The sequence below is a fragment of the Durio zibethinus genome, chromosome 8 (genome assembly GCF_047325235.1).
Source record: "Durio zibethinus cultivar Kanyao isolate XHJ-2024 chromosome 8, ASM4732523v1, whole genome shotgun sequence".
NCBI lineage: Eukaryota > Viridiplantae > Streptophyta > Magnoliopsida > Malvales > Malvaceae > Durio > Durio zibethinus.
In genome coordinates, this window is record NC_143169.1 from 26,287,868 (window position 1) to 26,551,397 (window position 263,530).

The 263,530-nt window shown below is 35.6% G+C and overlaps 38 protein-coding genes, 1 long non-coding RNA gene, 2 other non-coding genes and 7 pseudogenes across 85 annotated transcripts; 22 read left to right on the plus strand and 26 right to left on the minus strand.

Annotated features, from left to right (window-relative positions):
* Positions 1-5,933: 5,933 nt before the first annotated feature.
* On the minus strand, positions 5,934-12,119 carry LOC111278288 (hyperosmolality-gated Ca2+ permeable channel 1.2-like). The gene is made up of 12 exons (XM_022864910.2): positions 11,737-12,119; positions 11,102-11,431; positions 10,594-10,746; positions 10,294-10,429; positions 9,410-9,511; positions 9,116-9,235; positions 8,960-9,040; positions 8,300-8,640; positions 7,968-8,213; positions 7,111-7,435; positions 6,772-7,005; positions 5,934-6,400 (listed from the first exon to the last, which is right to left on the minus strand). The coding sequence occupies exons 2-12, from the start codon at positions 11,413-11,415 to the stop codon at positions 6,137-6,139; spliced, it is 2,316 nt and encodes a 771-aa protein (XP_022720645.2). The 5' UTR covers positions 11,416-11,431; positions 11,737-12,119; the 3' UTR covers positions 5,934-6,136.
* Positions 12,120-13,784: 1,665 nt separating this feature from the next.
* On the minus strand, positions 13,785-19,384 carry LOC111278294 (uncharacterized; annotated as a pseudogene). The gene is made up of 16 exons (XR_016344190.1): positions 19,067-19,384; positions 18,805-18,915; positions 18,626-18,716; positions 18,414-18,540; positions 18,137-18,320; positions 17,241-17,385; positions 17,061-17,151; positions 16,874-16,932; positions 16,726-16,803; positions 16,459-16,542; positions 15,798-15,979; positions 15,368-15,496; positions 15,087-15,165; positions 14,727-14,812; positions 14,284-14,368; positions 13,785-14,043 (listed from the first exon to the last, which is right to left on the minus strand). The product of XR_016344190.1 is annotated as an uncharacterized LOC111278294 (transcript).
* A 3,031-nt stretch (positions 19,385-22,415) lies between these two features.
* LOC111278291 (protein STRUBBELIG-RECEPTOR FAMILY 8-like) lies at positions 22,416-28,042 on the plus strand. Of its 2 annotated transcripts, XM_022864913.2 has the most exons (16): positions 22,416-22,789; positions 23,511-23,643; positions 23,741-23,812; positions 23,916-23,981; positions 24,070-24,141; positions 24,247-24,318; positions 24,730-24,801; positions 24,904-24,969; positions 25,048-25,113; positions 25,202-25,509; positions 25,994-26,247; positions 26,369-26,640; positions 26,761-26,896; positions 27,013-27,152; positions 27,254-27,410; positions 27,598-28,042. In XM_022864913.2, exons 1-16 carry the CDS (start codon positions 22,666-22,668, stop codon positions 27,748-27,750), a joined length of 2,163 nt encoding a protein of 720 aa, XP_022720648.2. In that variant the 5' UTR covers positions 22,416-22,665; the 3' UTR covers positions 27,751-28,042. The 2 variants fall into 2 exon arrangements, with proteins under 2 accessions (XP_022720648.2, XP_089621160.1); XM_089765034.1 differs by lacking the exon at positions 27,254-27,410.
* A 151-nt stretch (positions 28,043-28,193) lies between these two features.
* Positions 28,194-33,082, minus strand: ALE1 (PA-domain containing subtilase family protein). The gene is made up of 10 exons (XM_022864920.2): positions 32,554-33,082; positions 32,141-32,285; positions 31,644-32,041; positions 31,450-31,545; positions 31,222-31,291; positions 30,623-30,905; positions 30,123-30,463; positions 29,761-30,028; positions 29,391-29,663; positions 28,194-29,238 (listed from the first exon to the last, which is right to left on the minus strand). The coding sequence occupies exons 1-10, from the start codon at positions 32,730-32,732 to the stop codon at positions 28,826-28,828; spliced, it is 2,466 nt and encodes an 821-aa protein (XP_022720655.2). The 5' UTR covers positions 32,733-33,082; the 3' UTR covers positions 28,194-28,825.
* A 138-nt stretch (positions 33,083-33,220) lies between these two features.
* Positions 33,221-36,281, minus strand: LOC111278292 (chromatin remodeling protein EBS-like). 2 transcript variants are annotated; one of them, XM_089765040.1, is made up of 6 exons: positions 36,130-36,281; positions 35,901-36,036; positions 35,207-35,549; positions 35,042-35,110; positions 34,812-34,947; positions 33,221-33,552 (listed from the first exon to the last, which is right to left on the minus strand). In XM_089765040.1, exons 2-6 carry the CDS (start codon positions 35,998-36,000, stop codon positions 33,526-33,528), a joined length of 675 nt encoding a protein of 224 aa, XP_089621166.1. In that variant the 5' UTR covers positions 36,001-36,036; positions 36,130-36,281; the 3' UTR covers positions 33,221-33,525. The 2 variants fall into 2 exon arrangements, with proteins under 2 accessions (XP_089621166.1, XP_089621165.1); XM_089765039.1 differs by having other exon boundaries at positions 35,901-36,217.
* A 644-nt stretch (positions 36,282-36,925) lies between these two features.
* LOC149517707 (uncharacterized) lies at positions 36,926-38,371 on the minus strand (annotated as a pseudogene). Its single transcript, XR_016344189.1, has 3 exons — positions 37,921-38,371; positions 37,536-37,788; positions 36,926-37,238 (listed from the first exon to the last, which is right to left on the minus strand). The product of XR_016344189.1 is annotated as an uncharacterized LOC149517707 (transcript).
* A 900-nt stretch (positions 38,372-39,271) lies between these two features.
* On the minus strand, positions 39,272-42,341 carry LOC149517708 (plant UBX domain-containing protein 4-like). Of its 2 annotated transcripts, XM_022864929.2 has the most exons (5): positions 42,044-42,341; positions 41,761-41,924; positions 40,354-40,639; positions 39,967-40,062; positions 39,272-39,782 (listed from the first exon to the last, which is right to left on the minus strand). In XM_022864929.2, the coding sequence occupies exons 2-5, from the start codon at positions 41,907-41,909 to the stop codon at positions 39,396-39,398; spliced, it is 918 nt and encodes a 305-aa protein (XP_022720664.2). In that variant the 5' UTR covers positions 41,910-41,924; positions 42,044-42,341; the 3' UTR covers positions 39,272-39,395. The 2 variants fall into 2 exon arrangements, with proteins under 2 accessions (XP_022720664.2, XP_089621164.1); XM_089765038.1 differs by lacking the exons at positions 41,761-41,924; positions 42,044-42,341 and adding an exon at positions 41,328-41,453.
* Positions 42,342-42,591: 250 nt separating this feature from the next.
* On the plus strand, positions 42,592-43,317 carry LOC111278297 (uncharacterized protein At4g22160-like). Its single transcript, XM_022864931.2, has 2 exons — positions 42,592-43,040; positions 43,125-43,317. Exons 1-2 carry the CDS (start codon positions 42,592-42,594, stop codon positions 43,171-43,173), a joined length of 498 nt encoding a protein of 165 aa, XP_022720666.2. The 3' UTR covers positions 43,174-43,317.
* On the minus strand, positions 43,219-48,331 carry LOC111278295 (uncharacterized). Of its 6 annotated transcripts, XR_016344188.1 has the most exons (15): positions 47,983-48,331; positions 47,334-47,488; positions 46,889-47,050; positions 46,473-46,603; positions 46,227-46,371; positions 45,842-46,110; positions 45,604-45,728; positions 45,466-45,509; positions 45,118-45,249; positions 44,898-44,975; positions 44,431-44,471; positions 44,218-44,300; positions 44,005-44,127; positions 43,678-43,738; positions 43,219-43,517 (listed from the first exon to the last, which is right to left on the minus strand). XR_016344188.1 is itself a non-coding variant. In XM_022864923.2 (14 exons), the coding sequence occupies exons 1-14, from the start codon at positions 48,098-48,100 to the stop codon at positions 43,329-43,331; spliced, it is 1,797 nt and encodes a 598-aa protein (XP_022720658.2). In that variant the 5' UTR covers positions 48,101-48,331; the 3' UTR covers positions 43,219-43,328. The 6 variants fall into 6 exon arrangements, 5 of the variants coding, with proteins under 5 accessions (XP_022720658.2, XP_022720662.2, XP_089621163.1 ...); XM_022864923.2 differs by lacking the exon at positions 44,431-44,471 and having other exon boundaries at positions 46,245-46,371; XM_022864927.2 differs by lacking the exon at positions 44,431-44,471.
* Positions 48,332-48,647: 316 nt separating this feature from the next.
* Positions 48,648-51,203, plus strand: LOC111278523 (putative pentatricopeptide repeat-containing protein At1g10330; annotated as a pseudogene).
* A 1,356-nt stretch (positions 51,204-52,559) lies between these two features.
* On the plus strand, positions 52,560-54,171 carry LOC149517709 (uncharacterized). 2 transcript variants are annotated; one of them, XM_089765156.1, is made up of 2 exons: positions 52,560-52,875; positions 53,038-54,171. In XM_089765156.1, the coding sequence occupies exon 2, from the start codon at positions 53,095-53,097 to the stop codon at positions 53,698-53,700; it is 606 nt and encodes a 201-aa protein (XP_089621282.1). In that variant the 5' UTR covers positions 52,560-52,875; positions 53,038-53,094; the 3' UTR covers positions 53,701-54,171. The 2 variants fall into 2 exon arrangements, with proteins under 2 accessions (XP_089621282.1, XP_089621281.1); XM_089765155.1 differs by having other exon boundaries at positions 52,560-54,171.
* A 4,825-nt stretch (positions 54,172-58,996) lies between these two features.
* LOC111278683 (1-aminocyclopropane-1-carboxylate oxidase) lies at positions 58,997-60,915 on the plus strand. Its single transcript, XM_022865309.2, has 4 exons — positions 58,997-59,243; positions 59,379-59,605; positions 59,703-60,036; positions 60,343-60,915. Exons 1-4 carry the CDS (start codon positions 59,136-59,138, stop codon positions 60,631-60,633), a joined length of 960 nt encoding a protein of 319 aa, XP_022721044.1. The 5' UTR covers positions 58,997-59,135; the 3' UTR covers positions 60,634-60,915.
* A 2,061-nt stretch (positions 60,916-62,976) lies between these two features.
* On the plus strand, positions 62,977-63,111 carry LOC149517710 (small nucleolar RNA snoR111). Its single transcript, XR_016344255.1, has one exon. It is a non-coding gene; the product is annotated as a small nucleolar RNA snoR111 (small nucleolar RNA).
* Positions 63,112-63,331: 220 nt separating this feature from the next.
* Positions 63,332-94,936, minus strand: LOC111278298 (E3 ubiquitin-protein ligase COP1-like). The gene is made up of 13 exons (XM_022864932.2): positions 94,218-94,936; positions 93,475-93,552; positions 93,017-93,172; positions 92,162-92,515; positions 91,545-91,702; positions 91,316-91,381; positions 90,903-90,981; positions 66,007-66,162; positions 65,767-65,865; positions 65,152-65,256; positions 64,647-64,826; positions 64,138-64,248; positions 63,332-64,045 (listed from the first exon to the last, which is right to left on the minus strand). Exons 1-13 carry the CDS (start codon positions 94,578-94,580, stop codon positions 63,878-63,880), a joined length of 2,073 nt encoding a protein of 690 aa, XP_022720667.2. The 5' UTR covers positions 94,581-94,936; the 3' UTR covers positions 63,332-63,877.
* A 934-nt stretch (positions 94,937-95,870) lies between these two features.
* Positions 95,871-99,254, minus strand: LOC111278299 (ubiquinol oxidase 4, chloroplastic/chromoplastic-like). Its single transcript, XM_022864933.2, is given in 10 exon segments — positions 95,871-95,992; positions 95,994-96,208; positions 96,532-96,579; positions 96,661-96,732; positions 97,119-97,187; positions 97,777-97,885; positions 98,108-98,223; positions 98,520-98,613; positions 98,729-98,921; positions 99,014-99,254. Coding segments are annotated over 10 exon segments (1,080 nt in total). The 5' UTR covers positions 99,151-99,254; the 3' UTR covers positions 95,871-95,965.
* A 6,614-nt stretch (positions 99,255-105,868) lies between these two features.
* Positions 105,869-109,299, plus strand: LOC111278684 (serine/threonine/tyrosine-protein kinase HT1-like). The gene is made up of 3 exons (XM_022865310.2): positions 105,869-106,922; positions 107,702-108,157; positions 108,626-109,299. The coding sequence occupies exons 1-3, from the start codon at positions 106,503-106,505 to the stop codon at positions 108,872-108,874; spliced, it is 1,125 nt and encodes a 374-aa protein (XP_022721045.2). The 5' UTR covers positions 105,869-106,502; the 3' UTR covers positions 108,875-109,299.
* Positions 109,300-111,193: 1,894 nt separating this feature from the next.
* LOC111278303 (uncharacterized) lies at positions 111,194-114,154 on the minus strand. 2 transcript variants are annotated; one of them, XM_089765042.1, is made up of 2 exons: positions 112,604-114,154; positions 111,194-111,722 (listed from the first exon to the last, which is right to left on the minus strand). In XM_089765042.1, exon 1 carries the CDS (start codon positions 113,251-113,253, stop codon positions 112,624-112,626), a length of 630 nt encoding a protein of 209 aa, XP_089621168.1. In that variant the 5' UTR covers positions 113,254-114,154; the 3' UTR covers positions 111,194-111,722; positions 112,604-112,623. The 2 variants fall into 2 exon arrangements, with proteins under 2 accessions (XP_089621168.1, XP_089621169.1); XM_089765043.1 differs by lacking the exon at positions 111,194-111,722 and adding an exon at positions 111,735-112,164.
* Positions 114,155-114,291: 137 nt separating this feature from the next.
* Positions 114,292-117,541, minus strand: LOC111278300 (putative carboxylesterase SOBER1-like). Its single transcript, XM_022864936.2, has 6 exons — positions 117,237-117,541; positions 116,400-116,452; positions 115,397-115,520; positions 115,192-115,313; positions 114,652-114,759; positions 114,292-114,571 (listed from the first exon to the last, which is right to left on the minus strand). Exons 1-6 carry the CDS (start codon positions 117,517-117,519, stop codon positions 114,482-114,484), a joined length of 780 nt encoding a protein of 259 aa, XP_022720671.2. The 5' UTR covers positions 117,520-117,541; the 3' UTR covers positions 114,292-114,481.
* Positions 117,542-118,457: 916 nt separating this feature from the next.
* On the minus strand, positions 118,458-119,530 carry LOC111278305 (mediator of RNA polymerase II transcription subunit 11-like). The gene is made up of 3 exons (XM_022864942.2): positions 119,304-119,530; positions 119,090-119,206; positions 118,458-118,914 (listed from the first exon to the last, which is right to left on the minus strand). The coding sequence occupies exons 1-3, from the start codon at positions 119,355-119,357 to the stop codon at positions 118,738-118,740; spliced, it is 348 nt and encodes a 115-aa protein (XP_022720677.1). The 5' UTR covers positions 119,358-119,530; the 3' UTR covers positions 118,458-118,737.
* Positions 119,531-119,655: 125 nt separating this feature from the next.
* Positions 119,656-121,876, plus strand: LOC111278304 (mitochondrial pyruvate carrier 4-like; the record flags this gene model as incomplete). The annotated part of the gene is made up of 6 exons (XM_089765045.1): positions 119,656-119,678; positions 119,961-120,070; positions 120,526-120,624; positions 120,820-120,872; positions 121,116-121,189; positions 121,567-121,876. Coding segments are annotated over 6 exons (408 nt in total), but the record flags the coding sequence as incomplete, so codon positions are not given.
* Positions 121,877-122,135: 259 nt separating this feature from the next.
* Positions 122,136-124,785, minus strand: LOC111278301 (uncharacterized). Its single transcript, XM_022864937.2, has 3 exons — positions 124,295-124,785; positions 122,997-123,170; positions 122,136-122,663 (listed from the first exon to the last, which is right to left on the minus strand). The coding sequence occupies exons 1-3, from the start codon at positions 124,625-124,627 to the stop codon at positions 122,517-122,519; spliced, it is 654 nt and encodes a 217-aa protein (XP_022720672.2). The 5' UTR covers positions 124,628-124,785; the 3' UTR covers positions 122,136-122,516.
* A 3,709-nt stretch (positions 124,786-128,494) lies between these two features.
* Positions 128,495-130,748, plus strand: LOC111278685 (phosphoribosylglycinamide formyltransferase, chloroplastic-like). The gene is made up of 5 exons (XM_022865311.2): positions 128,495-128,958; positions 129,271-129,382; positions 129,624-129,800; positions 129,919-130,045; positions 130,301-130,748. Exons 1-5 carry the CDS (start codon positions 128,574-128,576, stop codon positions 130,412-130,414), a joined length of 915 nt encoding a protein of 304 aa, XP_022721046.1. The 5' UTR covers positions 128,495-128,573; the 3' UTR covers positions 130,415-130,748.
* Positions 130,749-130,896: 148 nt separating this feature from the next.
* LOC111278700 (uncharacterized) lies at positions 130,897-133,919 on the minus strand. Its single transcript, XM_022865326.2, has 2 exons — positions 132,756-133,919; positions 130,897-132,516 (listed from the first exon to the last, which is right to left on the minus strand). Exons 1-2 carry the CDS (start codon positions 133,183-133,185, stop codon positions 132,011-132,013), a joined length of 936 nt encoding a protein of 311 aa, XP_022721061.2. The 5' UTR covers positions 133,186-133,919; the 3' UTR covers positions 130,897-132,010.
* A 1,421-nt stretch (positions 133,920-135,340) lies between these two features.
* On the minus strand, positions 135,341-136,765 carry LOC111278687 (uncharacterized). Its single transcript, XM_022865312.2, has 2 exons — positions 136,191-136,765; positions 135,341-135,978 (listed from the first exon to the last, which is right to left on the minus strand). Exons 1-2 carry the CDS (start codon positions 136,615-136,617, stop codon positions 135,461-135,463), a joined length of 945 nt encoding a protein of 314 aa, XP_022721047.1. The 5' UTR covers positions 136,618-136,765; the 3' UTR covers positions 135,341-135,460.
* A 1,777-nt stretch (positions 136,766-138,542) lies between these two features.
* On the plus strand, positions 138,543-140,965 carry LOC111278307 (alkaline ceramidase). 2 transcript variants are annotated; one of them, XM_022864952.2, is made up of 3 exons: positions 138,543-138,707; positions 139,433-139,777; positions 140,107-140,965. In XM_022864952.2, exons 2-3 carry the CDS (start codon positions 139,524-139,526, stop codon positions 140,618-140,620), a joined length of 768 nt encoding a protein of 255 aa, XP_022720687.2. In that variant the 5' UTR covers positions 138,543-138,707; positions 139,433-139,523; the 3' UTR covers positions 140,621-140,965. The 2 variants fall into 2 exon arrangements, with proteins under 2 accessions (XP_022720687.2, XP_022720689.2); XM_022864954.2 differs by lacking the exon at positions 138,543-138,707 and adding an exon at positions 139,206-139,285.
* A 669-nt stretch (positions 140,966-141,634) lies between these two features.
* LOC111278306 (phosphatidate cytidylyltransferase 2-like) lies at positions 141,635-147,291 on the minus strand. Of its 5 annotated transcripts, XM_089765047.1 has the most exons (13): positions 147,074-147,213; positions 146,315-146,440; positions 145,699-145,878; positions 145,297-145,550; positions 145,022-145,173; positions 144,620-144,761; positions 144,162-144,318; positions 143,413-143,460; positions 143,234-143,320; positions 142,565-142,693; positions 142,405-142,461; positions 142,063-142,146; positions 141,635-141,953 (listed from the first exon to the last, which is right to left on the minus strand). In XM_089765047.1, exons 3-13 carry the CDS (start codon positions 145,774-145,776, stop codon positions 141,867-141,869), a joined length of 1,275 nt encoding a protein of 424 aa, XP_089621173.1. In that variant the 5' UTR covers positions 145,777-145,878; positions 146,315-146,440; positions 147,074-147,213; the 3' UTR covers positions 141,635-141,866. The 5 variants fall into 5 exon arrangements, with proteins under 5 accessions (XP_089621173.1, XP_022720681.2, XP_022720683.2 ...); XM_022864946.2 differs by lacking the exon at positions 146,315-146,440 and having other exon boundaries at positions 145,297-145,611; positions 147,074-147,291; XM_022864948.2 differs by lacking the exon at positions 146,315-146,440 and having other exon boundaries at positions 147,074-147,284.
* Positions 147,292-157,253: 9,962 nt separating this feature from the next.
* LOC111278688 (umecyanin-like) lies at positions 157,254-158,543 on the plus strand. Its single transcript, XM_022865313.2, has 2 exons — positions 157,254-157,573; positions 158,090-158,543. The coding sequence occupies exons 1-2, from the start codon at positions 157,396-157,398 to the stop codon at positions 158,452-158,454; spliced, it is 543 nt and encodes a 180-aa protein (XP_022721048.1). The 5' UTR covers positions 157,254-157,395; the 3' UTR covers positions 158,455-158,543.
* A 290-nt stretch (positions 158,544-158,833) lies between these two features.
* Positions 158,834-163,847, minus strand: RAP74 (transcription initiation factor IIF subunit alpha RAP74). 2 transcript variants are annotated; one of them, XM_089765050.1, is made up of 9 exons: positions 163,479-163,847; positions 163,146-163,304; positions 162,599-162,744; positions 162,079-162,449; positions 161,476-161,588; positions 160,642-160,770; positions 160,187-160,390; positions 159,817-160,068; positions 158,834-159,328 (listed from the first exon to the last, which is right to left on the minus strand). In XM_089765050.1, the coding sequence occupies exons 1-9, from the start codon at positions 163,647-163,649 to the stop codon at positions 159,236-159,238; spliced, it is 1,638 nt and encodes a 545-aa protein (XP_089621176.1). In that variant the 5' UTR covers positions 163,650-163,847; the 3' UTR covers positions 158,834-159,235. The 2 variants fall into 2 exon arrangements, with proteins under 2 accessions (XP_089621176.1, XP_022720691.1); XM_022864956.2 differs by having other exon boundaries at positions 160,172-160,390.
* A 4,826-nt stretch (positions 163,848-168,673) lies between these two features.
* On the plus strand, positions 168,674-171,686 carry LOC111278689 (mannan endo-1,4-beta-mannosidase 6-like). Its single transcript, XM_022865314.2, has 5 exons — positions 168,674-169,153; positions 169,244-169,441; positions 169,873-169,995; positions 170,341-170,552; positions 170,964-171,686. The coding sequence occupies exons 1-5, from the start codon at positions 168,752-168,754 to the stop codon at positions 171,373-171,375; spliced, it is 1,347 nt and encodes a 448-aa protein (XP_022721049.2). The 5' UTR covers positions 168,674-168,751; the 3' UTR covers positions 171,376-171,686.
* Positions 171,687-172,435: 749 nt separating this feature from the next.
* On the minus strand, positions 172,436-176,173 carry LOC111278309 (uncharacterized; annotated as a pseudogene). Its single transcript, XR_016344193.1, has 9 exons — positions 176,026-176,173; positions 175,535-175,878; positions 175,178-175,422; positions 174,808-174,892; positions 174,516-174,701; positions 174,265-174,432; positions 173,956-174,172; positions 173,145-173,314; positions 172,436-173,016 (listed from the first exon to the last, which is right to left on the minus strand). The product of XR_016344193.1 is annotated as an uncharacterized LOC111278309 (transcript).
* Positions 176,174-176,980: 807 nt separating this feature from the next.
* Positions 176,981-179,790, minus strand: LOC111278690 (rho GDP-dissociation inhibitor 1-like). The gene is made up of 5 exons (XM_022865316.2): positions 179,119-179,790; positions 178,962-179,028; positions 177,988-178,206; positions 177,777-177,901; positions 176,981-177,204 (listed from the first exon to the last, which is right to left on the minus strand). Exons 1-5 carry the CDS (start codon positions 179,377-179,379, stop codon positions 177,130-177,132), a joined length of 747 nt encoding a protein of 248 aa, XP_022721051.2. The 5' UTR covers positions 179,380-179,790; the 3' UTR covers positions 176,981-177,129.
* Positions 179,791-182,310: 2,520 nt separating this feature from the next.
* Positions 182,311-185,997, plus strand: LOC111278310 (uncharacterized). 2 transcript variants are annotated; one of them, XM_022864957.2, is made up of 6 exons: positions 182,311-182,956; positions 183,928-184,039; positions 184,157-184,328; positions 184,427-184,614; positions 185,020-185,164; positions 185,685-185,997. In XM_022864957.2, exons 1-5 carry the CDS (start codon positions 182,454-182,456, stop codon positions 185,143-185,145), a joined length of 1,101 nt encoding a protein of 366 aa, XP_022720692.2. In that variant the 5' UTR covers positions 182,311-182,453; the 3' UTR covers positions 185,146-185,164; positions 185,685-185,997. The 2 variants fall into 2 exon arrangements, with proteins under 2 accessions (XP_022720692.2, XP_022720693.2); XM_022864958.2 differs by having other exon boundaries at positions 182,340-182,956; positions 185,020-185,151; positions 185,685-185,916.
* Positions 185,998-186,245: 248 nt separating this feature from the next.
* On the plus strand, positions 186,246-189,973 carry LOC111278312 (uncharacterized; annotated as a pseudogene). The gene is made up of 8 exons (XR_016344194.1): positions 186,246-186,534; positions 186,632-186,725; positions 187,045-187,175; positions 187,265-187,311; positions 187,619-187,718; positions 187,855-187,916; positions 188,098-188,156; positions 189,605-189,973. The product of XR_016344194.1 is annotated as an uncharacterized LOC111278312 (transcript).
* A 3,273-nt stretch (positions 189,974-193,246) lies between these two features.
* On the plus strand, positions 193,247-194,852 carry LOC111278314 (uncharacterized). Its single transcript, XM_022864960.2, has 2 exons — positions 193,247-193,344; positions 194,048-194,852. The coding sequence occupies exons 1-2, from the start codon at positions 193,330-193,332 to the stop codon at positions 194,486-194,488; spliced, it is 456 nt and encodes a 151-aa protein (XP_022720695.2). The 5' UTR covers positions 193,247-193,329; the 3' UTR covers positions 194,489-194,852.
* Positions 194,719-195,072, minus strand: LOC149517711 (uncharacterized). Its single transcript, XR_016344195.1, has 2 exons — positions 194,964-195,072; positions 194,719-194,887 (listed from the first exon to the last, which is right to left on the minus strand). It is a non-coding gene; the product is annotated as an uncharacterized LOC149517711 (long non-coding RNA).
* A 192-nt stretch (positions 195,073-195,264) lies between these two features.
* Positions 195,265-200,883, minus strand: LOC111278313 (E3 ubiquitin-protein ligase UPL5-like). The gene is made up of 3 exons (XM_022864959.2): positions 198,892-200,883; positions 196,945-197,534; positions 195,265-195,955 (listed from the first exon to the last, which is right to left on the minus strand). The coding sequence occupies exons 1-3, from the start codon at positions 200,735-200,737 to the stop codon at positions 195,692-195,694; spliced, it is 2,700 nt and encodes an 899-aa protein (XP_022720694.2). The 5' UTR covers positions 200,738-200,883; the 3' UTR covers positions 195,265-195,691.
* Positions 200,884-204,892: 4,009 nt separating this feature from the next.
* LOC111278315 (F-box protein CPR1-like) lies at positions 204,893-206,780 on the minus strand. Its single transcript, XM_022864962.2, has 2 exons — positions 205,599-206,780; positions 204,893-205,239 (listed from the first exon to the last, which is right to left on the minus strand). The coding sequence occupies exons 1-2, from the start codon at positions 206,678-206,680 to the stop codon at positions 205,200-205,202; spliced, it is 1,122 nt and encodes a 373-aa protein (XP_022720697.1). The 5' UTR covers positions 206,681-206,780; the 3' UTR covers positions 204,893-205,199.
* Positions 206,781-209,638: 2,858 nt separating this feature from the next.
* On the plus strand, positions 209,639-213,270 carry LOC111278691 (tonoplast dicarboxylate transporter). Its single transcript, XM_022865317.2, has 6 exons — positions 209,639-210,274; positions 210,996-211,473; positions 211,555-211,598; positions 211,684-211,779; positions 211,886-212,399; positions 212,497-213,270. Exons 1-6 carry the CDS (start codon positions 209,852-209,854, stop codon positions 212,532-212,534), a joined length of 1,593 nt encoding a protein of 530 aa, XP_022721052.2. The 5' UTR covers positions 209,639-209,851; the 3' UTR covers positions 212,535-213,270.
* A 1,207-nt stretch (positions 213,271-214,477) lies between these two features.
* LOC111278692 (cysteine proteinase inhibitor 5 pseudogene) lies at positions 214,478-215,167 on the plus strand (annotated as a pseudogene). Its single transcript, XR_016344196.1, has one exon. The product of XR_016344196.1 is annotated as a cysteine proteinase inhibitor 5 pseudogene (transcript).
* Positions 215,168-216,257: 1,090 nt separating this feature from the next.
* LOC111278316 (putative MO25-like protein At5g47540) lies at positions 216,258-220,658 on the plus strand. Its single transcript, XM_022864963.2, has 11 exons — positions 216,258-216,695; positions 217,007-217,168; positions 217,307-217,425; positions 217,903-217,977; positions 218,277-218,370; positions 218,646-218,705; positions 218,976-219,044; positions 219,489-219,587; positions 219,943-219,987; positions 220,102-220,204; positions 220,295-220,658. The coding sequence occupies exons 1-11, from the start codon at positions 216,576-216,578 to the stop codon at positions 220,369-220,371; spliced, it is 1,023 nt and encodes a 340-aa protein (XP_022720698.1). The 5' UTR covers positions 216,258-216,575; the 3' UTR covers positions 220,372-220,658.
* A 601-nt stretch (positions 220,659-221,259) lies between these two features.
* LOC111278317 (inositol monophosphatase 3-like) lies at positions 221,260-224,354 on the plus strand. The gene is made up of 12 exons (XM_022864964.2): positions 221,260-221,607; positions 221,754-221,809; positions 221,936-221,986; positions 222,366-222,446; positions 222,577-222,680; positions 222,758-222,842; positions 222,941-222,995; positions 223,092-223,135; positions 223,358-223,426; positions 223,504-223,604; positions 223,683-223,739; positions 224,032-224,354. The coding sequence occupies exons 1-12, from the start codon at positions 221,595-221,597 to the stop codon at positions 224,126-224,128; spliced, it is 813 nt and encodes a 270-aa protein (XP_022720699.2). The 5' UTR covers positions 221,260-221,594; the 3' UTR covers positions 224,129-224,354.
* A 1,905-nt stretch (positions 224,355-226,259) lies between these two features.
* Positions 226,260-228,532, plus strand: LOC111278693 (uncharacterized). The gene is made up of 2 exons (XM_022865319.2): positions 226,260-227,802; positions 228,229-228,532. The coding sequence occupies exons 1-2, from the start codon at positions 226,483-226,485 to the stop codon at positions 228,289-228,291; spliced, it is 1,383 nt and encodes a 460-aa protein (XP_022721054.2). The 5' UTR covers positions 226,260-226,482; the 3' UTR covers positions 228,292-228,532.
* Positions 228,533-231,384: 2,852 nt separating this feature from the next.
* On the minus strand, positions 231,385-239,066 carry LOC111278710 (inositol transporter 4-like; annotated as a pseudogene). The gene is made up of 3 exons (XR_016344198.1): positions 238,062-239,066; positions 232,389-232,723; positions 231,385-232,144 (listed from the first exon to the last, which is right to left on the minus strand). The product of XR_016344198.1 is annotated as an inositol transporter 4-like (transcript).
* Positions 239,067-246,917: 7,851 nt separating this feature from the next.
* LOC111278320 (ras-related protein RABA5a-like) lies at positions 246,918-250,626 on the plus strand. Of its 4 annotated transcripts, XM_089765055.1 has the most exons (5): positions 246,918-247,120; positions 248,628-248,704; positions 249,005-249,103; positions 249,290-249,743; positions 250,032-250,626. In XM_089765055.1, the coding sequence occupies exons 4-5, from the start codon at positions 249,404-249,406 to the stop codon at positions 250,355-250,357; spliced, it is 666 nt and encodes a 221-aa protein (XP_089621181.1). In that variant the 5' UTR covers positions 246,918-247,120; positions 248,628-248,704; positions 249,005-249,103; positions 249,290-249,403; the 3' UTR covers positions 250,358-250,626. The 4 variants fall into 4 exon arrangements, with proteins under 4 accessions (XP_089621181.1, XP_089621180.1, XP_022720702.2 ...); XM_089765054.1 differs by having other exon boundaries at positions 249,005-249,743; XM_022864967.2 differs by lacking the exon at positions 249,005-249,103.
* LOC111278321 (uncharacterized) lies at positions 250,587-255,931 on the minus strand. 17 transcript variants are annotated; one of them, XM_089765061.1, is made up of 8 exons: positions 255,799-255,930; positions 255,669-255,724; positions 255,160-255,522; positions 254,902-255,048; positions 254,599-254,706; positions 253,296-253,456; positions 252,201-252,873; positions 250,587-251,236 (listed from the first exon to the last, which is right to left on the minus strand). In XM_089765061.1, exons 3-6 carry the CDS (start codon positions 255,482-255,484, stop codon positions 253,392-253,394), a joined length of 645 nt encoding a protein of 214 aa, XP_089621187.1. In that variant the 5' UTR covers positions 255,485-255,522; positions 255,669-255,724; positions 255,799-255,930; the 3' UTR covers positions 250,587-251,236; positions 252,201-252,873; positions 253,296-253,391. The 17 variants fall into 17 exon arrangements, with proteins under 17 accessions (XP_089621187.1, XP_089621185.1, XP_089621189.1 ...); XM_089765059.1 differs by having other exon boundaries at positions 255,160-255,512; positions 255,653-255,724; positions 255,799-255,858; XM_089765063.1 differs by having other exon boundaries at positions 252,201-252,866; positions 255,653-255,724; positions 255,799-255,858.
* LOC149517712 (small nucleolar RNA SNORD96 family) lies at positions 251,328-251,416 on the minus strand. Its single transcript, XR_016344346.1, has one exon. It is a non-coding gene; the product is annotated as a small nucleolar RNA SNORD96 family (small nucleolar RNA).
* On the minus strand, positions 255,653-261,875 carry LOC149517713 (scarecrow-like protein 13). Of its 3 annotated transcripts, none has more exons than XM_089765051.1 (2): positions 261,555-261,875; positions 255,653-260,794 (listed from the first exon to the last, which is right to left on the minus strand). In XM_089765051.1, the coding sequence occupies exon 2, from the start codon at positions 260,524-260,526 to the stop codon at positions 258,880-258,882; it is 1,647 nt and encodes a 548-aa protein (XP_089621177.1). In that variant the 5' UTR covers positions 260,527-260,794; positions 261,555-261,875; the 3' UTR covers positions 255,653-258,879. The 3 variants fall into 3 exon arrangements, with proteins under 3 accessions (XP_089621177.1, XP_089621179.1, XP_089621178.1); XM_089765053.1 differs by having other exon boundaries at positions 255,653-260,758; positions 261,555-261,840; XM_089765052.1 differs by having other exon boundaries at positions 261,387-261,568.
* On the plus strand, positions 256,164-257,901 carry LOC111278319 (tRNA (guanine(9)-N1)-methyltransferase-like). Its single transcript, XM_022864966.2, has 3 exons — positions 256,164-256,565; positions 256,777-257,136; positions 257,593-257,901. Exons 1-3 carry the CDS (start codon positions 256,164-256,166, stop codon positions 257,800-257,802), a joined length of 972 nt encoding a protein of 323 aa, XP_022720701.2. The 3' UTR covers positions 257,803-257,901.
* Positions 261,876-263,530: the final 1,655 nt, after the last annotated feature.

Here is a 263,530-nt window from a genome sequence, read left to right on the forward strand (position 1 = left end):
TTTTTATTAAATTATTTTTTTAAGAAAAATTCATCAATTTGATCTAACAAATTTTATATAAATTTTGTTTCAAGGACGTGGCTCTCACATTTTTTTAAAAAAATTAAAAAAAAAAAAGTGGGATCCATAATAGTAATAAAAAAAAAAAAAGCAAAAAGAAGAAACCACACGTGAATTTTACAGCAAAAAAAACAAAACTGCAGCATTTATATATAGGATTGAAAGGGACGTATGTCCTGAAATAATGGACCTTGCAAATTGTGATGGCTACATGTTCAGCATTTCCTTTTCCACCTTTTCTGGGTCTTTTTTTATTAATACCTCGAGGACTTTTGCTAGCTGTTCGTCATTTCCGTTCCCTCCTTTTTCTCGGTCATTTTTTTTAATACCTCGTGGACTCTTATGAAAAATAAAGTCTTTCTAAAAACGAAAAGAAAAGAAAAGAAAGGGGTTGTTGTTTTACTTGGATGAGTTAATCTTCTTGAATGAACCATCATGTAACTGGATGAGTATTGGTTGGTTGAAAACGGTAAGATTAACGAGAATGCATTTGTTTTGACAATATCAATTGAATAAGAAGTAGAAATATGTTATTAAAATGGGTTATATCATATCTACACTTACAATCAATTGATTGTAAGTTAGATGCTTAATTTAATATTAAAATCAAGATTTTTTTTGTTATTTTTTTTTAATTTGTTACGTAAAAATTTTTTTTCATTTTCATCTACATGTGATAGAAATATATTAAAGTAGATTATTTTACATTTAATAAAATTTTAATATTATGTAATTTTATATTTAGATTAAGTCCTTTTACTTATTGTCAATTAATTTTAAGTTAGATGCTTAACATAACATCAAAGCCAATATTCATTTTCGTTGCCCTTTCCTAATTTGTCTTATAAAGTTTTCTTCCATCTGTGCCTATACGTGATAGGGGCATGTTAAAGTGAATTATCTCACATATAATAAATTTTAATATCTTATAATCTTATATTCAGGTTGGGTTCTTCTATTTATAGTCAAAGTGAATTATCTCACATCTAATAAATTTTTAATATCTTGTAGTCTTATATTTAGGTTGAGCTCATTCACTTATAATCAATTAATTTTAAGTTGGATGTTTAACATAGTATCAGAGTCAAGATTTTTTTTCTGTTGCCCTTTTCAAATTTGTCACATGAAATGTTTTGGGCCTGTTAAAATGGGTTATCCCATATCTGTACTCATGATTTTTTTTAAAGTGGGTTATCTCATATCTAATAAATATCCAATTTCTTATAGTTTTATATTCAAGTGGGCTCTTTTCACTTACAGTTAATTGATTTTAAGTTGAATGTTTAATATGGTATCAAAACCAAAATTTTCTTTTATTGTCCTTTTATAATTTATCACGTGAAAAACTCTTCTATCTTCGTCTACACGTGATAGGGGCCTGTTAAAGTAAGTTATGTCATATCTAATAAATTTTTAATATCTTGTAGTCTTATATTTAAATTAGACAACTTCACTTATTGTCAATTGATGTTAAGTTTGATTGTTAACATATGCTACAATTTAATGGTTCAACTACCATAACTAACAATCCTGAAGTTCCTATTCAACAAGCAGAAACAGCATTAGTAAGTTTTTGGAACATTATAACAAGAGGGTGCCTATGCCACAATTATGCCAACTGATGATTTTGATGCTATTAGTGCAATTTAAGTGATGATTCTGATGCACTTGGATCATGTGCATCTTGGAGGGCAAGGAAGTTATTAAATTCGACACAGACTGTTTTCCTCTTAATTTTAAACCCATACAGAATTATTTCCTTTTTGCTTTTGGTTTTAGCTTTTAAGTAATTTTACTTTATAATGGGAGATGTTGTGAGGTTCCTTTCTTTCTTTCTTTCTTTCTTTTCTTTGTATAAAAAAAAAGGATCGAAATAGTAACATTGAAGCATTGTTCAAAGGTTAAGAAGAGTTTCATGATGCTCGGTTTCTTTGAGCAATCCCTTAAAAACCTTCATAGCCGGTGATGTTTATTGAGGCCAACTTTATCAACTTGTGACGGTTTATTAATCAATGGCGTTGCTGAGGGGGAAGAAAAAAAAATCTAAAACTTAACACTACTATAGTTATTTGGAATATCAATTGCTTTATACACGACAGATTCACAATCAGATTTCAAACCAAAATCAGTTTTTATATGTTATTGGAAGCTTTGGTCATATATGAACATCTGACAATTTACAGCAAATAAAGGTGCGTGTTGTTATATCTACATTAGGGAAGACGACACTGCTTTACTAAGACAAATACACAGGTAGCAAACGCAAGTATATTTCAAGAAAAAGAAGAATGTTAAAAGTGAACAGTGTAATCTTCTTTCTTTCAGAATATGTTTTATATTCAAACAGACCACTCTGTTAAGACCAACAAAAAATATGGAAATGGTCGATATCTATATAAAATCTTCCGTATAAACAAAGATAATTCCAAATCAGGAAATCTACCAAATTAGACAATTAAACTCTCCAGGCTGCAATATATTCCTTCTATAAACATAAAATTCACTGCTTCAAACAGAAAACTCACAGCAAAATCACTGGTTTTCCATATAAGCATAAAAAAGCCGTACTTTTCGCTAATTAAAACTACTGTTTTCCAAACATAAGAGTAACTCAGTTACACCATAAAAGAAGGAACAATTCTTTTTAAGTCCCCTCGTTTAAGATGAATAAATTCAATCACAATCAACACAAATCATAAAATGGAAACAAAGGAAACGTTCAAGTAGAATATAACTCTTACCTGTTTGTGATTCTTCAAGTGAAAAAAGGAACAATTTTGGGCTATCTAAAATGCCAAAGAGAGTCCTTCCACTTTTTGTTGGCAGCTGCAGTTCCGAAGTTGAAGTAGGGAGTGTATGGATCGCTTCGGAACTCAATTAAAGCAAGAACATTCCTCCTACTTTGGCAGGGAAAGTAAAACGCACGAAACCAAAAATCCTTCTTCTTCTCACCAGAAGCCAAACAAACAACAGGAAGAATATGTTTAAAAATTTCGCGGGATTTTACTTTCTTACAAAGATTTTGTTCCAATTAAAAAGAGATGGAAAAGTAAAGTACAGTATTGGTTTTGTTTAGGTTAGCTTGATGTTACGTTTGGTATCGTCTGTTTCTTTTTTATGTCCTTTTCGAAATCGACGGATTTGATTTTCTTAATTATTTCGGAAGACTAAAGGTAGAGGTCAATTCGGCAAGCTGCCACGTGGGTTTTGCAATGGTTACTTTGACTTACGGAGATGGTGGCCGCGTGGATATAAGATAAGCTACGTGGGATGGTGGGATGGCCCTAAGAAGAGACAACAAGGATAAAGGTCAATGAGATTTTATTGGTAAATAAAAAAATAAAAAAATTTGGGTAAAATACTAAAATTGTTGTCATATATGTTGGCCACCATTACAGTCGTATTAAGAGTGACTGACCATTTATCTCCATTTGCTTACTAATAAAATGAATTTGTTGGGAATAGTAAAAGAGGTGGGAAAGATATAGGTGAAATTATTTGGATGAAATTTATAAAATTTTTTATTAGAAGTAATTAATTAAAAATTAAAAGATTTTATTATATAAATTAAGTGTATAAAATTTAAAAAAATTTAAATATTTTTATTATATTTTTACATAAATATTTTAATAAAAATATTGACAAAATTTTTAATTGTTAAATAAATATCAATTAAATTTAAATTATAAATAATATTTTTTTAATTTTTTTTATATATTATTAATCTTCAAATTAAATTTTATTAATCTATTAATTTAAACTTTTTATTAAATTATTTTTAAAACAAAATTTCACCTATTTCATCTAACAAACTTTATATAAGTTTTGAATCTCACATTTAAAAAAAAAAAAAGTGGGATCCATAATACTAATAAAAAAAAAAAAAGCAAAAAGGAGGTAACAACACGTGAATTTTACAGTAAAAAACAAACTGCAGCATTTATATATAGGATTGAAAAGGACGTATGTCTCGAAATAATGGACTTTGCAAATTGTGATGGCTACCTGTTCAGCGTTTCCTTCCCCTCCTTCTCGGTCTTTTTTTATTAATACCTGGTGGACTTTTGCTACCCGTTCATCATTTCTTTTCCCTTCTTTTTCTCGGTCATTTTTTTTTAATACCTCGTGGACTTTTATGAAAATAAAGTCTTTCTAAAAACGAAAAGAAAAGAAAAGAAAAGGGTTGTTGTTTTACTTGAATGACTTAATCTTCTTGAATGAACCATCATGTAATTGGATGAGTATTGGGTGGTTGATAACGGTAAGATTAATGAGATGTAGCAGTGCATTTATTTTGACAATATCAGTTGAATAAGAAGTAGAAATATACTACAATTTAACAGTTCAACTGCCATAACTAACCATCCTGAAGTTCCTATTCAACAAGCAGAAACAGTATTAATAAGTTCTTGGAACATTATGATAAGAGGGTGCCCATGCCACAATTATGCCAACTGATGATTTTGATGCTATTAGTGCAATTTAAGTGATGATTCTGAAAGACAAAGAGGCAAGAGCCTGTGTGATGCACTTGGATCATGTGCATATTGGAAGGCAAGGAAGTTATTAAATTCGACACAGACTGTTTTCCTCTTAATTTCAAACCCATACAGAATTATTCCCTTTTTGCTTTTGGTTTTAGCTTTTAAGTAATTTTACTTTATAATGGGGGATGTTGTGAGGCTCCTTTCTTTCTATCTTTCTTTTCTTTGTATATAGAACATATACAAAGGATCGAAATAGTAACAATTGAAGCATTGTTCAAAGGTTAAGAAGAGTTTCATGATGCTTGGTTTCTTTCAGCAATCCCTTAAAAACCTTCATAGCCGGTGATGTTTTTTGAGGCCAACTTTATCAACTTGTGACGGTTTATTAATCAATGGCGTTGCTGTGGGGGAAGAAAAAAAAAATCTAAAACTGAACACGACTATAATTATTTGGAATATTAATTGCTTTATACACGACAGATTCACAAGCAGATTTCAAACCAAAATCCCATCAGTTTTTATATGTTATTGGAAGCTTTGGTCATATATGAACATCTGACCATTTACAGCGAATAAAGGTGCGTGTTGTTATATTTACATTAGGGAAGACGACACTGCATTACTAAGACAAATACACAGGTAGCAAATGCAAGTATACTTCAAAAAAAAGAAGTATGTTAAAAGTGAACAGTGTAATCTTCTTTCTTTCAGAATATGTTTTATATTCAAACAGACCACTCTGTTTAGACCAACAAAAAATATGGAAATGGTTTTTTTTTTTTTTTAATGCAAAATGGAAGAAGGTTTCTGTGGGTGGTGACCAGGGAGAAACAATTTAAGATGCAAAAAGGGTGAACGAAGGAAAAGAAATATTTAGGAAAATTGATTTTGGCATTTATGAATATGCATTCCCATTTCCCACCAGCCCCTGGTTTTATATTAGTTTTCCTTTTCTGGATTAAAGCCCCGTGTTTTTGGTCATGAACATTTGCTGGATTAAAGCCCTGGGTTTTTGGTCGTGAACATTTGCATATCTAAATTTGTCACTTCCACGAAATCCAGCGACTATCTGTTTCATCTTCCAAGTAATTATCGATTAGGAATCTAGAGTCGTAGCAGCGTGGAAGATTTGATTTTAAGGTGGTGTCATTCGGTTGGAACACTATCAATGATAAACACAAGTTATACTATCGAAATTCTTTTTATCTAACAACTGTTTTGTTTAGTCATAGACCTCCATGGATAAACATCAAAGGCAAAATATACATACATACACACACACACACACTCACACACACACACACACACATATATATATATATATATATATATTCTTGTTTTAGAAACAAATCAGAAGAAATCTCAAACAAATACTCTTGCGGAATATTTACTCATCCTCTAATAAACCTTCCCTTTATAGCCACAAAATTCACAACTTGTTCTCTCCTGAGAGTCTCTTGATTGCCTCCTCTTCCACTATTTTGTTCATTTAATTTACAGTGCCACCCTCTTTACACTGTATGATGTTGCTCAGCCTCAATCAAAATATACAGTATAGTGACAACACCAACTCACAGTTGTACCTATAATCAAGGCTCCGAATGTTCAGGAACAGCATCTGGTAAGGATGGTGACGATGCACCACTAATTCTGCTAGGCACTGGTGTGTTCCTTCGAGATTGGCGTTTTGTGGGTACTAACACACTCTCATTTTCTTCTAACTTAAGGTTAAATTCCTCCTCCCCATCACCATCCTCTTTGAAAACTGGATGGACATACGCATTTTGAAGATACTGTTTCAAATTGAGGTTTGGCTCCTTTGCCCGTTCCAAAGTGTCTTTCGTCATTGCTTCCTGAAACAAACGACGGGAAATATTAATAGTGATACAAGGGTTTTTTTTTAGGTCATCGATTCATAGAAGAGAAAAATTAACAAGTAGAGTAAAAATAAGCAAATCATCACTATACGTAAATTGAAGCTGCAGCTCATCTATTATTCTGGTAGCAGTCATTTACTTAATTTCATTAGATAATGATAGTGATGAGAATGAAAGCTTGTTATGAATTGAATCATTCAAGTTCAGAGAATTTTGTTTGATTCCTTATTTGTTGTAATCTGTTGTGATTTATTGCAGGATCCATGATTTCTTTAGCTTATTCAAAAATAAATCATTCAAAATACATATGAGAAACCATCACTTGTAATGTGCAAGCACCAACAAACCTGTAAAGGATATCTAACAAAAGCAGGTTCATAGCGGGCTTTGCAGAATCTGTGAAACCAAATTGTGAGGACAGCGAGAGCAATGAGAACTGGTGTTGACTGAGCAGCACTCTTTGTACTTAACAATCCAATCAGAGCAACTTGCGAGATAACCAATGCAGTTATAATGCGTCCATGGACATCAGGCCAGAATGCGGCAGCACTCTCATACTCTTGATTGTAAACATTAATGATCTATATTTTCATAGAAAAAAAACAAAAAAAAAGAAGAGAGTCAGACACAACTAAAGAAAGATTCATTTACCACTGTACTGAATATTCCATAACTAAGTTCTTTACCTGATGACGGAAGACAACATAAGCTAGTCCGAAGAAAACTATAATGAAAGGAAGTAGAACAGGTGTCACAGTAGCATAAACCAGGCCAAGTAGAAAATAGAGTTGTATACGAGGTTCTCTACTGTTGAAGCTCAAACTTCCTGGATTCATTGCCTCCTCCCTATCCTTTTCGGTTTTCACCAAGAAAAAATTCTTCAGGTGGTAAAGTATAAGCGATTTCAGCATCAAAATCTCTGCTGCTATTCCAGCCCATCCATCAACCATGATATAAGTAATGAAAAAAGTTGCTTGTTGTGGTACGGCGACACCAATTGTTTTAGGAACTCTGCAAAGGAGGAAAAAAAAAACCTGTTTATATCGTAATGAAGGCATATTTGACACCAAAACCAGAAACAGTAAATGCAAAATTCCTCACTTATGCAGCTAAATATATAGAACTCCACAAATAATATATGTTTCGACTTTTGAAAGGCATGGTAGAAACAATTGTAAACTTAGAAGCTAGCCCAAGATATGTCCATAAAAGAAAAATCCCTATGATTCCATAAGATACAAATCTTCAGCCAGTGCCAATTAAATTCTTGGAAATCTAGCAAAGGTTTCCGCTAATCAACAGGAATCACACTTTTGTGTATAAAATGTAATTACCCCTTTAAATTGTAGCAGAGATAGTCAGACGACTACAAGATGCTTTTCCTTGTAAATGTAACCATTTTAATGGAGAAAACCAGTCAACTGAGAATCTATACCAAAAGCACAGATATTTGATACTACGTATGAAAGGACACCCATGTATAAACAGCAATTGCATCACTTAAAGCAGATATACAAAAAAGAAAAATGGAAGGAAAACATACTCATTTGCTGATTGCTTAATAAATGAGTTTAGATGATCGAGTGCAGTGCCAGCAATTATGCTGCCGAGGAACACATTCACCAAATTGAAAAGATAGTATCTAGTTGCTGATCTCCTCTCTAACGATGATAGTGATGTGAATCCTTCAAACTTGGACATAATCATCAATATTGTTGGCAGAAAAATGAGAAAGAGCTTCAATACAATACCAGGTAGAAAACCTTGGATAACTGATTTAATAAATTTTCTGCAAAGGAAAAGAGGTAATATCAATTGTTATAGCAAGGTGATCTAAATAATGGCTCAAGATTTTGAGATTAAAAAGGAACTAACATTTCAATTAGGGGCTTCAGGAATGGTGCTGCTTTCTCAAGGCTCTCAATGCTGGCCAGAGCTTGTACAGATGCAATTGGGATCATGAAAAAGAAAGTCAGGAAGAAGAATGCTACAGCCATGATCAGCCTCCTAACTGCTAGTGAGACGTATGGAATTGCCAGGTTTTGCCAATAGACATCACGTGGCTCAGGCGCCCACTCTGTTAACCAAGAAGTTGGATTCCTGGATTGTTGGGTTTGAGCACAAACAGCTGCACCCCATCGAGATTTAAAGGAAACAAATGCTGCTGGCATTATGGATTTTGGATCTTTTTTTACCCTCTCTCTCTCTTCAGCTATCTGAATATGAAAATGAGCAATCATTAAATGCGATAATGCAAAGTAACTCGTATTTCAAGGTTGGATCATTTAATACAACAATGAAAGATATTGCTTAAAATATGAAACAAGAACAGATTTTGGCATTTTCTTGTGGTAGCAATAGTTAAAGTAAGCTGCTTCGTAGTTTTAAAAACTTAGGCTCAATAAATTGAGTCAATCTAGAAAATGACTGAGGCTTGGATGCAGCATATGAGAACAGGCTTGAATCTTTTGAATGAGTGAACAATTAAATCAAACAATCACAAAAGAATGTGCATGATGAAAAGGAAATACTTACTTCCTTGGATAACTTATCAATTTCAGATATGTGATAATCAATGGCATCCACTTTTTCACCCCAGAGCCCAAGAAAACCAGTCTGGCAGAGAGAAAATATGCTTGTCAATAAATATAAAGCAAAGCTGAATGTCAGCAAGAGACTGCAGTAACTTACCTTCATAGAAAGCCTTTTTGCATTATTCCTGGAATGCTTCAGTTGGTAATAGTCAAGCCAATTCTGCTTACTTTTCCTCTTCTCCACCAACTTAGCAAGTTTGTTTGCATTGCATGCCACCTGCATATATTTTTAAAGAGAACGAGATCATAAACCGAATTCTATAATAATCTTTGAACATTGTAAAATGACTACTATTATAGACATCTTTGGGCACGAAGTATGGAGTAGAATGGTGAAAAAGTAGAAGAAGATATTAATCATTATTATTAAACAAACGCAAGAGGAACTGACCTGATGTGTAAGATAGTTATCCGGGTGATTGACCAAGAAAAAATGCTCCACAGACTCGCTAACAGATTCATCAGGATCTGGAGGTACATTCCTAACAAGCACCTACAACAATCAAATTTCATTCAGAAGCATTTTAGTGAAAAATCTCAATCCAATAATATTGCACAATGTTGTGACTAGGAAACTTGCATGAATGTCTCAAATCTTCTTTAAGGCAAAATGGCCCCTCAGAAATTTGTAATTTGATTAATTTTCAATAGAAGAATATTTTATTGGTCTAACTGCAGTCATTCAACTAAACCTCAGGGATCAATACATCATAGAGAATCGGATAGAAGAATATCCACGAAATGATGTCAATCAATTTCATAATTTTTACACCAAGGTGAAAGTCTGCTAATTGAAGAAGTTACATCATGGGCTATATAATCTGCACATTGACCTCAAAGCATTAACCTCTCAACATCAGTATAATCATTAGCAACCCATGAAAATGCTCGAAATGTGATAAATTTCACTTTCCAAAAATATGTCTCTGCTCAAATGAAACCAAAATAATATAAAGGAAATCCATGACTTCTTCAAAATATAAAGCAAATTGCAAATTCTACAAAGATGAACAACATATTAGGGCCTACCAAAATGCAATAAATGATACGTTGTTCCCAATTCTCTTAAGAACTTCACTTATTTCAACGTTCAAGTTGATTCTAACAAACTTAAAATGTTAAATAAAGAATTCCCTAAATGAATAGCCAATCAACAAGAAATATTAAATGTCCTTGAATTTCTAATAAAGAACAAAGGTTACATGATAAGAATCCATAAAACTAAAAGTATAAATTTAAATTAATTTTGATAATAATGGAAAGAATAGATCTTACAGTAAATTGATCTGGCCGACGTTTTTCTGATGCAAGAAATTGCAACCTCATAGACGCAACTTTCTCATACTCCTTTCGCAACACATAGCATGTCCAAAAGGTAAAAGCATAAGCCATTATAATATGAGTCCAAAACCTATAACACAGGATTAAATATTATTCTACTGCAATATTTAGTGTAAAAAGAAAAAACTGATGCTCTATAACTATAATGAGTTTATCTGAATGATAGATTAAGACATTGCGATTTAAATGACAGAATAAGACAAAAGAAGTTGGCAGTGATAGAAGATCTCCTACCTATCTGATCCAAGTGGAATGTTTGAAATAGAGAGCTTGTCAATGTCACTAGAAGTTACATTCTTCAGCTGCAATTCCAATGTTTTGTTTGTGTAATTAACCGGCACTAGAACTGCCCACGCAAGGAATGCGATAGGGACAAAAATCTTTAGCCTGCATGCAAAATAACAAGAGAGCAATCAGAACAAGACAACGGATGAAATAAAAAATGATAAGGTAATTAACTTTCTTCATAGCATATAAACAAACTTCACCAGCAGAGACTAAAAAGGTGATTAATTTGCCTAGCATTTCATAAAAATTTTCTCATCTTAACCAAGAAAAAAATTAAAAATATATATAAACCCCTCAAACTTACTAAGATAAGATCAGTACAAAAAGAACAGTTAAATTGGCAAAAAAAAGCATATACAGCAGAGGTAACACTTCCTTTTAGTGCATAAGCAACAAAGTAATAAAAGTAAAGCAAGACATGAACAGTTAGAAATTGAGAGGGCCTGCAGCATACCCTATCAAGTAAATGTGCAAATAAACAGCCGAATCCAATCCAGCGTGCTCAATAAGCTCAAGTTCTGGCATTCTTAGTGCCTCTGGCATCCAATTCAAGAACCTCAAGTAGGAACGAAAATCTAAATTGACAAATTTCCTCACAAATGCTCCAGACCTGGAAGGACTGCTTCTTAAACCCTTGAGATACCATTTAGGAAAATACACCCTATCATTGAAAGGTTGAAGCCTCAATATGGCAAAGGCTAGAAAGAATACAAATGCACTGAGCAAATTAATTGCTGCTGCAACCCCTATATCTTGTATGGTCGCCATCTATATAAAATCTCCCCTGCATAAACAAAGATAATTCCAAATCAGGAAATCTACCAAATTAGACAATTAAACTCTCCAATATATTACTGCTATAAACATAAAAATCACTGCTTCAAACAGAAAACTCACAGCAAAATCACTGGTTTTCCATATAAGCATAAAAAAGCTGTATTTTTCACTAATTAAAACTACCATTTTCCAAACCAAAAACTAACTCAGTTTCACCATAAAAGAAAGAACAATTCTTTTTAAGTCCCCTCGTTTAAGATGAATAAATTCAATCACAATCAACATAAATCATCAGTAAAGGGAAATTCTTACGTGTTTGTGATTCTTCAAGTGAAATAAAGGAACAATCTTTGTGCTATCTAAAAAGCCAAAGAGAGCCCTTTCGACGGTTTTTTGGCAGCTTCGGATCAGAAGTCGAATTAAGGAGTGTAGGGATCGCTTCAGAACTCAATTAAAGCAAGAACATTCCTAGTACTTAGGCAGGGAAAGTGAAACGCACGAAACGGAAAACCAAAAACCAAAAATCCTTCTTCTTGTCAGAAACAGAAGCCAAACAAACAAAGAGAAGAATATGTTTAACAATTGCGCGGGAGGCTTCTTTATTACAAAGATTTTGTTCCGACTGTGTTCAGGTTGGCCTGATGTTACGTTTTGGTATCGTCTGTTTCTTTTTAATGTCCTTTCCGAAATCGACGGGTTTGATTTTCTTAATTACTTCTGAAGTGTAAATGGTAGTGGTCAATGTCGGCAAGGTGCCACGTGGGTTTTGCAACGGCTACTTTGGCTTTTGGAGATGGTTGACCGCGTGGATATAGCGTACGTTACGTGGGGTACGGGGATAGCTGAAAGAAGAGGAGACAACAAGAATATAGGTGGATGAGATTTTATTGGTAAATTAAAAAAATAAAAAATTTTGGACAAAATACTAAAATTGTCGTATTAACATTTATCTCCATTTGCTTATTAATAAAATGAATTACCCTTCGAACAAAATTTGTTCTCTTTGTCAATTTGCTTAATTAGTTGTAATCAGGAACAAAGCTCTCCTCGTTTATTTAAACTTTGAAAAAAAAAAAACAGGTGAGACAAACATTGTAATTTTTTTCATCATGTGGCCAGCAGCGGGCAGACAGGGTTGCAGGCATTGCCCAATGACTTGCAGTTAATGGAATTGTCACTTATCCAAACCAAGAAATCACAGAAAAAGTTTGAATGATTCGTGGCTGTGTGACGTGCAATGGATGCAGCGCGTTGAATCCGTGGCTACCTGTTCATCCTTTCCTTCCCCTGCCTTTTGTTGGCCCTTTTTCTTAATAGCTCGAGATTTTTATATGACGAGAAAAAGTTATATTGTCGCATTAATGAATATATTTTTTATTTAATTATATAAATAAATTATATTATTAAAAAAATTAATATTTATTACATGTCGTATGTGATTATTAACTGATAAATATTTATTTTAATAAATTAATTAATTATTTTATAATAAATAATATTTTATTATTATGTAATGATTTGAATGAAATAAATATATAATAAAATATAACATAATTGTTTTATACAATTTTTTTTTATCTTTTATGAAATATTAAATCTTTATAGGGAAAGAAAAGAAAAGTGTTGTTGTAATGAACCGTCATGTAATTGGATGAGTATTGGGTGGTTGAAAACGGTAACAACGCATTTATTTTGACGATTTCAGTTGAATAAGAAGTAGAAATATACTACAATTTAACGTTTAGCTCAACTACCATAACTAACCATCCTGAAATTCCTATTCAACAAGTAGAAACAGTATTAATAAGTTTTTGGAAGTTTACAATAAGAGGTTGCCTATGCCACAATTATGCCATGCCAACTAATGATTTAGACGCTATTAGGGCAATTTAAGTGATGATTCTGAAAGACAGAGAGGTAAGAGCCTGTGTGATGCACTTGGATCATGTGCGTATTGGAGGGTAAGGAACTTATTAAATCCGATGGAGGCTGTTTTCCTCGTAATTTCAAACCCATACAGAACTGTTCCCTTTTTGCTTTCGGTTTTAGCTTTTAGGTTTACAACGGGAGATGCCGTTAGGTTTCTTTCTTAATTCCTTTTCTTTGTATATAGAACATATACAAAGGATCAAACTAGTAACAATTGAAGCATTGTTCAAAGGTTAAGAAGAGTTTCATGATATTTGGTTTCTTTGATCAATCTCTGAAAAACCTTCATAGCCTGTGATTTTTTTTCAGGCTAAATTTATAAACTTGTGACGGTTTATTAATCCAAGGCGTTGCTGTAGGGAAAGAAAAAAAATATAAAACTGAACACCACTGTAGTTATTTGGAACATTAATTGCTTCATACACGACAGATTCACAAAGAGATTTCAAACCAAAATCCCATCAGTTTTTATATATTATTGGAAGCTTTGGTTATATATGAACATCTGACCATTTACAGCAAATAAAGGTGCGCGTTGTTATATCTACATTTTTCAGTGAAGACGACACTACAAATAGACAGCTAGCAAATGCAAGTATCTTTCTTTGAATCTTGGAAATCATAAAAAGAAGTATGTTAAAAGTGGGTAAGCCATGAAACCTACTTTCATTCTCTTCCTTCCGTCAATTGCTGAAACCAGAAAAATAGCAAAATCAAGCATGGCAAATAAGAGACATATAGGCACACACAAAACTGAATTGGAATGAATACTTCACAATCCATATTTGGGCTTTTGGGCCCAATCAGAAATGGAAAGTGGAAGATGCAGGGGCATATGACATGGTAGCATGTAGATAAGCAATCTTTAACAAATCATTGATTATCCATGAATGGCAAAAGTTCATATGCTTGAATGTAATACTTATATACCTGAACGTATCGTTGCACATCAATCGAAGTATGGATAAGCCCAGTGCTGAAGTGAGACTGAGCATAATCTTCAATATTCTCTGGCCTGCAGGTCATTATTTAATATAATTATGCTGCTTAGGGAGAGAATTTCTAATAAAGTTAGAAACTAGATTTTGTTATGAAACTATAGAAGTTCATTATAGATCCAATTTTCACATATCTCGAACCATGGTTCGATTGTCTTCTAGTAAAGTTAGAGAACACAGCAAGGACTTACAGAAGGTTTAAATAATAATTTACATCTCATTTTACTTTTTCCAGACATTCAAGCAGGAAGCAATCAAATTGGGCATGATTAATGCAGTAAGTACTGTCTGAGAAATTTTAAGTGTCTTCACCAATAAGATTACCTTTTTAAAAAATGATTAATATATAACGGCTGGTTGTGACAGAAAAATTACCTGTAGACATAGTTCACCATGATACCTGCACTTTGACGTAAGCCTTTTTCTGATCTGTCAGCCATCCAGTTTATTCTTTGAACCATCTGTTCCACACTTAAAAGTTATTAGATGAGAGTGGAAATTAGTACTGCATCTTCAAGAACATGCTTTCTTGGCTCTCCATTTTATAATCAATTAGTGCAGCTAGCAGTTAAGAACATATCTGCAGTTTGTTAAATTATAGAAATAACATATCACTCATATAATCAATCTTTGCACCTAAAGAAATGACCATTCTGAAACAAAATCCCTCATAGAATTATTTAATTAATATAGAGGAAGATTCAGAAACTAATCAACATGTTCAGCCAAAAGGACTCAAGATGATCCATTCTGCAAATGGAAGTTTGCAACAGAATCTAGAGCTTTTCCTCTCTTTTTCTCTTGCAGAAGGTACCTAAATTTGAAGAATTGGCATCAATTAATTTTTACCTGAAGAAAACACAAGCTCCATATATTAAGCAAAGAACCAATTAATCTGACTCTAAACAGCTTAACAAGTTTCTGCGCTTCTGTTCCATGTAACACGAGTTAAAGAAACTAAAGATGTTGGTACTCGGTCAATAATAAGAGACAGAAATTTCAATTGGGAAATATACCTTGCACATAGTCGCATTAGAGGTGGTTCTAATGCTGAAAGCAATTTAGCTGAACTAGTCCACTCATGACTTGTTGATGTCAGCAAGTTCAACATTATTTCCATGCCATTTTTTCCAGCAGCAAGATCCCTGTCACAGATAATGGCAATATGTAGACACCATATATCCATTTCAGGAGTATGAGATTGAAAAAATGAGAATGCCTAAATACAATAATACATGATGAACCACAACAATCACAAATAGGAAAAATAATATGTAAGACAGTGCCTTGTTTTGGCAACAGCAGATAAGTCAACTTCTAATAGAACAATATTCCAGATGGCATGAAAAATAATCTGGAAACTGTTCATCTTCAGAAAACCCAGAAGTCCCCTTGAGCACACCCAAAAAGAAAAAAAAAATTGAATGGAACACATAAGAAGCTTACCCAGATGAATCCACAACTGCTCTTTCTTCTTCTGGCTCAAGTACATTCTCATAGAAAGTTAGCCTAGATCTATCAGCCGATGAACATGATATGTCCTCTGCTTCAGCAAGTTTTGACTGAGATGCCAACTTGGACAGAAGCCACTGCATGAATCCTGGGATAGGGCTAAGTGTAGCAAACACCTTTGTAGTGAGAGGAAAAGGAATGTCAGTAAGCATGGTCTCAATCAAAACTTTAGTAGATATATAATATTATGTGGCCGTAAAAAATGTAAAATATGTTTATTTTGAGTTGCAGGCACAAAATGGTGCACTGATCTGATGGAATATGTAAGAAAACAGGTCATGGAAATGTCCTGTATGATGCCAAGTATATTATCGAAAACCTATTGAAATTCCAATTTTGTTGACGCCACTGCACAAGAATGAATAAGGGTCAAATACTAACTCATAACGCAGAGAGTTCAGCATAACCACAATTTGAAGAAATTAATATGATTAATGCCATCTCTAGCATTACAAGACAGGGGAATCACCATCAATAATAAAGCCGGAAAAAGAAACTGATAGGAAAACAATAAGAGAATTCTCACTGAACATGCAAAAAATAATCTTGCAGCTCATTTGATTAAGTAATCTGATCATGTAAAAGGAGTACTTACAGAAATATGTGGCATATCTCTTTTTACCAATGTAATAACACGTTTAATAAGAAACTTTCCTAGGTTGATTCCTTCCAAGCCAGGCTGGGAAAAGTCAAAAGTAGGCAGTCAGGTTTACGGAAACAGAAAAAAAAATTTTTGCTAGAAACAGACCGTTAGTGCTAGTAACTACACTATATTTGCATGAACCATATAACCAGCTGCCATGATATATTTCTTTATGTTTCTACAGTTCATATCTTTTACAGGGGGGAAGAACATTCATACCTGAGTTCATGATATGGAGTAAAATAATGCGCATATTGCCTCACTTTCAGGAATTGGAGGATGATCCCACAAAACTTCCTATCATTCACAAGAACATTAAGACCAAGAAGACGAAGAAAGAAGTGTGGTAGTGTTAACGAAAATTTACCTGTATTGTATGCGCTACATTATTCAAAAGCACAACTTCAATAAAAATAAGAGGTTTACCTGAAATACAAATCACTTAGATAGATAGAGAAAGAGCGCAAGAGAGAGGCTGAAAAGAAGAGTTGGGATTGCAGGCAACTCAATATATAACCTCCCTTCCACCTTAAAAAGTGAAAGGAACTGCTTACCAGGTATGGATGAATGAAAATATCCAAAACAACGATGACCAACTCCCAGCCTTCTCTTAAGATCAAAAAGATTACTGATTGGATGCACTGCCTGGACAAAATATGATTAACAGATAATACACAGGCCACACCATGCAAAATCTATGGTATGAGCAAGCAACAGCAAGAAGAGAAACAAACCTCATAAGCCACAATTTTCTCCAGCAAAGAGGCAGGATCATCCCATGTAATCTGATGGAGCTCTAAAGCAGCAGGACTAAGCCAAGAACTAAGCTTCTCCTTCAGATATGAAACTAATGCTCGCAATGAGGCAATATTTTCTTCTCTAAAATTTATAAAAATTTCAGTTCCTTTAATACATTTGTATTAATCATGTTTCAATTCTTTAATATATATATATATATAGATATAGATATAGATATAGACACACACACACACACACGCAGATATATAACTAAGTTTTAAAACTGCAACAAGCCAATAACAACAAGCAATAACATCTAAATAACATTTTTAACAATTCAGCTCTTGTACTTTTTCAACCCTAGGGGATTCCATTGCCAAAAACCATTTCCTGCTCATAATATAGGATTCTGTAAATAGACAACCATAAATTATTCAAGATAGCAACTGCTGCACTTGAAAAAAGGTACTCATATGGTTGACCTAAACCTCCTACCATAGCCAAAGATATAAAAAGGTTAAAGAAAGAAAACTACATTAGTGCTTCCTTTTATGGCAAGCACTGTGAGGCTCCATCTTATAAGAGCTAATGCTTAAACTCTTCTCACAGAAGAACAAGATCAATGCATGAATCATTGACTATAATGCAAGATGTCCCAAGCCCTTAGCAACTTTCGTGAACTGTAGTATGTGATCTTTTTTTGATAACTTTGTATAAGAAATTAAAAGTGAAAAACCTCATAAAGTTAGGATATTCTCTACATACTTTTCAACTAATGTGTTTCAACTTTTAGTTAAAGGGTCTATGCCTCCAGGATAATTTAAAGGTAATAATATGATGATCAAATCAAGATAAATTAGGTTGAATCTTGTAAAAAGGACTATAACCTTACGTGAGAATGGATAAAATATCAGCCCTAAGGATAGTCAAAAACTTCAGCCCTCCAGGATGGTTGTTGAGTCGGTCAAAGAGAATTTCATACACTGGCTTCAGGGAATGTCTCAAATTTCTCTCTATGCGATAGAAAGTTGAAAGAAAGCCTTCATCTTCAACTACTCCTGATTGAGTTTCATTCCCTGAAACAAGAAACCTCTACACCATTCAACCCTGATAAACATGAAAACGAGAATTCAGAAAATATTTAGGTGAAATACCAACAGTAAACTCACCACTGGGTAGCTGAAGTCCAATATATTGCTGTATGAGTTCACGAACTTGTGTCCTGTTTAGATCATACTCGTTGGCAAGTGTCAGCAATAATTTCCTGCGGTTCTCAAAAGAAAGGCTAAAATAACCCTGCGTTATATCACAACATTGTTAATCACCGACATAAGCACGAGAACTTAAGATAATCACTAATTGCTTGTTTTCTATACTCCACCTCCAAAAAATCATTAAGTACAGAATCTAGAACTTCAGTTTTGTTCATTGATATAGCTGAGTGCATTGATTCTCGTACAACCTCGAACGACCTAATTAACAACACAAAATCCAAATCTAAACTTCACAAATTGCATTTAAGATTGTATAAGATGAACTCTTTAATAACAAAGAAAAGACCTTTGCTTATTGAGCTTTCCATTTCCATCTTCAGGGGCATGGCGTGCCAAGTTTCCACTAGATTGGTTTCCTTGAGAATTTGACAGCAATTGATTAACCTCATCCTGGTTTAGAAATTATTTCAAACTAAATCAGCAAATTCTCCTCCAGTGTTCACAACAAATTTTGCTAATCACAAATTTATTAAACTGGAAACTAATACAATGTTAAGTGATTCATCAAACAGATTCAACCAAACAAGAAAAGCCATAAAAAACTTAGAGATAAAGGAGAAAGGGCGAGCTTGGTAGGATCGTTAGGTCTCATTCTGGCTCGCATCAAAATGGCCAAGGCTTTCTTGTTCATTGCTATTATATACAATTAATATCCCGACAATAACCAAGCATAAGCGTTTACTTTCCGCTGTGTCTGTCCAAACATCGTTTTCCTCGAACCGATGAGTCTGCTCGGCCAGAAACACAGAGAAAGTGAAGGCAGACGTATATGCTAAGGCATATTTTTCACTTTTGGCTTTTGAACGTCTAGAAACGACAGCGTATAATCATATCTTTAGACCCGAAAAAGAAAGAGATGAAAAAACAAATTACCCCACCCCTTCTCATGGATACAATAAACCATGGAAAAACAACAAAGTTTGAAGTACAACATACAGAACTCCAGAGACCATTTTCACATGAATTGTTACATGTGCTTGAACAGTTCACCTGACGACACATTAATATTGCGTCAGGAATAAAGTATAAGTTTGGGGGCACATGGGCATCAGGTTGTGGATTGTAGATCTGGACCCCTATATCATTGATGGGCTAGGTCCTCTATCTGAGACTGGAGTTGGGGGGCTTAGCCTTAAGCTTCCATGTCTGTCTCATCAATCAGCTTTGGGCCACATTGTTTTAAATGGGGCTTTAAATCCTTTGCCGCTTTTATCAACCACAAAATAAGAAAAACCAGTTCTTTTGCTTAAATCCAAAATTCTATATTCCAATGCCAGCTTTTCTCAACCTCAGAATAATATGGCCCTCATGTGGTCTACTGTTAATCCCTTGTCAATCTTCCTTATAATTCAAGAAAATGACAAAAACACAAAAGAGCAGTTATTTCACAGCTGGTTGGATTCTTTGCTTCCTTCAGTGTACTTTTCGTATCTCATCATTACAATTCCTTTTTTACCCTTGCATCAAAATTTCTAAAACAAATTGCTTTCGAAAGGAAAAAACCCCTTTTGGTTTTTACCTTTTGTCTTCCAAATTACATTCAAATTGGAACGTGAAGGTTATCTTTTTTTTTTGTAGTTCACTTTCAGCCTGTCTTATGCGAAAATTAGAGCGCAAGAATTCCATTTTCTTTTAAGTAACTTCATCTAACAAAAATAAGATTCTTAAGCTCCTTACGCATGCATGTTTGCTTGTCGCTCTTGCTATCATTTAACGTTGCATCATTATATAAAAACGAAAAAACCTTCTCCTAATTACTAAATCAAGCAATAATTAATCATAAAGCAATTTGATGATTACTTTTTATGTATATTTTGAATTGAAAACAATACTTTGAAAAACATCGTTCAACAAATGACTCACATCCAACTTAAACCACATTTGTTTTTTCCCATGGGACCGATTCATTAGTCGGTTGCCAATAAGCAACAGAAATAAACAATTTGATGAGATGTAAGACCAGCAATTCTATGGAGACAGGGTCCCTCTTTCCTGCCAGCTTATTTACCACTGCCCCTTGCTGTATATATCATATCCCACCGGCTTTCTTGACCAATCTACTCCATCCTTTATCTCTCCTTGGTTTTTGTTTGAACTTTGTATCCTTTTTTTGGCATTTTGACTGATTATAGTGATTTTTTTTACATGAACCATGCATCGTTTTTTTTTTTTTTTTTTGCTTCAAATATGGAATATTAATAGTGCATGCAACCATTTTTTATAATCTTATAAATGACTAATGAAGGAAACAAAAAATCTGATGAGGTTTCTAGTAATAAAAATGTTGAAATCACGTTAGAATATCGAATAGCATATATAGTACAAATGGATCCAAGCAAAAGCAATGCGTTTCTTGGTTACATCTAATATAATATGGATACAATCCACTTTCCTTTTTCTACCAGTGCAGGAACCTTTCATCAGAAAATTGTTTATATAATCAGATTGATTAATTGCGGATCTTGTGAGTGAATAGAGGAACAAATGGGCATGGTCATTAACTGAGATTGCTCCTTATTTTATATGGTTGAAGGAATCTAAGACAGATCAAAGGCAAGCATGTTGCTTTCTCAACTGTCATGCAACCAAAGGGAATATAAAATTAGAAGCCGTCACAAGTCATCTTGCTTCTTTAAGAATTAAGACCTTTGTAATTTGTAATGGATGAAAATAAAATAAAAAAAAGGACTTCATACTGTTTAAATTATTAAAACTAGCTAGCATATTCCTACTGTCCTTGTCTAAACTCTAGAATCTAGATTCATTCAATTTAAGCACTTTAAAACTTGCCATCTTAACTAACACTCTTTTAATATTGTCTATCATGTGAAGATAAAATGGTACTATTATAAAGCATTAATGGGTTCTTTTAGTGTTTTTTTTTTTTTTTTGCCATAATGGGTTCTTTTAGTTTAATAGTATAGTGTCTATTTGCTTTGTTTTTTCTTAAAATTTTGCAACTTTTGTTAGGTGAATGATTATTTCATTTTTTTGTTTTGTTTTGCACTTGATGATAGTTTTCTAGTGAGAAGTATTATCAAAAGCAAAAACTAGTTAGCTGGATGTTGCTTTTGGATCATCATTCATCACCCTCTAAAAAGTGATTCAAAAGCTTCCAAAGTCAAAAACGAGGAAAGTTTTGTTTTCCCACGAGTTCACAACTGGACATTTTAGTCATTTTTAGAAATTCCTCTAAAACGTAAAGTCGCAATCTGCTGGCCAGGCTCAGTCGGAGTCTCTTTTATGGTCCTTAACTTGTCCTGGCGTTCCCATTCCGGGCTCCTGCTTCCTGCACGAAAAGTGGAACATCACTGTTCGCATTGGTATCACAGCAATAACAATTCACTTTTAAGCTCGATCATGACATTTTTTTTACCTTTCTTCGATTTTCCTATCCTGCTTCCCGGATTCTTCTCATTCTACAGTGACCTGCCATGGAAAAAAGAAGGTCAAAAGTAGAGCTTATGACATTTGTGGTAAGTTTCACATTTATTTTACGAGTAAACATTTCATTGTTGATGAAGTAAAATCAATACAGCACAACAATTTTGTCGGTTCATTCTTACCATATTAAAAGCTTGAACATTTCCTTGTTAAAGTCATGGCTTGAAACGTGGAAAAAGCATTTAGTTAAAATTAAAGGTCAAGACATCCGGAAAAGGGTACAAAAGCAGAGGACCAAAACTCGAAACTGACAGTGAGAGGAACCTGAGAGGTGAGAAGTGTTGTCGTACCTTGCTTGCCTACTCCGAACCAAACTTTTCTATGTTTATTAATTTAGTACTATTAGATTTCTCAAAATTTTACTGCCAAACTCTTTTGCCCTTTTTCGCCGACACACATAAGGCTCTTCAGAAATACTATAATAGAACACACCCTCTCTTCATTGCTCCTCTCAAGCTTCGAATCTCTCTTTTCTCTTCTTTAATGGCGATTTCTCCAACTACTGACCCTCCCAACAACTACTGCTACTTCCGTTTGTCCTCCACTTACTCCTACTTCTTCTTCAGCTGTGCTTGCGCGTCCATGGTTCTCTTTCATGTGCTTCATCTCACCTGATCCTCTCATCTGAACAGCTGCCAAAATCAACTACTACAAGACAAAAAAAAAAAAACCAAAAAAGAAGAAGTAAAAGAGGCCAGCGGCAATGAGTTATTATAGTAACAGAGCTTTCTCTCTTTCTATGACTCGTTTGCTACTCACTGAGTTAGTCTTACTTGGTGTGATCTTTGCTTTCACTCCAGCTCAATGCATCACCGATTCTTCCGATGGTATTTTTGTTTTTCCTTTTGAAAATATATATATATTTTTAGGCATTGGCTTCATTGATTTGGTTTTATGATTCGGTGAAGTCTAAATTTTTTACTTTTTAAGTTTTGATGTGAATGTGATTATTCAAGAAATGATCTTTGACTATTCTGCGTTATATTTTGTTTGGAAAGTTTGGTCCTTTATCCTGTCTTTGTTTCCTCAAAAAAATGCGGGAAAAATTACAGAAAAAAATCCCATATTTGCTTTGATTGTTTTTCCTTTTGAAAATTTTTTGTTTTTGTTTTTTTTTTTTGGGCATTGGCCTCATTGACTTGGTTGTATGATATGGTGAAGTCTAAATTTTTTACTTTTTAAGTTTAGATGTGAATGTGATTAGTCAAGAAATGATCTTTGACTATTCTGCATTATCTTTTTGTTTGAAAAGTTTGATCTTTTATGATGTGTTTGTTTCCCCAGAAAAATGCGGGAAAAATTAGAGAAAAAAATACTCCATATTTGCTTTGATTCCTTATGTTGCCAATTTTGTGGGAAAATGTGATACTCTGTAGTATTAATTGGGAAAATTTCTCCAATTTCTGGATTTTCTTTATATTTGGTGACATTTTTATCAATGCATAAATAAATGGAATGTTTAATTCAATCTAATCTGTATTTGATTTATTAATTTTTGAAACCTGGGTATGTCTTATTAAGTTGTTTTATTTACTTATTTGTGAGCAGTTCAAGCTCTTCAGGTTATTTACACTTCATTGAACACTCCTACAAAGTTAACAAAATGGAAAACTGATGGTGGTGATCCATGTGGAGATTCATGGGAAGGGGTTACCTGTGAAGGCTCGGCCGTCGTTTCAATGTATGAGAGTGTATATTTCAATGTAGCTATTTGTTTATGGAATTTGTAGTTTGATCAGTTTTTTTTTTTAAATGGGCGGCTTTTCTTGTTATAACAGTGATATTACTGGGTTAGGACTTTCTGGAACCATGGGATACTTGCTCTCTGATCTTATGTCATTGAGAACACTGTAAGATTATGTCCTTGCTATGATGTCTGTGTATGTCATTGAGATTGTAACTCTTTATTAACCAGCTAATTAGTTAATTGCCTTTTTCGTTGTATTGTGTTAGTGATTTGAGTAACAACAACATTCATGACACAATCCCATACCAGTTGCCACCAAATCTTACGAGCCTGTAATATCTCTGATTCATTATTGTTTCTATTGTTTCAAGGGTTCTATTTTTACTGCTTGATATTAAAATTATTTATTATATGATGCAGAAATCTTGCGGGTAACAACATCAGCGGGAATCTTCCTTATTCCATTTCTAGTATGGTTACTCTTACTTACCTGTAAGTGATGTATCTCAAATGCTATGATATTTTTATTTACTTATCACACAATTGAGTAGCAAATCGAACTTCCTATCATTTTCTAATTCTAAATCTTTTGTATAGGAATGTAAGCCATAATTCACTTTCCCTATCTGTTGGAGACACTTTTGCTAATCTTGCTGACCTTGGGACCTTGTAAGCGAACATGACCTTTATATTTATATATTGTCATCTATTAGTTTTGATCTATGTAGAATTTCTGAGATCTAATTTATTATTCTTTGTTGCTTTATTATTCTGCTTTTTGTAACATAAAACATTTTAAAGGTGTTGCATGTGTTGATTTAAAGCTTCAACAGGAAAATTACATATGGATTTGGTTCAACTTAAGGTTGTTTTGTCTTTCCTATATTTATAATTATGCACATTAAATTGAGAGATATTTTGCTGCAACCGTATCATTTTTGGATTGAATTCAGGGATAGAGGGAAGTTTTGAATACCTTGATAACATTTAACCATATTCTGATAGGTACCTGTAGTCTGTTTTCTTACTAAATATTTTTCTAACCGCATTATGATTTGGGTTCCTTACTTGTTAATGCAGGGATCTTTCCTTCAACAATTTTAGTGGGGATCTTCCTAGTTCATTTAGCTCATTGAGCAATCTTTCTATGCTGTAAGTGTTGCTTCATTCTCTAAATGTAAAAACCAAAATGAAAACGTGTTTCAGATATTTGCGGACCTTGACCAAGTGCTATTGTATCTGAATTTGTCACAGGTATATGCAGAACAATCAATTGACTGGTTCTCTTGATGTCCTTTCGGGTTTACCTTTGACAAATCTGTAAGTTACTTTTCTCATACTGCTGTTTGGTTTCTACTCTCTGTCAGTCTGTTTTTATGCACCCTCGATTCTGTACAGAAATGTTGCAAAGAACAATTTCAGTGGGTGGATTCCTCGAGAGCTTTTCTCAGTCCCAACTTTTATGTAAGGCTTGATGTAGCATTGCTGCCAATTTACTTCTCCGTATATAGTTTGTGCAAAATGTTTGACTTTGCTATAAAAAATGAAACAGATATGATGGCAATTCCTTTGCCAATGGACTTGCCCCTCCTCCACCACCATATAGTCCACCTCCGCCTGGTAGATCTCATAATAAAAATAATTCTGGATCAGGAGCTCGTACATCCCCTGCTTCTGATGGTCAATCATCAGATTCAGATAAGGGACCATCAGCTGTACTTATTGTGGGCATAGTTCTTGGCTCTTTGTTACTGGTTGTCCTGGCATTACTTGCTCTTGTTTTCTGCATCCATAAAAATAAAAGAAAGGTGAGTGGTACAAGAGCTTTGAGGGAAAGTCTTTCAGTTGGCTCCAATGATGGTAGGTTTTCTTATTCATATTCTTTTCTCCCATCAGTTCTTTTACTTTGACAAATTTTTTTTTTTTATGGTTACATCTTTGGATTGCATAAATCCTCATTGAAAATGTGAATTTAAGTGGAGCTACACTAATTAGGAAGTGAAGTATTTCTCATGAAAAATTGAAAATCTTTTAGACTTGAGTAACAATAGGCATCTATTATGATGCCCATGTCTTAGTTATTTCTATAATTTTGTGTTGTTTAATTAGTGGATCAATACATCTTGAAAATTTTTGACCGCATTCAAGTCTATTGGTGAAATCAAATGTTGCTTTGGTTACTTTGAACAGAACCACTTCAATGAAGCAATCAATTTTAAAGAAATTTGTTGGCAGTGTTGTTTCTCCCCTACATACAATGTCTTTCAAATTCACTAGTAATTGGTGCTGAAAACTCTCTAACATCCTTACAATGGTGGACCTGTATTCTGCTCCAATATTACAGGACATACTGAGATGCAAGAGCAGAGGTTAAAAAGTGTCGCTGCTGTTATAGATTTGAAAACCCCACCAGCAGAAAAATTGACGGTTGAAAGGATGTCCAAAAATGGATCTCTAAACAGAATGAAGTCACCCATCACTGCTACATCATATACTGTCGCTTCTTTACAAACAGCAACAAATAGTTTTAGTCAAGAATATCTTATCGGTGAAGGTTCCCTGGGTCGTGTTTACAAGGCAGAGTTTCCAAATGGAAAGGTAACTTTAATAAACATTTAATACTGAAGTGCTTCCAATAAAAACTAATGCTGGATAATTTGTGAAATAATGCAAGATTTTTCACAATGATAACTAATTATTTTTATCTTTTTTGATCTAGACAATGGCTATTAAAAAAATCGACAATGCTGCACTATCATTACAAGAGGAAGACAATTTTCTGGAAGCTGTCTCCAATATGTCTCGCTTGAGGCATCCAAATATTGTTACATTGGCTGGATACTGTGCAGAATATGGACAGCGTCTTCTTGTATATGAATATATAGGAAATGGTAGTCTTCATGATATGCTGCACTTTTCTGATGATTGCAGCAAGACGTTAAGTTGGAATGCACGTGTCAGAGTGGCGCTTGGAACTGCCCGGGCTTTAGAGTATGTTATATGCGTATGATATTTTTCAGTCTCCCCTCTCTTCAATGGTGTACATGTATGTTGCTCAGTGTTTGGCTGCTTGCATGCATATGTTCCTTTCTGATGAAGCTGTTGTTTCAGGTACTTGCATGAAGTGTGCTTGCCTTCAGTTGTACATAGAAACTTCAAGTCAGCAAACATCTTACTTGATGAAGAACTCAATCCTCACTTGTCAGACTGTGGTTTAGCTGCTCTTACACGAAATACTGAGCGACAGGTAAAATTTGCTTTGGACAACGTGTCATTGGTGAACAAGGTTTCAGTCCACTGCTGTCTGTGAAAGGAAGCTTTAGCTAGCTCTTTATTTTTTCTGTTTGCTTCCATATTTGGCAGGTTTCAACACAGATGGTTGGTTCATTTGGTTATAGTGCTCCTGAGTTTGCATTGTCAGGTGTGTATACTGTAAAGAGTGATGTGTACAGTTTTGGGGTGGTGATGTTGGAGCTGCTGACTGGTCGGAAACCACTGGATAGGTAAAACCCGTTTTCCGCTATCTTTATATCTTAGCATTGTTACAATACTTTGTATATCCGTCCAAGTAAATTTTTGTTTTGGTGTATTCTGCATTGTTTAGTTCTAGGGTGAGATCAGAGCAATCACTTGTCAGATGGGCTACTCCCCAACTCCATGATATAGATGCCCTTGCAAAAATGGTTGATCCTGCCCTCAATGGCATGTATCCTGCAAAATCTTTGTCACGCTTCGCTGACATCATTGCTCTCTGTGTTCAGGTAAAGGAATTTAGTAATGATTGGGACAAGTTGGATTAAGTTAACGGGTTCAAAATTTAGTAAGAAGGGTTAAAGAAAAGAAGAATAGAACAAGAAGAGTAGGAGCACTATGACCTTTAGTTTTGTAGGTCTTCTTATCATCTGATTATAAGTTTTTTTTTTTTTTTTCTTTTTCATTTCTATGCAGCCAGAACCTGAGTTTCGGCCCCCAATGTCTGAGGTTGTGCAAGCTTTAGTGAGGTTAGTGCAAAGGGCAAGTGTGGTAAAAAGGCGACCTAGTGACGAATCAGGATTTGCATACAAGACTCCAGATCATGAAGCAATAGACATGTCATTTTAAGTGTCTGGTTGAAACTTGAAGCTTGAACTGATTCCTTGCAATCATGTCTGCAACATGCTAAGTTCTAGGATGACTAAAAGAGCAAACCAATTTAAGTGGAAAAGATCTACAAGAGAATCAAAATCGATAATGGAAAATGAAATAAAAAAAAGTTGTGTAATTATATCTTATACATAATCACTTTGAGTTTATAGTTTATAGTTTACAGTGCAAATATAAAGGTGTATTGTTGGGGATAATGATGGACATTCACGTTTTGCATCTTAATAATAAAAGATTTTCTTTAATTCAAGGCAAGTACATAACATTCCTTTGTTTCGTTGTCATGATTTTCACGAGTTGTCCCTTTATCTTTGTCTCCATTGGTCATGCTTTTCTGCTAGAAATTGCCAAACACAAATTGTGTTAATGGAATGTGGACCTCCCACATTTCCATCACGTGTGTGAACTGTCAGGGGGTTGTTGTGATTGGGAAAGAAAATTGTGACAATGTCGGTTGCTCAAAAGATTCAAAAATAGGTTATGCCACGTGCATCGTTTTTGTTATGTATCGTGGGAGTCAGATCAGTGTGTTTTGATCTTTTTTTCGGCACACGAGTCTTCTCTAGGTGGATTTATTTGGGCTTTTGAAAAAGGTCCGTTGATAATCAATCTAAAGGTAGCCTATTATCCATGAAAGTATGATTTTGGACCAGGCCTTATTTTGTAATGTGATATGATGATATTAAATTAAAAATTTTTTGGAGAAAAAAATGAACTAGTAATTTTTTTTTTTAATGATAAGCTGAATAAAATTTTAATTAAATGGATAATTTCATTTCTTCTTCGATGATAAAGAAAGGGACATTCTGGCGTCTGTCTGAAATAAACAACCTAGGCAAAAAGGCAAATTTGTCAACTCTCACATTGGATCAAGGCCTTAAACCCATCAATTAATGTCTTTTTATGTTTTAAGTACCAATGCAAACAATTTTCACATTGAATCGATGTAAAATCTGTAAGGAGAAATATAAAAAGAGTAAAACTTTAGTTCATAAACAAGATAGCAACACTGACTTTGCCGTACGAGTTCCGCTTAAACAATTGAAACTGATCTAATTGATAATGGTATACTCACGATGTGATTTAAACTTCCTCTTAAAATAATTTCACCGAAGCTGAACTCGTTGGTTGACCGAGTCACATTAATTTCTATGTCCAAGTCTTGGGTTCCGTCTGGGGCTATAGTGAACCAAGGTGGATGCAAGTTAATTGTTGTCCCATTTGGGGGTATCGCTAAGCTTTTATATGTCTCCGGTTTGGCCGCTACATTCTTGAAACTCCGCCTCACTGTCAGGGATCTTCTTAGTGCAGATATGGTCACCGACGGGATGTTCAGGTTAGCGGGGTGGCCAAGCGACTTGCTGCACCACACTCCAGTTGCAGCTCTGATTGCAAACCGATCAATGTTGGGCATTGAGCACAAAAAACTGATATAATCTTCAAATTCTGCTTCATGATAACAGGTATAAAGAGCTAAGTTACATATCTAACATTAAGAAAAATTCTCACTTTTTAATGGATAGTAACTCTGACAGGTCAAGCTTGATAATAGAATTTGGAAGTGGAAGAGAGGTTAATGGGATAGAGAAAGGGTTTACCTGATGATAAGACTAAGCCTGGATCCATGGCATGACTTGGATTAACAAAGCCAGCGCCAAGATCAAAGTAAGTAGAGGGATACAAGCTTCCAACATCAAATCCTTCAGCCATTATACGCCCTCCATTTTTATCAAACTTGGTGGCTGTGGTAGAGATTGCCGATGCTATCATTGATGGAGTCCATGAAGGATACTTTTGCTTAATTAGAGCTGCTATCCCCGCAACATGAGGTGCAGCCATGCTGGTACCAGTGAGCAGAGCAAAATTGTATCCTGTAAAGTAGTTCAAGTCTAATCAACTCTTGTTTTCTAAGCAATCAGAACTATATACTATTACTTGGTAAGAAGCTTGATGATGTTGTTTAATTACCACTTAGAATGGGATCCAGGGCACTCATGGGGCTCCAAGCTGCCCAAATTTCTTGTCCTGGGGCAAGAATATCAGGTTTTAGTACATCAGCAGGGTTCCTGTTAATGTCAATAAAATCTGGTCCCCTTGAAGAGAATCTGCTAACCATGGGTGCTTGCGCATCAAAAGAAGCAACTCTACCATCTGCTATAGCAGCTCTTGCAATGAACTGTCTCACAAAGCCTCCTGCATCCCTATATGTTTGTTGTTCATAATATTGAGATATAATCTACAAACATAAGATGATTGTCTCATAAGATTATGCAAGAACTGGTTAAGAACAATAGAACATTCTTTATTGTGGAATTAATGATAATTGTTACCTTTGCATCTGATACTTTGGGGATCAGAGTGCCAGAGACCGAAGAGGGAATTGGTTGGGCAATAAAATCACCGTAACTTGGATTTGCAACAAGAACAAAACCCATGAATCCAAGAGTTCTTGCTGTTTCAATGATGGCTGTTAGTGTGGATGTCTCGTTATAGAAGCCAGCTGAGAAAGTGCATATAACAATACTGCCCCTCACTGCATTAGGGTCCAAAACTTCTGGACATTGGCACTCCTCAACATACTGTGGAGTCCTTGGGAATGTCCCATTTAAATTGACTGCATCCTTAGCCAGAACTAGCTTATAGAGTAATGATCCATTTCCCAAAGTTGGAGCTAGGAAAGAGAACATATTACCAATTTAAAATTTTTGATTAATCAGTAATCACTGCTGGTAAAAGAAAAAAGGGAAAAGAAAGGATGAAAAAGAAAAGAGGAACAATGTAGTTGGGTGAGTAGTAAAAAAGTCACCCTTAACTTGACACTATATATTACCTGACAACCCAACACCTGAAACATTTTGACCATTTCCAAGGAGAAGAGAACCAGTGTATCTTCTGTTTGTTCTGGAAGCCGCTGCACCAACAGTCCAAGGGCTGTAAGACAAAACTGTTGAAGGACCGGGACCCTCATTTCCTGCAGCCTGCACCACGAATATCCCAGCTCTTCGTGCAAATAACATGGCTATGTCTAAAATGCTCAAGAATGCGACTGTATCTTGTGGTGGTTCATCCGGTCCAATTGACAGTGTTAAGATATCCACTCCATCTACTATCGCCTGTGCCGTCACAAGAAAATACATAAACGTTTATTACCAACAAATTATTAGTTAATCTAATTTTTGCAATCTTTTCAGAATAATCAATCAATTTAATCTTTCTTTATTCAAGCTGCTTCTCCATTGTTCCAGGGTGGATAACTGGATATCTATTTATAACATTGTTTATGGAAACACATGAAAAATTAAGGTGTAGTAGATGATTGCATGAAAGCGTGCCTCGTGTTTTTTCTTTTCTCAACATGGATAGTTCATGACAACGGCATATAATATATTGGTTGTTTTTACTAGAACTAATGTGGATTTCAGTGCCTACTTGATCAATTGCTGCAACCACATCCGCAAGCGTTCCCACTGTTGGATAGACAGCCTTATAAACAGCAATTCTATTTGCCAAAAAAAAAATGTCAATAGTCGATATCATTGCTAGAATCATATGATAAAAAGGTAATTAATTAGTAGAATCATATGATAAAAAGGTAATTAATTAGTAGAATTATCTCAGAACACAATTTCCATAACAAGGAATTGAATAATTACATACCTTGCACGCGGTGCCATCCCACTGGCTCGCCCATAATAGAAGCCGTTCACAACCACAGGGACCCCAGCATTTCCAGCGGCAGTTGATGCCACGTGACTGAAGCAAAGCACATTTTTCCTCCAGCGTTACAAACCAATAAAGACAAAGTGAATATCTAACAATGTACCAAAAAAAAGCCTTGTTTCATATATTACCTTCCATGGCCAACGGCATCCATTGGTGATGGAATATCTACTGTAGCATTCAGAAAAGCAGCTTTTTGAGCCCCATCTATGAAGAACCTGGCAGAAACTATCTTTCCATTGCAAGCAAATGGTGGGAATTGAGGACCCGTCTCACATGCACCAGAAAAATGCGAAACATTGGACGTGTAAGGATTGACCGAGTCATAAGAAAAGCTTGGGTGTAATGGATTAATGCCTGTGTCAATGAAACCAATAACAATCCCTTCTCCAGCATTTCTATCTCCTCCTTCTTGTTTCCACGCTCCTTCAGGTAACCCTAAGAACTCAGGACTGTAGGTAGTCATCAATTTGGTTCTTCTATCTCTCTCAACCAACTTTACTCCCGGAGCATGTTTTAGTTTCTTAGCCTGAAATTTTCATAACAATTTCTTGTTTTCCTTGTTTATCAGAAAGTTTAAGTGGAATTAAGAGAAAAACAAGGCCTCAAAAAGTACAAAAGAAACTACCTGAGAAGGTGAAGTGTGGACAGCAAAGCCATTAAGAACGTGTTTGAAGCTGTATAGCTTGTTATAGCTTCCAGTATCTAGAGTGCTTTGGAGAACTTGATTATGAGAATCTTCCAACTTCTTTGCATGAACCTTGGAAACTTCACTAATTATTCATACCGAAAACGAACACTGTTAATAGTTAACGAGATAATGTGCTGATATAATAAGATTTACAGACAAAACTATTCAATTTCCCTTTTGATACGTTAAAGATGAAGATGCAATGCGAATAACCACTCGTCTACTTGGAAATTTAATTAATTTTTGCTTCTCTAAATCTAAAGACTAAAATATATACTGTTCCAAGGAAAAGGAAAAGAAAAGAAGGTGATGATGATTATAACAGCTATGAATTTATTCATCTTTATAACCTCGTCGGGTCAAATCTTCTTCCACGTTGGCGCGGTAGAATATCACCTTGAAATGCTACTGCTTTTCCTTCCATTAAAACTAAATATATTGATCTCTCTTCTGCAAAAGATGCCATAAAACTCATAGCGAGAAGAACTGCATATCTCGATGCAGCCAATGCATCAACCCCATTTGCCATGTTTACAATGAAAGGAAATGTGACTTTTTTTGGAGTTTATAAAAGGCGACAGAAGTTTTTAACTCATCATAAATTAAGTGCAAAACAAATGCTTATCATCCACACTGTTAACGTGAGTAAAGCTGTTTTTATGAGATATTCAGGGGAAAGGGCAGACCCACTCAGGATTACTAGCGGTTACCTTTTCTGCTTAGATTTAATTAAATCTGGTTGCAATCAGAAGAATTTGTAAAGATTAAATATGGGTTGTGCATGTTTTGCCTATGCCATTTCACACCAACCCACCAAGAAAAGCGCAATGCTTTAGAGAAATAACCGAAACTATTGACAATGTTTCATGATTACAGAGTCACTCAAACCTTGCTACACCTTGTCTTGATCATTATCTGATAAACTCCGGAAAATGCTTTTCTCGAGTTCTTAACAGTAATTTTTTGCAACGCTTCTTAAGTAAAAGATACTTGGCAGGCTTATGGTGAGAATGGAAATGCATAATCAAGAAGTCAATAAGATGTGTTATTGAACAAATGGCAAGATTGGAAAGGTGATAATTGAAAGTTTTTCTACCACAAATATGGGTACAACATCAGAGAACTACAGATCAATCCTCTTGCTCAGACTTAATCCCCTAAACCTAACACAGATACAGATGTCTCCGAGTCTAACACACGAGTTACTGACAGCACCGGTTTGGGCAAAGCACACAACCTCTGCACTATACAACTCAAACAAGAAGCTAAATATGCATAAAGAGTCTTCTCCTCTCATGCAACAAAATTTACCCATGGTTTACTTATCTCTTCCGTCGTTTAGGCTCCACCTGGAAAAGAATGCAAAAGTGAGAAGTAGAGGCAGAACCTCAAAACACAATATCTCAAAACACAATATAATTGTTTGCTAAGCAAAGAATTCAGATAAATGGACTTTTCTCTATATGCAGTGATATTTTTACATCTAAAGATTCCCTCTAAACCTCATCTCTACCATGGGATGACTGCCTACACTTCTCTATGATGTTCTACAAGCCCAATCAGCACTAACTAAAAGAAAGCATGGGCAAAATCACAAACCACCAGCTAATGCAGTAGGTAAAATGTTTGGGCACATGTAGGTAACAACAATCACAGTCTTGGCCAGCAAAAGGCAATGCTAATCTTAAAATGTAGTGAAATGAAAATAATAACAATACACTGTGCTGGATAAAGACACAAAACCTAAAAAAAATTCAGGCACGTTTGTAGGTATGATTCAATAATATATCAATAGATATTGTAGGCAGTCAAACCAGATCTATATCAACAATGACCAGAAATTGATAACCAGCCAGATAGGACCTCTAACATTATATCCAAAAAGCTATGGCACTTGACAGAAATATAAGAACCTGCATCTAAGACTTCCCCAGTTAAAAAGCATCAATTAACGGAAAAGCATGTGCATTGATTATAATCCCCGATGTTCCCCTACTAAATGAACTTGTTTATCCATTTATAATCAGTAGTACTAACATAGATAACCAACACTAACTTGAGGATTTCTCATGAGTTTAGTCCATATATGCCATTATTTTTAGTTAAAGCATTTTCCAATTCATTGGCTTTATTTTATGAACAGCCCTGTAGCCCAGAATATAACTTGGAAGCACACAAGGATAATGGCACCTAAAGTAGAACTTGCAAGCTACTAAAGAATACAATATGCTCAGTGAAACAAACATGCACATAGAGTCAGACTTAAACCAAAGTAAAATTTTCAACTATAGTCACACATTCTAAAAGAAATCAAGGACTCTTATCACTGTTCAAAACAATTTCTATGACTCAGCAACCAGTATTTGTTAATTGTTATTGGAACAACAATATGTCAATACCCTTTTCGTGTTGCATGCGATTTGATGCATGATTTGCACAAGAAGAATTCCTGTTAATTTCCCCTTACATTCTAAACTTCCTCGGAGGACACCAAAAAGAGATCCGGCAAATTGTGTATCAGAGGATTAGCAAAAACTAAATGGGTTAAAGAATAAAGTGAAAAACAACGGGCCTTGAATCATAAGAAATTGGTCAAAAAATGTCTTACCTTTGCATCAGATACTGGTGATGCATGAAATCCATTCTGTAATCTTTTGACACCATCCTCAGAACATTCAGAACACAGAAAGTGAACCAACTTTTTTGCTTCTTCAATTGTCATGCCCACACAAGCAGGATGATACCTAAAATAATGGTAAGGAGAACATTACAGCAATCTTAAAAATTATTGGGGTGTTGGCACCACGAAATCAGAAAAGTAAGTATAGAACACCGTACCAGTCCTTGCAGCCCTCACATTGCACCATGAGATCATCAGGGTTGTATGGCATCTCACATTTGCAGTACCTTCAAAACAGAAAAACCCAGGGGCACCAAAGAATCAATGCCATATTGCCAACAAGTAAAAATCATATTCACAAACCAACAGATCATAGAACTTACACTGCAACTCGGTCAGGTGTAAAGGCTCCAGTAGCAGCTTTATACTCAAATCTACAATAGTAATCCTCAGCCCCAACATTCTCCAGCTTAGTGTAGTTCTTGAAAGAATGAACAATGCACTTCCCCTCAATGGTGTGAGCACTCTGCACATCATAGTGGTCAGATAAAAAGAGCTCCTTTGCGCCATGGAACTGCCTCCTTCCTCCAAGTGACTCCTCTGGACGATAATACCATCGCACTCGAACCTTCACATTATTCCTGCTATCCGCTTCAATTTTCTCAATTCGTGCCACATAGGGGGGCTTACCAGTGTCGGAAGGACGCATTAGAACACAATCCCCAACTGCAAAAACACCAAACTTTCATCTTAGCCATCACAAACTACATTTTCTTAATATCTATCTACACTTATATGCATTTGATAGATGGATTAGCAATCCCCATTTGCAAAGCCACCACCTTAACTCTGCCAATAGACTCACATTTCTCAACATGAATGCCTTCGCACCATTAAAACCATCAACAAGTAAAACCCGAAATGCCACTGCTACTCGACATATTTGAAAATTTCTTATTGATAAACACGAAATGCCAAGATTCGAAAATTCCCAGAAAACATTTCGACATCAGCAAACCAACAACTTTTTAAGGCATATACGTGTTCGTAGGCGTATATAAATGTAAAACACTGTACCTCTGACAACTTTGTTGGTGCCTCTGATGGTGTAAGAGTCGAGGTCCTTCTTTCCTGGTTTGGGCCTGGCAGGAGAGAGCCCAGGTCTTGTTTTTGCCATGGAAGCTAGGGTTTTGTGCTCCGGTCAAGATCAGTGCTTTACAGGAAAATTTCAAATCTTTTAGCTCAAAATGGTGTAAATATTAAGTTTTGAAGAATTAAGAGAACGAAAGAAGAAAGAAAGACAAACCCTAAGATCCCGTCATGGGAGAGAGAGAGTAGCGACAACTCAGACAAGAAAGTACTCTCTGGACTGTGATTTCATTTTTATTTTTATTAAAAAACATCTACTAATAACAATAATGTAAATTATTTAACCCGTTCAGAGCATGCTAGATTTTCATCTCTTTCTTGTCTTTTCCGTCTGGCTAATTAGATGATGCCACGTTCTCCATAGGGCCATATCCGTTTGCATTGGCCATTTCTTAACCCATTTTTCATTTTTCCCGTAATAGAAGAGTTGAGACCCACACTTGTTGGGAATTGGGATGCTCACAGTCACAGTCAGTCACATTTCACTGCTTCAGTCAATGGGCATGGAAAGAAAAAGAGGCTTAGAAATGGTGTGAGTGAGATTTTAGCATAGTTTATTTATAAGCCTAAGTGCATAATCGGCTTATATAATATAGTATTAGAAAGCAGAAAAGTTAAAAGTACAAAGTTTCGTATACCGGGTGCCATGAATGATTCTACATCAAGTTACCCCTTCAGAGTGGCTAGTGGGCTTGAACATAATGATGATTTGAACACAAGGACCAAACCCCCAGAACTATTTTTGACCTTTCATTGGCATAGGTTATGCATTGCTAGTACGATAAAGAAATCTTTGTCCAAGCAATTCAGAGTCACCAGTACCATCTTTCTAGTGGAATAAAAATTCGTGTGTCAGGAATGCAATGCCGCAAATCTTTTGTTTTAAGGGCAAAAAAACCTATTACTACCATAAATAGAATAAAGTAACAAACTCAGTTCTCTGGCTCACCAAATTTGAACTGCAAAAATCATAGCCGAATGTGGAATGTTGATACAAATGAAATATACATCCAGCGATGCATTTGAAAATTTTATCATGAGGCAACATGCAAATTGTTTGGGATTCTCTCTCTTTTCTTTTTTTTTTTCTCAGCTGCTTTGAGCAAAATGAAAGGCATCCTTTTTCAAGAGAAAACTCAAAGAAAAACTCAAGAGAAATCTCATTCAGCGGTTTATTGGAGTATGCATTCGCTCAACAATCCTGTTAACAGCATCACTGGACATCACTAATGTGTCTTGCAGCAATATGCTATCGACATTCAAGCCCTGCAAAAACATACACAACAAAGCCTCAGCATCAAGAACAAAAACGTACAAGCCAACTTTGGAAATAACTTATTAAAGCAATCAAAGAAGATGGTGCGGTCCCTCTGACAAACATATGAATACCAAGAGCATTGAAATAATTTTAAACCCAAATCTATGACTATCATGATGACAGTGATAATAAAAAGTTAATAATACAGTGTTTCACCATGTCATTTATGACAAAGGCAAGCCAGTAGTTTGACTATATTTTGGTAACAAAGGAGACATTGTATTATTACTATTAATGCAACTTACAACTGATGGCAGTACATTGACATAATGTAGATTTTGTGTAGCTAGCTTCAACTTTTCATTTATGGGGCCACCATCCACCAGCAGAAGTTTCTTGGTATCCTCCATTTAATTTACTTAGTTCACAATATTTTTAGTCTTATGCATAGGGACCTCCACGTAGTGTTCCATGCCTTGCTCGACCAAGACCATTCTGTTGCCAGGTCTTCCTACCACTCCCACTAGCCTCACTAATAGTTTTTGTTGAATGTGTTCCCTGTTGATCATTCATTTGTCACCAATCTTCATCCTTAGCAGATTGATTGCATGGGTGAGAAGAACTGTTAATGCAATTTGAGTGGAACATAGGAAAGAAATTAAGAAAGTAAAAAGAAGCATGAAATGGCACCAGTTTTCGTTTTGCTAGCTGCTATCCTACAACAAAGTGGATAATATCCTTTCTAATAGGTAAATAAAAAACATCTCTTCATTATGAAAATCTGTTACAGGAATCACCAGGTCCTCATAAAGTAATGGACAATAATAATACATTAATTCAATAGAACAATGCTCCTCATCTAAGCAACAAAACACCACTGGCCTCTTCCAAACTTCTGCATCTAACATTTGAGCACAAAATGTTTTAAAAAAAAAAATTCCATATACAAGAAACTTAGAATAAGAAAAATTGCAAAAGAAATATAAAAAATAAACAGTTTCCCTGAAACCGTCTGAAGCTACAATGAAACCTAAATGGTGTGGAAGCTGTCAATTCAGTTGCTAACCATATCATTACTTATCTTAAGACAAACATCAATAAATTCTTAAACTAATATACGAATCAAATGGGAGCTGAAACGAGAAGGTACCATGAGGATGGACGTGGGAGAAATCTGGCCACTGAAATGAGCCCGGAGAACGTTGGCCGTGGATTGTCCCGGTTGAGGGCGTCGGTTTTAGAAAATGGAGGCGAAGTGTGAAAACTGAAGAGAGAGTGTGGGCTTAAATGAGCTGCGAGACCTGAAATGACCGCCGTATTAAAGGTGGAACATTAAATTTTCAAAGTGTTTGGGCCAAGAAGAATTTCGTGTTAGGGCTTAAGTTGGATGCCCGATTGACATGATCTGGGCTTTTATTTGGGCTATCCAATTAATCTGGGCTTTGATTTAGGCAAAATTAGACAAACCCATTACATACAAAGGGATTTGAAATGAAATAATTTCCTTTTTTTTTCTTTTATAGGAACATTAATTTATAAATTAAACAAAGATGGCATTGGAATTTTATGATCAGGTCCTATACTTTGCTTTATGATTTTACTACTTGTTTTCACTAAAAAAATTTGATATTATTTTTTAATTCATAAAAAATAAAATGTGTCATGTGGAATTTAAAGTAGATTGGTTGAATTTCAAGAAACATAGTTATGTTTTCTCATTGTTATAGAATAAAAAATGCAGTATTAAGGCATATATTAAGGCTTTCATTACTTGGTGCCAATAATTATTTAGCTTTCTAATATTTAGTTTAGGAAGGTTTTTCTTTGCAAAATCCAAAGGAACTTTAATCATGCAGCCTTCTTCTTCTGTAGTTTTCAGTACTGCTTCAAAAAGTGATGATGGTGTTACTTTGAACCTTCTTTTTTTTTTCTTTTTTTGCCCTCACATTACTTTTGAGCGAATAATGTTCAGTTGCTATGATGATTATTCGGTTCAAACAAAATGAAAGAAAGAAAAAGGGAATCAACCAATTCAATCCCATTCAACCAGAATCAGCCATCAAAACCTGCTGTCTTTTTATGGTAAATGGTTCATAATTGTTCAAGTTGATGGAAAATTTTTCACTTGGTACAAGTAGCTGTTGACACTTTCCATGCAGCCTAAACTAGAATTTTTGGATTACCACGGAATTGGCAAGGCCTGCCTGCTCTATGGTTTGGGTTGGATCAGTAAGAAGTTTAGGAGGGAATCCCATTATCTGCAATTGATAGTTCGCTGCACTCCCAGGTCTAGATGCATTGATGAAGGAACGGACGCTATCAACCGTATGGTGGAAATTGAAGTGGGCTATCATGCGCGTGCCATCAGCCAACCTAAGCTGAATTGAGGTTGATGGTAAACTTTCATCAACAACCACCAGGCCCGGAGAAGGGTTTGGAGCAGTGTTGAGAGGAGTAGAACTGATAGTTGTTTCAGGTGCTGCCGAAGTACTGCTGCTACCAAGAGTTCTTCCTACACCCTGAAATGCTACCTGGCACTTCTTCTCCGGTTCCTGCAAGAAGACAAACGTAGGTGTGATATCCTCAAATGGATTTCAAGAATCAGCCAGTTGGTCTTGAATTTGTGTTAAAAGAAGACAGATGCATTTTTGAAGAAGGCCCTTTCAATCACTTTCTGAATTCTACAAGTTACAATCTTATGGGCAAATATAATGCTAACAAGAGAGAGAGACTCACAGGGCATTTCTCGTCCCTCTTTATCAGATTGACATGAACAGAAGACCTTCTATCAGCAGGCTCAAGCTCTTTAGGACATTCAGACTTTCTGATGCTCTGTATTGAGATGCAACCAAGTTTGTAATACAACAAGAAAGGCCATTTGGAAACATAATGATTAATTCCGTCATAAAAAATTGAAAACATATAGAATGAAACACCTGTTTGCAAGATACATGAAATGGAAAAGACTAGATCGCAGATAGCCAATCTTAGTAATTGCAGTCATACAACTTGGTATTCACTCCAAAAGATGAACAGAAATCATCCACCTCCATACACCTGCCACTTTATTTCCCTTCTTTAATTCTATTTATTTCATAGGTGTTAATTCCTAATTTCCATTACCTCTAAGAAAGGTGCATTTTCAGGATCATCCAACCTCCTCAGAGGGCCATCATTCACTGTGAAACCATTCGTCCAAAAAACAATGTTGTGAATAACAGCCTCAGGCTGCTGAGGTGCAGAAGGTACAGTTTCCCCTGAGAGCAATCTGCCGGTTCCAGTAAAACTTGTTGAGCTTGATGATGGACGAAGATGTTCGAGAGGCCCTTCTACGGCTCCCAGTTGCCTAGCTTGATTGAAAATCTCATCTACATCAGTATTCTTTGAAGGATCTTGAACAAGCATGCCACTGCAAAAATTAGAGTTATAGTTGATCATCCTTAAGCATTTCCTCATAATATATTGAATTGCAGGGTTGGTATTTTCTTTAGATGAACTCACTGAGAAAGCTTAACATAGAAAAGGAAATGGCTTCAAATGATAGATAGAATGACAAATGTGTAATTAATATATCAACCTATTCCCACACCTCACATCAGATGCGTAGATCAAAACATAACAGCTAGTACTTAAACTGGAAATACATCCAAATATCCAGCACCATGGACATTCCAATACATTGTGAGGAAAACAACACAAACTTTTGAATGAAGCCTTACCTACATTGTCTAAAAATCAAATTTTACTTGTGATCATGCATACCAAATTGAAATACTATATCAACAAGTTTAAAAATTGCTTGCAGTGAATTTTTATGGAAGAAAAAAGCTACAGATAATATGCTTCGGTGTGCCGAAAAACAAGATAACACCACTTATTCAAATGACACAAGAATTATACATTATTCACCAAAATTTCTAAAACAAAGAAAAATCTACCATGCTCGAATGGAAATTGTTGAACACCTCATTGCTATAGCAGTTTTTGCTTATCATATTATCATACTGGCATAGGCTTCCTAGGCACTAAAAAACTATATTTCAATGTGAAAAACAATGTTAACACTTTGCAAAGATTAACTTTCCAATCCCACTCACATCTTAAAGTCTCCCAATCAAGTCTCCCCAAAGCAGATGACGAAGATCTAAATTACTCTGAAAAACTCCCCCAGCAAGTTCTTACACAAATTTTCATCTAAAAATTAGGTTCTTATTCCAGTCAACATCCTCACTGCATAGTTCCAAGGTTTAATTCCAAAACAGCAGCGAAAACCTCCCCTTTCTGTTGTAATCTTCAAATTCATCCTCAAACAGTCAAACTCCATACGAATTAATCAAGCTTAAAACTTTAACAAATCAGCAATAATTACATCCTCCGTCGACCTTTAAATTTCCCCAACAATCAATTAAACAATTGGATAATAATAATAATAATAATAATAATAATAATAATAATAATAATAATAAATCACATCGGCATCAATTAAATTAAGAAGAGAAAAAAAAAAAAGAAAAAAAAGAAAGGGAGGACCTTTTCTCGCCACCAGTGTAGTACTCCTGGGGGCTATCGGAATCGCTGTCGGAATCGGGTCCAGACAGGCGGTTCAGATCCGAGAGAGTTCGTATGCCACCGGCTCGGCTGCTTGAGGGCTTCGCTGGTTTCTTGTCACGTGAGGCCATTGGTTATGTCTGACACTGTTTTTAAGAAGAAAAGTTCGAAGAGAGAGTGAGAAAGAAGGTGGAGGAAATTCTCTGGCTAGACTCGTGCGGACGCAAAGATAATTGATTGGAAAATGGAAATGGAATTTACTCACGTTCGCTATTTATTCTTTTTCTCCATCGGTCAACAACTTAAACTGGATCTTTGGTTTCACCTTCAGCTTTCCAACTGTTTTTACAGACATGATAATAACACTATAACACTATTGTCGGCTGATTTTGTCGTTTCACCAAAGCCCATGTCTTAACTAATTTGGGCCTTTCGCCCTTTTCTTAACAGATACTACTGGGTTCTTGTCTTTGCAATCAAAATGGGCTTTGCTTTTAAATGGGCAGTTCATAAAATACAACAATCGGCCCATTTCGACCGCATTAGAGTCCAGATTCCCCTCAACGCTCCAATCCTTTTTTTTTTAAATTACGCTTTTAAGCAATATCAATGAACCATAATCGATGATGCGATTTAGCGATTTTGGTGATGTGGATATCTAATTCACGCGTGAACCTCGACTCTGGGCCCTGACATGGAATCTACTTTTGTGTTCTTTCACCGAACCAGCTATCAGTAACCACTATCTCAGCCGTTGGATTCTTTTTATTAATCTTGTCGAGAGTGCAAAGCACCCAACATGAGATAGCGTTAATGGCAGACCCGAGTGCTCGAACAGTACTGAAACGGACGGCTAGCAAAGACGAGAGTCGACTAAAATACACCTGCGATGCTGGATTCTTATCTACAGCACGCCCCTCCCAAACTCCAAACCTAGATGAAGAAGATTCCAACGATCCACTTAGTTTTGATTCCGACAGCTGTGACTCAGAATGTGAATCGACACCCTTGACAGATCTATCGGCCAGTCTCAGGGTCTTCTCCGATTCGATGCTTAGGATGGAGCTGGTCGGGATGGAGATGGTCAAGGCAATAGAAGCTTCGCGATGTGAGGCGGAGAAGCAGAGGGCGGAATCGGAGGCCGAGTTGACTCGGATGATGTTGCGAACTCAGTCCCAGATCGCTTCATTTATTGCTGGAGATGGAGGGAATAGGAAGAGGAAGCGTGCAGCAGAAGACGAACCAAGGGACTCCTCTGTTAGGTAATACGGTTATCCCTCTCGGTTTTTTTTTTTTTTTAAATAACAGTAATCATCCACTTTATTAATTTTCATTGGCTAATGCAGGCAAGGAGCTTTGCTGCTGAGTCTGCTGCAGTGCAACTTGATAGTTTGAAGCTTCACTAAAATTAATAGAATAATCTATGGCTATCTATCAAAGGAGAAAACAAATGTGGCTTTTGTTGTATCACTATCCATGTAATGTACTCTGATTAAAGGAAAATTCTAAGGAAAATTATCATATTTGTCTCTTTCTATATACTTGATCAACTATACCTTTGTTGATTGTGTAGATAGCAAATCTAAATGAGGTTTCTTCATACGCTGATTAGGGTTTTGGTTTCTCTGCTCTGCAACACTAAGTAGAGCCTTTCTTCGATTGATGGCGCTTTTGATGTATTCTTCCAAAGGTGGGAGAGACTGTTGTTCTTCATTATTAGTTGCTTGTCCTCGAATTAGCTGTCAAATGCCATGAATGAATGAATGAATGTAAATAGTACAACATGGAATAGATCAAAGCATATGTAATAACTTTGATCAAATGCCATGAATGAATGTAAATAGCACAACATGGTGTAGATCATAACATATTGGGACTAGAGGGAAGGATAAGTCATACTTTTGACGCCCACGACCGCTCTGCTTGTTGGCATGCATCCCGGATGTCCCTCCCAGACATTCTGGATATTCCAAATGGCAACGCTCGATAAGTTCCAAATTTTATCATAGGAATAGAAAAAAAAGATGCGGATGAATGGCAGAAGATTAGTTATGTTTGCTTAGATGAGCTTTACAACAAAAAGAAAAGGTTGAATTCTATTAGAGAATTTTAGAAGTGAAGCAAAATAAACATAAGGAAACAAAAAGGCTCTTGCCATACATATATTTGATCATATTTGGGACATTCCATGTACTCAAGAAATTAAGATAACAAAATTGGACTTACTCATCTGTTACTCGAGCAAGTTCAACTAACTCTGATTCTGTAAGGTGTTTAGCATACTGAGCTGCTATTTCCCGACGGTTTTGCTCATCAGGTAGGCCAAAGCCAATCATTGAATCAAAACGACTAAGAACACAAAAAGTGTGATTCAGAAACATTTCATCAGCTCAAGATATAATTGGCCTCTACATGGCATGAGAGACTGCATCTTTTTACCTAATCAATGCAGGATCAAGATCTTGTTTTCTATTTGTAGCAGCAATGACAACCACTTTCTTGTCCTGTTCAAATCCATCAATCTGCAAAAAGAATAATATATTTTCATTAATGGCACCATAACAGCATCATTATGTAGGCAAGCAGAAAACTTGATTAATTGTTTCTCATACAAAATAGTGGATTGCATTAAAAATAGTTAAAGCTTAAAACCTGTGTAAGACAAAGGCAAAAGTTGATTCTCGGACTGCATTCTGTGAAGGATAATTAGCAATTTATATACAGCAGATCAGCAAAAAATCAATCCTATGAGATTAGGATTTCTTCTTCACAACCATATTTTTATGCCTTTTAAACATAGTTCTTAGATTATGGGGACAGCTTACTGATTCATACAGCATAACAGTTTGACAGAGAGACAAAAGCAATAACAAGCAGGCTACAATTGTTATGCGGAAATAGACCAGGTTGCTCGTTTTATTAGCAGCCTATTTCCTGCACTGAAAGGGCGATTCTCTACCAGCAATTGCAATATTTTTGGGTAAAGGACATTAAATGCTGGAAATGATGAGAAACAAAACTCTTAAAACCTAAAATAACCAAAAGTTGATGTTTTTAACCGGCTAGCTAAGAGGTTGATTTTCATTAGTAACCAAAACCACTGGAAAATCCATTTTCACCTGTCGCAATAGCACTGACAAAATTCGACGTGTAGCTTCATGAATTTCACCATCACGAGCAGTGGCAAAAGCATCAACCTGTAATGGAGGCTGTCTTATCAAGAATCTTATACACAACTTAAAAGCAAATTGAATGATGCTAAAAATGACAGTAGGGAAACCAGTGGCTCATAAATACACAGGAAGGCATTGTTGCTTAATCATTACTTGCTTCATTTACCTCATCTAAAAATATAATAGAACCATCAGGGAGCTGATTGGCAAGAGAGAACACTTGCCCCAATAAGCGTTCACTTTCACCATAGTACTTTGACAAAACAATCTCTAGTGGCACATAGAGCAATGGAACACCCTTCAAGGCATGCACATGCTTCAGTTCATTATAGATTTAAATAAAATAATCTCATAAAGAAAATTTCATATTACTATGAATTATGCTACAAAGAATAAAGCGAAGTCTTATGCCAAGCAACAAATACAATTTTAAAACTTTAATTAAGAGAGAGTGTGTGTGCGTGTGTGTGTGTTGGTTGACATCAATGTTATAGATGAGAAACTTGCTGCTTACTGCCTGATTAGCAATAACACGAGCACAAGATGTCTTCCCTGTACCTGCAATATGTAAGATTTAGAAATAAATGAATCAGTTCAAAACTGCATTTTCAAGATCATGAATCAATATTTCTTTCAGGGTTGAAAAGCAAACCCGGAGGTCCTTCAAAGAGTACAGCTCTAGGTCTATTTGACTCAAATTTACGACGAGTCCCACGGGCAATATCATCATATACTTGGGGGCTATTTAGAGCCAGTAAAATTGTATCTTCTATTTCTCTGAAGCAATAAGAAGTTATACATATTTCTCTGAAACACAATCTTTGCATAATCTATGTTTGACTGAAAATAGAAAAACAAGGAATACAATAGTCATTGAGTCTTTTACATACCGTTTCTGTTGATCATATCCAGCAATATTGTCCCATGATATCTCACTGTATGAGTTATTCTGACGTGGTGCATCAAGTCCATAAATTCTCACCCCCATGGCCTTCAGGCTATCGATTGATTTTTGTGCACCCATCTGTGGAGAACTTTCCCTTGGTTTTGTTACCAGAGTGCTACTTCGTGCAAACCTTCCACCAGCTAGTTGTAAGGCAGAGATCAAGGCATCAAGCTCCTTGGTATTCAAACTGCCTTGCTTTATAAACTCAATTTCCTATAATAATATGTACAGCTAATTAAACAATTACTTTGTGAAACATAAATTAAAAAAATAATGCAATCTCATTCATACTACACTATTGTCAGAAGCTGTAAGAAATTAAGACCAACCGCTTTGTCTGAGCTTACGAGAGACCGGAAAATGAGGATGCATAAATCCCCTCCATCTCTATTCCTATCTACTGAATGTCCTTCATTTACTCCACTTTCCTTCAGATTCTCAAATGGATTAAGCGTCAGCTGCCAAGCTACTGAACTGCAACAACAAAAAGGTTGGAGATACTTAATAACTTCACATAATTTTAATGTCAAAATAAGTGCAGCTGCTGGTTTAAAAAGAAATTCATAATTGACAACCTGTCCCATGCACGCAATAGCACATCTGATCCACCACCATGCTCTTCAACCTTCAGTCCAAGATTTGAAACAAGGTTTGCAATCAATTGTGCAACTTCACATGTAGGATGAATCTGGAACTTGATTATAACCTATAACAAGTGTACTCCTATTAAAAATACTTGAGCTCAGCAGAAATAGCATGAATCCAGTTATACACCTACTACCAATTTACAGATGAAAATTTGCACTGAAACTTGCTTTCAGAAAAGAAACTACTTAATATAACAAAAAACACTAAAAATCATCCGAAAAAGAAATAGTTCCTTATAATAGTATTATCACCATAAGCGTCTCCTTCTAACCCATAATTCAGGCTAGGGTAGCCAAGAAAAAAACAAAAAAAAAAAAAGAAACTGAAACAAAATAAAAGGAACCTTTTGGCCCTTGACAGCAACAGTAAACCGTGGATAAGAACCATTTTTCATTCCTTTATCTTTAAGCAACTCTTCAATTCGCTGCCTCTCTTTCTTGGCAGTTTCCTCAAGGTTGACATGATTTGCAGGAGGTTCCGATGGAAGAGGAGGTTTGGAAGCAACCTGCAATAAACTAGTTTCACTATAAAATCAATTCAAATAATGCATCTCTAAACCATCATAACAAGTATAAGCTTATGGTACACATTCCAGCAAACACCTTCCTTATGGAGAGAGGGGAGGTTGCTTGACATGTTAGAATTAATATTGAGTAAGACATAACAAAGTTTAGGGTGATAATTTCAGGAATAATAATACAAAAAATAGGTATAATAAGGGAGGGGGGGGGGGGGGGGGAAGAAATGGACATCAATATCTGGTGCCCAGAAATATAAATTGCACAAACCTCATCAGCATCAGAATAAGCTGTTTCTATCACTCCCGCTCCTAGCAAACCAGCTAAGACAGCTGGAAGTATAGAATAAGACCCAGAAGCAGCAGCCACCAACCTTAGCTTCTTGACATCTGATCCAATATTACAATTTGAGCCTTGAGAAGAACCTGCTCCCAAAAAGAAAAAAATACAAACTGAAACTACATCCCAACATGAAATAAGCAGTTAAGCACTCTATTTCCTATTCCCCCTGGTTCAAAGTTTATAGGCAACTTGAACTATGCATCAATAAGAAACCCTAAGCCACCACCAGTCTACGAGCATACAATTTAACCAAAAAAAAAAAGAAAAGAAAAAAAGCATTAATTATATGCAAGAAGAAAAAATCTTTCTCCAAATAACCAATTTAAGCGAAAGCATTTTAACTTTATATACATTTTCACACAAAAAATCCCCATTTGAAAACGTCAAGAATCTTGGTTGTTTGGACTTTCGTATAAGACTTTAAAAACAATGTTAATCATCACATAACAATCAAATTTTATGAAGCAACCTCCATTTGACTAAATTGCAAACAGTAACTTTGGGCGGTTCTGAACATGTTCTTTCAAATTGCATTACAGAGAAAAAAACAAATAAAGAGACAGAGGAGGAAGCCTACGGCGGTATAGAGGAGGAGGGAGGTCACGTAAGGGAGCACGTGAAGGGGTTAGGGTTTTGGGAGGGGCGATCCTGCGCCATGATCGGGCAGTCCTTACTAGTCGCTCCAAAACTGCCATGGAAAAAAGTAACCGTCCCTCTCAGCCTCTCTTTAGTCTCTTGTCTTGTGTAAAAACAAATGATAATAACAATAAGAAATAAAAAAGTGAATTTTGAATGAGCTCCAAGAATCCCTTCTTTTCTTTGTTTGTATCAAAGAGCCCGCCCAAGTCGGTGACCCGCTGAAAACTCGCAACTTCTTCTAGAGCGTTCCACTGCTTTGAGAATTCTGGACTACCCGCTGTTCCTTTAAAATACATTAAGTATATATTATAGTATATATAGATATATTTATTAAATAAATATATTTTTTAAAGGCCAAAAATTAAATACTTCTTTCAAATAAGGTTAAATTTATATATTTAAAAAGGTTTTATACTCCTTATTATTTTAAGTAATTTTAATCTATATACTATTTTTTTTAAAAAAAAATTTACTTTGAAATGAAATTTTTTTGCCTAAGATTTCGATAATTATTTTAAATTTTTATTAATCTAAAATCGAATCTTATAAAAAATTAAATTTTTTTAAATTTTTTTTTCTTTTTCACTATTGGAACCACCAACGATGGTCTTAAAATCTGACGTTCATCCCCAGGCAGTCATGTATGTTGGTTGTGTTATCAAATGGTAATCATGCACTTCGCAATGATTTGTTAAAGGTATATAGAATAGTATTCTCAAATTTTTAACTGTTTTTTATTTATTTTACAAAATTTCAATTGTTAATAATTTAATAAATAACAAATAAAAATGGTTGGGCCAAGTTAGGACCAAAAAAGTCCTTTTGGTGCTTTTTATAAGTGGGCTTTGACCTGAATTGATGGCTCAACTTGAGCTAATCCAATAAAAACTTAGGTTTATTTGGTTAGCTATTGGGCTCAAAACGGCCCTATAAACAATAATTACCTTCTTAAAAATTGAACTATGAATTTCTTGATGTATTTCATATTTTTAGTCTTTATTTAAGAGCCGTTCTTACTTCTTACTTCAAAAGCATCCTTAAATTTCTTTATTATAAGTACCTTTTTTAGGCATAATATTAAGTTCTTTTTTAAATAATCAGTGAGCAAACACTACATATATGTAATATGGACCATGTTAGGCTCTAAAACAAGATAAAGAAAAATGCAATTACAAGAAATTCAATCCACATCATTAATCATTTTTGCAACATAAAAGAAGAGTTGTAAAAGTAGCTAAGAACAAGACGAAAGCAAAGAACATGCTTTGTTCTTAAAACAACCTTCTTTAATATATGCCTGGACCCGTTCTTGTGATAGTATAATCAAATCAGACTATAAATAAGGCCTCACTATGGCAATATCTTTTGAAAAAAAAAAAAAAACTAATCTGAAAATTTGCTTGTGGAAAATGCTGTTAGAAATCAAGAAATGGTTGAAATCAAGTTTATATTCCCCTGTTCTTAATCAGGGCTTTTGTTAGAATCTTGGATTTGCATCTGTCAATCTTTCTTATACTTCAAAAAATATCTTGAACAGTTATTTTTCCATCCTTCTGACACATGAAGAGGGCCAGTCATGACTCATGACACATCTGAAGTTGGTGCGTTTGGGCTTTATTTCTTCAATCCCCACAACTACATAAACCTTACAAGGGCCCTCCTAAAAGCCCACTAAGAGCCTATCTCAACATAAAGCCATTTTATCTTTCACTTCTACCCATCACCCGCATGCTTGGTCATCAAACGCGTCCCCCATGGCCATACTTTCACTGCCCTTTTCAAAGCCGCCTCTACGTCGCTCTCCTTACCCGCCCTCACTTGCTCACCCCTCCATGCACAAGCCCCAAAACGTGGCGTATTGGATGATCCATTTGTGCAAACATCATTGCTTGGACTGTATACTAAACTCGGTAGCCTAAGTAATGCAAGTAAAGAGTTTGAAGAAATTTTTAACCCTTGTATTGTCGCGCGAAATGCAATGCTTGATGCTTTTGGGAGCAATGGTGATATGGATTCTGCTCTTTTGCACTTCCAAAGCATGATTGAAAATGATGTGGTTTCTTGGACAAGTGTTATTAATGGTTTTGCAACGAGCAAATTAACAGTTTACAAAGGCGATTCGGGTTTTTGAGAAGATGATAGGTTTTATGGTGAAACCTAATGAGGCTGCTTATGTTACCGTGCTCTCTTGCTAATTTAGAAGGGAGAGATAGTCTTTATCAAGGGAAGCAAAGACATGGATATATTCTTAGAAATGAAGTTGTTATGACTGTTTTCATCGCAACAGCGTTGATTGGTTTCTACGGAAAGAAAGGTTGTTTACAGACTTCCGTGAGAGTTTTTAGTCAACTGTTGGTTAGAGAGGTTTGTGCTTTGGAATACCATGATCTCTAAGCTTGCATGTAATGGGAGGGAAAAGGAGGCTTTGGACATGTTTGTGAAGATGAAGGTGGATGGAGTGTCTCCCAATGAGGTTACATTAGTTGTTGTTCTTACGGTTTATGCTCGCATCAAGACAGTGGAGTTGGGTTCAGAATTATTCCAATCAATGTCGTGTCAATATGGCATTGTGCCAATAATGGAGCACTACAGGTGTATGGTAGATCTATTCTGACTGAAGCAACCGAGTTTATAAGGACTATGCCATTTCAACCTGATGCGTCAGTTTTGGGGGCTCTTAACTTTTAGGCGCTTGTAAGATTCATGGGACCATTGAATTTGGAAATGAAGTTGGGAGAAGGTTGCTCGACTTGCAGCCACGACATTGTGGGCTCTATGTAGCATTGTCTATCTTAAATGCTGATAAGGAGAGATGGGATCGTGCAGCTGACATGAGGAAAGCAATGGTAGAGGCAGGAATCAGGAAAGTTCCAGCTTATAGCTTGATTGGTTCCATGTAAAAAGTCCTGTCAATGCATCATATATGTCTAAATAATCACATGGATTCTGCAGTAGCGATTTGCTAACGGTAAATATTGGAAGATAAGAGAACAAAGAGGACAACTTTCTAGTTGTTGACTGACGGCATAGTTTGTGTCGGGTTGACGGATAACTTGAAGATTCTAACGATCTAATTTGAAAACGTTTGAGAGCTCTGCTCATCATGGCAGTGGAATCCCATTCGGAACACTCATGGTAAACTATGAAATTCGTCTGTAATATATAAATACCCCTTTCAAGTTACAATTACTAGTCCATGCCTAGTCCAATGTTACAATCATATATTTTAACTTATATTGAACAATCAAATATATTCTATATGATAAATTTATTTAATTCAATGATAAATATACTCATTCTTTTATGTAAAGAACTAAATGTCTTAGTTGAGCACAACGAAGACGCAATCAAATTAATATGAGACTTACACATGAAATATCATGTTATTAATTTGTAAAGATAAATCAGATGCATGCATGCTTGCAGTTGTCATTAGCCTGCCTAGAATGGAAATTATTTTATAATAAAAAATACTTTTTGATGACATAGATTTGTTATTTGAAAGAAATTGGTTCAGAACTCCTTTTTTTGATGGTGGTGGCGGCATAGACTGATCGTGTGCAGCATGAGGGTATTCAAAATTGCAATATACTCTGATTGTGGGCCATATCTGAGGTAGGAAGGAGTGTTGGTGAGGGAAGGGATAGATAGATGCCTTTGTTTGGGTGGCGTCCATTTGGAGGGTGGTTAACATAAAACATGATTGATTTGAACTTGATAGACAAATCATTGTTTTTAATTTGACTTAACAGGAACAAAATAGCTGAATAGCTGTAGAGATTTGGCAATATATAGGGGACAAGAATCTGAATTTTATAACAAAAACTCTAATCAATGTTTGGTTAATGATGACCGTGTATGACAAGGTCTTAATAAAGTTTGAATCTCACCGGAAAAGAGGATCAGCACAAGTCATTTGAACTTCACCTCATTCGAAACTTACAGACTATATATTATATAATATATAGTCTGTAAGTTTCGAATGAGGTGAAGTTCAAATGACTTGTGCTGATATATATATATATATATATATATATGTATATTACTGCATAAGGTTAAGAAGATTATGCAATTTGGTTATAAAATAGGGAAAGAGAGAAAAGAAGATTTTAAAAGTTTACTAGTATTTGATATATATTCCCCTCTTATACGTAGTTATATTCATGCATTATGATTGGTTTTTGGTTTTTTCTATTTTGATTTGTTTGATAAGAAAAATGCTATCTTGCAACTAAAAATACGTAAGCAAATAAATAAATAAATGAATGATTTTTCATGGAAAATGAAACACTTGGCAAGGGGGAGACCTCCGTTATAGCGCCGGCTTCAGCGACCGTTTGACTTTGTTTCTTGGCAGGCGAAAACCTTTTCCTAAATCCTAATTACTACAACTACACAACAAAAGCCACACCTTTGAGTAATTTCTTCATCTAAATTACTAGTCTACGAATCTCAAAAATCAAACCCTGCCCCCACCAATTAAAAATAATCTAATCCAAAATTAGACAGCCGAAAAGTTTTGCTCTTTTCTCCAACTCCAAGAAAAGCCATTCATAAGGAACCCCTCCAAAGTCCAAACCCCAACCCCAAGCACCCTCCTCTCTTTCCTCTTCTTCTTTTTTTTTTTTTTGTTGTTGTTTGCTCTTCTTCTATTTTGTCCTTGTCTAATGTCTACTACTATTTATTACGCTCTAAACTTTGCAAAAACAGTTTTTTTAGAGGCCATTTAGTTTTGTTCTGTCATTTTCACTAGAGTGAATCAATGCCAGAGGTGAGATTGTCTTAGTTGTTGGTTTCAAGTAATAAACTCACGGGACTTCCATGACCTGCTGTATGCCTTCTTCCTTCTTAACCATCTTCACACTCTTTTCCCATGCTTAAATACGTTCTTCTATTCTACCTAGCTAGTTAGTTGTTTTCTAGGTTTTCTTAGCATTTGCATTTGCAGTACTCGTGTTAAACAAAAATGAATCAACTCAGTGTGAAATTGCAGGAATTATTGCAGGGAGAAAGGGAAGCAAGAACGATCCTAGGAATTCTGAAAGAACAAATGGAAGGTGTAGATAGGGAAAGGAGGGGGAGGAGTTTCAAAGAACGGCTAGGATTTAAAGTCATGGGCTGTTGTGGGACCACCTGGGGATTCGGGTCAACGACCATGAGCGTCAGAGTAGACGATGACGTTGAGGTAGAAGAACAAGAGCAGCAGCAAGAACGAGTAGAAGCTATGAATTCGGCTCATAATCCGCATCCAGGTTGCGTTAACCCGGTTCCAGTTTCGTCAGGCATGAATCTTGCAGCGGCTTTAGCAGCCGAGCAACATTTTCGGGCACAGCAAGGACCGGAGGTAGGTAATAACGTGGTTCCCACGAGTAATGGGACGGAAAATGTGGGGGTTAGAACGCCCGGGACGCCACGTAGGATGTCGTTGATGAGGCTGTTGGTGGAGGCGGACGAGTGTGGTGAGGAGGAGGGGAAAGTCGGCGTGGAGATGGGAAGTGATACGATGTGCTGCGTGTGCATGGGAAGGAAGAAAGGTGCAGCGTTTATCCCATGTGGACACACTTTTTGCAGGGTGTGTTCGAGGGAACTGTGGTTGAATCGAAGATCTTGTCCCCTCTGCAACCGTTCAATCCTCGAGATCCTTGACATTTTCTAAAACATAGATCAGTCAGATAATGGTGATGGCGAGAGATTGGCGGACAAGGCTGAGAAAGGAGTTTATTTTGTTATAAGAATGAGATACGGATATCCTGTTGTATATTACTCACTTGATGGTTGAAAGTCTTATTTTAATTGAAATTATTATTACTTCTTTTCTATGTTATTTCCGCCCTTCTTTGCCATTGTTTTTTTTTTTTTTTTGCCAAAAATACGTTAATTAATGATTCCTTTTTTTTTTTTTTAGGATGGTAAGACGTAAAAGAGGACACTAAGAAAATTAGGATTGAAATTTGGAGAGTGTGAATTTATATTACTTTTCTTGGATGCTTTATATAGCAATGAGAAGGTTAGGATTTATCTTCCTATATATTTCCTTCAAACCATGAATTCTTTCTTGTATTTGCGGATATGGAGGTAGAAGAACGGTGACTCCAGTACAGTGCATGCATGTGAATATTAGTTAATGGTGTGCGATTGTGAGTTTCTAATTAAGAGTTATGGAATATACATATATTTATGACATTAGCATTGCAAGGTGCATATATCCCTTACATGTAGTAAAAGTAAACAAGCTTAATATACTAGTTTCTTTACCTTTTCATTGGTTAAGTTTTGGATCTTAATTAGAGAATATATCCTACTTTTAACCATGTTTCTTTTGAAAGTTAATCCCTCTTTCAAATTTAGATTGTGATCAAAATTTTTCAAACAAGTGTGACAACTTTTTCAACGAAAACAATATGCTACTACACTTTTAATTTTTTGAGATTTGTAAGAGAGAACCTGCCTTCTCCAGAACTATCCAAGTCATTATGTTGTGTGCATGGACGAACAAATTTGGACCTTTGATTCAAGCAGGTATGGGCTTAATCTACGCTCATAGACATTGAGACTAGTTTGTTCCAACCATGACCCATTTTGCCAGTTAAAGGTCCAGATTCTTCAGAGTCAAAGATACATAGTTTAGGCCCTTGGGGCCAGGCCATCACCTAGCTCGCTAAGTTCTTATTATAAGTAGCAACAAGCAAGTAGCAAGTGACACTGACAATATGAAAATTTTTTATAAATCAGCTCGAATCGGAGTAGAACATAAAGAAACCCGAAGTTGGTTTGGCTGTTCAACTAGTGCGTTCAGGCTGCGAAAGAGACCAGACGGAACGGAACAAATAAATGCAGGAGAATAATACTAAAGGAGAATCAAAGCAAACAATAAAGTTATAATTCAAATAACCGGAAACTAAATGCATTGAACTAGTTTGATATGGCCAATTGACCATTGCTTAAATATAGCCTAATATACTAGAAGAGTCAAAAAAATTTCTGGGGTATGGTCCAAACGTGGCTCCACCATTGATTGGAAACTAATTAGCAAAAGCCTTTCTCCTCTCATTTATATAATAACTAGTCTTCTGTGATCAAAGATTCAAATGGACCGTCGATGTTTTCCTTTTTATATAATATAATCCACGACCTGACTCCTGATTACTGATGACTGGTTCAGATAGTTCATATGGTTAGAAGGGAAGCAAGCCCTTTGGTTTTAGCGAACTCTTCACGCAGGCTGAGCGCCTGAATTCTCAATGCGCTTAGTCTAATGCAGCTGAGGTTCAGAGTTCATATTCTTCTGTGCCGATATCACCAATGTCATAAAAACTAAAATGCAATAGGGCTGCCCCCTTCTTTCATTAATCAGCACGAGTTAACATCAATCAAAAAACTAAAGTTGATACTTCTCTAGGTTAGTGCATTCAAGCTTTGATGTGCGTCCGAAGAGGAATAAAGAAAACAAAAAAAGAGAAAGAAAAAAAGACCAGGGAATAATCAGAGTCATAGTCTCAGGGGGAACATCGAATTCTGATAAAGTAAACTAATTGCATGCCACAAACGTTGGGATGAACACGGCCCCTCCCAACAGGAAAACTGGGCAATTAAGCATCCACCATGTATAGGCACCAGCTTAATCGGAAAACATCATGAACATTGTGGTATAATTATAAGAGGAAAGCATACGATTCTGATCGATCATAATCAGTTAGTTTTGAAATGGATGTTTTCTTGTAACATACCGAGTACTAGTTTGAAGAGGGTAAAAAAGGGGTTCATTCGATTTGCATCAAACACAACTTTTCAGAAAGCCACTTTTCTGCTTCCTGTAAACATCATGTGGTCTGATTAGTAAGGTGCAACATTATTGTAGCATATCCGAAAATCTCATTCGTCTTTTACATGATCATCGATCCGACAAAAAGATGCCTTATTTGGTGAAGTTGGATAGTGCATTAGACCAACAGTACCGCTTGATGTTTGTATTCGCTTCGAAAACAAACCCCGCTATTTTTATGATATTGATTGCAGTTTAAGGCATTATGATATTGCCTTTTGGAAGAACTTTTATTTTCCTTCTAATTTTAGATAGCTGAAGAGATTTTTATTCAAAGACCGTGAAGAGATTTCTAATTGCAGTTTAGGGCATGTTTAAAGATGTAGTTGCCTCGTATAAGATCAGTAGGATATTAGTAAAATCAACTTAACTTCATTGATTGAATTTGCAATACATATTTACAGAATCCTGGTGGAAGGATAAAGCTAAGTTTAGCTTATCTCTAGTATAAGGCTATCAATCTTAATCTACAACTTATCTTAAAAATACAACAATAATAGATAAAGGATACATTTAGATAACTTAGGTGACCAAGTCAGTTTGCAGATAAGCTGCTGTTGTTAGTTGGAGACGACCCTCAAGCTATTGTAGGTTGCTGTTGCTATCTGTTGTTGGTAGGATCTGGCACAACTGCTGCTTTGATGGATTGTTGCTGTGTGATAGTCTGATTGGTCTTAATGCCCCGACCTTTATCCATCACCTCTTGATTAAAATGAGGTGAAGAATCAAAAATCAAACTCTTCTTCTATGAATTAATCCTTGAGTACACTGGCGCCGGACAATCTTTTGTTTCATACATTGTTTCAAATGATCATGTATCTTAACAATTCCTATTAATTGACCAGAGTTTTTTGTTTTTGGAAAGGAGATTATTGTTAATGACGACAAACATCTTAAAACAACTTTAGGTTGATTCCAGCTGTACAGAACAGCAGCTGGAGTCTGAGGCAGATTGCTCAACAAGAAGCAGGAAATTGCAGTTGAGGTATGAACTTTTCCAAAGAATTGTTATTCCGCTGCAATTGAATAGAATGAGATCTGGCCTAAACAAAACAGTTTGGATGACACAAACTTATACTATTTAAATATCATACCTCAAAACACTAACTGATTGTTTTGATGACTATTCTAAAAAAGCTTCCAACAAAAGATAGGTTGAGAGCTTGGGGAATGGAGGTTGAAGAGAGCTGCTCCTTTTGTAAACATGAGGAAGAATATCTAGGGATCATTAAAGAGTAGAGAATCGGCTTCAGTTATACAAGATTAATTAAAGAGTAGAGAATTTGGCTTATAGAATTGAATTGAGCATTGCTTGTAATGCTTGTATATACGAAATATAAAGAGAAAGGAATTGTCTTATGTTTAAGCATATTGAAGAAACAACACGTGACTGCTCGTACTAAGGATACTATCATGATTCGATTACATGAACTACATTAGATCATTGCTGACTCGGTTACTAAAAAACTATGTTATGCTAGAAATCTTAATGCTGTTATTTTAAAATAAGCTGTTAGTAGAATTGATATTCTTTGATTGATTTTATAAAAATTATTGGATTGTTGAATTGTAGCATAATTTTCCTAACTTTGTAAACAGTTGAGAGTAAGTGCCGAGTAAAAGCTCGTTGGTATATCATGTCTTGTTTTAAGTGCGCATGCATGATTATTGTTGTTGTCGTGAAGTAAAGTGTGAGCTTACCTTTATGTTTGTTGCGCATTTGCTTTAGTGCTGCTTGTAATGGCTAATTGCAAATGCTAATGCACAGCAACAACACCATGTTTCCTTTGTCGAAGACAAATTAAATGTTCATCGCACCCCTTCTCCTCTTTTCTGTCCTGTCCTGCTTGTCTGTCTGCCAGCGCTGCTTCATTTCTTTTATGGCATGCGCTTTGCTTTTTGTTTTAACTCCCATAATTAAAGAGACAAAGAAAAACATGATTAATCACATACAAGCATACAAATAGGAGCAACTTATTGATGACAGCATTTGAGCTTATTATCATATTTTTTATTACTTTTTCCTTTCCTACCTATTTGATTCGCTGATAAATCCCAAATGTACATGTGGAACAGGGTTATTATGATCTCTTTTACACATAAAAAAATACATACATAAATAATTAGTAATATTTGAAATTGATAATCATATTAAAAAAACTTTAAAAAATGATGTATAATAATTTAAAATAACTTTTACTATCATTTATGACTATCAAGTTAAAAGTTTGAATGAAAATCTTGATTATGATATACCCTCCTATAATCAATATTTGGAGTTTTTTTTTTCATGTATTTTGATGAAAATTAAACTTTCACCCAATAAACAGAAATTATAAGAAAATGTGGATCAAAATATCAAGGGCAGTTACAAAAACAATTGCATTCTTATGAGCAATCCAGACAAAAAATAAGATTGGAAAAATTAATTAAAGATGAAGATACTTGACTCAATTAATGAATGGTATGTCGGGTCACATCAGTCAATATTGAAAACCTTTACAAAATAAAAGCTACACTTCTCCTAATATTATCCTATGTATTCTGTATCGTAGCGTAAAGAAATACCATGACATGATTGGCGAAGACGAGGGAAAGATTGCGGCGTCTCCCTCTCTGTGTTGGTTTCATTAAGTCGGCTGCCATTTATATATGTTCGATTGTATGCGAAATGCGAAATCTAACATAACAGAATTTGCAAATTCTATTAGCAGTAGGGGCAAGTAAGAGGGAATAGTAGCGCCTTTAATTATAGTTATAGATGTCTATTTTAGTATTATTTTGTCTGGTTTTTTGAGCATTTGATCAATGTCAGCTTGTGGCATTCAAACTTCATTTGCATTTTGGAAACAAAAATGGTGCGTGCATGGGTAAAAGAAGCAAGAAGTGAAGGTGGGTCCCCTCCTCCACCCAAGAAAAGAAAGTTCAGATAAACTCAAAAGAACTTCACAGATCAGAGATCAGTGGATCATGGCCGTCCCTTCAAGACAAAACGATGTAGGGGTCCAACAAAATGCGAACTACATACATACGCCACGAGTACTGGTTCTTTGTTTTTTTCATAATTAGCTCAGATTTTGGATTCTTTATTTTAATTTTTATGTTTAATTTTCTAGAAGTTCTAAGTTCCCCACTCTTTCAACTTTTTTTCTGCTGTTTTGCGCCTCGTTATGTGCCTATAAATGGCTCCCTCCCATAATCCCATTTCACACGCCTTAAGACCAACATAAACACGTTAAGAAAAGAATAGTGAGATCTCGGGAGAAACAATGGATATCACTTTTCCTGTTATGGACTTCTCCAAACTCAATGGTGAGGAGAGAGCGGCCACCATGGAACTGATCAAAGATGCCTGTGAGAATTGGGGTTTCTTTGAGGTACTAATTAAAAGATCTGAAATGTGTGTTTTATATTTGATGAAGCGACTTTATTTTAGAACTTTTACTCTCGGTTCATTAATTGTTTATAATGCTTCTAATCCTTTATTGAATTTCTACTCTTTTCTTGAAAAGCTGATGAACCATGGAATATCTCATGAGCTGATGGACACTGTAGAGAGGATGACAAAAGAGCACTACAGAAATTGCATGGAGCAAAGGTTCAAAGAAATGGTGGCAAGTAAGGGTCTTGAGGCTGTTCAGTCTGAGATCAATGACGTGGACTGGGAAAGCACCCTCTTCTTGCGCCACTTGCCTGAATCAAACGTATCTGAAATTCCTGATCTTGAAGAAGATTACAGGTCAAAGTTACAGACTTTTTCACCTTTTTTTTAAGTAGTGATTGTGATGAAAAATGGCTTTATGTGTTAAAATGGTTTTTTTTTTTTTAAATAACAGAAAGGTGATGAAGGAATTTGCAGTGGAGTTGGAGAAGCTGGCAGAGCAACTTTTGGACGTCTTGTGTGAGAATCTTGGGTTGGAGCATGGTTACCTGAAAAAAATCTTTTATGGGTCCAAAGGGCCAACTTTTGGTACCAAGGTCAGCAACTACCCTCCATGCCCAAAGCCAGACCTAATCAAGGGCCTCAGGGCTCACACTGACGCTGGTGGAATCATCTTACTCTTCCAAGATGACAAGGTTAGTGGCCTTCAGCTCCTCAAGGATGACCAGTGGATCGATGTTCCTCCAATGAAACACTCCATTGTCATCAACCTTGGTGACCAACTTGAGGTATACCAAGCACTCACCTTTTGTTTTAGCGCTAAAAGTTTAAATATCACTCAAACTAATTAAATTGATTCTTGTTAGAGATATGGAAATAAATTAGATTCAGCATTAAGATGTTTGGTAATAATAAAATGGCTACTTTGATACGTACGGAATATGGAATATTATTGCAATTATTGTCTCCATGTATGAATTAAGCACAAAGCCTACAGAAGCGGGAAACAAAAATTATTCCAAGCTACATCTTTTCCATCTGGGATCTACTTATTTCAAGGCTGATTCCATGACTCTTTTCTCGAATAAATACAGGTGATCACCAATGGCAAGTATAAGAGTGTGATGCACCGTGTGATTGCTCAAACAGATGGTACCAGAATGTCTATTGCTTCCTTTTACAACCCAGGCAGTGATGCTGTTATATATCCAGCACCAGCTTTGCTAGAGAAAGAATCTGAGAAATCCCAAGTGTACCCCAAATATGTGTTCGAGGACTACATGAAGCTCTACGCTGGCCTGAAGTTCCAGGCCAAGGAGCCAAGGTTCGAAGCCATGAAGAGCATGGAGTCCACAGTTAACTTGGGTCCTATTGCAACTGTTTGAGTCCTTTAGTGACTGAAGAGAAATGGGTTTAGTAGTGTGTTTCTGTTAATAAGTTTAGTCTGCTGATGGATCAATTCTGGTATTGTTCTGGAGTTAATGAGTCTATTGGCTAGCTGTATGGAGCTTAGTAGTTTAAATAAGCTGAAAAAGCTTGGACTAAGAGTTCCGCTGTTATACATGATGCCTAGTGGCTGTGCTTTTTTAATGAGATGTTTCTGTTTGTATAAAGCGACCGAATTATACCTGATATTAAATTGTCCTTAAAGATTTTATTTTGGCTTTATTAGGCTTTTAATAACACTTTTTCTCAATTATGTCTTTCAATTTTAACCACTTTGTGCTTGTGGGTTCAAATTGAACGCAACAAGTTGCTGTCCCAGTTTCTTGATGGTCCTGTATCGATTATATTGGAGAATCAATACTCACATTGCTTAGATTAAATAACGCTGTTTTGGCAAGGTGGGAAAGCTTGAAAACAGCAAGGTGGGAAAGCTTGAAAAAAGAAAGCAGGAGGTGTGATAATGGTTTGGATTCAATTCGATTTAATTTTTTTAGATATTTTATAATATTATAAAAATTTAAAATTTAATTTGAATTTAAATTTAAATTTTTATTTGATCTGAATTAAATTAAATTAAATTAGTTTAATTTGATTTATCAATTTTTAATTTTTAATTTTTTTAAATTTTTATATGCTATTTTAATATAAAATTTTTAATATATTTAAATAGATTTTGATATAAAATTATTATTTTTACTTTATGAAAATTTAAAAAGTATATATAAAAATTATAAAAAATATATAATTTGATTCGATTTTTTTAAATTTTTTTCACCTTTTGATTTAAAATTTAATCCGAATCTAACATATATATATATTTAATATTTAAATTTAATTCTAATTAAATAAAAAAATTTGATTAAAATCTTCAATTTTAAATTATTTTTAAAATTTTTAAAATTTTTTTTCTTAAGAGTTGACTCTACATGAGCAATTGCTATCAAGCAAAAAGCACACAATTCCTCTCTCAACTTTTAGCAGAAAAAAATAAACATGGTCACAACTTCCAACTTGCCTCTGAAACAGCCGGCCTTAACAAATTAGTCCAGACTGCTCCCTGATGCTAACTGGCTAGTATGTATGGATTGTATAAAAAAACTGCCAATCGGAACTAGAATTCTTCCAATTTGATAACTGAGACAGCTCTACAAAATTGCTAAACAAATCAGTAAATCACAACAACCGAATACGGGCTTCTAACTTATTACCATGCCAATGTGAAAAAAAAAAAAAAGAAAGGAATATATTATGCTTTCTATCAGCTAACAAATTGTATCAACCTTTTATCAAAGACACTGTGTTCCTTGGAACACCATGGTTGCACCATGCAGGATTGAGGCAGTGATGAATTAACGGTCGAGATAATAGGTTTGAGGGAGGCTTTATGTGTATAATTGAACAGAATTGAGGACTATCCATAAAGTAAAATCAAGCAGGATTATTAGATGTTCTCAAGTAGCTGCACACAGTTACACCGACTGCTTTAAGCCTAGTTCGAGTGTCATCTCCCAGAAGAGCATAATTATTATGCAGCCGAGTGGGTAAAAGCTTTTGGAAATTATAAACAATGCCGGCTGCTTTAAGTAATTCGACCATCATCATGATCCTATCATGTTCCTTACCCATCAACGTTGAGAGGAGCAGAAGATCATTGTTTCCTGCCCCTTGCTAGTTTTTCTTCGAAAAGCTGCCCCTGGTTGAATCTAGAAGCAGAGCGTCAGTAATATTTTCTCAACCCCTAGCTGATTAGAATCTATGTGCTTCAGTTAAATAAAATGCTTATAGGCCTAGCATAAGTTTCACGAACAAAATCTATCATTGTGAGGATAAAGTAGATCCAATTTATCCTGTGGATCTACAGTCAATTTAAAGCCTGTAATCCTTGCCCAAGCTCTAGTTGCCCATACAAATCCAATGAATGAACCCTACCCAAACTATGAGCCCATTCAAACGGATGAACCAAAGCCTCAACTCTAGTAGCCCATTCCAACGAGTGAACCCGTGTGGCCGAAATGCCTAGAAGTTTAAATAAATAAACATGCTATTGTTAAGGGTATTTTGATAAATTTAGCCATTGGCGAGAACGTCTGTAGGGTTCGTGCTCTATAAAAAAGTATAATGCAACCGCCGCTTTAGTTTGACAGTCGTTAACTTATGTATTGGGTTTTGGTGGTTCCTTTCCTGTTACAGAGATGATTGGTAGAATTTCTTGATCTGCATTTTCTTTTTAAATGTTTTTTTCTGTTTATATTAAGATTTTTGAAGGAAACCTCAATTCGGTAAAAAGAGTGAGGAGGCAGTTTATAAGATTGTCTCTTCATAGGGAAGAATATTGAGGTATATCAAAATCAAAGGCCAAGATATCGTTTCAGTCGTCATTTTTCTCCATTGGCGGTCTGATTGTTGCTCGTCCATACTTCTTTTTCTTTTCCTTGTTTTAGGATTTTCCTTCACATTGTTTTATGAATTTTTTGTAATTAGGTGAAAGAGCGAATAACAAGGGCTTGAAAAATCCTTTTTCTTCACTTTGAACCGATTGCCTGGTATAAACTTATCCTTGCTGTTCGCATATATTGAGTGATGCACTCCACTTTTATGTTTGGAATAAAATGTAAGTGTAAGAATGAGAATAAGAAATATTGAATAGCAGCGTATAGATTTATCTATGATTTTCCAGTCAAATGACAATATAACGCCATTGCAGAAAGTTAACCATCCATGCCTAGACATTCTCCAACAGAATCAGAAAATTTTAAAAAAATAAATAAAGGAAAAGGAGACATGTATTTACCAACAAATCGTTTCCCCGGCGTACACTTCACCTCCTGCAGTCTAATTTTGGTAGGATGAGCGTTCAAAGGTAAACAATTTTCATCTTTTAAACGTCTTGTCGAAGGACTGCTTAGGGACAGTTTTGTGGCTGCCTGACATACAAGAAATCATTACAAGCCACAAAACGCAGGCTTCACGAGGCATTTGAGAAAAGTCCCATCAAAACTCCATAGACATATTGATACGAAGAAAAAGAATATCAATATTCAAGAATGGGCCTATAAACTTCCCCAGCCTGCCCATTTCACCTTAATGACGTGTACAAGCTATAGTTTCACCACAAACTAGCAAAGAGGCAATGTTTTCACTGTTGCTTGAGGATTGATTTGGATTGCTTATGAATTTTACAATTCAGGCTGCAAGTACAAGCGCTTTAATCGTTCCTTGACTGTTTGCTGTCAGCATTGTCGGGCTATCACTCTTCCAACATACTGCACTGATGAAGTGAGATCCGGCATCGTCATCAGCATTGGCCGTGTCAGAACGAAATCTATGCCAAGCTGCAGGTTTAGAGATAGCCTGCAAAAATCATTGCGAACTAAATTATATATATATTTTTTGAAATAACTAAATTATACACCAAAATACCCCATTCAAATATGTTAACCAACCTTGTGATAAACAAACACTTCATTTGTTTCGCTGCCACAAGCAATGTACTCACTGTTTACTGTGAGACCCACAAAATTCTTCTCATTTGCATGACCTCTAAAAGTGCGCAGCTGACAGAATTATATAAAAACCAAAAAAAGAGCAGTTTTAGTCTGGATGATATGGAATGCTAAAGTCAGATAGTAACTCTGTAGACATTCATGTTTGATAAATATTCAGTCGCATGGAAAAGAATTTTTCCTCCCAATGAATAATTATTTGCTCCCAGTTTCAGCAGCCACTTCTTGCCAACTTAATGCTTTCCTCTAGCTTTAGAAAGGATATGACAAATTTCCTTGCTTAAACTATGAAACTTATTCTATTATGTTTCTAAAATAATAAACTAAAAAATTAAAAGGATGTTGCCAGTAAAATGAGCTGGTAACTACCACTACCTTGAATTGTGTGACAGCCTTGGTTAGCAGTTAATAAATCGTATATACTCCAGAATATGAGATAGCCTACTTACCGGTAAATTTTCTTTTACATCCCATAAGCGCAGTGTGCTATCAGTAGATGCAGAAGCCAATTCATTGTTAGACAAAAATTTCACATATGAAACAGCCTTCTTATGCCCACCAAACACATATAGCGGTTGGCTGATGTTTCTCAAGTCATAATAGTGAATGTGATGATCAGCACAACCAACCTGCAAAATTCAAAAACCTGAAACTTCAACAAACCCTTCTTAATTTATTCAAAATATTGTTTGGAAATGATCCAAGGATTTCTGTTAAAATTGAATTCCGATCAAAAGAGGAAACATTTGTGTCCCAGATTCCTCCAGAAAGGTGGGTAAAGAAGAACTGACAGAATTTATTTCCTAATTGGGATGCTAAAGTTATAATTACTTAGTTTTAGCCTGAAAAAAAAGAGAATGAAAAAAAAAAAAGTATGCCTATCTGCCAGCTTATAAGATAAGAATTCCAGTCAACTGAAACAAGTATAATAGGAAGTATTTAACCAAGACATACTGCCACATGAACACTGGATCCAGGATTGTACTTGACGGAACAAATGTTCGCTTTCATGTCAATGTTAAGAACACTTGCTTCTTGCTTTGTGCACCACACTTTGACCTGTCAAATTCAAATGGGCTTAGATAGTCTAAATTGCAAAATCAAGTACAAGATTGATCTAGTGGAACAACAGTAGGCGGAATGACTTCACTAACAAACATAAAAACTATCTCAACAACTTCATAGCCATTCCACATAACAGTAACAGGCCTTGTCATGTTTCTGCAAGGACCTCACATCTCAGAACTTCGTAGTTTGTTGCTTAGACCTAAACCATTCTGAGAAATATGTTCCGCTTTGCTTTCAGTCTCAGGATAATAAGTACAAAACCCAGCTTAATTGTAGATAAAATGCTTAATGGATCTAATTTAATTGCTCATTTTGCTTGATTATCAAATGCAACTTGTGTTTCTCATGTCTTAACAGACTATTACAGGAAAATAGACCAACAGTACCCTTGCAATCTCATCCAAAACCACGGTCCCCAAATTGTCAATCTCATTTCTTTCAGATACACTTCAAGAGAGGTTCAGTCAACACCATCAAATTTTACTGAGAAGTGATTTTTACCTTGCAGTCATTACTACCAGATACAAGCATTGAAGGTTCGGTGCAAGAAAAATCAACACTCCAAGCTTGCTTTTCATGTTCCTCATATTCCATCAAACTCTGTAAAATTTAAGAACTATTTTGCTGAAGATTAAGCAACTGCACATGACTGGAGCATACACTATATAATATGCTTGTGCAGAGCAACCTGCATGAGAATTATATATTGAGGCAAGAAAAGTGAAAAGTTATCATTCATACCTGCCGAGTTGTTATGTCCCAGACAGTTACTATCCCATCATAATCACTGCTAGCAATATGGTTTTTTGTGTACTTATTCCAACTCAAACAACTAAGCTTAGATCGGGTGGACATTTCAACAATAGGACAATGCACATCTGCTGGTTCATTCACAACCTGCAGAAAATCAAATAGGCAAGTGTTGACCAGTGAAGCAAAGAAAAAACTAAAGGACACTGATACATGCAACATCTGTTAAGAAAATGGGGTCCAGTCCCATGTAAGTGGTTTTGGACCAAGTAAAGGCCATGGGCCTTGATCTTTTATTTTACACAGAGCCCTAGCTACTTAATAAAAAAAGAGGTGGGGTTGTTTTGTGTGTGTGTCGAAAACCAAGCAGAGAAAGAAGAAAAGCCAGGAAAAGCAGAGAGAGAAAAAGGAGAAGGGAGAGTTGGTTGAACGGAAGTCGATCCGTGGTCCGATTGAGTTGGAACCTTGTCAGGAGGTTTATGATTCAGAGTTTTACATTCTGAACGGTGAAGATCGGGTTTGAAGCTCTCTAGGAACAAATCCAGGGTGTATTTGTTGAGTCACTTATTTGGTGAGATTTCTCCAATTGTTTTTCTAGTTGTTGATTAGCTCTAGTTTTAGCTAGAGAAGAACTTTGTATAACTATTATTTGATAGTGAAGATTTTTCTGGCGGCCCGTGGTTTTTTCCCTCTACACTGGAGGGTTTTCCACGTAAATCTTGGTGTGCTTTATTTTTCCTGCGCATTTGATTATTGATTGTTGTCTATTGCTTCTGTATTGTTGTGATTATTGCTTCAGGCGCAACAAGTGGTATCAGAGCGAGGGTTATTTTGAGACATCGATACAGAAGCAACCCAGGATAGAAGTAAATTCTGTTTGAGATCATGGAAGGTGATACAGGTTCCATGATAAAATTGACAGCATCAAATTATTCAATTTGGAAGCCTATGATGGAGGATCATCTATACTGCAAAGATTTGTATGAGCCAGTATTGGGTGATTCGGCTAAACCAGCAGATATGAAAGATGAAAGCTGGAAGAAGCTAGGTAGAAAGACGCTGGCTACAATCAGAAAATGGGTTGATATCAGCGTGTTTCATCATGTAGCGCAGGAGTCAGATGCTCACATTGTTTGGGAAAAATTGGCAGCATTGTATGAGAGAAAAACAGGTATGAATAAAGTTATGCTTGTTAAAAAAATTGCAACTTTACAGTACAGGGATGGACGATCTGTTACAGAGCACTTGAGTGATTTTCAAGATATATTTAATCGGATGACTACTATGGAACTTAAGATGGATGATGAAATGAAGGCATTATTTCTTTTGGGTTCATTGCCAGACAGCTGGAATACTCTAGTTGTGACTGTTCTTAATTCAGCTCCTGATTATAAGGTGACATTAGAGATGGTAAAGGACAGTATGCTTAATGAAGAAGCGAGGCGAAAAGATGTAGACCCTGGGAATCAAGCTCTGGTCACAGAGAACAGGGGTAGAAACATCGACAGAAGTCAGGACTCAAAAGGCCGTGGTAAGTCTAAACATAGATCCAAGTCTAGAGGTAAAGTGAAGTGTTTCCATTGTGGTAAGGCGGGTCATATAAAACGAAATTGTAGAATCTTGAAGCAAGAGCGAAAAGATGAGAAAGGCAAGAGTTCAGATGATGGCAATGTTGCAGCAGTGAATTCAGATAGTGATTCAGTTACTTTGATTTGTACACATGGTGATTGTAATCATGTTAGTGATCCCGGCATTGAGTGGATAGTTGACACAGGAGCGGCATATCATTGTGTTCCTAAGAGAGAGTTGTTTACAACTTACAAAGCAGGAGACTTTGGTTGTACCAAGATGGGAAACAAGAGTGTGTCGCAGATTGTTGGGATTGGTGATATTGGTGTACAAACTAGTACAGGCTGCATGTTGACTTTAAGGGATGTCAGACACATTCCAGATATGAGAATGAACTTGCTTGCTATTAATGTCCTTGATAAGGAGGGATATGAAAGCCGACAAAAGAATGGACAGTGGAAGCTTCTCAAAGGATCTATGGTAGTTGCAAAGGGAAAACTATGCTGCACAATGTATAAGACATGGATGCAATTGAACGGTAACCAGGTAAATACCGTTGAAAATGATGCTTCAGCAAACTTGTGGCACAGGAGGCTGGCACACATGAGTGAAAAAGGGTTACAGGTTTTGGCAAGGCACTCTCTCATTCCCTTGACCAAAGGTATGTCTCTCGATTCATGTGATTATTGTTTGTTTGGTAAGCATCATAGAGTTTCTTTTCGTAAAAGTTCTCAGAGAAAAGAAAATATATTGGAATTAATTTATTCTGACGTATGTGGTCCCATTGAGGTTGAGTCATTAGGTGGTAGCAAATATTTTGTTACTTTTATTGATGATGCTTCACGTAAGACTTGGGTGTATATGTTGAAATATAAAAGTCAGGTACTGCAGTATTTTCAAAAATTTCATGCCATGGTTGAAAGGATGACAGGGTTACCCTTAAAATGTATTCGAACTGATAATGGTGGGGAATACACATCTAAAAGCTTTGAAGAGTATTGCTCAAAGCATGGGATCAGGCATGAGAGGACAGAACCTGGAACACCGCAGCATAATGGTATAGCTGAAAGAATGAATCGCACCATTGTGGAAAAAGTCAGATGTATGTTGAGGATGGCAAAATTACCAAAGCCATTCTGGGGTGAAGCAGTCAACACAGCTTGTTATTTACTTAACAGGTCACCATCAGTTCCTTTGGGCTTTGACATTCCAGAAAGAGTGTGGACAGGAAAAGATGCTTCATACTCTCATTTAAAAGTTTTTGGGTGTAAAGTATTCATGCATGTACCAAAAGAGCAGAGGTCAAAGCTTGATAGTAAAGCTACACAGTGTGTGTTTGTAGGATATGGTGATGAGGAATTTGGCTACAGGGTATGGGATCCAGTAAAGAGAAAGACAGTCAGAAGCAGAGATGTGGTCTTTCATGAAAAAGAAACCATAGCAGATCTTGAGAAAAATGAGAAGACTACACGAGTTACTGTTGAGTGTGATGTTTCAACACCGACAGGGATTTCACAGGAAAGAGCCACAGATGGTGAAAATGAGCTAGAAACAGAACTTGGGGATATGGATGAGCCAGCTACAGTTGGTGATGAGCCAGATGCTATTAGTTTTGAGCAGGGGGAGCAATCCTCTCTACCTGAGAGTGTTGAGCAGGGGGAGCTACCTTCAGCATCAAGTGATGTAGAGTCTCAGCCCAGGAGATCTACTAGAGAGCGCAGGCCATCTACCAGGTATTCAAGTTCAGATTTTATTTTAGTTACCAGTGAAGGGGAGCCAGAAAGCTTTCAAGATGTGCAGGCTACTCCGGATAGAGAGCACTGGTTAAAAGCAATGAAAGAAGAGATGGAGTCATTGCGAAAGAATGGTACTTATGATCTTGTTAAACTTCCAACAGGAAAGAGGCCATTAAAGAATAAATGGGTGTTCAAGTTGAAAAAGGATGGTGACAAACTAGTGAGGTACAAAGCTCGATTAGTAGTAAAAGGTTTTTCTCAGAAACCAGGCATCGATTTTGATGAGATTTTTGCTCCAGTTGTAAAAATGAGTTCTATTCGAGTGGTACTGGGATTGACAGCTAGTTTGAATCTTGAACTTGAGCAACTTGATGTTAAAACTGCATTTTTGCATGGTGATTTGCAGGAGGACATTTATATGAATCAGCCTGAGGGTTTTGAAGTGAAAGGGAAAGAGCACTTAGTTTGCAAATTGAAGAAAAGCTTGTATGGCTTGAAACAAGCTCCACGACAGTGGTACAAGAAGTTTGATTCTTTTATGGTGAGTCATAGCTATAAAAGAACAGCAGCGGATTCTTGTGTGTATGTTAAACAATTCCCTAATGGTAACTTCATTATCCTATTATTATATGTTGATGATATGTTGATTGTAGGACAAGATGCTAGTATAGTTTGCAGGTTGAAAGAACAATTGTCTAAGTCTTTTGATATGAAAGATTTAGGTCCAGCAAAGCAGATTCTTGGTATGGACATTATCCGGGATAGGAGAGCTGGAAAGCTGTGGTTGTCACAGGAAAAGTATGTTGAACGAGTGCTTGGTAGATTCAACATGCAACATGCTAAATCAGTTAGCAGTTCACTTGCCAACCATTTTCACCTAAGTAAGAAATCTTGTCCAGTGTCTAAGGAAGAGCAACTAGCTATGTCTAGTATTCCTTATTCTTCTGCAATCGGTTCTTTAATGTATCTTATGGTTTGTACAAGGCCTGACATTGCTCATGCAGTTGGTGTAGTGAGCAGATTTCTTTCTAATCCAGGAAAGGTTCACTGGGAAGCAGTGAAATGGATTTTTAGATATTTGAGGGGTACCTAAAAAATGTGCTTGACTTATGGAGTTTCACAACCAGTTCTAGAAGGGTTTACTGATGCTGACATGGCAGGCGATCTTGATGGTAGGAAATCTACTTCAGGGTATTTGTTTACTTTTGCAGGAGGAGCTGTATCTTGGCAGTCTAAGTTGCAGAAGTGTGTTGCTTTGTCAACTACAGAGGCTGAGTATATTGCAGCAACTGAAGCATGTAAAGAAATGCTTTGGATGAAACGTTTTCTTCTTGAATTAGGGTTGAATCAGAAAGAGTATGTGGTATTTTGTGATAGCCAGAGTGCTTTAGATTTGAGTAAGAATACCATGTACCATGCTAGAACAAAGCACATTGATGTTAGATATCATTGGTTACGTTCAGTGATTGAAGAACAGCAGATGCTATTGAAGAAAGTCCATACTGATAAAAATGTGGCAGATATGTTGACTAAGATACTTCCCAGGGAAAAGCTTGAGCTTTGTAGTAACTTGGCCGGAATGAGTTCCCTGGCCAAGGTAAGTTCCAAATGAAACTGCTATGGTGATGAATCTCCTCCTAATGGGGCTGGAGGGGGAGATTGTTAGGAAAATGGGGTCCAGTCCCATGTAAGTGGTTTTGGACCAAGTAAAGGCCATGGGCCTTGATCTTTTATTTTACACAGAGCCCTAGCTACTTAATAAAAAAAGAGGTGGGGTTGTTTTGTGTGTGTGTCGAAAACCAAGCAGAGAAAGAAGAAAAGCCAGGAAAAGCAGAGAGAGAAAAAGGAGAAGGGAGAGTTGGTTGAACGGAAGTCGATCCGTGGTCCGATTGAGTTGGAACCTTGTCAGGAGGTTTATGATTCAGAGTTTTACATTCTGAACGGTGAAGATCGGGTTTGAAGCTCTCTAGGAACAAATCCAGGGTGTATTTGTTGAGTCACTTATTTGGTGAGATTTCTCCAATTGTTTTTCTAGTTGTTGATTAGCTCTAGTTTTAGCTAGAGAAGAACTTTGTATAACTATTATTTGATAGTGAAGATTTTTCTGGCGGCCCGTGGTTTTTTCCCTCTACACTGGAGGGTTTTCCACGTAAATCTTGGTGTGCTTTATTTTTCCTGCGCATTTGATTATTGATTGTTGTCTATTGCTTCTGTATTGTTGTGATTATTGCTTCAGGCGCAACAAGTGGTATCAGAGCGAGGGTTATTTTGAGACATCGATACAGAAGCAACCCAGGATAGAAGTAAATTCTGTTTGAGATCATGGAAGGTGATACAGGTTCCATGATAAAATTGACAGCATCAAATTATTCAATTTGGAAGCCTATGATGGAGGATCATCTATACTGCAAAGATTTGTATGAGCCAGTATTGGGTGATTCGGCTAAACCAGCAGATATGAAAGATGAAAGCTGGAAGAAGCTAGGTAGAAAGACGCTGGCTACAATCAGAAAATGGGTTGATATCAGCGTGTTTCATCATGTAGCGCAGGAGTCAGATGCTCACATTGTTTGGGAAAAATTGGCAGCATTGTATGAGAGAAAAACAGGTATGAATAAAGTTATGCTTGTTAAAAAAATTGCAACTTTACAGTACAGGGATGGACGATCTGTTACAGAGCACTTGAGTGATTTTCAAGATATATTTAATCGGATGACTACTATGGAACTTAAGATGGATGATGAAATGAAGGCATTATTTCTTTTGGGTTCATTGCCAGACAGCTGGAATACTCTAGTTGTGACTGTTCTTAATTCAGCTCCTGATTATAAGGTGACATTAGAGATGGTAAAGGACAGTATGCTTAATGAAGAAGCGAGGCGAAAAGATGTAGACCCTGGGAATCAAGCTCTGGTCACAGAGAACAGGGGTAGAAACATCGACAGAAGTCAGGACTCAAAAGGCCGTGGTAAGTCTAAACATAGATCCAAGTCTAGAGGTAAAGTGAAGTGTTTCCATTGTGGTAAGGCGGGTCATATAAAACGAAATTGTAGAATCTTGAAGCAAGAGCGAAAAGATGAGAAAGGCAAGAGTTCAGATGATGGCAATGTTGCAGCAGTGAATTCAGATAGTGATTCAGTTACTTTGATTTGTACACATGGTGATTGTAATCATGTTAGTGATCCCGGCATTGAGTGGATAGTTGACACAGGAGCGGCATATCATTGTGTTCCTAAGAGAGAGTTGTTTACAACTTACAAAGCAGGAGACTTTGGTTGTACCAAGATGGGAAACAAGAGTGTGTCGCAGATTGTTGGGATTGGTGATATTGGTGTACAAACTAGTACAGGCTGCATGTTGACTTTAAGGGATGTCAGACACATTCCAGATATGAGAATGAACTTGCTTGCTATTAATGTCCTTGATAAGGAGGGATATGAAAGCCGACAAAAGAATGGACAGTGGAAGCTTCTCAAAGGATCTATGGTAGTTGCAAAGGGAAAACTATGCTGCACAATGTATAAGACATGGATGCAATTGAACGGTAACCAGGTAAATACCGTTGAAAATGATGCTTCAGCAAACTTGTGGCACAGGAGGCTGGCACACATGAGTGAAAAAGGGTTACAGGTTTTGGCAAGGCACTCTCTCATTCCCTTGACCAAAGGTATGTCTCTCGATTCATGTGATTATTGTTTGTTTGGTAAGCATCATAGAGTTTCTTTTCGTAAAAGTTCTCAGAGAAAAGAAAATATATTGGAATTAATTTATTCTGACGTATGTGGTCCCATTGAGGTTGAGTCATTAGGTGGTAGCAGATATTTTGTTACTTTTATTGATGATGCTTCACGTAAGACTTGGGTGTATATGTTGAAATATAAAAGTCAGGTACTGCAGTATTTTCAAAAATTTCATGCCATGGTTGAAAGGATGACAGGGTTACCCTTAAAATGTATTCGAACTGATAATGGTGGGGAATACACATCTAAAAGCTTTGAAGAGTATTGCTCAAAGCATGGGATCAGGCATGAGAGGACAGAACCTGGAACACCGCAGCATAATGGTATAGCTGAAAGAATGAATCGCACCATTGTGGAAAAAGTCAGATGTATGTTGAGGATGGCAAAATTACCAAAGCCATTCTGGGGTGAAGCAGTCAACACAGCTTGTTATTTACTTAACAGGTCACCATCAGTTCCTTTGGGCTTTGACATTCCAGAAAGAGTGTGGACAGGAAAAGATGCTTCATACTCTCACTTAAAAGTTTTTGGGTGTAAAGTATTCATGCATGTACCAAAAGAGCAGAGGTCAAAGCTTGATAGTAAAGCTACACAGTGTGTGTTTGTAGGATATGGTGATGAGGAATTTGGCTACAGGGTATGGGATCCAGTAAAGAGAAAGACAGTCAGAAGCAGAGATGTGGTCTTTCATGAAAAAGAAACCATAGCAGATCTTGAGAAAAATGAGAAGACTACACGAGTTACTGTTGAGTGTGATGTTTCAACACCGACAGGGATTTCACAGGAAAGAGCCACAGATGGTGAAAATGAGCTAGAAACAGAACTTGGGGATATGGATGAGCCAGCTACAGTTGGTGATGAGCCAGATGCTATTAGTTTTGAGCAGGGGGAGCAATCCTCTCTACCTGAGAGTGTTGAGCAGGGGGAGCTACCTTCAGCATCAAGTGATGTAGAGTCTCAGCCCAGGAGATCTACTAGAGAGCGCAGGCCATCTACCAGGTATTCAAGTTCAGATTTTATTTTAGTTACCAGTGAAGGGGAGCCAGAAAGCTTTCAAGATGTGCAGGCTACTCCGGATAGAGAGCACTGGTTAAAAGCAATGAAAGAAGAGATGGAGTCATTGCGAAAGAATGGTACTTATGATCTTGTTAAACTTCCAACAGGAAAGAGGCCATTAAAGAATAAATGGGTGTTCAAGTTGAAAAAGGATGGTGACAAACTAGTGAGGTACAAAGCTCGATTAGTAGTAAAAGGTTTTTCTCAGAAACCAGGCATCGATTTTGATGAGATTTTTGCTCCAGTTGTAAAAATGAGTTCTATTCGAGTGGTACTGGGATTGACAGCTAGTTTGAATCTTGAACTTGAGCAACTTGATGTTAAAACTGCATTTTTGCATGGTGATTTGCAGGAGGACATTTATATGAATCAGCCTGAGGGTTTTGAAGTGAAAGGGAAAGAGCACTTAGTTTGCAAATTGAAGAAAAGCTTGTATGGCTTGAAACAAGCTCCACGACAGTGGTACAAGAAGTTTGATTCTTTTATGGTGAGTCATAGCTATAAAAGAACAGCAGCGGATTCTTGTGTGTATGTTAAACAATTCCCTAATGGTAACTTCATTATCCTATTATTATATGTTGATGATATGTTGATTGTAGGACAAGATGCTAGTATAGTTTGCAGGTTGAAAGAACAATTGTCTAAGTCTTTTGATATGAAAGATTTAGGTCCAGCAAAGCAGATTCTTGGTATGGACATTATCCGGGATAGGAGAGCTGGAAAGCTGTGGTTGTCACAGGAAAAGTATGTTGAACGAGTGCTTGGTAGATTCAACATGCAACATGCTAAATCAGTTAGCAGTTCACTTGCCAACCATTTTCACCTAAGTAAGAAATCTTGTCCAGTGTCTAAGGAAGAGCAACTAGCTATGTCTAGTATTCCTTATTCTTCTGCAATCGGTTCTTTAATGTATCTTATGGTTTGTACAAGGCCTGACATTGCTCATGCAGTTGGTGTAGTGAGCAGATTTCTTTCTAATCCAGGAAAGGTTCACTGGGAAGCAGTGAAATGGATTTTTAGATATTTGAGGGGTACCTAAAAAATGTGCTTGACTTATGGAGTTTCACAACCAGTTCTAGAAGGGTTTACTGATGCTGACATGGCAGGCGATCTTGATGGTAGGAAATCTACTTCAGGGTATTTGTTTACTTTTGCAGGAGGAGCTGTATCTTGGCAGTCTAAGTTGCAGAAGTGTGTTGCTTTGTCAACTACAGAGGCTGAGTATATTGCAGCAACTGAAGCATGTAAAGAAATGCTTTGGATGAAACGTTTTCTTCTTGAATTAGGGTTGAATCAGAAAGAGTATGTGGTATTTTGTGATAGCCAGAGTGCTTTAGATTTGAGTAAGAATACCATGTACCATGCTAGAACAAAGCACATTGATGTTAGATATCATTGGTTACGTTCAGTGATTGAAAAACAGCAGATGCTATTGAAGAAAGTCCATACTGATAAAAATGTGGCAGATATGTTGACTAAGATACTTCCCAGGGAAAAGCTTGAGCTTTGTAGTAACTTGGCCGGAATGAGTTCCCTGGCCAAGGTAAGTTCCAAATGAAACTGCTATGGTGATGAATCTCCTCCTAATGGGGCTGGAGGGGGAGATTGTTAGGAAAATGGGGTCCAGTCCCATGTAAGTGGTTTTGGACCAAGTAAAGGCCATGGGCCTTGATCTTTTATTTTACACAGAGCCCTAGCTACTTAATAAAAAAAGAGGTGGGGTTGTTTTGTGTGTGTGTCGAAAACCAAGCAGAGAAAGAAGAAAAGCCAGGAAAAGCAGAGAGAGAAAAAGGAGAAGGGAGAGTTGGTTGAACGGAAGTCGATCCGTGGTCCGATTGAGTTGGAACCTTGTCAGGAGGTTTATGATTCAGAGTTTTACATTCTGAACGGTGAAGATCGGGTTTGAAGCTCTCTAGGAACAAATCCAGGGTGTATTTGTTGAGTCACTTATTTGGTGAGATTTCTCCAATTGTTTTTCTAGTTGTTGATTAGCTCTAGTTTTAGCTAGAGAAGAACTTTGTATAACTATTATTTGATAGTGAAGATTTTTCTGGCGGCCCGTGGTTTTTTCCCTCTACACTGGAGGGTTTTCCACGTAAATCTTGGTGTGCTTTATTTTTCCTGCGCATTTGATTATTGATTGTTGTCTATTGCTTCTGTATTGTTGTGATTATTGCTTCAGGCGCAACAAGTGGTATCAGAGCGAGGGTTATTTTGAGACATCGATACAGAAGCAACCCAGGATAGAAGTAAATTCTGTTTGAGATCATGGAAGGTGATACAGGTTCCATGATAAAATTGACAGCATCAAATTATTCAATTTGGAAGCCTATGATGGAGGATCATCTATACTGCAAAGATTTGTATGAGCCAGTATTAGGTGATTCGGCTAAACCAGCAGATATGAAAGATGAAAGCTGGAAGAAGCTAGGTAGAAAGACGCTGGCTACAATCAGAAAATGGGTTGATATCAGCGTGTTTCATCATGTAGCGCAGGAGTCAGATGCTCACATTGTTTGGGAAAAATTGGCAGCATTGTATGAGAGAAAAACAGGTATGAATAAAGTTATGCTTGTTAAAAAAATTGCAACTTTACAGTACAGGGATGGACGATCTGTTACAGAGCACTTGAGTGATTTTCAAGATATATTTAATCGGATGACTACTATGGAACTTAAGATGGATGATGAAATGAAGGCATTATTTCTTTTGGGTTCATTGCCAGACAGCTGGAATACTCTAGTTGTGACTGTTCTTAATTCAGCTCCTGATTATAAGGTGACATTAGAGATGGTAAAGGACAGTATGCTTAATGAAGAAGCGAGGCGAAAAGATGTAGACCCTGGGAATCAAGCTCTGGTCACAGAGAACAGGGGTAGAAACATCGACAGAAGTCAGGACTCAAAAGGCCGTGGTAAGTCTAAACATAGATCCAAGTCTAGAGGTAAAGTGAAGTGTTTCCATTGTGGTAAGGCGGGTCATATAAAACGAAATTGTAGAATCTTGAAGCAAGAGCGAAAAGATGAGAAAGGCAAGAGTTCAGATGATGGCAATGTTGCAGCAGTGAATTCAGATAGTGATTCAGTTACTTTGATTTGTACACATGGTGATTGTAATCATGTTAGTGATCCCGGCATTGAGTGGATAGTTGACACAGGAGCGGCATATCATTGTGTTCCTAAGAGAGAGTTGTTTACAACTTACAAAGCAGGAGACTTTGGTTGTACCAAGATGGGAAACAAGAGTGTGTCGCAGATTGTTGGGATTGGTGATATTGGTGTACAAACTAGTACAGGCTGCATGTTGACTTTAAGGGATGTCAGACACATTCCAGATATGAGAATGAACTTGCTTGCTATTAATGTCCTTGATAAGGAGGGATATGAAAGCCGACAAAAGAATGGACAGTGGAAGCTTCTCAAAGGATCTATGGTAGTTGCAAAGGGAAAACTATGCTGCACAATGTATAAGACATGGATGCAATTGAACGGTAACCAGGTAAATACCGTTGAAAATGATGCTTCAGCAAACTTGTGGCACAGGAGGCTGGCACACATGAGTGAAAAAGGGTTACAGGTTTTGGCAAGGCACTCTCTCATTCCCTTGACCAAAGGTATGTCTCTCGATTCATGTGATTATTGTTTGTTTGGTAAGCATCATAGAGTTTCTTTTCGTAAAAGTTCTCAGAGAAAAGAAAATATATTGGAATTAATTTATTCTGACGTATGTGGTCCCATTGAGGTTGAGTCATTAGGTGGTAGCAGATATTTTGTTACTTTTATTGATGATGCTTCACGTAAGACTTGGGTGTATATGTTGAAATATAAAAGTCAGGTACTGCAGTATTTTCAAAAATTTCATGCCATGGTTGAAAGGATGACAGGGTTACCCTTAAAATGTATTCGAACTGATAATGGTGGGGAATACACATCTAAAAGCTTTGAAGAGTATTGCTCAAAGCATGGGATCAGGCATGAGAGGACAGAACCTGGAACACCGCAGCATAATGGTATAGCTGAAAGAATGAATCGCACCATTGTGGAAAAAGTCAGATGTATGTTGAGGATGGCAAAATTACCAAAGCCATTCTGGGGTGAAGCAGTCAACACAGCTTGTTATTTACTTAACAGGTCACCATCAGTTCCTTTGGGCTTTGACATTCCAGAAAGAGTGTGGACAGGAAAAGATGCTTCATACTCTCACTTAAAAGTTTTTGGGTGTAAAGTATTCATGCATGTACCAAAAGAGCAGAGGTCAAAGCTTGATAGTAAAGCTACACAGTGTGTGTTTGTAGGATATGGTGATGAGGAATTTGGCTACAGGGTATGGGATCCAGTAAAGAGAAAGACAGTCAGAAGCAGAGATGTGGTCTTTCATGAAAAAGAAACCATAGCAGATCTTGAGAAAAATGAGAAGACTACACGAGTTACTGTTGAGTGTGATGTTTCAACACCGACAGGGATTTCACAGGAAAGAGCCACAGATGGTGAAAATGAGCTAGAAACAGAACTTGGGGATATGGATGAGCCAGCTACAGTTGGTGATGAGCCAGATGCTATTAGTTTTGAGCAGGGGGAGCAATCCTCTCTACCTGAGAGTGTTGAGCAGGGGGAGCTACCTTCAGCATCAAGTGATGTAGAGTCTCAGCCCAGGAGATCTACTAGAGAGCGCAGGCCATCTACCAGGTATTCAAGTTCAGATTTTATTTTAGTTACCAGTGAAGGGGAGCCAGAAAGCTTTCAAGATGTGCAGGCTACTCCGGATAGAGAGCACTGGTTAAAAGCAATGAAAGAAGAGATGGAGTCATTGCGAAAGAATGGTACTTATGATCTTGTTAAACTTCCAACAGGAAAGAGGCCATTAAAGAATAAATGGGTGTTCAAGTTGAAAAAGGATGGTGACAAACTAGTGAGGTACAAAGCTCGATTAGTAGTAAAAGGTTTTTCTCAGAAACCAGGCATCGATTTTGATGAGATTTTTGCTCCAGTTGTAAAAATGAGTTCTATTCGAGTGGTACTGGGATTGACAGCTAGTTTGAATCTTGAACTTGAGCAACTTGATGTTAAAACTGCATTTTTGCATGGTGATTTGCAGGAGGACATTTATATGAATCAGCCTGAGGGTTTTGAAGTGAAAGGGAAAGAGCACTTAGTTTGCAAATTGAAGAAAAGCTTGTATGGCTTGAAACAAGCTCCACGACAGTGGTACAAGAAGTTTGATTCTTTTATGGTGAGTCATAGCTATAAAAGAACAGCAGCGGATTCTTGTGTGTATGTTAAACAATTCCCTAATGGTAACTTCATTATCCTATTATTATATGTTGATGATATGTTGATTGTAGGACAAGATGCTAGTATAGTTTGCAGGTTGAAAGAACAATTGTCTAAGTCTTTTGATATGAAAGATTTAGGTCCAGCAAAGCAGATTCTTGGTATGGACATTATCCGGGATAGGAGAGCTGGAAAGCTGTGGTTGTCACAGGAAAAGTATGTTGAACGAGTGCTTGGTAGATTCAACATGCAACATGCTAAATCAGTTAGCAGTTCACTTGCCAACCATTTTCACCTAAGTAAGAAATCTTGTCCAGTGTCTAAGGAAGAGCAACTAGCTATGTCTAGTATTCCTTATTCTTCTGCAATCGGTTCTTTAATGTATCTTATGGTTTGTACAAGGCCTGACATTGCTCATGCAGTTGGTGTAGTGAGCAGATTTCTTTCTAATCCAGGAAAGGTTCACTGGGAAGCAGTGAAATGGATTTTTAGATATTTGAGGGGTACCTAAAAAATGTGCTTGACTTATGGAGTTTCACAACCAGTTCTAGAAGGGTTTACTGATGCTGACATGGCAGGCGATCTTGATGGTAGGAAATCTACTTCAGGGTATTTGTTTACTTTTGCAGGAGGAGCTGTATCTTGGCAGTCTAAGTTGCAGAAGTGTGTTGCTTTGTCAACTACAGAGGCTGAGTATATTGCAGCAACTGAAGCATGTAAAGAAATGCTTTGGATGAAACGTTTTCTTCTTGAATTAGGGTTGAATCAGAAAGAGTATGTGGTATTTTGTGATAGCCAGAGTGCTTTAGATTTGAGTAAGAATACCATGTACCATGCTAGAACAAAGCACATTGATGTTAGATATCATTGGTTACGTTCAGTGATTGAAAAACAGCAGATGCTATTGAAGAAAGTCCATACTGATAAAAATGTGGCAGATATGTTGACTAAGATACTTCCCAGGGAAAAGCTTGAGCTTTGTAGTAACTTGGCCGGAATGAGTTCCCTGGCCAAGGTAAGTTCCAAATGAAACTGCTATGGTGATGAATCTCCTCCTAATGGGGCTGGAGGGGGAGATTGTTAGGAAAATGGGGTCCAGTCCCATGTAAGTGGTTTTGGACCAAGTAAAGGCCATGGGCCTTGATCTTTTATTTTACACAGAGCCCTAGCTACTTAATAAAAAAAGAGGTGGGGTTGTTTTGTGTGTGTGTCGAAAACCAAGCAGAGAAAGAAGAAAAGCCAGGAAAAGCAGAGAGAGAAAAAGGAGAAGGGAGAGTTGGTTGAACGGAAGTCGATCCGTGGTCCGATTGAGTTGGAACCTTGTCAGGAGGTTTATGATTCAGAGTTTTACATTCTGAACGGTGAAGATCGGGTTTGAAGCTCTCTAGGAACAAATCCAGGGTGTATTTGTTGAGTCACTTATTTGGTGAGATTTCTCCAATTGTTTTTCTAGTTGTTGATTAGCTCTAGTTTTAGCTAGAGAAGAACTTTGTATAACTATTATTTGATAGTGAAGATTTTTCTGGCGGCCCGTGGTTTTTTCCCTCTACACTGGAGGGTTTTCCACGTAAATCTTGGTGTGCTTTATTTTTCCTGCGCATTTGATTATTGATTGTTGTCTATTGCTTCTGTATTGTTGTGATTATTGCTTCAGGCGCAACAAGTGGTATCAGAGCGAGGGTTATTTTGAGACATCGATACAGAAGCAACCCAGGATAGAAGTAAATTCTGTTTGAGATCATGGAAGGTGATACAGGTTCCATGATAAAATTGACAGCATCAAATTATTCAATTTGGAAGCCTATGATGGAGGATCATCTATACTGCAAAGATTTGTATGAGCCAGTATTGGGTGATTCGGCTAAACCAGCAGATATGAAAGATGAAAGCTGGAAGAAGCTAGGTAGAAAGACGCTGGCTACAATCAGAAAATGGGTTGATATCAGCGTGTTTCATCATGTAGCGCAGGAGTCAGATGCTCACATTGTTTGGGAAAAATTGGCAGCATTGTATGAGAGAAAAACAGGTATGAATAAAGTTATGCTTGTTAAAAAAATTGCAACTTTACAGTACAGGGATGGACGATCTGTTACAGAGCACTTGAGTGATTTTCAAGATATATTTAATCGGATGACTACTATGGAACTTAAGATGGATGATGAAATGAAGGCATTATTTCTTTTGGGTTCATTGCCAGACAGCTGGAATACTCTAGTTGTGACTGTTCTTAATTCAGCTCCTGATTATAAGGTGACATTAGAGATGGTAAAGGACAGTATGCTTAATGAAGAAGCGAGGCGAAAAGATGTAGACCCTGGGAATCAAGCTCTGGTCACAGAGAACAGGGGTAGAAACATCGACAGAAGTCAGGACTCAAAAGGCCGTGGTAAGTCTAAACATAGATCCAAGTCTAGAGGTAAAGTGAAGTGTTTCCATTGTGGTAAGGCGGGTCATATAAAACGAAATTGTAGAATCTTGAAGCAAGAGCGAAAAGATGAGAAAGGCAAGAGTTCAGATGATGGCAATGTTGCAGCAGTGAATTCAGATAGTGATTCAGTTACTTTGATTTGTACACATGGTGATTGTAATCATGTTAGTGATCCCGGCATTGAGTGGATAGTTGACACAGGAGCGGCATATCATTGTGTTCCTAAGAGAGAGTTGTTTACAACTTACAAAGCAGGAGACTTTGGTTGTACCAAGATGGGAAACAAGAGTGTGTCGCAGATTGTTGGGATTGGTGATATTGGTGTACAAACTAGTACAGGCTGCATGTTGACTTTAAGGGATGTCAGACACATTCCAGATATGAGAATGAACTTGCTTGCTATTAATGTCCTTGATAAGGAGGGATATGAAAGCCGACAAAAGAATGGATAGTGGAAGCTTCTCAAAGGATCTATGGTAGTTGCAAAGGGAAAACTATGCTGCACAATGTATAAGACATGGATGCAATTGAACGGTAACCAGGTAAATACCGTTGAAAATGATGCTTCAGCAAACTTGTGGCACAGGAGGCTGGCACACATGAGTGAAAAAGGGTTACAGGTTTTGGCAAGGCACTCTCTCATTCCCTTGACCAAAGGTATGTCTCTCGATTCATGTGATTATTGTTTGTTTGGTAAGCATCATAGAGTTTCTTTTCGTAAAAGTTCTCAGAGAAAAGAAAATATATTGGAATTAATTTATTCTGACGTATGTGGTCCCATTGAGGTTGAGTCATTAGGTGGTAGCAGATATTTTGTTACTTTTATTGATGATGCTTCACGTAAGACTTGGGTGTATATGTTGAAATATAAAAGTCAGGTACTGCAGTATTTTCAAAAATTTCATGCCATGGTTGAAAGGATGACAGGGTTACCCTTAAAATGTATTCGAACTGATAATGGTGGGGAATACACATCTAAAAGCTTTGAAGAGTATTGCTCAAAGCATGGGATCAGGCATGAGAGGACAGAACCTGGAACACCGCAGCATAATGGTATAGCTGAAAGAATGAATCGCACCATTGTGGAAAAAGTCAGATGTATGTTGAGGATGGCAAAATTACCAAAGCCATTCTGGGGTGAAGCAGTCAACACAGCTTGTTATTTACTTAACAGGTCACCATCAGTTCCTTTGGGCTTTGACATTCCAGAAAGAGTGTGGACAGGAAAAGATGCTTCATACTCTCACTTAAAAGTTTTTGGGTGTAAAGTATTCATGCATGTACCAAAAGAGCAGAGGTCAAAGCTTGATAGTAAAGCTACACAGTGTGTGTTTGTAGGATATGGTGATGAGGAATTTGGCTACAGGGTATGGGATCCAGTAAAGAGAAAGACAGTCAGAAGCAGAGATGTGGTCTTTCATGAAAAAGAAACCATAGCAGATCTTGAGAAAAATGAGAAGACTACACGAGTTACTGTTGAGTGTGATGTTTCAACACCGACAGGGATTTCACAGGAAAGAGCCACAGATGGTGAAAATGAGCTAGAAACAGAACTTGGGGATATGGATGAGCCAGCTACAGTTGGTGATGAGCCAGATGCTATTAGTTTTGAGCAGGGGGAGCAATCCTCTCTACCTGAGAGTGTTGAGCAGGGGGAGCTACCTTCAGCATCAAGTGATGTAGAGTCTCAGCCCAGGAGATCTACTAGAGAGCGCAGGCCATCTACCAGGTATTCAAGTTCAGATTTTATTTTAGTTACCAGTGAAGGGGAGCCAGAAAGCTTTCAAGATGTGCAGGCTACTCCGGATAGAGAGCACTGGTTAAAAGCAATGAAAGAAGAGATGGAGTCATTGCGAAAGAATGGTACTTATGATCTTGTTAAACTTCCAACAGGAAAGAGGCCATTAAAGAATAAATGGGTGTTCAAGTTGAAAAAGGATGGTGACAAACTAGTGAGGTACAAAGCTCGATTAGTAGTAAAAGGTTTTTCTCAGAAACCAGGCATCGATTTTGATGAGATTTTTGCTCCAGTTGTAAAAATGAGTTCTATTCGAGTGGTACTGGGATTGACAGCTAGTTTGAATCTTGAACTTGAGCAACTTGATGTTAAAACTGCATTTTTGCATGGTGATTTGCAGGAGGACATTTATATGAATCAGCCTGAGGGTTTTGAAGTGAAAGGGAAAGAGCACTTAGTTTGCAAATTGAAGAAAAGCTTGTATGGCTTGAAACAAGCTCCACGACAGTGGTACAAGAAGTTTGATTCTTTTATGGTGAGTCATAGCTATAAAAGAACAGCAGCGGATTCTTGTGTGTATGTTAAACAATTCCCTAATGGTAACTTCATTATCCTATTATTATATGTTGATGATATGTTGATTGTAGGACAAGATGCTAGTATAGTTTGCAGGTTGAAAGAACAATTGTCTAAGTCTTTTGATATGAAAGATTTAGGTCCAGCAAAGCAGATTCTTGGTATGGACATTATCCGGGATAGGAGAGCTGGAAAGCTGTGGTTGTCACAGGAAAAGTATGTTGAACGAGTGCTTGGTAGATTCAACATGCAACATGCTAAATCAGTTAGCAGTTCACTTGCCAACCATTTTCACCTAAGTAAGAAATCTTGTCCAGTGTCTAAGGAAGAGCAACTAGCTATGTCTAGTATTCCTTATTCTTCTGCAATCGGTTCTTTAATGTATCTTATGGTTTGTACAAGGCCTGACATTGCTCATGCAGTTGGTGTAGTGAGCAGATTTCTTTCTAATCCAGGAAAGGTTCACTGGGAAGCAGTGAAATGGATTTTTAGATATTTGAGGGGTACCTAAAAAATGTGCTTGACTTATGGAGTTTCACAACCAGTTCTAGAAGGGTTTACTGATGCTGACATGGCAGGCGATCTTGATGGTAGGAAATCTACTTCAGGGTATTTGTTTACTTTTGCAGGAGGAGCTGTATCTTGGCAGTCTAAGTTGCAGAAGTGTGTTGCTTTGTCAACTACAGAGGCTGAGTATATTGCAGCAACTGAAGCATGTAAAGAAATGCTTTGGATGAAACGTTTTCTTCTTGAATTAGGGTTGAATCAGAAAGAGTATGTGGTATTTTGTGATAGCCAGAGTGCTTTAGATTTGAGTAAGAATACCATGTACCATGCTAGAACAAAGCACATTGATGTTAGATATCATTGGTTACGTTCAGTGATTGAAGAACAGCAGATGCTATTGAAGAAAGTCCATACTGATAAAAATGTGGCAGATATGTTGACTAAGATACTTCCCAGGGAAAAGCTTGAGCTTTGTAGTAACTTGGCCGGAATGAGTTCCCTGGCCAAGGTAAGTTCCAAATGAAACTGCTATGGTGATGAATCTCCTCCTAATGGGGCTGGAGGGGGAGATTGTTAGGAAAATGGGGTCCAGTCCCATGTAAGTGGTTTTGGACCAAGTAAAGGCCATGGGCCTTGATCTTTTATTTTACACAGAGCCCTAGCTACTTAATAAAAAAAGAGGTGGGGTTGTTTTGTGTGTGTGTCGAAAACCAAGCAGAGAAAGAAGAAAAGCCAGGAAAAGCAGAGAGAGAAAAAGGAGAAGGGAGAGTTGGTTGAACGGAAGTCGATCCGTGGTCCGATTGAGTTGGAACCTTGTCAGGAGGTTTATGATTCAGAGTTTTACATTCTGAACGGTGAAGATCGGGTTTGAAGCTCTCTAGGAACAAATCCAGGGTGTATTTGTTGAGTCACTTATTTGGTGAGATTTCTCCAATTGTTTTTCTAGTTGTTGATTAGCTCTAGTTTTAGCTAGAGAAGAACTTTGTATAACTATTATTTGATAGTGAAGATTTTTCTGGCGGCCCGTGGTTTTTTCCCTCTACACTGGAGGGTTTTCCACGTAAATCTTGGTGTGCTTTATTTTTCCTGCGCATTTGATTATTGATTGTTGTCTATTGCTTCTGTATTGTTGTGATTATTGCTTCAGGCGCAACAAGTGGTATCAGAGCGAGGGTTATTTTGAGACATCGATACAGAAGCAACCCAGGATAGAAGTAAATTCTGTTTGAGATCATGGAAGGTGATACAGGTTCCATGATAAAATTGACAGCATCAAATTATTCAATTTGGAAGCCTATGATGGAGGATCATCTATACTGCAAAGATTTGTATGAGCCAGTATTGGGTGATTCGGCTAAACCAGCAGATATGAAAGATGAAAGCTGGAAGAAGCTAGGTAGAAAGACGCTGGCTACAATCAGAAAATGGGTTGATATCAGCGTGTTTCATCATGTAGCGCAGGAGTCAGATGCTCACATTGTTTGGGAAAAATTGGCAGCATTGTATGAGAGAAAAACAGGTATGAATAAAGTTATGCTTGTTAAAAAAATTGCAACTTTACAGTACAGGGATGGACGATCTGTTACAGAGCACTTGAGTGATTTTCAAGATATATTTAATCGGATGACTACTATGGAACTTAAGATGGATGATGAAATGAAGGCATTATTTCTTTTGGGTTCATTGCCAGACAGCTGGAATACTCTAGTTGTGACTGTTCTTAATTCAGCTCCTGATTATAAGGTGACATTAGAGATGGTAAAGGACAGTATGCTTAATGAAGAAGCGAGGCGAAAAGATGTAGACCCTGGGAATCAAGCTCTGGTCACAGAGAACAGGGGTAGAAACATCGACAGAAGTCAGGACTCAAAAGGCCGTGGTAAGTCTAAACATAGATCCAAGTCTAGAGGTAAAGTGAAGTGTTTCCATTGTGGTAAGGCGGGTCATATAAAACGAAATTGTAGAATCTTGAAGCAAGAGCGAAAAGATGAGAAAGGCAAGAGTTCAGATGATGGCAATGTTGCAGCAGTGAATTCAGATAGTGATTCAGTTACTTTGATTTGTACACATGGTGATTGTAATCATGTTAGTGATCCCGGCATTGAGTGGATAGTTGACACAGGAGCGGCATATCATTGTGTTCCTAAGAGAGAGTTGTTTACAACTTACAAAGCAGGAGACTTTGGTTGTACCAAGATGGGAAACAAGAGTGTGTCGCAGATTGTTGGGATTGGTGATATTGGTGTACAAACTAGTACAGGCTGCATGTTGACTTTAAGGGATGTCAGACACATTCCAGATATGAGAATGAACTTGCTTGCTATTAATGTCCTTGATAAGGAGGGATATGAAAGCCGACAAAAGAATGGACAGTGGAAGCTTCTCAAAGGATCTATGGTAGTTGCAAAGGGAAAACTATGCTGCACAATGTATAAGACATGGATGCAATTGAACGGTAACCAGGTAAATACCGTTGAAAATGATGCTTCAGCAAACTTGTGGCACAGGAGGCTGGCACACATGAGTGAAAAAGGGTTACAGGTTTTGGCAAGGCACTCTCTCATTCCCTTGACCAAAGGTATGTCTCTCGATTCATGTGATTATTGTTTGTTTGGTAAGCATCATAGAGTTTCTTTTCGTAAAAGTTCTCAGAGAAAAGAAAATATATTGGAATTAATTTATTCTGACGTATGTGGTCCCATTGAGGTTGAGTCATTAGGTGGTAGCAGATATTTTGTTACTTTTATTGATGATGCTTCACGTAAGACTTGGGTGTATATGTTGAAATATAAAAGTCAGGTACTGCAGTATTTTCAAAAATTTCATGCCATGGTTGAAAGGATGACAGGGTTACCCTTAAAATGTATTCGAACTGATAATGGTGGGGAATACACATCTAAAAGCTTTGAAGAGTATTGCTCAAAGCATGGGATCAGGCATGAGAGGACAGAACCTGGAACACCGCAGCATAATGGTATAGCTGAAAGAATGAATCGCACCATTGTGGAAAAAGTCAGATGTATGTTGAGGATGGCAAAATTACCAAAGCCATTCTGGGGTGAAGCAGTCAACACAGCTTGTTATTTACTTAACAGGTCACCATCAGTTCCTTTGGGCTTTGACATTCCAGAAAGAGTGTGGACAGGAAAAGATGCTTCATACTCTCACTTAAAAGTTTTTGGGTGTAAAGTATTCATGCATGTACCAAAAGAGCAGAGGTCAAAGCTTGATAGTAAAGCTACACAGTGTGTGTTTGTAGGATATGGTGATGAGGAATTTGGCTACAGGGTATGGGATCCAGTAAAGAGAAAGACAGTCAGAAGCAGAGATGTGGTCTTTCATGAAAAAGAAACCATAGCAGATCTTGAGAAAAATGAGAAGACTACACGAGTTACTGTTGAGTGTGATGTTTCAACACCGACAGGGATTTCACAGGAAAGAGCCACAGATGGTGAAAATGAGCTAGAAACAGAACTTGGGGATATGGATGAGCCAGCTACAGTTGGTGATGAGCCAGATGCTATTAGTTTTGAGCAGGGGGAGCAATCCTCTCTACCTGAGAGTGTTGAGCAGGGGGAGCTACCTTCAGCATCAAGTGATGTAGAGTCTCAGCCCAGGAGATCTACTAGAGAGCGCAGGCCATCTACCAGGTATTCAAGTTCAGATTTTATTTTAGTTACCAGTGAAGGGGAGCCAGAAAGCTTTCAAGATGTGCAGGCTACTCCGGATAGAGAGCACTGGTTAAAAGCAATGAAAGAAGAGATGGAGTCATTGCGAAAGAATGGTACTTATGATCTTGTTAAACTTCCAACAGGAAAGAGGCCATTAAAGAATAAATGGGTGTTCAAGTTGAAAAAGGATGGTGACAAACTAGTGAGGTACAAAGCTCGATTAGTAGTAAAAGGTTTTTCTCAGAAACCAGGCATCGATTTTGATGAGATTTTTGCTCCAGTTGTAAAAATGAGTTCTATTCGAGTGGTACTGGGATTGACAGCTAGTTTGAATCTTGAACTTGAGCAACTTGATGTTAAAACTGCATTTTTGCATGGTGATTTGCAGGAGGACATTTATATGAATCAGCCTGAGGGTTTTGAAGTGAAAGGGAAAGAGCACTTAGTTTGCAAATTGAAGAAAAGCTTGTATGGCTTGAAACAAGCTCCACGACAGTGGTACAAGAAGTTTGATTCTTTTATGGTGAGTCATAGCTATAAAAGAACAGCAGCGGATTCTTGTGTGTATGTTAAACAATTCCCTAATGGTAACTTCATTATCCTATTATTATATGTTGATGATATGTTGATTGTAGGACAAGATGCTAGTATAGTTTGCAGGTTGAAAGAACAATTGTCTAAGTCTTTTGATATGAAAGATTTAGGTCCAGCAAAGCAGATTCTTGGTATGGACATTATCCGGGATAGGAGAGCTGGAAAGCTGTGGTTGTCACAGGAAAAGTATGTTGAACGAGTGCTTGGTAGATTCAACATGCAACATGCTAAATCAGTTAGCAGTTCACTTGCCAACCATTTTCACCTAAGTAAGAAATCTTGTCCAGTGTCTAAGGAAGAGCAACTAGCTATGTCTAGTATTCCTTATTCTTCTGCAATCGGTTCTTTAATGTATCTTATGGTTTGTACAAGGCCTGACATTGCTCATGCAGTTGGTGTAGTGAGCAGATTTCTTTCTAATCCAGGAAAGGTTCACTGGGAAGCAGTGAAATGGATTTTTAGATATTTGAGGGGTACCTAAAAAATGTGCTTGACTTATGGAGTTTCACAACCAGTTCTAGAAGGGTTTACTGATGCTGACATGGCAGGCGATCTTGATGGTAGGAAATCTACTTCAGGGTATTTGTTTACTTTTGCAGGAGGAGCTGTATCTTGGCAGTCTAAGTTGCAGAAGTGTGTTGCTTTGTCAACTACAGAGGCTGAGTATATTGCAGCAACTGAAGCATGTAAAGAAATGCTTTGGATGAAACGTTTTCTTCTTGAATTAGGGTTGAATCAGAAAGAGTATGTGGTATTTTGTGATAGCCAGAGTGCTTTAGATTTGAGTAAGAATACCATGTACCATGCTAGAACAAAGCACATTGATGTTAGATATCATTGGTTACGTTCAGTGATTGAAGAACAGCAGATGCTATTGAAGAAAGTCCATACTGATAAAAATGTGGCAGATATGTTGACTAAGATACTTCCCAGGGAAAAGCTTGAGCTTTGTAGTAACTTGGCCGGAATGAGTTCCCTGGCCAAGGTAAGTTCCAAATGAAACTGCTATGGTGATGAATCTCCTCCTAATGGGGCTGGAGGGGGAGATTGTTAGGAAAATGGGGTCCAGTCCCATGTAAGTGGTTTTGGACCAAGTAAAGGCCATGGGCCTTGATCTTTTATTTTACACAGAGCCCTAGCTACTTAATAAAAAAAGAGGTGGGGTTGTTTTGTGTGTGTGTCAAAAACCAAGCAGAGAAAGAAGAAAAGCCAGGAAAAGCAGAGAGAGAAAAAGGAGAAGGGAGAGTTGGTTGAACGGAAGTCGATCCGTGGTCCGATTGAGTTGGAACCTTGTCAGGAGGTTTATGATTCAGAGTTTTACATTCTGAACGGTGAAGATCGGGTTTGAAGCTCTCTAGGAACAAATCCAGGGTGTATTTGTTGAGTCACTTATTTGGTGAGATTTCTCCAATTGTTTTTCTAGTTGTTGATTAGCTCTAGTTTTAGCTAGAGAAGAACTTTGTATAACTATTATTTGATAGTGAAGATTTTTCTGGCGGCCCGTGGTTTTTTCCCTCTACACTGGAGGGTTTTCCACGTAAATCTTGGTGTGCTTTATTTTTCCTGCGCATTTGATTATTGATTGTTGTCTATTGCTTCTGTATTGTTGTGATTATTGCTTCAGGCGCAACAACATCATTGTTGAAGAATGGCTAGCTAAATGCGTTCAGGTAAATATAAAGTGATCATTTGATTACTTTAATCAGCTCCCGAAAAATTACCTAGGATTAGATGGCTATAATGTAAAACAGTTGCAAAGAAACACTATGGCAGTTATATGCCTACTACAGAGATGCCATTATGATAAAAACTTGGAAGGGTTAAATTCTGGAAACCAGCATAACTGCAATATAGAACACAATGCATAAGCCATAGAATATCATACTTATCAATTATCATTAAGTGCTATGAATTCCCTTTATGAAAATTTCTCCACTATTATAAAAACTTCAGAAATCATGAACTTCACTCAACACAACTAAAATATTTCACCAATGCTTACCAAGGAAAACTCAAAAACCTTGATGCGCCTGGACATTCCAGCAGTGGCAAACAGCTCATCATCACGATCAAATTCTATACTGCAAAATCATTCTAGTTATTAGAAAATCTAAAGAAGCAAAGGGAGAGGAAAATTTTATGAATGGAAGTTCAAAATAATCATTACTTTGGTTTTTCACAGGACTTCAAATTTTCAAATAAGTCCTAACCATATTGTTTAATCAATAAAACCACAGAGAAATTATCAAACAAATCAACTTGAGATTGGTCAAACAAGGTTTTTTTTTTTTTTTTTTGGGAAAGAGGTTTCAGAGAACATAACAGAAGGACCCGAATCTTGTGCATCTTATGACTGGTTAATGACCCTCAGATGAATATGAAGAAATACATAGAAGACATACACTTTTGACTTACCTTGAGACAATGTTAGCAGAGTGGAAAATATCACCATGCCTAAGTTCAGCAATGACCCTCAATCGACTAATGTGAACATTAAAAATAAAAGATAAGTATATAAAGCAGAAAAACTACAAATATTACATAAAACAAAAAAAAAATTGAAAAAGTGAGATCCAAAACATTTCCCTGAAAAAAAAAAAGATTAATTTTACGAAATGCGATCACTGGTGGAAAAGTTATGTACCTGTATCGTGTAAAAGTACTTAGCACTGATTGAAAATCCTCAAGACCAGAATTGCAACCATCATTATTTATTGCATTTGGGTCTTTATCTTCCTGTTTATGAAGTTGTTTGGCCCAATGCCGCCGCTTTTGCAAGTAACATTCTTGTAGGTCATTAAACTGTGGCAAGAGATAATATTTATAAAAATTCGGCCAAGAAAATAAATATAATCAACCATTCATTTATTAAGTATTGACTGGTCTATTTATCTGAACACAGAATATATGGGAAATGTAACTCTAACAACGACAGGAGGTCATTATTGCTCCATAAATCTTCTGAACAGAATGACATAAGAGTAGCTGGTCAACAGAATGCCAATCCAAATAAAACATAAGAGGAACTCAAAATTTTCTAACCATCAAATGTTTCAAGAGACCAATTATGAGTATGAGAATCCAATGGAACGATTAAGTCTCATGTGCATGCCCTTCCACCAGAAGACTGTTAGTAAATGGGCTTTCATTGTTCGACCAAGAAACTTAGACCTTCTCACATTTATTAATCACTAATAAATACAGCATTGCACCAACCAACAGCAAATGTCAAGAAATATGAAGATAAGCAAGGCAACTAACCTGTGCATGGACCCGCCTCTTTCTTGCTACAGCCAATCCTGAATTAGTATCATATGCTGAATCTGACCCACCATAGGCATCCTTACCTCTGAATCCCTGTGAGCTCGCTTGAGCTTTCAAATCAACCTTGTTCTGTGAACTGGCTGAACGCATCCAGCCTTGTAAGTTGTGAACGACAGTTGTAATGCCATTGTTATGTTTATCAATCAATGAGGGCAAGGTTTTTGCTGCAAAGGAATCATCTACAAGCATCCTCAGTTTCATGGAGCATCTCTCTTTTGTCCTATACAATTCCATGCTACGTTTCTCTACAGCAATTATGTCCTCCTTAATATATTGGAGATCACTTTGAATCTTCATTAAAAAAAGTATAACACATAAGACCATCAATCAAAATATAAAATAAAACATGCCTTGACACCCTCCCCCTCCCCCAAAAAAGAGAAAAAGAAAAATATTAAGAAAGACTAATGACAGGCAAAAAGATTACTGAACTATGAATCCAGGGAATGTTATAGACCTAAAGCCAAAAAGTATGGCAATGCTGTCTTTCATCTTGTATCCACAAAACAATTGTAAATGCGAAGTACCATCAAAGTAAAATACAAAACTTGGACTCAAATCTCTATGGGCTCTACCTATTGGGTTCTTAAATGATCATTTTATGCCTACCTATCAATAGATTCTTACGTAGTTCATTTTCTCTTCCATCAATATTCTTACCAGTTTGTTGCTAAGAGTTCAGTTTCTGAAAGCAATTATCAGTAAATGCAATCAAACTAATGAATTGTGGCCATGCAAACGGGCTGGAAGAATGTTATAATTCCAGGAACATGTAAATTCAAGTTTAAGGACCTCATTAAGCTCTTCAAGCTTTTGCTTCCTTAGGCAGTTCAAGAAATCAAGTAAAATCTGCATGTTTGTCTCTGCTTCCTGTTGCTCCATCTTTCTCTTCTTGTCAACAAGTAGCGCCAACAAGCCATCTAGCTCCTTAGCTGACACCTCACAACCCTGTCTAAGGATCACAAGGAGAGTCATTCTGTTAATTGATATCAACTACTCATTATTACATGCATGGTGAAGAGAGAATGCATCTACAAATAAATTTAAACAAGTTAAGACTGACTAATAATGATAAAAGCCCATTCATTAAGGAATTCAAAAAGTTCCTTAGCAATCGAATGTTAAGTACTAAAACAAATGCATAACCACATGACCAAGTTGATCAGGTTCCACATACAATTTAAGCAGAAAAGTTACTATCATAATTAGTGTTTCTGGCAAAAATAATGCTCTAATATAGTATAACTGACCTGCTGTATTGCTTTACGAAGATGTTCTACTGGAGATGCAGTTCTTGCTAATTGACGAGCAGAAGTTTTCTTCAGTAACTGCAAAATTTAAAAGACTGCGTTAATAAAACAAATTTTAAACCCAGAAAAAAGCATATAAATATATTTGCATTGTCAGTTGCATGAACGATCAGCAGACAAAACTAAATATTATAATTGGTTTTATAAAGGGTACATGACAAAGAAGTTTTATCCAGTTGGTTGTTACGTTGATCTTTCCTACCACTAAACTAGGAATATAGACAAGCATCCAAGTAACAGTCAGTTGAGTTGGCAACTGCAAAGAGTAAAGAAATCTAGAATACAAATGAGTAGGCTTTCTACAATTTATTTACCCAAACTCAACACAGCTTAACCAATTTAACTACCATAGATATCTAAGTCTAGAAAATCATACCATGAAAATAGAGCAATGGCTAAATAATTTAACACCACTGAAATTAAAGCCTTGCATCCAAATAATGACGTCATTATTCAAACTACCAATAATAATGGAGTGATGAAATCTCAAGTTTTCATTTCTGAAGGACCAGGTCTAATGCTACTCTTTGATCAGGCTTCAGTGTCCTTTGGATTAAAAATGAATGTAAGATTAAAAATTCTAGTTCTGAAGAGCCAAACATATTAAGGATCATCCTAAATACTGACATAATTAAATATAAACAAGATTGAAAAAGGAAAAAAATTTGAGAAAAAAAAAAAACCTTGTTAAGCAAAATATTAGCGAAGATATGGTTATTTGTGAGATAATGAGAACAACATGGACAATCGCTCTTATTTCGAAGATGAGTCAAAATGCACATATAACAAAAGCTATGACCACAAGCCGTTAGAAAAGCGTCTTTGATTATCTGCATGCATATCGGACACAGCATGTCCTTGTCCATGTCAGCTTCGGCAGCCTCTTCCTCCGCCGAGGACGGCGGCACTGGCGGTGGCGGTGGAGGAGGCGGAGGAAGTGGAGCAGTTGGCGGAGGCAAAGGAGTGGAGCTTTCCGGCGATGATGGCTGTTGTTCAGATTTAGTTGCGGTGGGAACAAGTGCCCCACCCATTGAACTCTCTCCCATGTTTTTACAATTCTTCTTTTCAGAGTTGTTCTCTCTTTTAAAAAAAAAAAAAAAATTGTATGGGAAAAAGGAATTTGTGGTTGGACTTTGCAGTTAAGTGTACAGAAGTGGAGTGAAGAATATGAAGTAGTATTGCTGGTTAGTTGGGGAGCTTATGTCCGTACAAAAGAAAGTAAACGAAAAAAAGAACCGTTCGAGAGAAAAGAAAATGGAGTTTGTTAGTTCAGTGATTGATTGACGAGACAGAGAGACAGAGAGACAGAGGTTGTGTGTGGTGTAGGGGAAGATTTTGTGAGGGTGAAAAGAGTACACGTTGGGCGGGCGTTTTCCTGATTCGTCTGGCTCCTCAACTCAATATACACGATTATTATATAGACGTAGATATATACTTCCCAAAGGACTTCTCGACACAACCGACTCGGTGCCGTTTCGGTGCCTCTGCTCTGACTTACATAAATTTGTTTTTGACTTTTTATTTGCCGTTTTGGGTGTGGCGGCGTATTTAATTACTAGTAGCTACTATTATCAGGATACTTATTTTGTAAAACTTATATATACTGCAAATAAATGCCCTTTTGTTGTTCAGAAAAATATCTTATACTTTGAAAACGAACTTAAATTGCATTAATTGTCTAACCAATATTGCATTAATAATGAGAAGAAGATGCATCCATTCTAACCAATCTACTATTCATTCATAATCAAAATTGACTTTAGTCACCAACCAATTAACGTGAAATCAGTTCAACCATCGGCTTTGATGCCTAAAATTTCTTTTAAGTCTGGACAAAAATGATCCATGTACTAAAATTCATTTCAATTCCCAAATTTTATTTTTTATGTATATCTTAAAACTAATTACACTAAATTATTCTCCTTTAGGCGGTTCGGTTTCCATGAATCTATATATATCCCTGGCTACGCGATTCTCTGCATCAGCGGGTCAACCGTGAACACCAAAACCCCCCAAGCTCCTCTTCTTGTAAGAATTGGAATGGTTTGAACATTAAGAAAGAGCTCATTGTAGCTGTGGCAGCCTAAGGATCACAATTCAAATTTTAGTACCGCATTAAAGGCATGCTGGTACCGGTGTCTCCCCACCGACCAGCATGTTGTCATGTTCAAGGTCATGCTACATGCATGGCATTTCAGCGATCGTGGAGGCTTTAATTCGTTAGATAGAAACGAAATCACCATCAACCTATTGTTATTTTTGCCACACAGGCTTCAATCATGTTCAACAGGATACTTTTCTGTTAAGCAGGGAAAATTTTCCAAATTGCATGAAGGTAAGAAATATAACACTTCGTTTACTAATCAAAGGCACGTATTGGAGCTATGTAATTTTCTTTGTGTATACATATTTGTAGATTCACAAGTTAAACTCATCTATTTCTCTCAAATGTCTCCGTTTTGTTTTACTTTAGTTGACGTAAATGATTTCTTCATACAGTCTACAATACCTTCACAATCTGCTTCTGAAATCATACAGCCAGGCATGTCTTCAAAGCCATCTTCTGAAAATGAATGAGGAGAGCGAAGGTTTCCATGAGTCTGACAGGCCTTCATTGTCTTACAATGTTCAGCTTCATCATCTCTGATGTTCAAAAACACGTCATACAAATTATCTGAGAAAGGACATAGAATTCAATCCGCTTATGTCAATATAAGTCCCACACCCAACTATTTAGCAACAAAATTCATATAGTTTTCTTGTCATACCCTGTGCAGGCTATTATTTGTCACTTAACCAATTTAATGACACATAATTCAAAATTGTTACTTAACATAAGAATGATGTTAATATAAACCACATAGAAGAGGAGGTGGGGGTGGGGAATCTAGTAAATAAAAGCATGGATTTCTATTTAACTTCCTTTGTAACATTGGAAAACATACAGGCCATGAAAAGGGATAAAAACAAGAAGAGGAAACAAATCTTCTCTTTTACCTATTTTTGGTCTTCGTGAACAGGGAGCTCTATCAGTTTGAAATTCATCTGGGAGAAATGTGGAGAAATTTTTAAACAAATATGACATATTAAAAGACTGAACAATGCACCGTAAAAAGAAATACTCACCAAACAAATACAAGTCACCTCCAGTATAGTACTTTATAGCAACCTCAGGAGCAGGCTTTTTTTTCAACTCCTCTACAAAGAACAGAAGGAACATATCAGGTCCAAATTGGTAAAATCAGTCAAAAGAAATATGAAATGAAAATCTATTATGCTGATGTGATGAAAATCATATTTGATGGGATGCAAGAATCTAAAAACTTGTCGAAAAAGCCCTTAATACTAATTACGTGCCAGTCTAACCGACTTGGGGGGCCTCCAAACTGCCCCTAGCAAGAGAAGTTGCAAATTAAAAGTACCCTTGAATCATGTTATGGTTGAGTTGTAGCATCCGAGGTTACACAACATACTGTTTACTTATGAAAGATAATTTCAAACTAGAATTTTTGTCAACCTTATGACACATGTGCATACAGCAAGCTAGCTAAGTAAGACAAACAATCTGGAATCTGTCAACTTACCTCCTCGGGCCCTTATAAATTTGTCATAAGTTTCAAATGCATGGCTCTCTACACATTCAGAAAAGTGATCTGCAGTAGTCATGAAACCAATATATTTAAATAAGCATCTTCAATTAATAAAAGTGAGTGTGGTTCAATCTAGGAACCTACTCTAGAACACTTATTTCATGTGGTACAGGCTTACAGCTACGTGACCATAAAACAGCATGGCAGAAACAAAGAGAAATTTCCAAAATGTGAAGCATTTTCTCTTTATGATGAATTCACAAGAAAAGCAACCAACAGAGTAGAGGTTTCATGTGTGCTAATGGAGCAGAGGTTAAGATATGTAAAACCATCTTTTCATTCTGTCTTTGGTCTCTTTCTTGTTAAAACCCGTAAAATAGGTCAATGGTAGTGCAGCAGGCCATTGGTTCTATGCCAAGAAAGACTACTAACTAAGTTACTTTACTTGGCGCCTTTAGTCTCAATAACTACTTAAGTCCATGAATAGGTTTTCCCTACTTGCTCATTAGTGTTTAACTGAACAGGATACATCCCTTATCATTCAGGATGATGGGGCCAGAAGGATCCCAGAAATCATGTGTGCGCACACAAGTGCAAGAGAGGGAGAGAAAGAGAGGCAATTGTAAAGTAAAATCCAGATAAATGAACTTACATGCCATCCTGGGGCTTAATGCATACATTAAAACTGTCATAATGTAATAAAAGATTGCAATATGTTGAGCAAGAAAGCGGTCAAACCACCAAGAATTCCCCCCCAATTCCTGCAACCAAAATGCTATATGATAAGAAAAGTTAAGTAATTCAGACACATACAAGAACAATTTGCAGCGTGTTTGGTTTTTTTCCCCCTTAAAGCATCATTAAAGAAACCATCCATCATATTCGCCCTTTATAATTTTCAATTCTCTCTTCAACTCAATCTAAATCACCTCATGTTCATCAAGGTTATCTTCACCACTCATTCAACTATACTAGGACCTTACTTCCATGATAAGCAGGTGGTGCATCTCATTCCAGCTCTCAGCAAAATGCACTTTTAGATAGTCTGCTCTTCTCCACCAACCAAAACTCTCGTACATGTGCAGGACAGATATAAAAGCTGCCATAAAAACAAAAAATAAAGTGCCCATGTCAACAAGAAATTCTTTTCAGTTATCTCAGGAAAATGAAAGATCATATCAGCAAGTTTGAGTAAAATGGCAAAACAAATAAATTTCTCCTAAATGGCTACACCTACAATCAATAGCATGTTGCCCCCTTTTTTCTGTACATTGTACAATTTATAAAATAAAACCTGAAATATTTACGATGATCCTATTTTCAAATGCAGTATTGGTGATATGAGAATAAGGAACAAGTAAATAAAGGATGTAAAGAAACAGTAAAGTCACAGACCGAAATAGGGAACTCTTGCAATGGTTTCCAACACAAAGAATCTGGCATAATCTCTGTCATGGTACAAAGTATCAAGTAGCTTTATAACTGAATCCTGTAGGAAAAACGTTCAAACATCTTCAATAACAAATCAAATTGCTAACAAAAAGCGTTGAGTTACAGTAATTCCAACCAAAAATTACAGAATAGAAAAGAATGTAAGATTTTACCGTGAGGAAGATATTCACAGATTGTTCAACCTTGATCACCCATCTCTCCAAACCATTAGATGATGAATTCACACGTGATTCCCCTACTTCTTCAACCTCGTTTCCTGGAAAACCTTTTGTCTGAAATGATTTTTCTACGACAACTTCTTCTTCGTTTTCTTGCAGAAGTGCTGCTTTGACTGGATACAACTTCCTAAAATTAAGCAAATAAAAAACATAAGAATTAATCTTTTCTTTTTATAATTATAACATGAGGAAAATGAAGAAATTACTCGAACAAATTACCTGGACAGCGGTCGATAAGAAGGACTGCTACGCAAAGGGTTTTGGATGTTGAAAGTAAGAGAGGTTTTAGAATTTCTAGCTTTGAAGGAGGAGGAGGCTGAGATTGCAAACGCCGAAGAAGAGAGACTCATCGTCATCGAAATTTCTTCTGCGTGCTAAAAGAATTCCAAAAACTAAGAAGAGAAATGGCAATTTGCCAGTAATAAAATCTCCGTGGAAGCCTAGTTTTACTTGTCCTTACTCATGCGTGACATTGACAATGAAAAACAATTTAGGTGGGCGCATATTCCCTTGTGCCTGCGGTTTGGATTCGGCCTTTATTGTAGTTTTGGGCTTCCTAGAGCTTTTTTTTTCTTTAGGCCTTTTACTATAATTCATTTTTTTTCCGTGAACCAATAAATATTGAATAATAATAAAAATTTTAGGGATAATTATATTTCTACTCTACCAAACCATTCTTCAAACCTTTCTAAGCAAGCTACAAATTTTTTTTCTACTTCATTCTTACATCTCTTAGTATGTAAAGAATTTTTGAACAGGTGTTCTTCACCTTGTTTTTGTCTCTTTCTGGTTAGATAAGTATTCTTAAATAGAGCTTTGACCTTCCTCTTTTGCTTACGGCCTTTAACCATTATAGAGAAGCTTATCGAATAACTCGTGATGGTTCAGAGAAACTCGTCGAACAAGTCGTGATGGTTTAAAGAATCGTGGGACAGAAACAAAATTATTAAACAAAAGCAAATTTTTAATATTCATTAGTTTTAAATCAGAGTGATGCAAGTGTAATGAATAGAAATATATTTATATATTAATAAATTTATATATAATATAATTTTTTTAAATTATAAAATAAGATTTTATATTTATAAATAACTCAAAATTTATATATTATCATATAAGTAATAACCACATTTCGAAAGAACTATGCTAAAAAGGTTGATGACTACTATTCTGAAATATTTACTTGTTATGTCTTTCTCATCTATTCTCTATTATTTAATTTTTAATCTATTAATACTACTATTTTTTTTTTGTGTAAACAGCAATTTTGTTATTAAACTTTTTAAAATACCTTTTACACATAACATTTTTATTTTTATTAATAAGGGTAAAATTATTATAATATTCTAAATTTTAAGTTTTAAAGGTCAACACATTTCCAATCCTTTACAATAAGTAATTAATTAAATTAATTTTTACTTCAGATACAAAACACTGCATTAGTAATAATTAATAAATTGAAACAGATGAAAAACTAACAGTCTTGCATAACACAGATGTTATAATAAAATGATACAAAAAATATATACTAAATACAAGAAAATTTAAATGCAGGAATATCCTTCCTACGAGCTTCATTTCTACCAGTAAATTTATGTCATTTAGCATTCCATAAAAATTTTAAGGTAGTCTAATTATTAGAGAAAGTAATCTAATCCGAAATCGACGGGTTTCGATCCAACTTAACTTTTTATGATCGATTTTTTTTTTTAAATTGGGTATCAGATCGGATAATATAAGAAAAAATTTAAGATCAAGTTTTAGACAAACCCAACCTAATATATAAAAATTATTTTTTAATTATTTATTTAATTTTATATTTATATATATTATATACATTTAATTTTATATTTATATTAAAAAATAATAATTTATATTTAAAAATAATAATTTATTAATTTCGAGTCAAATCAAATCAAATACGATTTTATATAATGTTGAATCAAATCGAATTTGAATATAAAAATAAAAAAATTATTGGGTTAGATCGAGTTTTAACTTTATATATATATAATAAAGTCGAATTCGAGGTAAAAGAAAATCCGTTATGACTCAACTCATTGTCATTACTACTAATTATTCTAGTAATATGTAGTAAATAACCTAATTGTTGAACAAAGAAGATTATTTCTTCTCATTCAAAAATATATAAACAATTTGAAGTTAAAATATTTTTTTTGGTATACTTTACTTCAGTTGAAAGCAATACCACTATAACAAAATTTTGTCACTAAAACTTTATTGCTAGTGATAGCAGTTAATCATAACCATTTTACTCTACCAACTATTCTTTAACCTGTTTAAGTGAGTTAGACCTAAAATTATTACACCTAGTACTCCTACCATAAATTATACTTTTTTATTTACTTATTTATATTAACATATAAGTTTATAAACACATTTAGAGGGAATTGCGTTGAGATAGTTGATGGTTGTTGTTCTGGATATTTATTTGTTTTATTTTTTAACCTATTCTCTATTATTTAATTTCTAATTCATTAAGACTACTAATTTCTTAGTGTAATAAATAATTTTGTTAGTAAGCTTTACTAGTAAACTTCCTAAGATATCTCTTACATATAACATTTCTTAGTGTAATAAATAACCTGAAGGGCCTGCCTTTGACAATCTAATTTGGTAAAAGCTTATACCATCAAGTAGCTTCCTTAGACCACCGCCTATCACCTCCATCACCCTGTTTTCCTTAACGACTACGCGTAAGATTAAGGTTCAAAATTCTCCAGAAACTGTCCAGTCATTAAAGGCCCCACGATTAACAAAACTAATTATGCAGTAGTAATATTAAAATACTATACACTATTATAAACACAATACACATAAATTAAGAGAGTTGAAAGAATCATTTCTTATTTCTTATTCATTCAAGTGACTAACTCACAATAGGAATCTGACTTTGACAAAGTTCCCAAAGCTATGGAAAGTGAAACGCAGTCTTTGTTATTTTGAAAGCAAATTCAGGCTACATAACTCAAGGAATTTGATTAAAGTTGAATCCTATCTGCAAGCCTACCTTCCATGCTAGTTGATAAATCTATACCTACATTGAGAGAGGATTATGCTGACAAGCAGGGGTGAAGCCAGATTTTTTGCTTTAGAGGAATAAATATAAAAAAAATATGAATTGATAAAAGTTTAATAAAGAAAATTAATGTTAAATAAAATAATAATAATGTAATTAAATAAATAGGTATAAATTTCTTTTTACAATTAAAGGAAATTTGTTGAATATTTAAAGAAAAATTAAATTCTAACTAATAATTTTTTGAAAAAATAAAAAATAAAAGTAATACTTTAAAAGGTTTAGTTTTAGAAATGAAAAGTTTGGTAAAAATTAAAAAAAAAAATTATAATGTACAATTAAATTTGTAATTTTTTGTGCACAATATATAGGCGGTTGAACTTTTTTAATTGTATTTATTTTTTTTCCTATATAAAAAGAAATATTTTGACATAAGAATTAATATCAACATGCTTGTTTAATTAATTGAAAAGAAATTTTCATTTTAAGGAACTAAAAAATTCAATGAAATAATAATGATTAGGGTAAATTGTTTATTGAAGGAGGAAAGAAAATCAAATTATTTATTGCATCTACAAGTAAAAAATTTAATAAGTTATGAAATTTACCATATCATTACAATTGTTATTAAAGGAAGGGCTAAATTATTAATTTTTGGGGGGTAAATTTTGATTTTACCATTTTTTGAATGAAAATATATTCTTCCTACAATAATTTTGAGGAACAAGGGGGTTAAGCCCCAACAAGCCCTTTTAAAGTTGATAACTCAATTCATTTTTGATGAATTTTGATTTGATCTGATTTTATAGAGTCGATTTTTTTTTTTTAAATTAGGTTTCGGATCAGGTCGGGTTAAGTAAGGTTAAAAAAAAATCATGATCGAATCGGATTCAGATTTTAGGTAAACTCGACCTGATTTGATTCGTTATTATATAAAAAATTATTATTTAATTGATTAATTTATATATATTTATATAATTATATATTCAAATATTTATATTTAAAAAATATATATTTTATATTTTAAAAATAATATTTTATTAATTTTGGGTCGAAAATAATTTATATAGTATAAAGTCATGATCGGATTCGGATATGAAAAAAATTTTAAAAAAAAATTCGAATTGGATCGAATTCAAATTTGATGAACATAAAATCGGATCGAGTTTAAAACGAGTAAAAACTTACCTCTACTCAACCCTTTGCCAACTCTAACCCCTTTAGATTCACCTTTGCTGAAAGTGGTCGATGGCTACTATTTTGGAATATTTACTTATTCAATCTTTCTCACCCATTCTCAATTATTTAATTTCTAATTCATTAAGACTACTTATTTTTTGGTGTAAACAGTAGCTTTCTTAGTAAGTTCCCTAAGATAACTTTTAGACATAACATTTTTATCCTTATTAATAAATGTGAGAATGTTACCATACAGCAAGTTGGTGGCTTTAGAGGTGAATAAATTTCTCATCTTTGAAGCAAATAATGGGCTAAATTAATTTTGACTCCAAATACCATACAGTACATTAGCTATAATTTCTCAATTGTAATAGATGAAAAACTATTAATCTTGCATAACACAAAATATTACACTAAAATGATACAAAAATATATATTCTGTCTTTAACTGCTTGACTTAGAGGTCAAGATAACTTTAAAGAGGACATCAAGATTGGATTCAAACTTTAATCTTCTCTCTCCCCTTTAATGTAAGATTCTGCTCATTTGAATGACAAAATATATATATATACTCAATGCAAGCAAATTGACTAGCAAGACTATCCTTCACATGAGCTTCGTTTTTACTTCCAAATTTCTTAAATCTTTGAACATGTAAAAAATTTCTGAATGTTCTTCACTTTGTCTTTGTCTCTTTATGGTTGGATAATTATTCTTGGATGGAGCCTCTACCTTTCTCTTTTGCCTGCCACCTTTAGCTATTGTAGAGAAGCTTGTTCAGAGAATATTGGGAGAGAAGTAAACGAAGGATATTTGTCTTTCTCTTTTCGTTTCCTTTCTTTTGCTTTTTCACAATAGCATATTTTTTCTGATCAATCCATTTTCATATTGTTTTATATAGTTTATTTTATTTTTTGTTTTTTGTGAAAATTTTAATTTATGATAATTATAATTCAAATTTCTTTATTTAAAAAAAAAATTCTCTTTATTTCCACTCTTTTAAACTTTCAAATAATTTACGTTAGAATATTTTGTCAAAAGATATTGTAAAAAAAAAGAAATAGAGGGATGAATAAAAAAAATCAATAAAAAAAAAACCCAAAGTCTGTAAACCAATTAGACCACAAAAGGCCCAAGGCTTTTTTTTTTTTTTTTTTTGCGGGAGATTGATCTTATTGATCCAAGTGTCACGGACTTAAGAGAGAATCTTAAATTTTATATCGAACATAATAAAAGGGTTGCTGGGATATAAAAGGGTTCACATCATCTCCATCTTATGAGATGTTTTTTGTAAAATAAAATCGTGAGACTAAAGAGGTTAGAGTTAACAATACCTCACAAGGATGTGAACTGTGACGGAAGGCTGATCTGAGAGGTCAGAAGGGTGAATGTTCGGATCCCGAAGTCGCACGAATTTAAAGTTTAAATCTCGACCCATGACACAAGAATATAATTTCCAAACTGGATCATGTTTTTACGAACTTCAAAGAAATTTAAAAGGAAAAGCTTTGTATTTCTATTGCCTTTTGAAATTGTCTTTCTTTTAACCCGATTCCAAAATATTGTTAGTCATTTATTCAGACAAAAAAAAAAAAAAGGAAAAAACTTTGGACTTAACTTGCAAGGCGTACAAGAAAAGTTCACACTTAGACTACATAAGCAATGAATGAAAGGCATTAATTATTAAAGAACATTTTTCTTTACAATCGCCAGCACTGAACATCTGTCCCAATCCCATGTTTCTTTTAGTTTTGGAATAAAGAGTTGAGCACATGTCCAAGGCATATGCGCTCATCTTAATTATTTCCTTTTATATCATGTCTATTATAATTGGGGTCTTCAGGTGAAACACTGTGCCAGAAACCCTGTGTTTTTTGGGTTTCACAAGAGATGAAGTTAGCTCTTGTATTGTATGCACCACTTGCCAAGCTTTTTGATACATATACCTTTCGGTGATGCTGAAATTGGATGTAACATTGTAAATCACATGAATTTGAAAATCAACCATTCAAACTTGTTTCCCAGCGTTGGAAATATCTGGTCAAGGAAATTCATTTATTTTTTTCCTAATCCTAATAATCATTGATTAGTCTTGATCAAAATGATAAGGAGCAGTAAGGGCATAAAAGGTTTGACATTGCTTAATCCTAGTAATAATCTAGTTGAAAGGGTTTAAAACCTTCTATTTCAAGCAACAAATTTTAGAGTTAAAAATGGAGATGAATCTTGTTGAAAGTGGGAAATTTCTCATATGCAAATTAAGTAATAATAATTAATTTAAATCAGATGGCAAAGACCTGCCACCTGAACACTCATTGTTTAACCCGATATAGCAGTCAATTGTATGACTTTTGAGTGGGGAATACCCAAAAAAAAATATATATATATATATATATATATGAATATAGTTTATATTTGATAAATTATTAATATATAAAATTTTTATATTATTAAAAAATTAAATGATATTATTATATTAATATATAAATATTAATTTTTAAATAAATATATAAAATTAATATTTTTAAAAAAATTATTTATTAATAAAATAATATCATTTTATTCGCTTAATTAATAAGATAATATTATTTTATTTATTAATAATATATAAAATTTATACATAAATAATATTTTAAATATAAATTTATATATATATAAAAATATAAATATATATATACGGGGAAATTTGCATTATCTTTTTGGTTTTTTTTAAAGGCTTAAAGGATGGCAATGGCATATATGCCACCCAAAGTTGACATGCAATTGGAAGGCTTATGATGAAAAACTGAAACCTTTGCCACTGTGGCCACTTAGCATTAATGATGCAAAAGGAAAGATCGAACGGGAACAGAAACAGAAACGGAAAACAGAGGGAGTTGGATTCGCTCGACGAAAAAGCTATGTCCATCTCTTTCTCTTTCTCTCTCCTCCATTTCTCAAAAATCTTTACTTTCAAACCCAGCAATCACGAGATACCCCTGAAGTCTCTGCTTTGAATTCATCTTTCTGCTGCTAAACGACCTAATCTCTGGTGACACTATTACAAAAGAAGCCGTGAAAATTTGCTCCTCATTTCAAGCCTTTTTCCATGAAACACTGAAACCCCCACAATCACTTTCTCTACTTTTTATTCGTCTATATGCAACTCATTGCGCTCCCATGAAATTCTCATTGCTACCATCTCTGTTTTCAACCACATAATATGTGGAACGGAAACATGTTGTTTGATTCCCTGTCTCTCTTATGTGTCTCAAAGGCTTGGAGGGTTCTCTTTGATCTTTTCACTCTTTTGAGTAATTCATGAAAACCATTCTCTCTTTTTCATTCTTCCAGCAAACCCATGTTTTTGAATCAGTTCATGCAGTTCCTAAAATCAATTCACACATTCAGAAGGAAAATACCTTTTGATTGTTTGTTTTTACAGGATAAAGTTTCCCATACAGTTCCTTAAATCCATATCACATAAAGGGCTAAACAAGCTTGACTTCAATGGGAACCTCATGTTTCCATGCATTTCGCCTTCGAAAATCGAAGAGCAAACATTTGCCAGTCCCTTCCTCATCAAAAACACAGTTGAATTCTGATATGGAGAACATGGAAAAGAAGAGATTTGATAGCTTCGAATCATGGTCAATGATTTTGGACTCTGAAAATGTTGAGACTTGGGAAGTTTCCAAGGAGGATCAAGAAGAGGAGTGGACTGCTGATCTTTCTCAATTGTTTATAGGTAATAAATTTGCCTCTGGAGCTCACAGTAGAATTTATCGTGGAATTTACAAGCAGAGAGCTGTTGCTGTGAAAATGGTGAAGATTCCAAACCAAAAGGAGGAGACTAGAGCCAAACTTGAGCAGCAGTTTAAGTCTGAAGTAGCTTTGCTATCACGTCTCTTTCACCCCAATATAGTACAGGTACGACTTGGAAAAAGAAATATGTACGGTTTAGCACACACGTGTTATCGGTAAGAATGTTTTTCTACCTGATTATGTTGAAGAAATTCTACGATTCTTTCAAATATCCTTATATTCATGTCAGTAACTAGAGCTGGTCTCGTTGTTAGACGAATGCCACGCTGCATCATAAGAGACTGAAAATCTTGACACTACTCTGTTTGAACACCAAAGAACTTTTGTGTCATGTAAGACATCGTTTTGGTAGATGTCTGTTACCTGTTATACTGAGCTTGATGCATGGGAGCATGTAAATGTAATCTAAAGACAACTAAGTTTCTGCACCAAATTTTTGTGAAATTCTAGGAATTTTACTAGCTTGCATTGCCTTTGGGAATTGTAGTGATAGTTTACAAGCTTCACTAGATATAAATTATTCTTAATCATTTTCATCTTACTTCACTATCTTTTCAATTCAAACTTTCAATCGTGGCTCAATACTCTGAAGCTGATAAATATCACAATGGTTTTGCATATGTTGGAAAAGCAATCTGAGTCCTTAATGCCAGATTATGTAACAAATACTTTTAGTACTTCAGCTCTCATACTTTACAGCCTTTTTTCATGAAATTCCTCTGTTTCCGTTTGTTTAATTCTGTTGTTAATATCCTAGACAGCGGTCTCCTTTTATATTTCTTTACAAGAATAATGGGACAAGATGGGTCAATCGTTTCCTCTTATCTTGGTTAAATGGATCAACAGTCAGAAGCTTTTGTTGCTAAAGTTTGTCCTTTTTACAGTTTATTGCTGCTTGTAAGAAGCCACCTGTCTACTGTATCATCACAGAATACATGTCACAAGGGACTTTGAGGATGTACCTGAACAAGAAAGAGCCATACTCACTTTCAACAGAAACGATACTGAGGTTAGCTCTTGACATATCCCGAGGAATGGAGTATCTTCATTCGCAAGGTGTGATCCACAGAGACCTCAAATCAAATAATCTGCTTCTAAATGATGAAATGCGGGTTAAGGTGGCAGATTTTGGTACATCATGCCTAGAAACGCAGTGCCGGGAAACGAAAGGAAACATGGGGACTTACCGCTGGATGGCACCAGAAATGATTAAAGAGAAACCCTATACTAGGAAAGTTGATGTGTATAGCTTTGGGATTGTATTATGGGAGCTTACAACTGCTTTGCTTCCCTTTCAAGGAATGACCCCTGTGCAGGCTGCATTTGCTGTGGCTGAAAAGGTTAGAAATCTATAGCAAGATTCAAATTTTCTGTATTTTTTTGGATGGCTTCTACGGCTTTATTGCATCTGCTTCAGTTCTTTTCCAAAACCATGATTTTTGAGTGGTAGCAATTATGATCCTTCCAGTTGAAGCAACTAGTTCCATGGACTGAATTGAGATGATTTATTAAACGCTTCTTAAAGTTTCTAGAGGAAATGTTAAGCCATCAATAGACCCCATTGTATTTGGAAGTTTGAATCATCTTTAAGTATTTACCTTTTCTTCCCGCTTTAATGAAGCAATGAGATGCTACATAGAGAATTGAAAAACAGCTGCATTAGGCCCCTTTTTCAGGCCATTAAGGACATTTTCACTTCCTAATCATTGATAATCACACTTTCAATGGTAGCTTCTTCTGGCAATGTTGATTCCAACACTGCTGATACTTGATGCAGTTCCTCTAATGTTGATTCTTTGTTTTGGCAGAATGAACGGCCTCCACTGCGAGAGAGTTGTCAACCAGCACTTGCACACCTTATAAAGCGCTGCTGGGCAGCAAACCCTGCAAAGCGGCCAGACTTCTGTGACATTGTTTCTGCCTTGGAAAAGTATGACGAATGTGTTAAGAAGGGCCTTCCATTAACTTCCCACTCAGGACTGGTCAGCCGAAATGCCATTCTTGAACGGTTAAGGGGATGTGTATCTATGAGCTCATCTATACCTGTACATGCCTGACTCTAGTAGAAGTTATTGCTATTGGTCCTCCCTCTTTAACGTCAAGATTATTTCATAATAATTTGTACATACTTGATGTTCTTTAATTATCCAAGGATGAAGGGTGCCGGTAGCGCTCTAACATGAGTTACATGGAGTGATTTAGGATTTGAACCCACTATTCTATTGTTCCCTACTTCATTAGCCAGTTTTTAGTTGTTTGATTTTGAGTTTTCGCTAAGCAACTACTCTATAGTGGAAAACAATATGAACAGAAACAGCTACAACGATAGAGTAAGTTTGATGTTGTCTTTGATCATATGATCAATAGGAGCTATCGAATGTGGGTCTAGCTCGGGCAGCCATGCCAAGACCATCCCTGCGATCAGCAAGGGTAGAGCCTTCTATTCCTTTAGTATAAATGAAACTGTTGTTTACTATGTTTACTGACCGAAGAATATTTTTTTTCTTTTTTTTCTTTCAAGAATATTCCCTTTTTATTTTTGCATTGTGGTTTTTAGAATGTTGTTCCTGGAGAAGAAATCACTGATTTTGGCTGCTGCTTTGCTTCGAATGGTCGAAGATAAACAGATACTCTGGGCCTATGCCCGATTTGTTTCTCTCCAGTGTCCACTGGTAAATCCTCCGAAGGAGGTCCCACGGCAGGCCTAACTCCTATTTTAAAGTAAGCAGGAGAGAGGAGAAGCCAAACCCACTTGCAAGCCGTTAGCTTAAGAAATGTTACCTTTCAAGAACGAAGTTTTCAAATTTCAGTTATGGATGAAAGAGAAACCCACTTTCATGATAAGAGGAATCTTGACCCAATATACATATCTGTTCAGTCAACCTCAATGATTGATCACGATACTCTTCCTGACCCTGAAATTGAATCATAAACATGAATCACACACTCCATTAGAGATTGCACTTTCTATAACATTACATTTTGTTGAACAAGTCTTTTCGTCATTGTCTAAATGTGTAATGGTAAGTTAATTGACAATCATGTCTTTATTCTAAAGCTAAGATTCAAATTCAATTCTTCTCCTTTGAATTAATAATTTTAAAAGCATTGCGATCCAATATATATTCGATTATTTAATCTCATACATTTCACACTTTTTCTAAACCCTTTTTAACGTATAGCATTCGTAAAGTAAGTCAGGAGAAGCCTTTCGAGTTTCAATATTAAACTAAGATCAAACTGAGAGATACTGACCTAACCTAGTGGAGATACACGCTGCCTAGCTGCCTATGGGTTATGTTGTATGCTCAATATTGCTCTGCTCATCATGGGAGAGAACGATTCAAACGCGGCTGCTGACTTTGGAAATGCGAGCCAAATTCTTTTCACGTTCAAAGCTGTAGTGGCAAGAAAAGAGGCCGAATGTTCTTCATCTAACCCTGGACTTTGTGGACTAGCCTGGTCAATCTCCCTTGTTACTCTAGTAAGTAGATCTTGACTGTTGACTCAGTCCTAACTGGGTGTATTTGTGTTTCCAACTAAAAACTAAATTTCGTAAATATTACTAGTGCTCACTTAGCTAGCTAAGCTCCAAGCAATAGGGACTAAGTTTTGTGAATTAGGAGCAGATACCACCGATCCTTGGTCATCATTGATGTTGAACTTTTTTGCATGTAAAAGCGTTCTGATTATCTTAGTATGGAATTGGAAACGAAAAGCCAAAGTGAAATTTAAAAGTAAAAACTAGTTATTCTTATGCAAGCAATGGAAAACTTAGAAATGTCTTCAGTAAGATATCAGAAACCAATCTTATAAATTCCTTTTCTTTTTTTTTTCTGGTTCTTTTGATGGAGCATAGCTTACAATGAAAAGGCCAAACATTAGCAAAGAATTTGAGATTGCAGACAAAACGTAAAATGACAAGTGAAGGGTGTGGTCATTTTGGTTGGGGGAATATGTGCCATGGTAATTGGGGTCATCGCACCGAGACTTGAGCCAGTTGTCCCCTCTTTCTGTGTTTTATTGGCCAAACCCAAAGCAGGCAGATGCGATTTGCTAAGATACTACTCGTGTTTTAATGTTTTATTATAGTATCATTATTCCAGGGAAGAGAAGGGAAGGGATGAGATAAAGACATGGCCATAGGGTGCCAAAGCATTTTGAAATTTGACTTATTCCCTCTACTTTTCAATCTGGCCTAAACTCCAACTTAATTAATTATTAAATGCCATATACCATGTACTAATTGCTCTTCAACAAAATTGGTACAAGGATGGCTAGTAATCATAGAATATATCAGAGATGCCATTACACAAGTAGGAAATTAGGTTTTCTGAGACAAACCATGACTCGATCTTTAAGGTGCAGAAATGATATACTTGCAAAGAAGAAGAGGATAATAATCATATAATATGGCAAAAGAAATAAGAGTAAGTAACATTTGACGGACAGGATTTATCACATTAATGGAAGGAATAAATAGCCTTGGGGAACAACGAAAAGGAATTTGGACTGGAGTCGTTAGTGGGGGCACTTTACATTATATTATTTGGGGCCTTTGCTTTAATCGAAGCCTTACTTTTGCCGACCTCGTTCATGCTCACAAACCACATCTACACCTTCATTTCAATCAGCCTTTTCCGCAGCCTCCAGTCTCCATGCATGCATGCCCATTGTGCCCTTTCTTTTTCAATTACCAAAAGTGCCACTCCCTTACCCAGTTCTTTTAGCTTTTCTTTGGGCAAATGTAATCAACCTCGAGGACAGTTATGCGAGTACAATTCTGTCCTAGGATTTCCAGCAATTGGGCAAAGCTTAATACAAACGCCATCGTTAAGAAACCATGGATCCCACTTTTAGTACTTCAGGGGTTTTATGCTTGCAATAAGATGCTAACCCTGGCACCTGGGAGAAATATAAAAGGGAAGAAAACGAGCAGAACAATGATTCTTGGCTATTTCCCCATTTTTCCCTTATTTTCTTTTCAGGTTCAATTGTATGGATCATCATACACAGCATATACTAATAATAGTGATTTCCACCATCATCATCATCATCATATCATAATTTTTGAGCTAGTACAATTTTTTTTCTCATCTTAATAGTAACTGTATTAGACGGAAATGAAGATAATCTTATGAGCTAAATTATCAGTTGGTTGAAGTGGAAAAGACCAACATTAATAGCTATCTTATGATCCTTATCTCTAGGTGTCTATAAAAATTCATTCATAATTATCACTTTTTGAATTGGGTCGGCATTATTATTAACATAGAGATCGATTGCCGGGCATTTGCACTTCAGAGAGAACACTAAATTGAGTGATAGATCAAGCATATTGCCATCTCTAAACAGAATCCAATTTCAATCCCCAAAACATTACATGCATAAAAAAAGTTCAAAAAAAAAAAAAAAAGAAAACAAGAGTTGAGGAAAACACAAGGAAAATGTCAGAAACATGTACATAGAATATAAGAAATAAATTTGCTTCACAGTCGAAAAAAAGATCATTTTATTATCCTCATTTCCAATGATCATAAGCTTATAGCTAATCTGAAAATGGTATGTATTATATATAGAGAGAGCTTAAGCTAGAAAATGGGGAAATTTTATCAAAAGGTTGCTTCAAGAACAACAAAAACATGATTGATTCAAGATTAAGCTACCCATTTTCACATTGTAAAAGGGCGTAATATACAAAAAAAGGGAAAATTAATTAAAAAGGTAGATAAAAATTTTCATTTTTCTTTCTCTTATAGAGAGGAAAAGGTTGGAGTTAAACCCACCTCTATACCTCGATTCTCGTCTAAATTCCTTGGCCCCAAACATTCCAAATCCTCTCTCCAATGAAGTTCACAATCCTCCTTACTGAGCCCTTGTCTGTTCCTTGTTCACCGTCATCCCCACAATCTTCACCACCACCACTACTGCTACAGCTACTCTCTTCCACCAATTTCAACTCACTTGAGTCGTCCTTTCGTAAGCTCAAATCGGGTTGTTTCAAACCAGCAGACCCATCAGCACCACCGCCTTTCTTTTTCCTATCTTTCTTGCTCTTTGACTTCTTGCTTTGAACTAACCCTTCTTCAAAAGCATCTATAACCTCGTGTATCAGCTGCCGGTTGGGCGATGAGTCCCACCTGACCCAGTAACTCATGTAGCACCTGAAACAATCACAGGTAAAAAGAGGTGGATGATCATGATCGCTGCTGCTGCTGATGCTCCCTTTAGTTGGATTTTTTTGGGTGTTTTTGCGGTGGCTTGTAAAGTTGCCAAAATCATTGTTAGAACAAGAGATGAGATAGGCCAAGACTTCCCTGTCTTCGGGGGAAAGAGCAGCCGCAAGGGTTAAGATGGTTGCAGGAAGAAAGGACAGATGATTGGTCGAGATTGGTGGTGATGGATGAACCGCGCCTCTGCGGTAGAGCTTCTTCATAGTTAAATTTGATGATCAGCCACAGAGAGACAAAAGAGAAAGGGAAAGGCTTTATCTAACAGACAAGAGCTTTGAAAGAAAGAAGAGAGTTTAGACTTTGAAGGGTTGATGAGGTTTTATTATTCTCTGTCTGAGAGAGAGAGAGAACATCGGGGTTGGTGACGTACTTTAGAGGTGCGTTCGAGTGCGGCGCGTGACTTAATGAGTGAACGGTACAATCAGATATCTGAATCATATTATTAACGTTATTCGTCGTCGTTTGAAGTTGCAGTTGAGCAGTTGGCGCAGTGACGTGAATGTGATGGGACCTACCCTTCGATTGGTCACTGTATGTCTCACTGCACTGTCCCCCTTCATACGTCAACATAATAAAAGAAAAAACAAAACGTAGGTTGGTGGTGGTGGTGGTGGTATTGGGCAATGCATAGCATTGGTGCGGCTCTAGCTGGGCTTAGCCCAATCACAGACCCAGTGGGCTATAATACCTCCAATTCGACCAACTCATCTCATCACTCCAGGAATTAGATCATAAATTCCAAGTATTCGGAATCTTTTGAAACCAATCAGTTCTTCAAAGCTCAGGTCTGGTCTGGATGTTGTTGAGTTTGACTAGGCACCATCTCTTAATTAATTGGATATATACTCTCTGACTTAAATGCTGATAAGAAATTACTATTAAAAATTAATTAGCCACATGAGAATATCCTTGGGGCCAGCCACCCTCTCATCTTCGCCTAACCTGCGGTCTGAACTCGTTTCAGTATAAGCTAAGCAGATAGAATTTGTGGCAAAATATAGTTTCTTTAGTATATAATATAAGAGGTCAATAAAAATAGCAAAACACCAACAAGTCAGGCTCTTTCCCGTACATAATGAATAGTGAATTCTCTGCTGATTGTGACAGTCAAGCAGCATGGATATAATCAATATGAGGCATTTCAGGATGTTCGTCAATCTTCTTGCCTAAATCAAATTTATATTAAGGTAGGTAACGATTTGCTATGCAAGTGAAGCGGTTAGATCACACATCATTCTCTGTAGTCCAAGTGTAGGAACTTTTATTTTAAATAAAGCAACATTACAGAAGTTGACGCACAACTAATAATAATCAAAATATGAAAAATACCCTCAAAAGTCACCCTCCATATATTATAATATTTAATTAATTAACAATTTCACTAAAAACCAATTACAATAATTTGATACGGTTCTCAAGATAATCAAACCTCTATGATGAACTTTGTAGACGAGTCTTGATCCATGATTCGAGGAACTGCAGCTCATCGTTGCTTATTGAATGGCCAAGACCAGGGTCAGCCTGCAGAATCATAGGTAATGAATTTCAGCAGATCAGCAGATGCCATAACAGAATATCAGAAAAATGTTTAAGATGTATACCTTAAACTCACAGCTTACTCCCGCTTGTTCAAGGAAAGGGGGCCCTGCTTGTCCAGCCTCAAAAAGCACAGTTGTGTCAGCCATGCCGTGAGACCACAAAATAGGTGTCTGCAAATGTTTCAGGCCTCACACCATTTGTAAACATATTGCAAAGAATAAGAAATTTCAGTACAAATGTTTGCTGTTCTGGAGGAATTCATAATCTCCAAAAGATCAACAGTAGATAACATATTATATCCATGAAAGTATAACAGACACTGTTCACAATCTCACCTGTGTCAATCAGGATGCATAGTTTGTAGAACTAATACATATCTATTAGCAGGACAGATATTTCAGACGTGCAAATGTTCTATCTGAAAATATCAATTAATTATCAAGCATTGAATGCAGTCGACAGAATGCTTTCTCTAAACCAAGGCACTAAGATCTCTTGATATATCTAGCTTTAACAGGCTAATGTATCACCAAACAATACAGGAAAATGAATGGGGTAAATTAAGCAAAATAGATACACTTTCTGCATGAGAAGAAAAACACCTTCTTCGCATCTTCTGGGAATTTTTCTATCATTGAAAAATTGAAAGGAACCCATCCACTGAAGACTGCACCCCCACCAAGCTTTTTTGGGTACATAAGAACACTAGCCAAGGTCAAGGCACCTGAAAAGAAGTTGTTATAATTTGCAATGTACCACAAGTAATGAAATCTATTATCTATTGCTCCTTAGAGGGAGGCTTCCTACCTCCTTGACTAAATCCACACACAAATACATTATTAGGATCAGTCCCAGCAGCTACTTCCTTGTCTATCATTGCATGCACATTCTGAACTGCTTTAAGAATGTCACTTTCATCTTTTGGAGAATCCTATACATATAAACAAAACTAAATTAATATCTCAATTGAATCAGCATCACAATGAGCAGAGCATCCACATCCTCATTGTGGATAACGTAGAAAGTGGTTGTAATATGGTGTTAACCTTTCAAGTGTAACAGAAAAGTAAACAAATATTTGCATGACATCAACAAATAGTCAAATGGAAATATCTTTCATCTGTACAACATGGCACAGCAAGAAATGCAAAGCAAAACCAGCTCATAATGAAGCTTATGAAGATTGAAAGGGTAGAATATATGGCCAGAAAACAGGTTGACCAAAAATCTCGAGGTTTGTAATTGAGGAAACCTTGCAGGTTGTATTTGAATTATCTTAACATAGAACTTTTCACATTGAAAGTGAACAGCTTACACAAAGTACCATCAGTGTTATTTTTGCAGATAAAAAAGAAGTCAATCAATCATTAACCATAACAATTTCCAAGAGATCACAAAGTTGCAGCTTTATGATCCATTACATATGCAGAATGTTGATATGCCAAAAAGTCCACAAATCATGATGGTTAGTCCAACTAAGCATACATGCATGCATAAACATTAAAGTCAAGAAAGACAATCAATGGTAGGACAATAAAGACTGAACTCATGTACCCACATCAGATAATCTTATATTTACTAATAAGCAATAAAAAGGCAGTATTTCTTACCACCACAACTCAGTGGAACTTAAGTGTAGATTAGAAACAAAAAAGGAAGAAAAATCCATTTTGTATAACAATTAACAATGAAATCAACATAATTTCGTTTAAAGAATATGAATGATACCTAATTGATATCTGAAGGAGAAAGGACATTGCAGTATGTCAAATTGGCAAAAGGAAATGGAAAGAAAACAAGCATAACTTACAGCTGTCACAGGAATCTCATGAATGTCAAACCAAGAAGGCATCCTCATTCCATCTGCAAATGAAAAAATCTATCAGGGTAGAAAAATTGAGATATCATTACGAATAATAATAGGCTGTCCCGGACATTGTCACTCTCTTAAGAATATATCTAAAGTCGATTCATGACAGTAGCTACATTGTCTGAGATACAAAACTTTAGGAGAATCTAGCAAGTTGATACAGTACTAGAACCCCAATCCATGAGCCATCAAGGGATACTCAAAAGTTGAACATAGGTCCTAAAGACTGCAACTGATGAAAAGCAGGGACTATCACATTCATGCAAATGCCAATTGCTAAATTACAATCCAGCTTGACAAAGAAAGGTAACTAAGTATATTTACCACAGCAATACCAAAAGATCATGAAGCAGCTTCACAATGAAAGTATATGCAAAAATTAAACCATCCTCTTCCTATGAATTTGCTCTTGTTAGCTCTACCCTATTCTCTGTTCTTAGCATCATTCGAATAACATCTCACAATTGGACTAAAAGCAACAAAACAATAAATTTAGAATAAAACTGGGTTTCCGCACTTAATCCTTGCCAACCACTCCAAATTATTTCTTCATAATTTTAGTATCCACCAGAATTTTTTTTTCAAAATTACCCACCTCAATCAGCTTTAGCCCAATACTTTTTCCCAAAAAATTTCCCAAGGTATTCACTGCCATTCATGACACTGAAACTCTAATTAAGCTAGAAAATCAGACACATACAGACCATTTAATTCTAAACACAAAAACAAGTCAATAAGCAGAACCAATTCGTCATATATGTATATAATGAGGCTCACAGTTGCAGGTAACGGGGTTTTGAGGAGCAGAAGGGAAAGACCATTTGGTGTTTCTGAACTCAGGAGACCTGAAGAGGGTCTTGATGGGTTCATTGGCGGGCCCAGAGTCACCTAGCCCGTGAAGCCAAAGAACAAAGCTTCGAGCAGCCATGGAGCCCCGTCTTCGAGAAGAAGACAGCTGGCGCGGTTGGAAAAATAGTACGAAGATGATGGTGCTACAGAGGGTCACGGCAAGAAGAACTGTCGGCTTCGTTAACAGCATAGGCTGCATCCCTTCGGTCATCCACGCTGACCCTTTTGTTCTACATTTGATTAAATATTTTTTGGTCAAATTTTTCTAGAACGATGTTGGAGCCGAGCCCAATTTACCTACCAGCAGTTACCTTCCTTCGAACTAGCTAGCCCATTTGTCATGTGGGCTCGTTTATGTTTTTGTCATATAGGGCCATTTTCTTAATCCTGGATCCATCCAAGAAATGAATGGAAACTCGAAGTCAAATTTGTTTATGAAATCAACACCTTCCCACTCTAACCCATCAGTAATCAGTAGAAGAGAACAATTTTTCCCTTGGATTTGTTAAGAGAGTGCCCTCTGCGGCAGTGCCATACAAAAACTGAAACCCTGAGAAAGGAAATATGCTGAATTGAACTTGCATGATGCTTTATTCTTTATTCGAGTGAACTAAAAGCTCTCAATGAGGCTCAATGGCACAAACACAAGGATGATTCAGCAGCTTTTAACTTATTGAAACCAATCAAAGAAGCTCATCTTTGTCTGCTTACATTACTTCACATATTCTACACTGACATGATAAGCATAGATCTAGAAATTTGCAGGGGCATTGCCATTTGCTTAATCCATCTTTATAAGAGATTTGCAAGAAGTGAGATGGCTGCAGGGGGTGCAAGAGTGATTGGAACTTGAAATCAAGAAACAATGGTGCTAGAAAGAATGAGATGGAATCTCATTTATGTTGGCACTGAGCTAAGCTTAGTGAACTCTTCTAATGAATTGTGAACATTTGAACTAAATCACAAAAACAACAGCCACACCAAATTAGTAAATTATGGATGACTCACAGCAATCTCAGCAGGGTGGCTTTATAGGTTCGACTTTGATCCCAAACTAAAAATAGTTCATCAACTGAATAGATTGAAGAACAAATAACTCTCACACAAGCTCGTGCGCAGCCTTCAAATTGAGACAGAATCTAGTCTGAATTGAGGTAACCAAAAAGAGAAGAGAAAGTTTCAATTACTGGCACAATCAAGAACATCAAACGTACAAAAATGTCTAAGCAAAACTCAACAAAGGGTCTAAGAGATGAAATTAGTGAACTTTGTTAACATGAAAGGGGCATATATTACATAATATCCAGCTTTGCCACGTTGTTCAGTAAGACAATTCCCAAGTAAGCTTTGATGGTACTAAGGAAAAGAAACCTCCTTGCCTATCTTGTTTGGCTAGTAAGCAATCTGTCAAACTCCTTGCATTGCATCTTCAAATGGTAGCTTGATATTCATCAATGGTTTGTTTCATTGCATCAAGTTGAGAGAGAACATATTGGAGTTTCTTACAACAGATATCATTCGATACTCTGGAACTATAATCACACTTCTCAAATGTGCGGTACTCACAAGCACTCTTGATTTCATCCCTCAAAGTCACTTGGATGTCCTGGTTTTTGAAAACAGATTTCAATCCTTCAAACTATAACTAATGGTCCAATTCAATCTTAATTCAAGCCAAAGTTCAAAAGTGACAAGTTTAACCTTAATTTAAATCTTATCAGGCAATTCAAGCTTAAGAACAAATACACCACAATGAAGCTAAAAAGAAGGAAAGCAGGAACCTTGATCATCTTCATGAATTCACGGCAATGATTGTTAATCAATTCTTTCCTGGGACCGGTTGGATTTGCGAGTTCATCCATGACACCTCCGGTCAGCTCCAGAACCTTAACTATTCTCTGTATCCAATCAAACCATCAAAGCAAATTTCTCTTCTTGTTCTAAAAAAAATATCAATTTTGGCTAAAGAAATTGGAAGTGGATATAATTTATTACCTTCTCCACATTTTGAAGTCGCTGCAAGGAAGTGTTCTGAGTGGGAGAATCCATGAAAGTTTCGGTTCTTCAATTCCAGCAAAACCCAAAATGACCTCTCAGAATCCTGAAACAAATCTCGTCTCATGACGAGTCAAAACGTGCCGTTTCACCATTTATTGTACTACTAGGCAGCCGTTTGAAAATCATATGGCAACTTTGATTGCGTGGCAAGATGTGATTGGCTACATTCTCGAGCAGAGCTGACTTGTGCAGCACAAATAAGCTGCCAACCCAAACGAGAACCCAATTTTTTGTTAGACCAAAAATTCAGTAAATTAAGAGGGGAGAAACAGTTGAATCCATGGCATAAGCACCCAGCCGGGCCCAAAACCAGTGAGTTGACTCGCTCGTTCTTTTAATCCGATAACTAATACGGTATCAATTATTCGTATTAATAGATCCTTTTTTTTTGTCATTTTTTGCGATTAATTAAAAAAAAAAAAAAGAAAAGTCTCAATTTGTCTCATTTTTTCTTTGACAAGTTTGATGCTTTTGGACTTAAGATTTTCTAAGAGCTAACGTTGGATGTTTTGTTTGGATTTTGGAGGTTGGATCGTTAAACTTCTAAACTGTTGTCTGGTATTTGAATTTCTCTTTAATCTGTTTTTTTGCTAGAAGTGTGAAACCTGTAGCTTCGATAAATCGTAAAGCTTTTTGGATTATTATTATTATATTATTCAGTTCGAATTGGGGCTGTTGCCAGAAAGTAGATTTGGTGCAAACAGGTGAGCTTCTTTTAATTTGAATGCCCTGGTAGATTGACTTCTTCTAAACATCAAACTGATGTTTTTTTATTTAAAAAAATAGGATAATGAACGAAGCCATATAGATTCTCAAAATGGAGCAACTGCCTTTCTTTAATCAATTTAAGGTAAACTTGAAACTGCACCATTTAGAAAGAGTACTAATATCCCATGAGTCCATGGCATTTGAATGAGTATAGATTGTATTCATTACATACCTGAGAGTGAAGAACAGTTGCAACTATGATTGGCATTTAGATTACAGAACTGATGGAGGGATATGAGGTGTATGACTTATGAGCTTCTGGTAATCCCATGAACACAAATATAAATTGATATTTTGTAGATAACATATAGAATCAGCAAAAGTGGTATTTTAATTTATTCCGATTGTCGATTTTAAAGTGCGCATAAGCTAACAGCTTGTTTCATTTCAGTTCACTTTTGGGCACCAACTTTTAAATGGGGCATTAGCATAGCCAATGTAGCCGACTTCTCTAAACCACCTGAAAAACTTTCCTATCCTCAGCAAATAGGTACGTGGTGTTTATGGAGCTTTAATGTACGTTAATCTGTGTATTGCCCATTTCTCACCAGCTCTTATTGTACCCTCATAGTTGTCGCTATATGTTCAAGACATTCAATTTTTGGTATCTAAATTTTAACATTTTACTTTTACATAAAGATGCAGTGGTCTTGTAGTTTTCTGACTATCGGTATATGCTATCCAGCTGTTACTTGCACTGGAATTATCTGGTCTCGCTACAGCACCGTAATCACTCCGGTAAGTTTGATGATTGATTGGGTTACCTGCCTTTTAACAGTCAAGAAATTTAACATTATCGAAGAGAAATATATATGAAGAATACAGTAAGTGTGTATATGCAGATTCGCACCTAGATCACTGCCTTAATGGGAATCTTCTTCTTCTTTTTACACTTGCCTTCATGATTAGACGTACAGTCTAATTTGTGCTGTAGTCATTTAAATTGCTTTTGATTCTGTCATTTTTTTTTTCTAAATGCAGAAAAACTGGAATCTCTTTAGTGTAAACGTTGTTATGGCTGGAACAGGCTTATACCAACTAGCACGAAAAATACAGTAAGTCAACTCACCTATGATATCTGTTTTCCTTCGCTTATTCGAACTTTTGCTGCATGTTTTGGATCTATTGGTAGAGCAAGCAAATAGATCTTTCTTATTCCAATCATTTTACGAAATGCTTGTTTTGATGTCTGGCTAAATGATATGTACTTCTTCTCTTCCACTATAAAAATGGTGTAAATAAAGAACCTGAAACCCTACTCGCCTTTGTATATAAAATGATAGGCTTCTGTTGGATAGATTACTACGAACTTTTTTGAAAACTTGATTTCCATTATCTTTCCCTCCATTTTCAAAGCTTTGTTGTTATTACCATTTATTTGGTATGGCTGCTTTCTGATTTACTGTTTTATATGTTTTTTCTCCATGTTCAGACATGACTCTTCAGAGTCAGAGGCAGAGCCAGCTATTGTGAAAGAATAATGATGAAATCTTCCAAACTCCTTTGTTTTCTGGGGCAATATCAGTCATCTCCCCTTTTTTTTTTTTTTCTTGCAGCTAATTAAAGTTCACTTGCCCCTATGGCCTTGTATTCAAGCATGCTCTGTTGTGGAAATTTGTAGCTTGATGATGATTCTCATTCTGATTGTAGAGGCATCAATAGATACTGAGCAACAGAACCGCTAAAAATTCTGATTAGCGTAATAATGCCTTTTAAAAAGTTAAAATGCTTTTCTTCCTTCAGTTCTCTCCTACAGTCTTTAGGTACAAATTTACTTACAAGAAGGATTTCATAGTGGAAATTGCAAATTTTCTTCCCTACGGCATTCATCCAAAATTTTGGTTTCTCTTTGTAGTATTTTTATTGGCTGTCTAACTGTTACAGAGATCTTATAATAGTCCATGATTTTAACCCAAATCCTACTAGCTTAACATACTCCAATAGATTTGGAAGGCATGTCACCATGTCACCTGTGTATGACAGCTAGGACCTTTTTGATAATGGATACAAATCATGCAAAGTCAGAATATTTCCATAAAAACTATCGAGAGAACCAATTTAATCTGTACGTCCAACATGTTCTATCCCCAAGATGTCCTACAAATCTAGAGGGGAAACAAAAATATGGTATGTCCAACAAAAAATAGGTTGGTCTGTTCTCAATCAATACAAGTCGCAATCAGCTCAGCAAGGGAGTATCAAACAAAAGACTAAAAATACAATGATAAGCCATTTCAGTGCATTTAGCTTAAGAAAACTGACCGCCGGATAGCTGGCCGAAGGGAAAATTGAATCTCTAAGAAACAAGTCATGAACGACTAGGTCGATGTCTACTTATCATCTTCATTAGTCTATTAGCTGAAACGACCAGCACAGCTACACTCATGTCCCACCGCTACTTGATTTCACTCTTTCCAACCGCCCATTTTGATTTGTTTTTGAATCAGACTCAACATCATGGGCTATCAAACCCAAACTTAAATCCAAAGCGCTTTCATTCAGATCTTGTCGAACTATTTTATTATCCTCCTGAGACAAAATTGAAGTTGAGCCAATAATAAAGGTAAGACTTTCAACTCATGAACCAAAATTTACAGTCATTCTTTATGGGGCTAATGAATACAAAATGAAACTATTCTTGTAGCATTCAAAATTAGTAGACTTTTCTCAATGACATGAAAATAATGTTACAAAAGTGGCCCATCAGATTGACATCAGTTTCATCAGTTTGCTCCACAAATCAGTGTGTTGAGATGCCATTTATGCATTAGTTTTTTAAAGAACTCAAACCAAGAGCCCCTGTCCTAAACCATCCCCAACCCCTCCCCCAAAGGGAAAGAGATGTAGAATGACACTGCTCACCTGACTTTTGTCCATAGGTACATCATTAATGTCTGGTTTTTCATTATAACCATCATTCCTGGAAGTTGGCTCTGCTGTACGAGGGCCAGCCTCATTTGGATTAGCTTCATCATCACCGTTTTCTGCAGCCTCATTTTCTGCATCTTCCTTTTTCTGTTCCTCTAGCAAAGCAATCTGCATGTTCAAGCAGTCAAAATAGTTATATGTTCATAGGATTTGAACATTGAACTGATCCTAGAACTTATTTCCACCTAAAATTTGCTATACAAAGCAGTTTGACAAACCTGTGAACTTCACCTTTTTGAGATAATCTAATCCAATTCTTAATATGAATACAAGTAATAGACAAAAGCATGAATTCTCTGTGTTTTGATACAAACAAAGGCAGAAACATTGTGTATCACGGCCATGCAATGCAATTGACGATCCAAACAACAAATTGTAGTTATACAATAAGGATTTTAAAGGGATTTGAGCCAAGGCAAGACTTCTGGTGCCAAATACCATATGGATTTGTCTCTGTCAGTAAGATTTTCCTACGCCATGTATCATGCTATCATAATTTCACATACTAGATTAAAACCATTAGGGTTAAGCACTACCACAACCAAATTTAGCTTGAAGCAACTGAATAGGATGTCATTAGAATTAGAATAGTCAGAGAAAAGAAATGGGATATATCATACAAGTCTCAGTCCTCCTCCCTTTCTATCTCCACTCCAACAGTTTCACCATCATTATATCATTGGTTTTCAAAAGATTTCAAAACCTCAGACTGCAATTATGAGCATGAGGATGACAAGCAGCTAAATTTTATATATCCTTTATACATGATTTCCAAATTAGCAATGTAATTAAAAAAGTGCTGATAAGCAAGCTATGATTCTAGGAACAGGTTTTGGGTAATTATAAAATTGACAAGAGTAAAGCAAAAATAGTGACTCCACGTGCTTCCAGACCAGCACAAAATAAAGTGAACAAAAATTTATAGGAGAAATATTTATCTCCTAAATTTTCAGTCATTGATCAAAGAAATAACAGCCAACGGCAAGCTAACTCATAGTTCCGTTGCATCTAACCATAAAAGAAACCCTCAAAACACTATTAACCCAAACCCCAGCTCACATATTGAGTAATTATAGAAATGACACACCAAAATCAAATACTAATTCACACCATCACCCCACCATGAAACTCAATACACTAAAATGAACGTAAAAGAAATATGCATAAATAAAAAAAAAAAAATTACATGACAACTAAAAATAAAATTGATGAAAACCCAAGGAAGGAAATACCGGAATGTATTTAAATTTCCGCCTTGGTGGCTCCTCGGGCGCCGCCACAGCATCGTCCTTGGAAGAATCATTGTTTTCATTGTTGTTGTTGTTTTTTTGGCTTTGGGATGTTGGAGTCCACTTTAAAAGGACGAGATGTGAACCGTTATTACCGTTGGAAATACCGTTGCTGCCGTGGCGATTATGAGAGTGATTATTGTTGTTGCTGCTGCCGCTGTTATATGGGGAAACGTAGACCCATTGCTTCTTCCATTTCCTTATCGGCCCAGTGAACACCGTAGCCGGTCCGTACCGAGTGGAAGACCGCCCGAGTCGAGCCCCCACTCCTTCCATTAGCTCGGTTGCGTTAGATCGGTGGCGAATCTGCCGTGACTCGCTCTAAATTAAAAGGAGTTTTTCTTTTCCTTTTTTCTTTTCACTCTCCCTCTCTATATGTCTCGTCTCCCTTGTTTTTTCTTTCCTTTTTTTTTTCACCTAGAAGACGGTGGATTAATTTCTTTTGCGCATTTATGTTTAAAAATTCGGGTCGGACTCGGTGATGATAGTTACGGATTCCTACTTTAGGGACGATTGACGAATCAGAACCGTTAAATCTATTTACTGGGTCTATAATTTGGTAATTTTACTGCCTTTTATTGTGATGATGATTCGGAATGATTTGATGATCCATTCCATTGCATGAAGTCATTTTCACCTTTTTTTTTTTTGAAATAATTCTTTTTTTATCATTTTGGATAAGTTGTATTTTATTTATCCAAAAAAATAATAAAATTGCTACAGTATATACACTCCATATATATAATCAAATTATATTTTAATTATTATACAATATAGTTTTATTTATATTTTATGCATCATACAAAATTTTATTGACTGAATCAGCAACAATCGAACACAATCTATGTAATCGAGTCTTAATAGCATCTTTAATTAGCTCATACACTTGTTCTTCTATTCCTTCTTTATTCTTGAATAATATGTGGCTCATTTCTCTCCATATATAGTATATATGAGCATTCCAAGCAATGCGCAATACTACTGATATCAGTGCTTTGCCTTTTATCCTTGTCACTATCCATTTCAATTCTTCAGTCCATTCCCCGACTACTCTGTCAGTCTTACATAATTGTAATACCCTTTTCTACACTATTTTTGTATATTTACAACCAAAAAATAAGTGGTCTCTAAATTTTCTCCCATGTTGACATAGGCAGCACCTTTCATCTACTTCTATTCTTCAATTCCTCAATCTATCTTTTGTTGAAAACCTATTTAGTATAGTCATCTATGTAATCATTGAGTGCTTCGAGATATGATATTGAAACCAGATTAGTCTATACCACTCAACCTTTCGTTGCTTAAACCCTATCTCATTCCAAACCGCTATAATAGAATAGCCATTGCTACGGACAGGCCATACCTCAATACCATTTTCTTGTTTTATGAATTGGCGTGTAGTAGTCTAGAGTTGAAGTAGTTTCCTCCAACCCTAACTATTACCCTGCTGTGGTTCAACTTGCCATATACTTTTGCCTTTCAAGACTAGGCTTCAATCCAAGCTATCCATATAGATTTTCCTTTTTAGAAAATAGACCAAATATTTCTCATCATGCATGCCTTGTTCCAAGTTAGTGTGTTTTTTATACCCAACTTTTCTTCAGACTTAGAGTGGTAAATAGCTTTCCAGCTGACTTTAGCTCCTTTGGCAGTCTCTTCCTGTCTTTTTCAAAGGAAGCTAGAGCAAAGTTGATTAATCTTTTTTAACGCATGCTTAGGTAATATAAAATGTTTATACTAATAATTGTGTATACTAAAAAGTACTGACTGGATTAGCTATAGTCTTCCAACATAAGATAAGTACTTATTAGTCCATCATTTAATCTTAACTGTGATCTTCTCAAACAATGGAGCACAATCTTTTGTAGTGAGTCTTTTAGTGACTAGTGGGACTCCTAAGTATCTAATAGGAAGTAAGCCTACTTTGAATCTTGTGGCTTGTTGAATTGATTGGATCTATTTCTTGTCTATTCCTATAGCATATATCTCACTCTTTTTATAATTTAATTGCAGCCCTGAGAACAAGAGCTTTCATAACCTTCTTGACACCAATGATTGAATCCTTGCTTTCTTTTGTAAAAATTAACAAATAATCTGCAAAACATAAATGCATCAGCTTGATCTTTTTGCACTTAAGATGACAGGCAAACACTCCAAACTTGGCAGCTTCATCTAGCATTCTTAACAACACATTCATTGCTAGAGCAAATAGATATGGAGAGAGTGGATCCCCTTGCCTTATTATTCTAACTCCTTAAAAATAGCCCATTAACCCTCAATTAAGTGATATAAAAAACATTAGGGTTGTAATACAATTGTTGATCTAGCCTATAAATTTTAAAGACAATCCAATGGCTGCCAAAATGTTGTGGATAGAATTTCAATCCAATGTATCAAAAACCTTTTGCAAATCAATCTTTATAGCACACCTTAGGGATAATATGGTTCTACCATATCCCCTTACCATCTCCTATGCCATAAACACATTATTTGTGATGCTACTCCCTTCTATGAAAGTATTTTGACTTTTACTTATGATATTTGGCAGGATATGTTTAAGCCTATTTGTCAAAATCCTGGTAATGCACTTGTAAATGATAGTACAACATGATATGGGCCTGTAATCTATAATCCTGCTTGGATTTGCACACTTTAAAACTAATGTGATAATGGTTAAGTTAAATACAGAAAGTATATGCCCAGTTTGAAAGAAGTGAAATATAGTATTCGTAACATCCTCACCAACAATTGACCAAGATTGCTTGAAGAAATGGGCTGTGTATCCATTAGGACCAAGAGCTTTTTCACTATTCATAGAGAACATAACAGTTTTGATTTCTTCTTTCAACATTGGACTTACGAATGCATCTTGATCCACATAAGATATTGAAGCTTGAAGAAGTTCAATCACGAATTCTTGTGAACAAACTTTAACTCCCTTATCAGGTGTACCAATCAAAATTTGGAAGAATGATACCACTTCCCTAGAGATTTGCAAAAAATTTTCTAGTTTGATGCTTTTTTTTTTCATTTTGTGTATCCATAAATATTTTCATTTTTTTTTATCAAAAACAATATTTTTATGTTTAACATAAATGCAATGAGAACTTTTGTTTTTTCAAAGACAATTAAGGATAATTCTTGTGTATCAATGAAAGCTTTTGTACTTGTACATTCTTTTAGTAATTGTTTGGATTTTGAATTAAAGCGTGCTTGTGATCCATTTTTTATTAGATTTTAATCACTTTGTGATATATTATTACTTTTTTGAACACTATTTATTTAGTTCTAATGAATTGAAAAATTACTAGCTCGTGTGTTTGGTGTTTTAAAAATGACACTCTAATAATTAAAAATTAAAATAAATTTTTTTATGAAGATGTATTAAGTTTAAAAAATAAAATAATGATTTTGTGATATTAAAATTAGATTTAAAAAATGTTGAATTTTATTTTATAAATTAAATTTGAAGTAAATAAGTTCTCCAATTAAAGAAAGATGTGTTATATTTTACAAATAAACTAAGCATTGGAAATTAAGTGCTTAACATCAACAATATGTCATAAATGGTTCAAATTGAAAACTATTTGTTGAAGTTGAGATAGGCATTGCTTGGCTTGAATATGGAAAAGGGGATTTTTTTAAAATTTAGTAATTAGGTATTATGATCATTTTTCTATTTTGTAGCTTAGATTAAATTACTTTTTTTCTTTTTTTTTTTTAATTTCTACTTTCTATCCTCCCAAAAAGAAAATGTATGGTATTATATATATATTTTTCAAATCCAATTACACCAAAAAAAAAAAAAAACCAACTTGATTTTTTCTTATCTTTTAGTAGTAGCGCCAACTTGATCAATGAAATGAACATGTCTAAGTACTATATAGACCATCACATATATTTTCTTTACCAATTTTCACCCCTATCATTCAAGCTCAACAATGAGGGATTCTTTTTGAGTAATCGAGCGTGAAGATAAACATTCGTATTAGTAAAAAACAGAAAACAAAAATTCGAAGAAATTTGGGCATCCATCCATGGGCTAATGCTAATGGAGGCACGTTTCTGAATTACAAGTCTGCAAATCCAGGCCCATTACAAAATTCAAAACGACGTCGATTGTTAGTTGCTGTAAAACCCTGCTTTTGCTTGTAAGAAATTTCTGAGAGAACACAGAAACCTCCATTTTTTTTCTCGATCTTTGCGTTTCTCTTCGATTTTAATGGAAACGCAAAGCTTGTTTTCTGGGTTTTGCTCAAGCTCAGTAATCCCATCATCAAAAGACCCCCGGAATCTGTTAACTTCATCGCCACCTCCTCATTCTTATCCTTCTTGTTTCATTCAATGGAACAATCGGGTCTCTTTTAGACCCCAATGTTTCCCAGCTTCTCAAAGGCTAAGGTCTATAGGCCGGTTAGAGTGTAAAAACAGTTTAGAAAAAGAAAGCAAAGTTGTTTCCGGGAAGGAAGATTCTAAACCATGGGTCAAACGGAAAAGGCTAGCGGTTTTTGTCTCAGGTGGAGGCTCGAATTTCAGGGCAATTCACCAAGCTTGCGTTGAGGGCTCTGTCAATGGAGATGTTGTTGTTTTGGTCACTAATAAACGTGGTAATTTCAACATTTGTTCCAGTGAATGAAAATTCTAGAGAAAGTTACAACTTTGTATTTCTCTCTCTTCTAATTCGCCAGAATCTAAGTATTTTAACGAAAACTTTGAAGTAGAACATAGTTTAATTAATGTTAATCGAATTTACAATCTACGAGTTACTACCCTTGATAGAATCATGCTCATATAAGAGGCTCTGAATCTAATTCATTTATCCTTTGTTGGTGAATTGCAATTTTAAATGTTGAGTCTTGAGATGGTAAAACCGTTCTTGCAGCTTTGGGAATTATAGATATTCTTTTTCGTGATGGCAGCTTGTGGAGGTGCACAATATGCCGGAGATAAAGGCATCCCAGTTATTTTGTTCCCAAAAACAAAAGATGTAGCTGATGGTCTGTCTTCAGATGAACTTGTAAATGTTCTTAGGTTGTCTTCTTCTTTCAAAACTAGTTATTTTGTTAATTTTCAATTTGGAATTTGTAAGTGGCGTATCATTGTTTATAGCGTTACACTTAGTCCCTCTATTATATTGAAATGTTCATTAATAACATAATCCGAAGCAAACACCAGATGTGTCTGAAGACTTGTGAGAAAGTTTGTTTGCACTTTCTTATTGCTTATGGAAATGGTAATTACTTGTTCATATATGATGTTTTATCTTACTCAGGAGATTCGAGGTTGACTTTATTCTTCTGGCTGGATATCTGAAACTTATACCAGTGGAGTTGATTCAAGCTTATTCGAAATCAATTTTTAACATCCATCCATCTCTTCTTCCAGCTTTTGGAGGCAAAGGCTATTATGGTATGAAAGTGCATAAAGCAGTTATTGCTTCTGGAGCAAGGTATTCTATTTCTCTTTAGTTTCATGTATCACGTATTCTATTTCTCTTTAGTCTGCTCTATATTCCTATTGTATTGTGTTCAAGTAATCAAGCTTGCTTGTTCTTTGTGATTGGTTAGATACTCTGGTCCAACGATACATTTTGTTGATGAGCATTATGATACGGGTGGGATACTTGCACAAAGAGTTGTCCCTGTGCTTGCAAATGACACTGCAGAGGAGCTAGCTGCTAGAGTTCTTCGAGAGGTGAGTTGATTTTTTGTCAGTTTTTTTAGAAATTAAAAGATTAATCACTAGCCAAAACCTTTTCCTGCCATAAACTTCACTTTGAAATCATCACGGCAAATAGCTAGCAGGACAGTGATAAAATCAAATTATGGCTATTATCTATCAAGCTTACACCCTTCTGGATGATTAGAATGTTAAATTCAATTCCTGCATTTTGAATCAAAAGTCCATTCGGGATTTGATAACTTTCTGATGACTGTTTTGTGCTTATAGGAGCATAAATTATACGTAGAGGTGACAGCTGCTTTATGTGAAGACCGGATAGTTTGGAGAGAAGATGGCGTCCCTCTCATTCGAAGTAAAGAAAACCCTGAAGAATATTACTAACAGAATTAATATCAGCACTTGCATACAGTGGTTTGAGACTTTCCAAAGGATCACCTTTTTCTAAAGAATGCTCCATTTGGGCTAAAACCAAACCCTTCCATTAGTTTTCCTAAAAAAAAAATCCTTCTAATACATTAACGAAGAGCCTTGCTTGATTCTGCTTGTTCTATAATAATCTAAATGTGATAACTGTTAAGGGTGTGGCTTGTATCAGGAGCTTGCATTCTTCAATACAGTTTGAAGTTGTCTCTTTGCTCAGAAGAAGTTGTAGTTTTGCAAGTTTAATATGTAGAATTCACATTTTTTCTCTAATAAGTTACTTGCCCTCTCAGCATTTGAATTGTTGTAAAATGTAATGATTTGCCCTCTCATCATCAAACCATGGAATGTTACATTTGCTCCTTTCAGGTGAAACAAGTGTATAGAAAAATTAGGGAGCTTTTACTTTTTCTACCTTATTTTGGTAAAATTAGTTGCCAGAGAAGTCCTAGCAGGAGCAGCACTCAACTTCTCACATTGCCAGAGAAGTTAACTGGCAGGTTTTCGTGATAAATCTCCGTCGACTAATCTTTTTACCCAACTGTCACATTTTCTTTTATTAATTCATTATGTAGTCTTCTTGTGTTTTGATAGAGAAAAGTTGAGAAGGGGAGAGAAGAGAAAAAGGGCATCGGATTTGGGTTTTTCGAGAGACCCCTCTAACAGAGAAGAGGCCAATCTGCTTTGCTTCCCTGCAGTTTCCATCTATCGCAGCCTGTATTCCATTTTCGTTTTTCTTTTTCAAGTCAATATTTCAGAGAAAAGTTTTAGTGTTACTAGTTCTTGGGGAATAAATGACCGCAGTCTAATATGTTCTATTATACGGGCCAACTAGGTGTTTGGGGAAGCTTTAGTCTCCCAAAAGGTGTGTTTTCTTTTTGACACATTTGACCATAATATTCTGAAGCCCAGCTTTAGTATTTTGCTATTGGGCCTGAGAGTTGCAAGTTTGCAAACAATGCCGACTATTTTCATATAAATGGCCATGCAAACAGGAATACCACTTTATTTGACAAAAAAAAAAAGAAGAAATCAGACATCACAAATCTTGTCAGGGAGCTTCCAAGAAATAATTGAGCCTTTAATCACTTGTATAGAAGACAAATCCTTCGTAAGAAACAAATGAGAGCATAAAAACATGCTTCAAGCCTTAAATTCATATGAAAATATTTCCAAAGTGCAGAAACCAGGGTGTCGACATTTTAGTCTATTATGATAGAGAATGTGGAAATCTTTGTCAAAGTCAAGCATAACTGCTAGTTAGCAACTTAACAAACAACGCAGTACGCCCATCGAAGCGGACAAAATTGCAACACTTCACCTCAGGACTCAGAATCCGCCCTTTTTTAAGTACATCTCAATAAGATTCTAACAAATCCCCCCCCCCCCAAAAAAAAAAAAAAAAAACAAAAAAAAACAGAAGGTCATTGAACTAGAACGAAAAGCATAAACAATCGATTCCACTCTCCAGCTACAGCTAGAGGTAGCCTTCAAAAACTTGAACCATCTTCTTCTCTTTATGTACAATGCAATCCCGCGCAATGACCACAACTGTTCCTAGCTAGTGCTGTTGAAGGCAGCAGCTAAATGCCCAACTTTCAACCCAGCTTTGCTGGCATAATTATCTCTGCAGTGGAAAGATATAGTCGGGATGGCCTCAAACCCGACCGGTCTCCTTGCTGGAGCAGGTACAGAATTATTAGACTGTGATGCATTTGGAACAGGAAATTCATTGACGGTACGCCCGTAACGAGCAAACCACTTCAATTGCATGTACCCGCTTCGCCTCCAGGGTGGCACGTGCATGTCTCTGCTTTCCATGGATTCTCTCATTGCTTTGCACATTAGCTTTACAATCCGCTTGAGCTCTTTGGTTTTACCAACGAAAATTGGTGGAATATCCTCCAGTAATGAAGCGTAACAAGTTGTTGGTCGAGCTATTTCAAACTCTCCCCTTAGATTTACTTCAACAATGTAGCGAATTCCATTGATATTCACATCTACATATTCATAATTCCCAGCTATATGCTGACCTACTTTTTCCCACCGGGATTTGCACAGACCTGTATATGGAAATCGTAAAGAGAGCTTAAGGCTACGCAACACTGCATGTCAATATCAATACCAATATCTACTTCTAATTATTGTAAGAACAATTAAATAAGGAAATCATAGAATTATCATATGGTATACTTCACCATTAATGTCCATATATACCATTGCATATATGATTATATAGTTTCTACTAACTGCAAACTACCAGAAATTATGAACAAAAGTGCTAATTAGCCAAAGAACTGACCAGCATCAAAACCCTTGTCGCGCAAATGAGACACCAACTGACGCTTAAAGCCCTCGGACAACCTGTCGCCTATGATCAACTGACATGCAAGTTCTGTCTCTTTCCTAATCTTTTGCTTCACATCCTCTTCTTGGTTGCCATCATGGGCGTTGCTTAGCAAATTCTTCAACATCTGTTTCGTATCATATTCTGACCAAAAACCATCTGAGTCATCTTGCTTCTCCTCCTCCTCCTCTTGATGAATCTTTCCTTCATCAGTTTGAATCTCGCAATCTCTCTCCAAGAAAGAATTCACAAGATCTGAAAGATCAGTGGAATCCTCTGGAGAGTGCTCGCTGCCGCTGCTCTGGCAGAGCCGCATGGGAGCCTTCGCTGCTTCGTTGAAAGCCACTGCTATCCTATTCAACCTCCCTGGAATCCTCGACATCATAGACAAAATCAAAATTTTAAAATTAATTAAAAACTGTCTATCCCCCTCCCTGTTTTCCGTCTTACTTTTTTTTATGCCTTGCTAATCGCAATCGCTCTTTTGAGAGTGAGTGATTGAAGAAGAGACGGAATTTTGGCTCTGCTTAAGTTACTTATATCCAAAAAATGCAATCATGGTTTATGTCATCATCCTACTGTCATGAACAAAAAACATAAGCACATCCAATTAAAATATTCCCAAAAAATCAGGCTAGATTGTGAGAACAATAATAGAAAGTATATAACAGCCTCCTATTAATGCAGAAAGGAGATAGATACAGACTCTGCTATGCTATGGGGTGAATGTGGGGCGTAATTCTTCTATGAACATACACCCTTTACAAGGACAAATACAGTTTACTAAAACCTTAAGGTTCAAGTATAATATATAGCAACATTGAATTAATGAATCTGAAAAATTTTTTCTTGACCAAAACTGAGATATGCCACGTTGGTTTTTTAGTTATCTCATAAGTGAATCTGATGTGAAAATTTCGTAATTGGCTGGGTTTATTTGTTTAAACTTTTTTATTAAAAATTTTTAACTATGGCAGTAGCTCAATCAAAACTCGCAACATGTTTTTGAGTTGACTTGTTCAGTGCACTCGGCGGCCGTGGTAGGACGAGCGTCTGATTTAAGCGTCCATGCAAATTCCATGCGGTTTACACGTGCTAAATTGCAGCAGTGGCTTGCAGAATTATGGTGCTCTGTGTAATTCATGATTTTACTCTCCCACCTGGTTTCGACGTGGAAAATAGTATTTTTGTTAACAGGATTAAATGGCCTAGTTCAATGAACATAAAATATGTCTAGGTACATTGAATCTGATGTTTCCCTAATCATAACAATTTTTTCAAGGTAAAGAAAACAACATTCTATGGTAGATATTTTCTTTAATTAAGTTGTTAATCAGGTCAAGTTAGTTTCAAATCTTTTTGTATCGTAACATAAACTTGTCTCCCCTTTTCAATAGAATGGTGTATAAGACCGCCATTCCATCTTGATACATACTTTTATTAGTACAAAAGCTTCGCATATGATTTTCGATAGTTAATTTTTTTTGTTTTTATCAATATGAATTTTGATTATTAAAAGTAAAAACTTAACATTTAATCGTTAATTTCTCAAAACAAAGTCTAATTAGTTAGTCTTCTTCCGAGATTGATCCGAATAGCATACATGGGCTTAGACAACAAATTGAAGAAGATTTCCTTTTCTCTCTTCATAAGATGGCTCAAAAAATTGCGAGACCATTTAAGTTTGTTCCTTTCTTAAAAGAATATTATTTAAAATTTCCTGTGCATGGATAAACATTGTATTCAATTTATTCGTTGGACAAATCAGATTGGTCATTCAAACTTTGTTGACAAAGAGATATTGTGCAGTACATTGGAGCCAACTTAATCCTGCATCATTGGTTACCGAACCTTGGTTGACTGCCGATATTAAATTTGGAGCATAAGATTGGAAAGGTTTCAATCTATCTTGTGCAGTTCATTTATCTTATTGTTCTTGATTATGTATTTCGTTCTGTGATTTCATGTCACTATGAGTCCGTTTAACAATGTGTTGTGGATGCTTTAAAGCTTTTGTACAAGTTTTCTGTAGTTAGTCCAGGTGGGGTTCTTATGATAATAACACAAATCAGGTTCAGATCAGAAGTCAGAACATGATCATTATAGCGGATGATTAAGCAGTTTGAGGGAAGCACATTTTGGCATTAGTTAATGGTTTGATTTTATGTTTAAGACTCCTTTGTTGCGTGCTTGTTTATGTTAATTTATTGCATAATCATCAGATCATTTCTGATGGCTATCCTGATCTAGTGATATTTAGCGGAAATGCAAAAGAGAACTGCCAAAGAGTGTATCATTTGAATTCCTCAGGTTCATTGATGTTTGGTTTTCTGACTGATAGGTGGATCCAATTTGAAGCTAAAGGGGCCAGCCCTCTTCTAGCTGAACTGATTCGGCATATCGGTCAGAAGTCCATTCCGGATACAAATTTCTAACTAAAGAAGCAATTTAGTAGCATTATCCGAAAGGAAGTAATGCAATTGGTCTACATGGATTCCAGCCAAAACTTACAAAAAGGCCAATGGAATTGGCTAGAGAAGTAGAGATAAGTTGGATCTTGCCAGTTTATTAAATCTAACCAGATGAAAGCACTCCAAATCGTCACAAGGAAAAACAGCTGTCTTTTTATGTACAAAATTTAACGCAATTTCATGGAATGACTACAATTGCAAACCAATGCTGCCATTTGCATTAAAGGCAGCAGTCAAATAACCAACTTTCAAACCAGCTTTACTCGCGAAATTGTCTCTGCAGTGATAAGAAACCGTCGGCAACGTCTCAAACCCAACTGATCTTTTGGTTGCAACTGCGTCATTCTTCAGTGATGCGTTTTTAGCTGAAATTTCATTGGTTGTACGCTTGTAATGAGCAGACCACTTGGCCTGCAGGTAACCGTTTCGCCTCCAAGGAGGCACCTTAATGCCCTTACTTTTCATTGATTCTCTTATTGCTCTGCACATCACTCTTACAATCTGCTTGAGTTCTTCTGGTTTTCCCACGAAAATTGGTGGGAAAACATCGATTAATGAAGTGTAACTGCTTGTTGGTCGAGCTATTTCAAATTCTCCAGCAAGATTTACTTCAATAATGTAACGAGTCCCGTTAACATTTACATCTACATATTCATAACTCCCAGCCGGATGCCGCCCAAATTTCTCCCACCGAGATTTGCACAGTCCTGTTTAAGTAAATATATATAATTACTTACTTCCTAATGTAAAAAAATACCATAAACAGAACTGAATAAACTTGAACTATTAATACTGCTATCGTCTACATTTAATTATAATTCCCAGTTGGTTCTCTACAATTCTGAATTTATTGACCCTTAAACTAGGAATTAATGGAATGAATGAAAATTAACATATGAGCAAAGGTGTTGGAATTTACCAGCATCAAAGCCCTTGTCTCGCAGACGAGACATCAACCGACGTTTAAATCCCTCAGAAGACATGTTCTCTGCACCCCAATAAGCAAGTTCTGTCTGTACGAGAATCTTTTGCTTCACATCATCATCTTCGTTCCCATCACAGATTTTATCACCCACCAAACTCTTTAACATATCTTTGGTCTCAGAATCTGACCAATAAACCTTTGATCCATCGTTCTCATTTTCCTTCTCTTGTTCGGTCTTATCCTCTTCAGTTTCAACCCCGCAATTGCTCTCAATGAAAGAATTCACAAGATCCGAAAGATCAGTCAAATCCTCCGGAGAGTGGTCGCTGCCACTGGTCTCACATTGCCGTACCGGTGGCGCCCTTGCCGCTTCATTGAAAGCTGCCGCTATCCTATTGAACCTCACTGGAATTCTCGCCATCAAGAAGGAAATAGAAGTAACTTCCACCGCCCTTTCTCTGTCTCGCTTTTTCGTGTTTCTCTTTCGCTCTTTTTGTGGGAGAACGATTGAAGGCGATGTACAGGTAAGTTTGGTGTTTATATTGAAAGAGGAAATTTTCAGTTTGGCAATGGTGTCTTTATGTGCTCATTATTGTGTCAAATATAAGGCCAAAAAGAAAGGAGATTCCCAGAATATGTCGCCAGATTACAAAAAGATGTTGAAATAAAGTGAATTAAACAGCGTTATTATATTCATAGAGATACATAATCCTGTCGCGGGATATTCGTTGGAATAGGATTGACTTGATTCTTTCAGTGTTTCCAATAAAATTCATCCGTTTCCTGGACCAGATTTTACATAAATTATCTAGGATATCACGGTAAACAGAACACATTAATAATGAACCTGTTCATTTTCCTCGATCAAAAACTAGCTAAAGATGCCACGTAGTCTTACTTATCACTTCAATTCTATAAATTTATTATTGATTTAATTGTTTAACGAATTTATATTCCATAAATTATCAATTTATAAATATTAAATATTATCATTGAATAAAAAATAATAATTTATTAATAAATAAATATCAATACTTAAAATAAATATATATAAATTAAATTTTTTAAAATTTTTATTTATTAATGAATTATTTAATTTATTAATAATATATAAAATTTATATATTTATCAAATATTAATATTGGGGCGTAAGAATCGACTGTTTCTGAAATTCCAATTCTTTTATCAAGAGAATTTGTGCTTAACTTGGCAGGATTTAGAAGGCCATGCTGTTGAGTTGAGTTCCCTCGAGGACAGTGCGTTACGTCGCCACCTCATTCTTAGTTTTCACTAATAGTACTATTTACGGTCATGTCTGATTACGACGTGGAAAATAGACACCGAGTTCGTTTTTTGGACGTTCCATAATCCAGAGTTTGCTCAAAACTGAAGGTTGATAACTGGATTTTGGAATGACCAGGTTCAATGAACCCAAGTTCATGTCTATGTACAATGAATCTGATTTCCTTTGATGAAACATTAATCTGCAATAAATGAAAAAAAAAATTATTTACTAAGTACGTACTTCAATTTGGTGCTTGAAATACATAGAACAATAGAAGTCCAATCTTGCTTTCTAACATTAGCTTGTAATTAGTCAAATTTGTAAACTTAAGCACTGAACCAAGTCAAATCTAATTGGAATTGAGTGAATTATCTTATACCCCCGTGTGAGTATACCATAATAGGTGTATGTATCCAGCTGCTATTCCATCTTGGTACATTGACAGAGAGGAAATGCTTACAACTTGCAGCGATGAATCTTTTCATCAACAATTAAGAAAACATAGCTAAAAAGGTTGATCCATATGCAAAAATTGAGGGGTTTTTAATGATTTCTTATTTTGTAGTTCCAAATCCAGTGATTAGAATAAAATTATAATACACCAATAAATATATAATCGCATAATAAATGCATATCAATATCAACGACGTGACATGATTATAATTATATTATTATTTATAAGATAGTATTATTTTCTTGATGCAATACGATGTTGTTTTATTATTATTATTTGAAGATATTGTATTATTAAATTTATAAAATATATATACATAAGAAACTGCCCTAATAGAAAAAGTGGCATTGGTTGGGCCGAAAAACAAGTGATTGAGCCCATTAATTTGGGTTGACATAAGCCCATTTTATCCTACCTGATCTTCACGCCGAGTTTCAAAGTTTATAGGCTTGCGTCGACTGATTTAGGCCCATTATCAAATTTGACACCTTCGTGGGGACATTTCTTTTCCTTCCCCTCCCCCCCCCCCCCCCTCCCAAAAATGAAACTTCTATAAAAATAAATATAAAAAAAGGAAATTAGAATCCCTCTTTCTCTCTGTTTCTTTGCCTCGAATGCCCAAAAGGAACAGGCTCCCAGTTATCCCTGGTTTTGTTAAAAAGAAAAAGTAAACTTTGAGTTTCTTTTATTTATTTATTTATTTATATAAAGAGGGAGAGCATGATAAATTTAATTCCAGCAGAGAATAATGAGATCTGTCTCCGCCAACAAGGTTCGATTTTTCCTTCTCTTTTTATTGTTCATTGTTTTATGATTTGATTAGATGTGGTTTGTTTGGGAAGTGATTGTTGTTCAATTTCGGAGCAAAGTGTTTTGTAATCTGGGATCTTGACATATATACGTCCTCGTACTGGAATCTAAGTGATACGTCCTCGTACTGGAATCTAAGTGATACGTCCTCGTACTGGAATCTAAGTGTTATGTTAATAGCATGATGTAACTGAATTTTGGATTAGTTGCTTAAGAAATTCTTAAATGTCGTGATGTGAATGGTAGCTTGAAAAGTGCAAATCCTTGGGTATTGGTAAAATTGAGACCATGAGTAAGCTTCTTGATTATTGCCTCGTTAAGCTTTGAGCTGATATATATATATATATATATATATATATATATATATATATATTGCTTTATAGATTAAATTAAATATTGTATGTGACGAAATTGTTTACTCAGCTTTATGATGTTGCTTTTTTGGGTTTAATCTCATTAGGTGAGATTGAGGTGAAGCTCAATATTTTCCTTCTCTGCTGTCTCACTTTCTCCTTAAGTCTAGCTTAGACAGGAATGAAGGTTATTGCTTTAGCTTATTTGTTTTCCCTAATATTTTAAAGAAAGTAATTATGCTGATTGCTGTGCTTCCATCTCTCTCAGCAATGCGTCATCAAGAGATTTTGCGCTTATCTTCATCATGCTTAACTTTGGAACTTGTTTTCGCAGGACATGATTTGAAGGTTTTATAAGCTCTGCAACCTTCTGAGGCTGGAGATCAATTGAGCATATTCCCAGTTGTATGCATTTATAGCAGAGAATGGCAGATGGAATATCAAGCTTTTGGGGTCCTGTCACATCTACTATTGAGTGTTGTGAGAAGAATTATGCCTACTCCTCTTATATTGCAGAATTTCACAATACCATGTCAAATATCCCGACCATTCTTTTAGCACTCATTGGTCTTGTAAATGCCTTAAGACAAAGGTTTGAGAAAAGATTCAGCATGCTTCACGTATCTAATATGATACTTGCCATTGGAAGCATGCTATACCATGCCACCTTGCAGCGTGTGTAAGTGCCAATCTTGCCTATGCATTCTCTAGTTCAGAATTAATAGGTTGTTGGCTATGCAGTGCAATAGATTTTGCTTTCTGCTCTGATTGCAACAATTATGGTGTATCAATTGATAAACCTGTTGAGTAATAATCTTTTGTGTGATTAAAAAGTTCATATAGAACTGGAAGGTGTAGAAAAACAGTTTTCTTCACATGCATGCTTTATTTTGACTTAGAGTGCTTCAATCTGTAGCTTTTGCCTTAAGCTATAGTGGTATCTTCTTCACAGATGGTAATTGTTTGATTGATTTGCATCTGAAGAGATTTGCTCTAATTTATTTCCAGGCAACAACAGAGTGATGAAACTCCTATGGTATGGGAGATGCTTCTCTATATTTACATCCTGTACTCACCAGATTGGCATTATCGCAGCACAATGCCCACTTTCCTTTTTCTCTATGGTGCTGTTTTTGCTGTTGTTCATTCTATGGTTCGTTTTGGCATTGGCTTCAAGGTGCATTATGTGATTCTCTGCCTTCTCTGTATCCCTCGAATGTATAAGTACTACATTCACACCCAAGATGCCTCTGCTAAGCGGCTTGCAAAGTTTTATGTGGCTACTCTTGCAATAGGCAGTTTATGCTGGTTCTGTGATCGGGTATTCTGCAAACAGTTATCAAGTTGGCCAATCAACCCTCAGGGTCATGCCCTATGGCATGTGTTCATGGGTTTCAATTGCTACTTTGCAAACACATTTTTAATGTTCTGTCGTGCTCAGCAATGCAAATGGAACCCGAAAGTTGTCTATTTTATGGGTATTCTCCCATATGTGAAGATTGAGAAACCAAAAACACAATGACAAATTGAGGGAACTCAGAAATATAGTTTTCTTTTCCTGTAATTGGAGGTAGGCAAGAGAAGTAATGAAAAGGCTAGTCTAAATTTTTTGTTCATCTGGATGGATCATAAGGACGATTAATTATTGAAGTTGTTGGTTGGAATCTCACTGAAGTTTACTTTGTAAAAGTGGAAGGTGTACCATATTTAAATGCTTTTGTTTGAAATGGCTTAATAGTTAGGGTTTTTGTTTTTTTTGGGAATGGCAAGGCTGTGATAAATTTGCCGCTGGACGCTAGGCAAATTATGAATTTTGGTTCTGTTTAATTCTATTTTCCTTTACTGAGTGTTAAAAATTTTGGTGGCTGATACATCTGTTCAAGCCTTTTGATTTGGTTACATATCAAGGTGAGGTTTCCTCCATAGCATGTTGTAGTTTGTCAATGCGTTTTATTGGACGAAGCTATGTATCTTGCATGCTTCTCTCATGGCACCTCTACGAGGGTTAATTTAGCAGCATTACATCCAGATGGAAGCAATGATAACTGGCGTTGGGCTGCTGAGATGTGAGAAATTTGAATCATATTTAAACCTTGCCAACCAACGAAATTAGCAAACAGATATGAACTGTGGATTCAATGAAATTAATTTTTGTTGGGAACGTGGGCTCTTTGATTCCGAGTACTCTTCAGCAGTGTGGTGTAACACAATCTTTCGAAAGGAAAACATACGATTTCTGGGCTGATAAGCTTTTGTCACTTTTATTGGGCTCCAATGACCCATGCTCAAGTACAGATTGAACTAGCACCCTAAAGCGGAGACCAGCCTGGCTTCAGGTTCAAATAGTTTAATCTTAGCTCATGCTTAGACCCAGAACCAAAAACCGAGAGTGGGTCAACCCAGTGCAACTTTTAAAGTTATGTTACCATTCAATCACCAACCTTATCGAGACGATTCTGCCTATTCAGTTCTTTGCAATGCTCAAACCGAAAAAACCCCAAAAAAAAAAAAGGGAAACCAGAAACACCAAAATAAATACTCCGTTAATGTTTCATGTATATTAATTAGTAATTAATCGGTTGCTTAACATACACTATACAGAGTAAGCGCATAAAGATTAGTACCTCTGCTTGAGAATGGAAAAAGCAAGAGCACAACACCATATACAATGCATTTTCTTCTCCTCTTTTGCTGTTACACCACCATGTGTAGAGAAAGGAAGAGACAATAGCTTGCTTGCTTGCACAGAATTAATTAAGCCAACATATTTAAGAATGTCCAAGTCTTTCCTGCAATATCTGCCCTAGCTTCATGAAAAGTGTTTGCTGCTCCTCAAAGTTAAGGTTCGTCAATATCTGCGTAGCAACAATAACTCAGTTAAAAGTATAATACTTAATAGTATCATTTATGGTTATTGAACAAGTGAAAACGGAAGACCAGCTAAGCATAACAGTAAAGATTTACCTGGTCCATGATCATTTCAACTGAGATGCCTTCACGCACAACAAATGACTGGTGATAGATATATGCAAATACAGCCATCACCATCTACATTAAATGACCCAATAAGTCAGAGCCCCACATAATAAACCCATTCTCATAAAATGTCGACCCATTCGGGACTTTTACCACGTAACAAACCTCATAAGGCTATAACTTAATAACTGAATTCACGATCCATCCTTCCACTTCTTTTTTTTTTTTCCATTTGTAAGAGCTAAAATATCATTATCTTCAGCTTAGATATACAGACGTGACATGTAATTGAAAATGTTGAACTAAGATAAAAAGTCTCAATTTTCTCACCTGGCAATCCATTCTATCCGTAATTCCACCATGTCCAGGAATACTATCACCAAAATCCTGTGCCAATATTGAAAGTGGGAGTTAACAGAATATACCTGAGTCAGTATCCCTAAGAAAGCTATGTAAAATTCTGAAAAGAGAATAGCAAAGGAGCTAATACCTTGATTTTAAAAGCTCTCTTAAAGCCACTGGCAAAAAAGCCCCCAAAAGGTGCTATAATTGATGCAAACAGACCAAAGCATAAAGCATGCCACTGAACTGGCAAAATAGAGATCTCTTTCCAAGGAAACTGCAAAAAAGTATAACAAGTGATGGAGATCATTGTAACTGAAACAATAGCATTTCCATTTTTTTAATGAGACAACTAACTTTTTAACCTATCCAATCCATCAGCAACCTGCTTCATCATGATAAAGTTCCCAGTCTTAGAATTTGATCACAGGACTTAAAGAAACCCAAGCACTTTGAGTTGAGGTGATAATCATTCAACTAATTGACATTGATGAAGACACTAAAGATTTTTAGAAGGCTTATTATCGATAACTAGCAGGAATGGGAATATGGCATCTCATCCACCGAGATAGCTAATTTTTTAGTAAGAAATACATCCAAATTGAACATAACTTTTCTGCTGGCTGTCTGCTGTAATTCAAACATCTGGTCTTTCCCTTTAACCAGGGAATTCGGAACCATCAGACTAGAAGTTCAAAGTGAGAAATTTTTATGCGAAATTTAGAAGTGTAATCCATTCTTTTCAAGACAACCAAATCTTACCAACTGATGGAATAATTAGGACAATAAATTCAGTGAAAATTAAATTTAAGCTTACCCATTGAGTAATCCATCCTGGTAAAGTATGATGCTCAGGCTTAAACAATGGACCTGGGTCACATTGAAGCCAACCAGTTGATAAATCCTGCATGCATTACCCTCACACCCTAAGTTTTCTGTAAAAGGAACTGGAATGCTTCTTGAAGCATCAAAGAATATGTTGAATCCAATAATTACCTTCCTTGGACAGGTTAGCCACTTGAAACGACCCAAGATATTTGCAAGCTGCATATTCAAAAACTCACTCCATGTTTATGAACACATACTAGCATGAAAACCTATACATAAAACCTAAGGCAAATAACACAACTTTCCTAGTTCCACTAAAGGTTCATGTATTTCCTTATTGGAGCACAATGAAAATATGCAACAAAATGAATGTTCATAATATACTTGATTCAGCACCATTAACCAAGGCATTTTCATTGGATCTTTGGATTACAGGTTTAGGATGAACGTTCACATGCATGCCAAAAACAACAAGACGTCTAATAGATCCTTCACAAATGATCTTTGGGAAGATTGCTCATCACTGCATAGCTTAAATGTAATCCATTAAACTGGTCTAGACATGTAAATATCAACTATGACTCCTAAAGCTTATACCATGAACAAAAGAAAAAGGAACAAATAGAGAAAATGACAGGCCCCATAACACAATCAGTAAGAAGGATCAGTCATATTGCCTGCACTAAAATTGTTAGATCAGCTGTGAAAAAAGTAAGAACCGACTGCTAACGCAATAACCTTTTCATAAAAAACTTGATTAACCAGAATAATCACAAAGTCACCTGGATTACGTCATTCTATTTGCCATTCATAACTAGTGAATTTCCCATCTAGTGATGTAAAACTAGCACAAGATAAATAATACCCTTATTACAAACAAGATGGAGTCAACTCCAATATGGAAAAACTATGCTCACCACAAATGCAGAGATGATAGTTGTAACAGATGCTCCAATAAATCCTTCCCATGTTTTCTTTGGAGATAATTTGATTAACGGGGTTCTTCCGAAGAAGAAACCAAAGATATAAGCAAAAATGTCATTGATAATAATAAGCGATGCTGGAAGAAGAAACCTGGAAAAAAAGTACTTCTTTGGGTTAAGCAAGAGGAAGAAGAAGAATAGGGAAGAGAGAGAGAGAGAGAGAGAGAGAGTGGTCAAAGCACCAACAACATTCAATTGATTGCATAAATAGTTAGGAGGTAACACATTACAGTTTTTTTTTACTTTTGCCACAAGATTAAGTTTATTAATGAGAAAAACTACCAAAATTAGACCCTTGTTTTCTTCTTTTTTAACTGTGTACACAGGTATGTGCACATCTAGTGCAAGTGCGCCTGGGAAGGTAGGAAGGGTGTTTGAGAAAGAGAAGTTACCAAAAAATTCCTTCAAAGATATTGGCCACAGTAAAGGATGACTGTGTAAACACAACAATCAGAATCATATGTGTCCATGCATACTGGCCAAATTGATACTTGTACATCTTCTTCTTCAACGTAAGAATAAACCACATAAAACCTGATAAAAAAAAAAGAAAAAGGATATCAATGGTCATATGTAATTATATATAAAAGGGAAATTCAAGGTGAAATCACCATAAATAACAAGTAAGAAAACCATATAGCATATAAGAAAATAATATAGATATTTACAGAAATAGAAGGCATCTAGTCCCACTTTGGTCAAAATTGAAATTTAAAAAATCAATTGGTGAATGCTTGATATAATTATCCCTCCAAGCTGTCAGTCAAAAACAAAAAATAATATGCTTAACAAACCTGCAATGTATGAGAAGTAACAGATAGCCATATGATACTTGATAAGGTTGCTGACAAACTGATACAAAAACTTATCCGAAGTTACGGTATTGACAAGTGGTTGACTTAGAAGGCGACCATATACAAATAACATTGCAGTGAAGAAGAAGTGCCTGAGCCCATAAAACAAAGATGAACATATTCTAATGAGATAAAAACAAGCAAGATTTAAGACTAATTTCTATGGCACAAAAATGTATAGGTTGCCACATGGAAGGTAAAGGTAGTATTCTCACCAATTTAATAGCCTAAATCCCGGAAGATGCCTATCTTCATGTGCTTTCCTGAGTAGATTGAACAGCTCTTTTGCCATAAATATTTGGATAACCACCACCATAGCTGTAATATAGAGATGACCCATGTAGACAATTAACGCAAAGCCCCCAATCATCCAAACGGTAGAGTGTGTTCGGATCCACATCGATTTGTATTTGTTACGGTCATCAACAAGAAAATTTCCACCATTAGCTTTGCTAGGTTCTGGAACAACCTGATAGCATGTTTGAATTTTATGAAGGAAAAAAATTTCCTTGTTTGCAAAGGAAAATATCCTTTAAAAATGCAACAACATCAGGAACCCCTGACCATATACATGAAAAAGGAACCAAAGAAAACACATCAATATTTCAGTAACCAACCTCACTGGATCGTTTACGGTGCCGAATCCTAGTAGTACCAGCTGATGTGACAGCAGCATTATTATTTTCCTTTTGCATGTCAATTGTTGAAAGAAAAAACACATAAATTTGTGAGGCAGGAAAATTTGCTGCCTGAGCTACCAAATTACACACTCTAAAAGAGAAGAGAGCTGGGACTCACTGAAAGAAACATGAACAAATTCTATTAAGCAAGTTATATAGAAGATAACTTATCGTAATGCAATGATGGAATGTAGGCAACCTTAATAGTGACAAATTTTCAGCAGAAAAGCTATGATCAGCTAGTTGAAGAAATGCATGTAGAAAGAATGCATAGACACACAAAAATCTCTCAAATATGCATGCAGCAAAAGATTCAGTCACAATAATCGCTTAAACCTTTTTTCTGAAACATGTGGAAGTTATAGCCTTACATTCACAATGTTGAACCATTAAAGCTAACAAAAAGACATACACAAAGCACCTGCTTATTAAAATATAACAACAAACAAACTAAGCCTTAAAAAGATATGAAAATTCCGTCCAGGCCAAAATTGTGCATATAATATGTTTTTATGTGTTCTTTCGCTATCCAAATCTTCAGCCTTTTTATTACCTTATAGGACCTCATAAACAAGTCTTTCTCACTGGGTAGTTATTTGAACCAATAGAAAAGCCAGTATCCCACCTGTCACATTCTCATTGACAGGAGCTACCTCTTTACAACCCACAGCCCATCCCCCTGGAGAAAAAGGCAAACGAGAAAGAAAAAAAGACACTAAAAAGATCTTTTTTTTTCAATGGAAACTGATGAGATGAGAGCACCACAGAAAGTGCACAATCACTATACTTGACAATACCACATCTTTATACCTTCTTTTAGCTAGGCAATATTCAAACCTTAAAGGCATAAACTATTCTGCAAAAAAATTAAGCACAAACCATGAAGTGAACTTTTCTTGATACTGAATGAAAACTTTTAATAGGAACCACACAAGATTTCATGGATTCAACGATAACCTAATCTATATAGCAAACGTTTAAAAGAAAAAAAAATGACATAGAAATCGATACCTAAACCAACGAAGAAATTGACCAATTAGAGAACATATAATACTCCCATTAAGCTTTCATGGACCAAGGTTTAAAATTTCCAATTCCAGTTTCCACCAGCAACAGCAAGTTTTAAAAAGTAGAACTCTACTCAAACTCTTAAGCTAATTAATTAAAAAAAATCCATAGAAACTGAATCAAATAGCGCAAACCCAGAAAAGTAAACCACCCAAACTTAAATTTAGCAGAAAGGAACTCAGTTTTCTGAACCTAAAAGATCGGACAGAAAAACCAGAGATGAAAGCAAGAGAGAGTTATAAACCTGGGTTTAGCCTTTAGTTGCAGCAAAATTTCGAAACCCTCCACGTGAGAGCAAGCGAAAAAGTGAGTGTGACAGAGATTATAAAAATAATAAAAGAGGTGAGGAGGCCAAGCAAACCAAAAGGAGTTTTTTTTTTTTTTTTTTGTTATTGATTTTCTGGAATATGAAAAACAAATATAGCAGTATGATATAAAAATTGGAAAAAAAAATCGAAAGCTGTTCTGTCTTACTTTTTATTTTTGTATTTGAAGAGAAATGCTAGACAGACAGCTGTTTATGATTTCGGGTTGATTATCTGGTTTCCACGTGGACGAAATATTTGTGGTCACATGTAGAAACTTGGTTTGTATGTTCGCCCTTCCACTTTTCTTTAATAAAATCTAGTTTTTTTTTTTTTTTTTTTTCCCTTTTTTGGATTTTTTATGGTGAAAATAGAATAAAATTTTATTTGTAATTAATCACATCTAATAAACAAAATTTTATTTATAATTATATGATAAATTTCAAGTATTTAATCTTATTAAGTGAGAAAGAATTTCAAAGTTGTTTTTTTAATTTTTAGTGCTAAATTTTTTATATCCGATAATAACTTTAAATTTTGATTAATTTAGAATTAAATTAAGTTGAATTTCATAAAAAAAGTAAACTCTTTCGATGTTTATTTTTTTTATTCATAAAATTTAAAATTAAAATTTTATTTAAAAAAAATTTGACATCTTTAACTAATCAGGATCAAACGTAATAAAAATCACTTTCAAACTATAATATTTTCTACAAAGTACCAATCTCCTCTCCAAATCCATGTTGAAGATGCTGCCTGGATTGATGTTTCATTTTCATCCCTTGCCCCATCAAATTGGACAACCATCCCCCTAGTATATGCCAGAATAACACTTACTAGTGATTTTAATATTCAATAACCATTTATTTTTATTTTTCATCGAGGAAACAGTTGTCCACTACAATTTAATATTAAAACTTGATGGATAAAACGAAAGGCTCCAAATCTCATCTTACAAGGTAAAAGGACATTTTAGTTAAAAATCAAACCCACATCTCATGAAAAATGCTATTACCCCCGCTTTAAACTGTGCAAAACCTTTGAATAGAGATACCCGAATAAAGTGTCGAAAGAACAGAACAAGTTAGTTGCTAGATTTTCATTTCTAAATGCCTCAGAGCTGACCAAAATTTTATGTTGAGAATCTTTATCAACAAGACGGGCAGGAAAAACGTTATGTTTCTTTTTTTCTTTTCCTTTTTGGTTATTTTACTCGTTCCCTTTAGAGAGTTGTCAGGAAAGAAGATGGAATTAATTAGTCCTTTTAAGGCATAGTTGAAGTTCTGATAATTGCAGAAGCCTGTGAGAATTATAAAATGAAAGAGCACATGGGAGAAGCTAAATTCTTAATGACGTCAAACCTGCTAAGCTAATTGATCAGACAGCCAGTTGTTGGGTGCCGAAGCTTCATTTGTTTGATCAGGCTAGACTTGTAGCTGTTGGTTTTAGCTTTTAACCGGTTAATCATTCAATGATGTGTGTACTTTGCAAACCCTAGAGACCTCTTAAAAATTCAGATTGTAAGCCCATGCCAAACTATATACAATGTCTTAGGTTAGGTATGAGAGGTGGTGCTGCCTCCTAGTCCATAAAAGAGGAGCTGATCAGCAACTTGAATGAATCACACTGATCAGTCACAAAGAAAGAATGAAGTGTTAGGCTCTTTAATTACACTCTAGTCATTAATGTTGATAGCTGTTCTTAGTTTATAAGGAGCTACAAAACGATGATCTCAACGACATCTAATTAGCACTATGGTACTTTGGGCGGCCTTTGTACTCTTGCAGTTGCAGGCAAATCAAATTTTCTTTGCTAGTCAAACTCCATTCTTGCAACCACCAAAGCAAAGTACACTTGCCAATTGGCAATCTGAAAGCCAAGGATCCATAAATTTCCATCTTTATACATGTTACAGCGGCACTCCCTGGATGCTGCCATGCCCAAGAAAACAGATACAGTACCTCTCCAGTCGCTTTATAGGGCTCCAAATGCGTAATTGGAGAACTTTCTCGCATGAGTATCTTTCTCAAATGCAACAGGTTTTCGTTGTTCCAACTAATTGTACGTGAGACAAAAAATGGATATCAAAGACCACCGAATCCTCTGACTCTATAGATGTGGAGAGTGTGCTTGTCGTATTTTCTGATTCTTGCGGATTTGAACGGTCGGTCACCTTGCTTTTTATCACTTTCTGGTCAATTAATTCAGCTGGATTCCAACTTTGAGTTATTGGTCAATGCTCTGTGGGAGAAGAAAAGAAAATGTCCTTTGTGAAGAGTAATTCACGATCACTACATTTATGAACTGTTGCTAGAGAATAGATTATTTGTATTAAGCTTGAAAACTAGTTGAAGCTACACAACGGATTCCATGAAAAAGCAATTAATTTTCAAGTTGAAAATTGCTTCTATATTAGAGATGATAAAAGATTAATAAAACAATGATGACACCTGAGCTCATCCCGTTGTTCTCATTAGCATCTCTCCCAGACTTCTCCGTCTTGACAGCCCTTTGCTCTTTGTAATCCCCTCATAAATACTTATCCAAGTTGTCCCAACTTTTGCTAATCATCGAAGCTATTTGTCATTGGTGATTGTATTTCCTAATTAAGGAGGTCCAATGGGGGCAAAAGGAAGCAAGCACTCCAATAAGCGAGAAGCCAAGGCATTGACTTCAAATGTTCGTAGTTCAAGTCGAGGATCATCCATCATTGAAACCATCAAGCCCAAGTGCCTGAAAAAGAGGAAGACGAAGAAGAAGGAGATGAAAAGATCGTTGCAATCACCTGAGAAGAGGATTACAAAAGCTAGGAAGTTGACTCTAGAGGACTGGCTATTAGCTTCTCCTGGTCCTGCTGGGTTGCGGCAAGATTGTCTTAATGGAGGTGAACTTTATGTTTTCAAACACTTCCCTAGCATGGAACATCCATCTTTTTCTAGAGAACGTGAAGCCGTTCCCCCCACACCACGGGACAGTTTGTCTGTGGATCTTCCTCCAGGTGATGCTTCACGTTCTTCATTTAAAGAAGCCAAAGTGGGAAGTTGAAAAAGAAGGTGAGCTTTAGGTTGCCTGAGGAGGCTGACATTGTGATATTTTACTCACCGTCAGAGACATTTGGGAGTGATCAAGAATCCTTTTATTGTCATGCTTCGTGTTGCATTTTGCTGGCTTGCTTTGACATTGATTGTTTACGGTGTTACTTGTTGGGCTAAAAGTCTCCAATCCAATCAAACCAGCGAAAGCGAAATCAAACAATAAATCAAACACACAAGAGACAACAATTTAACATGTTCGGTCCAACTGACCTACATCCACGGATGAGAAAAAAGATCCACTAGTTGTAGAGAATTACAAACTTACATCAAATCATCAATCTCACTCAACAATCAAATACTCATAAGACACTCTCAATCTCCTCTAGTCCTATGAAGTATTCTCTACCCAAACAAACACAAATCCTTGTGCACCCTTTCAACATAACCAAACACATACACATATGCTCCCATACATCATACCTATATGTACCTTCTCAGTCTCCTCTAGTCCACTCACAAACAAACATACACACCCATAAGACGTAGAGCCCCAATACTCCTATGGGGTGTCTATCCCACAAAACCCTACAACTCTCTTACATCTTTTTCTCATACCTAACCCTATAGAGACTTCACCTATTTATAACCATACAAACTTGCCCATTAAGAATCCCACTCCTCTTAGAATTCTTCTCTTGTAAGTCAAACTTGCCTATTAAGAATCCATTTCCTTTTAGAATTCTTCTCTTGCAAGTCAAACTTACCTATTAAGAATCCTCTTTCTCTTAGAATTCTTCTTTTGCAAGTCTTTTTGTCCATCAAGCAATATCTGACAAATCTCTAACAAATCTCAAACAAATCTCTTATGAGATTTGAGTCAATATTCCCAACAATCTCCACCTTGACCCAAATTCCATCAATCATCTATCTTCAATCTATCTTCATGCTAGATATGCTTGGCTCCACCTGTAATGAAAGTCTCACAATCATCTTCTCTTCTCTTGTGTCTTCACGCTTCATACAAACCAATCCTCAATCTTCAAAACTTAAACTCGAACTCTTCTCTCGAATCGAGCTCTTCTGGACTTGCTTCTTCCCATGTCTCAAACCATGCACTTCCCAAACCTTTAGCTCTTCTCACATCTCGAACTTTCAGCTTTTTCACATCTCGAACCTTTGGCTCTTTCCACATCTTGAATCTTCAACTCTTCTTATATTTCAAACATTCAGCTCTGATACCATTTGTTGAGAAACACCATAGCTCTGATACCATTTGTTGGACTAGAAGCCTCCAATCCAATCACACCAGCGAAAGCGAAATCAAACAATAAATCAAACACACAAGAGACAATAATTTAACGTGGTTTGGTCCAACTGACCTACATCCACGGATGAGAAAAAAGATCCACTAGTTGTAGAAAATTACAAACTTACATCAAATCATCAACCTCACTCAACAATCAAATACTCATAAGACACTCTCAATCTCCTCTAGTCCTATGAAGTATTCTCTACCCAAACAAACACAAACCCTTGTGCACCCTTTCAACATAACCAAACACATACCCATATGCTCACACACATCATACCTATATGGACCTTCTCAGTCTCCTCTAGTCCACTCACAAACAAACATACACACCCATAAGACGTAGAGCCTCAATACTCCTATGGGTTGTCTATCTCACAGAACCCTACAATTTTCTTACATCTTTTTCTCATATCTAACCCTGTAGAGACTTCACCTATTTATAACCATATAAACTTGCCCATTAAGAATCCCACTCCTCTTAGAATTCATCTCTTGTAAGTCAAACTTGCCTATTAAGAATCCCTTTCCTTTTAAAATTCTTCTCTTGCAAGTCAAACTTACCTATTAAGAATATTCTTTCTCTTAGAATTCTTCTTTTGCAAGTCTTCTTGTCCATCAAGCAATATCTGACAAATCTCTAACAAATCTCAAACAAATCTCTTATGGGATTTGAGTCAATATTCCCAACAATCTCCACCTTGACCCAAATTCCATCAATCATCTATCTTCAATCTATCTTCATGCTAGATATGCTTGGCTCCACCTGTAATGAAAGTCTCACAATCATCTTCTCTTCTCTTGTGTCTTCACGCTTCATACAAACCAATCTTCAATCTTCAAAACTTAAACTCGAACTCTTCTCTCGAATCGAGCTCTTCTGGACTTGCTTCTTCCCATGTCTCAAACCATGCACTTCCCAAACCTTTAGCTCTTCTCACATCTCGAACTTTCATCTTTTTCATATCTCGAACCTTTGGCTCTTTCCACATCTTGAATCTTCAACTCTTCTCATATTTTAAACATTCAGCTCTGATACCATTTGTTGAGAAACACCATAGCTCTGATACCATTTGTTGGGCTAAAAGCCTCAAATCCAATCACACCAACGAAAGCGAAATCAAACAATAAATCAAACACATAAGAGACAATAATTTAACGTGGTTCGATCCAACTGACCTACATCCACGGATGAGAAAAAAGATCCACTAGTTGTAGAGAATTATAAACTTACATCAAATCATCAACCTCACTTAACAATCAAATACTCATAAGACATTCTCAATCTCCTCTAGTCCTATGAAGTATTCTCTACCCAAACAAACACAAACCCTAGTGCACCCTTTCAACATAACTAAACACATACCCATATGTTCCCATACATCATACCTATGTGGACCTTCTCAGTCTCCTCTAGTCCACTCACAAACAAACATACACACCCATAAGACGTAGAGCCCCAATACTCCTATGGGGTGTCTATCCCACAAAACCCTATAATTTTCTTACATCTTTTTCTCATACTTAACCCTGTAGAGACTTCACCTATTTATAACCATACAAACTTGCCCATTAAGAATCCCACTCCTCTTAGAATTCATCTCTTGTAAGTCAAACTTGCTTATTAAGAATCCCTTTCCTTTTAGAATTCTTCTCTTGTAAGTCAAACTTGCCTATTAAGAATCCCTTTCCTTTTAGAATTCTTCTCTTGTAAGTCAAACTTACCTATTAAGAATCCTCTTTCTCTTAGAATTCTTTTTTTGTAAGTCTTCTTGTCAATCAAGCAATATCTGACAAATCTCTAACAAATCTCAAACAAATCTCTTATGGGATTTGAGTCAATATTCCCAACAATCTCCACTTTGACCCAAATTCCATCAATCATCTATCTTCAATCTATCTTCATGCTAGATATGCTTGGCTCCACCTGTAATGAAAGTCTCACAATCATCTTCTCTTCTCTTGTGTCTTCACGCTTCATACAAATCAATCCTCAATCTTCAAAACTTAAACTCGAACTCTTCTCTCGAATCGAGCTCTTCTGGACTTGCTTCTTCCCATGTCTCAAACCATGCACTTCCCAAACCTTTAGCTCTTCTCACATCTCGAACTTTCAGCTTTTTCACATCTCGAACCTTTGGCTCTTTCCACATCTTGAATCTTCAACTCTTCTCATATTTCAAACATTCAGCTCTGATACCATTTGTTGAGAAACACCATAGCTCTGATACCATTTATTGGGCTAAAAACCTACAATCCAATCACACCAGTGAAAGCGAAATCAAACAATAAATCAAACACACAAGAGATAACAATTTAACGTGGTTCGGTCCAACTGACCTACATCCACGGATGAGAAAAAAGATCCACTAGTTGTAGAGAATTACAAACTTACATCAAATCATCAACCTCACTCAACAATCAAATACTCATAAGACACTCTCAATCTCCTCTAGTCCTATGAAGTATTCTCTACCCAAATAAACACAAACCCTTGTGTACCCTTTCAACATAACCAAACACATACCCATATGTTCCCATACATCATACCTATGTGGACCTTCTCAGTCTCCTCTAGTCCACTCACAAACAAACATACACACCCATAAGACGTAGAGCCCCAATACTCCTATGGGGTGTCTATCCCACAAAACCCTACAACTCTCTTACATCTTTTTCTTATACCTAACCCTGTAGAGACTTCACCTATTTATAATCATACAAACTTGCCCATTAAGAATCCCACTCCTCTTAGAATTCTTCTCTTGTAAGTCAAACTTGCCTATTAAGAATCCATTTCCTTTTAGAATTCTTCTCTTGTAAGTCAAACTTACCTATTAAGAATCCTCTTTCTCTTAGAATTCTTTTTTTGCAAGTCTTCTTATCCATCAAGCAATATCTGACAAATCTCTAACAAATCTCAAACAAATCTCTTATGAGATTTGAGTCAATATTCCCAACAATCTCCACCTTGACCCAAATTCCATCAATAATCTATCTTCAATCTATCTTCATGCTAGATATGCTTGGCTCCACCTGTAATGAAAGTCTCACAATCATCTTCTCTTCTCTTGTGTCTTCACGCTTCATACAAACCAATCCTCAATCTTCAAAACTTAAACTCGAACTCTTCTCTCGAATCGAGCTCTTCTGGACTTGCTTCTTCCCATGTCTCAAACCATGCACTTCCCAAACCTTTAGCTCTTCTCACATCTCGAACTTTCAGCTTTTTCACATCTCGAACCTTTGGCTCTTTCCACATCTTGAATCTTCAACTCTTCTTATATTTCAAACATTCAGCTCTGATACCATTTGTTGAGAAACACCATAGCTCTAATAACATTTGTTGGGCTAAAAGCCTCCAATCCAATCACACCAGCGAAAGCGAAATCAAACAATAAATCAAACACACAAGAGACAATAATTTAACGTGGTTCGGTCCAACTGACCTACATCCACGGATGAGAAAAAAGATCCACTAGTTGTAGAGAATTACAAACTTACATCAAATCATCAACCTCACTCAACAATCAAATACTCATAAGACACTCTCAATCTCCTCTAGTCCTATGAAGTATTCTCTACCCAAACAAACACAAACCCTTGTGCACCCTTTCAACATAACCAAACACATACCCATATGCTCCCATACATCATACCTATGTGGACCTTCTCAGTCTCCTCTAGTCCACTCACAAACAAACATACACACCCATAAGACGTAGAGCCTCAATACTCCTATGGGGTGTCATCCCACAAAACCCTACAACTCTCTTACATCTTTTTCTCATACCTAATCCTGTAGAGACTTCACCTATTTATAACCATACAAACTTGCCCATTAAGAATCTCACTCCTCTTAGAATTCTTCTCTTGTAAGTCAAACTTGCCTATTAAGAATCCCTTTCCTTTTAGAATTCTTCTCTTGCAAGTCAAACTTACCTATTAAGAATCCTCTTTCTCTTAGAATTCTTCTTTTGCAAGTCTTTTTGTCCATCAAGCAATATCTGACAAATCTCTAACAAATTTCAAACAAATCTCTTATGAGATTTAAGTCAATATTCCCAACATTTCTTACTCTGAATAGTCAAATCTTTCTCATACGGACCTTTTCTTTTTGGCAATTTTACGAGATTCAAAATTACATATACATGAATTTTTTCCAGGTTACTTTAAACGTTAAGAACCATTGCCATTAGATCAAAATTTCATCTTCTCTGTCAAAGGTAAAATACCCTGCACCGGTCTAACAAGGTTTCTAAAGTTGTATAAAAATGACTTGACATTTGCCTATAATAAGATTTGGAAATTTGAAGAGTCATGTACATATATTAATCTTACATTCCTACTGTAGGTTTTGGTAATTATAAATAGTTACAAAAAGATCAACAACATCAATCCCTGGACAAAAAAAGCCTCAAATAATTGAGAAAACATTTCACTACCTTGATTCTGTATAACAAGTCTTTCATAAATTATTCTTGTTTGCTTCTTATTATTCTTGGTTTCAAGTTGGGAAAGAAAAAATGAAAAAGAAAAACATGGTGTGGAGTGTAGCGGGCGGTTGTCTATTGCTAGAGTTAACAAGGTGGTGTTGCAGTAGCACCTAGGCGGATCTTCCAACGATGCGGAAACCCCATATCCAAACAAAATAAGGAAATGGGGACCATGGGCTTAACATAAAAAAGACATGTGCTTTATGAAAACCATATAGGGGACAAAAGAAGTTAGTTGGTTCAAAATGCTACTAGTACATAGGGCAGGCAAATCAAAATTAACTGGGGACAAAACCTGAATTGACGAGGCAGAGTGCAATTCATGTGGGTGGTCCGGTGGATCATTCTCGGCCGTGTGAGTATATATACTCAGGCAATGACAACTGGGAAAAAGTTTAGGTTGGAAATTGTTTACTTACAAATTATTTTCTACCTTTTTCAGTTCATCTGGTTATGCTTTATGGAAAGCTGATATGCCAAGTGCTTTCAACAAGATTAAACACAACCTTGGAATATATGGATGGAACACTTGGATTTTCAATCAGAACAGTCTGATAAGTAACAAATTTGAGAAATTTTACCATGTTCTATACATTAATGCATCCGTGACCATGGCCCAATATGGTGTTTGGGAGAAGTTTGGTAAGTACTGTCAAAAATTAATAGGCTCACATATATTCATGTAAAGCTGTTAATGCACTGTTCGAGTAAGAGATTAAAAGAAGTACTAATATTTTTCTATTGCTCGCCACGTATCAACCATTAATTTATGAATTTCATCTCATATGATATATGATTCATTATACTTTCAAAATCAAATATCATATGGTAAATATTGGTCATAGATACTTTTGAATTATCCATTTAGAATATATATATATATATATATATATTTGCAATGTAATAAAAAAATAGATTAGAGCATATGCCCTTCTTTACTTGAACGAAAGTTGAAAACATTAAAGAATGGAAAGTTCTTAATCCTTGTTAAGGCAAACAAATTTAGGTAAACATTAGAATGGTAGTTGATGGTAGTTAGGTTGTTGCCCAATGAACCGTGTTGTGCAACTTTCAACCAAACCAAAGGGTATTTTAGACGTAAGGTATGAAGCTAGAAAGGGTTTAACCCTGCACGGAGAGCTCCAAATTTAACAAGCATGACACTTGATGTAGACTTTTATTAGGGCGTTCACACCAACCATTCCTCCATTACTTTCGTTTGGGAAGCTGCCCTTCACAAGTCCCAACTGTGCTAAAAAAGCGCCCCTTTCTTGCTTAACTAACACTTCACCTCTTCACCTCTCTCTTACCTCTCTCTCCCTCGCTCGCTCGCTCGCTCTTTTTTTTCAGTTTTTCTCTTTCAAAGAAGTATCTTTCCAAGGAACACAGTTTCTTGTTTTGCTTTCCCAGTTTTCTGTTCAATGACAATGGCTATTGTGAAGACGGCGATGGCTCTGCTTATCGTGGCAACGAGTCTTGGAGTGAAATGGGCTGAAGCACAAGTGCACCATGTGGTCGGAGGTGACCGTGGGTGGGATCCTTCCTCTGACGTGGCATCTTGGTCTTCCGGTAGGAGCTTCAGGGTTGGAGACAAAATCTGTAAGCTTCTACTTTACTCTTTCTAATTAGCTTAGACAAAATCTTGGTTTTTTTAGTAATGGAAAAATACAAAAAGTTAAGAAAGTCAATCAAAGCATCATAACTCTAGCTTTAGTGATTCGTACAAAGGTCAGGGACTCTGTTTGCTACACTCCTTATACAAAGACTGTAGGTTAGTAAAATATGGAGCAGAATAGAAATAGGTTCTCCTTCTTCACCATTTTTCATCGATCAAATGGAACAAAAACTAACCTATAGTTTCTTACTTTGGATATATGCTTTCGTGAAGAAAATATGACTGAATCAAGCTGTAAAGCTGCTGTGACCCATGAATGAAGAAACACAGCATTTGCTTTCCAAGGAAACTAAAGAAAAACCAAAGATTTCAGCTTTTTTTTTTTAAAACGTAATCGTTCCTTTTCTACCTTTCTTTATGGTAAATTTGAAGAAAACATCTCGGTTTATTCTTCAATAAAGATTCACGACGCGTTATTAAACATTTAAACTGTTGAATAGGGTTCGCCTACTCTGCTGCACAAGAAAGCATTGCTGAGCTGAAGGGCAAGGATGAATATGAGTCGTGCGATATCAGCAACCCCTTAAAGATGTACACGGACGGTTTAGATGGAATCCAATTGGACGGGGAAGGAATCCGATACTTCGTAAGCAGCAGACCTGAGAGCTGCAAGAACGGTCTAAAGCTACACGTGGATGTGTTGCCGTTAGGGAGCCCTGAGACCGAAAAGCCCAAAATCGCAGTGTCAGAGAACTCTGTTTCGACCAAGGCTGCGGCGCCCACATCCCCTTCTGGATCAGTCCAGCTTCACGTAAGCTCCATGTTGTTATTGGTTGGGCTAGGGATTTGCTATATGGCTATTTAGTAATGACCTAGGCGTTCTACAACCTTTTGACTTTTATGCTATGTATATATTCTGCTTTATATGAAAAATCTAATTTAATTTTCAAATAATTTGTCTCACCTATAACCTTTGGAAAATGGCAAGCCATGGAAAATTTATATTATCGTATCTTATAAAATATTATATTTATTCTATATTTTATATAAAAATTTTATATAAACATTAAAATATAAAATATAATTTTTTTAATTTTATTAAATTTATTTATATATTTTATTTATATTATTTTTATGTCATATTATCATATAATATTTTAAAATTTTAAATTATCATAAGATTTTTAAAATTTTTTAAGTCTTTAAAGCTGCAATTGCGGAAACTCAAATTTCCGGCCAAAATGTTAAAATAACTAATGGGTGGTAAGAATATTTTTTAAAATGATGGTAAACAATTTCAACAGTACGATATGGCAAGAAGGAAAAGGCGGCATGCCGAAACCTACAGCTGAAATTTAGAACTTCGTGCGACTCTTTAGCCATTCTTCTATTGGCATAATACGGTAAGTCCCAATAACAAAATGTGAAACCGTAAATTCTAGAAAATACACGTTGGCATAGAATATCCAGGTACCGGTCTTAAAATTCACAGGATAACAGAAAGTCTAATGTTTCTGGCCTTCTTGCTGAAACGGGAATCACCTCTTGCCAGATCGATTTCCAGGAAATGCAAGATGATTATCCAGCCCCACCATCTTCCCCTCACTCTTGAGAATAATGCACAGGAAAACGTGGAGATCTAACCATTACTTTTCTCTCAAGACGACGTAGTTATTAGGTCCATTTGTCTTTTGTATCTTAGAAATTCGCCTAAGAATATCTGCAAAACCCTTCTTATCCTGCAACAAAGAGATTTTATCAACTTAAAGAGAGTAATTCCTCGAAAAGAAAACAAAAGAGAGACAGTAACAAATGCATGAACAGACCTGAACATATCTTGAGTAAATCTTCTTGTTTTTAGACTAATCTCTTTATCTTAAAGGGCCTATCATGCCTTCTTGGTCTAGAACTACCCAGTGCAGTTACTAATATGCAAGCACAAGATCTATGATACTAAACTGTTTATTCTTCTGAGATAAAAACCAGATTCTCTATCCTAAGAAAGGATGTGGACCCACAAATCTGAAACTGAAAAGAATCTAACCTAATAACAATAAAAACCATATGCACATTTCAGATACCTATGAATGCTTAATATATAGACCTAAACAATGGAGTGATTATAGATTTCAGAAAGCCAATTAATAAATATTGAACCGATGAAACAAATAAATCAATTTCAAGTAACAAAACAGGCAAAAAGAATTGATTATGGAAGACAGTATACCTCGGGAGATTTTAGCCTAGCTTTGAATTTAGCAACAAGATCTTGTGTCGTTACAGGTGCCTTTTGCAATAAAACAGCTCTAATTTCTTCTTCAGTTACTGGTCCAGCAGTTGATGCAGATCCTGCTTTTGAAGATGATGATGCACCAGCAGCTGATGTTGATCCAGCTTTTGCAGATGATGGTGTGCCTTTGGAAGGCACGCTACCTTTGGAAGCAGGTGTACTTTCCTCTTTCACAGAAGATTTTGACTCCTGCCCCTCAAAAAGTACAAATTAAGTTAAAATTTAAAACAAATTTCTTCTTAAAAATATCTACAGGTGCAAAGAGGCAAGCTTATGAGCTTTGGTAACATACAGATTCTGATTTAACCTTCTTCAGAGGGGTACCATTAGAAGCTTTTGTATCATCACCATTTGCTTTTCTCTTTCCCTTTGCTGACTTAGATGTACTTGGGGTTCCACGAGCAGAAGCTGAAGGTGCTGGTTTAATTGGACTGTTTTCAGCAGGTTCTTCTTTAGGTGCATCCTTCTGTTTAGGAGCTAGTACTGGATTAAAGCTCAAATCATCATCCACCTGAAGAAGCAAAAAAAAAAAAAAACCCTCTTGGGATAAGCATGATTGGAATAGACACCAACAAAAAACTCAACTAAAATCAGGCACCTGATCAGTTGGTTCTCTCTTACTAAAGAAGAGATGAAACATGCAATATAACTATACAGAAAAAGATAAACCAGAATGATGAAATAAAAAGAAAGCCAAATCAATCTTGTTAGCATTTGTAAGCTAACAAAGTATTACAATCAGCCATTAGGTTCAAAACTCACATCCTCATCGTCATCGTCATCATCTGCATCTGAATCGTCAAGCCCACCAGCTTTCCCTAATAGCTTCTTCAACTCTTTTCCAGACTTACTCAGTCCTCCTTCCTGCTCTTCATCCTCCTCATCTTCATCCTGAAAGAAAACAGAAAAAACATTATCTGCTATTGCTATAAAGGAGATTACATTATCTACTATTGCTATAAAGGGGATCAAGTTTCAGTCATGGTGATGCTTTATAAAATGAAAAGAAATAAAACCTCTAGCAATATAAGTAAGAAATTATTTTGTTGACAAAAGGCACAAAATGCAAGCAGTACTAGCATAACTTTACTCTGAATCAGGCACTAGTGACAATCCAGTTGATGCATATGAGCAGCAAACACATGGAAGCAAAAGCAGTCTATCACCAAAAACAAGTTTAACTCTCAAGCAACTTTATATCATAATATTTCTTGGAACTGGAAATTTACATTTATTGGCATTCTTCTAAATAGATTTTTTTGGTGCAGAATGAGGGAGCCTCTATTGGATTTCTATAAGATAGTCTCAACTACTTCTGTTTATTACTAGATTTTACTTATGAAAATCTCACTTTCCTCTTAACCCACTGTGATTAAAAAAGATCTATGCAGCGGCCTTTGAATAGAGAAATTAAAAGAAAAAAAAAAAAGGGAAGAATGACGCTGCATACAGTACAAAGTTGCTAAAGGTCCAAAATTAACCTCCTTATCTTGGAGTATTTATGAGGCTCAAAACTGATTCTTATGAGACAAACAAGATTCTAACAAGGCAATGCTGTCCTTAACCTGCATGTCTGATAAAACTGATAAAATATACCTCCTTGATTTCTGGAGGAGCAGGAACTTCAGGTGCCAAATCCCTCTCCTCGGGATCATTACCAACAGCTTCATCATCATCAGTGAATATTTCTTCATGCTCCCAATCATCACCTAAATAAAAACACACATAAATAAACTAGGAGTGAAAACACCAAATCTGCTAAAAAAGAGAAAAGCTAGGGACCTTTAATGTTAAATGTGTGTACATATGCATGCATGTGGCCATCATAGAACAGCATTAGCAAATACCTTTACAGGTAGTGCTGTTATTCGGTTCAAAATATTTTGGAAAAAATAAAAAATCATAAAGTACATTCAGCAAAGCCTTAAAACTAACAATTTTGCATTAACTACAAAAAAGACATTTTAACCATTTATTCAAAATTAGGGATAGTAAAGGTCCAATTCAAGGGCGAGCAACATTATAGAAGATGAAATTAGGTGTCACTGTCATCTACCACAATAGTGAATTTATACTACTTATATGTTAATTTCATTGATCTTCTGGGTCACATAGAGAATTAACAAAATAGTCAATAAATCAAAAGATAATGAATAAAAAATAGATACCAACCAAGACAAAAACATGTGAAGAGCTCACCTTTCTCAATATCATCATCATCCATATCAAGATCACCTCCCCTTGGACCTTCTTCATCATCATCACCACTTTTTTTGTTAAGCGCAAGCCTATTCTTTCTGGCTGCTTCATCTTCTTCATCTTCCTCTCCTTTATCAGAAACATGACCTTCATCATCATCACCAGTTGCTTTTTTACGCCCCCTCCCACTAGCCACGCTATTATCCTTGTCATCAAACTTCTCCACCTCGCCAAATGCAGCAGCTCCATTATTTGCAGCTTTCATCATCCATCTTTCATATCCATCTGCAGTCTTCCTCCTGTTCTTCATTTTTTCTTCCGCTTCTTCCAATGTAAGCTGTTTATATTGCGCAACCTTGTGGAAGTTGTACCTGTCAAACAGTTCCACAATTAAACATCCCATCTAACGAGATTCAAATATAGCAATATTGTCACTACAAATAACCTATTAAAATAGTGCAATGAGTGAAGGGAACATCATTACGTAGTCAAAACAAACAAATATATTTGTCACTCATACCAAGAGCCAGCCGGAATAGCTACAAATTCCTTTCCTTGCATCATAAGCAGGTAATAAGTTGCAGACTGTGAACCTTCAAGATGACCCTGATACTGAGCCTGGCCTGTTTCATCCTCCAACAACCAAGGTTTGTTCTTATACTTCTCCTACATAATATAGGTCAACAATAACGGCAGTTAGCATCATAAGGGCATTAATATATCCGTCCAAGGAAAAGAAACATTTCCTCCTTAGAATATAGAATTTACTTATTAAATTCATGTAATCATCAACCTTGGTTATGTAAGCAAAATGATGTTTTATTCTACTTTTTACTCCTACTTCTATAGCAAGCAAAAAAACATGATATGCCCACAGAGAAAATATTGGTCTGGCTTTAAAGTCGAGAAAGAACACCATAAAACTTTCTTTAAAGACATAGTTGTCAATGTTCTAAACCTTTTCCCTGGAATGTGGAGTATGTTGGAACTATATAATTTTAGCTATCTCGTCTTACAGTGAAAGGTAGAAATATGCAAGCAACAGCTGAAAAGGGCAAATCTAGTACCCGCAAGGCATCAGTAAGTTGGCGTCCTTGTAGTCCTTCTTTTTGCAGAGACCATTTATTTTCAGCACTTTTCTTCTTTGAAAAATTGGGCAACCCAGTCACAAACCTCCCAATAAAGTAGTTCTTGTCGGTGCTAGAACTTGCTCTAACATTGTATTCCTAAATTAACAAAAAAAAAGGGGGAAATTACAATGAAGTCAGCTGAAAAGGGACGATTAAACACTATTTCCATCAACATAAATTCAAATAATTACGTTCAACAACCCGAGAACTGTAAACCTATTATTGAAACATGAATATAATTATAAGAAGATGTAGAGTGAGAAAATGAACTCGAATCAAGCGGGTGACAATGGCGCCACATTCGCAGCATTTGCCTTGGGTCTCGGCCATGGTTTTGCCACAAGTGACACACAAAGTCATGTGCTTGCAGTTGCTTCCATACAGATCATTGGTCGATCCGCAGCCGCTACATGACGGCTTCAAAATCAGATCGAAAGACATCTTCCCCCAGAGAAACAAAGAGGCTAGGGTTTTAAACGAACGTTAAAAATAAAATTGAATAATCAAATTATAAGCGCGTTTCTGCTGCTTGTTGAAATTAAAGGTTCGTTAGGAAATCGTTTCGGAAGAAGGAGATTTATTAGACTAGTCTTTTATCTACGAAAGGGGCGGTACAAGAGAGACCCCCTTTTTCCGATCGATGAAGCCTTTGCCTTTTGGGAGATATATAAAGCGGAGGGTAGCGTTTTCCTAACGAGAAGCGCCAGGGACACGTGTCAGGTTTTATGGTAAAAATAAATATTATCCTTATTATTATAAGTTAGAATGTTAGTATTCTTTTAAATTTCTTTTAAATTTCTAATATATATTTTAATATTTTAATTTCTATCAACTTAAGTTAACTGAAATCTCCTAATCTCTATCAACTTAATTTACTTCGCAGTACATTCGGTACTTAAATTTTTTAGAATTAGTAACTTTTAAATATATATCTCATTTGTTAAAGGATTAGTTTTAGTTTTTAAACAATTTTACAAAATATAATATTAGAATATTTATTAACTAGCTTATGATTTATGCGATATATAAATTTATTTATTTATTTAATTTTAAAATTATAATTATAAAATGATATTAAATTTTAAATAAATATTGCATAAAATATAAAAATATTATTCAAAATATTAAATTTTTTATTTTTTAAAATTTTTAAGTGAAAATAGATTATCAATCTTTTCATAAACTATTTTCAAATTTTATGTAATTATCAAATTTAAACTTAATAAACACTTTTCTAGACTTAAGGATATAAATTGGATAATGTTTAAAAATGCAATGAAATACAAATGAATTAAATTGTCATTTATAATTAAAAATATATAATTTCATTTTCACTTTAATTATTTTATCATTTGTATTTAAATACCCGTATTTAATGAAAAAATTATTATATTACAAAATTAAAGAAAATAATTTTTTTATTATTTGAACAATTTGATTCAAAAAGTAAAAAAATTATAGATATTGTAGATAATTATTTTCAAAAGTCTTATAAAAATAAAAATAAAAAAAGCTTTTCAGCTCCATCTCAATGTTAAGTTATTAATATAAAATGATAAAGTTTAATAGCAAAGTAGATATACTTATCATCTTATAAAGTTAATATTTTCAATAAATAAAAACAAGTGGTATTATATTATTTTCATAATTTACTTTTTTTATTTGTACCATAATGGAGTACCCTAACTCAATATATTTCACTTCTGCATTTCATGAATACAACATTTAACAATACAAAACAAACCAAAAAACTTTATATAGGATGATTTTACTGGTACTTATAAAGATCAAAGTTGCCTTAAGTTTTAACATTAAAGCTAATATATCTCAATTTCTACTTCCTATAATAATCTAATTAAACAAAATATAATATTTAAATATTATCATTATAATTTTTATTGATTTTTATCTAATAAAGTTGTTATTCTATTTGATGGGATGCTCGATTTTTAAGTTTAATTCTCCTAACTTAATATATGACCTATTATTTCAGAAAGTAAGTTCTAGAAAAAGGCCATTGTAACATAAAATTCCCACAAATTAATGGCAAAACGATAATTATTGATAAAGTAGAACGAAATTGCTAGAAAACTTTTGTCACATTAGTATTTTTTAGAGAGAATATCAATCGTCGATGAAAACCCTTAACCTCTAAAATGGATGCTTTGTAATTAGCATCCCTTTCAACCATTAACTAGTTGCTAAGAATTAAAATAGTAGTTTCTCAAAATCAAAAAAGAATATATGCCACTAAAGGTGTAAATGATACATTAGTACTCGTAAGCTACATAGATTTGATTCGATTAAAATTTAAATTCGATTCAATAATTATCAAGTCGAGTTTGAGCTCGAACTCAACTCGAACAATTCAATTTATTGAATGAGTTGAGTTCGAACATATTAGTAGCTGATTCGAATAGCTCACGAATCTAATCGAACTTTTTTATTATATATTTTTATTATTTTATTTATAAAATTATTACCTTACCCTTAACCAAAAAAACTTTAAGAGGATTTAAGAGGATGCTTGGTTGGAGGAATCTAAAAAAAAAAATTAATAGAAGTTATTCAATGTGTTTTTAGTCAAAAATGCCTTCAATAATCCACTTCAATTTTTATGAGGTGATTATTCAATGTGTTTTTAGATAAAAATACTTTAAATAATCCCCAAAAAAATGATCACTCAATTTGGGAATTATTTAAGTTGTTTTATGGGCAGAAATGCCTTTAATAATCCTCTCATAAAATTTAATAGAATTATTGAAGGTGTTTTTGGCAAAAAATACCTTCAATAATTTTCTTCAATTTTGTATTGAGGATTATTCAAGTCGTTTTTCTCAAAAAATGCCTTGAATAATCAATTCATAAAATTGAATAGGATTATTCAATGTGTTTTTTACTAAAAGAACCTTCAATAACCTATTTCAATTTTTATTAGGAGATTATTTAAGGTATTTTTTGTCAAAATTGCCTTAAATAATCCCCTCTAAAAAATTAGAAGGATTATTTAAGGTTTTTTTTTTTTTTTTTTATAAAAAACACCTTTAATATTCCCTTTTCATTTTTTTACAAAAAAATTATTAAAGATGTTGTTAGCCATAAACGCCTTGAATAATCTCATTTTCATTTTTGTAAGAGATTATTCAAAGCATTTTTTGAGAAAAATATCTTAAAGAATCCTCAATACAAAAATAGAAGAAATTATTTGAGGCATTTATAACCAAAAATACCTTGAGCAATCATCTCATAAAATTTTATGAAGGCATTATTAAATACATTTTTATCATAGACGCCTTCAATAACCTTATTAAAAATATAGTATGGAATCAAACTTATTTTTACATGATAAATGAGCTTATTTGAGCGAGGTCAAGCAATTCAATTTGGATCACGAAATGAACTCGAGTTAGAAAAATAAAATTCGATCGAGTTCGAATCGAGTATCGAGTTACGAGTTAAAAGTCGAGCTCGAGTTTCTCATTATATTATCTCGACTCGACTCGATTACACCTCTATATGCTATTACTAATGAATGAAATAGATGAAGATGATATTTTATTTGATACAAGTATGACTAACACTATTGGCATGTGTAATTGATGGACTAAATGAGTAATTAGAGAAATTCAACAAAAGAATATTTCGTCAAGGTAGAAGGTGGCGTCCATTAAATAGTGAAATAAATTATATTTGGTATTTTAAAATTTATTAAAAAATTTATAAAAATAAATTTATATTTAAAATTTTTAAATTTAAAACAAATATATTTAGATTGTTAAAAGTATATTTAAATTATATATATTTAAAAAGAAAGCATATATCTAGATTATTAGAGATAAATATAAATTATATATTATTTTTAAAGTTAAAAAGAGATGTATAGATGGTTTAATAATTCATTTAAACAAAAAACAAAATTATTGATTCTATTCGAAATGTTTTTGAAAAAAGTGAGTTTGGGATAACTTTTATGTGATTTAAATGAAAATAAAACTCTTGAAATATTAAATAAATCTAATGTTTAAACTTTTAAATATTTTTAAAAATAAAATAATTATTGAATGGGGTTATTTGGTTAAAATTTTAAATTAATTTATTATTTTACATGTAAAAAATATAAATTATCCACATAAGTATTCACATGGCATACCTTATCAGGCATCCATGTATTTTATAATATAATATATATATATATATATATATATATATTAGATTTTGTTTTGTTTTTTAAAAACTTTGAACCATAATGAATTATGGATTTTGTCATTTCTTGAATTTAAGATTCTAAAATCTTAAATTTGAGATTCAAAAATCTAAATATAAGATTAGAGCTTTGAAAAATTTTGGATTCAAATATATTAATTAAACCTGTAATTATACGAGTATTAGATGTAGATTCGTAAATAGTAAATATGTTGAAGGGATAATAACTAAATTATTAAAATTGACATTCAATAGGAATAGGAGACAAGCAGTTGTAGTGTTATGAAAGAAATCTTGCAATTTTTTAAAGGACAGAATTAGTCATGTATAATTATAAGCAGAATTATCAACAAGAGATAAAAGTTTTAGGTTCTAATTGATAGTTTTTAATCGGAGTTAGTTCGAAAATATATTATTTTTAATCATTATTTTTAAATTATCGGATATAATATATCTTATTTTGATCTAAAGATTAAATAATCTATTTATTATATATATATATATTTTAAAAAATTATGACTAGAATTAGCGATATCTAAGCTTTCCAACTTCATGTACTAATTGAAGTATGCAATTGCAATTAACATGAAATATGCAATTGATATTTGATTAAGTATTTTAACTAACAAAAATATACATAAGCACAAATAAAGAGTTCTTCAACACATAGATATCAACTCCATATCATATTTTGTACATAAATTTGAATGGATAAGATATTATTTTATTAAATGTGATATGATCCACAAGTAACAATTTTATCCAATTACCCTTAGCTTCTTGAATTAGCTCTTTTTGAATGCTTAGGTTATACAACCCAGTCAAAGGTAAAAGTAAATTCCAATCTTTTCAATATTTAAAATTAGAATACTTACTAGTATAAAATAAAAGAATGCACTGGGTAAAAAAAATTTAAAATAAAATGAATTACTAATTTCTTTACAATGAAAACAAAAAAAGCTTGATAGATGGGGTCTCTCATCACTATTTTAACTAGCACGTATAAACAATAATCAAATACTACAACATTTGTCAATCTTAGTTATAAATAATAAAGAAAAGTGGCTTAATCCGACGGTGAAGGAAAGGAGCCGTGCGATCGTAGGAAGCGGATGACGATTATTATGGTGGGTTGGTGCATCATGTGGTTTACGTGCCAAAAGATAACTGAGGACCCACTTATCTTTCCGTGCACCAGAGGACTATCTGATTACAACGCATCGTCGGCGTACGTGAGAACACGAAAAAAATATTACTACCAGCGAATTTAAATTAACAAAAAAAAAAAAGAGCCACAATTTCAGACCAGCTACCAACCGCGCTCGACCATCGACAGAGAAATGGAAGCAGAATGGAGAGACAAGAAGCTTTATCCTTTACTGGGAATACTTTTACTTTCGATACTTCTCTATCTCAACTTTGGCAACAATCTCATTAGTTTTTCAATTCCATGGCAACCCCAAATGGATTTTGTGTCTGCCAACTCCACGCATTTCATCATCGTCAACGCAGGTGCTGCTGCTGCAGAGAACCCGTCAACGGTCTACATCAACGGCTGGAACTCCTACTGGCTAATGCAGGAGAGCATTTGGGGTGGTCCGTCGAGATCAAGGGTGTCGAAGATGCTCCAGAAAGGGGCCCAAATGGGATTGACTGTGTGCAGAACTTGGGCCTTCAACGATGGTCATGGACCTAATTCCTTGCAGATCTCTCCTGGTGTCTTCAACGAAAGAGTCTTTCGGGTTTGTCTTCAATTTTATTTTCTTATTATATACCTATCCTTATTTGTTATTCTGTTTTATTTTCTTATAGTTTGCATGATAATGTGACAGGGATTGGATTATGTGATTGTTGAGGCAAGGAAGCATGGAATTAGATTGATACTAAGCTTGGTGAACAATTTAAATAACTTTGGTGGTAAAGCCCAGTATGTGAGATGGGCACAAGAAGCCAGAATGAATGTTTCTTCTTCAACTGATTCATTTTTTTCACACCCAATTATTAAAGATTACTACAAGGCTTACATCAAGGTAAGCTTCCATGGCCCTCGGTTATATTTTTTAAAGCTCTTTACTATGAAGATAAATGTACGATAGTGAATTGGCGGGAAGTCTTATAGCCATAGGAGTATTATAAATTTATCAAACTTTCAAATTGCTTGCCATTATTATTGAGATTGAGTCAAGGTATGAATGTTGCATGAAGCAAGGCCGAGTCCTTGGCCTTTATATCCAATAGGTTTAGTAGGACTAGGATATCAATGGTATGAATGTTGTAGGCAGGGTAAGCATTTAAAAAGAATTGACCTATAAGCATCATTCTATGAATGTCCTCTAATAAGATCAACTTGAACACTTGATTGGATTATTTAAGAAAGTTAATGACTTACTCACTACATGTATTCTTCTTGTTTCGCTGTAGCAATCAAGTTAACTGTGTGTTTGTGTTGTGCATTTTATAGGGAATTTTGTGTAGAAAGAACTCCTTGAGTGGTGTTAAGTATGCTGATGAACCGGCAATATTTGCTTGGGAGCTGATGAATGAGCCCCGGTGTGCATCCAATTCCTCTGCTCCCATTCTTCAGGTGAATTATAGAACTCGCTGTCTCATTATTTTGTTACTATGTGTTTGTAAACTTCTGGACTGAAGACCTGAAGAATGGTTAAGAGAGTACTTCCATTTTTTTATCTCAAAGCATCAGTAGATTGTTATAATTTTCTATCTATGAGTAAAGTGGTGTTGGGTATTTTGATATCCAATGTAGCTTCTTGAGGATTTTATGCACTTTCCTTTTATTGTTTCTTTAGTTTTTCATTTGTTAGGAAATTCCTTGTTCTAAATATTGATGAGCATGGGTTTGTTTCATACTTTCATTTTATTTTTTCTTGATCTATTAGAATTTTATTAATGCTATTAGCTTGGAGTGCAGGCATGGATCACCGAGATGGCTGCTTTTGTCAAAAGTCTGGATCAAAAACATTTAGTGACTGTCGGACTTGAGGGGTTTTATGGCCTGAATACAACTAAGGGACCAGAAGTAAATCCTGGGGAGTGGGCAGCCTCACTAGGATCAGACTTTATACAGAACTCAGCAATTGAGAACATTGACTTTGCTTCCGTTCATGCATACCCTGATAGCTGGTTGTTAAATTTTTCTCTTAGTATGATTTGATAATGTCTTATGAATATCATGTCAAGTTGTCTGAAAATGTTGTCTGATACAATTACCAAGGGTGATTGCTTTATCTCATTTGGTCTGCTTAGGTCAATATGAAAAACATTACCATGCATTTTTAGAGTGCCAGGTTGATGCTTGATACTGCAACAAATTTCAAACCAGGGTCTTTCTGTTCTCTAGAAGTCTATCACAGCATGGCTCTTGCATTTGGACTATTTCTACATCGCAGAGGCATGGTTGACAGGGTCGATGGTGATGGATTAAATTGGTCTCATAGACCACCTAAGTGCATATTTCATTGGGCATTTTTTATCTTCTATTCCTGAAATGTCAATGCTTATCTCTTTATAACATATGTTGTATATGTGTTGTAGGATACCACATGCTGATTTGGGAACAAAAGCTCGTTATCTTACTCAGTGGGTGGATTCTCACATAAGTGATGGGGATCATGTGCTAAGAAAACCGGTTCTCTTCACAGAAGTTGGCTCTTTGGTGCATGTGAACAAGCAAGGATTTGCTGATGAGGATATTCTGTTAAAGACCATGTATGATAAAATTTATGAGTCAGCGAAGAAGAGGCAATCTGGGGCAGGGGCATTAATTTGGCAGTTACTAGTTGAAGGAGTGGAGGAATATGGTGACAGATTTTCCTTGGTAGCCTGGGATAATCCCTCCATCTACAAGCTGATATTAAAGCAATCATGTAGGCTTCAAAGCATTTTTGCAAAGAGCAGTTGGAACAGGAAACTTAACAAGGATCCTTGCTTTGGTCAACTACCTTGACAAGAGTTCATTGAAGGACGTATATAACCTGACCTCTTTTTTGGAGAAAGGAGTGTTAATAGTTGTATTGGGATCATTTTGGTATATTATTCAATTTGTAAAGAAAACAAGAGACAGATTTAAAATGGAGGAAATATGATAGCTCAAACTTGAGATTAAGGCATTTGTATCCATTCATTCAACAAATATGTATTTAGAAAATCAATAGTTTGCTGGTTAGTAGCCAGGTATTTATAAGCAGCTGGTTTCCTTTGAATATACTTGTAAAAAACGCATCTTCAATTCTTCATTCGCAAAAATACTTATAATAGGTTTTTTTTTTTTTTTTTTTTTTTTTCTATAATGCATTAACTTAAATTGAGCCTAACATTTGTACATGAAATTTGAATATGTCATTATGTGTACATAATTTTTCCGAAATGATCAACGTTTAAAAATAATAAAAGAAAATATTAAATGAGCCTAACATTAAATCATGCAATCGAACCCACCGACTTGGCAACCTCATGCCAGCAAGCTCATCCATAGTTTCCACATACATTAGATCTGCTTCCCAAAACTACCATTATATATATATTTCTCAGTATAAAAACCAACGTACTCAGCCCAATTATTATTTTCTCTACTCACTAATCTTAATTCTTAATTTTTGTTAACTTGCAGTATCCTCCCCATTCTCTAGGAAGAGGATCTCTTTCTTTTCATTCCTAAAAACTGGCCATAAAATTAATCAAGAGAATAGATTAGCTACCTCAGCTTAGTTTTGGAAACAGGACGAGCGATCACTCTGCCTTAAAATATATAGGCGCCGTCCCATGCATTAGTTAATCCTAATGGAATTCTTTATAAGTATCCCTATTTTTAACCCGGTTGTTTCGGCCATCTGGACATGTAGGTTCGTCGTAGTCATATTCTTTTGGATGCTGGTGCTGCCGGTTTGGAGGGATGGACAAAATTCTTTTGACTTGTGGCCTAATTAATTTCTTTTTCTTCTTTTTATTTTTTTCTAGTTAGGCATGTAGTCAAATTACTAGTTATGTTGATCTCTGAAAATCCAAAATGAAACTGAAAACTGCGATTGGCACTTTTTATGTTCCTCCGAAGCAGCAAAATGCTAGTGTTAATTGTTCTCTGAACCAGATAATCAGCTTCAGAATGGCAAATCAGTCACTTAGAAGCTTTTTTTTTTTTTTGTCTTCACCTATACCACATCAATCATTTGCAAAAACTTATATTGAAGAACCAACACCAAGTAATCATACAGCATCAGTTGATAAAATCTTCTATCCTAGTGTTTGCTGCTCGTATATCTGCATATGAGCTTCCAACAATGCAACCATCTGAGGAAGTGTTTCAGAAACATGCAAATCTTGCATCTCATTTCTTCAAAAAAATGAATCTCAGATGCATCATCCACTATTTGTAGCATTTCAGTCGCATAAATGAAAAACTATTTAGAAAATTACCATACTTCTTCCGACTTCCGCTGTATGAAGACCCTGTAGAACCGCTCATCAGGCTTACCATCATAAACAACATTAGCAATCAGATCATACTTGGAGCGCAACCTTTCATTCTCTTTGGTAGGTGCTGGTAGAGGAATGTAGTCCTTCAACTCTAGGTTTTTAACAGGAAAGTTCACTGCAAAAGAGAAACATTAAGTTAGTATAAAGTGAAACAAAAGCCAGACTAGGTCCCATGAGATACAGTGATTACATTTTATAGACTGATCAAGCAAATTCAAATATGTCCAAGAACATAAAACTCACCCAATGTTGTGTTCTTTTCTCTGAAGAAATTATTCTTAGTAAAGCAGTGCATGTGAAGTATCAAAGTACCGTGGCAATCTGGTGACACGATATCTCATCCTTGCTGGAGGATGAACAGTAGTCATTACAGTCTCACCATCAAACTTCTTCAGTATATTAAACAAAGGAACCTAAAGCAAAATCATAAATAAAATTAATCTTGATACACTAAAAGCATCAGAAATCATAAATTTCCTAGTTGGTTGGCCACTCCAAGTTTATTTCATAAGAGCATTTTCATTCATTCTGTCTGATCAACAGAGCCAACGTGAAATTTATAGACCATTATTGGTATCAAAGTCATTTGGCTTTTCAGCACAATCAACATTGACTTGCATAAGCTTCTTTGCCATTCATAACTCCCCTCTAGTGCATGTCATCTAAATTATCATCTAGAATTAATTGCATGCATAAACCTGATAAATGAGTTCATATAATGTCTGATACAGGTCGCAAGGGCCAATGATGTCTGATAATATGATGGATATGGGTTTAATTGTGTTGTTTTTGCATGTTAAGTAACCATTATAAAGTCACTCAAGGTGAATATTATGGAAGAAAGGGAGTGCGAGGAGCGTATAAGAGAACTTAAAAAGCAACAAAAAGCAAAAGAAATACACTAAAAATTTCAAATATTATAAACATATTTGTTCACAATTCGAATCATGCAAGGAACCACCATCATTGAAGCTAGCAAGCAATGTACTTTAAATACTTTTGCACGCATGTCCAGAACTTAAAGGAAAAAAAACGCACATAGCATGTAAAATACCTGAGGTATTATATTTTTCTCCATCACATCTTTGAAAAGAGGTGGTTCTGGCAAATCCAATCCAAGCATCAGAAAGGGCATTCTATAATTCAGCAGCAACATTATTATTCTCAATTACACCGTCCGTAATCTTTGGAGCTCCATTCTGTTCCCCACCACTTTCTTTCTTCTCACTGTTAGCTTTGTTCTGTGTCTCTTTTACAACCTCCAGTTCCCCCTATTAATACCAAAGTGCAAAACAAGCACAATAAAATAACTTACACAAGATGCCAAAGCATGAAATAATAATTGCAAGGTTTTAGTTAGAACCTGAAAGCACTTATGGATGATGCTGCTACTTTTCTTTGAAGTTCTAAGATCTGCATGCAGTGTATTAAGAAGCCATGACATGAATTCAACTGGCTCAGACTGTGTACCCATTTGAAACCGTTTTTTACTGGCTTTCATAACTGCCTGTAGAAACTCATGAGGACTCACCTGTTGACATCAATAATTTGAAAAACCATGAATACAATGTGTTCCAGAACAACAATCAAGCAATAATATAAGCATGATCTGACCTGTCCTTTGAAGTTTCGAGCATGCCAAATCTTTCATGTGAGTTCTCCAAATCGATGAACAAGTGGAGACCTACAGTGCTGGTAATTTTCAGGGATAAGGAAAAAGTTTCTTAAGGGAGTAACTCTCATTAAAGATTGAATGGTGACATTGACAAAATCAGTCTTTTGAATATTATTCAGCCCTACCTGAAGATTTGCACAAACAATGAGATCATATTAACAGAAAAGAAGGAAAAAATTTAAACAATTATCGTAAATATGTGCCCTTGAATTTCAGAACAAAGATGGTTACCATTCCTGGAAGGTAATCTGAACCATCAAGTGCTCTAGACCACTGCTTAATCTTGTCAAGTTGTTCAACTTGTTCTCTGGAAAACCTGCAAATATGAACCCAAGAAAAAACTGTACATGCTTGAAAGTGAAGACCTCTCATTACCAAAGAAAAATTGAAAGGAATCATCTTCAAATATCAACCACTAAAGGATAGTGTAGATCAGAAATCATTTTAACTTGTTGGCGAAAAGCCTCTAAAGAAAACATGTGTGCAAGCTAGATATCCAGAGAATGTTATGATGCAAATGCAAATATGCATGCATGTGCAGAGAAATGAAGAGAAAAAAAGGCGGGGCAAGTCAAAGCAATCAAGTGAGATATGAGCAAACCTTGGGTTTAAAACATGTCGTATATCATCCAATGACGGGTCATTAATTTCATACCCATCAGGGAGACAATACACCTTCTCTGTTCGAAGATTGATGTAGACATGATGTCCTGCTTCTAGACTATGAGTATAAGCATGGGACTTCTTCCCTCTTCCTTGATAATACTTCCCACAGACCAGGCATGCATACACATTCAAATTCGACAAAGAGACCGAACAAAACTTCTCAAAATCAAAATCCAGGACCTGTAAACAACTTAATAACCATTTGACAAATCTTAAAAGAAAAATAAAATCAAGTAATGTACAATTTACATGCTCATTCCAATTTCAACATTGAAGATTAAGTTAAATTCACCTGGCGGTTAACCGTATCAAGATAAGAGCAGTCTCTTCGTACTTCAACCTCGCGATTTGGCTTCTCTAGAATTGATCCTCGCCCATATGGGTCATTTTCGTTCTCATCATCATCTTCTTCACTTTCACCCATGTGACCGTCTTCTTCATCACCGCCGATGCGATTCAATGCCCTCCTTTCATCATCTTCATCGTCATTATAAGGCACGAGTGGCTCTTCAGAAGGTGAAGATCGAAAATTCGTAACTTTCTGCCGTTTCGAGTACCCTTCCCCGTCTACGCTATCACCATCTTCCCTATTGGCTTTCATCTTTTTCCCCTCCTTTACTCCCTCGGTTTCCGCTACTAAAACACAATAACTTTCATCAATTAAATTAAATTCTCGTAAGATATTCCATTACATTTATTTAACTAAAAAAACTATTCCTTTATGGATGCTGAGAAAAAAAGAAGGAAAATTCGTAGCCTACTATCTAGGGTTCTATCGAGTACCTGATAGAGATTTCTAATCAAAGTTAAAAGCTCAAGTAATTGATTCACTGCAAATTCTCCCCGGCCGTCGATGTTTTGAAGAGGCACTGACGAGAGATTAACGGTCTAACGGGTTTCTATTTTGGGTTACTAGCGCCAGCAAGATCCGGCTTTGAAAGAAACTTATTCTCCAACCCAACCCAACCCAATCAGATATGCTTCGGCCCGTTTCAAATTGGGTTTTAAATTATACAAATCTGTTCGGTGGAGATTGGGCTTGGGCACGGTCCAAATCTCAAAATCTTAGATTTTAAAGAGCAAGGGCACTGGCAATTTGTTAAAGGTACATGCGTGCTTAAAAGTTCGTAAGAGTTTGAAATTTTTTATTAAAAATTGTAAGTGCGTTTATCACCCAGCCATTTAGATTAAATTATATGATCAAATTTTTGGTTGTAACTTGTAATATATAAGCCTTTGCTGGTGGTGACTTATAAGTTTGTAGAATCCATCTAACTTTTTTTTTTTTTTTCTATATATAAAAAAATGGAGAAGTGCTTCCATTCCTTGTCAATTTTTTTCAAGTTAATGAACTGACTCAAGCAGAAGATTCAAATTCAGCCCCTGCTTCACTGTCTCTTGCTTAATTGCATGGCTTTTATGAAACCATTGGAAAAGAAAAAGAAACAAAGTAATGCTAGTTCGTTTGGTTGGGACAAAAAGATGGAAGAAAGTAGGGCTTAAGGGACATGCTTTGGCTAACTTTAACTTTCACAGTGAAGGAAAAAACAAACCATGCAATTATGAACGAACTCTTTAAAGTTTCAAGTTTTCGTTGTCCATTAGAAATGTGGTTACTACAATGCCAGGTGCAGATTAGCGGTTCCCAACCGATCAACCCTCGAAGTTCAACAGCTTAACTTTTTATTAATTGATTCTTACTGAAGAATGAATGTCTAACTGCAACTCGGACTCAGGGAAAAACAGAAAATCTTGATTGACTCTCTTCATTGTGTAGTTGATCAGTCTCACATAGGAACAAAGAAAATGAATTACGGTCACATCTAAAGGAGACTTGGCAAACAATGGAGTCGAAGCAAAGCAATGACAGAGAAACTCGTAAGTAGTCTATGATTGCCATTCTTTGCGGATGTCAAAAGTGTAATTAATCTCCAAGTGGCACTTGTTGTCATCGTCAGCAAACTGCAAACAGAAAAAAAGTGCAATGGAAACGAACTCAGTAAGGCCTATATATGCTCACTCCCAAGAGGGTAGAAAAGTTTTCTACGATTCCATGTCCACAACATCAGATGACCCACGAATTTGAATCTCAAAAGCCTGGCTCATTAATGCAATCTTTATCCGTAACTTAATTCTTACAAATATGGGGATCATTTATTTAGCATTGCTTAACAACTGAAGCGATTATTTAGGGCCATTTCTTAAGATGGTGACATAATCAAAACTGAATGATGGTGAAATTGAATTCAAAATAATGCATTTCCTCTTTTTTTTTGGTCATCAAAGAAAACGACTGCATGACCTACACAATTATATGAGACACCAGCTAACAGAAGAATAAAAAAAGAATAGCGAATAAAGTGTTAAGCTTGTTCTGGTCAAAGCAACAGTAAACCAGATTCATAAAAATCAAAATGATAGGACATTCATGAACCGCTTAAAATGCTTTGGCATTTCTTTTGCCCCTAATAAATTATTTGGTGCAATACGGTGTAAAAGAGCTAATGAAACGTTGGAACAATTGTCAAATTTACCTTACTTCTAGCTGAATAATTTCCTCTAGCAAAAATACCAGATGGAGTTGTCTCTTCAGACATTTCATATGTGTATGGCTCTTCCTGGGGACTGAAGGTTCCAATCATCTCTTTCGTGCTATCCACTGTTACAAGATTTCATTGTGAAGAAAATTGAATCTAAAGGTTAGATAAAAAAGCATAATTCTTTCATATGAACAAGAGGAATTACCCTTGACACCAGTTTTCCAAACGGTATTAGTATACTTGAGGCCAGATACAATGTTGTTGCTCACTTGGAACGTGAATTGCAGGCTGTATTTGCTATCTTCTTTTAAGGTAAACCACAAACCTTTGGGCTTTCCGTCCTCTGGAATTGGAAGTACCATATCAGGTCTACCAGGTGATTTGACTGCAAGGCTCAGGATCTTAACCTCTGGTTCCAGATTTTCTACACCATCATAAACAATAGAAGAAAATGTTGGGATATAAAGAAAGGCAGTTCATTGGAAACTTTCTTCTTCCTTTAGTTTTTTAGGGGTTTGCAGGTGGTGGATTACCCCAACAAAATGCATATAAATTGCTAGCAGGATGAAACAAGAAATGAAGAAGCAACAGAGCAGGGAAATTACTGAGGAGATGAAAGACAAATGGAAAAAAAGAGGAGATGGCGTTGTAACCCTATGCTCTTCAACTTTAAGGTTAACCGTCAGCGGAATTGCAAACATATTTGTCAGATAAACATAATTCATCTTAAGATTAACTAGCAGCAATTTAGAATTCCAAGAACATTCGCTAATCATACATCTGAGAGTGAGAACCAACACAATGAGCAGAAAACTGCATAACAATATGCAGAAGTTCAATATTTAACGAAACAAATTGATCTTGTATCCATCTCTTAGCTTTCTAAGAGTGTAACTTTGAGGTCAGTGGTTCATATTCCACATATTTTAACCAGAATGCCAAAATAAAATTGCTAGCTAAAGCCATGTATTAAACTTCGACATCAGTTTTCATTCCATGAAAACTCGAGAGAGACAGAGGAATCTAGGCCAAAGTTCAAAAACTAACTCCCTCATAAACCAGATACGATTCTTACGCAAAAAAATTGCCCTATATAATTTCACCAACGGTCAAAGAGGGTCATAAAGTTTCAAAGAACAGAAATGAAAGACGAGTGAGAAGTAGTAAGAGAACTCAAACCTCCAACTGACTCGAAATCCACAGTCCCAAGAAGTTGTTCCTTCCACCTCCTCAAGCTCTCATCATCCTGAATCCTCAAATTCCACCAGAAAAAATAAAGGAAAAAAAAAACTTAAAACTGAAACTGAAATATTAACAAAGAGACAAACTAACCAACCTTATCCTTTTCGAAATGTTCTTTAAGGCTGCACTGAGGGCCCAACTCAATCTTCCTCTCTTCGTCATCATCTTCATCCTCAGTTGGACAAAGAGAACTCTCGCTGGCTTTAATACTGATTCCAGGGTGATGTTCTTCAACGTTATCTTCGTTTGGAGGTATCTTTGATGTTTTTGTCTCAGAAGCTTCACTATCATTTCTGGCGTCGTTGTCAAACCCCATCCTTTTAGAACTTGAATCCTCACCAACCGCCAAAGACATCAACACCCCATCAACAGTACAACAGAAAATGAGCTAATGCAAGATAAAGAGGTCAAACTCACTCACCGAAAATATAATTTAGTAACTAATAGAGTTGCCCAAAACGCAAAAGAACAGAAAAGAGAAACCAAAAAACGCACTAGGAAGAATCTCAGAAGAAAACAACAAAAGATGGAGGGAACCTCCAATTAAAAAAAAAAGTATTAAAAGAGGTATATTGGGTCGAAGAATCCCAGAAAGGTAAACAGTAACCAAATATCAAGAAAACCCACCAAAGGAATAGGATAATCCTTCAAACAAGAAAAGACACCAAGAAAGAGAGGATGGATAGCAAGAAAGAGAGATGGGTTATTGAGGGAAGTTGAAACACCCGAGGAAAGGGTCATGTGGTGATCCGAAATTATGTATCATGGAACAAAAATAAGAGAAAGAGATGGCGAGATCGTGAAGGTCACTCCTGCACAAGCTTCCACGAAGACCAAGATTTGAGGAGGGGATAATTAGTAGTATTTCTTATTTAACAGGACACACTTGCACGCGAGAAACACAGAGAAAAAAGAGAGACAGACAGCCTAGCTAGCCTAGGATTGGGTGGATGATAGATGCCCTTTGACCTCTTCTCACGGAAACAATGATCGGAAAAATGGAAAAAAATAAAAGATGCTTAGAATTGTTTTACCTCGGATGTAAGTAGACTAGACACTCATCAGTTTCAGACTTTTCTGTAACCTGAATGAACTTTTTGATTGTCGTCCTGAATTACAATGTCGTACTTTCAAAGTGCAACACTTGGGATAAGTTGTCAAACGTGCTTCCATGCCTTGGGAATTTAGAATACCAATTCCAATTCACTGAAAATAGTACATAGGGACAACAGTTTTTACCAATTTGACTTCTCTCTAGAATTTGGAGGTTATTGGATTTAATAATTGATAAATGATGGAATTAATTGAAAGGATCCGCAAACTGATTATGCCTGATTGCGTGATTTAATTTAGTTTATTCTGATTCATGGACAAATAATCATCACCGGAATTAATTATGCTATATCTTCTTCCTTTTAAATATCACTCAACAACTGCATTGATGGAGGAATTCAAGTTTCATCCAGTGAATCCAACAAAATATTAATATATTGTTCAAAACTGCTTGCTTCAACACATACCTGTTTAAATTTCATTGGATTCTTCTACCAAGAGGGAGGTGGTTCGGCCATCATAATAGATGTTATAAAGAACACAACTAACTTGCTTCAATGTGATACGGTATTTGTACCCAAAGCAACCAGAGATTTTGAGCTGAGCAACTGACTGTCTGACTCCATGCTTCCGTCAGATGAAATTCTAGTGATGGAGACATAAATAAATGGTGGTCTCCCAGTAGTCCGTGTCAACTTAAGAATGGCAAACTGGCCATGACAGCAATAGCCTCAATCATGAGGTACTAGTCCTAGGTCTCTTAACAACGAAACACGGGAGACCCAGCTTGAATGATGGCGAAATAACTATCATCACAGCCCTGCATCCCAATACAACTAGACTTATCTGTTGAGCTTCTTGCCAAAAATGGTCACCATTGGACCAACCAAATGTTCCAAACTATCTTAACCAACCTCCAACACCAGCATCATTATTCATTCCCAGTCTTCCACTACCTGCTTGCTGCTTCCTCTATTATTTTAATTTCTCAAATTCAATTTTCTTTTAGGCAATTGCACTTTCTAATGCTTTTTTAGCTTGTTCCTGCAACCATACACATGGCAAATTAACGTAAGTCTAATCAGGAAAATACATCATTAAACATGAAAGAATCATACTTGAAAGCTATCTGAACCATAAAATTCGTCATGCAAATACATTAACTTCTGAACAACAAATGGACTAAATGTACAAATTCATTTTGGTTGCGGGCCACGTTGAGAGATTGGCAGCCAGGTGATTCAGGCTGGGTCGAAAACGATGAGCGGAGAGGGTTTAGGCCAAGTCTTCGCATCTGCTGCTGATTAAAACACGCCCCATCCCCCTGCTCGTGTAAGGTCACGTCCACTATAAAGGTAATTTTAAGACAATTATAATAAGAAATTTTCATATCCTTAATTTTAGCGGTAATTTTAAGACCAAATTTGAATTGATTTGGGCGTGTGAAATCAGGCATAATATTCAAAAGGGAAACCAACAATAGCAAAGAAAGTTAAAGTCTCTTTCTTTTAATTCCAAGTTATGTGATGTCATGTTATTCGACATTTTTGTATACTTACTTTTCCTTGCAAAAACTGTTCAAGTTCTATTACATATAAAAAAAATCAATTAATAAAAATAACAAAACTAATATTATAATTAATAAATCTCAGAATTTCAAGAATCTTTTTATGGTTAAAACCTAGACCTTCGTTGGCAAAAATATGAATTTTCCTAAGCAAGGCTTAGAAAGGAAAATATGGGCGTCGTTAATACATAACGGAGAAGTGAAGAATTCTCAGCCCTTGGATCAACCGATTTTCGTCATCCACATTCAACAGTTGTTGACCCACCCCCCACCGGTTCACGTCAGAAAACAAGAAATTAGAGAAACTCTCATCTATCTCATTGACCGATATGCCCCATAACCTGTTCTCCTGGGAAAAATGGGTCAGAAATACTATTCGGGTTAATATGGTAATTTGGTGGACAACTTAAGTTCTGTTCTGTCCCTGAGGACATCATTGTTTTATTTCAATTCTACTTTTTTTATTTTTATTCGTATAAATTAAGAATAAACAAAGGCCAATTTTGTCATTACACAGAATTTTAAAGCGAGGGAAAGAGAAAATGGAAAGGATCAACGTCATTGAAGTACATTTCTACCCCAACCACCTTCCTCTAGAGCGGCTATGATCAGGGCACAGTCGTCTTTTTGCCTTAAATTTAAACAAAATTGAAGAAGGATTTTTTCGTCATTTAATGACTATAAGAGAGCGGAGTAGAGAGAGAACAGAGGAGAGAGAAAGACAGAGAGAGAGAGAGAGAGAGAGAGAGAGATCAACGGTTCTTTTGTGTGTCCGTTTTTTCAGTTAAGTATTATATGAGGGAGGAAGCATGGCGTCGGACCAAGAAATTGCAAGAGGGGTGGAGACCGTGCTACGGCAGTCCGACCCCAACGCTATCACCACCTTAAACGGTGTCGTTCAGCAGCTGGAAGCCAAGCTAGGGCTCGACCTCTCCCATAAAGCTGGCTTCATTAAGGACCAGATCAACTTCCTCCTCCGCTCCCCCCAATCCCAGACTCAACTCCCTCCAAAGGACCTTTTTACCCTTCAACATCAACCACAATTCTCTTCTCATCAACACCAACAATTTCCTCCCCATTTTGCCCTCCAACATCACTCACCATTACCTTCCCATGACCTTAACTTCCGCCAGCACCCTCCGCAGCCTCAGCCGCAACCGCATGCTCCACTTATGGCTCAACAACCCCCGCTGGTTCAGCCCCAATTGCAGCCTCAACAGCAACAGCTGCAGCCGCAGTCGAATGTTACGCAAACTGAAGTCTTCTCCCAAAATGCCGCCAGTGTTGCCACCACAGAAGTGCCTACAGAAAGGTTTCCCCTCGTATTTTCTCAATTTCCTGATTTAGCCCTTTTCTCTGTTTGGATTTTGGGGGAAGGTTGTGTAAGAAATGAGGTTGATTTTAAGGTTGTGTAAATATGAATTCGAGGGTTGAGCCTTTTATGTCCTTTTTTGCACGTTTTGTGCGACTGAAGTTGGGGTTTTCCTGCCTAAGTGTTTAGAGCTAGGAAGTTCGGGTTTTTAGTGTAATTTTTTTCCCTTTTAGGGATTTAGGATTGCTTTTCCGTGTTTTCACAAATTTACCATTTCTGGTTTGGTTGAAGCTGTAAATGGCTTGGATTAATAGCTAATTCGCGCTTAAATGAGTTCTCAAATAAAAAAAAAATCTTGACTAATAATTTATTTTGAAAATTCTTTCTTTTAAGAAGGTTATAACTGTGTTGCTGCTTTTGAACTGAGTTTTACTTTGGCTACGGAAAATTTTGTGATAAGGGCAGAGAACAGTTTCAGTGCTGTTTCCTAAAATAAATAATAATATCAAATTGCTCAGCTTGCAGATCCTTTTAGAATACCTAAAATTTTGCTCTTCAATGTGAGTAGAACCATGAACGTCATGGGAAAATTCCAAGTTTTTACCAATTCTCTTACCAGTTCACACTGCTGAGTGAGTGCACATTAGGAAACTAGCTTCAAAACGATTCAATCACTGCCTTTTTTCCTCTTAATTGTTAAAGAGAGAATCATTATTTTTTTCATTTAAATTTTTATGGATTTTAGATTAGCCGAGTGAATTTGAATATCCTGTCAGTTGTTGGCTATGTTCTTTGGGATGATATGTTAGTGTGCAAGTATGAATTGTCATGTATGTGTTTTTATTGGATTTATTGTCAGCTTTACTAATATTCTGTGCATCATGATGTGAATTTGACTGTTGGTCCCTAATGTTTTATCATATTATCAGCTTCAGTGATGACCTAAGTGTCTGTTTATAATGTTATTGCAGTGCTCCAGTTGGAGCCAAAAGAAGAGGTGGACCAGGGGGTTTGAACAAAGTTTGTAGTGTTTCACCAGCACTTCAAGCCATTGTTGGTGAGCCAGCTTTGCCAAGGACTCAGGTTGGTTTCCCCAGATTAACCAAGATTGCAGTAATTTTTTTTTAGTCAGAAGCGATCTAAAGTAAGTTTTCATGTGTAGATATTGCTATTCTAAAATATCTGCTCTGTTTGATTCAGATTGTCAAGCAACTGTGGGCATATATAAGGAAGAACAGCCTCCAAGATCCAAGTAACAAGAGAAAGATAATTTGTGATGATGCCTTACGATTGGTGTTTGAGACAGACTGCACTGACATGTTCAAGATGAACAAACTGCTAGCAAAACATATTACCCCACTTGAGCCTTCAAGTATGTGTTGATGAATTTTGTGCAATATATGTTTGTTCTGTGATGACTTGGATATAATGCTTTCTTCATTGGTTAAATAATCTAGCTAATCATTGCAGAGGAGTCAAGTCAAACTAAACGAGTGAAAGTAAATGTTGAGCGCACAACCGAAAGTGTTGAACCAAGTGCCAACCGTGTATTAATATCTGAAGCACTTGCCAAGTTTTTGGGTGCTGGAGGAAGGGAGATGCTAGGAACCGAGGCAGAAAGACGTGTTTGGGAGTACATAAAGGTCAATCATTTGGAGGTGGGTGGCTTGTGCACAAGTTTGTGCACCTCTTCCCATTAAACTTTTAGGTTTACTTTAGCTGGTTAAATACTTTGCCATGCTCTCTAGCATCTCTCTGAGAGAAAATTGCCCCCCCCCCCCTTCCTTCTCTCTTCCTTCAATTGGTTTTTTGTCTCTCAGGTTTTATACTGTTATTGTGATTGACTTGTTTTTTCTCATGTTTCAACCTCCCTTTATCCCACACATAATGGTTGTTTGGCTTAGATTTAGGAGTTTCTTCTGGTTCTCAGAATTATTTGTGGTTTTGTTTATATTAAAATGTTTTAATTTATTGTGGCTATAATGATAGACTATCTATAATTCAAATCTAGTGGAAGCAATGCATGGTATTAATCTTTTGGGAGTCTTCTTCTATTGTTTCAGGATCCAATAAATCCAATGGTTGTACAGTGTGATGCTAAGCTTTGTGAGCTTCTCGGATGTGAAAGCATATCTGTGATGGGGATACGTGACACACTGCTGCGTCATCATTTATTTAAGCACTCATAAGATCTGGTAGTGTTGACTGGTTAGTATAAATGCTTTATTTCTTCTTATACCTGCACACACGTGCATGAATGCATCTAAATTATAACATCTTTAGATCTTAGGATTTTTCCTTTGCTACCTTACTGCTTGTATCCTTATCATTGGCTTGTCTTTTGTTTTGACTTCTGGCTCCATTCTCCGGGTGTTTTCTTCCTCAACTAAATAACAATAGAACAATTTGTTGGTTTTTCCCTGTTATTGTTTTAGATATCATGATTAGATGAACACAGTCAGTTATGAGGTTTTTAGATAATTTGACATTTCCTCATTTGTGAGTTTCTGTTGATTTGTCCAATGTTCTAATTTATAAACAGCGTTTGTGAGTTTGATGGTTTTTGGAACTCGTTTTAGTAAGTTTATTATTTTTGTGCAAGTCATGTTGGCATCTCTCTCTCATTTCTATTGATCTGTCCTTAATTGTTAATTTTTGGACGTTTTATCAGTCAATAGTTTTTTACACCTTTGCCTTTAATAGAATGGTTCTATCTTGTTTCCTGCAGGGACATGGGATGTCGGTAATCTGGTTATCTCTGATGGTAGAACAGATAGTGAAGACCTTTATCTTTTCTACTTGTTCATTTATGTTTTTTGCGCATTGACTTCTTTAGATGAGAAGCTTTTCACTAGTTGCTTGTTTACGGTCAGAACGAAAATGTAGCATGGGCCAATGGCAAGGATATTTTGTAGTTTTGCCATTAGCCTGGATCTAAGTGTACTTGTTTACTTTGATGTAGACCCGTCTTTCCAATGCTAACCTCAAACTAAACTGAAGGAAGTCTTAATGGAAATATAAGTTGTTTCAACTTCTCAGAAGGATCGGTTTATGCATCTAGTTACATGGTTTGGAGTGTTGGCTCAAACTTTTAGTAGCATTGCTTTCTTCAATCCTTTTTTTTTTTTTTCTAATTATTCTTAGTATAAATTGCTATACATGTATTCTTGTAAAATTTGTAAGAGGACAGTTTGGATGAACAGAAAAATGTTGTGGGCCAAATTATATAATTTTCTAAACATTTGGGCTTAATCTTAAATATATTAAACTAATTGTCAGCCGGTAAATGAACAGTGAATGACTGAATAACCGACAAAAAAAAATTTTACCGTCCTTCAAGCGAAACGACACTGGTAAAGTGGAAAGTAGACGGAAGCCAACGTCTCGCTGTCATCGAAGGAGCAAAGATCAGAGTAGGATCCAGCGATGGCGGAAGATCTGGTGCTCGACAAGGCTATCAGAGATTGGGTGCTGATACCTCTAAAAGTGGTGATGGTCCTCATCGGCATCCTCCGCTACTTTGTCTCCAAGCACATGCGCTCCTCTCAAGTTCCCGATCCTAAGATCGTCAAAGAAGGGCACTTCTCTCACAACTCCTCTTGTTTTTTTTTTTTTTAATTTCGATAAATATAAATAGGTCTCAGATTCACCGACATTCAAATTTTCTACTTTCAGGCGAGTAATTGTTAGGGCTCGGAAGTTGCGAGCTGCTGCTAATTTTATCCCTCCCAAGTCGTTTAGCTCTCGTAGGATTTATTTCAGCAATGAGGTTTGCCTTTTATTACCAAAATTTATAGTAGCACTTATTTATTTTCGATTTTTTGTGTCTTTTTTAAAGCTTTGTTGTTCTGTTAACCGATAATGCGTTAACCATAAATAATCACGCGTTTGTAATCAGACTTCCCATCAATTTATTATTATTATTTTTTGGAATCAAACTTCAACTAATCTATACGCTGCATAATGCACCTAGTATCAAGCTTAATGGAGTGTTAAAAATCAGGTTAAATTGATGAAAGTAATCCATTTACGTACATAATCATGTCAGAAAAGGAGAAATTAAAGGTATTTTTATTGCATTTTTGTAGGAAAATGGATTACTGTTTGTCCCCAAGGGCCAGGCTCAAAATGTGCAGGCGCAAATGTTCTCTGACCCTAACATGGCTATGGACGTGATGAAGAAAAACCTCTCTATGATTATACCTCAGGTATTTTTATGGTGCATGGACCTCTAGTGTTCATATGCTTTTGTGTAATTGCTCATGTTAGAGAACTGACTGTTTTGTGTAAACTTGTTGTTTCCATCAGACTCACTTTCGCATGGGTCAACTTGTTCTTCTCTGGATTTGTTGCAGGTCTGGTTCTTTACTACCGTTTTTGTTCCAACATATCTGAGTATTTTAATGCTACATTTGAGATTGAATTTGCAAATTTGTTTACAAAATTGATTTCATACTTCTGAATTCTGATTTTATGAATTTGCCAAATTGGATCTGTTTCATTTGTCATTCTTTGTGACATGGTGATGGACAAAATCTTTTGTTGTGTCATAATCAAAGATCATGTTAGTGTTATTAAGATTTTTATTTATTGATATTATTCCACTATTGGTTAATGGTAATGTGATTGCCTCTTCTAGTTTGCTGTCTTTCTCTCTTTCAGCCAAAATACCCTTCCCACTAACTCAGAGGTTCAGATCAATGTTGCAGAATGGAATTGACCTTAGCACAGTTGATGTGAGCTATGTTAGTAGCCGCTCATGGTAATGATCTAATTTTGTATGCAAGATGCTTTTCATATATGATCTTTTAATTGGTGTTTCTCTCTGAGCTTTCCTATTTTTGAGAGACTTTCTTGGCTTAATACCACCAATTATTGACAAATTCTTTTATTTCCAGGTATTTCCTCAATTTGTTTGGTTTGAGGGGTTTATTTAGTCTGATTTTATGAGAGGAAAATGGTTAGTATTGGATCATGAACTTCCTATTATGTTTTATATTAGATTGAGATCTGCAAATTTTAATTGCATCTTTCAAAAAAAAAAAAAAACCTACCAAGCTTATCTGCTCTTCCTCTGGGTCTTGGATTTATCATCTATTTATAGGCTTTCACCATGTGAAATTTGTGATTCTTTTTGGCAGCAACAGATGATACACAGCGTATGATGCAGATGAGTGGATTTGGCTTTGATCCAACAAAGGTATTAATTCAATCTGTTCTCTACTGAGTGGAACAGGCTCAAAATTCTTAAAATTTCAGATATCTAACATAATTTCATGAGGTCTTATATTCCGCGTCAGCCTGTTCTTTGTCTTTTTAATGTAGATTATTTTCCTCAAGTACCATGTGTAGGAAGCAGATTAACTTCATTTATTTCATTTGAGACTTATGTTATTAACACTTTGGTCTTATGCTAAGTGAAGTCTTTTTGCAATTATTTAAGTAGATTTCTTAGGGTTCTCTGAGTAGATAAGCTTAGGATGATGCCCTAAATGGTATTGAGTAGGCAATATAGAACTTATGGGCTGCAGCCATAGAACTTGAGTGGTTTTCTTTCGACAAGATCCTTGTGCTTAGAATTTGATTGGTCCTACTGGCAACAAGTGGTTGCCGCCTTTATATATATATATATATGACAAAATCTTCTACTCATCCCCAAGTCATTTTGTTGATGTGACTCATTTCTTGAGCATGTAACTTGTATAAACTCCTTTGCTGCTAGATCATGGAGACGCAAAGATGTTTGCTATTGTATCCATTTGCTATTTTTTTATATTGACAAGGAGTTGTTTATTTAGATCTCTTAGGAGAATTGCTTGTGGAAAACATGTATTATTGTCATCCTAAAATGTAGGAGACTCTGGCTGTTAAGCCCTTTAGGAAAGGAAAAATGATTGCTGTTGCCATGGGCTAGCCATTTGTTTGTTTATGATTTGAGGTTGGCGGCAATAGTAGCTTGTTAATTAGAAAATTGTTCAGATGGGGAAATGTGCATTCCATTCTGACAATGATGGACCCAACACTGCCACCATCAACGCTACTAGCTGCTGCTACAAATCTTTTGTTCTTTTAATTTCCCTGCAGCTTGTGCTGCGAGAGTCAAATAGATTTGCACTGATGTGTTTGTGGGGCACTTCATCAAATCTAAGTTCTATTCCTCCATTTAGAATTTATGTTTGTCTTTCTCTTTTGGGGGCATTATTTATGAGTAACCGACTTTTTAGGCAAGGGCTTAGTTTTTCTCCATAACTTTAGAAACCTCCAATGCTTTTGGGGTTTGATATTTACCTGTTGAGAATCCTTCAGATAGGGATTTCAGCCGTTGCTTTTCCTCACCCTCACTTGGTTGTGTCTACCTTCCCTTTTTCTTTGCTATGGGATCAAATCAATCACAAAATGATGAGAATTGAATGCAACTTTTTGTTCAATGAAGATCAACCAAACTGTTATTTTGGTGATAGTAGCTGTATCATGGAAGACATTGTCTTATTATTTGGTTGATATATGGTTTAAAATTGCAAAGCATCTTGAAAAGAAATTTCAAATTTAAAAAACTGTTTAGTTGTCAACTTTTACAAGTTCAAGCTCATTTGTGAGTTTGCTATTTTTATTTCTTAACCTTGCTATTTTGATTTTCATTCTTGTCAGAGCCTGAGTACTGAGAAAGACGGTCTTGACATTATCGAGCATGAATGGGCACTCCCTAAATTTGAGCATCGGGCTGAAGCAGTGTTGAAAAAACTTATCAGGTGAACATCAGGAGCATATAAATAGTTGTCAGAAGAAGCGGTTCAATTGAAGTTTTCATCTGACATGCTTGCTGAACTCTGAAAGTTGAAATACCTGTAGAAACCATGAGTAGGCTTCAGTTTATATTTCAGTTCTACGAGAAAGAAGAAGAAAATTTCCGACTCACCTAATTTTTATGGCTTGCAATTTATGTACTCTCAATTGTTTCTTAGCGGGATAAAACGGCCAAATGGAGAAAGCTCGTAGAGCAAGTAGGATCTTGGATTAGATCATTCTTTCTCTACAGTCTAAGCCTTATTATGTGCCTTGGCGCTTCTGATTTTTGAGTATTTTCTTGATTTTTAAAGAAATTTCTCGTCGTCGTCGTCGTCATCATCATCATCCGAATTCTTTATGACTCGAAACATTATTGCATTCTACTTACTTTTTACGGGTGGCCAGAAACTTCGGATACTTTTTTATACCTTGTTGGCCCATGACCTGTCTAAAGGTTCACTTCATCGCCAGCGGAGTCCTTTATAGCGTACCAACTTGATTGCAATATTTGATAAAAAAAAAGTATATATTGAAAAAAGAAGAGAAAGAATTAGAAGGCATACAGCCTAGTTGTAGTTAAAAAAAAGTTGTAGGCATTAATTCTTTTTCCTTGACGCCGATCATTTCTAATTTCTTTGTCGCGCAAGCTGCAGATTTTGGTTTTGAAAAACAATCCTAATTTAGGATTGATTGTTTTTCCTTCACACGCTTGAATGCTAATTAAATTCTTTGAGCAGTAGAGAGGGAAATAATTTGACTGATACAGATTTCGGTTTTTTTTTTTTTTCAACTTTTAATAAAAGCAACCATTAAGTTTGAGCAATGGCATCGGTGATGTTGATGGCCACTCCTGTCCTCTGTGCTTTTTGAAGGCCACAGTGTGTTGCTATGTTTCCAGATTTAGAGGGACAACATTTTGAATCATAACAAGAATCGCAACGAATGTTAACAAGCCCCTGACCATTGGCCCCAGAAAACCATCGATTTCATCATCAAAGCCTGTCCCTCCCAGATGGCCCTTCTTCGCCTACCCGCGACACCAAACTTTTTCAGGATCAGCAATAAATAAATCATTATAATGTAACCAAACACTAGAGTCTAGACTGAGGTTGTCCCAGCATCGAACATTACATGTACCCTGTTCCAATCGGTAGAACAGCTCAAACTCTTTCGTGGGTCCGTTTGATTTTGGGGACCATACTCTCACCGTCGTCTAAACTTTTCCATCGCTTTACAGAAAAACCATTTTTTTGAAATCACAAAAAAAATCAAACTAAAACTAGGTGGATAAAAATAGTGAGAATCCTGTAACATGACGATAATGATGATTACACGAATCTCGATGCATCATTGTCAGACATTTACGTCCAAAATTGAAGTTAATATAGGAGACCCACGGTGAATTATTATAGGGACAGTAGTCGTAGCAATCGTAGCAAGTACGTAAATTGAGTGACAAAATTTAGTCGAGATTGAAAGAAAGTAATTAGTCTTGGAATTCTGAGGGTGTTTTGGTAAAAACGAAGTAGGGGTGGTGGCTTTATACGACGACATGATCAGATGGATGACAAAGATCATGCGTGGCAAATTCAGACGGCTAAGGAGTGGGGCCAGTGTCACGAGAATCCGGGCTGGAAAGCATCTGGAATGGAACCCACAAAGGTTCATTTTTAGAAAGAGCGGTTTCTCAAAGCAGGCCCCACGGCAGCAATTCTTTCATTCCAATGGAGAGTGGGCCATCCCCTAGTTGGATGTCATTTGCGCAGCACTGGTGACTGTGATTACGGGGAGATTAAAAGTAATAATAAAAAAATATTATAATTATGATTGAAAAAAATTATTATATTTATAATTAAAAAAATTTTTATTAAAAATTTATGATGATTTAATTTTATTAAAATTAATATTTAAATTTAATTAATAATATGATAAATTTAATTATATTATATAAAAAATACGATGAAATTTAAATGAGGACCGAGTGAAATTTTTACACCCCCATATATATATATGTATATATATTTATACTCTCATCAAGGACGTTTCATTTTGTTATGCTATAAATAAAAATAATCAACCATTGCTCATTATGGTAATAGCAGCAACAAAACAAAGGTGACACACAATTAATTCTTTTTTTTTTTGGTGCGCCAATACTATTATTATTATTATTATTATTATCCATTTTGTATTGTCTAGTTAATTAATTATTAGGTTTATATATACATATATATATTATGATAACATTTGACTACAAATTTTTGTGGTGGTACATTGATAGGTTTTTGTGCTTACTGCAAACCCATGGCCTATGAACGTAAAATAAAATCATATACATATCTCTTAGTTATTTGATTGGTTTTTGATGCATTCAAAATGCCAATTTGGATTTATAGAATATAAATATTAATTCATGAAATCATTCATTCATTCATTCATGAGAGATTATTTGAGTTTGCAAAAATTTTATGTATATAGCTTCATAAATAAATAAGTAATATCCGAATATTTGAGCTTCTTAATATAAATTAAATTTCAAATTACTCAAATATTCTTCAACAATTAGGCAGGTAGAGACTTTTCATTCGTAGATTTATCATATATATATATATATATATATATATCATAAAGCAAGTATATCCATTTGGATCCGCTTGAACAAAGTAAAGCAAAAGAAATAGCTAGAACATGAAAGCGTGATAGTGAGTCAAAGAAAGAAACATATACATATATATATATATATATTTATATTTATATATGATGCTGATGTGAGAAGGTTGGGAAAAGGACTCCACCAATTAGTCATTCTTTATAACTCTATTTGATTTGATTGATTATATCTACAAATCTTATTAATTAATATTACGAATTTTTTTTTAGAAAAAGCAGATACACTTAAACTATATAATGTTATGGTAATATTTAGAAATGATAATAGATAGGGTCAGAACAGATTTTTATTTATTTTGAATTTGTTTTTATTTTATATTTGTCAAATTCGAATTTGATTTGATTTAATTTTTTTTAATTTTTTAATACTTAAATCTGATATGATATTATATAAATCATATTTGATTCGATCGAAATTAATAAAATATTATTTTTTAAAATATAAAATATTATTTTGTAAATATAAATATTTAAATATATAATTATATAAATATATATAAATAAAATATTAATTTAAAAATTATTTTTATATAATATCAGGTCGAATTTATTTAAAACTCGAATTCGACCTTTTTTTAGTATTATCCAATTTGATCCAAAATTCAATTTAAGAAAAAAAATCGATTTATCGGATCAAAATTAATCGAAAACGAATTGAGTTATCCACCCTAATAATGTCTTTGTTGGGGCCGGGGGGTGGTGGGCCTAAGTGTCAGGTGCCAGCCAAATTGCCAAGATTCTTTCAAATGCTCATGCTCTTCCTCTCCCCAATTCTTTAATTAAAACCACTCATTTACATCTCTATATATACCCTCTCACATTCATCATATATTCACTCCACACTCTACTCTTGCTCATCTCTATCACTATATATTCTTCTATCTTCTTTCTGTTCAAATTCTCTATTTGCTTCCCAAATGGCCAGTGTTGAGGTAATCAAACTACTAATAGTATTTTTGTTCAATTTTTTTTCCTCATTGAATCCATTTGTATGGATATATCTTTATAAAAGATCATGAATTAATTCCAACCTGCATTAATGTGCAAGCTTATCGTTTAGAATTATAGTATCTGATCTTGCTCAAACGAAATGTATCAGTCTTCATTGATTCAATAATTTTGTATCTTTGATAATAATAATCTGATTGTTCTACATAGATCACTGGGTTCAACGGTATAGAGTCCATCTTAGGCTCTTTGCCAGCAGATTTTAGATTTGTGCATGAGAATAAACAATCAACAGAAGATCTCTCTCTCTCTCTCTCGTGCAGTTGTAAAAGCACAATTTGATGGCTATCATCATTCTTCTCTTGTAGTTAATCATCGATCTCATTTTTGTCCTTCCAAAACTTTATCACTATGCTCAACTGATATATAGCGCAGGATCCTATATATATCTTTCACTAGCTACCTTTTTAATCTTTTTCTGTCTTGTTCACTAATGCAATGAAACTAAATGATTCATCCTTTCGCATTTAAAACAGCATTAATATCTTAGTTGATCATTGCTTTGAATGATCTCAGTGGTCAATTTCATGATTAAAGTGACACGCTATGGCAATGATCGTTGATCAACTACAAATTTTCATTAACATCTTAAATCATCCGGAATAAAATGATTCTCGGCACTTCCAGGTTCAACCAGCTGCAACAGCATTGCCAGAGAACGAAACACCAGAGGTGACCAAGGTTGAGGAGACACCAAAAGAGGAGCCAGCGGCTGCAGCACCCGTGGCTGAGTCAGTGACTGCGGAACCAGAGGAAACAACAGCAGATGCCCCGGCTGCAGAGGAAAGCGAAGCTTCCAAAGCTGAAGCTCAGGTTGAAATTGATACCAAAGAAGTTGTAGAAGAAGCCAAGGCTGATGAGGAAGCGAAGCAAGCCGCAGAGGAGACAAAGGAAGAGACTCCAGAGGTGAAGCTGGCAGAAACAGTTGCAGAGGAGGCCAAAGTAGAGACCACAGAGCCCACCGTGGAAGCACCAGTAGCCCCAGCAGCAGAGGAGGAGAAACCAATTGAGAAGGAAAAGGCAGCTGAAAAAGAAGAAGAAGTTCCTGTTGAGAAGGCTGAGGAATAGAGCAACTATAGAGAAGATCATGGCATAGTTTGAGGGGTTTCTTTTATAGGTTGCATATTAAAGTTGGCAAAGTTGGAGTGCCTCTATTATTATAACTATATTGCCATTGAGGATGCGAATGAGGAGTGTCTTTCTTTCTATCGTTCTTTCTTTCTTCGGGGGTTTGATATATTAAACTTACATTTGTCAACATGCATCCATACCATGCCGATGAAAGAAATCACATGGGCTTTACATTTAGGAGGAATTAAAGTTGTTATGAAGGGTATGGGTGTATGTATTGTTTGGATTCCAAGATGAGTTTGATATGATGGTGTGATGAGATGTGATCTCTGCATTTGCAATAATAAAGATTTTGTCCAAATTCTAGTCCCCTTTCACGCTGAGTCGCTGACTAATCTATATCACAAATAAACTTGTTAGATGTGGTAAAGAACATAGAGAAACAACCCAAAGTCCGATACGACATCCACACCCTGATTAACGTGACGTTGGTGGCAATGCGTACACGGGAATGGGTGAGTGCTCTTGCTGCTGTCGGAATGGATTTCAGCTGTTAGCAACGCTAGCAAGGCACCACCTCCCAAACTTTTTTTTTTTTTAAATACGATGTTTGCCAATCATGCTCGTTCGTTTCCTATAACAGAGAAAAGTAAATTCAATTTGATCAGCATGAATATTTCAACATTCCTGAATTTGTCTTTCGTTTCAGCAAGTGGGTTTGAAACAAAATGAAACCAACCCTTCCATGCTAAGCAGATCACAAGCAGAAAGAATTATGTTACAGGCCAAAATTTTTTATTCAGAACAAGAGTTAAGATATTCCAATAATCTGAGATAATAAGTCAAATGAAACAAAATCTGAGATATGCAGAGACGACTATTTAGAGGTTTTCTGTGAGTCTAGATGTCATTGCACAACTGTGTAATTACATGAAAGTGCCTGTAGCCGATGCCAGCAAAGTCCATGCAAGTGAGCAATTCTTCCATCTTGCCCCCTGCCCTATTTATGCTATACCTATATAAACAGTTGATTTGAGATAAAAAAAAAAAAAAAAAAGAAGCAATGACATCTCATGAAGGAAAGACAATTAACTACATCATTTCTTATATAGTCTAACGATGAAGCAGATGATATTATCCTATAACCTGTACATGCAGTCAAAAGCCCTTTCTACACCAAATGCAAATGCAACCCACGTTTTACCAGGTACCGAAGCTGCAGCCAACATGTTCTTGAGTAATAACATTAAAACGTTTTTGCATTTCAGCCATGGAAGGATATGGTGGGAAACACAACCGGTAAAAGCAGGTATGAGAAGAAGGAAGATGCTCAAGGGACTCCGAAGCCTTGTAAATATAAAGCCGAGAAGCTAAACCACGGAAACCTTCAACAGGAAGATACTTCACCGAGGTCCAGAAGAAAAGGAGCACCTTTCTCTTTTCTGCTGACATTTCCCCAACAATCTGCAATATTTTTGAACATGAGCAAGTAAAATATCGGGGGAAAATAAGAAAAACTTGTCGGCTCACAGAACTAAGTAATAAGACAACTATAGCTAATGCAATGTCCCACTTCATCACTCTGCTTTTATCTATTGATACATTAGGTTGATGTCAAAACCTGCATAATGGTTCTCCAAACCGACAAAAACTAAAATACTAAAGAAATCATCTAACAACAGTTTCATCATTGCCTTAAACTTAATTAGTACTATCAGGAATACTTTTCGCAGCTGAAGAATTATGCACCATACTACTTCTTGGGCATTAATAGTCAGCTCATAAACATCAATAACATTGTGGACTTCCTCCTGCGGTAGTCTCTCAATCACTGTTCTAGTTCAGTTCAGCTCTTAATCTTTTCAAAACATTTTTTAAATCTTTATTTCAAATATAAGAACATAAAACCTCCAAAATGCTTTCATTGATTAAATTTGATATAAATGAATAATCTTGCATTTCCAAAAGGCTTATAAATCTCTCAAGTCAGCCAATCTCAACAATTTCCATCTGCTTTTTATTCCAGACATTTTTATTTGTTATTTTAAGGGGAAAAAGCTACAACTGCCAATCAAATTTTTTCTCTTGCTCCATAAAGTGACATCCTTCATGTGTAAAACCCTATCACATGCATCAATCAAAAAATGTAAGAATCTAGGCACATATATGCAAACATTGACTGTGACTTGCAACAAATCAAGCCATCAATCGAGGCAGGACAGAAGTAAAGCCTATGGATGCGATTTTCTAACTACTTATAGAATTATTGTCAATGTTTCTTTAATTCAAGACATATTCACCCTTGTTCCCTAGGTCCCTGTTTTTTAAACAAGACTGTGACTGTGTGACAAGGAGCATGAAACTTAAAAGTAATAAAAAAGAATTAGATTTAAAAAAAAAAAAAGGATAACAAGACTTTGGTATGATTAAAACACAACCCTGTATGTCCATACCTCCCAGAACCAGGTTATTTGAGGATCATTTTCTCTGTAGCCATTGTACTCAGTATGTGCCTTCCAGTCTTCAACACAGATGAGACTTTCACTTCCATAGAGCATCCGATCAAGGTCCTCGAGCTCTAAACTTCGAAAAAATAACTCCTGGAGCCCTGAGTTAGAAAGAATATGGCCAAAACCTCTGGAAAAATGGTTTACCTGTTCAGAAATAGATGTTACAAAGCGATCCCGAATAAGAAGATTAACATATTCCTGCCTATTCCCACTATTTACAACAATGCCTTTCCCACCGGGGCAGAGCTCCATAATTCTCCTGGATCCTAACTCCTCAACTTCTCTAACAAACGTCAGTCCTAGAGCATCTGAATCAATAAACTCAGCATCCATCTCTAGAATCTTCTTGCAGCTGTTATACAAGCATGGATCTGCCTCTCGTATATCTTCCAAAGATATATGCATTCCAGCCAATTGTAAGAAAAATACACGATCAAAGACAACACCCACTTGCACTTTATGCATCAATGCTAACGCAATCACACGGCCAGCAAAACTGAAATACTCAAGGTGCAAAGGATCGACCCTAGATGCTGCAATAGAAGAAAACACATAAGCTACACATAAGCTACATATAACCCGGGTCAGAGTAAGAAGGAAATCTGCGTAACTTGTAAGATATTATAGGGTATTTGCATCGCGGACTATCCTTTTAAAATATACAAAAATAACAATTCTCGTTTTCCACTAGATTCAAAGACTTACTTTCTCTCTTACTTCTTTTCATCTCAGATCTCTCTCTCTCTCTCTCTCTCTCTCTCTCTCCCTTTTTATTGTTTCCCATTCTTGTCTCATTCTCCTTTCTCCCTCTTTCTTATCTTAAAACTCAAGCTAATAATTGGCTGCTGTCTTTGTTTAATAGTGATGACATAGTAGCTTTTGGGAGGGTTTCAAATTGAGATGTTGCAATGTATGAGGAGCTAGGTCCAACATGTCAGACACATCTTGCATAACCACTTATGTCATGTTGTGTAGCTAGATATTTGGCCTAAATTGCAGAGGGTGAGTAATATAGAGGAACAACAGAACAAGAAGCTTACAACAGTGGAGAGAGATACGAAGCCTCATTTTATTTCCATAGAAAATCATGCTTAGGCTTGGAAAGGAAACAACTGTTCTTAAAGCAGCCCAAAACCAATGAAAACTAGAGGATCTAAAACCGATTGAGAACCCAATGAAGATTGGAAATAAATCATAGGTAGAGAAAGTATAGGAAGAAAATTGAGCAAAAGGAAATAAGAGTTTAGTGCAACATTCTCGCATGCTTTGAACTCCTCAACACTTAATAGGACCAAGAGAATATCTCTTTACATTATTAAGAAAATCTACAAAGTACACCAAGCATCCATCAAAGTATCAATAGTTTTCACCTGTTTTGACATTCTGCCAAGCAAAATATTGATGCACTATTTTTTCATGGCATATCGTTTGACATGAGGTGGTAATAGTGCTTTCAATCACGTCAGAGCCCGCACGTAATATAACAAGTACTAGTTGCAAAGGCAGTCCTTAAACTTTAAAACTAATAAAAGCTGTACTTTAAGAATTTTACCTTTTCTATTTCCACAATCCATGTTTATTATCAAAACAAGAGAACACTGACACAGAAGAGTGACATAAGGTGAGCAGAAAAAAGTATTCATTTCTTCTATCTTGTCAAGCATCTCGTATCTTCATTCTGTTTATATTTATATCAAACGGCTAAAAAGCACAATTTTTAAACAAATATAATAACTGCATCAAAAATATATTAATTATTGCTTGTAATTATCTCATATTTCACAAGGAGCTTGGAAAAATCATCTCTCTTGCACAACAAGGACAAAGAAATATATAATCTTGAGGCAAGATCGTAATTGAAAGAAGTTTGGAAGTTCAGAGGAAACTTACCAGGATTAGGAAAAAATCTTCTGCGATCATTTGAGCAAGGCACAAAAAGTGCATTCTCTGGATTGAATATAGCTTGGCATACCAAGAAAAACCACTCCCTTAATACACCAGGACCAGTGGCTTCTTCATTTTTAAATTCCATGAATAGACCAGCATGTAGTGATTCAGGGTCAGCACGAGCAATGTATTCAAATGATTCTGCCAATAACTGAGATCTGTCAATGAGCATCTCATGCAATTCCTCGTAATCTTCTTTTACCTCAGGAAACATCATCATGGCCAAATGCCTCCTGGATTCAAAATCAGTGACATCCTTGTGCTCAAGTAGCCACCGATTATCATCATTACGCCTGGCGAATCTAATTATTAAGGAACACAACGAAGATTTTCTATTCCTCAAAACCATCCAAAACTGCTCTTCAGCACCCTGATAAAGCTTCGAGATGCCATTCAGTTCCTTCAAAATGGCAAGATACTGAGACGACCCTGAATGAACAAATTCACCTTCACTGCTTTCTCTTGTAGCAAAGCTTTCCTCCACTCTGACAAGGCATTTTTCCATCTTATCCAACAAATCACTAAATATAGAATGAAGAAACTTAATCTCCTCTGCACAGGGAGGATGGTTGTAATCCTTCTTTTGCCACTCAACTGATATCCGAATCCCAATGCCCACTTGCTCAATAATGGCAGACCGCAAAGGGTTCAAGAATGCTGTGAAATCCCTGACATCACTCGATAATGGTCCCCCACTAGTGGTAGAATCCACACTAGAATCCAAGTCCTTAGACAACTTATCAGCCAACTCACTAACAAAAGGGAAAATGTCTTGCAAGACAACCAAACCTTTAACCTCTTGCAGCATTAAACCCTTGGAAGTACCAACACTTTCCAACAACACCCCGAGTGTACTCCGGCACGAAGCATACAAACTATCCTCATTAACAACCTTCCTAAGTAACTTGCAAAACTCTAATACTATTGGTGCACAATAAGAATGCAGCTGTTTTGATAACGCACTCCTACACGAAGTTAAGAAGTGTCTTATTGAAGTATCAGCACACTGCTTATTGCCATAAATCGGAGACATATAAAGCATTACCAAAGCGGCAGGAGCCGAAGAAGCCATAAATATCTGCAAGTGAGCCGGGGCAGAGTCGTTATCGTCCTTGGGAGTAATCGTGAAGAATTTGACAATGCAATCTTTGATGCGTTTGGTTGAAGAAGGGACTAATTCGCCTCGGCAAAGGCGGCAAATGAGGGAGATCATGTCGTCCATGACCTGCCAGGTTTGTGGGTGGTCCGTCGATCGCATACGGCCCACGAGTTGTAGCCCGGCGTCCTTTTGGATGGCGCAATCAGCTAGAGATTGCTCCCACTGGAGCTGTTTCCCGCGATAAATTAGGCGTTGTTCTATCACTGGAATTCCGGTCATAGCCCGAATCCTTTCGTGTAGGGATTTCACAGTGTCCTCCGAATTAGCGTGGACCACGATTGTGTTGCCCTCCGAGATCATCCGGATGAAAAATTGGATACGGGAGGAGGAAGATGTGGCGGACGATGAGGGAGCATCGGATGAGGAAGGCCGGGAGTCGATGAGAGAGCCAGGGAAGGAGGAAGCGGGGTCTTTCGACGAGGGATGAACGGCTGTGATTGGATGGCTGTCCTGATGGTGAAGGTGGTGGTGGTGATCGTCTTTTCGCATTCTGACGGGGACTAAGGGTGCCTCGTCGTCCTGGTCGTCATCGAAAGCAAGGGCATAATCGTCAAACTTGCGCTTGGAGGAAAGCCGGTGATCGTAGCCGTTGGGGAATTGATCAACGGCGGGGGATTGGATGAGAGACATTGGACGGTGGGAGCCCCCAGCCTGCTACGGTGGGGGAGAGCACATGGAGATGGTCAAGAAGCCGCAACAAACAGAAAATAAAAAACCCTCCGACCCAGTAAGGGTAGATAGAGAGGAGTGAAGATGAAAAAAGAAAGAAAATGAATGGGAAAGGATCGAAAATGCCGTCTCCTCCTACAAAAACTTACCGCCCTGACGTCATCACCTAAGACTTTAATCTTACGCTATTTTTTCGAAATTACCAAAATGGGTTTCTGGGATTGTTTGATCAGGGCGCCAAGTTAGATTTGTTCACATTTTGGACGGCTATGATCATGTCTTCGCCGTAACTTCAATGCACTGCTAGCAGTGGTGTGTTCCAGTTCATAAAATTAACTCCTCTAATTTGTTTTCCTTGTATGAATTGAATTCTTCTATTAATTAAAAAAAAAAAAACTTTAATTTTAAATATTGGATTTAGCCAAAATCATTTATACATTTAGTGATTTTTTTTTTTTACAAAATTAGAATTAGATTCTCATTAATAATGAATATTCCCTTAAATTTAAGCTTCGCCTGTATTTAAAAAATAAATAAATAAAGGATTGTTATGCATGGATGAATGATTTTGAAGCATGGTCACTTTACATGTGTGAATATGTTTATTGAATTAAATTAGTTTACATATTACACACATTTATGGAAAGAAAATATACAAAATTTAAAATGCTAATTTTATAAAAAAAAAAAAAAAGTTGAAAAGAATTAATCACAACAAAATTATGGTTGATACTTCTAATTATTTTCATATAACAAAGCAATGGTGTGATTATTTTAAAGTTAATTACATTTCTTTGGCAAATATTAATTAAGGCCAAGGTTATATGGTGATTACATAGTAAAAGTGTTGCTTTTACAAGTTTTGGTCATGAATTATTGTCGTCGGTTCATCCAAAACATAATATAACTGTTATTTACATACTAAAAATACAAAGGAGAAAAACAAATATTAGTCCGATGTTAATCAACAATCTTTTCTTCTTTTCTTAGAGCGTTGGTATTTAAAATTGAATGTTTAACTAATTTTTGGATTGTTAATTTACCCAAGATTCCAAGATTTTACAAGTCAATCTTTCTTGTCTCATCAGAATGGCTATTTACAGGGAAAAAGAAAGAAAGAAAGAAAGAGTTGGTCTATAATTTCGGCTCAGCTACTTCTGGGTTCCTTCGTTGTTTTGCTCAGCGTATTTACTAGTTATCTTTTTGTCTGGCTGGATGGCTGGGCACGATACACCAAATTTGTAAGCTTTTTAGAGGTTTTTCATTAATTATTGTATACATATATGCAATTCTTTTATTGCCTTGGCACTTTCCTAAACAATTGAAACCCATATATAATTAGTTTATTATTGTCTTTCTCGGATGGAGACAGATGAGGTGATGCCAGTGGCCATTACTTTCCCTTCAAAATTCAAATTCCAACATGTAAATGCTAGGTCCTAAGTAGCTAATAGCATTAAGTACTCGACGTTATATATCTATTGCTTAACACTTGCCAAATTGTTAGAATTAGAATATATACATTCCCTTTCTCTATTATCTGACATTAGATTTCCAGACAATATGTGGGTCATTAGTAAATTAAAAATCTCCACGGATTCCACATACCATCTAAACTTCCAATTACAACTCGTTGAGTCCAAGACTCCGGCACGCCGCCCATATCTTGATTCTAAAATTTGATGGCTCGTATCTTAGCAAACAAAAACATCTTCCTAACATGTTTCAACACAAGGCATGCAACATCATCAGTTGAAATATCTCATTATGCATAGCTGATGTAAATATTATTATTCATTTGTGTGGGTTTGGCAGTTCCTCATCTATCCAGTGGATAGTTCTATTAACACAAACTGGGTATGGGACGGTTATTACTGAAAAAGGAATATTACTGTTTTTGGTCTTCCAGTAGTTTGTACTGAGATAATAATCTGTCTTCTCTCGGTTTCAGTTAAGGGCTCAAATCATAACCAACTCTTTCCACCTTATAATCATCAACCAAAGGATCAAAACAAGACCTAAGCTTGAAATGACAAAACGGGTTCGGGGTCAAGGATTTGCTTTGCAGTTCTGATGGAATATCAGCAAGTCTTTTTAAACAAGCATAAGTCAGTAAATAACAATGGATTATCATCATTGGAACCAGCAGCTAAAAGAAGTAAACCTTTAATACTACCCATGCTATACAAAAAAAAAAAAAAAAGGTTGATCGTACGGCCCTACAAAGGAAGGATAACTAAAATCGTATGCAAAACTTTCTTGGAAAGTTTCAAGACAATGAACTGAGATAGGTCGAGAGAATGTTAGATCACCATGAGGGATAACTAAAGACAATTAACGCGAGATTACAACGTTTAAAGGGATGCGTTTGCCGGGAGTCGAACGTGGATCTATTGCTTGGCAGGCAACTATCCTAACCGTTGGACTGCAAGGGCTTATCGATAAATTAATAAATTTTAAAAATGACTATGTTTATATGGATTAGATGAGGACTTTAACTGCCCTCATAAAGTGGACCGGACCATACTGATTGTAGAATTTACTCATAATTGCAGCGAAGTGGACTCTACAATGGCGTCTTTTGTTTCATTGTGAACAGATGAGTTAGCGGTAGTAGATGATGGCACAGCGACAGCATTCTTGTGAGAGTGAGGTCACTTTGGCACAGACAAAAGTGAATGAAGCTTTTTAACATTGCAGCCTACACACCCTACTTTTTGGCAACAGAACCTGAAGCTGAAGGTCATTTAATGGTATCAATTTTTCATTTTCTTTCTCTAACCAAATTTGTCTCTAATGCCATATGGAAACTGATTCCCCTTTATGGGAGGAGATTGTGATTTCTTTAGAAATTTATTTACTTTGATCTGAAGCTGCTGTCGATCCAAAGGGCGTGAGCCCATAATATCTTCTTTTAGATCACGATTAACAAGATCTATAACTATTACGATAATGGACTCAACCAAATCTGTAACACGCCTCATACTTTTTTGAGCAGTGTAGGCCTTATTGTTACCCAACAACCAGGACGCTTATCCTTTAACTGCCACAAACCGTCGTTGAAGCTTGCACTCAGTAAACAATCCAAACTGTTCTTATAACTTATAATCTTTAGATATGCAAATGACTTCAAATTTTAACAGACAAGCAAATTCATTAACAAGGTCTAAAATTTCTCAAACATCAATTCTTCTGCACAAAACAACACTACTTCGCCAAAAAGAACCAGCAACACCACTATGTTGCAGACAAATTTAACAGAGCAGATCAAGACAGAAACGTGGGAGCTAAAGAAATGAAGACCGTGCGGATATCAAAAGCCAGAGAAAGCATTATTTGATTATTTCATACTACCTAGTTAAGGAATTGCAGTATTTTAGTGACCCTGAGACAATTGGAGCTCAGTCTCTATCTCTCTCTCTCTCTCTTTCTTCCAGTGGCACTTCGACACTTGTTCTTGTCTACAGAGAAGCTAAATTATCCAAGGATTCTGAGTCGAAGACATGCCAGATGCACGGCATTTATCACTGTTTTGAATCTTCGTAGATTGTTTCAAAATGACAGACTGTAAGCTGGTAAGAAAGCAAGACATGACTTTGGTCCCTACCACAACAGAAGACCAGTTCGAGATTCTGATTTATATTTTGAAACAAGTTAGACTTGATGAGGTTCAAAGAGAAATGCTTAATCACATTATTCAACTACCAAAACCATAAAAATTAGGGTACAAACTGAACTTTTCTATGCAACTATGACAAGGATCACAAATAGCATAACACTATTGAACTTGTAAAAGCAGGTTCAGCATAGATACAAAATTATAACCAAATCAAATCTATTTAATTCACTAGGATAAGGAGGCTATCCATATTTCATGCTCCATATCACCTTTTTTTTTTTTCTCCTAATATTAGATATTGTTGCTAGCTAATAAAGGAGCTTCATTTTTCACAGTGAGTTTAACAAAAAGTTCTGTGCAATGTTTGCTTGCAAACCGATAAATAGTAAGAAAATTCAGGTATGAACTGTATCAAGAACCCATTCAATCAGCTCACTTCAAGGATTTTCATAACAAAACTGAATCTCTATCGGACAAAAGCAGTAAAAGTACACAGATAAACTCAACAGGATTGAGAATAAAATTCCAATATAAATGGCGTGGATAGACTTCTATGTTCCAATAAAGTGGATGAATAACTTAATCCCACCTCTTTTCACAATTTCAGCAGGGATAGTCAATCCTGCATCAATTCATACACATAAGTTATCTTAATTACTTAATATTTATACATATATAAACATCTTGATTACGGCAAGAAATTTAAAGACAAACATGCAACAGCCAAAAATTCATTTCAACTCAGTGAAGAAATCACAGTAATTTTTCCACTCCTGCTTGTGATCCTCCTTGTTTTTCACTTGACTATAACACTAGTTTGAACCCCACTGACAGGAAATCGTCCCTGAAAAATCCAGAACAGATCCATAAGACAAAGTTGCATTAAGTAACCATAACGTGATTACCATACAACTACTTGCATATCGGGCGCCAATATTTGTCCATACTTTTGCATGCCAATGCCTGCAGTAAAGCAACTTACCCTCCCACCTTTCATAAATCATAGGGCCACACAAAACCGCGTTTTCCTAAAACAACAAACTATAGATTGGCCTTTCCTATTTAACTGAAAGATTTAGCCTTATTGTATGACACTGAACCTAATTAGGCGAAAATAACTACTGCTAAAAATGATAAAATGGTATGTTAACAAAATAGATACAGAAAATCGGACAAGTGTTCCAAGGGAGGAGGATTGCTTACATCTTCCAATTATCCTCTCCATTATGCTGCCTTTTGTTGACATTAAGTGAAACCAGGCTTTGCAAGCAAATCTCTGTTTCATATGAAAGGGGCATTCCAGAGGCCAAGACATCATCGGCTTTATTCTTCTTCAGATCATGCCAGAAAAGATTTATATTATCATGTTCCAACAAAACTTGATTACCACTCCTCGAGTAAGCCAGAGGCTTCACAAACCTCAAAGAACCAATCACCTCTTCACTTGCAACAGAAAATAGTCTATTCCAAGACCCCTTTGCCCCATACTCATTCATCACCCAAATATCAACTCGAACATCACCATAATTAGCTACCGCACACAAACATCCTCCCAAAACTCCCACATTCAATTGAAATCCCTTATCTTTGTAATCAGGTTGTGGCACTTCCCTGTAATTTTCAGCCCCTAAATCCAACGCAACAATCACATTTTCCTCCGAAAGTTGAACTTTTTGAGTCAGAACCCAGTGTAAAGCTCCACTAGCGAAAACCCCATTGGCCCCAGGAAACGAAAATCCATAAGGAATATCTTGAATTTTCCTCCACCTATTTCTCTTCAAGCTGCAAACTTTAACTTCTGATTCTAAAGCCCTACCATCAAACCTAACAAGCTGCATAATTTTAACCACTTTGTAATCATCAGTAATTGGGTCGTGACCGAATCCGTAAACGTAGCCATTGCAAGAACCGAGAGAAGGTAAAACTTGGTGCTTTCTAGTGAAAGGGTTCCAAATAGCCATGTCTTCAACAATGTTACGGATACAGAGCAAGCCGTTGCAAGAACCCAAGATGTTGACTCCATGGTTGTAACTCATTAAAGGGTGGTCCAGCTTGGCGAAAGAGCGGAGAGAAGCAAGATCAGCGGCGTGAAGATCGAAATTTTTGAGGATGAGGGTATGGTTAATGTGGTACTTGAGGGAGTGGCAGAGGTGCAGCTTGACAAAATCAGGATCGTCGATCAAAGATCGCCACCGCTTCGAAACGCATCGGAAGCAGAGGAGTTGCTTAACAGGTAAACGGCTGAGGATGTCGGCGATTAAGTCGGGTGGGAGATTTGACATCATTTTCTTTGGCTTCAATTCCAAAGAGCGAAGACTAATACAGTGAGGTTTTTGGTCTTGTGATGAAGATAACAATTTATTTTTCTATCCCGATTTACACGGTAGAATATAAGGTCTTGGGTCAAAAACAATGGCATTTTAGAGAATAACGAAAGAAAACAAAGCACGGAAATAATCAAACCAAGACTAACAATATATTTACATTTGTCATCAAATTTTATTTTATTGATTAAACCGTACTGTCAATTTAGGATATGCTTGACCTAAATTGAATCCTCAAGTAAAATGTATTTAGCAGCCATTTATAAATGCCAATATATATTATTCTTAACTAATTACTGGGGATAAAATTAATTGATTTATGATTTTATCAGTTTAATGTGGAAAGTTGTATTATGACCAACATTATGTTTATTCTCAATTAATAAAATTATATAATAGTTTTTGAGTAAATAGATTGTGCAATCCCTTAAATTATGATAAAATATGTCGTATTTGATAATTTAAGACAGATAATTACATGTTATGTATTCGAGATGACCCTAACAAGTGATCATCGATAAGATTCGAACCTAAAATTTTTTTTATAAAAAAAAATAAACTTAACCGATTAAATCAATCAATTGTTGTTATTTTTTTAAGGATCTTTGTGTTACACGCAATAACTCTTTTTTTTTTTATTTTTTTGGTTACAAATTACATTACATACTACTAATTTATTTGGACTAGAAGAGACGCAAGTGACACTTCTCTAAACAACCGAGAGATTTGTTATGAGCCCATCAAGTTTTGTTGGGCAGCATTAAGGCCTTTGGTTGACCAGCCCATACTCCACCAATCTAAGATTAAGTGGCATTAAGGCCTTTAAATTAATGTAAATTGATTTTTTTATTTATATATTTCATTTAAGATTATTGAAAATTTAAAATTAAGAATTTAATACATTATTAACAAACAATAATACAGTTGACAACTTCATCTCATTACATTTTATAATCATTGGTTTCAATAGATTATTTCATCAATCAATACTTTAATATTAAAGCCATCTCTAAATAAATTTAAAATGACAATTGACTTAGATAAAAGGTTATTCGATCATATCATTAGTTTTTTTTTTTTTTTTTTCATTTCAAGAGAAAAGATCAAATTGATGTATTATGTTTTTTTTTTTTTTTGTTTGTATTATTTTTAATTATAAAATCATATATTAATACTTATTTTAACTTCTCTTTCCTATTTTAACATTGATAATCGTGATTAAAAAACAAAATCTTGCAACAATGAAGCAATAAACAAACACCTAGATATCTTTTTTTATATTTTTGATTAGGTAAAGTGCTCTATCATTGGTTTTCCTTGGCTCATTGCTTTGTATGCTACACGAGTGAAGCAATTTTTATTAAGATGTGATCTTCTACATATTACTTGTATAAAATAAGTGGTTGTACCTTTAAAACTCAATAAAATAAATTTCATATTAAAATTTTTAAATATGAAACTCTTTATTTTATTTTTAAACTACCCTCTCATATATATATATATATATATAATTTACATATAATGCCTTTGACGGGATCAAGAGGCCAAGCACAAAGCAGTGATGAGAAGCTGACAGGAACAACAATTATACATACATAGCAAACATTTTAATATCCTCAAAAGATACATGGAGATATAATGATTGCACATCAATTTATATTTATATCCTCAAAACAAAAATATTTTATTAATATCAATAAAATTACAACAATTATAAAAGAAATATTCAGTTTTCCACTCTCGTCGGCCAGAGTCGTTCAGTTTGCTGAAGTTGATATTGTTGTGATGGCTTTTGCAGCCTCACTGTCCTTTGACCTCGATTGGGGAATTGTTGCTGCGAATGAAAATCAGAGAGATGAAATTTTTTATGTACCTTATATATGGCCTTTGATTCAATTAAACCCAAAATGGCTAGGCTTTGAATATTAAAACATGTGTAAAAATGGTGGTTAGTTTATAAAACAGTTTACAAACTTATAGCTCCCAGTCTCCAATAATGAATCAAATGGAAAGATAATCATGATATTGTATGATTTAAACCATTTAATCATCAAATTCCAGCGAAAAGGAATTTAGATTCTTTGCTAATTGCTTCCAGTTGCTTCTTTTCTTTGGGACCTTGTCTAATGTTTGATTTGATCTCGGGCTTTGAGATATTGGGAATTCAATCAGATTCAGAACAGCTCATGTATAAAAGCTAAGGACATGTTGGGGGTTATTGGGATATCAGTTCCACTCACCCTCCATTCAGGAGGAACGGCCACTGACCATTTGTGTCCTAGGCTGAATTATTAGAAGTTGGCCCACGTCACCCACCATCAGCTAATCCAAACACATCGGCTCCCCCTTGGTTAACTTGTCGGATCTCACAGGTGAGCTTGTACCAGGTAGAATTCTTTTTGTAGTTGGGTGCTCTCCAGAGGCCTTGGAACTCTGTCATTGATTGACAATTATTCTGATAAACATATATAGGATATAAGCTCACAAGTCACAACCGTCAACAAACCCAAATGGTATCATTAATATACTATCACACCGTAAGAATTATTCTCCCAAAGAGATAGCTACAAACCAGGTCTGCAAGTCAGCTTAATCTTTATCATGTAAAATTAAAATTAAAAATTGGTATTCGCAGAATAGAGAGAGACAAATCACTTTCAAGTCCAGAAAACATTACATTCCAAGCAATATGGCCAAAACTGTTAACATCTGTCTGTCTGTCTGTCTCACTGGGGCTCTCCACTTTGTTATATAATGATCAATCATGCAGGATTAGTCTACAATCTCAATTATAGCAGAAGTAAGATCTGGAATAAAGATATCCACATGGCTTGGTAAATGACCGATTGTCCCCACCCACCACACACCAACCACTACTTTTTATAAAAGAATAATGTCTCAATTAGTCCTTTTTTTCATAGCTTGATTACAGAATTAACTCTCCAGGCCAGGACATCCTAATTAACATTAATTAGCTATGTTCCAAAAATAACAAGAGTGAAAAAAGCAAACATAGCTACATCAAAACCAAAGCTTGTCTTAGCCACCATTTCCAGCTCTCCTAACTCATATCCATTCTTGAGCAATTCCATCTTGCCAGTTTAATTTCTTACGTCTTCTCCGTTCAGCAATATGTCCGGTGATCACATTTCTGATGATCCAAAAAGCCCACTTCTCCCTGTCAATGATCCGATCGAGCCGTTACCAAGCTCACCCTTCTCTCTCCAATCCTTACTCACAATTAAACTTTTCTACGTCCTGTTAGGACCCCTTTCGTGTGCCATCATCTGCCTCTGTGTCAAGCTTGATGGCCCTGTGACAAGCCGGAGCATGTTAGCGGTTCTGGCATGGGTGTTTTCTTGGTGGCTCACTGAGGCTGTGCCGATGCCAGTTACCTCCCTAGCACCTCTTTTTCTATTTCCTCTCTTTGGAATTGCTTCTGCCGACACTGTTGCCCACTCTTATATGGATGATGTGATTACTCTTGTTCTGGGTAGCTTCATACTTGTTCTTGCTGTTAAACGATACAACATTCATAGAAGATTGGCCTTAAATGTGAGTTGTCCTTATAAATTTTTTTGTTCAAGTATATTTTTCTCTTACAAATTGATTCATTGTTGTTAAAAATTGGCATAGCAGTCATCCTTAGAGTCCCTCAACTCTTGTCCTTTGGCCTTGAACGTTTATACAGTTTCTTTGCCTCCGGGCTTCAAAATAAATCAACTCAGGCAATTTTTGCTGCACCAACGCCCAACAGTACCATTCCAACATTTTTCTTTCTGAAATTAAAACTAAAAAGTTCATGTTTTTTGTTCAAATATCAACTTTCCAAGTTTGGTATAATGCCATAGGACCTTTTACACATGGATTTTACATAATTTCAAAGGAAGCTTCAGTTTTTGGATTGAAAGTAGAAAAGGATAAGAGAATATTGTTAATTATTTGAGCAATCAAAAGATACATAGCCATAAATAATAATTAAAAAAACCCATATTCTTCTTTTGCTGGTTTCTTGTAGACTATTTGTGTAAGCAAGCAAATTTTTTTATTAAAAAAATGTGAAAAAGATGGTATTATTGAGGCCATTGATATTAATTTGACCGTAACCAAATACTACAACCATCATAAACTAGAAATAGACAATGCTGTCTCTCTGTTTTGGGTCATACAAGAAATATTTAGTTTCTCCAAGTTACAAAGATGATCCTAGAACTATAGAAAATGTTGGTGAATTATTTGAATGGACATTGCTCAATTATGGCTGTGGGTCGCACAGATCACTTTGCGGTTCTGTGGGGATCCAGTGAATCCACCTCTCCTCTTACTCGGCATCTGTGCCACGACAGCCTTCGTCAGCATGTGGATGCACAATGTGGCCTGCGCTGTGATGATGATGCCTGTGGTGACTGGGATCCTACAGCGCCTACCTAAGGGCCCTAACCAGTCCATCCATGTTAGCAACTTCCGTCGGGCTGTGATTCTCGGGGTTTCATACGCCGCTCCCATAGGGGGGATGAGCACCCTCACCGGGACAGGTGTCAACTTGATATTGGTTGCCATTTGGAAGAGTTCCGTCCCAGAAGCTAAGCCAATCGGTTTCAACACGTGGTTCTTTTTCGGTTTTCCCTTGGCTTTGTTGATTTTCTTCGCTTTGTGGGCCATACTCTGTCTATTGTATTTGTCTAGGGGTTCTAGCCAGGTCCTCTCTGCCTACTTGGACAAAGCCCATCTCAAGAGAGAACTGGACACGTTAGGTAGGGAGCAAAGGTGATATTTTTTCCCTCCCTTGTTAACTTTCTTTAGGCTGATCCAAATTTTATATTTGGTGTGAGCAGGTCCAATAGCTTTCGCTGAGAAGATGATTTTAGCTCTGTTTGCGGTTCGTCCTTAAGTACTATATTTTCTCTAAACATTGACGATTATATTCGTAATGTCTTTAAATTAATAAGAGAAAGGCAACGCAGGTGCTGACCGCTTTGTGGATGACCAGAAACATAACAGAAGACATTCCCGGATGGGGAGCTCTTTTCCATGGTCGTGTAGGCGATGGAAGTGTCAGTGTGAGTAATAGAAACTTTAAAATAGGAAAAAAAATACTGATAACGATGAGAAGAAATTTTGTTTCGTCAAATTTGATGCGATTAAGTATAGTCTTAAACCATGCAGGTTATGATGGCTACCCTTTTGTTCATAATTCCAAACAAGAAGCAAAAGGGGGAGAAATTGATGGACTGGAACGAATGCAAGAAGCTACCATGGAACATTATTTTGTTACTAGGTGCTGGTTTTGCCATAGCTGATGGCGTCCAGTCTAGTGGACTTGCTGATGTGTTATCAAAAACTTTAGATTTTTTGGAACAGGCTCCATACGTAGCCATTGCCCCTGCAGTCTGTCTCATTAGTGCCATAATCACTGAATTCATAACATCAAATGATGCTGCCGCAACCCTCTTGCTTCCACTTCTGATTCAAATGGCAAAAACCATGCATGTCCACCCGCTACTACTTATGATTCCGGGAGCAGTTGGATCACAATTCGCTTTTATGCTCCCAACTGGAACTCCTACAAATATTGTTGGGTTCGCAACAGGGCATATTGATATCCAAGATATGATCAAGACAGGACTGTCGCTTAAGATTGCAGGCTTGGCAATTTTATCCTTCCTAATGCCTACGCTTGGTAAATTATTCCCGTCGTATTCCATTTGTCAGTTTCTCTATGAATGTGAAAAAACAATTTTGGTGGGTTTATAATTAGTCAATATTTGCGATGGCAGGTGCTTATGTTTTTGGTACAAAGGAAGGAGTTCAATAGCTGCAAGACAAACTGTGTTATATTGTGACGTTTGTTAGCTAAATATAGTAAAATTTATTGACACTATAGGCATAGGTCCAGCACGAGTTCTGCACCAGTATTGGATGAAGGTACCGTTTGCTGGGTTGGCAGGCTCAGTATGTTCCAACAGAAGTGAGCGATCACAAGAGGAATGGGGAGAATTCTTGAATGTCTTCTTTTCATCAATACTTACCCTCCTCGTTTTGCTTCTTACGTATTTCATTTGTTATTCATTTTCTACAGAAAATGCTTGTGCTTTTAGTGATAACCACCCTGAATTGTGTTGGTAGAAAATGGCCTCAGAAGAAAACTAATCAAGGTTTCAGTCAAAGCAGAAGAAAATTTCACCATAACTCAAAATGACATCAAAACAGAATTGCTTATCAGTCTTGAGCACTGAGCAGGACCTCAGATCGAATCCAAGCATTATTCATGTCTCTCCTTGAGAGGGATTTCTCTCGTTCATTATGCATTCAGAGCTGCAGTAATACATGTGCTGATGATTGCTGTAGCCTGTGTTTGCCTTAACTTCTAATCTACTAACTCACGAGGGATTAATAGCCCTTGCCAGACAAGTAAGCATCTCATCTCTCTTTTGAACTTCGAATAGGAATTTTTGGAACCATCTATGTCAGTCATATATGGCCTGATTCTCTTTATCCAAACCTTTCTTTAACCCTTTGAATTATAATATGTGAAATATTGTACCATAGAATAGAGGCATGGACATAGTTTTTTTTTTTTTGCTAAATGTACTATAAATGTATGTAGTTGAAATAAATTAGTACTACTTCAATATTAGATTAGGCTAAAGTCCCATTACATTAAGCGAAATGGAAAAAAAAAATCCAAAAAAAAAAATTCCAAAGTTTTAACATTGGAACTTTGACTAGTTACTTTCTATTTTTAATTAAAGAATTGCTATGTGCAAAAGCATCAAATACAGAGGCGACGCCATAATTAATTTAAATAGATTAATATTAAAATGTAACATTAATTATAAATTTTTATTAAAACGTCTATCAATGAAGAACCATATTAAGTTCACGCACTACACTTAATTTGTGCTTAGCCAAAAAAAAAAAATCACAACGCTTTATGTCATAATCCCTTATCTTCTGATTCTCAATTAAAACTTAAAACTATCATCTCATCTCATCTTTCAATTTGGGCTACTTTCCTTTCCTCTCAGGTGGGCTACAGCTGTAGCACTGCGTAGGTAATAATTTTTTTTTAATTAAAATTTTTCGTAATTCGAAATTAAATTAAATTACACTCGATAAAAAAAAAATTCTTTTAAATTTATTTATTTTTATTTATAAAATTTAAAATTAAAATATTTTTTAAAATAAATCAAAATTCTTACCACTTGAATTAATAAAAAAATTATTGATGAATCCACTCAATGAATATTTGAATTTAATTTATTCATTATCAAATTTAATTTAAATTCGAGTTACTCCAACAACAAATCAAATTAAAAATTATATATTTTTGTACTTATTCAAAAAGCTTGTAAGTCACGAGCTAAATAGAATTGTAAATATAGTTTAATACATATAAATAATAAAAATATCATATTTAATATTTTATTAAAATTTTATCATATTTAACCAATTACTTAAGAATCGAGCTTAAAATTAAAATTTAAAACCCAATTAAATTTGAATTGAATGTTAACCTTTGGATTTTCTAATTGAATCAAACTCGTACCGAAGACGTGAAATCGAATCGACTTGATTAAACCTTTAGCCATTAGCCACACACCATCAGCCAAATTCACGTGGTGGGATGGTAGGACCCAGCCTCCATCTTCTACTCACAACTGGCCCACGCCCTCCAATCACGTCACCAGTATCCCACACTTGATCATAATCTAACGGCTCCGCTCTCCTAATGTATGTCGGTGGGCGTCAGTTTTGGGCTTCGCCGCGTTACTGGATAATCAAACCACCTGGCTCGAGCCTGATTTCTATCAACTTCAAGGGGCAATCATCATCATAAAATAAAACTCACCATAATCCCGTTACTGTCCGTTTCTCTTTTTCCTTCAAATTCACGGATACGGCTATAAATTCCAAAACCTAAAACGCCCGCTGCGTCAAAAAGATAAAAATTGCAATGCATCAAAATTCACGTTTCCTTATCCTCTTGCTGTCCCTCCTTTTCCTTCCTATCATCTCCTCTGACGCCAGGAAGGACGCTCTCGTCGGAGGATGGACACCCATTAAGAACATCATGGAGCCGCACGTGACCGAGATCGGGGAATTCGCCGTAGCAGAGTATAACAAGCAGTCAAATACAAGTTTAGAATTGCTGAAGGTGGTCAAAGGCGAGACGCAGGTGGTTGCGGGGACGAATTATCGGCTGGTTTTAAATGCGACGGATGGAGCCGCAACTAACGCATACCAGGCTATCGTGTGGGAGAAGGCGTGGCAGAATTTCAAAAATCTTACCTCCTTTAACCTTGTCAATGGTTGATTATAAACTAGGAAATTTATGTTGATGTCATCATGTCTATTAATGTTCGGTGTTAGACTGGTTTGAGAATAAAGTATGTGAGTTTGGGATGTAATGAGTTTCAGAGTTTGAGATTGAGAATTTGCTTTGTCTGTTCTTGTTTTTTTTTTTTTTTTTTTTCGGTTTCTCAGATAGTAATAATTATTACTCGACAATATAAAAGACAAGAACATGTGAGTGAATAGATACAAGAAATGACTAAAGTTCAAAAAAGAAAAAGAAAAAGAAGTTAAACAATAAGATGCGGACATATGCTCGAGTTTAGAAATGTGTCAACACTGTACAGTTGCCATCAATGTAAGCAAACTAAAACAGTAACTTGAAGGCCAGTTAAGGGCTGTTTGGCAAGAAATGGATATGGGATTGAATTAATGGATTGATCAAAAGAGAAAAAAGGAATCATGCAGAAGATGTGGGTGTTGTGGCAGGGAATGCATGTGAATCTGGAAGGTGGGAAAGGAGGGTTTTCTTCTTCGTTGCATGTGGGCTGGATTGCAATTGACAAATATTGTTAAATTGAAATAAGTATGAGATAATTTTTTTTCACACTGTTACTAATATAAAATAAAATACAATCATAAAAAAATTATATTTATATAAAAAATTATTAAATTAAATCATACGAACAAAGCAATCAATGAATCAATAAGTAATTAGATAAATTTAATATTAAATTAAATTAAATTAAAATTTAAATGTGAAATCTCAACATAATAGAGTGTCTTTTTTGCCGCTAAACTCAATCTTCATTAATGGATGAGATGAAACTTAAATATAATATTATTTAACTGATTGACATATATTATATAAATTACAATAAAATTTCTCTTTTTAATATAACTTTTGAATAAAAATTAATATAACTTTGTATATTTCCAAGCAAATTACTTTTAATTTTCCACAATTTTGTTGGATAAAAGATTAGACGATAGATATTGGGATCTTATCCATCAAACAACAAAAAAAGACTTATCCAGTTTTCTTTTTGTAAAATACAAATTAATATTTGTTTGGAAATTACAATCATTTGATTTTGATCGAAAATAAAAAACCCATTATCAAATCACTAGGTAGCCTCACTTTGACTAGATTAGTCTACGTGTCGATATATTATTGGTTGTACTGAATTTGCATGATGTGTGTCGGTCAAGAAAACAAAACTCAACTGAAACCCAGCATAATAAATCTAAAATAAAGGAGTTGAGTGATTTATGTAAACGGAAATCTCAAAGCTGAGCAGAGCCGTTAGATAAATAAAAAGTAATCAAGATAATTAAATTGTGAAAAATAATTGGAAAAACAAACTGATTATTGAAAAAAAAATCAATCCAAAGTTGAAATCTGAGAGAGAATTGCGACTTTTTTTTTTTTTTTTTAAAAATAGGAATTTGTCTGTCAAAGTCAGGTTGTGCGGCTAGCAGAGCTGTCGCACAGAGGCTCTAGCAACCGGCTGTGCTACCTGATATCAGCACTGCTGCAAACAACTCGTCACCTCCCAAGATGAAGGGGCTCTTCAAATCTAAGCCGCGAACTCCCGTTGATATTGTGCGGCAAACGCGTGATCTGCTCATCTACGTGGACCGCTCTCCCGATAGTCGTGAATCCAAGCGGGAAGAGAAGGTTCGCTCACTAAAATCACTTTAACTATAACACAATAATTATTTTGACTTGGTTTGATTTCGATTCGACTTTCTTTTTCTTTGTTGATCTGGATATTTTTAAGATTTATTTTTGGAATTTTGGCTCCGATAATAATTCAATTGATAATAGCATGGAATTTTACTTACTAGGGTAATTAAATATTTACTAACTTTTTTTATGTGGCTAATGTTTTGGGGTTGATTTTGTGGATCATGGGTAGCAAATTGATTTACTGAAAGTAGCATAGGTTCAGTGTCTAATCCTTATATTTGATCGTAATTTTGATGCAGATGGCAGAATTGTTTAAAAATATAAGGGAGTTGAAGTCTATTCTTTATGGAAATAGTGAATCTGAGCCAGTCTCAGAAGCTTGTGCACAACTGACTCAGGAGTTCTTCAGAGAGAACACACTAAGGCTCTTGATCACTTGTCTTCCTAAATTGAACTTAGAGGTAATTAATTGACTATAAATTAGATGGCTTAACTTACAAGACAGTTTAAATATGCAAATTTTCTAGAGTTATTGTTGCAGCACTGTAAGTTTATCCCAGTTGCTACCGTGATTATTTGACAAGTATCTTCCTTTGCAGGCGAGGAAAGATGCAACTCAAGTTGTTGCAAATTTGCAAAGGCAACAAGTGCAATCGCGGTTGATTGCTTCTGATTATTTGGAAGCAAACATAGATCTTATGGATATTTTGATAGCAGGGTAAGTGGCAATCAGAAAAGGACTGTAGAAGTTATGATTACTATTTTCTAATTTTCTTATATTTTTCTTTTTTCTTATTTGGTGTTTAAGATATATGTAATAATTGGTAGATTGATTTTATTAGCCCCTTGGATCTTTGTTTCTCTGCTCATTTTCTTGAAACTTTGTCTAGTCTGGAGAACTTAATGCTAGAGCTAAGGAGATAAGCTACAAATGGTTTTCAGTGGTCTGTTTTGTTCTTTTAAATAAGGAAAAAAGAATGTGGAGGCACTTCTGTTACTGAATTCTTCTTATTGAGCAAATCACATGCATGCCAAATGTTTGTCTTGTTTATAATGGAGCTATAATTCTAATTTATAGATGATGTCTTCTTATGTGATCTTTTGGTTAGGCTGTTATATTGACCTTTCTTTAATTTATTTATTTTGTATCCATCATTTATCACCATCTTCTGATTCTTAAATGCTGTTTATTCAGTTATGAGAACACAGACATGGCTTTACATTATGGTGCAATGTTGAGAGAATGCATACGGCATCAGTCTGTTGCAAGGTGTGTAAAGTCAACCAAGTTAATTCATTCCTTCATGATTTGGCTTCCCATGCTTTTAGTGAATATAAATAAACTATTCAAGTACTTTTTAGTTCCTCTATCTATTCTAGTGTTTCCATCATCTTTGCACACAAGTGGCAATCTTGTCCATTATTTCCCTCTAAATTCTTTTGTTTCATAACAGAATCTTTTATTTGAAGGAAAGCCTTATCTCCTAAAAGTTTTTTAAAGTCTTCAAAATAATTGAAGATTTTCTGATATATTATTTGATGTATATGTCACGTTTGTTTGATTTACAGGTATGTTTTGGAGTCACAGCACATGAAGAAGTTTTTTGACTATACGCAACTTCCGAATTTTGACATTGCTGCTGATGCTGCTGCAACTTTTAAGGTTGTTTCTCTCATGCCCTGTCTTTCTCTGACTGTTGCACTTCTGAATCTGCATTGTCTTTGGAATCTATTTTCTGAGTTTCAGAATAACCTGTTTTTTGCTGTAATTCTTGAAGTAGGGAATTGAATTGCTTTTCAGTTTTAATATTTATTTTTTCTCAAAAAATTTGTTGTTTGATGATGAGTTATCCTCTTATGAACTTCCTCTTCTTTCATTAGGGGTTTTGAGTTATATGCTGACTGCTGATGTCATGTAATATCTTTTTTTTCTTACAGGAGCTCTTGACAAGGCATAAATCCACTGTAGCTGAATTTCTTTCCAAGAACTATGACTGGGTAAGTGTTGCTTCTCCATTACTGTCACGTCACCTGCAAATTGTGAAGTTTTGATGTTAAATATGATCATGGTACTTAAATAACCATGTCAGCTCAAAACTATTTTATTTTCTCTTTCATATTTGACTAAATATTTTTATCTCATTGTCATAAATTGTAATGATATTACAATAACTACTTTAAGAGTCTCTGAATTTCTTCATTCCTTTTTTTGAATGAAAGTTTTCATTGACTAGAGATTAAGGAGCTCAACCTTGTTTGTTGTTTCAGTTTTTTGCAGAATATAACTCAAAGTTGCTGGAATCTACCAACTATATTACGAGAAGACAAGCTGTCAAGGTATGACACTTTAAAAAAAAACAGCAAGTATTATAGTGATTCTTTTTCGATCAAAATGAAAACTTGGTGTTTTTAGACATGTTTAACTCCACATCAGTATTTTTAAAGGGGTCATTTGCTGATTTCAAACTGAAAATAGGAGTTGAGTAGTTTGAAGAGTGGAAAGATTGTGTTACCATTCTGGGAGTAGAAACACCAATAGTTTTTTAAAGACAAGGATATCCAAAAATGCTGCTTAGATTTGACAACTCAACCCAGTTGAAGTTCCTTTTTTAAACTGTCGAAATTATAGCAATATGACGGCCATTTTATTTTTAAAGTTTTTGAAATAAGATGTAGCAGTGGCAATTACTTTTTGAGTTTTGGTTGCTAATGAAACTTCTTTCGTCTGTTTTTTTCTTTTTTCTTTTAAATTTCTAATCTTTTCTCTTTTTAATGTTACAGTTGTTGGGAGATATTTTGTTGGACCGCTCAAATTCAGCTGTCATGACCAAATATGTGAGCTCAAGGGATAATTTAAGGATTCTTATGAATCTTCTAAGGGTATGATACTTCCCCAGATTTCTTGTTTTCACAATTGATTATCCCACATTATTTTGGAATGATAAAATTTTCTTAGGGTTTGATGTCATTTTATTCTAACAATAGTCTGTCCTACTTGGCCTATCGCATGTCTGACATGAAGCTTTAAGGCTGAAATAGGCTTTCAAAATGAGTTGCTATTGACTATTGTCACAAATGTCAGGCATATCAAATGTTATTCTTTGTTTAGCTTATGGTAGTAAATATTAAGTATAATACTGGCCTATAGCTATGATCATCCCAGTAGCTGCAGCTTCTGAGATTTTCCATGTTCAAGTAGACTTCAAGTGCTAAATGGTGAACTCTTTTATGGCAGGAATCAAGCAAGAGCATCCAAATGGAAGCTTTTCATGTTTTCAAGGTGTCATTTTAAATTTCTTTTCCTCTTGGGAACACTTAGATAGTTTGTAATTTCAAACATTCAATTGCTCACCATTTCCTTTGGTTATTTACATTGTTCATCTATGTGCTACAGTTGTTTGCTGCGAATCAGAATAAGCCTCCAGACATTGTTAGTATACTCATTGCAAATAAAAGCAAGCTTCTACGTTTGTTTGCCGATTTCAAGACTGATAAAGGTACAAAAGAGAAACACTTGCAACAATTTTTTCCTTGTAAATTTCTTGGCTTGGCACCTTATTTACAGTTTCCTGTTTCATGTCTTGCAGAGGACGAACAGTTTGAGGCAGACAAGGCTCAAGTTGTGAAAGAAATTGCTGCCCTTGAGCCTAGAGACCGGCCATAGTGAGCTTATAGTATACCATTTTCTCAATTTTCTTTTAATCTTATTAACACAAATTGACTGTGAATCATATAGCGTTCTCGTAGTCCTTTCAGAAGGATGTGTAATATGTAAAAAGATAAAAAAGGCCTCTTGTTTTCTGTTACTCTTTTCTTAGAATCTTAGTTTATCATTTTCTGTAATTCATAATGTTTCGGATGTATGCAAACCTAAACGTGTGTGGACTGAAAAAGATGAAGGGGCTGGCTTTTGGGGAGATAGTCTAATTCTATTTAGACACCTTGATTCAAGTTGTTATGTGTTTCGATTTTGATGGTACTTTTGTATTTTGGTTGAAGTTAGTGGGGGTTTAAAAGTGAGGGTGAGATTGAAGGTGAGTGCTGTAAACCTTTGGGAAGGTTGAGAGTAAAGAGGAAGAGGGGGCGTCATGGCAGTCACCAATGAGAAAGAGGTTGTGGACTAGGAAGCTTCCCCGCATTTCAATTTACCTTTATAATCTCTGATTACATGCATGTACTTTTGGAAGAGGGTCAGAATTGAAGGTCATTTTCTGTGGTTAGAAATTAGAAAAGAAAGAGTAGAGAAGACCAAGTGAGTAAAGGCACCCCACCACCGTTGGCATATTCCATGGATCTCCTTATCACAAGACTTATTGACTAGACAAGAATAACCTCCATTATACAAAGTTGCTACGGTAGATGCCCCTCCATTTGCCAATTCCCTTCCAAGCCAAACATATTCGTTACCAATTCCAAAGGCCACGGTTAACAATAAGCACATTTTAGGCAAAAGTAAAGAGAATCATTCATTTCTGCCTTTTCTACGTACACAGTCTATTTACCACCCATCCTATCTAGCACACAGGCACTATCTAAGTAAATTTTTTTTCTCAACATCGAAACAAATACTCCACTACTAGATACCAATATCGTCACCGTTGAGACAGGACAGTAACGTATCTTACCTGCAAATTTTTGTGCTTTGATCCCATCAAAGATGGAAAAGAATGTTAAGTGACTGGTATTTAAATGTGGACGACGCAAAAGAGAATATGAGGAAATCCAGGGGCATTTGTTTCTCATAATTCGTGTATATAAACTTAACCCATGGTCTCTTTTTGTTAGCGGCATTTGCTGCGTGAAAAGCTCTTCAACCCAATTACTCCAAACACCGCAGTCCATCATCAACCAATATTTCTTTCAATTTTTCTTGGCAAACGATTTAACATGGCTGACAATGGTAGGACCCCCCATTTATCTTTTTCTTTGTTAACTATTATCATTCTTTGGATTTTCTTTAGTTTCTGGTGGTTCATTTTCTGTGTGGGACTTTGGTTTCTTGTTTATAGTTATTTGTTTTTGGTTTGTAAATTCTGTGGATTTCAGGTTCTGTTGAAGACTTCTTAGCAACTGCAGTCGATGCAGCTAAGAAAGCCGGCGAGGTTCATTCAAAATTCCATTTTCTTTCGTTTTTCTTTTTTTCTTTTTTTGTATATTCTTTTGCAATTTGCTCATTCATTGGTTCATTTTAAATCTCTCACCTTTCTTTTTCTTTGATGGTTTTGTAGATAATCCGTCAAGGGTTTTACCAAACCAAGCATGTGGAGCATAAGGGCCTGGTCTTTCTTTTATTCTCTCACTTTCTCAAATTATGATTAAAGCACATTTTGATTTTTCTCTTTGTTTTTTTCCCTATTTCTGGTTAGCGTGCCATGAAATCCATGTATGATGATAAGGTTGTTAAAATTATCAATGTTGATAGATTACCGGGGTTCAACCAATGCTTTCATAGGTTTAACACCAGAGTCGCAGATGTAACTGTATTATCTAATTATCTTCCAAGAGGTTCTTTGGTTGATTTTTCAGGACATTTCAAATTCAATTTGGTTCATCTTTTAACTATTCAAATCTTTTGAGTCTTGACAAAAGTAGGCCCTGTTTCTTTCCTATCTAGAATTGAAAATGACTGCTTACAGTTTTCTATTTTGTCTAAGTCAGGTGGATTTGGTCACTGAGACTGATAAGGCATGTGAAGATCTTGTATTCAATCATCTCAAGCAGCGGTACCCCTCTCACAAGGTTAGCACCTTTTTGTCTAAATTGTCTACCTTTTATGTATCAAGCTTCAAAATTTGAGCATATGATGCAATCTACTTTTCTCAGTAGTGAATCTTCTTTTCTGATTTGCTATAATTGCCGTTCATTGTAGTTCATTGGTGAAGAAACTACTGCTGCTTGTGGTATGTCAGAGCTGACTGACGAGCCTACCTGGATAGTTGATCCTCTCGATGGAACAACCAATTTTGTGCATGGGTAATAGCTTTTCCTTGACTAGTGTTTTATCTCGTATGTTCAGTCATTTTCATGTTTGCATTGTTTCAATCCTGTAGTTTCCCCTTTGTCTGCGTCTCCATTGGTCTTACAATTGGAAAGGTTCCTACAGTTGGTGTTGTTTACAACCCAATAATGAATGAGGTGAGAATTGCTCTTTATCATTGAAGTTTGCTGGAATCTAGAGTTGTGTCTCCTTTTATCAGGTGTTAGATAAATATTACTGGGTTTATGACATGCAGCTATTTACTGGTGTACTTGGAAAAGGTGCTTTTCTCAATGGAACCCCTATTAGAGGTGAATCCAATGCTCTTGATATATAGGTCTCAAAGTATCTTTCAACTTTCAAGTGAATCTCTAAAAGCTGTGTTCTTGTATTCTGAAATTTTGCAGTATCATCACAAGCTGAACTTGTGAAGTCTCTCCTTGCAACAGAGGTGTGGACATTTTTATGTTCTGAAACTTTGAACTTGACTTTTTTTTCTTTGATGGGTGAAAGCGAACTTTAAATTTTGCCTCCAACTTCCAATGCTTTTTTCAGAAAATTATCACGTTATTCATAGTAGGTTATCAGGGAATAGTGTAGACTAATCGACAAATAAACTTGTCCCTCTTTGCAAGCATGTTAAAAATTGATTAAATGTTATCCTATTGAGCAGGCTGGAACAAAACGAGATAAGTTAACTGTGGATGCTACAACAAATAGAATCAATAACTTACTCTTCAAGGTAAAAGCAAATTTTGCATGGATTCATTCTTTTTTGACTGTGTGTTGAAATCCATAATCAATTCCTCTGATTGTCAGGTGAGATCACTTCGGATGAGTGGTTCCTGTGCATTGAACCTTTGTGGAATTGCATGTGGAAGGCTTGACCTGTTTTACGAACTTGGATATGGGGGTCCATGGTATGCTTTTAATAATTTCAAAGTTTGATGAAGTTCGGTATTTGATACATGATTGACACTTTCTGCCTCTATGATCAGGGATGTGGCAGCTGGTGTTTTAATTGTTAAAGAAGCTGGAGGGCTTGTGTATGATCCGTAAGTAGCTAACATAGTTGACTATGCACTCTTTCTATTTTCTTCCAAATCTTATAGGGTGAGATGAGAAGTCAATAGCAAGAAGTAGCAGCCTTCCCACAATATGTAATGTTAAATTTCTTAATCCTTGAGATAGAAATTGTAGTATGCAACTTCTAAAAGATCAGAAATGGCATTCAACGATGTTATTTTTTTTTGTTTATCTAATGTTAGGACCAACATACAGAATCAGTTGAAGCCTGAAGGTGGTTTATACTTATGTTGACCATTGATGTTTTTTGTTTGGTATCAGGTTTGGTAAAGATTTCGACATCACAGCTCCACAAGTTGCTGCTTCAAATCCAATCCTGAAAGATGCATTTGTTGAGGCTTTGCAGCAATCAGAATGAGGCAGCATTGAAAATCTACGAAAGCCAGAAATTGCTTATACTTATATTAAGTGTAAGTAACCATTATCTTATGATTGGTTAAAGACTTTTTTTTTTAGAATAATAGTAATGATTCTTCGAATAGGCTTGGCCCTTAGGCTACAGATTATTTCGTATAATCCAGTTGAGATGACAAATAGCAAACATTGGCAATATAAATTTACTTCTGTTGAATTATTGTTGGTTACGTAGTACTAGTACTTTTTGCCGTGCTTTCTTTGATGACTGATATCAATATTTTGAGCACCCATTGCATAAGGCTCACATACGTCTGCTATAGCATGGACTTTTATTTTACAAAAAAAAAAAAAAAAATCCACATCAAGAGTATTTGACTTAATGATAAGTCTATGTATATATCTCTTTATTAAAAAAATTGAATTTAAATTCTATTTCTTAAATAAAAAAAATTTCAAACCAAGCAAGCAATAGATATCTACAAATAGAAATGGACCGCCCTCAAATGTCTCAAATCTAAAGCACAAGGTGGTTGGGTCCATCAATGGATGACGTTTCCCCAGAGTTCCTCACTTAATAACTGTGGCTACACTTCACTTTGGTAATTGATGTTCTTGCTTGCATAACCATATATATATATACATCAGCAATAGAAACATGATGGGGCCCAATTTGGTGAAACCTTTTGAACCGCACTGAGCCTGAACGGGTCCAAAAGATATCTACGCCTGACATATAGGGACCAGGTGGGAGTAGTGGACGCATACGTCCACTAGAATTATTGGGCTCTGCATAAGTTCAAGGAACACCAATAGAAAATATCACAGAAAAATCACCGCCCATAATATTTGGCCATTGAGACGGAAAAGTGGGTCTCAGCCATGTCCATGGTTTAGATGTGGCCCTGCCCTTCAAAAAGTCATTGTCAGTTATTCCCGTCTTATTTCAGGGACAAATGCTTTTTTCAGAAGTATCCATCAGCAAGCAGTCCTACTCACTGCTCCCACTACTCGGGCGATAATGTCATACATACCTATATTACCTATTTTTAGTCACCATGCAATTTGCTTAAACGAAGTGGCTGGGGTCACTTTTTCACTTTCATCTTTGAATTTATTCAGCCAAAACCGACCATAAAAGTAGGAATCATCATCTATATAATATGGGGATTTAGTTTTTGAGATAAAATTAATTGCGTAGCTGCCGACAGCAAATATCTCTTCTTAATATGGTAAAAATGGAAATCTAATAAATCTAAATCCACTGCTACTATTACTACTGTGTACTATCTACCATATGTTGAATAATGAATGAGTGGGAAACAAAAACAAGCTGTTTACATCAAGATTAATTGAAGGAGATAGCATGTTACTTACATTGTCAATCATCACACTAGTTTTCCTCCAGGCAAGCCATAAGATACAAAAGGGGGGCTCAAACTTCCAAAGTATCAAATTATTTGCATATTTATTTATTTATTTATAACACGTCTCTTTAATATAAGCTGCAGGTAGCTAGAGACGACACTACTCGGTCAAATTAAATTTGTCATTTTAACAGAAAAAAAGAAATAAATTATGAAAGCTATAAAACTTTAGATATCAGAAGGATTTTTTACAGCAGGTAAAATTTTGTATGATGGCAAAGTGGAAGAATTGTGAATAAGTAGGTAACAGTATAGATTAAAAAAAAAAAAGGTTAAGTTAAATTAACACAGAATAGTAATACAGACATTAGAGTCACCATATTAATTACAGAACACTACTACTATTACTGCCTTACTACTCTATCTACCTTCTAATATTAAATGAAATAGTCTACGTATACAAATACATATACATTCAAAATCCAAGGTAATGTCGGATTAATATATTTCAATAGGATATAAAAGTTTAAAAAATATGGGCGGCTGGCTCTACCTAATCCAAAGTTTTGCTTGCTTTCTATAATGAAATTATCAAGGTGGTAGTGGAGGTCATTAAAAAATTATTACTTGACTTAGCCCGAGACTTTGGTGAATATTCAAATTCACCCAAACCCCATTAATCGCCTGAATTTATTGCAACCATTCCCTGTAACTTACATGTGCGGCCTTTCCCTGACAAGACCAGAACGACCCCGTGTTATTTTTTCTAGTCTGTCAATGGTTTGTTTTTCACGGGTGTGACAGACTATACTTCTACCCAGAAACCAAGACCAGCGGACAAAGCGAATCCAGGCCACCCTCAAACTCTTATGTACTCTCTCTGTGTCTCTTCCACCGTCAAGTATTGAAATGATATGAAATGAAATGAAACTCTCTTAAAAACCAAAAAGCAGTTGCGGCTAATACTTAAAATCGTTTGTTGTTTCTAGAAATGGTTTCGTTGGAAGATTCTCACTGCAATTCAAACCGATTTCCGCTCGGTCCAAACTTCCACACCTCTGCTTCTGCTTCTGCTTCAACCACCAAAATCCACCGACACACGGGCCGTTCCATGCGTACGATACGCTCTTATCTCTACCAAAACGACAACAGCAGCTGCTCCTTCACCAACTCCGTTCCTGAAAGGTCCGGATTTGTCTCGGAAAATCTGACGGAATCCGTTATCGACATGCGTCTTGGCGAACTAGCTTCCAAATGTAACACCAAATCGGTTAGCGAGGACTTTTTCGATATTTCTCAAGCCTTAACTGATTTCTCGGCTTGTAGCAGCGATATCTCTGGTGAGCTGCTGCGGCTAGCGAGCGTGCCCTCCCCCGAAAACGCCTTGATGAGTGAGAGCAGCAAGAGAGCCGAGTCTGAGCAGGAGCCGGAGCCCTGCCACGGCTTTCTGCAGAGAGAGAATTTCTCGACAGAAATTATCGAGAGTATTTCGCCAGAGGATCTTCAACCGACAGTCAAGATCTGCGTCGACGGCCTCCAATCGCCGTCAATTGCATTGAAGCGATCGGCTGCGGCTAAGCTCAGGCTACTAGCGAAGAACCACGTTGATAACCGTGCATTAATTGGAGAATCCGGTGCGATCCCTGTTCTGATTCCGCTCCTGCGAAACAGCGATCCATGGACTCAAGAGCATGCAGTGACTGCGTTACTAAATTTGTCACTTTTCGAAGCGAACAAAACCCTAATTGTAAATGCTGGAGCTATAAAATCATTAGTGTATGTTCTCAAGACAGGAACCGAAACCTCCAAGCAAAACGCGGCTTGTGCACTTCTGAGCTTAGCTTTGATTGAAGAATACAAGACTTCAATCGGAGCATGCGGGGCGATTCCACCGCTGGTATCTCTTCTGATGAACGGATCCAACAGAGGCAAGAAAGATGCACTGACAACTCTTTATAAGCTGTGTTCGGCCAGGCAAAACAAAGAAAGGGCGGTCAGTGCGGGTGCAGTTAGGCCTTTGGTGGGGATGGTGGGAGAGCAAGGGACCGGGATGGCAGAGAAGGCGATGGTCGTTCTTTGTAGCTTGGCGGGAATTGAGGAAGGAAGGGAAGCTATTGTGGAGGTAGGTGGAATTGCGGCACTAGTGGAGGCGACAGAGGATGGGTCTGTCAAGGGGAAGGAGTTCGCAGCTGTGACACTGTTGCAGTTGTGTGCTGATAGCATTAGGAATCGTGGATTGCTTGTTAGGGAAGGTGGCATCCCTCCTCTTGTGGCGCTTTCTCAGACTGGGAGTGTTAAGGCTAAGCATAAGGTAATTTTAATTCATGTTGGTTGACTTGTGTTGGGATGAAGATAATAAAATAGCTGTTTTAGGAAGTACCTTATTTCTGTGATTGATTGCGGGAGGATAAAAGTTGAATGCTTGATAATCAATTGCCGGAGGATAAAGTTGAATGCTTGATAATCACTAGGTAGTAGATACTGTGTTTCTACTTCCAATGCAGTTTATAGTTGATTGATTAACATTACTCAAGTATAAAGTAGTTGCACTTAGATGATCGGAACTGAGCATTACTCAGAGTTGCTGAGTTGTTATCTAAACCATAAAATGCAACATGTATCTCGCACAGCATGCTGACTTTTGCATCAATTGTATCCATGCATTTCTATTTTCAACATTCAATAAAGTTTGCTCCATATTGATAATTAAGGTATTTGTTAAATGTTAATTTTGCAGGCTGAAAAACTTCTTGGGTATTTGAGAGAACCAAGACAAGAGGCTTCCTCATACAGTCCTTAGAGAAGAGAAGTTTATTTAACTATACTAGGCAATTGTTTTTTTTTTTTTTTTTGGGTATATGAGTGTTTTGAAGGTTTGTACAGTGTGGTTGAAAATTTTGGTAGAATGATTGTACAATTGAAAAAAGAAAAATTAGGGGAGACTAGTGTGCAAGAGGCTGACTTTTAGATGTAACAAAGCTTCCCAAAATGGATTTTACTACTTGCAAGAAGTAAAACTAACTAAATAACTTCCAACTTCATATTTTTAGCAGATAAGGCTTGCATTTGTGAGGTTTGGATTTGGCAATCTTCCATAGTCTCAAATCTAGTTTTTAATCTATCACTCAACCTCTTTTCCAATTTATCTCCCTTTGAAGCAAACAATGGACTAAATTAATTTTGACTCTAGATATCACACAATCCACTAGCCATAATTTCTCAATTATAACAGATTAAAAACAACTGGTCTTGCATAACACAGATATTGCAATAAAATGATGCAAAAATCTATACTCAATGAAAAAAAAAATTAACTAGCAAGACTATCATTCACATAAGCTGCATTTCTACCAGTGAATTTATGCCAAATAGCATTCCTATCAAAATGTTTAGGCACTCTAATTATTCTTTCACTACAGATTTTTAGCAAATCACCTAACTCCTGAACAGAGAAGACCATTTACATCTCATTCAAAAAAGTATATAAACAATCAGCTCTTAAATCATCATTTTGGCATAATTCACTTTGGTTCAAAGTAATCCCACTATAAAATTCTATCACTAAAGCTTCACTGCATTCATTTTCAGTGATAGCAGCTAATCCTAAACATTTTACCGTACCAAACCATTCCTCAAACTCTTAAAGTGAGATAGACTTAAAATTATGTCACCTAATGCTCCTACCACAAATTATAGTTCTACTTCCAAGTTTTCAAAATCTTTGAGCGTGTAAAGAATTTCTAAACTGTTCTTCACATTGTCTTAATCGTGAGAAGCGAATTGTGGCAAAACAATCCGTACTTAATACTTTTCAATCCGTTTTAATTAGATAAGTTCAATTTTTTTAAAAATTAGAAGTCAGGTTGTTTTTTCTTAAATCGAGTTCGGATTGGAGTTGATTTTCGGTTGTAATAATCTGGGTATATATAAAAAATATTTTTTATCATTTATTTAATTTTATATTTATACATGTATTATTATAATTGAAATTTTGATTCTGTTCCACGCTCCAATTTACTGTCAAACTAATTTTAAATTTGTACGATGCACATGTGAAATATACGCGCGATATTCGTATTGAACAGTCACACCAACATAGAGTCCCCTTGGAACTACAACACCGCTCAAAGCACCCTTCACTCTTGTAATGGCTACCTGGAAAAAAAACAATCGAAAGAAAAGGAAAGAAAATGAAAGGGAAAGAGAAATACTTTGCTTGCTTCTCACGATTCGCTTCTCACGAGTTTGTTTAAGCTATCACCAGCTATTACGAGCTTCTCTGTAATGGCTAAAAGTGGCAAGCAAAAAAAGAAGGTAAAGGCTCTTACCCAACCAGAAAGAGACAAAGACAAGTGGAGAACAATTTAAAAATTCTTTACACGCTGAAAAATTTAGAAAACTTGGAAGTAGAAGTATAATTTGTGGTAGGAGTATTAAGTGGGATGATTTTAGGTTTACCTCACTTAGACTGGAATGGTTTGGTAGGATAGAATGGTTAGGATGCTATCACTGAAAATGAATGCTATCAAACTTTAGTGACAGAATTTTATAGTGGGATTGAGTTGAACCAAAGTAAATTATGCCAAAATGATAATTTAATAGCTGACTGGTTATATACTTTTTTGAATGAGATGGAAATAGTCTTGTCTGTTCAGGAGCTAGGTGATTTGCTAAAAATATCTAATGAAGAAATAATTAAAATGTCTGAAAATTTTGATGAGAATGTTATTTGGCATAAATTCAAAGCTATGTGAATGATAGTCCCTCAATTTTCTTGTATTGAGTATAAATTTTTGTATCATTATTGTAACATTTGTTATTGTAACATTTGTGCTATGTAAAATTAGTAGTTTTTCATTTGTTATAATTGAGAAATTATGGCTAATGGACTGTGTGGTATCTAGGGTCAAAATTAATTTAGCCCATCATTTGCTTCAAATGATGAGAAATGTATTGACCTCTGGAACTACGAACTTGTCGTATCGCAATATGGAACCACCAACTTGCCGTATGGTAACATTCTCACCCTTATTATATAGAACAAAAATGCTATGTTTGAGAGATATCTTGAGGAGGTTGCTAGGAAAGTTACTGTTTACAACAAAAAATTAGTAATCTTAATGGATTGGAAATTAATAATGGAGAATAGGTGAAAATGTCTGAACAAGTAAATATTCCAAAACAGCAGCCATCAACCTCTCCAGCAAACAGGTAAAGAAGGTTGAGTGATAAATTAAAGGCTAGATTTCAGGACTTATTGACTAGCATGGAAAGTAGGTTTGGTGATAGATTTGAAAGTAGGTTGAGTGATAAATTAGAAGCTAGATTACAGGCCATGAAAGATCGGTAAGGCAAAGCGTGACAATTGCAAGCCTTATCTGCTAAAAATATGAAGTTGGAGGTTAGTTTTATTTGTTGCAAGTAGTAAAATCAATTTTAGCAAGCTTTCTTACATTCTAGGTTTATTTTGCAAAAGACACGCTCTTCTCAGAAGGAGAAAATAAGAATAGTGGAACATAAACTTATTGAAGGAGAGAAACTACGAGATCAGTTGGTAGATAAACTTATTGAAGGGGAGAATTTGAGGAAAAATTCTAAGTTTCGTTATAAGTCATGCATTAATCTTGCATTAGCTGGCAGAACAAGTATGTTTTGTCCTGCTGTGTGAAGGATTGCCTTTCCATGATCAAATCTATGCATTAAAGAAATTATGAGACCAAGTGTTAGACGTCCCTTATGGTTTAACATCTTTGCATTGCTCAAGTGATATCAGTAACTTTTGTGTTCAAGGCAAAAATTCAGTGACGCTATGCATTTCTTCATTGAACAAAGATGGACTGCTGTCCTGCATATATAACATCTTATGAGATGTTGAGCTTAAAAAAAGTTTTCTTTTGAATACTAATTCCGCCATGCAAAATGTTCTTTGTTATGGTGGAACTGGGAAAAGACAAGCTTTATTCCTAACCTAAAGCAAAGTTACTTTGAAGAGAAAGAAGAGGAAGAGGAAGAGGAGTAATGCTAGAGGGAAAAAGTGTTGAAGGCTGTAATACATGATTGCTGCATTGCCTATTATATATGCTCAATAGCTCATAAAAAACCAAAGAATAAAGCGCAATATATAAACCTAGAAATCTTTGTAGAAATAACTAGGTTAAAGGTATAAAAAACTCTTGAATTATATATGCGTGCCACCCTTTGACTTTGCCCTAAATGCTTTTTTCGGGTTGAAACCAGTCTCCAGCATCAGCTCAACCTCTTTGAACTGTAGTCCTTTGGTTTCAGGTACAAAGGAGTAGATACAAATAAGTCCGATCACACAAAATGCAGCAAACAGGGGGAACATGCCAACGGAACCAAGAGCTTTTGTCAAGGTTAAGAATGCCTCGCTGATAATGAGATTGGAGACCCACTTAGAGACTGCAGCCATCACTCCACCAATACCTACCTCTGTATCTTAGTTGGTAAATCTCAGTTCACAATCCATGGGACAGTTCCCATTTTAGGGAGTAGGAAATGATGTACAATCCTAGGAGAACGACTTCCAGAAATCCAAGTCTGCTTGGGCAACCATCCTTGAACCAAGTACGATGCTGTCCACAACATGAATTATTTAGATCTGTGGTCAATGTCAAGCATGCTTCAGGAGAAAACTGAACAAAGAAAGGAATATATGAATCAATCAGATTTAATTGGTTTAAAGTTTAATAACAATCAACTCCAAAGTAATTACTACTATTTATTAATTAAAAACAATCAAATGCCTCCTAATAGTATTTAACCAACAGATACTGCTAATGGATTACGGGTGGTGGTTGTATCTGCAACCAATAGCGAGGCTGGGAATACTGAGACAATATTGGATTGATCAATGAGTGAAAATGTAAATATACTTACTTCATTTGCCCCATTAGCACACAAACCACATTCAGCTTTCAAGCAAGACATGCAGTTCCATGATGTTAGCATCTGAGAGCCTGAGACAAAACTTGGACATGTAGCATTTGTAGCATAGTGCGTGGATTCGAACTGGTCAACTTTTGTAAAATGGCTGGCAGCCGAGGCAAGTGATGATTCCAAACATAGAAATAATCATCATTCTCCTCCTTCCATATCTGCCAACAAATGTCATACTGACAATAGAGCCAACAGCATTAAGCCTGGAAGTGATCAGAGAAAGGGCCATTGTTGTCTTATTTGATGCAAATCCAGCGAATTGAACAATCGTTGCACTATAATGTTGCGCCTGAAGTAATAATCACAACAATACAGAAGCAATAGACAACAATCAATAATCAAATGCGCAGGAAAAATAAAGCACACCAATATTTACGTGGAAAACCCTCAAATGTAGAGGGAAAAAAAAAACCACGGGCCACCAGAAAAATCTTCACTATCAAATAATAGTTATACAAAGTTCTTCTCTAGCTAAAACTAGAGCTAATCAACAACTAGAGAAACAATTGGAGAAATCTCACCAAATAAGTGACTCAACAAATACACCATGGATTTGTTCCTAGAGAGCTTCAAACCCGATCTTCACCGTTCAGAATGTATAACTCTGAATCATAAACCTCCTGACAAGGTTCCAACTCAATCGGACCACGGATCGACTTCCGTTTAACCAACTCTCCCTTCTCCTTTTTCTCTCTCTGCTTTTCCTGGCTTTTCTTCTTTCTCTGCTTGGTTGTCGACACACACCTTAAACAACCCCACCTCTTTTTTATTAAGTAGCTAGGGCTCTGTGTAAAATAAAAGATCAAGGCCCATGGCCTTTACTTGATCCAAAACCACTTACATGGGACTGGACCCCATTTTCCTAACAATCTCCCCCTCCAGCCCCATTAGGAGGAGATTCATCACCATAGCAGTTTCATTTGGAACTTAACTTGGCCAGGGAACTCATTCCGGCCAAGTTACTGCAAAGCTCAAGCTTTTCCCTGGGAAGTATCTTAGTCAACATATCTGCCACATTTTTATCAGTATGGACTTTCTTCAATAGCATCTGCTGTTCTTCAATCACTGAACGTAACCAATGATATCTAACATCAATGTGCTTTGTTCTAGCATGGTACATGGTATTCTTACTCAAATCTAAAACACTCTGGCTATCACAAAATACCACATACTCTTTCTGATTCAACCCTAATTCAAGAAGAAAACGTTTCATCCAAAGCATTTCTTTACATGCTTCAGTTGCTGCAATATACTCAGCCTCTGTAGTTGACAAAGCAACACACTTCTGCAACTTAGACTGCCAAGATACAGCTCCTCCTGCAAAAGTGAACAAATACCCTGAAGTAGATTTTTTACCATCAAGATCGCCTGCCATGTCAGCATCAGTAAACCCTTCTAGAACTGGTTGTGAAACTCCATAAGTCAAGCACATTTTTGAGGTACCCCTCAAATATCTAAAAATCCATTTCACTGCTTCCCAGTGAACCTTTCCTGGATTAGAAAGAAATCTGCTCACTACACCAACTGCATGAGCAATGTCAGGCCTTGTACAAACCATAAGATACATTAAAGAACCGACTGCAGAAGAATAAGGAATACTAGACATAGCTAGTTGCTCTTCCTTAGACACTGGATAAGATTTCTTACTTAGGTGAAAATGGTTGGCAAGTGAACTACTAACTGATTTAGCATGTTGCATGTTGAATCTACCAAGCACTCGTTCAACATACTTTTCCTGTGACAACCACAGCTTTCCAGCTTTCCTATCCTGGATAATGTCCATACCAAGAATCTGCTTTGCTGGACCTAAATCTTTCATATCAAAAGACTTAGACAATTGTTCTTTCAACCTACAAACCATACTAGCATCTTGTCCTACAATCAACATATCATCAACATATAATAATAGGATAATGAAGTTACATTAGGGAATTGTTTAATATACACACAAGAATTCGCTGCTGTTCTTTTATAGCTATGACTCACCATAAAAGAATCAAACTTTTTGTACCACTGTCGCGGAGCTTGTTTCAAGCCATACAAACTTTTCTTCAATTTGCAAACTAAGTGCTCTTTCCCTTTCACTTCAAAACCCTCAGGCTGATTCATATAAATATCCTCCTGCAAATCACCATGCAAAAATGCAGTTTTAACATCAAGTTGCTCAAGCTCAAGATTCAAACTAGCTGCCAATCCCAGTACCACTCGAATAGAACTCATTTTTACAACTGAAGCAAAAATCTCATCAAAATCGATGCCTGGTTTCTGAGAAAAACCTTTTACTACCAATCGAGCTTTGTACCTCACTAATTTGTCACCATCTTTTTTCAACTTGAACACCCATTTATTCTTTAATGGCCTCTTCCCTGTTGAAAGTTTAACAAGATCATAAGTACCATTCTTTCGTAATGACTCCATCTCTTCTTTTATTGCTTTTAACCAGTGCTCTCTATCCGGAGTAGCCTGCACATCTTGAAAGCTTTTTGGCTCCCCTTCATTGGTAACTAAAATAAAATTTGAACTTGGATACCTGGTAGATGGCCTGCGCTCTCTAGTAGATCTCCTAGGCTGAGACTCTACATCACTTGATGCCGAAGGTAACTCCCCCTGCTCAACACTCTCAGGTAGAGAGGATTGCTTCCCCTGCTCAAAACTAATAGCATCTGGCTCATCACCAACTGTAGCTGGCTCATCCATATCCCCAAGTTCTGTTTCTAGCTCATTTTCACCATCTGTGGCTCTTTCCTGTGAAATCTCTGTCGGTGTTGAAACATCACACTCAACAGTAACTCGTGTAGTCTTCTCATTTTTCTCAAGGTCTGCTATGGTTTCTTTTTCATGAAAGACCACATCTCTGCTTCTGACTATCTTTCTCTTTACTGGATCCCATACCCTGTAGCCAAATTCCTCATCACCATATCCTACAAACACACACTGTGTAGCTTTATTGTCAAGCTTTGATCTCTGCTCTTTCGGCACATGCATGAATGCTTTACACCCAAAAATTTTCAAGTGAGAGTATGAAGCATCTTTTCCTGTCCACACTCTTTCTGGAATGTCAAAGCCCAAAGGAACTGATGGTGACCTGTTAAGTAAATAACAAGCTGTGTTGACTGCTTCACCTCAGAATGGCTTTGGTAATTTTGCCATCCTCAACATACATCTGACTTTTTCCACAATGGTGCGATTCATTCTTTCAGCTATACCATTATGCTGCGGTGTTCCAGGTTCTGTCCTCTCATGCCTGATCCCATGCTTTGAGTAATACTCTTCAAAGCTTTTAGATGTGTATTCCCCACCATTATCAGTTCGAATACACTTCAAGGGTAACCCTATCATCCTTTCAACCATGGCATGAAATTTTTGAAAATACTGCAGTACCTGACTTTTATATTTCAACATATACACCAAAGTCTTACGTGAAGCATCATCAATAAAAGTAACAAAATATCTGCTACCACCTAATGACTCAACCTCAATGGGACCACATACGTCAGAATAAATTAATTCCAATCTATTTTCTTTTCTCTGAGAATTTTTACGAAAAGAAACTCTATGATGCTTACCAAACAAACAATAATCACATGAATCGAGATACATACCTTTGGTCAAGGGAATGAGAGAGTGCCTTGCCAAAACCTGTAACCCTTTTTCACTCATGTGTGCCAGCCTCCTGTGTCACAAGTTTGCTGAAGCATCATTTTCAACGGTATTTACCTGGTTACCGTTCAATTGCATCCATGTCTTATACATTGTGCAGCATAGTTTTTCCCTTACAACTACCATAGATCCTTTGAGAAGCTTCCACTGTCCATTCTTTTGTCGGCTTTCATATCCCTCCTTATCAAGGACATTAATAGCAAGCAAGTTCATTCTCATATCTGAAATGTGTCTGACATCCCTTAAAGTCAACATGCAGCCTGTACTAGTTTGTACACTAATATCACCAATCCCAATAATCTGCGACACACTCTTGTTTCCCATCTTGGTACAACCAAAGTCTCCTGCTTTGTAAGTTGTAAACAACTCTCTCTTAGGAACACAATGATATGCCGCTCCTGTGTCAACTATCCACTCAATGCCGGGATCACTAACATGATTACAATCACCATGTGTACAAATCAAAGTAACTGAATCACTATCTGAATTCACTGCTGTAACATTGCCATCATCTGAACTCTTGCCTTTCTCATCTTTTCGCTCTTGCTTCAAGATTCTACAATTTCGTTTTATATGACCCGCCTTACCACAATGGAAACACTTCACTTTACCTCTAGATTTGGATCTATGTTTAGACTTACCACGGCCTTTTGAGTCCTGACCTCTGTCGATGTTTCTACCCCTGTTCTCTGTGACCAGAGCTTGATTCCCAGGGTCTACATCTTTTCGCCTCGCTTCTTCATTAAGCATACTGTCCTTTACCATCTCCAATGTCACCTTATAATCAGGAGCTGAATTAAGAACAGTCACAACTAGAGTATTCCAACTGTCTGGCAATGAACCCAAAAGAAATAATGCCTTCATTTCATCATCCATTTTAAGCTCCATAGTAGTCATCCGATTAAATATATCTTGAAAATCACTCAAGTGCTCTGTAACAGATCGTCCATCCCTGTACTGTAAAGTTGCAATCTTTTTAACAAGCATAACTTTATTCATACCTGTTTTTCTCTCATACAATGCTGCCAATTTTTCCCAAACAATGTGAGCATCTGACTCCTGCGCTACATGATGGAATACGCTGATATCAACCCATTTTCTGATTGTAGCCAGCGTCTTTCTACCTAGCTTCTTCCAGCTTTCATCTTTCATATCTGCTGGTTTAGCCGAATCACCCAATACTGGCTCATACAAATCTTTACAGTATAGATGATCCTCCATCATAGGCTTCCAAATTGAATAATTCGATGCTGTCAATTTTATCATAGAACCTGTATCACCCTCCATGATCTCAAACAGAATTTACTTCTATCCTGGGATGCTTCTGTATCGATGTTTCAAAATAACCCTCGCTCTGATACTACTTGTTGCGCCTGAAGCAATAATCACAACAATACAGAAGCAATAGACAACAATCAATAATCAAATGCGCAGGAAAAATAAAGCACACCAAGATTTACGTGGAAAACCCTCCAATGTAGAGGGAAAAAAAAAAAACCACGGGCCACCAGAAAAATCTTCACTATCAAATAATAGTTATACAAAGTTCTTCTCTAGCTAAAACTAGAGCTAATCAACAACTAGAGAAACAATTGGAGAAATCTCACCAAATAAGTGACTCAACAAATACACCCTGGATTTGTTCCTAGAGAGCTTCAAACCCGATCTTCACCGTTCAGAATGTATAACTCTGAATCATAAATCTCCTGACAAGGTTCCAACTCAATCGGACCACGGATCGACTTCCGTTTAACCAACTCTCCCTTCTCCTTTTTCTCTCTCTGCTTTTCCTGGCTTTTCTTCTTTCTCTGCTTGGTTGTCGACACACACCTTAAACAACCCCACCTCTTTTTTATTAAGTAGCTAGGGCTCTGTGTAAAATAAAAGATCAAGGGCCATGGCCTTTACTTGATCTAAAACCACTTACATGGGACTGGACCCCATTTTCCTAACATATAATACATGAAGTATTGATGCCTGAAAATTGCTGGGCCACTTGAACAGTCACACCAACATAGAGTCCCCTTCGAACTACAACATTGTTCGAAGCATCCTTCACCTTTTGTATCGGACTATCCCCAATCGCATGCCCATCAGCCTTTTCAGCTTCAACAGAGATTCTCAACGCATTCAACTCATTTTCAACTTCATCAGCAGGTAAATTCTTTCTAGGATGGACCTGGCCTCTTCTAACTTTGTTCTGAACATCAACAAAAATATATATGGTTATTATTATTGTAAAAATTTTGCAAGAATTTCTTGAACAAATATTTACCAGGGACAACATTAATTAACCTCTCTGTAAAGTCATCTAGGAAACTCAGGAAGCGACAGCGTCAAGAAAAATTGAACCACGACAGGAAGTCCAGCTACTCCAAGCATCCAACGCAAATTGGTTGGAGAGAATGCAACCTGTAGCCATGTTTTCCTGCCAACTTCTTGAAAGTCTTTACAGATATAAAGTAGGGCACCAGAAATCACGCCTGTAATCCAACAATGATTATATATTAGTAAAACTAAGACATGTCTCTTTGAGTGACAATCATTATTTATGTAATTATGTTTGAGGATTAACACACATCCCGTTACCCGTGTCATAACCAAATAAAAGTCCTGCGATCCCAGCTGATAGTGCAAGCGTCATAATATAAGGAGTTTTCCATGTTGTCTTCCAGTATGCAGTAAACTCTGTCTTATCTGTTTTTAAGATGCCACCTTCCACCATTTTGTCAGAAGAGCCAAACTGAAATATCTTTTGTGGAGAAGGCAAGAAATATCTATAGAAAGAAGAGAAGCTTGATAAATTCAAACAATCCGCAGTGAAACAGTTCCAATTAGTAATACAAGGATATTCCAGTGAAATTTTCCTGTGAATTGAACCGATGGTATCAAAATTAAATAAAAAAGAAACCTATCAACAGTCAAATTCATTATATATCTTGCTTATTTCCAGAACAGGTTTATCATAATAATTTGCAAAAACAAGGAATCAAAATAATGCTGAATTCAACACACAACTTTCCAAACCAAGTTAGCAGCTAGCACTTAATTAAGCATCAAACATGTTGCTATTTCTATTGCGAAAAGTTAGAAGAACGTTGAGATATTCTCAAAAGAGAAGCACAAGTTAATCATTGGTATTTATGCAAACCTTAAGAAAACAACTGAAATGATTTTCATGACAAAATGATGATCGAATAAAGCATTAAATCAAGAAAAATAGATTGCCCTTGGATGCTGATAAAGTTCAATTATTCAGAAAAGATATACCATAGAGTATACTCCAAGAAACGGTATACTCCAAGCTGCTAATAAGGATCGATCCGCAATTAATCCTTCTTCATCGACCAAGCCGTTGCCTATAAAGGTCACTGATTCTTGGGACATTTCGATAGGATTTCATGTTAACTGGGGTTAACTTAGTACATTGGGCCAGCAATATTTTACGATCATAAATCCATTCAGTGCTCTGAAAATGTTTGCACAGATCAGAAAGTGTAGGTTAAAATTTTGTTATCCTAACTATTATTTTTATTTTAACATATATTTAATTATTTTAATGTAGAAAACTTTTATCAACTTTATAAGTACCGATAGATAAACACTACTTACTGAACTAAAGCTTTAATGTTTCCGAGTTTTTTTTTTTTTTTTTTGGAGAAATGCTAAAAGAAACCTATACCTTTGTTAAGAGCCCACTAGGCCAACCTTTAAAGCACTCCTCAGTCCTCAGTATTGTACCAAATATCGACTTTCCTAATTTCTAATTAGATTCAAGTGTATAGAATAGAAACCCTGTATAATTTGTTTATAAGATTTTCAATAAACCAGCAAATGAATTATACTACTTTCATGTATGAATGTGTGCCAATGCCATACATTGCCATATGGATTAATAATTGTTAGTAATTTAGAATGTGGTGCATCTCACATTGGATAAAAAAATTTAATTATTGATGAATAAAATTAATTTTTGTATTAATTTTATTCATATTTTAAATAATAATGTTTGAACAAAAATAATTATCATATGATAAATAATCATAACTATTTGAATATAAATAAATTATTATTCATAAAAATTATGATTATACAGAATGTCACAACCATCTGAATAGAAGTTTATGTCTGTTTATTTGTTATAAATAAATATTTCAATATAACTATTTTCACTGTTTTTGATTGGAAAGTTTGATGCTTGTTGTATCATAAAGGTAAAATTGCCTTTAAAAAAGTATTCTTTATACCTCAAAGCTAAAATTCTTTTTTATTATTTCTCTTATCTTATTTATTTTTTCTAACAATTTAAAAGCAATTATGAGAAAGTTATATTTTGCATAAGGAAGATACAAAAAAAAAAATTGGTATGATTTAGAGATCAATATTAGAAAAGGCTCAAGGGGTCAAAAGATTAATGTTTCTATGGACCAAAATATTAATTTTCATAAAAATCTTCATTAGAGGTATGAATTTTAATTTTTTACTTAATTGCTAGTAAAAGGATTAATTAAATGACATAAACACATTAACAATTTATTTCATTAGTGTGTAAAATCAAAATATAATATGCAAAATATTGGTTACACTACATAAATTTATGTATATACTAAAATTGACTCCACAATTGCGTCTAATGAATTGTATTATATCTATTTGAAAAATCGATGCTTCTAAAGACTGGAATGAGAAATAGCCTAAAAACATAAAAGCGAAATATATGAATTGATCTGCAACCAAAAGAATTATCACTTGTTATAAAGTAACGAATTAAATTAAGTTCTAATGGAATGGTCGATTATTTAATTATCATATCTTGGTTATATATAGATCAGACAAATTGTCCCTTGGTTTCTATGAAAACAATTGAAAATAGGTAAAAGTTTTTACCATGAAAAATTAGGTATAAGTAGATAATATATGCAAAAAATAAAATTTGGTTGCAAGATTAGTTTATGGCACCAAAATTGAGATAATAAGTTGAGTCAAGTTATTTGTATGATTCTATCTTTATTGATTGTTTATAAATAAAATATTGATTTATATTTTAAAATTTATTATTGGTTCAAATTTTGACTTGTGTTCAATTTTCATGAAAACCAATTAAAATTAAATTGATATATGTAAATAATTATTATTAAGATATGGTGTTTCATGGATTAATTGGTGGATAATAAACCAAATAATTATTTTTATTAGAAACATGGGCAGTATGACAAGTATTTTGCTTGCTGGTGTATTACATTAGAAGTGATTTTACAAAATAAAATTTTGTTGTGAACAATTACAAAGTTGAAATTATAAATAGCCGTCAAAAAGTTAATTAATGGTTACAAAAAAGCATTGTTGCTTTTCGCATATAGGATATTGATTAAACGAAAAGGCACGTCATTAAAAATATTGAAGCATTTGTCGATTACTAGCATTTTGAAAGATGATCATTAATGTCTAATTAGGCATGTTTATAAATTAGAAAAGAACATACAAATTCAATGTTTCAAAGGCACCCATGCAAGTGGTTAATTCCATTTTGTGATGGCATGATGAACATTGATACAATTTACCATATATTACGAAAATGATGTAAATTAGATGGAATTTTCTTTCTTATACATATAAGAAAGATATGAACTATGGAGATAGAATGCCATTACCCAATTAATACATTATTGGTTAAAGACAATGAAAATATTTTACTTCTTGTTCTAAAAAAAATGGCCTTTTGCAAGCTATTAAAATGAAAAGTGAACAAGTTCCCAATGTTTTCAATAATTTCATGATAATGGCAAGGATGACGTTGGTTATACACCATATTAATATATGGGCTTAAAAAATAATATTGGTTTGTGAAAACTATAAGCCTTAGAGTTAGCCAATCAATTATTTAACCAATGCAAATTCATCATGAACTTTTATATGAATATGAGTAAAACTCATATTATAATTATTGTTTATACTATTTGTGAAAATGATTCTTTGGATTCATATTTCATGACTTGCATTGATACGGTGATCTAGATATGAACATATTGGTCACAAAATGATTGTGAAAATAGTTAAAATTAAAGTTAAATATATCATGGACTCTTGTTGTATATAGGCATATCGGTTTTATGAGTAAAGTTTGAATTTATTATATATTTGAATATGTTATAACCAATTAAAAGTTGTAAATAACAGATATATATACGTTGCACAATGATAGAGAAATAAAGTTCTAATAAAATTTTGAAATCAAATTTAAAGGTTTCAATATTCATGAACTTGAAATTGGCCATTGGGCAATTAATATATGTATTGGAAACTCATGATAACATTTGAGATAGTTGGTTTTCACTAAAAGCCATCATTATAAATAAGATAACTTCAATAGCCAAATCTATATAATTTGTAGGTGTGATGTGAATTATTATGGTTGACTTAGAATAGTCATAAGCCAAAATTGATGCCACAATTTTGATTACATTGTGGTGTTTTTTTTTGTTATGTATATGGTTTAATTTATGGATTGTACAAATGATTTATTATCTATAGTTTTATATAGTAAAAATTTCAAAGTATATTTACTTTGAAAACCATAAGAAATTCAAAGATCTTGTGAATATGAAAACTTTTATAATAGCAAAAGGAATGCTATTTGATCCATTTAGGTGATGGAAATTGTTTTCTTCATGGTAATTAAAAAAAACATTATTAATAGTGTCCATAATAAAATAGATTCATATAAGTATTTATGAATTAACATAAAAGTCTTAAAAGGAGATTATAAAAGCATAATTATATTTGAAATCTATTTATTGATGTAAACTCTTATATTGAGTTAAAATATAAAAGTTTTGAAACTTTTACAGAATATTAAGATATTTGCTAGTTATCTTTCATTAAGGGTAGATTTGAAGGCCTTCTTCTTAAAAAAAAAAAAAAAAGACCACTAAATAATGAAAAGATAAATGAAATGACAACTTGATTAAGTATATATGATATCTTGAACAATTGAATGAGACATTCTTTAATAAAAGAATGCATACTTGCACATGGTGGGAGTGATAAGAATAAAAAGAAATAAAAATTACAACCATAATATTGTAAGATTTTAGTATAATTTTATGAGTAAATTATAGAAACTAATAAGTTTAGACACTTATTAAAGTAAAATCATAAAAAAAAAAGTCCTTAAAAATCTTAAAAATCTTAAAATGATTTGGTTTATTCATTGAGTTTATTTAATTGTACTAGAAGTATAATTGTATTAAAAATATATAAAAGTATGGAAATAGAATAGTTGAAATTAATGAATATAGATTTGTGACTACAACCAAAACCAACTATTTCTTAAAATGAGACAATTATGTCTAGAGCATATAAATGATATGCAAAATAAAAATTTTGGATATATTAACTTGAAGTGATTATATTAAAGATTCAATTTTAAGTAGGGGTAATTACCATAAAAAAATGAATTTCAAGATATTTTGTTAGTAGTACTACAAGTAAAATGGATTTAAACCCTTACTATTAGACATTAATAATGGGAATCTAACTTTGAATTAGTAACCTCTAATTACAAAATTTAATTGATAAAAATAAATTATTGTTATGTGTCTGTTAAACATTAGTAAAATCCATTCAAATTTTAAAAACTAGTGTGATCCATTGTATAGGGAAGATGGATTTTTGTACTCTTAATGGAGTTTTAAATGTCTAAAGCAATAAAGATATAATAAAAACTCTACCTATATAAATATAGAAGTGGTGTCACTTCAACAAGAAGAATTGAGATCTCTCTTGTAAATGTTTATGAATAAGATAAGTACATGACTATAATAGTGCTAAAAGTAATTATAAATCTTTGACAGAAGAATAAATAAGTATTATGTGTTATATCTTTAATTCTAATACTATAAGTATATGTTTAATCGCGAACACCATCAACTTCATTAGAATTCTAAGATATATACACCAATTGAATGTTTAGATCGAGAGAGATCTTCTTGTATTTATAATATTTATTTATGTGAAAGGTAAAAATTAAGCTATAACATTCCAAACTAGTTAGGGATTGTTAGTGGTTTAGAATGTGGTGCATCTCACATTGAATAGAAAGATTTAATTATTGATAAATAAAATTAATTTTTGTATTAATTTTATTCATATTTTAAATAATTATATTTGAACAAAAATAATTATCATATGATAAATGATTATAACTATTTGAATATAAATAGATTATTATTAATAAAAGTTATGATTATACAGAATATTATAACCATCTGAATAGAAGTTTATGTCTGTTTATTCATTATAAATAACTCTTTCAGTATGATCATTTTCACTGCTTCTGATTGAAGAATTTGAGATTTTATTGTATCATAAAAGTATAATTACCTTTAAAAAAATATTCTTTACGCCTTAAAGCTAATTTTTTTTTTTATTATTTTTCTTATCTTATTTATTTTTTCTAACAGTAACAACATATTGTAATCCATAAAAATATATATAGGTGGAAAGTAATAAGCTTACCAAATGACTCTTTCACAGGTCTGGCTCTACTGCTGAAGCTGATAATGCATTGAAGACTCGTACGTGCAGAAAGATTCTTCTTAGGCTTTGATGAGTTTGAGGTTTCTAAATTCTCTACTAAATGACTCGAATTTCTTTTCTTCCTCACATAAATAGCAGAGCCAGAGGACTGGTGGCAAGGGTTGGAAGATAAACTGATCGAAAGCGATCCCAACAATCCTTAATTACATTTTGCCATTGTCTTAAATATTTAACCCTTGTATTACTATATTTAGAGTAGTAAACGTACTTCTTTTGAGGTTCAACACATTTTTCTCCATTAGTCGTCCTTTTTAAGGCTTGATAACAGAGTAACTAGCTAGTATTACTTTGACCACAATAAATCTGTCAGGTCTTGTATTCATTGAGCAGTGGCATGCTGTCGAGTTTAGCAGCTAATAAAATGTTAAGTAAAAGACTTCTTAAATGCTCCATATTGCATGGCCAATGTTGAAACACACACACACCAAAAAAAAAAAAGGCATAATGTGTGATCAACGTTGAGGAAACCGTAACTTGAATAAAATTCCTTTGCTAGTTCTTTGTTGCATCTATATACAACAAAAAGTTTTCACTTTTGTTGTTTGATTGACTTTGGAATAGTAAAGAACGAAGTAATTTCTGATTTAATGACTACCAGTTTCCCTCAGTATTCATCATATAAAGCAAATAAACCAATCACTAAACCAGTAATCTCGCAAGATTTTGTTTTTTTCTTCGTTTGTTGTAACGCTTCATTAACTGGACACAAGGTGAGCCTTTAAGTAGCAACAGATCCTGATTATCTGCCAACAGGACAGAAGCGGCTAAATGCCTCACAAAATTTCAAGATCAAAAGGCCAGTGTCAGTAGGCAGAATTGTTGATTTTAGAGTTTGCCTGGAGCTCGAGAAATTAATAGAGATTTTTCACCAGACAAGGCCCAATTGTAATGCATCTTACAATAAGAAAATCCCAAGTCCAGAACTAGGAATACTGACGGCATGGTGTAGCCCACGACACCTAAAGTAATGATATTCCAATATCTCAACGAGAAAATTTTATGACCATCTATTTTATTTACTCCGACATTTACTCTGAATAAAACAGTCTAATCTTGTTGGCACAAAGTTAAAATTTGATATTATATATAGATCCTATATATGTTCTTGATGGTTTAACTACAATGAATGCAACAGATAAAAGAAAACTTTTGCACTGATTTTCATGTTCAAAAAGTCAAAACCATGGATGGTGGTCCAGTTAATTTTGGAGCCAAATATTGCATTCAACCGCAAGGACGTGGCCAAGGTTTCTGCTTAACTGCTTCAACTGAAGACGCAGCTGCTGAAGTTCGTACATCTAGGCAAATAAATATGGCAATGGGAGCGATAAGTTATTGAGGCATGGGTCCTGCTGCTGTACTGCTGCAGCACCTAACTGCAAGGCGGCCGAATCCATCTGATGCATTCCTTTAATTTCAAGAAGGTGGGCAACTGCATTATGCCACAACCCAAAAGGTTAATTAGTTTTTGTGTAGATAAGGTACTGCAAAATGATAAATGTCGACTGAAAATAGCTTTGCTCTACTGTTCTATGGCCCCTACCATTTAAGAACATGTCAGCAAATAGGCTACAAGATCATGATCTGTTTTATGTGGGAAGTACGAAGAAAAACAACTTACATTCCCCTTTTATCACTTCTACTTGATTGACATCGCTGTATTCAAACATTCCTGTTTCATTTCAACTACAGTTGTTCCATATGATTCTCCCCCCACTTGATCATATCCCTAGGCATTGAATGCTAATTTTTGTGCAAATCATTAAGTGCAGCACTAGTACATATTCTCATTTTTTGAGTTGTGAGAATTGAAATGATTCATTTTCTTCAAACAAATCATGGTAAGTGATTTATATTAATATACATATATATGTATATATATACATATGATTTCAATTTGTTCGATAATTTTAATGCGATCCTTCGTAAACACAGGTTTGATGACATTGCATAGAAAAATTGTATAACTTGCCACATGGATTAGGAGCTTTCACTTCTTTTCTTCTATATGTTGAAGTTTTATCATTTTCTACCATGAAAGCGAAATACATATATATATATATATATATATATGTATATACTAGTACTAATTTTATATCGTTTTGTATAATCTGGGTCCATAGTCCAAGGAAGGAAAATAGCAGGCCCAAAAAATGAGCCCAGGATATTAATGGGAAGCCGAACCGGTAGCTAGAGTAAATGCAAATCTGGTGTTGTCTGTGCGCTCCCTCATTGGAGAAGCTCAACCGTTTACCGTTTCTCTCACAAAGAACCGTTAAATCCTTTTATTTTTGTTCTCTAAGGCATTCTCATTACCAAATCATTGCATTCTTTTATATCAGATCCATTCTTAACCCTTTGATTTGATCCTAAACAAAGGGTGCAGGGGAGCCTCTGAATTCCTTTTATAGCTGGTGAGTGCAAAGAAACACCATCTCTTGGGCCTTAATTTTGTATATTTATGCGTTTAGGACTTTGATTTGTCTCAGTTATTACTAATTTGGTTTCTCTTTTTCTTGTTTCTGGTTTATTTGTCAATGTCGATTTCTCAATCACATTTTTTGTTTTTTTTTTTTTTTATAACAATTTATTTTGTATGCTATTGCTAATATTTATTTCGTTTAGTGATTCTATGCGGAATTAATTACATTGTAATTTCGCCCATGTAATGCTTAAATTAGTTTTTTTTTTTTAACTGACTTTACGATTTTAAAGTTTGATTGTATCGAAATCGAATTTTGTATCTCTATATAGTTAATTCATTTGGCTATTCGAGACTTAATTAGAATGGTTTGGTGCTATTGGGTCTTTTTATATGGCAAGACAAGAGTTAAAAAGCGGTTCAATATCTGAACTTGGTTGACTCAATTGTTCCAGTGTTTGAGTCCACTGCAAATTATTAAATTGATGGTAGTTTGCTTGGTGATTCAGTTTCTAATCTAATCTCATTGATGGGAAACTAAGTGTAGATACGTCCTATTTGATCTCACTTTTTCACGATTCAGATACTGTACTTTGTGTTCAAGAGCGTATCTTACTTTCTTATTCTTTGATTGTTGAAATTGACTTACTTGGGTTTACAGTTTATTTTGTAGTGAGGGTTCACTAGTTTTTCCAATCAGGGTTTCTTTGTTTCAGTGAAGTTTTATTAGCTGTTTACATGGGGGGTAAAATTTTTCAATCTTTAATTTTAACTCTTCAAAAGACTATCCTACAAAGAAATAAATTAAAGAAAAAAGAAAAAAAGAAAACCTTGTAAAGACTGAGTTTTCAGCATCTTTAATAATTAAGACAAAGAATCAGACAGAAAACCTTATTAACAGAGCCCCACATTTAAAAGTGAAAGTACGAGGCTTACCTTACATATGAAGTTCTATGATGTTTCTACATTGTGGTCCTGAGGTCACATTCAAAAGCAATTCCATTGAATTATTATATGTTATCTTTTAAAGTCTAGTTCATGGTTCATGCCAAGCATCTTCCATTGCAGTTAAAGATGATCTGTTACGCATGATTGATTTCTTGAATGTCTTCATAGCCATGGAAATGTTGTTCAAAGAGCCATATCAGTTCTTGGCCTTCCGATTCTGGGCTCTAGTTTTTGTTATTTAATGTGACTTATAACTGTAAATTTTAAAGCTTATACGAAAACAAATGTGATGTTTTACTGGTTAGGGGCAAAACGGAACGTAGGAATCTTAGGTGCACTATTTTTTGGGATAAATGCTTCTGTCTTGTTGTGTGAGATGTGTTTTTAGTTCCATTCACATTATTCACATATTTTATTAAGTCTTGCTTGAGACTTTTAATTTGGCATCTATGAGGTTTTCTGGTATCCTCTAAAGTAGTAATTTGTTATGAAAATGTATTTTGCACAAATTATCTGACATTTATCATATGTCCTCATTTTGAGCTTCAAAGATCTAAGTGGTAGAGGGAGCTTAAGTGGGATTTCATGAGTCAGGTGAGGTGGAAGCAAGTTCAAAGGAGGGATCAAGGTACCATTCATTGTCTTCTAAGGATTATAGGTCTAAACCCTTAATGAGTAGCATATCACTTGTTTCACTTAATCAGTTAACTATTTTATATTTTAAAATTCAGATAAAAAAATTTACTTATCTTGGATATTTTAGCAGGACACAGTTATTTTACGCTAAACCATAACAATTTATATATATATATATTTAGTGCTGATTGATTATATGTGAGGATCCTCCTCTTCTGAATAGTCATTGGAATCAGTTGTAGCATTGGCTAATGGTTTTAGCATTTCCCTCTATTTTGTGTTGTCTCTGCAGGGAACTTAACATATTCACTAGGAAGGAGATTAGGACTTAACTCATAGAACATTCAGGATATATTTGCCTACATTGCAGGATGAAGAGAGTGGATTAGAAGTTCGTTTGTTTTATTCAATTAACCCAATATTTGCTTCACAAGATAAGCATTTTCTCTGATTCTGCATAAAAGCAATTGCTCAGTGGAACTTTTGTACTTTTTATACCTTCCCTGCCTAACATGTTTCCTTTTCCAGCTGCCATTTTTCTTTTCTTTTGTCTAAATTCATTTCTGTTCTTGAATAGGATAAAGTTGGCGTTTCTAGGTGATAATTCTACTCCTAGAAAAGAACCTGAATGCTGAATGCTGTTCATTGTTGATATGGTTCTATAGAGTGACAATCCTTGGTAGGTTGGAAAATGGCTTTTGTTTGTGAGGAAGAGAAAACTGAGGATTACCTTTTCAAGATTGTATTGATTGGTGATTCAGCAGTTGGGAAATCGAATTTACTTGCAAGATTCGCTAGGGATGAGTTCTACCCTAATTCAAAATCAACCATAGGAGTAGAGTTTCAAACCCAGAAGATGGATATAAATGGAAAGGAAATTAAGGCACAAATCTGGGATACGGCTGGTCAGGAGCGCTTCAGGGCTGTTACATCTGCATATTACCGAGGTGCAGTTGGAGCTCTCCTTGTGTATGACATCAGTAGACGACAGACTTTTGATAGCATTAGCAGATGGCTAAATGAACTTCACAGTAAGAACCATGGCGATCTTTTCTTTTCTTGATTACACTTGTGATGCATGCGGAAACCTTCTCAGTGTGGATATGATTTCTATGATTTATCAAAATTCACCCGTTCAAAATGGGTCTAATATTATCCTGGTTTCAAAGTGTCTGTTTGCCATATTATGGCAATTCCTAGTAACTAGATAGTGTTTCTTTTCCATTGCCTTTCTTGCCTATATTATAGATTACGGTAAATTTAAGTCATATTGACTTTTTTTTTTGCCCTTGATGGCTCTCGTGTGTCATTTTGAACAGCTCACTCTGACATGAATGTAGTCACCATTTTAGTGGGCAACAAGTTGGATCTCAGGGATGCCAGGGAAGTATCCACTGCAGAAGGAAAGGCCCTGGCAGAGGCACAGGGTTTGTTTTTCATTGAGACTTCTGCCCTTGATTCCTCCAATGTGGCAGCTGCGTTTGAGACAGTTGTTAAAGAGATCTACAACATATTGAGCCGGAAAGTTATGATATCTCATGAGCTCAAGAAGCAGGATACTTCATTGAATGGGCCGACTGTTGTTTTACAGGGGGATGAGAACCAACAATCTGGTACAGAGGATAAAAAGGGTGGGTGCTGTTGATCCTAACTCTTCAGGAAAAACGATCCTCTGCTCCAGTCCATTTTCTGGCTCTCCGCCTGAAGTACCCACTGATGTTCCTGATATATCTTCTTCTACATGTGTTCATTTCTTGATGCCATTAAAAAGTTTATTTGAATAACATTTGTTTTGTTACATGCTCTTGGTTATCTTATGGTGGCTGAAGAAGAGCCTTTATGCAGTAGCAAATGTAAATGAACTCAAGGGGGAATTGAAAGGGAAAAAAAAAATTAGGTGATATTATGTATGTATATTCGAATGTCAGCAAGCTTCCACCGTTTTGTTTGGTCGTGCGTATACTCAAATGTTCGACATGTTGCAGTTGAAGGCTTTGATTTCTTGCTTTCCGCCTCCCCTTCTGTCTTCCCTGGGGGGCCAACAACACCCTTTTGAACTTGTATCTATATCTATACATATCAAAGTGTTGTGATCATGCATAACAACATCTGTAATTGAAATCAAAGCACCTCTAAAAGTCACTCTCAGTGACTGCGTGTGCTAAGCATCCTATAAACATCCTTTTAGTGCCAACTAACATTGTTTTTGTTCACAATGCTCTCTCTGGTCATCCCCGGGAACTTGCTTCTTTGCCACAACTTTCAAACAAAAACATTAATATTCAAGAAAAACTTTTAAAAATCTGGAACGGAAGCCATACAGCAAATCAAAACCAAATTGCAGGCTTTTGTTGTTAAACCCAGTTGCTGGCTGAATGTGAGCTCTGTACAATGTGAGAAAACCTTGTTTATACTAAGGAAATATTGGCACCACCCAATCGTGCAATTGAAGACGATTCTGAGAAGATCTCTGTACGCTCAGCTCAGATGCTGAAACACAGGTACTTATTGCCTAAACTTTAAACTGCAAGAAAAAGCGAAACAATTTTCTTTTAAGAAAAAACAAAAAAAAAAAAAACAGAGAGGGAGAGAGTCTAAAGCATTATGATTTAAAAGGGCCTCAGAATTAAAGAATGACAACAAGGCTTAAGAAGCCATTCAGTCCCGAAAGATGGTATTTTGTAAATGGTTTCCTCATCGGCCACATTTTTAGAGCATTCAACAAACTTAAATATGAAATTAATATGCCAAAAAAAAAAGAGAAAAGAAAAACTATGTAAGTCTCATGGCCAATCCCAAGAAGTAAAAGCAGCAACGCCGCTCCACAAGGCAATGGAATATGAGACTGCCGTCGACGGAGGAGCTCCCCGGAAGGAGGACCATCAACGTCGCCGTACATTTTTATATGACGTTATCTTTGGAATATACAAACATAATTCATTGGTTTGCCCCAAAACAGAAAGGGATTTCGATCCCCCGTCACACTCTTATTAGGATCAGTACAAAGAAAATCAAAGTTTAGAGAAATTACAAAATCTAAAAAAGCAAAGGTTAGAATTGAATGTACGTCTCATGGCCAGTCCCAGGAGGTAAAAGCAGCGAAGCTGCTCCCCAAGGCGATGGAATATGAGACAGCCAATCGACGGAGGAGCTCCCAGGAGAGAGGACCGTCAACGTCAACGAGCGTTTATGTGACGTTTTCTTCGAGATATACAAACAAAATCCGGTTTGCCCCACTTCACAGATGAGGATTTCAAATCCCCCGTCACATTAGATCAAACACCAAAAGTTAAAAAAAAAAAAAAAGAAATCAAATAATATTAAAGGAATTAAATTCACGAAAGACTAGATTTTGAAACTCTAACTGGAGATGGATCAACATGAAAACAAACCAGTTAGTTTTTTTTTTAACCTTCAACATAGATGAACATAAATCTAGATAAATCTAAGCTAACGTGTTCAGAAACAATCTTAGCTTAGGAATTTACCAGGTCGGCGGTGAAAGCTCTATTCTAGAGTTAATTTATAGCATACGTAATGACGAAAGGTGCCGTTGGATTTGCATCTGATGGCTATAAATGTGTAGTGGCCGCCGCCCAATTTTGATGCTAGGCTAGGGTTTGCATAACAATATATTGATGGGCCGTCCAGGCCCAACTGAAAAGACCGACGGCTTATGTTGTGCAAACTTTGCGACTTTGCATATCTATATCGTTAATGGCTATGAGGTCGCTAGAAAATTGGAATTCGAGGGAAAAGTAAATTGATAATAATGTGAGAAATTGAAACCGAAATGAAAATATCGAATGCCATTTTTCCTTCAACATAACCAAAAATATGTTTATTTAGTGTCAACAATGGGAATGAAAAGTTATACTAATTCTTTGGCACAAGACACTATTGATTTGCTCAAACAAAGCTCCATGATGATTCATAAGTTGAATGTACGATGCAATGAATTGAGGAGGGTGCACAATTAAGAAATGAAGAGTAAAAAATTAAAAATAAAATCTAAATTGTAGGATTTGCAAAGAGGGTCAAAATCCTCTTCTCATCATCATGCAATTCTATTCTAAACATCCCTGACCCTTATCCACCAAGTTGTCTACATCTCTGATGCTCCTCTCCTATTGCAATCATCCTTTTTCTCCACCCTGCACTCTTACGGAAGAACAAATATGAAAAACAAAAAAAGGTTTAGTTCAATGCTCCCGTATAATTGTCATGCATTATTAGGTTTTGGTCTCTGAATTACAACTAAAGAGACAAAAGGGAAAAAGATACAAATCTTCTAGCAGCTAATACATATAGGTGTGTATATATATGTGTGTGTACAGACACAAGTATGAGAACCAAAAAGGAAGACAAAAGGAAAAGCCTATTTGAAAGTAGCTTACCCAATTCCTTAAACCATTATTGCTAACAACTTTAGTTTCAGACAAAAATTTCATCCTTTTCAATTACATAACAAGACTACAGACAAAAAGTTTTGATGTCACCAGTTGAATATGCAATGCAATAGCAAAAGAATATCAACTACATGATAGAGACTCTGAAAGAATTAACTAGTGTAATAAACTTACAAATCTTCAACTGAAAAAATCTGGGGAGGAGCCAATCAAAATGTATATGCGACTAATTAAAGTGGCTGTCTGTCTTCAGCAGTATAACATAGATGTTCATCCTAAACATAATAGCAAAGACTTGTCATTATTCTTCTCAGAAGATCCTCCTGCTGAACTGACTAAATTGCATCATAAAAGCAACCATTAGTTGATCCTATATGCCACCAAAAATTTTAATTTGTTAAAATCATCATCATCAACTCTAAGGTTGTTAAACTGTTTAAACGTTCATACATTATGACTTATCAAATAAGTTTCTCCCTAACGTAATGTTTGGATAAATATTAATAAAGGAAAAGAAAGGAAAGGAAAAGAAAGTTTTTTAAAAGAAAGGAAAAGATATATATATATCCCTTATTTGGATAATTAAAATTAATAAAGGAAAGGAAAGGAAAAGAATTCTAACAACCATTGTTTGCATAAAGAGTGAAAAAGAAAAGAAATGATTCATTATAATAAATTTTTTCAATTATAACCTTTCATTGCCTGTGATTTTAGAGTACTTCTAAACTATGATATGTTTGCTATCTTGTCTGGCTTCAAAATTGCTACTATATCAATGATTTTTAATCAAGTGAAACAAAAAAATATTTTACAAATATGCATTTATGGATTTTTTTTGCCATTGTCAAAATTTCAACACACTATCACTTTGGCGATGTATTCATATAAAGCTATTAAATATAAAAAATGCAATCACATAAAAACATTACATACAAACAAATTATATGTCCTTTTTGCACCAAACAAAAAGTAATAATATATTACCATATATTTGTCCAACATAAATTTATTTTATCAAAAAGAGATGGCTTTGAAAAAATTAAAGAAAGATTGTGATGTGGTTTGATTTTTTTGACTAAGTTTTTAGTATTAATAAAAAGATGGATAAAACAATCTTTTTATAAAAATAAAATTTTTTCAACTTTCCTTTCCTTAGTTTTTCTCCCAAATTGGGGTATTAAAAAAGTGAGGATTACAAGGAAAAACAAAAGTTATTGAGTTTTCACCTCTTTCTTTTCCTTTAAATTAAAAGTTTATCCAAACAAAGGAAAGGTTTTTCTGTTTCCATTACTTTCCTTTATTTGCCTTTCATTTCCTTCCCCTCCCCTCAATCCAAACATACTATAAAGCAGACTCTTTCAGCTACACTAAAGATTGCATAATGAATTCTAATTCATAGAAAGCAAAACCTTTTAGCAAAGGACGATGAACATTGAGTGACATGTACAAACCAAAGAATATACATATACACTCTTACCTTCTGTTATGCTTTGATGGCTTGGACTAATATTCTCTTGCACAGCAGGATTTAGTGCCCGAGCAAGGCGTTTAATACGATTTAGTCGCAATCCTTTCGATATTAAACCTGAACAACAAATTTTTTATATGCAAACATATCATCTGAAAGTAGGCAGTTCATTAATAACATCAGCAAAGATATATCAATACAAACTGAGTTTTTCCTTAAAACTTAATGAATACTAGGTTCCAATGGTATATCAATCACATCATCAACATCTATAGTCATCTGATACAAACTGAGATGAATCCTTAAACTTACAATTGGAAGTTCCATTTTCCTCCATCATCTCACCCATTGCAACCCCATTGCCCACAGGATCATTTATTGCTCGTGCCAGATGTTTGATGCGATTCAAGCGTACCTTTCCAGTTAAAATAGCTAGCTTATGAGCGGGGATTTCCAAACCTGTTGAGTAAAAAGTTACAAGGAACCAGTGAGAAGTGAGAACGTAAGAAAGAGTTTTTCCTTTAAGACATCACAACCATTAATGTTAATGGTAAAGTAATAGGAGCTGACTCTGGGAGCTTCTTGTGTCCAGCATTAGTCTTTGTTGTCCATGATTGGATCGGACAGGAGCAGAAACAGCATTAAACTGAGGACTAACATCTGAAACACAAGTTACGGTATTGCTCAAAGGCAATTGAATTGGAGGTGGCGGAGGATTTAATCGAGCAGTTTCAGCTCTCTGTCTCCGCAATTGATAGTTTCGTCGGCGTCTAGCCAGATGCTTTTCTCTTTCCTCAAGGCTCATAGACTGCCTTCTTTGCCTGTCCCTTATACGACGACGTTCTCTCTCTAGCTCCTTTCGCAACTCTGATCTGCTTGCTAAGCCTTCCAACATTATTCCCCAAATCACAATTTTAAATTTACTTGATTTTTCTTCAAAACAAATTTCAAAAAATTTAGCGTTAATTCTTGTGTTTTGAAAATTCTGAAGGGAATAATGACACAAATTATTTCAAAATCTTATTTAAATAAATGATGATAGAAATAAGAAAAAGAAGATTACATTGAGAGAGCTAAACCTAATGATTAAGCCGCCATTAAATCACGGTTTTCCATCAAAAAGCTGCGAACTTTCCTGATCCCAGGAATGGAGTAGCCCTTAAATTCAAATGATAAAAAATAAAATACCAATTGAAACGAAAATCTAACCTGGACGGTGGACTTATCGTAGGAAGAAGAGAAATCTGGAAAACAAACAAAGGATCATAGACGAAGACAAAGGTAGGAACGTAAATGGAAATTAAATCAGCGATTTTATTTATTTATTTTTATCATATTTTGGGCTAACTGCTCCTATTCTGCGTCTAATCAGCCCGTTTTGCCTTTGTGGTTGTTTTGGGTCCGAAATCATGAGACGCAAAAAGTGGTATGCGTTTCACCAGCCAAAAGCAAGAAACGACGTCGAATGAAGGAAAAAAAAAGGTTCAGCCAGAAACATAACGTCCAAACAAAACCCTAAGCCCCAAAGGCAAAGAAACAGAAGGTCCAGTTCTCCGACCGAGTTAAACTCAACGATGGAAGCAACAGCAAATATGCAAAACACCCGGGAAAACTCTGCCGATCCTAATCCCCAGCCTCTCTCGAAAAACGCCCAAAAGAAGCTCTTGAAGCAACAGAAATTTGAGGCTAAGAAAGCAGAGAAGAAAGCTCTGATGAAAGAGCAAAAACAGAGGGCTGCAGAGAGGAAGCGAAAAGAATGGGAGGAGAAACTGGCTGGCCTAACCGAAGACGAGAGGCTGAAACTCATAGATTCAAGGAAAGAAGTGAGGAGAGAAAGAATGGAGAAAAGATCGGAGGAAAGAGGTGAGAAAATCCAGAGACTGACAAAGGCCAAAGAGAATGGCCAAAACATTGTCGTCGATCTTGAATTCTCTCATCTCATGACTCACTCTGAGATCCACAGCCTCGTTCAACAGGTTGTCTTTTTTAGTAACTGATTGATTACTGTTAAAACTTTTCATATCTTTTTTTTTTTTTTTTAATTTGAGCGTGGCTTATTTGCCTTGCTCTTAGTTGCACTTCTCTTTGAATCTTAGCCAATGATTAAAGGTTGTTCTTTTGTTCAATCCTTGTTGCTATGTTTCATTTCATAAATACTAATTCTTATGTTGTTGCTGAACCCTGCAGATTATGTATTGCTATGCAGTGAATGGAAGATGTAGTTTTCCTGCTCACCTCTGGTTGACCGGATGCCATGGGGAAATGGAAACTCAATTGCAAAGGCTCCCTGGATTTGATAAATGGATTATTGAGAAGGAAAAACAATCCTATATCCAAGCGTTTTCTGATCAGAAAGATAACTTGGTGTACCTCACAGCAGATTCTGAAACTGTGCTACATGAACTTGAGCCCACCAAAGTTTATATTGTTGGCGGTTTGGTGGATAGAAATCGGTGGAAAGGTATAACAATGAAGAAAGCAGAGGAGCAGGGAATTCATACAGCAAAACTTCCAATTGGAACTTATATGAAAATGTCCTCTTCTCAGGTATGCTTGGTCATAGTTTGCTACACGATTTCACTTGCTTCTTTAGGTCTTCTATCTATATAAATATACCTCTTTCAGATGAATCTGTTGGTATCATTGTTGGTGTATTGTTATCTCCATTTTTTTTAATGCAATCATCATGTTCTTCGCCTTTGATTTGTCATTTTATTAGTTGCGAGCAAAAGGCATCAGTTAGCCTCGCTCGAGTCTCTTGGGGTTGAATCCTGCAAACTAATTTTGAAGAATGAATAGCTTCATAATTGCATGCTATAGCTATACTACTTTATTTGGAAGCAGCCTAGGATGCAGTGCGTGGACAGTTTGTGGTGATAATCATGCTTGGTAGTTCACTGACGCAAAAGGCTAATTTTCAAACAAACAAATAAAGAAGCAAATGTTTATTTGCATTTCTAAGTTTTTCGTTTCTAATAAACATTTTCATTCCTATGAGTGCAGGTCCTTACTGTAAACCAAGTTGTAGAGATATTCCTCAAGTTCTTGGAGACAAGAGATTGGCAAGCTTCCTTCTTTCAAGTAATTCCTCAGAGGAAAAGGTTTGAAGCTGATTCAGAAAACTGCCAAGAAGCGGATTGGGAAAAGTGCAAGGAGGAAAATGAGGAATCTGAGAGGAAAAAGAAGTGCATTGAAGTACTTTCTCATGACTAGAAGAGCTTACAGAATTTTTGCTTATCCATCTCCCATTACATGGAACGCCTGTACTAGTGGAAAATCATTACATGAAAATTGATTGGTTTTGAAGTTTCATTCTTTGCCTCCATGTGCCTACGGTGCTTCATGCATTCCAAACTTAAATTGAACCTGTAGAAAAATAGTCTTGTGGATGCCCACGATTTTGCTTATTCTTGAAAATTCAGTTCTACTGAGACCATTAGCGTGAAAAGTCCCTCCTAGATTTATAAATTTCTGAATCATAATAGCTATAGAATTTTTTTCTTTTTTTTTTTTTTTAAGTAAAAATTTCTGCTTACACAAAACCTTGGCTTGAATAAGTTAAAACAAGAAAGATTCCCACAATAATACCAAAGAAAGAAGGTATTATTGATGATTCCCATAATAATACCAAAGAAAGAAGGTATTATAGATAGAGTTGCAGTCCTCGCCTAACTTAACAAAATTGGTAAGTTTTTTTTTTTTTTTTTTGGTTTCCTTGTGTTATTCAAGTTGTCTTGTTATATCCTAATGAACAATGGTTATCTAATCTCTATAGCGGCACGTTTTGTTTAGTGGATGAAATTTGATTGGTAAGTTGCTGCCGGATGACTTTCTCTTTTCCATTTTCTTCTCCAAGAGGCAGGGGGAACTATCATCTTATCCCTTAATAGATGGAAGGATTTGGTGGGATTGGAATTTGAAGAGTCACAGCTGATGTTAGCTGTGTTTTAAGGAGGTAGTGGTCAACTCATTTGACGTTGAAAAAGCATAGGTTTCTGTCCAAACTCAAGTCTCAAATTACAAACAAATTAATTCACTGATTGGTGTGAGTCAATGTTGAAAGGCGAAAATGATAGAAGATTAAATGTGCTGGAATGGAACTCAAACCCATTATCGTTTCACTCCCAGATGCAGAATGCGGGTATAGATTGAAATTTTTGCAATTTGCCTAAAGCTATCTAAAGAAAGCTAAGCTCATATTCTATAAATTTACCTGACACTAAAGGCCCCAATGCTTTCACCTATTTGGGCAGAATTTACTTAATCCATGGAGTAATCACTATGAGGCCTTCACCTCCATGCGGAAGAGGTTGCCATCGCTCTGTTTACCCACCCAAGATAGAGAGCCCCTTCTCTCTCTTCAAGTCTATAGTTTTTGTCGTACTCCCTCAGCAGATCTCTTACAGCCATAGTAACTGAGGAACTCAATGGGTATGGAGAAAAACCAGCCATCATAAATCTTGACCTCCACTTTCCATGAAGTTCGTGCCTTTCCACCCTCTCAGGCCCCTCACAGGCAATCATATTCACAATATCGCGAGCCACACAATTCTGCTCTGCTCTGATCCTTTGTTGGTCATCTCTTGGACAAGCTACATCTATGGATTCGAACATAGCTGTGTAATAATCCAATGTCTCAAGGTACCTTGAAAAGAATGGGGATGTGTTGGTATTAGACTCTTGCTCAACAAGAGTCAAAACCTTGGGTGACAAACTTTTCACCAACCTCAAAAGTCTATCTCTGTGATTCCAGATGCTTACACTCTCATCTGGCATGTGATGCAATACATATGGAAAATTCACAGCTAGGGCTTCTCCAGGTTGAACCTTAAGATGCTCTACTTGAATCTCACAACCAGACATAGCAGCATCATGAAACTCAAATGGCACATTGTATGACTCAGCAAATTCTGATAGCTTTCGCCCCACAATATTAAGTCCCCCACCTCGAGCATGATTTGACTGAGAATCATCAACACCAGTAAGGCGGATAGACGGGGGCCCACCAGGGCGTTTTGCAAGAGCTGCAATAAGGAGCATCCACTGGGTGCCCTGTGCTATTTGGAAATCAATGATGTGAACTTTTGGTTCATATTCCATGACTTCCTTGATGACAACGTTAGCTGATGTGTATGCAAACTTCCAGTATGGGCAGATCCTGAAGAGAATATGCATGTAAGACATTAGTTCTGAGCTTGTTGGTTCTTTGCATTTTAGCGTTTTGTAGATATTACTCCCTGAGGATTCCAACCTCGCTCTGAGCCCTTCCAGCACATAAGCACCCAGTCGTTGGATTGGTTCCCCAGACACTGAAACCATTTTATCCAACACATGCATTAAACCTGCCACAGTCGACGTATCACCGTCATGAAGTGCTTGACCACAGTCAACAAGCACCTGTTTCAAGTCTAATCTAGGAATCATGCCCACCAGTTGATCACAGTTCAAGCTTGCCATTGAAGCAGCTTGGTGGGCTCCACTACTGAAGCAACAATTGCAGCTGTCTATAATATCTGATTCAGGCCCCAACAAGGAAATTTCTAGCTCCCGCAGCTTGTGCTTCAATTCATTGCTATCATCAACAACAGAAGATCCACTGAATGGTGACCCATAAGTATTGTCAAGGGAATGATGAGAATCAGACAGGCATGATTGCGAACCCTGCGGGGAGAAAGGACTCCTGCTTGATGAGATGCTTACAGCAGAAGGCGAATCATAGACAACAAAACCAGCAGTTGCCGTGGATGATTCCAGGGTAAAAAATTGGTCCTTGTAAGTCTGAAAGGAGACACTGGTTCCTTGGCTGCAGATATCTGAACATACATTGTTGTCTAATATCTGCAAATGAGGCAAAGAAAATGGATCAATCTCCTTAACCGGTTGGTGATACAGCCTGTGGATACTGGCTGGGGTTTGATGTTTCTGAGATGTTTGCATCTCAGCCCAAACCGCTTCTCAACTTCCTCTAGAAAACTTTTTGTTCCTGACAGATGTTTGCTGTGACAACAGAATTCCTGATAATAGTAACGCTTTTTTCCCCTAGTAGCATCAGTTGATTGATTGAGTAAACTCACTCGTTAATTGAGATGAGATTAGATTATGCAAGTCTTCTTATGTGGATAAAACTGATTTGATCTTCAGCATCAATGTTAACCATCAGCTGCTTTAGCTGTTCAAGGCAGAAATATCGAAGAACAATCTGAATCTGCTAAAACAAATCCAAGGGAAAAAAAAAAGAGAATAGATTATGCAACTAATGGAAGCCCAGTGTACACTGTCAAGGGTTGTGAAAAATCAGAGAAAAAAAAAAGCAATAAGCCAATAATCAAAGAAGCCTACAAGGAGAAGGGACATAAGTTTAAGAGGAAGTTTCCTCTAAGCAACTTTGTTTTGAATCAGAAGTTAAATCAACCAAGCACAAGACAACAACCAAAACCATAATCATGTAAAACAATATGTAATAGCTAAAAGACAAAGATTGGATGAGTAGTAACAAAAAGACCCCTAGAATTTCTCTAAAAGAAAAATGCAATTAGAACAGCTTATTATACATAGGGAGCCTCAAAATTCACATATCAAGTTTGGTAGCAACTTAAATCTCCGTCCAATAAAAATCATATAGCAGATGGCAAGACATAAAATTTTACATAAAAATAAATCAGCTTCCAGATTCATAAATCATTTAAATCAGTAGGATAGCAAACAGCTTGAAAGTTGTATCTAATATCTCTATTAAGTTGCTTATAGAAAAACAAAAGATGATTTTTTATTCTTCCCATCTCATCAGAAGGCCAAACCTTCATTTTCTACGGCAACACCAACCAAATGAAAAGGAAACAATAATGATCTAATTCCACAAGCTGTCATCAGAGATGACCACCCAACACAGGAAACAGAAACAGAAGAGAGAAAGAGGGATTGTAATGATGAATCGAAGAGTAGATAGGATAGGGGAGTTGGCATACCCCAGTCGACAATCATCATCTCTTAGGTGTGGTTTTGCTCTGTTTTAGATTCCTCTTCAACAAGCGTCAAACTGTTGTCTGTCTCTTTCCAAAAATAATGGGTTTTCTTGTATTATTGTAATCTCATGGTGAAAGTTACATGGTTATGAAAGTGATAATATAGCAATAAGTGGCCTGCGAATTAGGTTCTATATACAGCAGTGCCGCTGGGAAAAATCTTAGTTGAGCCGTTAAAATTGTTGCCGCTTACTGACGAAAATAGCCTTGAGTCGCTTTGCTCGCAGTGAGTGAGCTTGAAACATATTCTTTATTCTTTGCTTTGATTTAATGGATATATATATATATATATATATATATATATATATATACTTTGATGGGTTAATATTTTGGTCCACGCTGATTGATTTTTGGTTAGGACGTCACTTCTTAGGTCTTCTGCTAACATTTTTATCTTCAATTGTCTTTAATTTGCTTCTCTTCATTAGTTTAATAGTAATTAATTTATGACTATATATTATGTGCTTTTTTTTTTTATCAATAATAGCGATTATGGGTTTCAAGATATGGTAGTGGAAATTAGTACTGAATCCTTGCTTGCTTGCATTAATTAATGTAAAACAATATATATATATATTAATTTATATATAAATGTTTCTGAGTTGGTGACCAATCTTTAGTTTCCTTCATTTATAGAAGCTCACCTCTTTTAACAAAAATAATTAATAAAGTTTTTTTTTTTAACATTTACACCTTTAATTTTAATTATAACAGGTCCAAAGCAAGAAGATTAAAATTGCATGGCAATTATCAACCATCTTTGGAAAATTAAAAATTAAAGTATAGGATAGCTTTGTATATATCAACCACTATAAATATAGAAATATGTGTCAAATTAAAGTATAACACTTTTAAAAACTAATAATAATAATAGTCAAAATGTATATATTAGGAAAGCAAAAGTATAACAAAAAAATAAATTTAGTAAAAGGCGGCTCCCATGCATTTGAATTTGGTCAAATAACAATATCTTCAAACTTATTTGGGAGTAGATGGGATGAGCCTTAACAAACATTAAAATAACCATTGAATGGACTAACGTATCATTTTTTTTTCATAAATTAATATCCAATTTGTTACAACTTAGATACATTACTTTTATATATATAAATTAATTTGAGTTTTTATCAAATCACATACTAAGTTAGATGCAAATTAAAAAAAAAATTTAATTTTACATATTAAATATTTTTTAGATTCTTAATTTAGGGTTTACATGTATTTAATTTTTTATCATGGTTAATCAAATAAAACTTTAAAAATTCAGTTAGATTACATTTAGTAACTTAGATTTAAAAGAAAGGATTTGAATTTTAAAATTAGTGTAAATTATTTAAAAGAACACATTATAAATAGACAGATGTGATTATTGTAACGAAAAAATAGACAGGAAATTAGTGGTAATAGGGGTAGGAAGGAAGTAGGTGGCAAACTGGAAAACGCGTTAACTGTAATATAACCGTTAAGACCAGATTTGACAGACAGCTGAATCAACAAAAACCATGGGCAGCCGCTTTCGGACACGGTTTCATTTTAGATAAAGACGGAGAGGTTAAATGGCACTTGCGTAGATTAATACAATAATGAGGGCGTTTTTGGGTGGAAGCTTGGCACTTGGTAGGTCTCTTCCATTCCCCGAAGCAACCCAGCTTTTTGAAACATTTTTTTTTTTTTTTAAACCTAAAAAATATTTCAATTGTGTAATGATGCAAATGGCAGCTTCCTCTAGTTCCTTCAATAATCATCTATAGACCATAATCAAAATTGATGGGGAATGCGAATTCAAGACATGCGATGCGACCTCTTCCAAATATAAATTATATAATAATGATTCACAACTTTCAAAATCACATAAATACAAATATACAAGATTTTGAAATCAAATATTTTAAAATGAATGAATCAGAAAATAGTAGCTA

Coding starts and splice junctions, on each gene's coding strand:
- LOC111278288 (XM_022864910.2), bottom strand. CDS start 11,415: ATGGCGACCATACAAGATATAGGGGTTGCAGCAGCAATTAATTTGCTC. Junction 10,747..11,101: donor TTGCACATTTACTTGATAGG/GTATGCTGCAGG, acceptor TTTTGCATGCAG/GCTAAAGATTTTTGTCCCTA. Junction 7,006..7,110: donor ATGTTGTCTTCCGTCATCAG/GTAAAGAACTTA, acceptor ATGAAAATATAG/ATCATTAATGTTTACAATCA.
- LOC111278291 (XM_022864913.2), top strand. CDS start 22,666: ATGAGTTATTATAGTAACAGAGCTTTCTCTCTTTCTATGACTCGTTTG. Junction 26,641..26,760: donor GGAACTGCCCGGGCTTTAGA/GTATGTTATATG, acceptor CTGTTGTTTCAG/GTACTTGCATGAAGTGTGCT. Junction 27,411..27,597: donor TCATTGCTCTCTGTGTTCAG/GTAAAGGAATTT, acceptor ATTTCTATGCAG/CCAGAACCTGAGTTTCGGCC.
- ALE1 (XM_022864920.2), bottom strand. CDS start 32,732: ATGGCAAATGGGGTTGATGCATTGGCTGCATCGAGATATGCAGTTCTT. Junction 30,906..31,221: donor TGGTTGCAGCAATTGATCAA/GTAGGCACTGAA, acceptor GTGACGGCACAG/GCGATAGTAGATGGAGTGGA. Junction 30,464..30,622: donor TTCAGGTGTTGGGTTGTCAG/GTAATATATAGT, acceptor TCTCTTTCCTAG/CTCCAACTTTGGGAAATGGA.
- LOC111278292 (XM_089765040.1), bottom strand. CDS start 36,000: ATGGCAAAAACAAGACCTGGGCTCTCTCCTGCCAGGCCCAAACCAGGA. Junction 34,948..35,041: donor TGTGAGGGCTGCAAGGACTG/GTACGGTGTTCT, acceptor CCATTATTTTAG/GTATCATCCTGCTTGTGTGG. Junction 33,553..34,811: donor CACCAGTATCTGATGCAAAG/GTAAGACATTTT, acceptor ATTCTTTTCCAG/GTGGAGCCTAAACGACGGAA.
- LOC149517708 (XM_022864929.2), bottom strand. CDS start 41,909: ATGGCCTCACGTGACAAGAAACCAGCGAAGCCCTCAAGCAGCCGAGCC. Junction 40,640..41,760: donor TACACTGGTGGCGAGAAAAG/GTCCTCCCTTTC, acceptor TAATTTTTGCAG/TGGCATGCTTGTTCAAGATC. Junction 39,783..39,966: donor AGAGGGACGAGAAATGCCCT/GTGAGTCTCTCT, acceptor GTCTTCTTGCAG/GAACCGGAGAAGAAGTGCCA.
- LOC111278297 (XM_022864931.2), top strand. CDS start 42,592: ATGGCAGACCCGAGTGCTCGAACAGTACTGAAACGGACGGCTAGCAAA. Junction 43,041..43,124: donor CCAAGGGACTCCTCTGTTAG/GTAATACGGTTA, acceptor TGGCTAATGCAG/GCAAGGAGCTTTGCTGCTGA.
- LOC111278295 (XM_022864927.2), bottom strand. CDS start 48,100: ATGGCAGTTTTGGAGCGACTAGTAAGGACTGCCCGATCATGGCGCAGG. Junction 46,111..46,226: donor TCGTAAGCTCAGACAAAGCG/GTTGGTCTTAAT, acceptor ATATTATTATAG/GAAATTGAGTTTATAAAGCA. Junction 45,250..45,465: donor GTGTTATTGCTAATCAGGCA/GTAAGCAGCAAG, acceptor CATGCCTTGAAG/GGTGTTCCATTGCTCTATGT.
- LOC149517709 (XM_089765155.1), top strand. CDS start 53,011: ATGAATCAACTCAGTGTGAAATTGCAGGAATTATTGCAGGGAGAAAGG.
- LOC111278683 (XM_022865309.2), top strand. CDS start 59,136: ATGGATATCACTTTTCCTGTTATGGACTTCTCCAAACTCAATGGTGAG. Junction 59,244..59,378: donor AGAATTGGGGTTTCTTTGAG/GTACTAATTAAA, acceptor TTTCTTGAAAAG/CTGATGAACCATGGAATATC. Junction 59,606..59,702: donor GATCTTGAAGAAGATTACAG/GTCAAAGTTACA, acceptor TTTAAATAACAG/AAAGGTGATGAAGGAATTTG.
- LOC111278298 (XM_022864932.2), bottom strand. CDS start 94,580: ATGGGAGAGAGTTCAATGGGTGGGGCACTTGTTCCCACCGCAACTAAA. Junction 66,163..90,902: donor AGGTTTTTGAGTTTTCCTTG/GTAAGCATTGGT, acceptor GATTTTCTGCAG/GTTGTGAATGAACCAGCAGA. Junction 64,046..64,137: donor AAGTGTTTGTTTATCACAAG/GTTGGTTAACAT, acceptor TGATTTTTGCAG/GCTATCTCTAAACCTGCAGC.
- LOC111278684 (XM_022865310.2), top strand. CDS start 106,503: ATGGGAACCTCATGTTTCCATGCATTTCGCCTTCGAAAATCGAAGAGC. Junction 106,923..107,701: donor TTCACCCCAATATAGTACAG/GTACGACTTGGA, acceptor TCCTTTTTACAG/TTTATTGCTGCTTGTAAGAA. Junction 108,158..108,625: donor CATTTGCTGTGGCTGAAAAG/GTTAGAAATCTA, acceptor TTGTTTTGGCAG/AATGAACGGCCTCCACTGCG.
- LOC111278303 (XM_089765042.1), bottom strand. CDS start 113,253: ATGAAGAAGCTCTACCGCAGAGGCGCGGTTCATCCATCACCACCAATC.
- LOC111278300 (XM_022864936.2), bottom strand. CDS start 117,519: ATGACCGAAGGGATGCAGCCTATGCTGTTAACGAAGCCGACAGTTCTT. Junction 115,521..116,399: donor ATGAGATTCCTGTGACAGCT/GTAAGTTATGCT, acceptor TTATATGTATAG/GATTCTCCAAAAGATGAAAG. Junction 114,760..115,191: donor TCCCAGAAGATGCGAAGAAG/GTGTTTTTCTTC, acceptor AAACATTTGCAG/ACACCTATTTTGTGGTCTCA.
- LOC111278305 (XM_022864942.2), bottom strand. CDS start 119,357: ATGGATTCTCCCACTCAGAACACTTCCTTGCAGCGACTTCAAAATGTG. Junction 119,207..119,303: donor GACTTCAAAATGTGGAGAAG/GTAATAAATTAT, acceptor GATTGGATACAG/AGAATAGTTAAGGTTCTGGA. Junction 118,915..119,089: donor AATTCATGAAGATGATCAAG/GTTCCTGCTTTC, acceptor TTCAAAAACCAG/GACATCCAAGTGACTTTGAG.
- LOC111278301 (XM_022864937.2), bottom strand. CDS start 124,627: ATGGAAGGAGTGGGGGCTCGACTCGGGCGGTCTTCCACTCGGTACGGA. Junction 123,171..124,294: donor GGAAATTTAAATACATTCCG/GTATTTCCTTCC, acceptor TTGAACATGCAG/ATTGCTTTGCTAGAGGAACA. Junction 122,664..122,996: donor TACCTATGGACAAAAGTCAG/GTGAGCAGTGTC, acceptor ATTTTGTCTCAG/GAGGATAATAAAATAGTTCG.
- LOC111278685 (XM_022865311.2), top strand. CDS start 128,574: ATGGAAACGCAAAGCTTGTTTTCTGGGTTTTGCTCAAGCTCAGTAATC. Junction 128,959..129,270: donor TTTGGTCACTAATAAACGTG/GTAATTTCAACA, acceptor TCGTGATGGCAG/CTTGTGGAGGTGCACAATAT. Junction 130,046..130,300: donor CTGCTAGAGTTCTTCGAGAG/GTGAGTTGATTT, acceptor TTGTGCTTATAG/GAGCATAAATTATACGTAGA.
- LOC111278700 (XM_022865326.2), bottom strand. CDS start 133,185: ATGATGTCGAGGATTCCAGGGAGGTTGAATAGGATAGCAGTGGCTTTC. Junction 132,517..132,755: donor CGACAAGGGTTTTGATGCTG/GTCAGTTCTTTG, acceptor TTCCATATACAG/GTCTGTGCAAATCCCGGTGG.
- LOC111278687 (XM_022865312.2), bottom strand. CDS start 136,617: ATGGCGAGAATTCCAGTGAGGTTCAATAGGATAGCGGCAGCTTTCAAT. Junction 135,979..136,190: donor AGACAAGGGCTTTGATGCTG/GTAAATTCCAAC, acceptor TTACTTAAACAG/GACTGTGCAAATCTCGGTGG.
- LOC111278307 (XM_022864952.2), top strand. CDS start 139,524: ATGGCAGATGGAATATCAAGCTTTTGGGGTCCTGTCACATCTACTATT. Junction 139,778..140,106: donor CATGCCACCTTGCAGCGTGT/GTAAGTGCCAAT, acceptor ATTTATTTCCAG/GCAACAACAGAGTGATGAAA.
- LOC111278306 (XM_022864946.2), bottom strand. CDS start 145,802: ATGTGTTTTTTCTTTCAACAATTGACATGCAAAAGGAAAATAATAATG. Junction 145,174..145,296: donor GGATTTAGGCTATTAAATTG/GTGAGAATACTA, acceptor TTATGGGCTCAG/GCACTTCTTCTTCACTGCAA. Junction 143,461..144,161: donor CTATCATCTCTGCATTTGTG/GTGAGCATAGTT, acceptor TTGAATATGCAG/CTTGCAAATATCTTGGGTCG.
- LOC111278688 (XM_022865313.2), top strand. CDS start 157,396: ATGACAATGGCTATTGTGAAGACGGCGATGGCTCTGCTTATCGTGGCA. Junction 157,574..158,089: donor CAGGGTTGGAGACAAAATCT/GTAAGCTTCTAC, acceptor ACTGTTGAATAG/GGTTCGCCTACTCTGCTGCA.
- RAP74 (XM_022864956.2), bottom strand. CDS start 163,649: ATGTCTTTCGATCTGATTTTGAAGCCGTCATGTAGCGGCTGCGGATCG. Junction 162,450..162,598: donor GCTATTCCGGCTGGCTCTTG/GTATGAGTGACA, acceptor ACTGTTTGACAG/GTACAACTTCCACAAGGTTG. Junction 160,069..160,171: donor AGAAGGTTAAATCAGAATCT/GTATGTTACCAA, acceptor TTTGAGGGGCAG/GAGTCAAAATCTTCTGTGAA.
- LOC111278689 (XM_022865314.2), top strand. CDS start 168,752: ATGGAAGCAGAATGGAGAGACAAGAAGCTTTATCCTTTACTGGGAATA. Junction 169,442..169,872: donor ACTACAAGGCTTACATCAAG/GTAAGCTTCCAT, acceptor TGCATTTTATAG/GGAATTTTGTGTAGAAAGAA. Junction 169,996..170,340: donor CCTCTGCTCCCATTCTTCAG/GTGAATTATAGA, acceptor CTTGGAGTGCAG/GCATGGATCACCGAGATGGC.
- LOC111278690 (XM_022865316.2), bottom strand. CDS start 179,379: ATGTCTTTGGCGGTTGGTGAGGATTCAAGTTCTAAAAGGATGGGGTTT. Junction 178,207..178,961: donor GGATTTCGAGTCAGTTGGAG/GTTTGAGTTCTC, acceptor ATGATGGTGTAG/AAAATCTGGAACCAGAGGTT. Junction 177,205..177,776: donor ATTATTCAGCTAGAAGTAAG/GTAAATTTGACA, acceptor TTCTGTTTGCAG/TTTGCTGACGATGACAACAA.
- LOC111278310 (XM_022864957.2), top strand. CDS start 182,454: ATGGCGTCGGACCAAGAAATTGCAAGAGGGGTGGAGACCGTGCTACGG. Junction 182,957..183,927: donor ACAGAAGTGCCTACAGAAAG/GTTTCCCCTCGT, acceptor ATGTTATTGCAG/TGCTCCAGTTGGAGCCAAAA. Junction 184,329..184,426: donor TACCCCACTTGAGCCTTCAA/GTATGTGTTGAT, acceptor TAATCATTGCAG/AGGAGTCAAGTCAAACTAAA.
- LOC111278313 (XM_022864959.2), bottom strand. CDS start 200,737: ATGTCTCTCATCCAATCCCCCGCCGTTGATCAATTCCCCAACGGCTAC. Junction 197,535..198,891: donor AAGATTTTTTCCTAATCCTG/GTAAGTTTCCTC, acceptor CTTCTATTGCAG/CATCTAGGGTCGATCCTTTG. Junction 195,956..196,944: donor AAATAACCTGGTTCTGGGAG/GTATGGACATAC, acceptor AAAATATTGCAG/ATTGTTGGGGAAATGTCAGC.
- LOC111278315 (XM_022864962.2), bottom strand. CDS start 206,680: ATGATGTCAAATCTCCCACCCGACTTAATCGCCGACATCCTCAGCCGT. Junction 205,240..205,598: donor GGAGAGGATAATTGGAAGAT/GTAAGCAATCCT, acceptor TGGATTTTTCAG/GGACGATTTCCTGTCAGTGG.
- LOC111278691 (XM_022865317.2), top strand. CDS start 209,852: ATGTCCGGTGATCACATTTCTGATGATCCAAAAAGCCCACTTCTCCCT. Junction 211,599..211,683: donor TGATTTTAGCTCTGTTTGCG/GTTCGTCCTTAA, acceptor AAGGCAACGCAG/GTGCTGACCGCTTTGTGGAT. Junction 211,780..211,885: donor TAGGCGATGGAAGTGTCAGT/GTGAGTAATAGA, acceptor TAAACCATGCAG/GTTATGATGGCTACCCTTTT.
- LOC111278316 (XM_022864963.2), top strand. CDS start 216,576: ATGAAGGGGCTCTTCAAATCTAAGCCGCGAACTCCCGTTGATATTGTG. Junction 217,978..218,276: donor CGGCATCAGTCTGTTGCAAG/GTGTGTAAAGTC, acceptor TTTGATTTACAG/GTATGTTTTGGAGTCACAGC. Junction 219,588..219,942: donor TTCTTATGAATCTTCTAAGG/GTATGATACTTC, acceptor CTTTTATGGCAG/GAATCAAGCAAGAGCATCCA.
- LOC111278317 (XM_022864964.2), top strand. Junction 222,681..222,757: donor ACAACCAATTTTGTGCATGG/GTAATAGCTTTT, acceptor TCAATCCTGTAG/TTTCCCCTTTGTCTGCGTCT. Junction 223,427..223,503: donor TCAATAACTTACTCTTCAAG/GTAAAAGCAAAT, acceptor TCTGATTGTCAG/GTGAGATCACTTCGGATGAG.
- LOC111278693 (XM_022865319.2), top strand. CDS start 226,483: ATGGTTTCGTTGGAAGATTCTCACTGCAATTCAAACCGATTTCCGCTC. Junction 227,803..228,228: donor GTGTTAAGGCTAAGCATAAG/GTAATTTTAATT, acceptor TTAATTTTGCAG/GCTGAAAAACTTCTTGGGTA.
- LOC111278320 (XM_089765054.1), top strand. CDS start 249,404: ATGGCTTTTGTTTGTGAGGAAGAGAAAACTGAGGATTACCTTTTCAAG. Junction 249,744..250,031: donor ATGGCTAAATGAACTTCACA/GTAAGAACCATG, acceptor CATTTTGAACAG/CTCACTCTGACATGAATGTA.
- LOC111278321 (XM_089765062.1), bottom strand. CDS start 255,484: ATGTTGGAAGGCTTAGCAAGCAGATCAGAGTTGCGAAAGGAGCTAGAG. Junction 255,049..255,159: donor GGACACAAGAAGCTCCCAGA/GTCAGCTCCTAT, acceptor TTTACTCAACAG/GTTTGGAAATCCCCGCTCAT. Junction 253,457..254,598: donor CCATCAAAGCATAACAGAAG/GTAAGAGTGTAT, acceptor GATGCAATTTAG/TCAGTTCAGCAGGAGGATCT.
- LOC111278319 (XM_022864966.2), top strand. CDS start 256,164: ATGGAAGCAACAGCAAATATGCAAAACACCCGGGAAAACTCTGCCGAT. Junction 256,566..256,776: donor TCCACAGCCTCGTTCAACAG/GTTGTCTTTTTT, acceptor TGAACCCTGCAG/ATTATGTATTGCTATGCAGT. Junction 257,137..257,592: donor TGAAAATGTCCTCTTCTCAG/GTATGCTTGGTC, acceptor CTATGAGTGCAG/GTCCTTACTGTAAACCAAGT.
- LOC149517713 (XM_089765051.1), bottom strand. CDS start 260,526: ATGCAAACATCTCAGAAACATCAAACCCCAGCCAGTATCCACAGGCTG.